This window comes from Parasteatoda tepidariorum, chromosome 2 (genome assembly GCF_982258835.1).
Source record: "Parasteatoda tepidariorum strain Cologne lab strain chromosome 2, Ptep-v5.0, whole genome shotgun sequence".
NCBI lineage: Eukaryota > Metazoa > Arthropoda > Arachnida > Araneae > Theridiidae > Parasteatoda > Parasteatoda tepidariorum.
In genome coordinates this window covers 46,912,462-47,182,461 of record NC_141756.1, presented here as the reverse complement: position 1 = coordinate 47,182,461, position 270,000 = coordinate 46,912,462, and the positions used below count along the sequence as shown (strand labels likewise).

At 29.8% G+C, this 270,000-nt stretch overlaps 7 protein-coding genes and 1 long non-coding RNA gene across 14 annotated transcripts in view; 6 read left to right on the top strand and 2 right to left on the bottom strand.

Annotated features, from left to right (window-relative positions):
• The window catches only part of LOC122273172 (uncharacterized), a 5,169-nt gene extending 855 nt beyond the window's left edge, over nucleotides 1-4,314 (bottom strand). Inside the window, exon 1 of the mRNA XM_043057237.3 lies at nucleotides 1-4,314. This exon is cut by the window's left edge and continues 855 nt beyond it. Coding sequence (XP_042913171.3) covers nucleotides 1-4,314 — 4,314 coding nt within the window.
• LOC107449843 (NAD(+) hydrolase sarm1) overlaps nucleotides 1-4,787 on the top strand; it is a 70,988-nt gene extending 66,201 nt beyond the window's left edge. The window contains exon 15 of the mRNA XM_087157276.1: nucleotides 4,661-4,787. The gene's annotated coding sequence lies outside the window, so the exon portion shown is untranslated. The remainder of the gene's footprint in view (nucleotides 1-4,660) is intronic.
• An 11,558-nt stretch (nucleotides 4,788-16,345) lies between these two features.
• On the top strand, nucleotides 16,346-24,670 carry LOC139424987 (uncharacterized). The gene is made up of 2 exons (XR_011636137.2): nucleotides 16,346-16,648; nucleotides 24,335-24,670. It is a non-coding gene; the product is annotated as an uncharacterized LOC139424987 (long non-coding RNA).
• A 6,502-nt stretch (nucleotides 24,671-31,172) lies between these two features.
• Nucleotides 31,173-38,110, top strand: mRpL54 (mitochondrial ribosomal protein L54). The gene is made up of 2 exons (XM_043042331.3): nucleotides 31,173-31,423; nucleotides 37,596-38,110. Exons 1-2 carry the CDS (start codon nucleotides 31,324-31,326, stop codon nucleotides 38,036-38,038), a joined length of 543 nt encoding a protein of 180 aa, XP_042898265.1. The 5' UTR covers nucleotides 31,173-31,323; the 3' UTR covers nucleotides 38,039-38,110.
• A 35,314-nt stretch (nucleotides 38,111-73,424) lies between these two features.
• Nucleotides 73,425-233,083, top strand: LOC107449842 (insulin-like peptide receptor). 5 transcript variants are annotated; one of them, XM_043042330.3, is made up of 25 exons: nucleotides 73,425-73,976; nucleotides 147,524-147,635; nucleotides 194,513-195,049; nucleotides 197,947-198,128; nucleotides 200,515-200,722; nucleotides 201,236-201,334; nucleotides 203,711-203,858; nucleotides 204,929-205,143; nucleotides 206,619-206,751; nucleotides 208,476-208,529; nucleotides 208,632-208,804; nucleotides 209,956-210,129; nucleotides 210,990-211,200; nucleotides 212,638-212,848; nucleotides 213,814-213,898; nucleotides 214,563-214,714; nucleotides 215,826-215,994; nucleotides 222,971-223,061; nucleotides 224,378-224,448; nucleotides 224,791-224,930; nucleotides 226,391-226,455; nucleotides 227,065-227,191; nucleotides 227,265-227,554; nucleotides 229,301-229,435; nucleotides 230,975-233,083. In XM_043042330.3, exons 2-25 carry the CDS (start codon nucleotides 147,536-147,538, stop codon nucleotides 231,435-231,437), a joined length of 4,233 nt encoding a protein of 1,410 aa, XP_042898264.2. In that variant the 5' UTR covers nucleotides 73,425-73,976; nucleotides 147,524-147,535; the 3' UTR covers nucleotides 231,438-233,083. The 5 variants fall into 5 exon arrangements, with proteins under 5 accessions (XP_042898264.2, XP_087013401.1, XP_071033589.2 ...); XM_087157275.1 differs by lacking the exon at nucleotides 73,425-73,976 and adding an exon at nucleotides 111,663-111,791; XM_071177488.2 differs by lacking the exons at nucleotides 73,425-73,976; nucleotides 147,524-147,635; nucleotides 194,513-195,049; nucleotides 197,947-198,128 and adding an exon at nucleotides 199,031-199,049.
• A 7,925-nt stretch (nucleotides 233,084-241,008) lies between these two features.
• Hsc20 (iron-sulfur cluster co-chaperone protein HscB-like protein, mitochondrial) lies at nucleotides 241,009-246,692 on the bottom strand. Of its 2 annotated transcripts, none has more exons than XM_016065499.5 (2): nucleotides 246,026-246,692; nucleotides 241,009-241,624 (listed from the first exon to the last, which is right to left on the bottom strand). In XM_016065499.5, exons 1-2 carry the CDS (start codon nucleotides 246,458-246,460, stop codon nucleotides 241,235-241,237), a joined length of 825 nt encoding a protein of 274 aa, XP_015920985.3. In that variant the 5' UTR covers nucleotides 246,461-246,692; the 3' UTR covers nucleotides 241,009-241,234. The 2 variants fall into 2 exon arrangements, with proteins under 2 accessions (XP_015920985.3, XP_087013398.1); XM_087157272.1 differs by lacking the exon at nucleotides 246,026-246,692 and adding an exon at nucleotides 244,083-244,240.
• A 182-nt stretch (nucleotides 246,693-246,874) lies between these two features.
• ksh (transmembrane protein 167A-like protein ksh) lies at nucleotides 246,875-254,216 on the top strand. Of its 2 annotated transcripts, none has more exons than XM_087157273.1 (4): nucleotides 246,875-247,097; nucleotides 247,297-247,406; nucleotides 250,960-250,994; nucleotides 254,010-254,216. In XM_087157273.1, the coding sequence occupies exons 1-4, from the start codon at nucleotides 247,095-247,097 to the stop codon at nucleotides 254,078-254,080; spliced, it is 219 nt and encodes a 72-aa protein (XP_087013399.1). In that variant the 5' UTR covers nucleotides 246,875-247,094; the 3' UTR covers nucleotides 254,081-254,216. The 2 variants fall into 2 exon arrangements, with proteins under 2 accessions (XP_087013399.1, XP_015920988.4); XM_016065502.4 differs by lacking the exon at nucleotides 246,875-247,097 and adding an exon at nucleotides 247,163-247,187.
• An 11,590-nt stretch (nucleotides 254,217-265,806) lies between these two features.
• LOC147815257 (uncharacterized) overlaps nucleotides 265,807-270,000 on the top strand; it is a 5,094-nt gene continuing 900 nt past the window's right edge. Inside the window, exons 1-2 of the mRNA XM_087156559.1 lie at nucleotides 265,807-266,272; nucleotides 267,407-270,000. The exon at nucleotides 267,407-270,000 is cut by the window's right edge and continues 900 nt beyond it. Coding sequence (XP_087012685.1) covers nucleotides 265,807-266,272; nucleotides 267,407-270,000 — 3,060 coding nt within the window. The remainder of the gene's footprint in view (nucleotides 266,273-267,406) is intronic.

The following is a 270,000-nucleotide window of genomic DNA, read 5'->3' as shown; positions in this document are numbered from 1 at the left end:
CTGGTTTTTGAACTTGATAGAAAATGGGCCACAAAAATCAATTCCCGTGATGTTAAATGGATAATTAGGTCTTGTACGCTCTTTTGGTAGATCAGCCATTATTTGATTACTCATAACAGGTTTGTTTTTAAAACATGTGATACAACTATGTACAATTTTCCTACAATTATTTCTACCGTTAAGAGGCCAGAACTTTTGTCGAACTTGATATAATAATGCTTGTGGTCCCAAGTGCAAATATTTTAAATGACAATATCTCAAAATTATGGTGGTTAAAGAATTCTTACCCGGTAAAATGATGGGGAACTTAGAATTAACAGGCAAGTCAGACAAAGATAATCTACCACCAACTCTCATCAGCTTATTTTCATCTAGAAAAACACACAATGAAGACAACTTACTGTTCCTCGGAACAGGCTTACCTTTTTCCAAGCTTTTGATTTCCTCTGGGAACTCACTTCGTTGTAAACATTTTAACAACCAAATTTCAGCTGCATTTAATTCACTTACTAACAAGGGACCAATTTTTCTTGCATCTGGATTTTTACAATTGTAAATGAATCTGAAAAGAAAACTCAATACATGAATAATTTTAGTACAATTGTTAGATAAGGTAAGAATTTTCTCAAAAAGGGAAGCATTATCTATAGAAATTAATGTCACTAAATGGGAATCACAGTTCTTTTTAAGTTCAACTTGGTACTCTTCATCATGAACAGTTTGCTCCTCATAAGCGTCAGGAATGTTCTCTTTAAGGAAGTCAGGACCAGACCACCATTTCGCACTGCCAAGAAGAACGTCAACAGTCACACCTCTGCTTAACATGTCAGCGGGATTGTCTCTACTAGCACAGTGGTGCCATGATGTCTGGGCTGTCAATGCTTGAATCTCTTTTACACGGTTCGCCACAAAAGGTTTCCATCGTTTGGTTGAACTCTGAATCCAGTAGAGTACGATTTTAGCATCAGTCCAGAAAAAGCTTGTTGATTGATGTTTTTGGTCGATTACTTTCTTCACCTCTTTAGCTAATCTTGCTGCTAGCACAGCACCCATGAGTTCCATCCTCGGTAGTGTAATCTTCTTCAAAGGTGCAACTCTGGTTTTAGAAGACACAAGATTGGTAATGATTTGATCTTTGACTCGTATTTTTATGTACACGGCGGCTCCATAGGCCTTGATACTAGCGTCTGAAAATGTGTGGATTTCGACACATAAATTCTCATCACCTGTAGGACTCATCACATGTCTAGGAATTTTAAGATCTTTTAGTTGAGAAACTTCTGTACACCACTTCTTCCACGTTTTTGCAATGTCGGGTGGCAACTCTTCATCCCAGGTGATTTTCCTCTGCCAGATCTCTTGAAATAAACATTTAAATCTGATGGTGAAGGAAGTGAGAAGACCTAAAGGGTCAAATATTCTTCCTGCAGCCATTAGCAAAAATCGTTTGGTATTTTTATCCTGTTGAAGAAATTCAAGCAAGCTATCTATCTCCACGGTGATAAAGTCACTAAGTGGATTCCAAGAAAGGCCTAGGACTCGATGCAGATTTCCTTCGAGGTCCTCTGGGTGTAGTAGATCAAATCCTTCTTCATTCAATTTTTTCATAAGATTTTCATCATTCGAAATCCACTTTCTTAGGTTCATTCCAGCATCTCCCATGATTTGTTTCGCTCTTTTAGAAATTTCAAAGGCTGCTTCTTCACTGTCCTCTCCAGCTATCAAATCGTCAACGTATAAACAGTCATCAAGTACTTGCACTGTGGATGGAAACTCTTCACGATATTTTTCTATATGCTTTTTAATGGTAGCTGCCAACAAAAATGGACTAGAATTCACTCCAAATATTACTCGCTTGAATCTGTAGATCTCTATATGTTTTAGATCCTTCCCAAAAAGAAATCTCACAGCGTCTCTGTCTCTATCACTCAAGGATATCTGGAGGAATGCTTTCTCGATATCAGCCAGAAATGCAATTCTATTTAAACGAAAATGGATCAGAAGATAAAAGATATTTGGATTCAGATTAACCCCTTGAAACAAACAATCATTCAGAGATAATTGTCCGATTCCATGTGCACTAGCATCGAACACTATTCTCATTTTGGTGGTTAACCTCTCCTTTTTATTGACAATCAAATGGGGCAGGTAAAACACAGGCTTATCATTTGGTTTTGAATGATCCAATACTCTCTCAATTATTCCTTCTCTCAAATAAATTTTTAAAGTTTCACAATATTCTAAGTATAGTGAATTATCACGATTCATTCTTTTAATCAGGGAGTCAAGTCTCTTCTTTGCAATGTTGAAATTATCATCTAACTCCTGCCAGTTCCTCTTCCAAGGTAAGGTTACCTCGTACCGCTTGTTTTTAAAACTCACTGTGTCATTAAAGTTCTTTAGGGCTTCGTTTTCGTCAATGTTTTCATTCTCGTCATTAATGCCAATGGACTCTAGCTCCCAAAATCTACTAATGGACTTTTCTAATTCCGTATTATCTTTAATTAATCCGCAGTGAACCCTATCATAATTTTTTGTTGGTATGCTCCCACTTACAACGTAACCGAATACCGTATTTTGTAAAATTAACTTTGTATTAGGGGGTTGTATTTGCCCTATCCTCATAATTTCATAAAAATGTTCCGCGCCTATAAGTATATCAATAGGACCTGGCATGTTAAAACTTAAATCCGCCAATTTCACATCTCTCAATTCTGGGAAACTGCATTGAATTGGTTTGGATGGGGTAAAATCCATTATTTTTGGAACAACTAAAAAGTTTAAATCTAAATTAAAATTTCCCTCCTCATTTGTAATGGTAGTACTCACTCGTGATTTTATTTCTAATGACAATTCATTTAATCCTGACACTGAGGCATTTATTTTTTCTTTCCTTAAATTAAGTCTATCAGATAATCTTTTGCTGATAAAATTCGAATTCGCACCCACATCAAGCAAACCCCGGCAAGGAATTAAATTGTTTACATTATCTTTTATGTAACAAATAATCGTACTAAGCAAAACACATTTTGATTGTATTGAATTCGAATCGAAACTCGCAGCCGCAAAATATTCTTCGTTTTTGTTTTGATTAACTTCCGCACTTCTAGAAGGATTGGTAATAAATTCAGCTGCGGTGGGGGAAAGCACGCTTCGACTAGCAGTCGCCGATGCCTCATACGGTTTTTTCTCAGGAGAGAAATGCAAAGTCACGTGATGACGCCTTTTACAATTCTGGCAAGAATACTTAGATTTGCAATTTGATACTCTGTGGTTATTTCCTAAGCAATTAAAGCATAATTTATTAGTTTTAACAACTTCTACTCGATCATTTATGGATAAGTTTTTATAAGCAGGGCAGTTATATAATGGATGATTTTCACTACACGATAAAACACATTTAGAAATTTTAGCATCTGACAAGAATACTCGCGAAGCATTTTTTGAGTGGGGATTTTTTACGTTTTCTAAACTATTGACTAATTTTTTCCCACGCGATGTGTAGTATAGATCGATCTCTTTCGATAATTGAGAGGGTTTGAACCAATCGTCTCCCTGTTTCATACTTATATGGTATGCGGTATCTTTGTCAAGTGTTTGATAGATTTTGTCGGATACGATTAACTCTTTTAATGTTTCGAAATCCGACACCTTCCTTAATTTCAAATAATAATCATAATTTGTTATCAATAGAGACGCGTATTGTACGTGTGTTTCGTTTGGTTGTCGGAATGTATTTTTGAAATGTTCTAAACACGATTGAGGGGTGGGCTCAAACTCTCTTATTACGATTGATTTTACTTTAGAATAATCATTTAACTCGTTATCTTTTATATAAGTAATCACGTTTGTGGCCTTTTCTCCTAGTAAATTTAAAAGAATTTCTGCCTTGTATTTCTCAGGTACACTTTTAGAGTTAAATGCTCTTTCTAAGGATGAGAAAAAATAACTCCAACCTTCAGGTCTACTAGGAACTTTAACTGTTAGAGTCCGGACACTTTTGACGAGTGAATCCAGCGATTCAGTACTTTCGGAGTTCTCAAATTTGTTTTCGTTTCGCAGTTTAGCTAGTTCTAATTCTGCTTTTGTTCTCTCAAACTTAAATTTTTCTAACTGTAACAACGATTCCTTTTCTGCTTTTCTATCATTAATTATAGTATTTGCTATGTCAGTAACAAGTTCTGGCTCTTTAACAAATGTTTCGTTGTTTTTTATTAAGTTCGTTAGCTCAATAATAGTCATAGTCTCAGTAACATTTTCACCTAACTCAATGGCAATTTGCCTTAAATCCTCTTTTTTCGCTCCTTTAAACATAGTTTATATTTATATAAAGTCAATGCACAATTTATCTCAATCAAATTTCAAAACTGGTACATACCTTTTAAGTGATGAAATTCGTATTTTAATCCATAGGTTTTAACTCACCTCCGTTCTCGGAGGACCACTTGACCAGTTTGGTCAGATCAATAGCTCACACACAATAATTGGACTGTATTTATTTTATACTCATTTATTTTGTACCAGCATTACGGACTCGCTCGTGAGCCCGTTACTCATACACATTACACATACACTGCTGCTTCCAGCACTCAGTTCTACAATTAAATTCAATTTACGCTTACAGCGCCATCTATATGTTTAATGGGAATTAACACGCTCTATTTATGGTTCTGATTGAATAGTTATGTGTCATCTGACTTAGTTGATTCAGTTTCCACCCCACAAATGGGTCCAAAAATGATGTGCACATCATGTATTATATTTTTTGAATAAGTTTTAAAACAAAAAGATACATAAATAGCCATAAGTCACCAAACACTTTAAAATTTAGTTTTTCTTTCATTTTTAATCTTATGTTTTTATAAATACTTGTATTTTTTTTTCTTTCTTTTCCGATGTTACAAATTTTTGCATATTTTCTAAAGTTTATAAGTTAATACATTGAATGAGATATGGATATTTAAATGACCTTTAACTGTTATAGCGTTACCTTTAACTGTTATAACGAGATATGGATATTTAAATGACCTTTAACTGTTATAACGAGATATAGATATTTAAATGACCTTTAACTGGCATATTTGTTTTCATACATTGAAATCAAACTTTATTGAAAAACGTATACAGAAATAAAGGGCGCTTCAAAAGTTTAGAACCATCATTTAAATTTTCGATTTATGTGTAAAAAAGTGGTGTTTAGGTACAGTAAACTATCCATGTGCTACTTGAATAGAACTCCCGCTTGGGGGATAACTATAGAGATGGTATTCCTTTCTCAAAAAGGGTGCTAGATAGGAATCAAAATAGATTATAAAGTTATAATGCCTCATCGATAAGGTACAAATAACCACCTAATAGACGTAAATGCTAAGAAAAAAAATACTTAAAACGATCAATTGTTTGTTTACGATTTCCTACAATGTAACAGGGCAAAATCTTCTTATAACAAAAGCCTACCTCTTACATTTTCGACCTAGTTCATGCTGTACAGTGTCTTTCAAGTACAAAAAAGAGAAGGAAAAAAAAAAAGCCACTTTACTATATCTAGACACCACTTTTAGAGCAATAGCTGCTACCATTCGAAATTAAGTTGATGCTTCCAGACTTTATTTTGGTAGCCTATATAATATGCAAGTAACATATTATATTCTTATATATAAAATAATAAACTGTATTTTTTATGTATTTATTTATTTATTTTTACAATTCGGACTTAGAAAGTATAAAATCCTATGTACTCGGTGACTTTTAGCCATTTTTTGCATTGCTGTGAAGGTCTTCTAACTGTTGATCGGTTATGATCATTTATTTATAATCAGCCATGATTCGCCATTTGTTATGTGTTTTTGTGGAATAAAAGTTCCAGTGAGAATTTTGATAGGTGCATATATGTAAATACATTTCTAATTTCAAAGCATTGCATTGGGCTGTCTTTAAAGTAAGGAAAAACTTTTAAAAAATGAAGACAGTGGAATTTTCTAGTCATACAATAGAACAGTACAACATGAACTTAACTGCAGACATAGCTTCATTTTGCGAGATTCTTCATGAGTTAGGTGCCTGTATATGTATCCGCCCATACTGTGTGATATCATTTATATTTAAAAATGCATGTGTTTATTTTTCATACTTCATCTTGTATAAAGTTGTTTTCTGAAATCAAATTGTATTATATACTTGTGAATAAAATTGTTTTCTTTTCCAAGTGATATTTTACTCAGTAGTGACAAATCATCTTTTTTATATTTAAAAAAAAATACGAGTTGAAGTTTTATTTTAAAAGTATGATTTTTATTTTTTTTAAATTTAAGATAGTGATGCATATTTGGCTGAATCACATTTATAATAGTGAAGTATTTCCATTAAGGGAGAAGAAAACAAAAGAAGCCAACAAAAAGAGAGATTTTTAATGAATTTTGCAACGATTAATGATAAACTTAACTTAAAACAATTTTTTATCTTGTTGCACATATTTTAATATTCTTTTATCGGGTTACAAATACTAAAATTATAGAAAAAAAATAGTGCTTATAAGTTACAATGTTTATAATTTATTTATACATTGTTGTACTTTCAAGTTGGAAAAAAGTTCATTCATTTTGATTCCGTTTTAATTTTTTTTAACTGCATAAATATAATTTTCATTGAACGCAGGATTTTTAAAAAATAATTTTTTTTTCTACAAAATGGCTCTGTTTCAATTGTTTTTTCAATTACATAAGTTACATTTTCGTAGATTACACAAAACCAGTCAACCGATACAAAAAATTCCTACGTGCAACTAAAACTATATTTATTGTGTCAAAATTTGAAATAAATTGGTTGAAAATGATACCAGTTAAAGATACAGCAAGTAAGAGAAACTTAGTTCCGAGTAAATTGCGTTTAAAGCTTTGCAATTAATAATCCATATAAATAATATATGAAATTCTACAACTAATTGTTATGCATCAATACTATGTTTCTTCTCCATAATTTTCAGCAGTCTAGTTCCTTTTCTTATCAATCTACCATCATGTGACGTGTTTTTAGAGCCGAAATTTTGCAATCATCTTCATTTTGAGCATAATCTTTGACTGCTGGGCCTAAATTTATTTCTAATTGCAATCTTCATTTAAAATTATTACAACCAAAGTGAATTAATTAAAATGAATTAATTAAGTGAATTAGTTAAAATTATTACAATTAACTATGAGTCAAAATATAGTAACTGAATACTGTGGCAGAGCCTCAAGGACGTCATTTTCACGATTGGGACACACAAAGAGTCATTCGTTCTTAGAGGGCAGAATGATCTTGAGGGCAGAATGTCAAGCACAGCAGGCCTCTGCAGAACACAACATGCTGCTAGGGGTCTTTCTTGGAGGACTTCTCCCCTTCTGGTTCTGGTTCTCTATTTTCTGAGGGTTAACTGTCTAATGGATCTTGTCTGACGTTGAAAGATAAGCCCCAACAACAGCTAAATAAGTTGCAATTTCAACTATTTATATTGAATGTACCGATAGTTCTTCTCTTACATAATTTAAAAATATTGTTTCAATAAAATAGTTGAAATGATAAAATTTTAGCAAAATGTTTTGATAGGGATGAGCAAATAAATTTATCAACTTAGCGCACACGCTCACTTGTTCATACATGTCACAGAGCATTGTACACCGTTCTCTACACATTATGCTTTACAAAAGTCATTTCATTATTTTGGTACAATAATTTTAAACGGATAAACTATCGAAAAAGGCAATAATTTTTTTAAAAAATTTTACCGTGTTGTTTCCTTTAAATTAATACTTGTATTACTTCACTATTATAAGTAAGATGACCAGTGCAATGGGTCACTATTTTCAAAGGACCATAAATCTCATAAGTGCTATAAATATTTTAAAAAAATGTCTAAAAATTATTTTAAATGAGATTCGATTAATAATGTTACAAATTTATTTTAAGGGAAGTTCCAAATAGGTTAGCTAATAAAAATGTTATTAAGGTATGCTGATTAAAATGATAATTGTGATAAAATTAAATCCGAAAGTTCTTTAACATTTCATTTTGTAAGTTTGATATTAAATAAAATTAATAATTAAATTAATAATTCCTTTCGCTTTAATTATTACTTGTCCTTGATGATATTTTCATACAAAAGATACCCATTCATACAAAAGATACTTCAGGTAATAAATGCACAAAGTTTATGCTTTTACATTTCAGGAATGTCGATTGCTTTTCAAGGGTATTAATTTAAAATTTCTCTTCACATTTACGCAACTGAAAGTTTAAAATTAAGTAGATTAAAATTTACTTTTAGCATTATATTTTAAAAACTAAATGCCTGAAGAATATGAAATGGATAACTTTAAACAGGAGATTAGCGATAAAATTTGAAAATATGTAGTTTTTTGCTTTAAAGTTTGAAACTTGTTTTATGAGTTTTCATTAAGTGTATTAAATATTTATTAGTTATTAAAGATATTGACAAAAGACGCTCCATTGTGACGTCACTAGAATGCGTTTTATAAAGTTTCTATGGGCCACAGTCATGGATGCCTCGTCAAAAGAGTTGCAGTTGCACCTCCAGAAAATCCAATAAATACGAAATTATAATTAGCTGCAAATGCTACTTTTTATTTTCAATAATTGTAAATAATGCTTGTCACACGTCAAATTGAATAAACTCGGATTCATAAAGTTGCATATCTCATTTTTCTGCTATAATTCACTATTTTGTTTTGTTGATTAAAAGCTGTAGCAAAATGCTTAATACTTAAACTAAAAACACGTGGAATATTAACCCCTTCCTTCTCGCTCCCGTGAAAATGACGGGGTGAGATTTCGCCCGCTATTTCTCGCTCCCGTGATATTGACGGGCTGGAGTGTTCAGTAGTAACGCGCCAATAAGAATAAAACTAATTCATTTCTTTTGCCCGGAAAACATTTTATTTCTCATTTTACACACCTGATGACAGTACCAGGATATTTTTAAGGTAATTGTAGATAGTTAGTTTATTTTAAACTAGTTGCAGCACTAATCAAATACGAAATAGAAATACAAAATCCAAAAAAATAGGCACTTTTATGACCATTTTCTTGAAAATTAACCGATCGTTAAAGGGTTAATACTAATCTTTTATTCGCTCATGACATGTTTAGAGTATGACCGTTTCTTAAAAATTTAAATGTTGCTAAAAATAAAAAAATAAAAAATTATTATTTTTTTTTAGTAGGCTTTATTTAAACTAATAAAATTGCATGTGAAAATTTCAGATGCCTGCATGCAAAATTATCTTTAAAAAAATATATATATATTCGACTTTTGGAAATATTTTCATGAATATTGTTTCACCCTTTGAGAAAATTTCTACAGGTATACGTAGTTACAGCCCACTATTTGTATTAATATGATGTTTATTTGATGATGTAGAGTTGAAGAATTAAAATTACAAGAAAATAAAAAGGCTAACATTAGTGCTCATTTTAAATAGAAATAAATTTTATTTTTCAATTAAATTTTCAGTTTCATAAAGCGAAACGAAAAAGAATGCGAAGCAATCATGTGATTGGGCAGTGAAACAATTAGGGGTTCAGCTCCCTAGTTCTTCAAATTTTACGTTTAAGCATAAAATTATCATAAATAATAAATAAACACTGAATTATAAGCAATTGTGTTAAGCTTGTATAAAGTTATATTAAGCTTGATACATTTTACTCGTATAAAATAATTTTTTTAAACTATTATGCAATAATCAATTTATTTGCAGATGAAAGTGTATAGTTGCAAATGAAATGAAAATCGTAGTTTCAAAATAAATCAACCATTTAAAAGCACAATAAAAGAAAAACTGAAGGAGACATACATATGCGATTAACTGCGTTCTGGTTAGGAAACTATCAATTTATTCTCATTGAAATTCAAAGTTAATTGTGAAGTTTATCAGCGTATGTGGCTAAGAATCAAAAACACAACGAAACAGTTATTCTTTACTACATTACAAATCATCGGTATAGAAATATTTTCACGAGTGTGTGTCAAATTAGTCCTCAGAATGCAGAAAATTGGGGCTAAAGTGGTTATTTTGAAAAGATTGTTTTTATAGCGTTTTATCGCTTTTTTAAGATATAAACGTCCTCCCGTGACAATTTTTAAGTAGTTACGAAGCCTGATTAAAAAAATAGTTCCCAAAGCAGAACGCAGCAAACCATGCTTTTCTACATCTTTCTGTTTAATGAACATTGTTGAAAAGAGGATGCCATACCATGGGAGAAACTTCTTGTCGCGAATTCTCTTTAATTCCATCACTAATTTAAAATTAAAGAGAAAGAAAAAGTGATTTCAGGCTAACCTAGAATAATCCATTTCCGAAGAAAAAAAAACTTCAAAATACCAAAATGTAAACAAATTTTTGAAAGAGAACTTCTCCATTGCGTAATTCTAAGTTATCTTCTCATAATCAATTTTTATTTTGAGATTTTAAAATATTTTTTAACTGAACTTTCGTGACTTGCTTTCGGTCTGTTTGAACTCACTTTTTCTATACTTTAAATTTCGCATGCACGTGAGTCACCGAAGGAGAATTTGCCACGAAAAAATTCTTTCTCATGGTATGGCGTCCTCTTATTAAATCCAATGAAAGCTGTAAAGTAATGTTTACCAAAAATTATTAATACAAACTTCTACTTTATTGTACTAGCCTAGTACTAGTACTTATTGTACTAGTCTTGTACAGTAAGCGCTTAATGATCTTTTAACTTTTCTGAATTCCCTTTAGTTAAGAAGAAAATACTTTTCTTTTTTTAATTCATTTCCTGATTATCTCTTTTTTTCATAATGAAAAGTTTCATTATCTCATTAACTCTAATTACATTATTCGCTGTCTTGGAAGCATCTGGAATATTTCAGAGTTAAGAGTAAATTACGTATTTTGTGCCTGAAACCCACAATTACTCTGGACCAGAAAAATTAATCTTACTTTACTCAAACAAGGTTGGGAACTAAGGACTATTAATCGTTGCTAGATTTTTCTAGAAACGACTAAAAACTTACAATTCAAGTATTAATCTCAACGCTTAATTTTTTAATGGACAGAATTTCATTTGAATTCAAAGTTCTCAAAAAATCACCTACTTGCAGTTAATGTTATTTTATTTCAATCGCTTATAAAGTCCTTAATTTTGGGTGAGGATGCTTTAGTTTATTTTTGCAAACGAGTATTTTTGATTTTATAAAATCACCCCTGTTTAAAAAAACAAATGAATAAAAAACTAAATCAAACTCAATTGTTAAAAAAAAACAGACATTACACGTATATTAAAAAATAACTTTAAAAACTTCAAAGTAAATATGAAATGATATCAAGGTTTGATTTAAAGGTACACTTTTCCAGTTTCCACTTTTTAATTTGAAAGCATTTGAAACATTATTCTTCAAAATGATAGTAATATACTGTTTAATTTCTTCATAATAACTTTTACCATTTCTCAATGCAATGTATTAAAAGGAAACCAGAAACAAATTTTGATAATTTTAGTTCGAAAAAAAAAAAAAAACTTTCAGCGTAATTGGGTAAATTTTTATTATATTATAAAATTTTATTCGTATTTCAAAAAGCAAATTAATGTACCTAATAAACCAGATGTTGATATTAGCATATTTTCTATTAACTGATTACGTTTATGAAAACGCATAGAACAAATAGAAAAACATTTAGAAGTACTTAGAATAAATAATAAAAATAATTTTAAAAAACTTTAGGAGAGAAGGTCCTTAGGTTTTCAAAACATCAATACTTCCTAGTAAATTACAAAAAGAGCCATCATAAACTAATTATAAATATATTTAAATAAAACTGCAAGCATTGAAACTTGCAGGTAGTCTTCATCTAAATACTAACATAATACCCGCGTATTCACAAAAAAAATTAAATACTTTTATTAGTTAACACTACGTAACCATGCACAATACTAATGGACTATGAATTTTAAAGTAATTTTTTAGTGACTTTAACCACTATCAGATAGGAAAAAAAAACATTTTTAGAAGTTAATTTATCAATAGAAAAATTAACTATACTCTGTATCGCACCAAAAATGATGCTATTGATAGCTGCCAACACGTGATCACTTCACCTTTAAAAACGTATATAAAATTTAAAACGATCTCGCCTTCTTTTAATGATGCTGCTATCTAGTGACATTAAAAAAATAATAGTTTTTTATATTCCTTTCAAGAATGAAATGAACTCGCTTTTAATGTTATTCACAAGACATTAAAATAGTTCTTACCTTTCTTCATGGAAGAAGGGAGGAAAGGAAGTCAACTTCATTAAAAATAAAATTTTATGGTATAGTTAATTGATATCTTTCATCTCAATGAGTTAAAAACTTTACGGAACTATTAACTATAGTAACTGGTGCCGCCATCTAGTGATGCTTATAAAAAATAAATTATCATCATTTACTCTCATTAGAAAAAATGGAACTTATATTTGGTATTTTTTGAACATGCGCACTTTTGAAAATATACATCTAAGAATATTCAGCTCAAATATTATTTACGTATATTCCGAATAAAGAAATTATGTAGTACGATTATTTAATTGCGATCATAAGAATGGAGAAATGTCGCAAAAACTGTCGTGGCATTAGTGGGAGGAGAAGGAGAAAAGGCCCAGATAAGTAACAATGGTGCATCGTTTTTTTTTTTTTTCTTCTTTTTTTAAACTATTAGCTGGAATGGTGTATCTATACTTTAATATGTCTCTGTTTAGCACAGTCAAGCAATAGTTTTGATAAATCCGCACTTACGATACGATTGCGCTTACAGTTGACTTGCCAGTTTCGTTGCCGATAATTTTTATCGTGTGATTTACTCATTAGATAGTTTTGAAAATACTAATTCGGTTGCGTCTTCTTCACATTACATTTATATCGATTTTATTTGTGCTTACTTGGCGCATTGAATCGAAGATAAGTAATTATTAAGGAATGCGCAATAAACAAACAGTGAAAATCAATTTTGATGAAAGAGCTACTAGGTAGAAAGCATTGATGTTATCTTTTAATAAATAAAGAAATAAAACATCAACAGTTTAAATTCTAACAATGCCTGTGGCTAAACCAGATTTTTTTTCTTTGCAAGTTTCTCCAATAAGTTGCTGCTTTTCCTTTGCAAGTTGCTAAAATTTTTTTAACGATTTTTAGTAACTGTTCGTAAGCGAAAATGCACTAAACCTTAATGGTAAAACTAAACCTATTTTAAAATCTTAAGTCAACCAAAATACAAACTATCGACATACTTATTAGAACATTTAATACTGAGATTTATACTGAAAGGTACGCGCTGGAGGTCCCGTTCGAGCCATGAAAATCTAAAAAGCAAATTTAGAAGGTAATTATAAGAGTAAGTTCTGCATTACGAATCTAAAAACCAACTTACTAACCATATTAATTCAACAAATACAGCACTAGTCGAATAGCCTCAATGCTGAAGCTCAGACATTATACTTAAAATTAACGCAGACGAAGAACAAAACAAATTATTTTATCATTAAAAATAATATTTTATTTTTTAAATTGTAACTTCGATTTGCTGCCGAACAGTATTGCAGTCTTAATGCTAGCACAAATGATTCTTCTTTTTAAAAAGACTTACACAAGCGTTTCATTTCATTTCTATTGTTTGATACCTTACATTATTTTACTTCGGTTCTTTATTTTATCGTCATATCTGAGCTCTAATTCATCTTCATACATTCTTCTGTCATAAACTTGAAAAACATTTAGAGAAAATAATTTAATTTAAAATAAACACCGAAACACAACTATATACAGGGTTATTCATAATTTCCTCCGGGCTTTCGAAGCGCTATAGTAAAAAAACGAAGACGAATATGGCATCAAAGCACATATGAAATTATTCCGAAAGTATTCAAGTTTTAATTTAAGCAGTTGCCGGTAGATGGCAGCAACATGAACCAATGAAGCCAGTTGTAGTAAAGAAAAATGGCGTTTACAGGCGGAGGGAATTATGAATAACCCTGTATATACCTCAAAACAATATTTTGGATCTAGACATATATAGATGCCATGATGACAACAGATAGGCATGACATGATAATAGCAGGTATCTTTGCACGATATCTTGATATAGCTGTTTCTTTATATAGCTGTTTCTTTATGTAGCTGTTATCTTAATATATCTTTTTTCGATATCGATATTATCTCGATATACATATTTCTTGATATGTCACTTTATGCCAGTAGGGGAGAAGGGGGTACAGTGGGTCAGGAGGTACAGTGGGTCAGTGAAGATATTTTTGTTTCAGTAAATTGTTTTCAGATGAAAAAATTTTGTAAAGTAGGCACGAAGCAACTCTACTCTGTGGAAAAAGGTAAACAGCTCAATTTGATTGTGGTGGGAAGAAAGAGTCATTTTATTTTCTGATCCTCTGTAGGAAATTTGAAGTAAGTAAGACTTTTTGTTATTACACTTTAAATTTGTCAATGAAATATGAGTTATGTGGTATGTTTATATAGTCTAACTGATCTCATTTCGTATGTTATTTTATTTAAATGAATATTTTGAAGAGCAAGAGTTTGAGGTGAAATATACTAAAATGGTACATGTGGGGCACACTGGGTCACTTGAAATGGGGTACAGTGGGTCGATGACCCACTGTACCCCCATTTATATATTCATTGTCCTTCTGTTAATCTTTTACACTTTAATGTTTAAATGACCTTAATTTAATTTGTATACTAGTTTATTAAATAAAAGAGTTTATACATATTGTTCGCAATGGGGCATTTGGTATTCCATGTGAAACAAGTAAATAAGTGATACATTTATTAAAATAAACTATTGAAATTCATTTTGTTGACCCCAGTCTGTGGAAATGCAAAAACCCATTAGCTATCTTAAGTATAGTCCACTAAATTAGTATAAATATTAACACTTAAGTAAGAAATAAAGGGAAAAAGACTTAATGATAAGAAGCGAGGGAGAAATAAACAAACAAAAATTTACAAGCAATTACAATACAGCTCAACTGAAGAGGAGGAAGAATGGAAAGAATCTTCAAACGAATCTGACTTTGAGGATTTGTAACTTGAAGAAGTAGAAGATTTTAATATTGACATTGGAGATTTCGTATTAGTAACAGTTCATGGCAAAAAAATACAGTTTTAAACACTATCTTGCTGAAGTCGTAGGCAAGAAAGAAAATGAATTTGAAGTTCACTACATGAAAAGATTTCAGCCAGGTTATGCCTTTATCTTTGATGAGGCAGACATTTATACAGCAGACAGTAAAGATATAGTGAGAAAGTTGCCTAAACCAAATGTATTTCAAGGAACTAAGAGAACAATGACAAAACAGACTTTTGCTGTAGATTTCCTGTCATATAATGTTCATTAGTTATTGTAAATTAAGTTTTTGATTTAATGTCTTAAAAATAACAATGCAACCAAAAGTTTTGTAAACTAAATAGCATTTAAAATAAAGTAATGTCTAATTACAACCTTTCTCTTTAATTTTCTTATGCAATGTAGTGTATGTGTATTTTAGAGCAAGAAAATATACTTTTCATTTATAAACTTTGAGCTATTTTACTGTCTAACTTAATACTAAATATTGTCAGGCAATAAAATAAATTTAAAAACTCAATATTGAATGAAATAAAATTTTTTACTGTATTTTTCGTTAGTTGACCCAGTGTACCCCATTTGTTGACCCACTGTACCCCTTTATGGGGCACAGTGGGTCAACAAGTAGTACTTTAGAAAAATGTCTTTTTATTGTAAAAAAACATTTTGCTAAATTGTAATAAATTTAATTAGGATAGCTAATGGATTAGAAAACAAAATGCATAAGTTTGATATTCTTTTCTAAGAATATTTTTTGAATTATATTTAAATATCTCAAAATTGACCCACTGTACCCCCTTCTCCCCTACTATCTGAAATCATTGGCGTATTATCATGACATATACCTCGAAAATCTTCTATAACTTAAAAAGATGCTAGTATTTAAATTTTAAAAATTGGCAAACTATTGCGAAAAAGTTAAAGTCATCAAAACAATTAAACGCAATATTATTTACATTTTGTTTCTGTTTGGCCGACGCATCATCCGAAAAAGTACCAAAATCTATTCTCATCTAAAAAGACACTCAGATATGAAATTCAGTTGATGACTAATATTTCCTTCTTCATTTTTTGCAGCATTACTCTGTGTTATTTTTCTAAACTCAACATGACCTTAGATTTCAAATCGAGACCATATGTTCGCACTATGAAATTTAGAATGATAAAAAGAAAGGATTAAATGGAAGATAAGATCAACCAACTTGCCATACATGATTTGTTTATGTTCGCATCACTCAACGTCAGAAACTTGGCCTCTTTTTTTTCAAGCAAGGCAGACGGACGATATTCCTGGAGTCAAGGCTTAGAATCATTTAAAAAATATATAAAAACGAGAAAAACTATCCAGTATTAAGTTAGAGCACAGCTGCAATTATCCTATTATTCTCAACAAAAGAGGATTATTTCTTTTGAAATCGTCTGGCATCAACGTCTTCATTTGAAATCGTCTGCAAAATGGCAATGATCAAAGGAGTTTTGTGTTTAGTTGTTCTCTATTATTCCGTATTGTTAGTAAGTATAAAGAAATATTTCCAGATTTCATACATTTTTAGAAATTAAATTGCTTAAGGTTATTTAATTAAATAAATTTATTTCGAAAAATTAAATAAGCTTACTATCTTACTCGAATACATTGAACTGCTTATTGAAGTTTATAAGTATGTCTTTATTAATTTCATTTAATAAACAATTACTACTGGGTGCAAAAATTACATTATTCGAACAAAGAAGATGAAAAATTTACTGCACTTTAAGTTTTTATTTATTTAATCTGTATACAATTTAGATTTTTCATTTCTGCATACCAGTAATCAGATTTTCTTGCGCTAATTAAAATTTTTGCAATCAAAGAATAATTTTATTAGAAGGTGATATGCATCAAAGAAATTATACGATGTAATATGAATTTAAATAATGTATAGAATATAAGGAATATTGCTTTAACTATTTTTTCTAACGCTGAAAATTTTTTGTTTTGTTATTTTTAAACTTTAGAAATGTAATAAATTTGTTTTAAATTGAATATTATTTTGAATTTGAATAGAAAAAAAATTTTATAGCGAAAGAACGTATGCCATAGTTGATGTGATACTATATATTTGATTTATTAAATGATACTTATTATCTCCCCAGTTGTATAAGACACTATTTGATCTATGCGATTTTAAGAAAAAATTAACAATATTTCCGTAACTTAAGAAATAAACAAGCACTTTTATAATATATGATGCAGTTATTTTGTACCTACGGCAGCTTTTATAAAACAATTCTAAAAACACATTATTAGCTCATATTATTATTATTTTTTTGCACCCATTTATGTACCCTTTTTTTACAAAAGAAAAAAAAATTGTGACTGAAAACACTTTTTAAGCATTTCATTAATAATGAAAACTTTTTAGATTTTCAAGACTGACTAGGAAACATTTTTTCGTCATGTCTAGAAGGAAAATGCTAATTGTGCTTAATTACTTTTTAATTAATTAGAACTCAGTTACTATTATATTAAAATGTAATTGTAGGAATAAGTTTTCCCTCTAAACCTTAACACATTTTTTTTAAAATTTATTTGAATATTTATTATTTTTAAATTTATTATAATTTATTTTTTTAAAAATTTACTTAAATTTTTCTTTGTGGAAAAGTTTTTATAATTTTTTCAACTTCAACAAAAATAACATAAAGAATTTAAGTTGGAACTTTTGTTTCATTCTTCCACAAAGAAATATATAAAGAGTTTCCACTCTAATGCTAAAGAATATAAAAAGCCGACGCGTTTTTTTATTTTTTATTTTTTTTTTTTTTATTATTAATATGCGAAAAAAAAGGCCATACACATTGGCCATAACGTTTTTAGCTTCACCTTTAGGCAAAAAGCTTAAATAATATTTAGATTGATGAGTTTATCGTCTTCTTTCATTATTTTTAATTGAATTTATGAAGTTCTTTGTAATCGTTTGGCTATTTGCTTTATTTTAATTTCATGGAATGCTCAGATGTTAATGTAATGTTACTCGATTTAAGGATGTCGTATGTTAATGGAGATAAAAGTTCATTTTGCAAAGTAAATTACGATTTATCTTGAATATTTTAATTTCTAACCATTTTTCTGGTCCTTAAATTTATTTCCAAGTCTAATCTAATACATATTTATCTTTATCTGAACGACTTTTTACTAATCACTCCTTTTAAACTGAAGAATAATTTCCAGAAAACTTAATTATGCAGATTTTTTTTTGTTCTCTGTTTTTTGAAGAATTAATTATATGACAGAATTAAATAAACAAGAGTAAATAAAAATATGAGAAACGCATTTTACATATTATCGAACTAAAATCTAAAAGATTTAAAATGATTAAAAAATTTTGTACATAAATTTTTGCCTGATAACTGTTTGCCAAATGCACAATATGAGTAATTTCGAAACACTAAGATAAATCCGAGCAATTATATCAATATTTTACATTCAATTTTTGTTATTCAATAATTTTTATTGGAATTAAGCAAAAAAACTAAACTTTAGAACTAATCACAATAGGGAAGTACATATTATTCTGTCGTGCAGCAAATATAATCAACGTTCTTCATAAAAACCTTTTTAAAAAAACTATAACCGTAGAATCTTAACTGTATAAATCTATCATACCAATAACCGTTTCTTTAAAGTGTTATTAGAGGGTGCAGGGGCCCCCGTATGTCCACAAGAAACTTTTAGAAAAGCGTCGTGATGACGTCAGAGCGGACAGTCCTTAAGTTTTATAGTTCGTGATTCGAAATAAATTACCCTTTTAGTAATCTTTTCTTTCAAATTTTATCAATGGCAACACGTATCAATTTTATCAACGGCAACATGTATGTATGCTGAAAATACAACAACGTTTCTACATTACTCAAAACACGAATATAATATCTTGAAATTACATTTTATGTTTCTAGATCCAATTTAATATTTCACTACTATTTTATAGCATATATATATTTACTTGCACATTACTTGAAATAGAAATGCAATGGATATGAGATGATGGATGTACGATACTATTCCAATGTTAAATAAAACGCGAATATAATATCTTTATACCTGATCTTATCTTACAAGATTTAAACACTATTCAATTTAATATTTTATAGCATATCCGAACTTAATTAAATTTTCTGCTGTAATTTTTGAAATAGAAATACTAATGATAAAAGAAGCTGGAAATATAAAACACTGGTTCAATGTTAAACAAAACGCGAAGATCCTATCTTAAAACCACATCTTAATTTACAACGATATTTGATTTAGTATTTCAGAATTATTTCAGATGATAAAAATTACCAATGTAAAATTTATGTTAGTAATGTTTGTATACGTTATAGAAAACTAAACAATCATTTGTCAAGAAAAAAATTTTAAAGTACAAAAATCGTACTAAAATGTTATAAAAAAAAATCAAAACCTTAAAGTTGAATTCCAAACTATTGAGAAAATTCTGAATTTGATAATAAATTAGTAAATGAAATTAATACCGTTTCACATGATGAATTTTTTTAATTATATAATATTCTTATTGAAAACAGAATGACAGCTTCTTATACTCTGCTTTAAATATTTTATCATAATTTACATCCTCATTATTGGTTTTCAGAATTTTTATAATAATATTCAGTCTACTTTGCTCCAAATATTTAAAATTTTTAACTGTCACTTTTTACACAACAATAAGATTTAAAAAATCATTCGCAAAGTGAAGATTTTAAATTCCTAACAAAATCCATAACACTTTTTTAATTAAGAAAAGTTTTCCATAATAACCGGATTTAATATATATTTTCAGAATTCTTGTCAAAAATGAATTCAAGAAAGCACGCAGATTAGACTTAATGAATTATTATTTTAACAAGCAAAGACATCATTCAACTCCTACGAATCGCTAAATCAAACCAGTTTGATTGCGTGATGAAACTTGAAGGTGCTCCTAATTTTCGTCTTTCAACCCCTTTCTTTCCACTCGGCAATCATACAGGTATTAGTGTTTTGAGTCCCGCCGTCCACGGTAGTGATTTTCTAACATTCAGTAGGGTTCTTGATATTTCTCGCTTGAGAATATATTTGAGTCCTCCTATGTGTACTTTTTGACTTGATTTTTGCCATGAATTCTATTAAAAATGATCATTTGGGATTAAAGATGATTATCTGGGATCTATTAAAGATGATCATTCGGGAACACCCTATGCATTTCTCAACGTCATGAGGTTCTCTTAACTTTAAACAAATAAAAATGTTCAAATTTAATAAATTACTATGTACCTTTAGTAAAAAAAATTGTAAACGCTTACTAACTGTGCAATTTGGTGGGCATAGGGCCTATGTTTGAGTTTATCTATCCCTGTGGCTTTGTAATTTCTTAACTTAGTATTTAAGCCAAAAATAAAATTTGTAACAATAGTTTATCAATATAAATAAATTATTCTTATTATATTTAATAACAGAAATTTACTATAAAACTAATAAAAACTATGATATAATAACATATACTATTACCATATAACTTTTTATTGCATATATTATATTAATAAACTTTTTTGCATTAGTTAGTACATTTTAAGTAATAAACATTATAAAAACTATGATAAAATATTTAACTCTAATATAAAACTTTATAAAAACTATGAAATGTGATTGCATTTTTTAAAAAGTAGTTATGTACAATATATTGTGCAGCCCACAACATATTTTTATTATATAAAACATTAAAAGCACATTGCTTAATTCGATTTATAATTACTTTAACAACCAATTCCTTTTAAATGCACTTTTTATAATCACTACAAAGAAAAACAACTTAATTTAACTTCCATTATTTCAGAAAGTTTTATTTTTTATCCTTTATATAATAGGATTTTTCTCCGGGATTTATCGATCAATAGAAACTCCATTAAATCTAGGAGTACCAAACATTTTCCGAGAGACTATAATTAATCATTTCCTGACACAATATCCAGAAATAAGATAAAAAATAATTTAAATACCTCCTACAACTTCCCTCAGAGAAATGAGAGCTGTTTACTGTTTACTAGCAGCCACAACAATCTTATTAAGAGCTTAATTTCGAAAGAAGAAATCTCTTTTGCCTCGGCATTTCTTTCTAATTAGAAAATGTTTTCCAACAATTCAAATTAATAAATGCGCAATTTAACTTTACTGAAACAAATATACGATTAATTACTTTGGTTGAAAATATTTTGTGGTTTTCTATAACAAAGACCTGTAAACAGGTATAATAAATAATAAACTATTCAGTTCTATGAATTGGAGATAGTTGTTATTAAGAATTATTTGTTTATCAATTTGTTTTTGAGATGAATGGTTAGTCTTTTAGGAAATGTTGTTGCCGTCAGTTCTGCAGCTTTGTGCTTTAAATTTCCGTAATTGATTTCTATTTTAATAGTTACAAAACTTAAACTACTGAAGACGAACTACCTTAATATGCTTCATACGCTTTCAGCCTTAATATGCTTCAGCAAACAGCTTAATAACGAAAATTCCTACTTTATTGATGTAAATTATTATTATTTTATTTATTTATTTAAAAAAGAATTATTTCATATAAAGGGGACTTTGTTTCTTTTTCCCAGAAATACAATGGTTTCTCTCTTACTTTGGAATAAAATACCATCCTTTGAGACACGTTGATATCTTTTTATTAGGTTATTTATTAAATTTCTTGATATTAAGTAAATATCAATATACTTACTTTCGATAAATGCATGCATGTGCTTAATTGTTTAATTTGTGTTCAGAAGTTTTTGAGGTATATTAAGTTTTAAATTTCTTGAAAAACTACTCATACATACAGAAGAAAAAAAAACGTGCATATCTACAATCGCTTCCTACTTTCTGCCTAGATCACAAATTACTTCTTTTAGAATAAGTTGCTGTTTTTCTTTAATTTGACATATTTTCAAAGAAAAAATGTGTAACTACCATTTAAAAAAATTGAAGATGCAGCTAATGTAAAATAAAATGCATTCGTCATCATCTAAAAAGCAATGAATTGCATAATGTTACTTAGTTTTGGTTGATTAATAAAAATTTATTATTTTTTAGCAGCATGAATTTATAACATTTATTGGCGTAAAATATTCCTGTCGGTATTTCGTTGCCTTTCTATTTACTGAGCTGTTTAACCTTAAAAGGTGAACATTTTCTAACTTAATGTAACAAAAATTTTATATCTTTACTTTCATCGAAATCTACTACAACTTCCTACAACAATGGTAACAATTGTGAATAAAATATCTCGCAATCATACAGTCTATAAGAATAGAATAAACTTAAGAGATTTGGAAATTGCGAACTTTTTTTTTTTTTTTTTTTTTGAACATTGGTAAACTAAATTAGCTAAAATGTTTACAAAATTTCATTTAAAATAATTACATAATCGGTACCTTGCTTCCAGTTTTTTTTTCTTCCAATTTTTACGTCAGGCTAACGATTTTCTTTCAGTTGAAGTCTCCTCATCCAATTAAATAGGAAAATGATAGATAGTGGAAAATACACCCAACCTCTTTTTTTCGGTATCGAGAAGGCCATTTACTAAAAAGAATATACATTGATTGAAAACATTGGACAAATTTAAAACACTTTTTAAGCAATTAAATAAAACTAAAGAGTATTCCCTTTCTACTGCCCTTTAATGCTGCTACATTAGGGAGTTGCCAATTAGTGTACAAGCAAGAGAAAAAATTCTATCAAAATATGACGAATCATTAAAGAGAGAGACCAAATTGAAAATAACAAAACCTGTTTGATGTTCGAAGGAAGTGAAGTGCGACTAGTTAAAACAATTTAAAGTTTCAAGTGGTGATCTAATTAGTTTTTGTGTTCTTAATCCCACCTTCCTCGACAGAAATTTCATAAATTTTGATAATTTTTGTTGTTTTTTCCTCACTTGAATATTAGTTTACGACCCATATTGCTCTTTTTACTTTATTTTAACTTCTTGTATTATGAAATCGAATTAATATAAGCAAATGATTATACACCGGCTGTACAAAATAATAGCTGAAGACTTGAAAAATGGGGTCAGATTAAAGTAAACAATTTAATAAATAAACTGGGTAATTCATTCTCATTAAGTTTCGAATTGGAAGTTTAGATGTTGCTGTTAACTGGAAGAACAGTAAAACAATATTTTGGCTATGAATCAAGCAATTGTAATTAAAATATTTTTATGGATGTCTGTTAGTTTTATGCTCTAACTGTCCGGATCAAATTACGGTATAAAGTACCGGTACTTTAGGCGCATTATCCGTAAAATATTATACCGTAAATTTTGCAAAAATATTTATTTAATATTTACAAAAATTTAATATCTTTGCGGTAGTTATTACTGCAAAAATTATGGTTTATCAGATTTTTAATTCCGTAACAATGGATTCCGTAAATTGGTTCCGTAAAAAATGGATTTTACGATGTAAAGAACTGGCACTCAACGGTGCCGATACTGCCGTTATTTAGATCTGATATTTCTTACAGCGTATGATATTATATTCGAAAGTGGTATTTTTTAGAGAAAAATTGTTTTATAGCTTTTCTTAGTTAGTAGCATCATCTGATAACTAGCTTCTTAATTAATTTTAAAGATAAATAAGAAAAAAAGTCACTCTGCAAGTAAAAATAATTACAATATAACATACAAGAGAAAAATCCCTTCTGGTACCAATTGTCATTTTGATGACGAAAATCAGATCACCAAATTTGAAATTTTTAAATTAATTTAAAATGTATTGAATGACAACTCAATTGATACCAGAAACTGTCAAAAGCACGTTTGGAAATATATTGCTACTTTTGTAAGGTGAAGCAAAAATTAAAGTCACCTCCTGGAAGCTGATCATATTTTTTTTTTAATCCACATTCATATTTAGATATTATTGGTTTCCCCTCATACTCTGATTCATTTTTCTGCTATGATAGCTTTTCAAAAAAAAAAAAATCTATTATGGCAGTGTTTGAAAAATGATTATTTGTTACGGCTCTTCAAATTACGCTTATACATAATTTTACATAACCTTCCTGCACTACTTCTACCAGACGCATTTCAGGCTTTCTTCTTGTTAATTTATTATTATTATTATTATCATCACATCATCATTATTATCCTTATCATCATCATCATTATTATTATTACAATAATTATTAATTTTCAGGTATGCAGTGATCAAGAGGACCAGCAACCAGCTCCCCCATCCACTTTTTTTTCATCTCTAGTATCGAGAGTAAGAGAGGCAGAACCTAGAGAAATTAGAGAGTATCGAACCAGTTGCATTCGAGAGCCTGGCTGCCGATGGAAATGTACAGACGATGGCAGCTCACACTGCCGCTGCGTGTGTGGATCTCAGAAGAAAAACAAATCCAACACCAGAAATTAAATAAATGAAATGAGATAGATCTTCGGGTTTTCAGAAAGGCCTTTTATCAGTATTGTTGCCATTTGTATATACCATTTTTTATTATGGAAATCAATAAAACAATTGTAAGCGAAATCTGAGTCTTTGAATTGTCATTAAGCATGTTCAAAATAGGAATGAATTTCATATAACAAAAATAAGATTTAGGAGACAAGTATGACTTAAAGAAGACAAGAACAGGCCGGATCAAATAGTGCGGATGCCTTGATCTGATTGATATAAGTAACCTGGGAATTTAGCCAAAAGTAATCGTTTATTAAGTCATAATGGAAATTATTCAAAGTATTCCCTTTAAGTTAAACGTGATTTAAAGCGATGTTAAAAATAATTATAAATAAATTGCTGCACAGTAAATTTTTGAACTTCTCAAGAATTATAATTTTTGTTTCTTTATGAAATTTGATTAGCTAAGCAAAATTGTGCTAACTTCTTCGTCCATTAAAAAAAAAATTTGTAAGAAACTGTAGTATACTTCTGTATACTTATATACTCTTCTGTAGTTCTAATGTTTTACACTCATTACCGATATCTAAAACATTCACATAAGCACAGTTTTTTTAACTATTAACATATAGAAGAAAAAAATGAAGAAAAGAAAAAATCTGGAATTAGCTTTAAAAAAATATAAACAAAAGAATCTAAAATTAAACAAATTTATGAAACATCAGACATTGAATACAATATTTATTGAAGTTAAATAATATTTATAAGGTACTACCCAAAAATTTTTCTCGAAAGGAAGGGAGAATAAGTAACTTCAACGAAACTTGTCATATTGTTGCAATCCCCCATCGTTTCGTTGTTACAGATAGCGAGAGGATAATAGATAACATTGTGGGAGAACAGCAGTAAAATTGACCTCGTACATCAGTGTTTCCCAAGGTGTGGCACGCGTACTCCCAGGGGTACGGGAATAGTTTAGAGGGGGTAGCGTTCTTATGCGAAATATCTTGCAACAAAAGAAAATTTCAAAAAATTTTATTTAAAAATAAAGCTAGCTATGAAAATTTACGAATACGTATTTTTCTATTGGCTATTCTTTGCAGAGTTAACAGTTAATAAATAGTTAACAATAACTGCCAGTTGCGATTTTCAATTTTTGTGCAGCATTTTTATTGCAAAAAATACATTCATTTTTTCTTAGTGGTAAACAGCGTTACGAAAAATTTAGAAAGGGTACACAAAAGTCATAAGTTTGGGAAACGCTGTCGGGCATGATCGTAGAGATGTGCATTAAAGTAACTTAAGTTAATTTTTCGTTCCTATTTTGAGAAGTTTACGCTCAAAATATAGAACACAATTTTACAAATTGGAAAAAAAAAATAACAAGAATTACCCAGATAGCAGGGAACCATCAATTTCAAGTTTCACCTTTAAATTTTGCTAAGAATTCGCAAAGTTTCCGAACAACAGAAACGTCGAATTATAGCAACAAAAAAAAGTCATTCAAAATAAGTAAAATTTACGTAAATAAAGGAGAACCTAAATTTAAATGGTAAATTTGCTTCATACGTAAAATATACAGAATCATTTTTACAAAATCAACTTTTTTGATCATCGACCCCTACATAATTTTTCGAAATCTCCATCGACCCCCATAAAAGTAATTTTCTGCTAATTAAAATAAAACTCTATTAGATACTGTGTTTGTACATTTATTTTATGATTTTGAACATTTATTAAAGTAATAGTACATAGTGTAACAATAATTTTATGAAAAATATATTAATGTTGAAATATAAATACCTTAATATTTATGAAATAATAAGTAATTATAAGTAAGTAGAAATAATAAGTAAAGTAACTACGGATTTATTGCTTCTTAATCAATGCCTGGTGTCTTTTTTTTTTTTTTTTTTTTTTTTTTTTTTTTTTTTTGCAAGGTTCGTTATATTGGGTTCAAAATTGGTCAATTTTAATCTTAAATCCCCTCTAAACTCCACATTTAATTTATTTCTGTTCTTAGTTAAGATTGAATTTACGTGACTGAAACCGGCTTCAACCATATAGGAACTTGGAAATGCTATCATAAATGGCTGAGCTATTTCGTAAAGTTTTACATATTTTTGCATTATATTTATATTTGTCCAAAATTTGCTTATTGTTAAATTTTTAAAAAGCGTCTTTGCTTCAAATCCCCATAATAATTCAGCAAGCTCATCTTGCAGGTTGATGTCCACGTTTTCAATTTGAACAGAAAATGGCACAATAATCCAATCAGGGATGTCAATGTTTTCCAAATCAACAAAACGCAGTTTAAAATCGTCGCTCAATTTTTGAAGATTACCTGTATATATTTCCAAGTTTTCTTCTTTTATTTCTAATTGTCACATATCTGAAAAATACTGATAATCCATCGACCAATTGACCCTTCCGGTTCGGATCGACCCCCATTCGACCCCCTAGCTCAGATCGACCCCCGCTTATGTTAAATAGACCCCTGGCGGTCTATGTAGACCACTTCAGAAATTAATTAATTTTTTTATAATGACTGATTATGGGGGGAAAAATTAAGGCAAATAATTTCTAAAGGCGAAAGTATTGCTTTTCATTAAGTTTTAACCAGTAATAACTTTAAAACTACAAAAGGCGAATATTAATTAGAATTTAAGTTAATATTAAAATTGATAACCAGGGCCATTCAAGTATGACGTAAGTATGCTTTTGGTTATTGTCGACCACCTCCCCCCTCCCCAGTCAACCAAACTAAACAAATTTCAAAACCGTCTTGTATGCTTACACGAGAAAGTTGCAGCAGTTCCCTTGTTTTTTTTCTTTCTTCTTTTTTTACTATTATTAACTTTGTCAATTTTCGGAAGAAATTCATACAAAAGATATAATTTTTCATAAAACAAAATTTACGTTTTACCTCGTTTTATAAATTTTGAGTCGAACACTCCTTCGCAATCTTTAGCGTTTTCTTTTCAGTAATCAAAACCCTTAACCTCTGTAAGTTCTTGAATAAAAAAGTTTTACTTTTATCTATATTTTATCAAGTTTTATTTTTATCCATATTTTTCGTACTTTTCTTAATTTAAAAAAAATTTAGGAAAAAAAAATAATTTTATAAGAAAGCGCCCTTAGCGGCGGCACACGATAACATTTCCGGTCATGGTTTCCTTGGTAATAAGGTAATTCTTACTCCTTATGATGTGCCCTTCTTCCCCTAGAAGTTTGTCGCAACATTTACGGGACACCCTGTGTACTTAATAACACTTTTCATATAAACACCCTTCTAAATTTGAGTATGAGTTGATTTTCATATTATTAAACTAGACGTTTTTGCCCACGTTTATTTAAGGCATTTTACTACGAGATTCTTTAAATTTTGACACACACAAGCATAAAAACTTGCTCATCCAGAATATTTCCAGGCAATTAACGAATGACTAAAATTATTTTCAATTAGTTAATTCTTCACTGAAATTTTTTTAAATATAACACATATAAAACTTTTTTTTGGTTATTTTATTCCGCATAATTATTTTTGACCTTTACATAAATGTTAGTGCAATTTAAAGATATAAATAATTTAAACTGATATTTAAATTTATGATGCATAAGCCTTGTTGACGTGAGACAATCACTCTGGTTTTAGAGCAAATCTTTTGCTTTCCCCATGTTTATAAGACTTGTTATGAATATTCAGTCGATCTTGACAAAATTCAAGCACGTTGCTTATAGTATAACCCTCTTATGCATTATACTTTGCATTTACAGAATTTGTCTGAAAAGCAATGTCACTGATTTTACTGCCAAGCGAATGCACGTCACAGCGTGTTCGAACCGGTTGGAATGTGGCAGGGCAGTCAGCTTGTATGCGTGGTCACTGAGGAAATTTTCCAACCATTCTGTGAGTTCTGCGACAGTCAGACGAAGACGAAGACAGGAGACGAAACTAATTTTCGTCTCCTCTCAAGTCACTGTGCAACGCTTGCCCTCAAATTTTTGCTCTGAACTTAGCTGAAGTCTGCAGCAGAAATTTTACCAATGGTAAAGACGATTTTTAATGTTACTTGTTTAACGGAATGCAAAATTTACCCGTTGACAAAGCATGCTTTGAAGACTACGAAGAAATAGGTAAATAAGCCTGCAGAGGAAAGTCGTCAAAGATAGGTGGGACTAAATTCTTGAAATCAGACCTTTATTAGAGTGCTTGTTTAAGGGCGCAAGCATTAAACAAAAACATTTTATTAGACTAATTCAAAAAGAAAATTTTTTTCTTTTTTTAAAAATAGTCAAACGTTTCTATATCTTTCAGTTTTAAAAGAACTCGACTGCAAAATATTATACTTTTACTGTGATTAGTTTTTCCACTGCATATAAACACCCGAAAAACCGTTAGCATTTTAGTTAGTTTAGTAACCGCTAGTAAACCATTTAAATATTTTAAAACTAATTCAAAATTTAAACAAAATGAGACGCGCTGCGCAATTTAAAACATATCTTATGTAGCTGTGAAAAACACACACACTATTACCTTGCTAATTTGCCATCGCAACGTTCGAATACGCAATCTGGGAAGAAGACAGTTCCATCTCTTGGTGCCTTGGTCCCCAACCCTCTCTTCCTTTTCTGAGTTGTACAGGAATGAACAGTGCGCAAAATAAAAAAGATATCCCCCTGAATAACTTTCGTTCTAATGATTGGATTTTTGCGTACTAAGTGTCAATCTTTATGGTCCCTGGAGGTGAATTCAAATACGCTAATTAGTTAGTACTACTAGCTATTAATTAAATTACAAAATCAGACACAAAAATGTACTTTCTCTGATTAAACATATATTTTTTATGTACATTTGTATTCCTGACCCTCAAATTAGAGGGGTAGACAAAATTTCGGAGAGATTGGATCATAAATTTGTGTGTGTGGGAGGGGGGCAGAAGCCAAAAAAAAAAAATAGCCAAGCTATGTCATCGCTGCAAAGTGTAATTTAAGATTGCCATCGAGACAATTCAAGAGAGCGGTACCTAATTTTACACCGTTGCTATAAAAAGGAATGAAATAAAGTAGTGTGATTGCCCATTGAGGTTTGTGTTTTAATAGTTAATAGAAAAATATCTCAAATTTTGTAGGCAACAGGCATTTTTTGAGCTGATTTCTGACCAAAAAGCAATGATTGTTTCCTTTTTAATCTCCTTTGAAGAGAAAATTTGAATAGATTTAAAGGAAGCTTTTAGAATTTGAACACATGAACTTTTTTATGTAAATTTATTTGTGTTTTTAACGTTGTTTTTACATCATTAATATGATGATTGAGGATTTCACACTAAAATCAAATTTGCCCAACTTATTATAAATATAATAAAATTTTTAGGCTTTGATTTTACAGCTTCGATCAAGTCTTTTATAACTGTTTACAAAATTTTTTCAATTCGCTTAAAAAGTTCTCCAAATATAGCTAAATATGCAAAAATTAAAATTAATAATAAAGGGTTCAAATTTTGGATAGCTCTCCTGACCAAAGTATGGTAACCATATTTCCAAGTTTGGCTACCCTATATTTTAAGGGTCAGAAATCCACATTCGGGGAGAAAATGTATGTTTATTCAGAGAAAGTACGTTTTTGTGTCTGACATCGTAACTTAAAATATCGTCTGCACTAACTAATTAGCATATTTGAGGTCATCCTTTTGAACCATCAAGATAGAAACCTACAACGTGAAGATCTGATCATGAAAATTCAAAGCTATTCAGGATGCCCGAATTTTTTTTTTCTTTCTCCCACATTGTAGATACTACTATTTTTTTCCCCTTATTTAATATTTTTCGTATTTAATCGTCAAAAATATTTTTTTCTAGCCTTCAAATCTTTCTTTCGTTTTCTTTTAGAACTATGTTCAATGTAGTTCTCAGTTCCATGCAGTTTCCCGAATCAAAAGTTTTTAATCTGCTTGAATATCAAGGCAAAAACTAACGTACTTCCTTCTTTTATGACTCTCCACACGCTAGTGTTGAAAACATAGTTGTGCTGCCATACGCAGAGAGTTCTTCTCCCCGCCTTCTGTAGACCGTTTCCATTGCCAATAGTTTCACCAAACTGAATTAAGTGGGGCAAGGAAAATAAAAACTTTATAAAATAATTCAAAAACTAATGAACGTTTAACGATAACATTTAAGGTTCAGACCCTTTGAAGCTTAAAACTACACATATATAGTTTTTTGATTTTCACTAGTTTTACATGCTCTATTTAACTAATTTTTCTTAACACCCCATTGTACCCCATACCTGAGACAGGACAAGTTACTTCATATAGATTTATTTATTTTCTGAACAAAAAATATAAATCTTATTTTCTCAAAATACCATTATATATACAAATTTTTTTAAGAATAGGAAAGTGAAGCGTTCAAATAAATATTTACTATTTTAATTTACTATATTAGTATTTTTAAAACATAATTTTTAACTAAGCAGCACATTCTCCGAAATATATTCTGAAAGTTTAACCTAGTATACTTTTCTCTGCTAAATATTGTTAACGTAACATACCACTTTCAAAGTCAGCTCACTGTGCAAAATCAATCCATTCTTCCTTCCTCTCAGAAACAAAACAACTAAACTCGTGGTAAAATTGTTATTTATTTATTTTTCGCAAAATCTCTGTGATTTAAAAATTTGTGCAAGTGAATATTGAAATTAAATTTAAATGAGCAATATATAAGCTATTAAAAATATCTGTAAGGTTTTGAAAAGACGTAAAAAATGCTTTTGTAAGAATTGAATAATGGCGATGTTCTCCAATTTATTGACAACTAATTTCTTAGTTCCGTCTTTGATTCAATGTGTAAAGAATAGCAATAGATTCTTTGCAAAAACAATCTTAGGTGGGTTATAAAATTTATTGTATAATTAATTCCAATTGTGCATGTTATAACTATTTTTTTCTCAGTGTGTTAAATAAGAAATATTCCAAACTGAAGTCTTGTAAAATTGCGGTAGCTTTACAATTTCGATTTACAGGACAAAAATTTGCAATGAGCTACGTTTTCAAGTATATATATGTTGTGATTTGTTAGTACTATTTCTCAAAAGTTAGTTATTGAACTGACATAAAATTTATTTGTTAATTTTATTGGCTCAGTCCGCTTGACACAACGTAGACATAATAGATTTGCTGGCTAGATTAGACAAAATCATTTTTCGAACAGCTCAAATTTTTTGTTGTTAAGTATAGAAATTGGATCGTAAATTTCATTTATTTTTCATTTAAGTTTGATAATTTTATGTGCAGTTATGAAAGGTAACAAAACATATAATTTTATACCTTTATTCACAGTAGCGAAATTCTGTTGATCAACCTGCAGAACCCTCATTATAAACTCAACTCATAATTTTTCGTATACTAAAGAAGTGCAAATAATTCTAAATCCAAGTTGATGTGGGCTTGCTAGCAGTCAACAATACAGTTCCTTACAGACTACCTAAACCTAACATTTAATCTCATAGACTACCACCTAATAAATATTATTTTAACCGTCGTTGAACAACCGACCCAATTTAGGGTTTACGGCTACCAACTAATGATCAACTCCATAACCTTGTAATTTTGAACCCAATCCAAAACACAAGGGAACTCCTGGATCAAGTATGGGGAGAAATTTACCTTCATGGAGGACTTTTTGAAGCAATGAACCCACATTTGAGTTACATAGAGAGGAAAACCTGACCTAAGCCTGACGACTCTAACCTATGATTCCGTCTACCACTGAGGATATTTTATGTCAGCACTGTGATCGGTGCGAGCCGCGTGCGGAATTATCACTGGGATCTAACCCGGATCACCTCATTGAGATGCGAGCGCTCTATCTCCCGAGGCACCACGGCGCAATTATTACTTTTTTGGGAGGGCAAAAATTTCCCAACGAGTTAGATAGGATTTTTAATTCCCTCGCACCATCTACAATCGCCAAGGTGCCAAATAGATTTTAAACTTGCAAATTAAAAAAGAAAAAACTTTTAAATATTTGCCCAGGGGTGGCTGCAAGTTATACCTTTTGGATTAGTCTCTTTCTGTGATGTTTTTTTTTTTAAGTTTCTCGCTGACTGCTACCAGGAAGTTGCCAAGTATTCTGCCACAGATCAGGATACAGAAATCTCCCCTTTTAAATGTCTTCCTCCATAGTAAAATAATGTTTTTCTGCAATTTTTAAAAAATACATTCAAGAAGGCTAGTGTTAAATGAATAACCTATATATATTCAATTAAATTTTTATTTAAGATAAGAAAAAGTCAAAATATGATAGTTATTAATTATTATTAATAATTACAATAAATGTAATAATATTCAAATGGTGTGACATTACATCGAACAGTAGGAAATTTGTCTAACTATACCAAAGCAAAAGATTCTTTTGTAGACATATTCAATTTAAGTGTTCTTAAATTATAACACTTAGTTCAAAACAATATTTCTTGGATTAATTAAAAAAATAACTTTTTTATAATATCTTTTTCACAAACGAAACTAAAATCCTGCTATAATTTAATTTATGAAGGTTATATGATATGATTTCATTATTATTATATTAGAAAAATGTTTTACAGTGAAACCTCGGCCGCAACTACTCTCTGTCAGAGTTGGGTTTTTGCCGTCAAAAACTGGTTTTTGACATGACAGTGGTAAAAACCGTGTTTTTACCGGTAAAAACTGTCAAAAACCTACTGTTTTCTTTCATTTATGGCATATAGCGGACAATATATTATTTTCACTTAATTGCCTTTATAAATGAATGTTGCAAACAATTGCTATTGATTTTGCAGCTATATACATGTATTCTTATAGAAGTATATACATTCATACAGAAATATTATAATATACTTATTGAAAATAGTGATACTTAACTTTTATCATTAAAGCTTGATTTGCAAAGGATTCAAAATTTTGCACTTTTTAATTGTTAGAAACAAACAAACAAACAAAAAAGCTTAGAACTATTAATAAATTCAAGAACTAAAAAGAAGAATTTAAAATTTGGCATTTCTTAAATATTAGAAATAAGCTAAACAAAACTTTCAAAACTTGTAACTACTAACAAACTCTAAGTCAGGAATGACTTGACATTCTTCAGTAATGTATAATGCCAAACAAAATGATGCTTGGAAATGCTGAAAATTTTGTTTAGTATCCTAATATTTTACGTCAAATAGTATGATTTGATATAATCATGTTGGGAAAATGCAAAAATCTGTTCTTAAATATCTTTTAACCACTTTTTTTCTAATTTTATTGCCCAAAAATGAATTAATCTTAAATCATACGCAATTAAACTCAAATTAAAATACAATTTTTTCAAAACTATAGGTTTTTGACAGTTTTTGACATGACGGTAAAAACCATGGTATAAACCGGTAAAAACCGCCATGTGTCAAAAACTTGCCAACCCTGCTTTCTGTACTACAGTATAATGGAGGTTGGTCATTCCTAGGAATTACTTCCATTGACTTTAAACGATTTTAATTTTTGTAAGTGTAATTTTTTTTAGTTCAGATGTGTTGGCATCAGGAAAACAGGTAAGATGGAAAAAATTTAGCGTCAGTAAAAATTATCCCTACCGTTATAATAATGCTTAAAAACAAATTTACCACTTGCAAATTATAGAACTATTTTAATTAAATACACAATTATGTTTTTTGTTTGAGTTTTTTCATAGAAATTTGTTAGCTTTAAGAGATGAGAAGAGGTTTGTTTGAGATGCTTCGTTTTTTCTAATTTAACTTTTAACTTTAAAAATAAATCATTAATAGAATCTTCTTTAGTGCACTCTGACAACAATATGAGGTTGTCATCATCGATCTTTTTCAACGACCATCGAAAACTCTCTAAATAAGAGCCTTGCACAAATATTTTGAATAAATTTTAATTTACTTATTTGTTTTGATATTTTTTTCGTGTTTCCGTATTTGATCTTTTCCTCATTTGGTTCAGAGGTTCGCCGGTCGCTTCGAGAGGTTTTGACAGTTTCACCTAAAGATTTTCTTAAAGACAAAGTCTATTTAAGAAAATTCCATGCCCATAGTTAGATAATATAGACTAACGCCGTGCACTGATGGTGATTTTCCAATTTTGCAGATACATTGTGTTTTGTTTTTTTTTCCAGATTTGTGTTTTCTGATTAAATCTTTTGTAATCACTACTATTGTTATCATTGTAGAAGTTTGTTGCTTTTTTTTATAAGATTTTTAACTGTGTTACTGCGAATTATTTATTGTATTGGAACATCATATAAGTATAATTTTCTTTTTATCGACAGAGAATTTTTGCCGCCCAAATGGCCTGTTTACAAAATTACCTTGTCAATGAAATGATATATCGACGAAGGGGTTTCAATATTCACTGATTCATTATATACTGTCTAATAAAATAATTATTTGCTATTTTCTCCCTTCATTCACTACATTTATCAAAAATCATTCACACTAGTTAATGCAATTGCTTTTGCAACTCTAATTTACAATATAGCACATTAAAATTTAGTCTTAAAATAAATGTGCAAAATACTACTTAAAGTGTGTAAAATACAACTAGAACACCAAATGTGAAAAAGGTTTCATTTTTGAAAACCAAAAAAATAGTCAATTTTCAAAAAAAAAAAAAAATTTATAGTAATGGCAATTATTACATACTATAAAAATTTTGATTCAGGGTAGGTTTAAAAAATTTCTACACAAATATACTAATTTACGATGAAGTACATATGACATAACATAAAACAAGTCATAAAAATAGTTTCAAAGTTATGTGAGACTTTGATTATGAAATTACCTTGTCTACAAAAGGACCCTGTCACTGAAATGACCTGTTGATAAAATGACCCTGTCGATTAAATGACCTAGTCGATGAAACGGCCTAAAGTGTTACCCGTATATACATATATATATTTTAAAGTTATTGCAAGTACAACACCTAGGCAGTGTCACTTGGTGCAGCTTGGAGATGGTACAAATACTAAACAAATATCGTTAGGAAATATCAAAAATGATCTTAAAACTAACTAAACAAGTTTTAAAATCATGAGCTAAAAATTTTTAAAAACAATTGGTTGTGAAAACTTGGTCTAAAATTACAACAAAAAATTAACATTGTTGAAAACTTCCTTTTTTTATCTTTTATAATGTTGCTATAGTTTAATAATACAGTCGAACCCCGCTATAGTGAACCGTCTGCGGACTCAGTAATGTGTCCACTATAACCGATGGTTCACTATATCCAAATTTTTTGAAGAATATTTTTTGCATAAGACAGTTGAATGATTGAAAATTGGCTTTGCAATTTTGCATAAGTTATTTAAAAAATTATTAACTAATTAACAGATAATAAAGCAAAAATTGATGGAAAAAGTAATTACGTCGCTAAATATTAGTTTTATTTTCACTTTTTATGAAAAAAATTTGTGATTTTTGATTGAACACAATTTGATTATAAATTGAGTTCATCAATTTTCTTATCTACAATGTGCAAAGAATGCAAGATTTTTACATTTTGAACAAGATTTCGAACCATCTTAACAAAGCATCTTCTACGTTTTCTCTTTCAGCTCCACGCAGTTTTTTCGATGAAACCATGTTTTTGTCGTATGCCGCAAGAATTGCACTTCGATTTTTCTAAATGTTTGAAACTGTAGATTTTGACAAGGAAAATTCATTACACAGTATTGCAAACCTGGCTCACTACGTGGCTCACATGGCCTGGCTCACATGTCGATTGATTGGTTCCATCATCAATACTCTTTACAATTTTAACTTTGTCGTCTATCGAAAGCGCTTTTCTCTTTAGAGAATTTGCCATTTTTACTGCTTTTGAAATAAAAATCTTGTCTCAAATAGATAATGTAAGAATATGAAGAGAGCAGCTGTAGAATGAGTTAAATTGTTCCCCTTTTTGATTGTCAAGGGGTGATTTGTAAAGAATATGGTTTGAACAGATAAGAAAATTCCAAAAATTCAGCAGGTGTCCAAGTTAACTAGTTGTAGAGCAAGCTTGGGGAAAAGAGATAAAGCAAGGCTTGTCAGGGAGGGGGGAGTATAAGATAAATGATCTGTTTGACATTTATTACAGTATAGTTAAAAGTGATAAGCATAAAGGAAAATAATATGACACATTTTATGGGAATGCATTCATTTTCAGTCCCAACACCTACAAGTTTAAAGATGGAGGACTGAAAAAGATATTTAAAGAAATGAAATTTGAGTCCACTATAACCGAGTTTCCAAGTTCTAAGCTGTTCACTATAAGCGTTAAAAATAACATTATTTAAATAGGAATACGGACGGGACCGCTAAAAAAGTTCACTACATCCGAGTGTTCACTATATCCCAGGTTCACTATAGCGGGGTTCGACTGTATTTATGTTATTTTACTTATTATAATAGTTTAAAAGGAGTTTATTATTAGAATTTTTTGCTGAACTATATACAATATGTTTATAAATAATAGTATTTAATTGTTTATTTTGAATTGTCTGGTGAGATATAGAAGTTTTGTATGTTAACGCTTTTTAAGTATTACTTTTATGGAAATTGCGAAAATTTGGATTGCTTAAGAATATTTAATAAATTATCCACATGATTGTAAGTGTATATTTGATGAAAAAATTTTTAAAAATAGAAAAAAGATTTTTTTTTAAAAAAAAAAGAAAAGGAAAGAAGGAAAAAAAAAAGTTTTTTTTCTCCCAGAATGTTGAAAATATTTTGTCTTGTAAAGAAAATGGTGAATTAAAAAGTTAGAAAATTATGATTTACCCATACTTATTTGGTATTACTTAATAAGAATGTTTAATAAATTATCCACATGATTGTAAGTGTATGCTTCAAAAATAGAAAAACGAAAATTTAAAAAAGAAAACAAAACATTTTTCTCCCAGAGTGTTGAAAATATTTTGTCTCGTAAAGGAAATGAATTATAAATTTGGGAAACTATGATTTAACCATACTTATTTGGTGGTTGAAATATCTTATCTACTTGTGAAATAATTTTAATAGTGTACATTTCTTTTTTAGGTTCACTGACTGGTAAAAGTGGTAAAGTATTAGGTGGCGCATTTGACAAGAAGAAACCTCTTCCAGTTGAAACAGATCCTCAAAAGCTAGTTAACTATTGCTGTGGATGCAATATTAACAAGGAAGGGGAAGATCCCAAGTTATTAGAAGATTCCGAATACCCAGAATGGTTGTGGACTTTAAGGCCTGGCCCACCTCCTCCGCTTGAAGAAATGGATCCAAACACCAAAGAGTATTGGGAACGTCTCTTCTTCCTACAACGTATACGAGGTCTGCGCCTCAAGCGTGCAAAGATAAAGAAAAAACTTTTTGTTAATGAAGAGGACAAAATATATAAATTAAGAAAACTGCGATTCAGAGCACTCGCTCATAAATATTCTGCTGGTTATGATAAACCTCCTAAATGGGACAAGGATGGCTGGAGAATTATCAAAATGGAATAGAATGTTTATTTAATTTGTTTACTTAAGATTTTGTACTAGTTAGTTACGAATAAAAATTGTTGATTAAACTTTTGTTATTATCACAATTCACTCAAAGTTATTTTTTATTAGCTGTAAGTCAAAAATTAGAGAGAAATTTGCATTCATACAGATTATTTGTGTCTAGATTCTGTTAAATAGACAAAGCATGCTCTTTTTATTTTGTGACTTAGCAGAGATAATTTATAGTCTAACTGTAACTATCCGCCATAACATCAAAAAGAACAGCTTTCCAACGGGTCAGGGAAAACCTGGAATTGCCAGGGAATTTTATTTCTAAAATGCAGTGAAAATTGCAATTTTTTACAAAAAATCTGGACAATTCCCTATATTCTGAAGAATAACCAGTCTTAAAATTGTCAGCAACAGTAATTAGTTCTTGAGATAAAGTTAAATAATTGTAACATTTGTTACAATTACTTTATAAAATTCCACTTTTTATTGAAACTTTTCCATGTTTCCATTCTCATTCTATTATATGTTTTTCCTCACAAAATCTAATATTAGACATTACAGATAGAAAAAAAATCAAAGTTTTTTGATGAAATATTGCATTGTATGGATAAAATATGGTATGGATTTTCATTGAAATTTACCTAATATACCTGGAAAAGTCAGGGAATGTTTTTTCTGAAATTGCATGGGGTAACATTCATAAACCATAGTAGAACTGAAATTTTCTTTCTCACATAGGAACATTTTCTAATTGTACCTGTTGAATTTCTTTCTTGGCTAAAATATAAACAAAATAGCTTAAGGATCCACCCGTCGCCAAAAGTTGTGCTCAAAGCCTTTTAACTTTGCCATTGAATTGTCTAAAATATTAATAAATATGTAAAAGAAAGCGAGTGACGGATAGTTACTGATCTAGTTTACAGTTTTTCTCAAAGTAAAAGAATGTGACAATTTATGCAAAGGGTTTAGAGTTTGCAGTAACATGTAATTACTTGTAAATTTGTTAATAAATTAAAAGAGAAGAAAAAGAAAATTACTCTAGTAGATAAAATGAATAAAAAATAATTTCAAAATTCTAGCAACAGTTATCATATTAATCTGATACAAATGTAAACTTAAGTATCTTTTTTGTTGTGTGCCAATGCCTATATAAATGCACCGTAATTTGCTTTTTATAATCTAATGTAATAGCTTAAATTTATTCACATTAATTTTTTTAATTATCTGCACAGAAGCAATCTAAGTATTCCTCGCATATTTATAATTACAGTATTGTGTTAATATTGGCTTATGACTTTGTATTTTGTAGTTTTTGTGGCCCACAAAACCAAAAATGGTCATGCTTTTCTGAGTCTGAGTATAATTTGTCTTGGTTATACTTTATAAAACATAAAGAATTGCTTTAACTTTCGAATTTATCCTGGTATATTATAATTTTGCCTTTTTACAATCGTATTTTTAAAAAAGTGTTTCATTGTGCGATGAATTAAGTATAACTTCTATGTCCTAGAATAAAATGTAACTATATTTCTAGAAATGTCAAACATATAGCTCACCCCAGAAATGGACATCATTACATAAATAATGTTGTTGAAAAATATAACTGTAATAAATCTCTCAAAACATTTACTTTTTTTAATAATTATGGTTTATTATAATTATGCAAATATAATTTTTTTGCATTTTTTTCTTGAAATAAAAGAAAAAAGATATAAAAAATTTACGTCTGAACTTTGTGAACATAGATCAGAACATTCAAGAATGTTATGACCTGTCTAACTCTTAGGTCACATATAACCCACCCACACTTTGTTATTTATTAGTATCTATACCATCCACAATTGTTAGCTATTATTATAATTTTATGGTTAGTATTTATTTTATTTATAAAAGAATTTAAAGAGGGTAGAGCAAGCAAAAGAACAATCGCCGAGTGACTTGAAATCAAAGAAGCACAGCTGTAGAATTAGTGATTTTAAAATGTTGTAAAACTTTGTTTTTTCACAGTAAATTTAAAATATGCTCCTAATAATATGCAAAAGAAATGAATTAAAATCTAATACAATTCTAACCAGTGTTAAATGGCATTTTAATGTGGTTTAGTGGTATTGACACCTATTCTAAAATTGATTAGCAGTAAATTACAAAATAACAGTTCGTCACGTTTAATTAAAGTATTTACGACACTGTGCTGTAATATACACAGTCCAGTCACATTAATGTGACCACCTGTCAAAAGCCAGAATAACCACCTTTGGCAGAGCGGACCGCTACGAGACGTGCAGGAAGAAAGTCAATCAGGTTTCTGAAAGTGTTCACTGGGATGTTGAGCCATGCCGACTCCAGTGCCGTGGCCAGCTGCGCTAGATTACGCTGTTGAGGATCCATGGCACGAACAACCCGATCGAGGTGGTCCCACAGATTCTCGATTGGGTTTAAATCCGGTGAGTTTGCCGGCCAGGGGAGTACGGTAAATTCATCCTGGTGGTCTTCGAACCACGCGCATGCACTGCGAGCTGTATGACACCTCGCATTGTCCTGGTGGTAGATGCCATCATTCTGAGGAAAGATCCTCTGCATGTAGGGGTGGACATGGTCCGCATGGACAGATACGTACTTGTACTGATCCATCGTGCCTTCCACAATGATGAGTGCACCCCGTGAATGCCAGAAAAACATTCCCCAAACCATAACGCCCCCTCTTCCAGCCTGCAGCTTTCCGGCAATTGTTGCAGGGTGTTGCTTTCAGAAGTTTCACGCCGTATACGCCAACGTCCATCTGTCCCATGGAGCATAAAATGTGATTCATCGGAAAATCCACCTGTTGCCACTCTGTGGACGTCCAGTTGCAGTACTGGCGTGCAAATTCCAGCCTTCGTCACCAATGAACAGCAGTCAGCAGGGGTGCATTAACCAGGCGCCTGCTGCGGAGGCCCACGCGCAGCAACGTTCGCTGAACAGTTGTTGAGGATACACTCTTGGTAGCCCCTTGGTTCATATGGACGGTCAGTTGCTCAACAGTTGCACGTTTATTCGTCTGAACGCATCACCGTAGCCTTCATTCGCCTCTGCCATCTTTGGCCCGTGGTACACCACATGTGCCACGCCGCTTGTTTTGCATAGTGCCATTTTGCCATGCACGGTATACTTTTACCACGGCGGTAAGCGAACAGTTCACAAAATCAGTCGTTTCCGAAATGCTTCCACCCTTGGCCCGAAGGCCAATAATCATGCCCTTTTGTACGTCGGATATATCGCTACATTTCTGCATTGCGCCACCGACGGAAATGCTTTTCGATGCCCTAGGATATCCAATATATACACTACACTGTAATGTGCTGCCACCTACACTCTGCGATTGGTTATTTCACTTTGACGTCGAAAGTAGGTGGTGGTCACATTAATGTGACTGGACTGTGTATATATAATACTTTTCAAGAGACATCATTAATGATATTTCTTAGAATCTTTAAATTTATGCTTAAAAAATTACTCATTTTTACAGTTTGAAAGTTTTGAAGCTTACCATTGAAAGTTTTTATTTGCAACTAATGTTTTTTTTAAATCGGTGATATTTAAACTGATCAACTTAAACCTTAAGGATTGCTATCTATTATTACATGAAAATCCGACTATTAAATCTAATCTAGTCAGAGGTAATATCAACAAAAGCAAAAGGCTCCAGTTGATATCGTAAATTGGCAGCCTAATGAATGATTAGTAGTTAATAAAATTTATAACCTGTGGACGAAGTTAATTTACCTGCTAAATTTGAAAATTTGCATGCGAAATTATTTCACCGTTTGGAAATAGAGTAAAAGAGAAAATTTTGAAGTAACTTAATTTGCACAAATGTACTCATGTAAAAATATTGTTGCTGAAAAAATAATGCACCTAAACTGTATACTATGAATGTTTTCATCATAAAATAATGTCACAAACTATCTTCCTTATTGTTATTTTTTCCGTTATTACTTTGGAAATATGCGAGTATAGTTTTACCTATCTTGTGCCGCAACGCTCTTTGTGATGCGAATACAGCAAAATTTTAGTATGAAGAAAAGTCACAGTTCTGATTACAGAAGAGCAAATATTTTAAAAAAATTACTCCACTGCATTGTCTGGGCGCGAAAAAAAAAATTACAAAAATTGAGTATTTAGTGATTTTAAGATTGGGAAAGCTGTGCAAATTGCACCAAAACAAAAAACCTGCTTTTTCTTTCTTTCTAAAATTGCGCCTAACTGATACAAAACTCTAATAAGAGCGAAAAGTGCGACTTTGGCCCAATATGCTGGCGTCTAATTTGTGCCCAATAATCAGCTATCACCAGTGCTGGATTATCCATTAGGCCATGGCCTGGGGCCCCTTAAAATGGATTTTTTGAAAATAAATTTAAAAAAATTAAGAAAAACAATGATTTTTTTAAAAAAAAATCCATTTCAAATATATATTATTAAAATACAATAATTTTTTTACATAATGGTAATCATATTTATTTATCACTTATTTTAGTTATTATTTAAAAGTATTATATAAATAAAAAATATACGAGAAAAAAAAATTAATCTAAGGGCCCCAAAAATTTGAATAGCCTAGGCCCCCGCATACGCTTAATCCGACCCTGGCTATCACAACAGCAAATTAAAATTATCAGGACTGGAAAAACTGTCATTTAACAACGTGAATTTACGATGGAATCGTGTCAAAAAGACCTAAAATTCCAATTACGCTTCTCGTATTAAAATTGTGTTTAAAATATCAAAATTTAGAAGGAAAAAAAAAAGTGTTTGAAAAAACGATCATCAAACAACGTGAAATTATAATAGAAATAAGCGCGTCAAAAGTGGTTTTTGAATAAATTGTTTAAAAATTGTCAAAACTTAAATTCGAGTGTCGTTATAACATAGTAATAATTGAAAATATCGGAATTTGAAAACCTTCATGGAAATGGCCTTAGAAAACGACATCGATAAACAATGAATCATCACGAATTGAGTATGTCAAAAAGTTATTTCTCAAATTCAAATACAAAATTCGCATGCGTTATTAACAGCGTATTGAAAATAGCGAAACTTATTGAAATTGCCGAGAAAACGATCATCCAACGACGTGGTTTTGAGATAAAATTGCCGCAAATCAAATACGATAAAAAATTAAAAAAAATTTAAAAATTACATTTATTCCTGTAAGATATATATTGAGTTAGTTTTCATATATTTATTTACATGATCCTTCCTTGGATTTTTGTTATACATCTTTTACATTTAATAATACATTTGTTTTCCGAACACTTTTGAATGTAAATACACAAATGGGCGACCTTTGTGCTAAAATACAAACTAAGGTAAACAACGTTTAGGAGCACAAAAATAGTTATAAATATTTTTGTGCTCCTAAACGTTGTTTACCTTAGTTTGTACTTTTGAATGTGATATAAAATGTAAATTTATATGCACAAATCTGGTTAAAAATGTAATTTTGTAAGCATTATGCTGTTCCGAATATAAAAATTATTGGTTCCAAAAATCTAATATACTTGGTCTAAAACACATGTTTTCTGCTCTAAAATGGTTAAAAGCTGCTGTTCTATTCCAGTGATACTAATCAAGACCAAAAAATTTCGCCAAACCAACAATTTTTTTATTTATTTATTATTTTTTTTAAAAGTAAAATAGGTTTATGATTTATTTTAACGTTTCAAGCTATATTTAAAACGTCCGCTAGATATATATATATTTTATTTATTTATTTTTTCCCAGTCCGAAGAATTAGATTTTTTGAGTCCGACTCGAAACGAGTTTTTCTCAATGCAAAAAAAAGGTGTCTATTTTTACTTTTTAATAGATATAAATTTGAATTCTAAAGCTATTTTGGTGAATACAATTATAAGAATTTTTTATCTCTTTGAATCTCGCATAATTAAAATCTAAACATAAACGTAATCACAAAACTGTCAAGATCACGTAGATATGATAATTTGCAACATTTTACATTACATCTCAAAATGTAACAAATGAAAAGTTTTTAAATTGGATATTTTTTTTAATTTTAAATTTCCATTTCATTCCCCAATATATAAAATAATATTAATTAATTTCGATTTCGGTATTAATGTTTGGATTTATGACTATGATACGTAGATGTAGTATTAATATTCAAATAAATGAGTACTATATAAAATTTATCTTACTAACCTGAATCTTCAATAAGACACTAAAATGGACCATTTTCGCATATTGTGCAGTATATAGCATGTTTTTTTTTTGCAGTAGAAAATCATACACGAAAAGACTTTTGCTTTGTTTATTTACTTGCTTCGTTTTTGATTGAATATTTTTCTGACAGCATTATAGGCTTATTTAACATCACTATCAATAGTTTGATCAATGACTATTTTTTCCCTGCCCACTCCGCATGATCGATGCCGGTGATCTTAATCATTCCATCTTTATCCATTACATTTAAAAAGTAATTTTTGGGCTCAATAGCAAGAATGACTTTCCGATTAATGCTGCGTAAAGGTTAATCCTGAAAACTTGCAGCTCAAAACGGCTTTAATGAGCACTAGATAAATTAGAAGATAGATGGTGCATTTTATAAAAAAGAAAAAAAAATACGCCTCGATAGCTTGGCTGTTAGTGCGTTGGACCCATGTCCGAGAGGTCATGAGTTCCTGTGTGTAAAATGGTGAGTGATTCCGGCCAAATCTGTCGGGGTCACAAAAATCTCAAATTCCCATATCAAATCAATACCTTTGGGGGTACTGGATCGGAGATTGATCGTGTTCTGGTTCAGGTGATGGATCAATCAATGGCATGTGATTCTTCCGAATCATCCTCAGGGACATATCCCAGACCATCGCCAATAGCCCATTGCGTAGCTCTAGTGCGACGTAAAAAGTACATAATAAAAAAAGCTGCTGCGACTTTCAGAAGGGGACTCGAACCCACCATCTTTACACTTTGGAGCTCGTTTGGTGTTATTTAGACGACCACTACATTGGGTCCCCAAAACTTATGGGCTCCCAATATGATAAACCTTTTTTATAATGTAGCCAAACAATCTCTCTCTTAGTATTTAAAATAAAATTTTAGAATAAAATATACATTTTATTCCATCCAAAACATTAAAGAACATAAAAAAACGATAAAATTTGACGAAAAAAATAATAAAGTGTTGAAATTTTAATATTTGTTCAGAAATGCAATTTTTCATAAAAGATTTTTTTTTCTTTTAGGATTAGTTGTAATTACTGTTGTAGTTCATTTACGTCGCACTAGAGCTGTGAAATAGTCTATTGGCGACGGTCTGGGAAACATCCCTGAGGATGATCCGAAGACATGCCATCACAAATTTGATCCTCTGCAGAGAGGATATGACACCCCCTCTTCGGTAGCCCGACGACCTGCATGCGAAGTCGAGCACTTTAGAACAGTTTAACGAGGACCGATACCGCACTCCTTCGGTCCCTACGCAGACTGATCCAAGTGATCACCCACCCGCTTATTTTAGCATTAGATTCTTATATTGCTCAGGGCCTCAAATGAATAGCTATTGACAGTGTGTTGGTGTACTGTGTGGTACGATTTTATACGAGAAAAATTCTCTCGATTCGTAATGTTATAAATTTTACTAATTTAAGAAGTTTGAAGTTTGTGAAAGTTTGGCTGAAGAATATTTAAACATATTTATTTTATTTATTGGTACAACATACATTGGCAGTCTTGTGTACTCTATTAAGGCTTATAAACCTTTGTCAAATGGAAGGACAGATAGTACAATACAGAGAATGATATCACAAAGAATACATATAGAGCAACAGCGAGATCTGAACCCGTCATCTCCACGCTTAACAGATCGTTTGGCGTACGATACTGCTATGCCAAGCAGTCCCCCCCCCAAAAAAAAAAATTATAACATTTAAAAGTGTACGAAGTGGCTATTTGGGAACATGGATCCCGAAATACTTTGAAGAAGTAATCTTATACTCTAAATAGGAGTTATGCAAAATGCTAGATCTAATAAAATAAAAAAAAATTTGTTTCTATAAATAAATAAGCCTTTTGATTTCTTAATATTTTGGGCGATGCTTGAAAACATCGAAGTTTCTTCCTTCCCCCAACGATTAACCATATCAGTGATATTCTCCTGAGTTTACGATGATCAATGCTCAACTCCATAGCCTTGTATTTTTTATTCCAACCTGGAAAAAAAGAGGACTCTTGGATCAAGCAATGGGAAAAACTAGCTTTCGAGGAGGACTTTTTAATGGAACTAACCTGTATTTGCATTACATGGAGTGGAAAACCTCTCAAGGTTAGCAAGACATGAAGAGGATTCTAACCCATAATCCGCCAATCACTCAGGATATTTTATGTCAGCACTGTGGTCTGTACGAGCCAAGAGCACAATTCGTATTCGAATCTGGATCACCTAGTTGGGAGGTGAGTGGTCTATCTCCCGAGCCACCCAGGCTCCTTCAGAATCATTATATAACATTTTTTTTCTTTCATCGTAAACAATGGCGCTTCTAATTTCTAGTTCTATTTAACTTAAGGAAACAAAAACTTCAGACAACCGCCAAACAACTCCAGCCCAAAGGATTTGAAGTGTTCCTGCAAAAAGTATAAAATTTCAATATAATGGTTTGCTGCTAGTGCACTGCTCACACCCCACCGCAGCAAAATCTGTCTCAGACATTAAAAAAAATCATTGAAACTTCTGTACTAGTTAAATGACTATTCATAACTTTTTTTTGTCGTATGCCTGTTTAGGCAGTGGGGGTGCGATTGTTCCTGTTTTTCAGTGGCGCCATCTATGGTCAGAAATTCGACTTCTGCCACGCTATTCACACAACCACAACCCGCTTATAGGGCTGGTCACATTCACACACAAAGGAGAAAGGACATAGAACACACAGAGAGAGAAAGAAACATCCATGCCTTGCCCGGGATTCGAACCCAGGACCCTTCTGATGCAAGGACAGTTCCCTGCCCCCTACACAGGCCGGTCGGCATTCATCACTTTAAAATTCACCATTAGAAATTTCCTCGCCGAAGCTCTGGTCATAAACATAAAAGTGGTAAACTGACAAAATCAATTTTGTTTACTACTTTAGGTACATGCACATACACCTCATGGAAATTTACACTATCAATATTATGACACCAGAATCTATCGTGACAGTGCCATTCTGTGTAAGAGCTGTTTTGGAACCCCGCCAAATACTACAAACAATCACACAGGAGCAATAACTGTGGATTTCTTTTTCCCGAACACCAAGGACCTTGCTCCCACGAACCTTGTATCCGGAACAGTGTAAACCACTCCCCTAACCAGCGGTATTGTCCTTCTTTTCTAAATTTTGTCAAGATAACTCAAATATTAAGTCCACTCACCATGTGCCGATGTGTAAAGCCGGAAGGATAACTTTTTCAAAAGAAAAAAAAATTACACGACCATAATTGAATCCGAAACCGGAGAATATGTCACTAGTGATGAGTTACAATCCGAAATTTAAAAAAAAATTTCTCGGGGTGTAATCACCAGTTAATTGAAAGTACCTGCTCAAAACAGGTAAACGCATTGGCAGCTCAAATTTAGAATTTGACGGTACAATAAACGGCCACAATAAACCAACTTCTCATCCCTGCTATAGTGGACATGCTACGTAGCAATCTCTCTCTAGACCACTCTGAAGAATCTAATCTCATCTGCCAGTATTCTCTTCAGAATGGGAACTAAAAAAAACTAATAACAAGTCTTACCGTGTTGAATTGAACTCAAAACCTCTCCCACTCGCTTATGTCGATAAGTCTCATTATATCAAGAACTGTTACCGTTTCTTGAATATAGCCTTTCAATGCCCATCATCCTATTTAGCAATACGCCTGAGCAAATGACTGTTAAGTCAGTGGAGAAGGAAAATTAAAAATAGAAAAACGATTCCTTTTGTGAGGCTAGTCGCCCCAGGCGTTTGTGGAGGCACTAAGTATTTGAGTTAGTAAATTTTTTACAAACCTTTTAGTCTTTAGTCATGTCAATTCCTACTTTAAATGTCCTCTAATGAAATGCAAACTCTTCAGAATAAATGTTAATAGCTGAATAAAAAAATTTTTTTTTTTCAAATGTTAAAAATCTTAGTTGCTATTGCTGTCCACATCCCTTTTTAAAAACTTGATTTCCAAAACCTCTCTTCTTTTCAAATAAAAATCTTGGTGTCAAAGTTCAAACTAACAAGACTCAAATTAACCATCATAAATATCTACTCGCCAGATGGAATTTTTCATATACAGTGGTTGGACATTTTTTTCTGCTGTCCAAGGACCATTCATTATTGACGATTATTTCAATGTGCATCACCGTGTCTTAAGCTTGTCTTCTTCTTCCCCAACAGCTAATATTTCTGCTTACTGGATTCTTTCAAATAAGGTAACTACCTTAAATGCAAATAAATCCACCCATTATATCCAACTTCCTCACTTTTTTAGTTCACTATATCCACAAAAAATAACATTATACGTGTATAGCAAGGCACGGGACCGAACATTTCGTTCACTATATCCGGGAGTTCACTATAAACCGTGTTCACTATAGCGGGGTTTGACTGTATTTCAAACTGACATTTTTAATGGGTACGATGAAGTTTGGGACAGTGCCAATTTATAAATTTTCGCGAAGTTGGCCATTTAAGGTTTTTAAAATTTTCTTTAAAACCAGGCATCACCTGAGCACATCTTGAACTGTTTAGGGCTGGACTGGAACGACATTCATTCCTCTCCCCTTTTAGTTTCGGACTTCCTGAATGTCAACGGATTTATTGATCTGGAAATATTGTTCGAACTCACGATGAAAAAACGAATTTTTATTTGACACTTTATAAATTTTGGGACTTAGACTATCAATTAATTTCTTATCAATTAGTCAGAGAATTTCATTAGTTGTTGTGTCTGGTTTTGAATATTTCAATTTCCTCTATCTTCAGTACATCATCAGATTACAATAATATTTTTTCTCTACTCATTTAAGAAAACATTTAATCTCTATTCGCTGTATAGGTAATTATATCTGACAGAAACTAAAGCATCGTAAGAGATTTAAAATCTATAGGATTCATAATATTTAATATACAACTGACTTTTAATATACAAATTTTTAGAGCCTTTGTAAAAAAATTAAATATAAAAATTAGTGATCGCTAAATAAGATTGCAGTTAGAAGAAAAAAAGTTATCGAAATCTAACAAACAATTAATGAAGAAAAAGAATTTATATACAGTTAAATTTTTTTTACATAACAGTCGTTAAACAACCGGCCCAATTTTGAGTTTACGGCTATTAATGTTCAACTCCGTAGCCTTGTAATTTTAAACTTAATCCATAAGTGAAGGAAGCTCCTAGATTAAGTATTGGAAGACATTTGCCTTTGTGGAGGACTTGATATTGGAACTAACCTGCATTTGCGCTACAAGGAGAGGAAAACCACGAAAACCTGCCACGGTTAGCCTGACCGCCAGGAGACTCCAGCCCACGATCTATCTACCCTTGACGATATTTTACGTCAGCATTGTGGTCGGTGCAAACCGGGTCCGGAGTTCGCATCGACCAGTATGGCTGGGATTCGAACCCGGTTCACCTGTTTGGGAGGCGAATGCTTTATCACCTAAGCCTTCATGACTCTAGCTTGATTTCTTGCTGAAACTCGGAGATGTTACCTAAATAATTTCCTTTCAACTTATTTTCCTCGATTTGTTAGGTTTGCAGTCCCGCCTTCCTTAGTAGTGATTCTATATAATTCGTAAGTTTTTCCACACAGAAATAATAATTTGCGATCCCTAATGTGTTGTCCTTTTTACTTCATCTCAGACAATTATCCCAATTACAAATATTCGAGTCTTTCTCAGTTTTACTTATTTTAATATTTGTTGCTGATATACTTTTCCCTTTTTATTGGCATTTTAATATAATATTCAATTCGGGTATAATTTTCATCTGTATTTCCGAAACCTTAATATGTAATACTTAATCGATAAATTCTATGCGTAAATAGAATGATTACATAATTTTGAAATATTACTTAACTATAAGCGTCACACACTTCTTTCAAATATCGAACTAGTACTTGAAATAGAACTTGATATAGTAGAAGAGCTTTTCATTTCTTTGACAAATAGAAGTACCGTCATACTTTGAAAGAAGGAAGATAAAAAAATTTGAAATCCTTTTAAATTTTATTCTTCAGGTTTCATTTTGGTGACATTTATTAGATTTCGTCTTTCATTATTTATTACATCAAATTTTATATTTGAATTAATTTGAAATATATAAAATGACATCCTTATATTTATATATTTCCTCATTGCTAAAAGGACTTTATATGTATATTTGAAAATTAAGCTTTATATACTCATAAAACGTTTTAAAACGAATGCTATTTTTATATATAAGTGTGATTTTTCTTATAAATTTGTACGCTAATTTTTTTTAACCGTCATTGAACAGCTGGCAAGATTACGACTTATAATGTTCAACTCCGCAGCCTTGTAATTTTGAACCCAATCCAGAAGACAAGGGAAGTCCTGGATCAAGTATTGGGAGAAATTTGCCATCTTGGACGACTTTTTTGATGGAATTAACCTGCATTTGCGTTACATAGCTGAGAAAACCTCCCACGGTTATCCCGACGGCAAGGGAACTCTAACTCATGTCAGTCTACCACTCAGGATATTTATACGCCAATACTGAGGTCGGTGAGAGCCAGGTGCGGAGTTCGTATCGACCAGCCGTTGCTGGGATTCGAACCCGGTTCACCTCATTGGAAAGTGAGTGCTTTATCCTTTGAGCCATCGCAGTTCTATCGTACGCTTATTGAATAATTCGGTTCTCTGAAAATAACAGAAATCATTTCTCAATATGTAAGGCTAATAGAAAAACTCTGCAGCATTTTTTCTCATCAGCTGGCACTTTTTAAGCTTATCGCAGTAAACTCACATACGTAAAGCTGTATGGAAAATGTATCAATCATTGCTCAATTAACCTGATTTATTTTAGGCAGATTGCAATAAGCCCCGGAGTAGGAAATACTTACTGTAAAACTTTAAACAGTCTTAGCATAGATTTTATTAGAATAAAAGCTAATTCAGTCCAGTCTGAGAAATTTTTATCCCGTTTCCTAATAAACCTAAAAACATATCGGCTGATTGTAATAAGTCCAAGAAATATCAGGAAGATAAACGAAAACTGAAAACCATTTCAATTGCCTCGTGAATTTCTATTCAGAATTTTTCAATTAGCTTACTGCTAATTGTTGTCGCGTATTATGGCAGCATCTATAGATGAACAATATGTCTAATTTTGATTATCAATAAAAATTTCAGCTATTTTTTTTTCTTTGTAAAATAAAACTATTCGCAGTTAGAATTATGATATTTTGTTGATTCGTATTATGTCTACAGATGAACAATATATCTAATTTTGTTAGTCGATAAAAATTTTAGCCAAATTTTTTTAGTTATTGTCAAATAAAACTATTTGCAGTAGAATTATGATATTTTGCTGTTGTGTATTATGTCTATAGATAAACGATATGTCCATTTTTGTTAGTCAATGAAAATTTTAACCTAAAAAAAACTTTTTTGTCAAATTAACTATTCGTAGTAGAGTAATGATACTTTGTTGTCGCGTATTATGTCTATAAAGGTACAATATGTCTAATTTTTTTAAAATGTCCAATTTGTTTTGGAGTAATAATATTTTTAAGTTGCCCTTTTTTAAGAACGAATTCCAATGAACTCCTATATCTTGATTTGTTTGCCGCTTTATCGGTAATTTGATTGTAGATTTAACTAGTGAAGTGATCGAGTGAGCGAAGCGATCTGAAAAGAACTTCACCAGGTATTACTTGATTAAAAGCTTCATTCGCTTCAAAAATATACAAATTAGAAATAACAGTTGACATATTTCAAGCTCTCAAAAAATAAACACCCAATTTCAAAACTTGCCAGACCCGAATGCTTATTGTTTATTTACTGTTTATTGGAATTACATACATTTGCAGGCTTGTGTGCTCAATTTAGGCTTATAAACCTTTGTCAAATAGAAGTACAGATAGCACAATACAGAGAAGGGCAGCACGAAGATACATCCAGGGTAACAGCGGGATTCAAACCCGCTACCTCCACGCTTTGCACAGCGTCCCCAACCTGATTGAGATGAAGCAAAAGTTATGCGAAATATAAAAAGTAAAGTTACCAACGAAAAATGGAAAAACATAAGTGAGAAGCAAAACTGAAAAAACCACAATAGCTGAAAAAGTAAAAATAATTTTTAAAAAAAATAAATAAATAAATAAAAAAAAAGCAGTGGCCGAGAGGGGCAAATCAAGGTAAAATGTATATCCGGCATTTTACCCTGACGTTTTAAATTGGGCAGTTTCATTATGTGCTCAGCTGATTTTTTTTGTAGTTAAATAAATTACAATTAGAAAAGTACTAAAATTCTTTTTCTTGAATTGTTTTGAGTTGGAAATTTAAAAACATTTATGCTTTTGCTTTCCGAAGAGTTACTTTTTATTAACAATAAAAAAAAATACTTACAAAGCTTTTGATGGATGCGTATCATTGTTGTCTCATGAAAAAGTTGAATTCTTCAATTTATTTTACTGTTGTGTCTAATGCCACTTGCAAATCCAGCAAGTCTGCTTGTCGAAACCAAGCGTATTTAAGATAGAGGGAGCGTTTCTTGTTTTTTAGTGGCGCCTTCTATGGCCATGAATAGGACGTCATCTCCAGACACGTCACAGCCCGTTTATAGGGCGGACCCATGCATACATCCACAGATCGCAGTTTTCACCTGAACCAGAGAACAACAAACTCCAATTCAGTACTCTCAGAGGTTTGATTTACTATGGGAACATGGAGGACTTAGCGATCTGCCAAATTTAATGTTAATCAGTCATTATTTACAACACTGGGAGTCCTCGGCTTTCGGGGATCGAACTCACGACCTTTTAGACATGGGCCCAACGTCCTGCCAACCAAACAATCCCGGCCTCTCAATTTATTTTTCATATCATAAAGAAAACTTACTTGGTTTACATCAAATATTAAAAAGACGTAAAAAAGCGATTTATAAGATTATATTTTGCTTCCTCATATACCATACATAATGGAAGAGGTAGACCAAACACAGCATCCTATTTGTTTGGCTTGAAAGCCCTATATGCATGAGTGCTCATATGATTTATGTAATGCATGACAGGTTTATCGCAACAACAGCGGTTATAATATTAAGTAGTAAAAATTTTAACCGAAGAGGAAAAGTTGGCGACAATTTAATAAAACCACGGTGATGATTCCGGGGATTGATGGTTGAAGATAAGATTTACTTGCAGTCCTGAATTTATAGTTTCGAAGTATCAAGTTGCTTTGATTATAATCTTCATATACGTTTGATAAAAGTTATACAAAATGAAACCCAGATCAAATACGTGATAGTATTATAAATTTTTAAAAAAATGATTAAATTTTTTTTTTACTAAACTATCTGAAACAATGAGCGATGAAGTAATAAATGTAGCTCGCGAAAAATTCTAAGCTGTTTGATTGTTTTGAAAAGAAAAATAACAGTTATTAGGAAATAATCTCTTGCATTTCACTATCTCATTTTTAAAACGATTAAAATCCTATTTATGTTAATTATTAACACATTAAATCTTAGATTTCTTAGTTTGATAGGGTTTCATCATTCAGTATAATTAAAGTATAAATAACCATTATCTTAAGAAATCAAGAAATAATAACAATTATCTTAAATTAATAAAAAGATTATTTTGTCGAGATTCATAATAGCAGCTGAAGGTCAGGGTCGAATGAAACAATAGTATTACTGCAATTCACTATTTACTGACATATGCTCAATTAACTCATTGTTTGTACGCATCATGTGATACTATTTTCTTGTATAAATTTTTTTCTTAAGAATAAAATTTTAAATCTGTAATTTAGTTTGATTATGAAAGCGTATGAAACTTAATGTGTGATGGAAGTAAAAGTGTTCAGATGTTAATTTTGAAAATGAATCCCGATGTGTACTGATTTGAAAAAGAATCCTATCTTCAAAGTTAAATTTTATAAGTCTATAGCAAGCTATCTTTAGCGTTTTTCACTTAGCTGAAATTAAATCGATGATGATTCGAAAATCTTAATATATTTTTTTGAAAAATTAGGGGGGACTTTTTGAGATTCTGATTACTGAAGAAAATATATACACAGCATCCCTACAGCAGAGTTGGGCAAAAATGTATTCGATTACACTTTTCGATTACAGTAATCAATTACTTGTAATCATGATTACAAGATAACAGCTTTTGATTACAACTGTAATCGTGAATACAACGAGCAATTACAGTAATCAATTACTTGTAATCGTGATTACAACTTTGATTGCAGCTGTAATCGTGATTAGAATAGTCGATTACAGTAATCAATTACTTGTAACCTTGATTACATTTTTTTTATAATTTTGAAAACGGCTGTAATCATGATTACAATTTGAAGTAATCTTGATTACAATTCAAAAAAATTTCGATTACAACTGTAATCATGATTACAATTTGAAGTAATCCTGATAACAATTCAAAAGAAATTCGATTACAACTGTAATCGTGATTCCACGTAATTGCGATTCCACGTAATCACAACAAAAACGATTACGGGTAATTATGATTACAAGTAATCATTGCATTACTTTTAATCACGATTACAAGTAATTGGTAACAGTAATTGGTTATGTAATCGTGGTTACAGTTGTAATCAAAATTATAGATGTTTGTTATCATAATTACAAGCAATTGATTAGCGCAATTGAGTATTGTAATCACGATTACAAATGTAATCAAAATTTGTAATCATGATTACAAGTAATTGATTGCTGTAATTAAAAATTTAATCGATTACAATTTTGCCTTACTCTGATCAAAAGTTATGATTACTTTTAATCGCAATTACCTGTAATAGTGATTACAAGTAATTGATTACATATCAGTAATGATCTGTAATCAATTACAGTTGTAATCGATTACTGTTATCGACGTCCAAATCTGCCCTACAGTCAATGACGCTTGGATAGCCAGCACAACCCTAACACCGAACAGTTAATTAAATTTACAAAGCCTGATTTTTTTTCGTAGGTAGTTAATCATTCATTGTAGTACTGAGTTATTACTTGAAGAAAGTGTCTCGCTAAAAATATGGACCTCTATTTGTCATCTTAAGGAAAAGCGTATTAATTCGAATTCGAATGAAAGGTCTTAGTTTTGATAGAAAACGCAGAAATGGCGATATCATACAAGACAGTTCTTTGACCAGGCAATGAGAGTTTTCATTGAGATAGTTGCTGTAAGGGTAACGTCACAAATCGTACTCGTTCGTGTACGTCATTCTGGGTCTATCTTTCAATTAAATTTTTAATCGCCAAGTCAATGTATTGGCCTGATAACTCCTTTTAGTGGCCTGCAGGGAACCAATTGCACATTAAACTTTTATGCATTGAATTATGTATATTTTATTCTGATAAACGTTTTCATTTTTTTCCCTCTAAACTGACATTCTGTCGAAGAACTGGTTTTGAAGTAATAATGTTCTCATCCATATCCTTGTAGTTTTGAACCCTACTTAGAACGGAGGGGTACTTATGTGAGATGTATCGAAGTAAACGTGCATTTTCGGACAATTTTTTTTCTTAGTTAAACTAACTTACAATTACGAACTGTGACGATGGAAGCCTCGAAAACTTCCCACGGATGACTTTATAGCAATGAGTGATTCTTGTCTTTCTCTTTGCTCTGCTTACAACGGAGGATAACTAGTACAGAATGTTATATATTGAACACAATTAATATGTATTTTATGAACTATCGTAAGAAAATATCATTAAGTGTCTGAAATTAATATTTAAACAAGATAAAAGGAAGGGGAAAAAAACGCTATCAAAACCTATTGAACCACTAATTAGGTTGGCGGGGCAGAAAACATTCAAACCTGTTGGTCAGTCAGAGGAAACAAAAAAAGAAATTGAAAGGAGATTATTAAAAACACTAAATTTCAATCCAACAGTGCTTAATGTTCTGTATAACCGCCTTCTAAAAGAGTTGTTATTTTTTTGCGTCTTTTGTTTTAAATCCTAATTCTAATGTGCATACCTTTTTGTTTTTCGTTTATTTCAAGGATTCTAAAAGTACACATTAAGGCAGGCAGAAATGGAACATCATGCATAATCTGTGCATGCAGCGTAACATATAGCCGTCGCATTAATTCAAATCTAGCATCAGAAGCGAGTAGCCAATTTATTAGAATTCTGAAAACGGTAGGACTAAGATTTAAAAAGATCAACTGTCTGAAAGTTTTCAATTGGATTTGTTTTGAACTCACATTTATTTAATTGAGAGATTGAAGGACGATAAAATTACGTTCGATGAAAATTGAAGGAATAAAAGAAAGCACTATTGAATAAATGAAAATAAAGTGCGTAGTGTTAGTTGTGAAATTTTTAGTTGAATATGAGCCAACATCTTCAACGCAACTAATTCGAAATTCTTTCAAGGATAAAACTTTTGAACACTTCCTACAACTCTCAATTCCTTATATTTAGTCTCAATGGACCCAAGTTTAAAAAAAGATATTGAGTCTATAAAGAATATTATCATTGAGTTGGGATATAAAAAAAACCAATTCAATTACACTTTGCAAAAGTATAATTTTATCGAAGTAAACTAACGGAGAGTGTTTCAGTTGCAATTTAAGTCATTAAAAAAATTTGTAGGATTTCATCTCTAAAAATAAATCTTCCACATAAGTTCAGTAATTCCTGAACCCCGCATTTGTCATATATATATGAACAAGAAGGATAAAATAAAAAAAGAGATTAACAAAGAAAATTAAGAAGAAAAAAAAGCTTTATTTGCTGCGCATAAACAGCAAGTACATAAACTCATAAAATAAGTTAAAAATATACAAGGAAACAAGGAAAAAAATATATAATTTTTAGCGGAGAAGATTGAAAAATTATTAAAAAAATTTTTCTAAATATTCACGAATTTAAAATGTTTTTGCATTTTTTTAAAAAAATATTGGAAAAAAATAAAATAAGGAAAAGATATAATCTCGTCATCAGCTAACACGATTATATCCGAAAAAAATAGTGCTTTCTAATATTGTATTAATACAGCCAAAGCAAAACATATTAATACAATAGTGTGAAGAGCACCAAAAAATTGAAATGAACATAGAACTTAATAAGCAAAAAATGTAAAATTAAAAAAAAAAAAACACAAAATAAAACAATCAAGGGAAAATACAAAATAAAACAATCAAGTGAAAATAACAAATAAAAATTCAATCTTAAAATTTTGACCCTTACTTCGGACAGCTCTCCTGACTAAAATATTGGGACCATATATTCCAAATTGTGGCTATCCTGGTATTTTGTAGCTTTGCTGATTCTGCAGCTGTATTAATAATTAGAGCTAAATTATTTAAGTATTTGAGGGCACCCCTTTGAATCATTGCGATCACGGCATCTTTCCTAAAAGTCTTATCATTATAGAAGAGAAGTTTGATAACTCATTTTTATTTTGCGCACTGTACAATCAAGTAATTTTGCGCACTGTAAAAAATAAATGTCACGGTGATGTAGTTAGTTTTGGCGCTTACTTTAGATTGCGGCAAATTTTCTCGCATGCTCAAAGCATTGAAATACCAAATAATAATAATATATATCATCAAATAGGGCCGGATAGCCTGGTGGGTAAGGCGTTTGACTCTTGTTCGGGCGAACGGGAGTTCGAATCCACCCGACTGAAGAATCCGCGTGTGCGTTAAATCTGTCGGGGGCACAAAGTTCTCCAAATTCCCATAACAAATCAATACCTCTGGGAAAGCAGTGATGGCTCAGGGGATAGAGCGTTCGCCTTCCAATCAGGTGAACCGGTTTCGAATCCTCGCGATGGCTGGTCAATACGAATTCCGCATCCGGCTTGTACCGGCCACAGTGCTGACGTAAAATATCCTCAGTGGTATCATGAGTCAGAGTCCCCTTGCCGTCAAGCGAACCGTGGGAGGTTTTCGTGATTTTCCTTTCCATGTAACGCAAATGCGGGTTAGTTCCATCAAAAAGTCCACCTCTCCTAGGACTTAATCCAGGAGTTCTTCTTAGAGTTGTCTTCTGGATTGGGTTTAAAATTACAAGGCTATGCAATTGAACATTAGTAGTCGTAAACCCAAAAATTGGGTCGGTTGTTCAACGACGGTTATAAAACACTTCTGGGGTTACTGATTCCAGGAGTTCCCTTGTCTTCCGGATTGGGTTCAAAATCACAAGGCTACGGTGTTAAAATGGTAGAGGAGTGACTTTTCAACGACATTTATAAAGCAAAATAAAATATTTCAAATAAATAAATGCTCTTCGATATGAATCAGAGATTTTAGAATGACCACTCTCAATGTATGCATATCATTATTGTCAAAAATGAAACAAGCAAAATATGCTGCAAATTAATATTTAAGGGCAAAGACATAATCAAGATCAGTCACATCACTAGTGAAGAAAGCGTGACGAAAAGCATCAAAACTTTCTTTAGAGACTAATTTCTTTAGAGAACAGAGAGAAGTTACAAGGCGGCTATAAGAAGCACCTCCAAGTTTCATCCAGCAATCAAACTGATTTGGATGCTTCTTATCCTGCCTTTCTCTTTGGGGATGTGACATGTAGGATTTTGTTTCTTCCTCGCTTACATATTAAATTCTGATTACCTTATATACAACATTTTTCACTTCTTTTTCACAATGATTCTAAAAATATATATTAAGAGCGGCGATTAAGGAACATTCTGCATATCGAAATTAGTGCAAAAAGTTATAATTTGATCTAATGTTTACCTTGTATTTCGGATCTTTCTCCTAAATAAAATTACCTGAATTAACTGTATCTATTTATAACTCCTAAATAAACAGCTGTACATTTAATTTAAGGTATACGTTAATTAAATAAAAGATAGTTTTTTCAAAAGAAAATTCTTCTTATTATTATTATTTGCAAACTTTTTGTTAATCAGTATACATATATTCTAAAGGGATCTTAAACAATAATCAAAAACCATAAACATAAAATTACACAACGTAAAAACTATTGTATTAAAAATATTATTTTATTAAGCGTTAAAACTACCCAAAGTACTCAAAAGTGTAATTTATTTTATCAAGATTTGTTCAACCATTTTAGAAAATTTCCTTTCCAAATACTCTTTTAAGTAAAGTGCCTTTTTAATTACATACATTGTTGGCTTACAGACGACATCATTTCAGAATTCACTTACTTATACCAGTACAAATGTTAGAATCTTTTGATGAATAAAAGTTAAAGAGTAAAAAATAACTGTCGCCAAAATAAAATTGTTTTGAAATTCCTTCGGGGTACATTTCTTTTGTGTATATCTTTTTTTTAATAGTCGTCGTAATCTTTTTAGTTGGGAAATTCCTTTCTGTTTATCTACTATATTTACTGAAACCGGTCGAAGTATTGCGGAAAATTGAAAACAAACAGAATTGGACTGGAGTTCGTTTGCTTGCAAGACTTCAGGCAGAAAAAAAAGTTTTGAAATCGTTTTTTGGTATCCATACAAAACTTTCAAAACTCATATGGTAGTCAATACTTGTAAAGATAAATTTGAAACGGAGAGTCTCATTTTTTGAATAGTATGAGATTAATAGATATTTCCAAAGAAAAAATTTCTTGCATTTCAATATAGAATTTATTCAAGAAACAGAATTTATAGTCATCTTTTGGAATGTTGTAATTTCAACTGAGTGACATCTATTTGAACTGAAACTTCACAAGTAAAAACAAATTTAACAACTTACTTTCTTATTATTGGAGTTGAAATAGCTTTTTAAAAATATTTCTATGTTAAAAGATCCTAAGCGCCGTCGCCTCGGGTTTTTGGAAGAAGTAAAAAAAAAATGATTTTAAAATTCGTTTCAAATTAGCTGATATGTGTTCACATTAGAAAGCAATGTTAAATTATTTAGTCTTTTGAAAACTAATAAAATGCGTTAATAGTATTGCATTCTGTTTTTTTATTTTTTGCATTGCATTGTTACAAAGTCAATATTATTTAAGACTTTAATTGATTTCACATTTACTGAAAATCGTTGATAAATGAGGCGAAGTATACTAATAAACTTATAGATTTGTGAAATTACTTCTGACACATGGTTCTCCAATTTTACAATCAATATTAATAATGTCCTCAGGTTCTTGGGCGGACACTTGACAGTTGATTTATGAGAAAGCTGGGGGCTTCCAATTCCATATGCCTCTCCGTTTACATATTATAAATTGCCTTCCTAATATGTCAATATAAAGGGTGCCTGTTTTATTACATGTATTTGTTACTCTTTTCAATATTTAAGAAAAGCTGTTGATATATAATCAGTTATGGTTTTAAATGGCATGGTTAATTATTAAAGCACGATAAAAAAGATATATAAAATTATATGGGACAAATCTGCTAAGTTTATTTGAATTTTGAATTTTTCTTACGGAATGATGGTCCTAATGGATCTTAGGATTAAAATTGTACAAATAAGAGCATATAAAAAATTCCTTTTTGAAAAACATATTTGACAATCAAACAAATATGTTCGATAATTATATTTCTGTCCATATATTTCATCTTTTGCAGCACTGTATTATAGAGTAATATTTTAACACCCCATGAAAACATTCCTCCGTATCATCCCCTCCACTTATCACATCCAAGAGCCTTAAAGCGTCCTCCTGCATATTTTTTATTGCGTGCAGATAATTCTTTTTAGGTATTTCTTTTTTTTTAATTCTTAATGACGTCTTTGTTTTTTACATTACCCCCGCCATGAGAGTTAAAAGCTCTCATCATTTTAAATTGATAGTTCCGAAATCGCCAATCTGTGACCTTCAAGTTAAGTAATCAAAGGACCAAGTTTAACAATGGGTGACTGAGAAGGTCCCCGGTTCGAGTCCGAGATCAGCGAAATACCCGGTGCTTACAGCTCTACTATGAAGCATCAAAGCTTAGTCAGATTAAAGATGCATATCTAATATGTCTAGTGAGCAGAAACAAGCAAAAATAATAATAATTTTTTTTCAAGCAAAAATAATAAGAATTGCAAAAACTATTAAATTTATTTTTAATTTTGGGAGATTTTACTTTTGTGGAGTCTCAATTAGATTTCCGTTTTAACGTTTGGCAGATTCCAACTTAATTCATGCTTTTATTAGTTTCACGTTTTAACAAAATTGCTCAAATTTTCAGCATTCAGTTTCTTGAATAACTTTGATTTCACCTATTTGGTTTTTAATTTCACCTCAAAATCACGTAATTAGCTTATACTCAGTGGAGTAAACAACACCCACGCAATCCCGCACAGCGGGGGTTGCGTGGGAGTCGGGAGAGCGCACGATCCGGAAATAATATACAATTTGATATGTTTTTTTTTTTTAAATTGAAAAAGAAATCGGAAATTTTCAAAGACTCATTTCATTTTTTGACGCCCCAAAGCTAAATCAATGTAGTTTTTCGAATTCTTTTTTCGGTGGTAATCATTATCACTACATATTTCCTAAGTTTTAAAAATCTCGATGTTTTCAGTACGACAAAATCATGATGAGCAAATTTCGAATTTTAGTGAATCTAAGTGACTTTTCGATTGTGTTTTCAGAGGTTATTGTCGGATCTCCACGCGTTTTTTAAAAATCCAAATCTTTTTAAGACGATATCATAAGACTCTCGACTTACGTATCGTGCAAATAGTATTAACTTATGACGTGCATAACAAAATCTGATGAATGTGAAAGTGGCCCTCAAAGTGTATCTCCACCCATATGATATTGGACTTTTTTCAGAAGATTTTACATTATGCTCTTAAACTTAAAAAATCAAATTAAAATTTAACTAAACAATGTTGCATAAATAAAAAGTCAAAATTGTCTTGCTGTCTAAATTAGGGAAATGATAGTGCTTTATTACAGACAGGAATTTCTTTTAGTAGTTACAGAAAATTATGAACACCCCCCCCCCCCTTGAAAAAATTCTGCGTACGCCAGCCACTGACGTGCTTTATTTGCGCCGTTTGCACCAGAAACCTAAGATTTTTTTTATCTCTTTTTCAACAGTTGTTGCTAGGTTTTTCATAAAGTTTCGATTTTTTTACCCAGTATTCTAACGGCTTGCGATTTTCAAATTAGGCATTTTAGTCATTACTTACGACGTGCTTAATTTGTGCTGATTTCAACATCAATTTATGTTTTTTTTTTTCAGTAGTTACTATTAATTTCCATTTTTTTTCTCAAATGTCACGATTTTTATGCCATATATTCGTACAAAATGCTTAATTCGAAAGTCAGTTTTAAACTGTTTAATGTTTTCAAGCTTTATTCCGAATTGTTGGTAGTTAAAAAGGAACATAAAAAAACTGTTTAAAAATTTAACATTTATAAAATCTCTTATAATTCTCTAAATATAAATGTCCTAATGTTAAAAATATACTAAAAAATAATTCCAACTGAAAATTGAAGTTAATTTTGAGCTATAATGCGTTCGTTTCATTTTAAATCATTTTAGACGTCTTACAGTTTTCTTAATTAAAATATTTAATTTGTATTTATGTTGCTTGATAAAATATTTATCTTTTATTTTCATTTAGGAGCATTACAGTTAATTTATTTTAAAATATACTTTTTGTATTACGTAATGTGATTAAAAAACATCACTTTTTCTCCACGTTTATATTTTTTTGATAAATTTATTTATTATTTATTTATTTATTTGATAAAAAGGAAATTTTAATTTTTAAAAAGTATCAGTTTGGTCTCCTTCAGTTTTGAATGAATTTAATAATGAAAATAATCTAATTTTATCCTCAAATATTAGTAAGCTGACTGATAAAAAGGAAGAAAAAAACAGAATTTATTAAAAGATTTAAAGTAATATAAAAAGAATTATAATTATTTAAAGAAATTTAATTTCATGCATACATAAATTGACTGATAAAAAGAACTGTGTCTAAAACACTGACGTTTGCGTTAGTGTTTTAGGCACATTGCTTAGCTGCATTAAAATATATAAATTAATATAAATTAAAATAAAATGAATAATTAAAAATTTCTAAAAAAAATGCTGTCAACATATGTAGTTATTTTGGCACATAGCCCTTCATTCCAAAAGATTGTGAACCCCATTACATGAATTTCAATAAAAAGATTTTTATATTTTTTACGATATTTCTTTAATTTACTTTAGAAATAAAATTAACCCTTAACTAAACTTTGAATATAATTATTGTAAGATAATGAGTTATTTCCTAGTATTCTTAAGATAAATTTCATTTTAATGCCGTTAGTAAATAAGAGTATACAATGTTCCAATTTATTTTATTCCCATAATTCACCCTCTTCATCACAATTTAATTCCTTAATAATTAATATTAAAATGCAAAAATTATATTAAATTGCATAAATTAATATATTAATAAATTAATTCTTGCAGGGGGTACGCACCTAAGTCTACGTACGTCGCTGCTTAGTCTAACAAGACTAATACACAGCAATAGTAAGAGAAATCGATTTCTTTTTAATGGCGGGCACTTGTGACGTAGACCCATTGACCACAGGAATGCCAGAACTGCTACTCTCTTCTTTTTACCCAGTGGGTGGAGCAGCGTCGCCCACGTCACACAACCACAAACCCATTTATAGGGCGGGTCACATTCACACACTCACACACAAAGGAGAAAGGACATAGAACACAGAGAGAAAGAAACATCCATGCCCTGAGCAGGATTCGAACCCGTGACCGTCGGCTCCGCAGTCAAGCACGCTAACCACTCGGCCACCTGGTCGGCGAAATCGAATTTAATAATACAGATCGTACTTACGTCATGCTCTCTGGAAAGTCCCATTGACATAATAGATCAGAGATCACATGCGCAAGGTGACTAAGTGACAAGCGGCGACTTATTGTAAAATTAAAGTTTTTGAACTAATTTAAATTTAAAAAAAAATTAAAACTTGGTCAAAATCCAGAAAACCCTATCATACGCTACTAAAAACAAAAAAGGATGATAAGGACTTTGCCTTTAACATTTCAAGCTTTTCCTTTTTTTTAAAAAAAAATTTCTATTATTTTATACCTCGTCTAATTCACCATACCTTAAAAAATGCTTTTTTACCCTAAGTATATACTTTTTATTTATTTTATTGTTTTTATTGTTTCCTACCCTGAAAGAGGCATTTCGTGCCCTTGAGGTGGCTGCGAGGCAAATGGGCTTAGTCATAAATGTAGAGAAAACAAAATATATGTTATTCTCAAGAAACAGAGTCCCAGACCCCTATCTTGAAATAAATTCTTATAGATTTGAAACAGCGAGAAGTTTAACTTACTTAGGATCAATTATTACCATTGACAACAGAACTACTCCTGAAATAAAAACCGACTCTATCTGGTGAATAGGGCTGTTTATGGGCTGAGAAGATTTATTAAATCTAGGTTTCTTTCTAGAAAAACAAAGTTCTTAATCTACAAAACTCTTGTCCGGCCAGTCTTGCCATACGCTTCTGAAGCTTGGACAATGACAAAACTGGAGGAAAATTACATCGCAATATTTGAGAGAAAGATTTTGCTGAGTATACTTGGTGGTGTAAATGAAAACAATAACTGGAGAAGGAGATTTAACTTTGAACTGTACAAGATTTATAAACAACCTGATATTATTAAATACATAAGAATAAATAGAATGAATTGGATCGCCCACGTGATTCGAATGAATGATGACAACACAATAACAAAGATACTGCTTTTTAGACCCACTGGAAAAAGAAAGCGGAGAAGGCCGCGGTTGAGATGGGCTGACTCAGTGGAGTCTGATTTTCTCGCAATTAATGAAAAGAATTGGAGATGAAAGATAAATCGGAAGTCGTCATGGAGAAATCTTCAGAGGAAGGCATTGACTCACATTGGGCTGTCTGCCCAACTATGATGATGATGATGATGATGATGTTTTTATTGTTGTTATTATTATACTATTTTACAATCATTTTTGGCGAGTAAACCAATATTGTACTACAGATATTTCCTTTTTAGAAAAGTTATAAATTTTCCCGTTGAATTGGCACTCTACTTACAGCTTTAGTTCTTTTGCTTTCACAATATTAGCTTGTGAGTGTCAAGATTTAGTACATTCATAATTATGGTATTCGCAAATAATTAATGATGCGGTGAATAAATTTTTAAGGTTAATGATTTTTACGATAATTTCTGACTGAAAATATCACAGTTCTGCAATTCGTTTTTCTTTTTTCGTCCGGCGCTACAAATAAATTCTTTCGCAGAAATGGCGCAAAGTATAAACCTTAACTTTTTTTGTTATTTATTGCCCTTTCTGGTGGTTTTACAATACAAGATATATATTTAAAAAAAGCTATTTAAGAAGTTCTTCTCTCTAAAAGAAGGGTCAACAGCGGTGTTAGATTACCAACAATATTAACTGTTATTTACCAAAATGTTCTACCTGTAGATAGAATCGAGTTAACATGTTTTAACTAGTCCATTGGACTTGAATAATTGTAGTGATAGATACGCTATATCAACTGGGTTCCTGCTGTCCTTGAAAATTTTTTAGCTGTGGTAGTAAATTTAGGTTAACGCTAGGATATATTCTTATTTTAATATACCACTTTATCGTTAAGTGGTTCATCAAGCTAGAATTGTCATACATATATACTTTCTTTGAAAAACAACTTTTAGTGGTGGTTACTCAGAGATTAAAATATCGACGTATGGTTTTATTTTCGTTATCACTTTTTAAAATTTTCAAGATCCCCACGGTCCCCTATAGTAATCTTCAACCAGTGTTAGCATTTATCACAACCGCAATTTTTCCCGGTGAATAAATACATAGCTTCAATTTTTTTAAGTTCTATAGAATAACGATATAAAAGCGAAGGTATCAACAAAATAAATCCATAGTTTCATTTCTTTTTCAAAATAATAATTTTCTGACGTCACTCTACATTCGTCAAGAAATTAACCATGTCGATTTTACTTGTGCTAGCCTGTCCGAGTCTTGTACTATGTCTAACATGTCCGAGAATTCGTGGGTTCGAACCCCGCCGGCCGAAGACTCCCCGTGATGTAAATGGTGACTGGTGCACGTCAAATCTGTTGAGTCGCAAAGTCCTCCATGTTCCCATAACAAATCAATACCTCTGGGGTGACTAAATTGGAGATTGATCGTTCTCTGGTTCAGGTCAAGATTGCGATCTGTGGATGAATGAATGGATGTATGAATGGGTTCGCCTTATAAACATGTGTGACGTATGGGTGTGGTAGAAGTCGAATTCTTGACCCTAGATGGCGCCACTTGAAAACAAGAGCAATCGCTCCCCTCTGCCTAAATGGCTGACGAGTACAACAACTACTACTACTACTTATGCTTATAACTCAATAATATTGCTGTATTGCTCTAATAAGCCTATTTTTCCTTATAAAGATTAAATATTTTAATTTCCATGTAGAAAAATATTGGGAAATACTTATATATCAGTTTAAATAATAACGTTGCACCTAGAAATATATTTACAACTTTTCGAGGAAACAAAGTGAAGTTGTTTTTCCCTGAAGCCAAACTCAATATATCTATTTTTCAAAATTGAGTTCAGTTGGCAGTTACCGAATAGTATGTAAATATTTACATCTAACGATCACTTCAAAATGTTTTCTCAAGAAACGAGAAAAAAAGGGATTATCTTGCGAAACGGAATGATATTTCAATTCTTTAAATGTGTATCATTATATTATCATAGTAGGGGGATTCTCACCTCAGTTCGCTTTAATTATATCTGGACGAAAAACAGTTCCTTATTTTTACATCAAAATGCATTAATTTGAAATATCTCAAAATGTTTTATTGTAGATTTGTGGCTATTCAGATTTAGTTGAGGATTCTATTAGAATAAAGTATAAACATACGTATTCAGTTTGCTCGGTTACCAGATAAAGTTCAACGGCAATTTCTTAAATTCCTATTTAATTTTCGGTAAATTTCTCAAATTTTTCCCCAAAAATATCAATTAACAATAAGTTAATTAATAATAATCCTTCACTATTTTACATTTATTTTTTGAATTGCATATGTTGCACATTTTTGTAGTATATCTACCAAGGTCAAAAATACAATTCCAATTCCCTAGTATGTAAGACATGTTAACTCAATTCTATGTAGGGGTACCTTTTCATAGATGAAGGCTGACATTGTCCTATATACTAGAGAATTGGAATTGTCTTTTTGTAGTGGAAGATATACTACAGTACTCACCCACCAGAATTATATCTATGATAGAATTCGATGAACGAAAACCACTAGTTGATTCATTGCAGTTTTGGGAGAAGCCGGGAGAGCTGTATTAATATCACCCTGCTTTTGCTGATCGTGAGAGCTGTATTAAGTTCACGGTCGGGTTGCTCCTGTGTTGCCATTAGCAGTCGAGTGTATGCAGGCTGACGTTGTGTGTGATCGAGACGAGACTGAGTAGCAACAGTGTGAGGAGGTGGATAATGTCGCAGTCACAAGTAGCAAGTCAACTGTTCAATGTGGACTATCCATCGAAGTGGGCGAGTTCAAATCGAAGTGGGCGTTACTGCCAAGATAGGCGCGTTCACATCACGCCCGGAGGTCACCAATGATAAATAGGCTCACAATAATAGGGACTATAGCCTATTTAATGTTTAATCATTATGAAATGATCATTGATTAATCATTGTGAATGTTTATCATGAAATGTTGCGAAATGATGTGAAATGATTAATCATTGTGCATTGTGAATGTTTATCATAAAATGTTGCGTAGCAAAATAATATCAAAAGAATACTTTGTGACAAAGAAACACCGTTTTCAATTTTAAAAGTTCAATTTGAAATAATAATCAAAATCATAAAAAAACGTAATAATAGTAGGGAATGCTAAACATGATAAATAAATATCTATAGAAATAAATAACATAAAAGCCTACCTTTAAAGTCAAAGAAATATTTTACCAGTAGGCAATGAATTTATAAAGTTTAATAATTTTATGAGGAAGGAAAAAAAATCAAAACTTAATCTTGAAATGTTTTTACAAGTCAACAATACCTTTATGAGTTTTATTAATTTTGTGCTGACGTCAACCAATAACAAAATTAAAAATTAATAAATAAAAAAGAATCAGAATTTATTCTTGAAATATTTTACAAGTCAACAATATCAACAAGTCAACAACCGACAATACCAACAAGTTTACAAATGAACAATACCAACAATACTTCTCTGTTTTATGTATGAGGAAAATAAAATAGTTTTCACCTTTTCAATTTACTCAAAAAAAACGTAGTTTTTAAAAATTTTGATTTTATTTTATTATATACTAGTAGGAAATAAAAAATATGCGAAAATATTTCACTGTTAGAGAATAAAAATAACCTTCAATTTTTGTGCAACTTAAAGCATATTCTCATGCCTGAATTATTTTATTTTGACTTTAATATTTTTCCGGCATTTAAATTTTAATTTTAATCTTAAAAGCGCGTATTTTTTTTAAAAGTAATTTATTCAGACACAGTAGCTTAAAATTAATTTTACTTCTTTCTTTATACTTTTATGAAAACTGGTTTGATTCTCATGTAGTTAGAATGTTTAGTGTAATACTAATGCCATGGTTATTAAAATAAACCTTGATTTTTCAAAAGCTTAATTACAATGCAGATTCTACTTTTAGCTTAACTGCTCTTTGAAAACAATCATCATTTTTGTAAGATTCCATTAGAGTTAAGTTGACTAACATTATTTCGCTGTCGTAAATCTTTTGCATGTCTATTGAGGAAAAATATTTCGCCATCAATTTGTTTGAACTAAGTGCTGCGGGAAATATGTTACTTATCTGACAATTAAGCCATTTTCAAAAGAAATGAGAAACTGATTTTTTTTCCCTTTAATTTCTAGTAAGCACTTTTGCTGTTGAAGTAAAACTAATTCATTTAACATGTTTGCTTTGATAGGATATTTTAATGATTTTTCAGAATTCCAGATTTTGTTTTATTTTATATTATATAATTACCGTCGTTGAACAGCCGACTCAATCTTATGGGTCTATGATTACTGATGTTCGACTCCGTAGCCTTGCAATTTTGAACCCAATCTAGAAGACAAGGGAACTCCTGGATCGAGTATTGGGAGAAATTTGTCTTTTTGGAGACCTTTTTGATGGAACTAACCCGCATTTTCGTTACATGGAGAGGAGTACCACGATAACCTCCCACGGTTAGCCTGATGGCAAGGGGATTCTAACCCATGATCCGTCTACCACTGAGGATATTTCACGTCAGCACTGTGGTCGTTGCAAGCCGGATGCGGAATTCGTATCGACTGGGGTTCGAACCGGTTCGCCTCATTGGAAGGCGAGCGCTCTATCCCCTGAGCCATCGTGGCACAGAATTCCAGATTACGGAAATTCATAACATAGCTAAATCTGTCAAAATTTTAAAAACAATAATAATAATAAGTAAACAAAAAATAACAGTAGGAGCTTAGAGCCAAACTTCATAATTAATCACTTGCATTAATTAATTAGCGTATTAATTAATAAACTTGAGCTCATTAATTAATGAATGCATTAATTATAGAGCGCATGACTAATGAACTTTAAAAGCATGATGACTGGTTTAGTGTAATCTCTCTCTCTCCTTCTCTCTCTCTCTCTGTCTCATATTATAATAACAATAAAAAATATGATTCAATGTTGTATCGACCACAATGTTGATACCGTGAACCATAATAACCAGTGTGAAAATTCGTATGTTAACACGAAATGTTACTATTCGTAAGCGTTAAATTAAACTATTCTTCAGTTCGAGTTCAACTATAGTATTGTGTTGTCAAGCGTAAGCAGTTTTTTGCCTTCTTTTTTCTATGTGGCAATGCGGCAAGAGTACGTAGCAATGCAGTGACTAGGTAAAAAAATTATTCAATGTGAAAAGTTTTTTTTTTGTTTTTGTTTTGTTTTGTTTTGTTTTACATGTCAGGAAAAAAAAAATTCTCCGAACCGAAACTTTTGCGACTATTTCAGCTGAATCAATTTTCACACTTGAGAGAAATATAAGTTCTGTATCTTCATTTCTGCATACAGCTCAAAATCTGGTGCGTCCTATTTTGAACGAAAGATTTTGAGAGTTATTCTTGGAAGAGTCAATGAAAGAACATGATTACTGGTAAAGACGACGCAAAATATAAATTTTTAAATGTTTTAAGGAAACGACATCATGAAATGTATCAAGATCAATAGACTGAACTGGGCTGCTTGTTTTGGTAAAGAGGAGGAGAACGACCAAAGTTGCGATGAATAGACTCAATTGAGAGAGAGATTATGGAATCCTAAGGGTGAGGGTCTCAACAAGTCTAGATCTCTGAACTACAGAATTATTGCCACTCAGAGAGATGCTGGGAAATCTCTGTAAAGGAAAGCTTCTAAGGCTATCATACTTCTGATGATGATGGTGACTATGCCGTAAAGAATGAATACTCGATTATCATGAAACTTTCTTCGTTTTTGACGAGACCGTTCCCAGGTATATGATCCGGGCAAAACTTTAATCAAAGGAACGAAATAACTATCACCAATTCTTCGAGGTAATGAATTATGTCAAAATTAAAGAAATATTTCGTCATAAGAAAGTAAGTAAAGAGTAAAGAAATTCTTATTCGCAAAGAAATATTTTCTTTTCAAAAAAAAAAAAAAAAAAAAAAAAAAAAATTGTAGTACCTACTGTATCTAACTTGTAAAATAATCATTTTAACTTGGCACCATATACACGCCACGACACAACAAGGACAGATAGATAAATTACACCCATGCCCGAAGAGGGATTTGAACTCCGGATCTTCCTGGTACAAGGATAACATTTTGGACCACCACACAAACCGGTCAGCGTATTTCGACAGCTTATTTTCGATTGTCTAGCCTTCTTGTTTCGTCATTCTAGTTAACAATCTCCCACTATGCCCTACGAAGAGGATTCGAATTGAGGAAACATTTTCGTCATACACCTGAAAGTTCGCGTTTCGTTACAAATCACATGATTTCGTTACGAAATGATTCTCAAAATTAACGAAATAATACTCAAGGATTGTTAAATCGCCAAAAATGAGAATTTGATTTCTGAGAGTGTATACCCAAAACACACGACAACGGAAACCAATTCCGAAATTTATATTGGCTAGAATTTGCGTTTTAAAAAAAATTCAAATAGGCAATTTTAATTTGACATAAATTAGGAAAAAAATTAAAATTTTTGATACCATTAAAAGTGAAAAGATATTTTTTTGTAAGGGTAAAAATAATCATAATTTTCCCCAATATACTTACTACGTTAGTGGAAGATTAGTGTCAATTAAGACATCGAATAAATTAATTGAAATTTAATAGAAATGTCTTATTAATTGCCTATTTATTTATTAATTATTATAAGTTGTTAGCTAAGCTGTTAAGAGATAGTTTCGAGCAGAACAGGATCTCGTCTTCCGTATAATATAGAAATTCCTATTTTGATTATTATTTCAGCATTATCATTTATTGCTGTATTTTTTTAATATTTGAAACGTCAAAATATAATTTTTATGTGTGCTTAAGTAAATAATAAAAAAAAAATAATCACTGATCAGATTTGTACTACTAACTATCCTATGTTGACTACTAGAGATGAGTTAGGACTTACTTTCTAAAGGTCCGAATCCGAGACTGAGATTAAAAAGATATACATCTATGCCCGAATCCAATACTCAATACGACAGTTAAAGGGGAAAAGTCTCAAAAATAATTAAGCCAAAAATTATAGAAAGAAATACAAAATAAAACATATTATTAAGATTAATTATTTCCTTACATGATACTTATAAATTTTTGACGCTTCTAAATTTGTACATATTTTTATTCTCTTTAACCCCTTTGGAACGAGCGATTCATAAAATCATTCGTACAAAATCAGAATCAAGATTGAAAAATAATAAAAAGCGGAAGCTTAAATGTGGTCATTGAGAATTTGGCAGACTTATTTATTTTTGTTTTTTTTTAACTTTAATCAGTGTTAGTGTAAACATGCATCTAATCAATGAACTGAACTGAACTGTATAAAACATCTGTCCACCTGAGCCGCTTGCGGCCCTTTTCTTACTCATCTTTAGCTTGGTTTTCTCTAATCAGATATTACAAATAACAACTAAATAAGCTGGTTGAAGTGAATTGTGTTCTTAAAAAATTGATTTATTGAATGAAGAAAATGTTTTTTTTTTTTTCTTTTTTTGGTTGTCATATCGCTTTAATTTTTTTTAAGCAAGGAAAAAAAGAAGAAGAAAAAAGCAAACTAGCGCGTGATTTCTTTCTCCGTAATTCTTATATTTCCTTTTTGCATAATGAGCACTTGCAATTTTATACAGTGTCAATAACACAATGTTTATAACTTGATTCAAATCATTGATTATAGTTCCCAGACGAAATATGCGATTTTTAGATCAAAGAAAAATTTAAAGTTCTTTTTTTTCCTAATAAAAAATTATTTTTGTCGAGATGTTTTTCAAAAACTGTCAATTAAATTAAACACAAACTATACACAAAATTAAAAGTTACATAAAACAATAAATTTCGGGTTTTATTCTTTTATATTAGGTTTAGAAATATAAATAAGTCATTTTATAAATAAAGGATTTCTTTAATAATCAAAAGAAATCATGTGCATTATTAACACAGTAAAAAAAAAAAAGATAGAGAAATCTTTTTATTTTCCCTAAAGTGTGTAAATGCTTTCAAAATACTTTTTTGTTTATAAATTTTAAATTGCTAATTTATCCTTAAAAGAGAGTTATTATAGATTATATAATATTCAAAATAAAAGTATAGGACTGATATTATATGAGAAAGAATTATTTCAAAAATGCTTTGCTTTAAAAATAAATTTTTCTAAAACATTTGCTTATTTTCTCATTTTTTAATAGAAAATATATATTTTTTTTTCATTGTCAATATTTATGTAACATTCTAAGTTTTGAAAAGAATTGAAAACTAATTTTATCATAATCCTCGATAAAATAAATTCTTTTTAAAAAAAAAATCCTTATACTTCATTACAGGAAGGATGATAAGGATGAATAACAAATTTGCAACAATTACTACAATTGTAAATATTACGAAAGAATTACGGCGAACGGAAGCGATTTTTACCTGAAGTAACCTAGTTCTCTGTTTCTGCAATAGATGGCGATACCGTAGCATATAACCTAATGTACAATGAAAAATTTCCTCAGAAGGGATTTTGCCGCCTTTGTGGTACTTTTGATGATTTTTCTATCAGTACGTCGCGCCAATTTGTAATAACAAAACTGGTTTGTGATTGTGTGCGTTGGGCAGTGACCTGCTTTCAGATCATCACGGAATCGATAAAAGTGGCTCTCGTATAATTCATTAAAATATTTTGTTCGTGTGCATATCATTTTTACGACGTAGATCTCGATCTTGAAAACGACTTAAATGTTTTTCCTTCCATTCCTAATATTCATCACGCGCGGTCACCAGTAAAAATTCTACGGCAGTGATCGTCTGGTGTTTGTTTTTCGTTCGATCTAAGGATGAGCCTGGAGGAAGTGCGAAGTTGAAAAAGATCTGTCAATTCAGATTGTTGTGACTTCTTGATTCTGTGTGTGTGTATTTACGTCAAGGCAAGTGTTGATATGGATAAATTGAAAACTGCGTATATTGTTGTGTACTACTGTTTTTTGTTTTTGTGAGTGCAATCATTCCACTGATCATTTCGTTTTTATTTACTCCTCTTTATAAGGTGAGTAGTAGTTAGATTATTCTATATTTAGTTTTAAATTATCATTTATTTATTTTTTTTATCGAAATATTTATATACATCTGATTCATATCTTTATTCATGTCTGGGATTTATTGATTCTTATAGTCAAGTCTAAAAATTTTATTTTCATGCAAGTTTAATTTTTTTAGAAGTGTAACATTTATAGATTTTTCTAACCACGCGTTTTTTTAAATTTTATTACAGTATTTTAAATATACATGTGATTCATTGCTTTATAACATATTCTCTTAGTCGAAAAGTTTATATCTTGAAAGTAAATTTTTTAAATAAATTTTTATAGTTTTTTTACCAAACGTGTTTCTTAGACGTTTTTTGTGTTCCATTATGTTACTTTATTTTAATTTATTTCTAACTTATACTCTTTTATATCTCTCTTTCTATTTTTTCTCTTTAACTTTCCAATTTTGTTTATTTTAGGTAATGTGCTATACAATTTGCTATTATGTTAATCGAGAGTAAACGGTTCAATTTCTTCCAAAAATTTTTTTTTAAATAAATTAGAAATTGACAAAATAGTTTTTGGCTGTAATACGCTACGTATGGCTTCAAAACCGGCTTGATTCATTTGAAATAATCTGTATTTTCGAGAATCATTGCCACTCAGCCTTTACATCGATTTCAGTTTGGCATGTAAAAACGATCTAGGTTTGTTTATTCCTTATTTTCATCCACAGTTTCTCTTCTTTTTATATGTAAACTGGAACAATTATTTGAATTGAAGTTATACTAATGTAATTAAATTTATTTTGATCCCTATTTTTTTAAAAATCAATTTTTCGAGTTTTTTTTTCTTCCTTTTAATATGTTTGTTTTCTTTAACTTTCCGTCTTTGTTTATTTTATTGTTGATCAAATGCCCTATTGTGTTAACATTGAATAAACAATTAAACTTTTTTTAAAAATAAAATTTTAGAGAATATTTTTTAGTTTTTGGCAAATACTATACGTATGTTTTCAAAACTGGCGTGATTAATTTTTATTCATTTGAAGTAATCGTTGAATGTAGAATTATAGTCACACATCCTTCTAATCAGCTGATTTTGGTTTGGTTTAAGAAAAAGATCTAGGTCTGTTAATTCTTTTAAGTTGTTTTCATCGCCCTTTTTTCTTTTTTTTATGTAAACAATTATTTGAATCAAAGTTATACTGAATTAATTCTATTTTGATCCGTTAATTTTATTTTAAAACTAGCTTCCATTTATACAATTATAATACTTAATTTTCCTAGTTATTTTTTAATTTTTTTTCCCTATGTTTTTGTCCTTTTTTTTTTATGAAAGTACCGAAGTTTCGTTAGGTAAGATATTTTTTTCATAATAATTAGTATAATCAAAAACTTTAAAATTTTGTTCGTTCTTTTCTTTTTTTAAATATTGTCAAAAAAAAGTAACTATAGTCATAAGTAAAATTAAAATCGAGTAATAGAGCTTTTTTTTAATGAATAAACAAGCTGAAAAACTTATACAGCATTATAAAGAGCTCATACTAATTAATAATCTTAATCTTAAGAAAAGATACCTGATTCATCATAATTCTATAAATTAGATAAGATTTACAAAGGAAATAAAATTGAAATTGGCACAGTATTAGATTTAGAGAAAAATCTTAAAGAGCTTGATAATAATAGTTTATTAAAATGAAATTGTAATTAAATTTTGTTGTATCTCAAAATTAACATGTCACAACAATTTTTTAATTTATTTCTTTTTAAAAGAAACACACCTTGATTTAATGTCTACCTAATTTTACCTTCCCTAAGAGAATTAAACATTGCCCTTTTTTTTCTTGAATAGCCTGAATATTTTCGAAATAATGGTACTTATTAATCCAACAACGCACGAACTTATTATCATTAAACTTGTCACAGAATAAATATATATATATATATTTTATGGGATTATTTGTTCAACTTTGCGCCTTTATTCTTCAATCTCTTATTTTCTTCAAATGGGTATTTTCATTGGTTTCATTTAAGAATGAAAATAAAGAGATGGTTAAGAGATCTCTTTTTTTCTTCAAATGTGTATTTTCATTGGTTTCATTTAAATAAAGAGATGGTTAAGAGATCTATTTTCTTCAAATGGGTATTTTCATTGCTTTCAGTTAAGAATGAAAATAAAGAGATGGTTAAGAAATCTCTTATTTTCTTCAAATGGGTATTTTCATTGGTTTCAGTTAAGAATGAAAATAAAGAGGTGGTTAAGAAATCTCTTATTTTCTTCGTATTTTCATTGGTTTCAGTTAAGAATGAAAATAAAGGGATGGTTTTATAAAAGTGCATAACTTCTTGATATTCTTTTAGGAACATTATTATTACCTCTCCAACCCGTTTCAGTTTACTCCACCGGTTTAAAGTGGCTAAACTAACAGATGGGCTTACCTAAAAATTTCCCCCGCATTCTTCTAGAAAGAATCCGGATTTGGGCGTTGGATTTGTTCCTTGTTATAACTACTACATATTTACTGTTAGAATACTCTTCCTAGAATCGAAGCTGCATATATAAGAATGTTGAATTTATTAAATAGTAGAGCTAAAGTAAATAATTATACTTTTTTTCTTCGTGTATATAATTGGATACCTGCCTCTTTTGAACAAGTATTATAAAATATTTAATCTGTTCACACTCAGGGGCCGATCAAGACAAATTCAGGCCTAAGGCCCTTAACAAAATATTTTGAAATTACATTTCTGAAGAGTAGTCCTAACAATAAAAAGAATCTATTGAACTGCATGATTCAAGAGAAACATTCTAAAAAGTTTTGAAAGCAGACAATTGAAGATTATTTTTCTAAGATAAAGTTTACGCATCTAAATATTAAAGCAGGGGTCTGTTTAAAAGAAATTTGGGTCCGTTAACGGACCCTTCACAAAATATCTTTTCATAAAAACGGATCCTTCACAAACTATTTTAACTTAAAAACGGACCCTTCACAAAATGATTTTTCTTTTAATCGGACCCTTCACAAATTGATTTTTCTTTTAATTTGTTTATCTTCATTATTATTTTGTTAATCGAATAAACGCTTTCCAGGGCAGAAAACAAGAAAGATGGATGTAAACGAATTAAGTTTTGTCTTCGGCAGACGATTCTTCCATTATTCGTACGAAATGAATATTCTGCGTTCAGCAATATAGGCTAAATACCAAATATTTGTATGTTGCATCTCTAATTTAAAAGCAGCAATTGTTGTTTATTTTTTAAATTTAAATTTTTTAATTATAATTTTACAGTGTTGAGCATAATCTTGTATGTCTTTACAATTTAAAAACTCCTTGAAAAATTTATTTTTTGCAATAACGGACCCTATTTGCACAAATTCATAAAAGCGGATCCTGGTTGAAAGAATGTGAGTAATTTTTTCACAATTTCACGAAAAACGGACCTTTCACAAAATGTCTGGACAGACCCCTGATTAAAGCGAAGTATAAAACAATGTTGTGTGAAAATAAAAATAGTTTGTTGACCACAAACAATTGAAATGAGTGATTTTTGCTAAAAGTCACTGATTAGCTTAATTATTTTAAATATTGAAGCCTTCCATATACAGCTTTGCATATTTATTAAGAATAAGCTTTTAGTTCTTGTTGACACTGATCATTTATAAGAGACTGTGCGAATATACATTCTCGTTGCATTTGCATTGCAAGCCGTTGGGGTAAAAATTGCACCAATTACCAATTAAAATTCAGCTGCACTTTCGAATTTGATTAGTGCAATGTTTACACGAGTTTGGTTTATCACAATATAAAGAAAATTTGAAATAAGAATTGCCTTTTTTGAGATAAACTGTTTCTTTCAGTATTTTTTTTTTTCAAGTAATATTGTGGGCTTTTTACGAATTTTTGAGGTCCCCCCAGAAAGTGTGGGCCCTAGACCTGTGCCTATTGGGCCTAGGCGATAATCAGGCCCTGTTCACACTTTTCCTTCTCATTTTTTTAAAATTAGGGTTTATTCCAGACTTATAGTAAAAAGTCTCTTTTGTGATATTGTGAAAAATTTATTCTCATAATTCTGTGAATTAGTGAAAATACGGTCACAAACATAAAGTTTGTTCACGTTCAGACTTTTTGTGAAAAATCTTAAAATTTACTGAATTTAAAGTTGATGTAGGAGCGTTTTTTTTTCTTTTTTGCGAGGGGAGAGAGAGAGGGTTTAAGAAAAGAGCGATAAAGAAATTTTAGAAGTTAATTTTCGTAAAATAAGTTTGGCAACCGAGCTACCAGGGTCGTACCGCATTTCTGCATGAAAATTCACTGGAATCTATTTTAAACAGAAACTCTCTATTTGTGACTAAAACTTTAAGGATAAATCTTGTAATGTTTTAGTAGCTGAACTATTGAAATTTTCCTCTTTAGTTGCGGATTTAGTTTGTTAGTTTTTTTTTCACCTTTAAAAAAGTATTACCCATTACAACATATTGAAATGTTACTTACTCGTTACTAGGATATCGTTAATTGAATTGTCACTTAATTGCAATTTAGTGGCTTCGTGTCATGAAAAAAAAAAAACAACGTTCAAAAGTAAATTATGAGCTGGAGTTTAACAGCACGATGTTATCCATAGTTTAATCGCTATTTTTATATTGTTTGATTAACTTTTTATTAGCTAATATGATTCCTCAACTCTTCTTCATGCATTAAAAAAAATTCGCAATGTTTTTGTGACTTTTCTGAAACGTGAATGAAATGTTTTAATCGCGGTTTCAGTTAAGCAGACAATTCAACAAAATAAGCTAACATGAATTTAAAACTTCTTGAAGCATTCTCTTCAAATGTAATGCATTAATTACATTTCTGAAATCATTTGCCATGCTAAATGAATTTTTTAAAAGCGATGTACGGAAAATAAACGGGTCTCTCTGAATGACTTATGATCTAATGATCGGATCTTCACGTTCTAGGACCCAATCTAAAATGGTTCAACTAAATGATCTAAAATATGCTAATTAATTCGTGCAGACGATATTTTTAGTCTGAAAATCTGTCACAAAAACTAACCTTATTAATAAACATACCTTTTTTACGATTTTTGATCCCCAAAACATTGAGGGCAGCCTGGAGATATTTTCCTAATAGTAGTTAAAATAGAAAGTAGTTAAGTTAGAAACCCAATAATATAATTTTATATTTTGCATATTTCGCCATATCTCGGGAACTTTTTAATTTGAAAAATTTTTGCACACAATTATGAAATTTGTTTCACCAAAGATAATCTCGCCTAAAAAATAACTTCTGGTCAATATTTATTATCTTCTATTATTTTATTTAATAATCGGAAGGAAAATTATGAATTGTATGGTGAATAATTTTTTGCAATGTACACTAAATTTAGAAATATTTTTAAGAACGTATGGAGATGAAACTTTTTTTAGTGTGTATTGATTTCTACAACTACTTGGTAATCTTACGAAGAAAAAGTGTTAAGCGGAAGCTAGATTTTATGCAATGTAAACAGTCGTAAATCATCCCTCGGAAACAATCGGCTTAATTTACGATCGGTTATTCATATAATGTCAGATCGTTCTTTGAAGAAACTGGGTTCAACAATTTAAGTCTGTGCGTCTTTATTGCAAATGTTTACCATCGCTATTTTATCTCGAGAAGTGTAACTAAAGTATTTGTAATTGCATTCCTTTCTTTTTATTTCTTTTCCCTTATTAGAATTAAACGAAAAGAGCATTGTTTATTCACCACGATGTTCCCCCAAGTCTGTTTTTCCTTCTGTTGTTATAGAATTTTTTTAAATTTTCAATCGTTAATAAAATACATTTTATTCATCCACTCAAGTTCAAATACAATTTTTTAAATTCTTATTTGGATCCGTTAACGGACCCTTCACAAAATATCTTTTCATAAAAACGGACCCTTCACAAAATGATTTTTCTTTTAATCGGACCCTTCACAAATTTGTTTATCTTCATTATTGTTTTGTTAATTGAATAAACCCTTCCCAGGGCAGAAAACATGAACGATGGATGTAAACGAATTAAGTTTTGTCTTCGGCAGACGATTCTTCCTTTATTCGTCCGAAATGAATATTCTGCGCTCAGCAGTATAGGCTAAATACCAAATACTTGTATGTTGCATCTCTAATTTAGTAGCAGCAATTACTGTTTATTTTTAAAATTTAATTTTTTTAATTTTAATTTTACAGTGTTGAGAATAATCTTGTATGTCTTTATAATTTACAAACTCCTTGAAAAAGTCTTTTTGCAATAACGGACCCTATTTGCACAAATTCACAAAAGCGGACCCTGGTTGAAAGAATGTGACTTAACGTTTATTTTATATTCACAAATTACGAGTCATTTTTTCACAACTTTACAAAACGGACCTTTCAGGGGTCTGTCCAGACAAAAATGTCTGGACAGACCCCTGATTAAATTTAATTAATTAATTATTATTGTGATTCTGTCATATGCATTTACTTATTTATATTAATTGTAATTATTTAATAAAAAGTAACTAAATTAAAATTTCTAAGTAGGAATTGACTTAAATTTTTTATTTAGGTATATATGTATTACTTGTTTTTTATATGTATGTATATATATGTAAATGTATATACTATATATACTTGTTAGAAATCTTGTCGAAAATGAAATTTAAAAAAAAAACTCATTGGGGTCAAAAATTAATAATTAAGTGAAGAAAAAAATGCTGTCAAGATCTGTTCGAACCACGTGGACACTTGTGAGGAAGGTGAAATAAAATGAAAAACATCATGATGGGTATGATTACCTGATGAAACTTGGATGTATTTCTAATAAGTACCTAGTTTCAAGCTTTCTCTGCTTTTTCCTGCTGCCAAACTGGTTTTATGCTGGTTTCATTTTTCTCAGCAATGATTCGTTGGATTTCGATAGCTTTTTCGTTTTTATCCTTATTTAAACATTAATTTTAGACTCCTGATGTTCTTCGTTTCTGGTTTTATTCTTGAAAAAGGATTTTAAAATTTACGTATATATTGAGCATGGTATTTAGGGTACATTCTCTACTAATAACAAAGAGTTTAAAAGAGTATTGCGATTAAAATAGTAGTTAAAAAAAAGCATTTTTCAATTTTAACAAATCAAAATCTTTCAAGTAAACTATTTTTATTCTACAAATTATGAATTTTTTATATTTCTTATGAAATAAAATCCTTAATTAAGTTTTCATATTTGGGTAGCAAAATACTGTTACTGTTTGTTGTCAGTGAGCAAATTTTTATTTTTCTCGTATTCAAAAATTAATTTAATTCTTCCGTTCTTAATTGTGAAAATTGTATTCATAAGACAATATTTAACTTTCCTAATTTTCTTAACTGAAACGATTCCTAAGAGTTCATGTCTAGTTTAGCAGTAAATAGTTTATGCGGTTAATTGTACACATTTGAAAATTGTGTAAGTATTTGTGGGATAACTTCATGTTTAGTTTCTCTCCAAAAAATATTTAATTTTACCCGTTAAACATAGATCTTAAATATTTTAATGCCTATCTGTATATGTCGTTGGCTAGTTGTTACGACTATTTGCAATCCGCCGAGTTCTATTTAATGAGTCAGAAAGCTTATAAACTTATAACAATTAGCCCATTTACCTTTAGGTTAATTAGGGGTTATCTGTCAATTGTTGAATTAACCTGATTTAACACCCTTTATAAGTCTACTAGACTCATTTCAAGAAACCTATGGCAAAGCGCCAGGATATTGCAAGGATTGACGGAGGAAGTTAGAAAGATTCAGATTTTCCAATTAGCCTACGACCTATATCCGCAAAATCCTTTAAGTTTAAATTTTTTTTTTTTCAATTTTATATTTTTCAAGTTTTGAACTTCTATGTTTTTCAGTGTCGATTTAATTGCATTTCGTCATCAGGGGTCTGTCCAGACATTTTGTGAAAGGTCCGTTTTTCGTGAAATTGTGAAAAAATTACTCACATTCTTTCAAACAGGGTCCGCTTTTATGAATTTGTGCAAATAGGGTCCGTTATTGCAAAAAAAAAAAAAAAAAAAAAAAAAAAACTTTTTCAAGGAGTTTTTAAATTGTAAAGATTATATACAAGATTATGCTCAACACTGTAAAATTATAATTAAAAAAATTAAATTTTAAAAAATAAACAACAATTGCTGCTTCTAAATTAGAGATGCAACATACAAATATTTGGTATTTAGCCTATACTGCTGAACGCAGAATATTAATTTCGGACGAATAATGGAAGAATCGTCTGCCGTAGACAAAACTTAATTCGTCTACATCAGTGGTTTTACTGATCAAGGTGATCAGTAAAAATTAAGATTTTATTTTCGAGAATCTCGATATATGCCATTGAACACTTTCTAAGAGTTGGAAATTGCATTAGCTCTTTGCGACCAATGTTTGACTTCTAGATATCAAACTTGGCGATGAATGAAGATATGATTCCCTTAGCCTGGATAATGTTCACTTTATTTCCTTGAAGTTTTACGTTGATTTTGTACATTTTTTTCAAAACTATCAGTGAGGTACGCAGTTTCCAACTTGCGTTGCTTCAAACTCTGACTTAAAACAGGTTCAGTGGTGTCGAGAAACTCAGTAACCGAGTCAAAAAATTCGAAAAAACGACGTAAACAGTTTCCTTTTAAAAGCCATCTCACATCTGTATGTAGGAGCAAGCGTTCGAAATCTTCATCATTGTTTTCAATTTCGATCTCAAATAGCTTTTGTCATTATTGTTAGCAATTTTTATCTTTTGAATACTCGTCGCCCCCGATCTCCCCCCCTAAGGATTATCGCCCCCATGACGAGCTCTATCGCCCCCTGGTTGGGAACCACTGGTCTACATCCATCTTTCTTGTTTTCTGCCCTGGAAAGGGTTTATTCGATTAACAAAATAATAATGAAGATAAACAAATTTGTGAAGGGTCCGATTAAAAGAAAAATCATTTTTTGAAGGGTCGGTTTTTAAGTTAAAATATTTTTTGAAGGGTCGGTTTTTAAGTTAAAATATTTTGTGAAGGGTCCGTTTTTAAGTTAAAATATTTTGTGAAGGGTCCGTTTTTATGAAAAGATATTTTGTGAAGGGTCCGTTAACCGACCCAAATTTCTTCTAAACAGACCCCTGGTCATAAAGGACGCATTCAATAATTTTCGCCATTTGAATTTTTATTTTATTTTTAGTAAAGGTAGTAGTGTGTGTTTTGTCTCTAAAAGTAGGTCCTTCTCACACAGACATCAGACATAATTATTTAAAAAACGTTTTACAAATCGTTTTCCAATGATTAAAACACTGAAACGGTCTTTTTCTTTAACCTTCGTAGCATTAAAACTGTATTCTAAATTATATTGTTTCGAATGAAAAGTCCATTTTTCTTTTAAAATTTTGTGAGGTTTTTGTCATTTTTGTTTTAAGCATTCTATCCTTCAAAAAATTTCAACATTGCTGACATATGTTGTTTTTTAGTAAAAACGAACATACAAAGAATGGGAAGAAAGTAGATAAAATTTGAAAAAAATATGGCTTGTTTATCATTGTTTGACGTCACACGCAGCTAAACAAGTAGATATTTCAAAAAGCATGAAAAGTTCATTTTAAACTTAAAAATAAATTCTTGGTAACATGAATCTTTTTGTGCATTTCCCCCCCCCCTTAAAATATTTAATTATATCGTCTTGAAAGACAAAACAACTTGGATACAAAATCTTTTATTTAAATTTGAATAAAACTGGGACTGGGAAGATTAACTGGGAATTAACTAGTAGGAAATATTAACGAGCAAAATATTAACTTATTATTTTACTTTAACTTGGTTTTGTTGGTCTTAATATAAGGAACGAGAATTTATGTTATTTTTAATATAATTATAATAATCCATGTTTAAAGAATAACAAAATATTTTTAGCGCAGAATGATCTTTTCTTTTATTAGCGCTATTTTTATTGAAAAATTAAACTGCTGTTTACTTGTGAGAAGTTTTGGCTGAAAAATTTCCTCTTCTTTATTTCCTCTTTTTTTTTGCATTATTACCATTAAAGCTTTTTTGAATATAAATGAAAACGATTTATTAAATAAATAAATTATTTTTAGAACTAACAAAAATAATTTTTTTCTTCGTGCGGGATATTTTAATTTTAGTACGAGTGTTTACTTAATATTATAATTATTAATTATTTCATCACAATCTTAATTGCAAGGGGAAAAAAAACTCCTAGTAAGCAGTTTGCAAAATTGGAAAAAAATTCCTTTTTCTTCTACCCCCCCCCTGAACGTTTGCGTAAATAATTGTTGAAAAAATGTCACTACGCATATATTCTGCAATAATTTGCTTGATAAGCATCCAAATAAAGTATTTGTTTTTCTTTTAAGTAATGTTTTTAATCTGATTGTTAATGCTATTTAATTATTAACAAAAAAATTTTTTTCATTTTCTTCTAAAACAAAACTGTTTTTATATCTTATTCCTTTTTATTAATCTAATAAATCAAAATTTTCTTATTTCTACTAATTAGCACTCTTTAAGAAATTAGTCTGTGAACTTAAACATTTTTCTCTATAATTTCTTTGGTTGTAATCTTAATTATTGGAAATATATGATTTCATAATATTTAATTCTTTAATATATTAAATTTTGTTTTCTTTAATAGATTCTACTCAACATCTGTAAATATTGAGCAATTTTCGTTTTTTTTATAAATAAATTAGCCATTTTCTTTTTTATTTTATAATTGATTTAACAAGCTAAATTAAAAAATATTTTATTTCTGTCCCTATTGTTTTAATAATGGATAACATATTTAGTTTTTCCCAAAGGAGTAGGATATATAACTCATGCGTAAATTTTGTATATGAATGTAACCAGCTGAAATTCAATTTTTTAATTATTATGTTTATAAAGTTGAAACAATATACTTTATAAACAAGTTAAACTAACGCATTTGATTTTCAACACTAAATAAAAATTTTAATAAATGTGTAACACTGTATTTATTTTTTCTCAAAAGAGTTAGATGAATTATTATGTTATTTTTTATCAAAAGAGTTAGACTTCACTGCCGTAGTATAAATTTATATACACATCTTATTTGTTATAAACTAGGCTCCCTGCTCGCTGCCGCCCACCAACCTCAATCATTGCTTCGCAATAATTGGCTTTTTTTTAGCATTAAACAGTATTTTCTACGAACATATAAATTGATCTTTTAAAATGTATGTACTATGACAAATTTTGTTTACTTACGCTTGCGTTCCCCCCTCCCCCAATTCTCCCATCCAATTTTGATTTTTTTTTAAAATTAACTGTTGATTGAGTCAAATTTAGTAATTAGTATGTAAGATCTCATATGATTCTATTTCACTTATTATTCTACTAGCTCTGTTACTGAACATAAATAATTTTGTTTAGTAATCATTTTTTTTCAATTGCATTTAAAATTAAAGATATATTGTAATAAAAAATTTTTTGAGTTCACTACTATACAGGCTGATATATTAATTGCAATTTGTGCACGAAGCTGATCGTAAAATTCAAAGTCATTCAACAGATATCTTTAACGATTATAATAATAACAATAATAAAGTATAATAATGATAATAAGGTAGTATAATGATAATTAGGTACTATAGAATTCCGTTATAATAAAGAAACAACTCTGTTAGTTTTGAATTCTTAATTTAGAAAACAATCAAAAGCAAAAATTTAATGTTAGTGGAGTAAAATAAGAAAAATATCACAGATAAATACCTTTAATTTGGGATACATGGCTATTTCACAGGAAAATAATACCTTTACGATTTTAATAATTTTATACTGATAACTACCAAAAAAATATGGAAATTAATGAGGGAAAACTGTATTTTACCTTGTGATTTTTTGGCCAGTATAAATGTACCGAAACCATTGGAAAATTGCGTCACCTCTTTTATATGAAATATATATTTATAGTTAGAATGAAATATATATATATATATAGTTAGATATGTTTTTAAATCATAAAAATGAAAAATATTTGGTAGATCGGTATTTTTAATGAAAATCGGTTTTGTTATATATATTTTATTTTATAGTTTAGTTATTGTAATCCATAAACTCTCTTTTCCAATTTTTCATTCCAGAAAACTAATTTAACGCTGTTTTTCGAAGCTATCAGTCGGCAAGAAAAATAAAAAAGCCATAGTTTAAGTGCCTTACACTTGAAGCCATGCGGATGATTTTAAACTATATATGTATCTAATCTTGCCTTGAAGAATTAACTGGGCTTTAGAACAAACAAATAACTTTAATATTTTAAAAGTTATTATACTTTTTTAAAAATCGCCAATTTGGCAACATTTTCCCCACCTAGATAAAGGTTATTAAAATTACTGCTGTTTTCTCAGTTATTGCAAAGTTCAGGTAATGCAGGATTGGAGTAAGTTTTTAAATATTTAAAAGCTAGACCACAAACGCTTTTCATTTTCACAAAACTGTGCCTTTCCTCCATATTGATGTTTTGCGCCATTTTCTAAATAACATTTTCTAAATCACAGCGCTGGCTTTAGATAGGCTGAACTTGACCCAACAGTTATGAGTAACAGTTGCGGACTTACAGCAGTTATAAAAATAGCACATTATTCGCAAAAAAGCATCATTTCATTATTACGACGGAGCCTTCGAAAAACTTTTTTTTTAACTGCAAAATCCACGGTAAAAATCTTCACGTAAATACCATGCAATTTCAAACTGGAAAAAATACGTATCTGTGCGTGTTTGGATGATTATGCTATTAAAAATTGCAGTTTCATTCAAATAATAGCCAAGTCATGTATTTTGTATTATTTTACATTTAGTCCATTAATAAAACGAGAAAAAAAAAGTTGATTAGCCGTAATAATAAATTGGGCTGTTAAAGTGACAAAAAGCTGAAGAGATCAGTTGAGTTTTTTTTTTTTTTTTTTTTTTCAATATGATGAACTAATTGTTAAGTGTTATAGAATCACTTAAGTTTTTTGTTTCTTCTGTTATGTAAATGTTATGAAATACTTTTGAAGATTAATTATAAGAAGAATTACTTATCTGTCCTAGACTAGTGATTTAACATCTTTTATTCTGAATTTTTATTTTGCGTTAATTGTTATAAATAACTTAAACTAACGTTATATAAAAATGTTATTTGAATATCACAAATTTATAACTGAAGTTAAATAAAAAATATTGTTTCAATGCTGATGTTAGCACATTTCACCTCTATTATTTTTTCAAGATAGAAAAATGTCCCATAGTCTCATAAACGTTTTAATAAATAAGAAGAAAAAAAAACTTTTTTTTCCTTTAAATTAAATTAATTAATGTTTAACATCTATCAGTATTTTTTTGTATTAAGACTAATAATAATGCTATTATTCAGTCTTTGAAATAACGAAATGACATAACATTTTGGTCATAATCAGCGCTATTGAAAAGAATTCTTTTTTTTTAAAAAAAAATAATTACCGAATTCTCGCCAGTTTCCGATAATACTTCTACTCTGCGTACGTTGAGCTAACCCTGAATCGTTTTTGACCATTTTCAGACAAGACTAGATAAAAGTTGATGCCCTTTTCCAAATTAGGATAGCTAAAAAGGTTTTTTCGCGAATATAAACCTAAATAATGTATATATATTTTAGCTTTCCAAACAAAATTATATGGGTTGAAAAATGTTAAAAATCCTCCATGAAAACAGGCATATGATACGCAAAAAATCATTACAAATACTCTTTTATAAAAGATTTAGTGTTAAATAAATCGACCCAAAATATTTTATGAGTTATATCTCCACAATTGTTCTAAAAACATGAAGATTGAGCAAAGTAACAAAAGCGGGGAACGTATAAACTTTAAACCTTATTTACTGAAATTCACTAGTCACTTACCTGGTTTTTCCATCCAAGCTCTTCAATTTTAAAGCTAAAATTTCTGGGAAAAATTGATTTTTTTGTTGTTGTTATTTTTTACTAAAAAACCACATTTTTATAAATTTACAAAAACAGAGCCCTGACGAAAATAATCTCATTCTGTCTTAAATTTAGATTAAGGAACATGGTTATACAGTAGTTATGAATTGTTCATAAAATTTTCACAAAATCTTATAAACAAGATCATATTTTCCCAAAAACAAAATAATTTTTAAATTTTTCAGTTTCACAAAAAGCCTGGAATAAGGCCCTGGTTATGTTTTATATATTTTTTAATTGCTTCAAACTTTGTTTTTTAAACAGCTGTTGTATTTTATCCGATCCATTTTTATTTGAAGTGAACATTTATAAATTTTGTGCATAAAAATAAATTATTGGTTACATTACTTATGTAATTAAATATACATATTAAGAAGTTATTTAAGATCGTTTGTTCATTAATTATTTTATAACAATAAAAAACGAAAAGTATTAATTTTTACTTCAATTGAAGCTGAAAATAAAAATATCATAAAACGTTTTATGGACATTGTGTATCTAATTACCTTATATAGCTCGTTTACACATCTCTTTGTAAATTTTGATGTTTTGCTATTTCTGCCGAAGATTACTTGCCTCTGGGATATTTACACAGCTTATGCTCTGTTTGACTTAGCTCTTACTAGAGCCAACGAAAACAAGATCCAAAATAAAAGTCGAGGTTTTATCGTTTGCCTAGATATTTAATTTGGAAAGAATCTATTAGAGTATCGTTTGGTTAAAAGTTAAGGAAATCGATTTTAAAGGAATAATATTTTAAAGATCTTTTTCCTTTCTTTAAAAAATACTTTACTTGATATTTATAGATCAATATTCCGGAGATTTTAATTCCAAAAATTGAAAAGAATTAAGATTGAAAAGCTCAAATAATTTAAGTCATTATATGGTATTTATAAACACGTAATTTTAAAATTCTTTGCTTGTAGAGTGTATTGGAATCGGATTTAACATCAACTGGTTAATATGAATTGGTAATCTATTAAATAATTAAACATTTATAAATATTTTTAATTTTTTATGATCTATATTTAATCCATATCTTATAACTAGGATAGCTGCATCTTACAGTAAGAGATTTTTTTTTCAATCCTAAAATATAGATCTACGGTCAAATTGGGAGTAATTTAGGTCATTTGAGTGTAACGAGTAACGAACATTTCAAAATTTAGAACGAAACATTCACAGAACATTCATTTTACTGCAAAAATTGACCCCCTCACTATATTTTTCTTTTTAAAGAGGGATCATTAATAACATTGTTTATTTTTGTATTGCAAAAGCGGAACTTTGGCAAAAAGAACCAGATTCTGCGGGCAAAACTGAAGCAATCACACGAAATGTCTGAACAGGCCAATGGTTTTTAAGATTTTTCACTTAATGAAAATCCCATTTTAACAAATTCACAAAACTAAGAGCAGATTTTTCAAATTGGTAAATAAAGAGCGTTAAAGTTTTCTATACAGTAGTCGGTAGTTACTTAAAGAAGAAAATATTATATTCTGTGTAAAAATTGGATACTTACATGTAACGTCATCGTAGATCAGTGTTTCCCAAAGTGTGGTACGCGTACCCCCATGAGTTTGGGAACAGTTAAGCGGGGGTACCCTGTTCTTATGCGAAGTATCTTGCAACAAACGAAAATTTAAATTTTTTTTTATATAAATACTAAGCTAGCCATGAAAATTTACGATTACGTATTTTTCTATTGGCTATTCTTTGCAGATTTAACAGTTAATAATTAGTGGTGTCAAGAGCCAGTTGTGATTTGTAACTCTTGTGCAATTTTTTATCACAGCAAAAACAATATCATCCTTCTCACTGATGCAAATAAACTTATTAACAAAACTTCTTATTTATTAACAAAACTTGTACCAAAAAGAAAAAAAAAAACATTCATATTCGTTTTAAAAAAAAGACATTTTTTTTTTTTTATTAGTGGTACACAGCGTTACGAAAAATTTAGAAAGGGTACACAAAAGTCATAAGTTTGGGAAACGCTGTCGTCGTTTCGTGGCAAATCTTGACATTTGTCGATTCAGAAAGAAACCAATCCGGTTCGACGCACACGCGTGACGTTGACTGCGGGTATCCAATTAAATCTGATTTAAATCACATGATATCAACATTTGAAGATGGTAGTTGTGCTATACAGAAATTTGACAATATTACGGCGAAATTTCTCGTAATTTAAAAAATCAAACTATTTTCTTTGAATTTTTAACTAATTAGTCTGTAATGTTTTTATAAATTGTCTTTTATTCACAGTAAATGTGTTGTAATGTTTCAAATATTGTTAAATTTTTTTTAAAAAAATAATTTTTTTAAGCTTAATCAAACGTTTAATCTGAGGAGTTAGAAATGTAGTCTTTGCATAGTGAAAGCAAAGTTTTTTTTACGTCGACTCTTTACTCTTTAAGACTAGTCTTGTTTTACATCGTTTCTAAGCTTTCCAGACAAACAATTTAAAAACGATTTTTTTTTTTTTGGTGGGGTTAGGTTTAAGAAAATTTTTTGTCTTGTAAATTTTGAGTAATTCGGAAAAGTTTTTTGGAAACTAGTCTGGAAATAGCAAAAAATCTAAAGAACTAATAAAATTTTTATTGGTATAAAAATGTCTATTCATATTAATCGAAAAATCTATGCTTTTCCAAAAGAAAAATAAATAGTAATAATTGTTTTTAAAACCTCTTTATGAAGACAACATTCAATTAATTGGATTTTGCAATTTCACATCTCCTTCTTTAAACAGAGCTGCCATTGTATTTTTTCTCTCGTTTAATTGCAATAGAGATTGAAACAGGAAGGAAAAGAAAAAGTAAGAAAATTAATAAGTAAAATACAGGAAATTTTATATTTTTCGTGAAAGTTGAGAAATCTTGTAAACAAAATCTAATGACTTGTTACCGGATCCTTCATTGCAAAACCTTGCTGAAGAATGACATTCGAAATAGAATTGAGGAACGAAGCTGATATGTACTTATTTTCTTTCTTCCTTTGCTAGAATATGAAATATATTACCATGGTTACGTTTTAGCAGGGATCTATAGAGAAGATAAATATTTATTGGGAATGGAAATAATTGGTCAGAGAAATGACGTCATTGGACAACACTTTATTACTATAGAAACCATCCGGAATGATTGGGTCTAATGTCCCTATTAAACCAGTATTTCAATTTACCAACGTCTCTGTTGTGTTATTTATTTCTCTGGAGAATCGACGGTAAACTGTTATAGCTGTCGAACACGAGATGGATGCTTAATATTGCTAGACACATCACATTCGCTACAAAGCTTTCATTTTTATAATAAATCTAATTTGTTTTATATATTTTTAATTGCGGTTAATAAGAATAAGAGTAGGAAATTAAATGATAAAAGAATATAAATTTTTGTAATTGAAATTATAATATTAAAATTTTAAAAATTAAACATTTTTAGGGATGGTTAAAATAAAATACTTGTCATAAATGTATCTAGTAGTATTCGCATTATTAAAATTTATTAGAATTTTTTTTCTGTATTTTTAGTTTTACTACGTAGAGATAAAAACATTTTTTATCAATTACTTATAATGCTTGACATATATGAAAATAATAACATTCTAACATTCAGAATTGGGGGGGGGTGATAAATGAACATTATAGTCCCAAATGTCGCTTTAAATGTTGAAAGAAGCCAAAAGACCTATTCATTCTCGTAGAGTAATTGTAAAGAGTGGTTAGGGGGTGATGGTCATTAAAAATGAATTTCATTGGTTGGTATATTATTCTAGAACAGAATTTACCAAATGGTGTTGTTCCGCGGTGCTCCCAGATTTCGTTTGAAAGGTAAAAAGGGTTTTAAGAGTTAGGATTATTTTTTCTAATTTTTTTTTTTTTTTTTTTACCTCACAGTAATGATTTTTGAAACCTTATTTAGATTAAAATATAATTAAGAACCTATAATTTATTTGAAATTTCGTTTTTATTTATGAAATTATTTTAAGTAAAATGCCAATAAAAAAGAAATACCAAACTTTTTTGTTAAAATTTTTTTTATCTTTCTTAAGAACAATTTCTAGAATATATTACAAAAGGAACTTACATTTATGAGAAATTCTATTAATATTTCTCATCGCGCTTTTCAAATCAAAATAAAATACGTTAATAATAAAATGTAGGTATTTCCCAGGTAGCCATATTCAACATTTATAACAGTTCTTTTAGAATGCAGGCTCATTTCAACAAAAACCATAATGTGACTTGTTTCTTTTTCACTTACGTATGTACCCCAAAAATGAATTAAAAATTAAAATCAATACAGCTTAGTAGTATTAATTCAGTTAAGCTTAATTAAGGATTTAGAAAAAAAACAATAAAAAATTTCATTCCCCTTTTTAAAGTTTTTCAAATAAAGTAGCATTTTATTGTTTAATGCATTCGGAATTATTTTTCTATTAAAAATTTTATTTTCTGTTAAAAAGTTTTTCCGCCGAAAAAAGCTCTATCATTCAGGGTTCCATAGCTGAAAAAAATTAGGAACCATTGTTTTAGAAAATCTACCAATTCGTTATAATTATTTATTTTATTTTCGTTTGTTTAATTTTGGCTTAGTTAAATTTTTATTTGATTCCCTTATTTATATAGGTCTTATATAGTATTTATGACTATATAGTATTATGTTCATCGATCACAATTTAAGACTTTAAGTTTCTTTTATTTATTTATTTATTCAATTTAAATTTTTTTATTAATTTAAATTTATTTTGTTTATCGTAACTAGTACTGAGCAGTAAGGGAACCTTAATATCATGTCATATCGTCAATAAAAATTAATATTTTTCAAATCAAAATAATGCAAAATAGTATTATATGATGAGTTCTTAAATTATCGTTATTCTAAAAATCGGAATTCCATCTTTGTGTTAATAATTGATATCGACAATAAGCTAGATGCTATTATTCTCGATGTCAAAAAAGAATATTTTTATTTAAGGAATATTTTTAAAACACTGTTATCGCTATATTTTACAATTAGCCCAGCTTTAATCGAAATTCAAAATGATTGCCGAAGACAGTGTCAGAATTATAGGTATGCTGTGATTGTATTGATTCATTGCAAGAACAATATTATAAGAGTTGTTATATTACAGGAATAGTATTATAATAATTGTTACCTTGCAAGAACAGTATTATAAGCCTTATTACATTGCAAGAACAATATTAAAAGCATTGTAACATTACAAGAACAGATAAATAAGCATTGTTATATAGAGAACAAAAATTAAAGTATGCCCTAGAATAATATCATAGTAACCAGGGGTCTGTTTAGAAGAAATTTGGGTCCGTTAACGGACCCTTCACAAAATATCTTTTCATAAAAACGGACCCTTCACAAAATATTTTAACTTAAAAACGGACCCTTCACAAAATGATTTTTCTTTTAATCGTACCCTTCACAAATTTGTTTATCTTCATTATTGTTTTGTTAATCGAATAAACCCTTCCCAGGACAGAAAACAAGAAAGATGGATGTAAACGAATTAAGTTTTGTCTTCGGCAGACGATTCTTCCATTATTCGTCCGAAATGAATATTCTACGTTCAGCAGTATAGGCTAAACAGCAAATATTTGCATGTTACATCGCTAATTTAGTAGCAGCAATTGCTGTTTATTTTTGAAAATTTAATTTTTTATTATAATTTAACAGTGCCGAGCATAATCTTGTATGTCTTTACTATTTAAAAACTCCTTGAAAATGTTTTTTTTTTTTTGCAATAACGGACCCTATTTGCACAAATTCATAAAAGCGGACCCTGGTTGAAAGAATGTGAGTAATTTTTTCACAATTTCACGAAAAACGGACCTTTCACAAAATGTCTGGACAGACCCCTGGTAACATTATTTTATTAAGAAGAGAGCAAAGAAATTACATACACATTTATTCATTAAGAATCCAGATATAACAATGCAATAAATATGTAAAACCGTGTTTGTTTGTTTTTATGTTAATGCAACTTTTCTTTAGTTCCCATTCATAATTATTTACATCTGTTACTGTATTATATTTCAAGTACAACTCGTTATCTTTATTTGAAAAATATTATTATTATTATTATTATTTTTTTTCAAAATTAAACGAACATAAGATGTATAAATTTTTATTTCTTAAAGATTCTCAATTACTATGGTTACTGTAAATAAAAAGAAATAAAAGAAAAAAAAACGAAAACAGAGCAACTAAATTCGAGTTCACGACAATAAAATGTCTGAATTTTTCTCTCCTGTAAAGAATTCTTTAAGAGTAGAATGTTGTTATTGGATATTTTTCTCATTTTAATGGCAAGTGATTTCATTTTATGGCTGTGGAAAAATAAAATTTTCTAGTTCTTCAAATATAGCTTAAAGCGAGGAACATTTTCGCTCTTAATCTAACCGATTCAGAATTAAATAGAAATAAAATAGAAAAAATTGCTTTAGATTTGTGTTATTTTTTATTTTTTTATTAATATTTGGTTGTTTGGAAAGTAACTTTTTTTTTTAACATAGCACTTAATTATATATTTTTCCAGCCAACATCACATTTAATCATAATCATTGTATATTTTGACAGCTGACATAGAAAAAGTTCGATTGATTCTACGCTGTACTTTTTTTTCGTGTCTTAAATATGGAAAATGAAATGCAAAATTTTCGGCATGTTCTTCTTTTTACTGTTAAAAAGGTTAAAATATTATTCAAGCAAGAAAAGAATTATCCGATGTATATGAAGAAGATGTATCCGGCAAAATTTTGATTAAGATGCGCAAAGATGCACCATTCCAATTCAAGCTGGTAAAGACACGATCAATGCATTAATTGATGAGAACTGGCGAATAACTCGCGGGATCACTGAAACATTAAATTTATCAAATTCGACCTTTCATGATCATTTTAATAAACTGGCAAATAACAACTCGTGAGATCCCTGAAACATTAAATGTATTAAATTCGACCTTTTATGATCATATTAATAAACTGGCGAAAACAACTCGTGAGATCCCTGAAACATTAAATGTATTAAATTCGACCTTTCATGATCATATTAATAAACTGGCGAATAACAACTTGTGAGATCCCTGAAACATTAAATGTATTAAATTCGACCTTTCATGATCATATTAATAAACTGGCGAATAACAACTTGTGAGATCCCTGAAACATTAAATGTATTAAATTCGACCTTTTATGATCATATTAATAAACTGGCGAAAACAACTCGTGAGATCCCTGAAACATTAAATGTATTAAATTCGACCTTTCATGATCATATTAATAAACTGGTGAATAACAACTTGTGAGATCCCTGAAACATTAAATGTATTAAATTCGACCTTTCATGATCATTTTAAAAGCATAAGGTTTATCCTCAAAGTTCGAGATATGGGTTCTTGACGGAGAAAAGCATGAAAAAACTGAAGTGTTACAGAAATCTAATAAATCACAACTGAGGAAGGCGGGACTGTAAATATAATACCTGTTTGATTGAAAAGACGGGAAGGGAATTAAAGGGCAACCTCCATGTGTAATCAAATAATGACACTGGTTTGAATATTTTTTTCATACCGCCTTCCTCAAAAGTGATTTGTCAGATCGCGTTTTTTTTCCTGCATAAAATAAATTTTCTGCTTATGTGAATTTTCTTTTTACTTTCTTTCCGTCAGGGATTTTAAAAAATAGATTTTAAGGGTGGCTACAACGGAACACCAGCATTTATTTCTAATTTAAAAATATTTACAGTTTCAAATTAATTTTGAGCTTAAGATCATTTTTCAAATTTTCATCTTAGAGAGAGAGCTTTAATTTTTTTTATTAAGGTTATAATATTTTTTTTGTTAATAACATGATGATGAATTTTCAAGTAAAAAGTATCCATTATAATCTTAAATTTATTCTTCTGAATCTTACTGATGTTAAACGATTCTTTATAGCACTGAATAACTCTCTACGGATATTTATACCTTATTTGTTTACATTTATTGATTGTGGTTCATCCACTTTATTTTTCTCAGAATCATTTATTTATCTTACAAACGCATCTGATCAAAGTTGATCCGATACGTTGACTTTCAATTGCCTCTGCAGCACGCTTGAGTCAGTCACCTTGGAACTAATTTGATCAAGCACATATGCTCAAATAAACTCGAGTATTAGAATCGATCACTTTAATTGTTTTAGTTCTGTCGGAATTAATACGGTCACACACACACTCTTTTATATAAATTATTGTACTGAAAAATTGCAATTAACTAATATGTGTTTCCCTTTTTCAGATACGTTTAATTTTCCCTTTACATTTCTTTCAATGTAGGAAAAGGATTTTAACAATTTTTAATGTGTTAAAAATCTGTGGAAAGAAAAATCGATTACTGGGATAGTTTTTTAAAATTTTGCTCTTATTGTTCGTTGTTTAATTTGTTCATTTTTAGATTGTTCGTTTGATTGATGGAATAAATTAAATCTTGTTTAATGTAGTTGTCTTTATTTTTTTTGTTTAATGTTGTAACCGTCGTTGAACAGCCAACCGAATTTCATGAGTTTACGACTACTAATGTTCAACTCCGTAGCCTTGTAATTTTGAACCAAATCCAGAAGACAAGGAAACTGCTTGTTCAAGTATTGGGTGAATTCGCATTCGTGGAGAACTTTTTGATGGAACTAACTAGCATTTGCCTTACATAGAGAGGAAAACCTCCCATGGTTAGCCTGACGGCAAAGGGACTTTAACCCATGATCTGTCTTTCACTGAGGATGTTTTATGTCAGCACTGAGCCGGGTGCGAATTCATATCGACTAGCCAGCGCTGGAATTCGGAATTCCTCTCATTGGAAGGCGAACGCCTCTGATATGTTATTTGAACGATTTCATTATTTTATAATTGAATAATATTCAATAATACTTATAGGTGCAATGCGAATTAAAGTAATGCTTACCATGTGTGGCAACAAAAAAATTATTCATTGATTTTAAAAATAAAATGGATGAAAAATGAAGAAGAAAGAAAAGAAATGTATGCTTTATTCTTATCAAGTATGCAATACATTGTTCTGTTAATTAAGAACTAAAAAAATGAACGATGGTTTCAAAATAATATAAATGTGGCAATGACGTGAATCTAAGAACAAAATAAATACGAATTCCGCCAAAAAATATTGAATTCGTAATGTTCTGAAGTAAAAAATTATTATTTTATAGTTTTTCAAGTTAGTAGCACCATATGTTGATGGACATTGTAACTTGAAAAGAATAAATAATCTAGTTGCTTAAGCAGAACGCAAAAATCCGATCATTTCTTACTTTTTACTCCATTTTTGTTTTTAAAATAATTGAATACAATGAAAGAAGGTGCCATTCCTTTTGCTGGCACGGAATTTTGTAGTTGAAGAAGATGCTATGTGTGTAAGGAGCTTAATTTTTATCGAAAAGGCAACAAATAATACTGTTAATGAGAAAATGCGTATCGTAAATAACTTTCTTTCGTTAATCCATTTTCTAAAGTTCTTGTTCATTCATTCTCTCAAAATGTCACACTAAGCTCTTCATTTACGACCACGAGTGGCAAATTAAAATATGGCAGAAATAGTTGCTCAGTTAATTTGACTTTGTCAAACTTGTATCTGAATTTATTTTGTTTTAATGGTTTAAAATATGTTTATTATTACCAAGAAATTATTATAGTTCAGAGATAGTTTTGAAAAATTGAAATTCTATTTAAATAAGTCTACATTTAATTGATAGCTGATTGTTTGGATTTTCTTTTTATATCTTGAAATCGTCATTGTTTTACATAGGTAAATAATTTTCATATAAAAATTTTTTTTGTCACATTTACAACGTATATCCGACAAATAAACATTGTTTGCGCGGGCTGCATATTTCGTCAATTAAAAATAAATATAATGTTTAAAAATGTTATCTCTATAGTTTCTAACATAATCCGTTATACAGATATTTTCATTTTTTTTTTTTTTTTAATTTACATGTGTAGACAAAAATATAGAATCTGTCTATAGGTTGAAAATACTCCATGTAAGCCGTTTTAATTTTAAAATAATAAATAACAGAAGCATATTTTTCAATGTTAATGGAATTATAATATTTAACGTCACAATTTTTATGACATCTTCATTTAAAATTTGTTAATCCTCAAGGTTTCTGGAAGTTTAATTTTAAATTTATACTGGAAAATCTAATTAATATATACTATGAATTGTGAATAAATGTAGACCTTGAAATATAGTTTTCAGAAGTAAGAATCTCAGAAAAGAAAACTGATAAATTTCTTCAAAATTAATTAAATGTGCATGCTAATTACGTGTGTTTAAAATATAGATTTGTTTCTTGAATCCTGGAATGCATTAGGTTCGGAATCTTACCTTTTATAAATATTGTATTGTTGACAAAATGAGTCTAATTCCATGATACGAAGAAATATGTATCGCTGATAGGCAAAGGTTTATTTTCGGCATCAAGTAATTCTAATCCATATATTTTCCTGGAACTTGTTAGCTAAATCATTTGTATGTTCTATCCTTTAGAATAGAATTGTTATTTAGTGACGGAAATTTGATAAATGAAGCAATTATAAATTAGTCTGTTGTTTGTCTTCTTAGTCGGATTCATCACTTCTTGGTGGTTAATTTTTCTCCTAAATCATACTTACAAAATCAAAGTAAAAATATATAAGGTTTGAAACACTTGATGGGAGAATATGTTCTCATTGCTAATACGTCTTTTCTTATCAATTTCTTTTTTCCCAGACAAATAATACAATGATACAAGTCTGAAAATAGTACTTTTGCAATAGTTCTTCATGGGAAGAGCGTCGTTAACTAGTTGTAATGTCTTGCATTCGAGTTTATTGTTCCATTGTTTTGTTTACTGATTTGATGCGTTATTTATTATACTCTAAAGCTGCCGTTCCTAAATGGTGCTCTGTGGAACCCTATGCAATTGCCCCAGGGTTCCGTGAAAGGATTATAGATGTTCCGAGAGATAGAATTTTTTTAAAGTAGTAGTTGTTTAGAAATGTACAGTAAAAAGTAGCTTCCTTAGCAATAATTTTACCTTGTCTCCAGTTGTGTTCAAACTTGGCTTAATATAGGTCCTATTAGAACATGCACCGAGGGACCAATATTGGGATGTCTAGATTTTTTAATATAGATCCTAGAATGGCCTGTATGGGGCCTACATTGACCAATATGGAACCTACATTGACTAAATAATGGATATAAAATATCGGGTGAATCTGACATTTCTGTATAGGTCCTATATTGGTTCTAAAATATCGGGTGAATCGGAAAATTCTATATAGGACCTATATTGGTTCTAAAATATCGGGAGAATCGGAATGTTCTATATAGGGCCAATATCGGAAAAATAAAGGCTCTTTGAACCTTTACTGGGCCAAGATTCTTTATAATTGGCCCGATGAAGATCCAAGTTATTTTGCTGCTAGGGGGAAATTTTCCTCTAGTGGGGAGATTTTTAAATTAAAAATCTGACCACTAGAGGGCTAATACCCTATATTGCAATATGAACAAGTCAGTCTGCCATTGAACTGCCGGATGTGAAGCAACGGTTTGAATTTAAATGTCTGAAAGGTTCCACCCTTATAATATAGAACTTGTAAATAAAGTACAGTTAAATTTTGTTTTGTTCATGATACCCTTCATTTTTGTTTAGTAATAATTATATTTTAACTCCAATCTATAATTTATTTAATTTCTCGGTTGCATATATTACATTTTTTATATAATACCAAGTAACAAAATTTAAAAAATGAATTCCTTGAATTTCCAATGATTTTTTTTCCCAATGATGCATTGAACAAATTATGAAAAGAATATGCATTTATAAAAATCCCAGAAGTATTTCTCATCAAGCTTTTCAAGGCAAAATAAAATAATAAAAAAAATAAAGAATGAAGAATTACATTTCTCTGATTACTGTTATCAACGTTTGTAAGGATTCTTATTTTGAAAATCATAATTCAGATTATTTGATGCATTTTTGAGATTCGCTACTCTAAAGGTTAAATTAATTGCATTTAACGAAGAATAAACTAGGAATTGATATAAGAATTCTTTAAAATATTCATATGTCCGTAATTAATCATATTTTATTATTTTATACACTTGTTTGGGCAATTTATATAAGTTAATTAACGCGGCTTCTTCCTTACTTTTCAGATATACTGATCTTACGAAGTTTTATTTAAAAAGAGGCTACAAATTTTGCGCTTTTTGTTTTATTTTTGTTTCATTTTTTTTAGGTAGTCATTAATTTTGATGGCCAAATTTTGAGCCAGGCTTCCAGATTATAGAAATTTTAAACTATTAATCTTCCAATTTTAATGTGAGATAATTATTCTTAACATTTCAATTAAGATTTGTTGGATAAAATAATTACTCAATTCTTGTAAAAAAAAATAATAATTCAGAGAGGATACATATAGGTTGTATTTGCTTAAAAAAATACTTTTGAACTCAGGTTTAGGCGTTACATTTTCGCATCTTTACTCCATTTTAAAATATGATCGAATTAAATAATAATTTTTTTAAAACATTTCATCCAATTTGCAGAATATATTGGACCTTAATATATATTTGTACAATATTAAAAATAATAAATTTATTTCAACATGAATGATGATATTATATTTTAAAGAATTTATATATTTTTTTTAATTAGAACATTCTCAATTATTGAATGTTATCGTTCCTAACTTTATTTCAAAATGATGTCCTTCATCAATTTATCGCAGCATTGTTTTTTGATTTATCGAACTTTTAGTTCAGTGATTCAAAATAATAACTTCCTCTTACGTGTCTGTTATAGGGATATATATATATATTTTTAATAAAGTATGATGAGTGGATATTCAAGTATCATTACGAAAATGATATCTACGACAGGAAGATTTCTATATCCTATTAGATTTCCCCCATTCTCTACGATAAAATGTAGGTCAAATGTTCCCTTTTTTGGGCCTCATATGTATTTCCCCCGTATTTTGCCCTCATTTATACCCAGAGGAAAGTAGTGTGTATCAAGGTGTATGCCGTACTAGTCAACTTTCGAAACCAAACTTTTCTTTATTCTCTTTGTTATTCCAGAATACGTAGTAGTTATTGTTTATGCATTCTGTTTTTATCAGTACGTCTTGCTTTTGTGCCTGTACTATTGTGCAGAGTATTTTATTAACGTATACTTATTAAGCCAGAGCTATTAAACTATTGAATTGTTCGGAAAGTAATTTCGTCCCCCCCCCTTATATTTTTCGCAGCCAATCCCGCACTTAACACTAGAAAGATTGAAACTTAGTATATACCTATATTGCCCAAAAGCAGTTAAAATGACTGGATTGTAAAAGAATAAATAATGTGTAAAGAAATTTTTTTTTAAATTAATTTTTAATATTTTTTACATTATTTACAGTTATATAACAAGTTATTAGTAAATGTTAACAATAAAAAAATTATATGTTGCGCAAAATTCTAAGAAATTGTGTCATTATATACATCATTGTTTTTCTAATTGAAATTAAAAGCAATCAAAATGACTTCCTTAGGCAATCTAGTTAGCAAGGCTTGCTTGTAAAAAAGTTTGCTTGATTCTACTCAGTAGTTTTTGATTGGCGCCCTTCCAAATATGGAAAGTGAAAAACAGAAATTTCGGCATAATTTACTTTTTTTTACCATCGAAAAGATAAAAGATCTGTTCAAGTGAGAATAAAACTATCCCATGTGTATGGGGAAAATGCATGGGTAGTACGCCAATGCCGATTCGAAATTTTCGATCCAGAAAACTTTCGATTAAGATGTACGTAGATGCAGGGCTAAAGAGAATAGAAGGGCTAGTTCACTCCGCTCTTAGAGCTGAAGCTACGATTTCCCTCCTCATGACGTCACTGTGTCCACAGATCTCGGAGATCGCAAGCAAAGATATGATAACTTTGCATCTTTCTCTTTGTAAAAATAAGTTAGACTTTTTCTGGTTATTAGCCTTCAAACTTTACGTAATTAACACATTATTTCCGTTCATAAACATAGTTTAAAAAAAACTTTCTTGGTTATTATATTAAAAAAAATATCATTTTAAACTTATAAAAATGTTTTGCTAGTTGGTGAAAATGACACGATAAATACTTTATTTTAAAAAGTTCAGTTTTAACTTTAACTATTAAGAAAAATGAAGGCATATATCGACATTTTTTTTTATCTACTAGGGGGCTCCGCCCCCTGCTCGCTACCGCTCGCCAACCCCCGAGAATTGCTACGCAATTCTTTTTTGTTTGCTTCGCAAACAAATTTTAATACATTTATATAAGGATATAAATGCGCGGCAGAGCATAAGGGATTTTATTTAACAATGTACTAATCAACTTAATAATCAGTAAAATACAAAATTTTTAGTAAATTAGATCCAATCAAAAGAGGTGGACAGTCATCACTGTACGATTCTGCCAAATACTGATTTTCATCTATTTCTCGAAGACGATTAACTGCCCTACTTCGATTTTCTCTTTGGCGGGCATTAGTAAGCTCTCGATTATTTTGTCAATTTATTCTTCGACGCTCTTGTTCATTTTGACGAAACGTGGGATCCAATCTCCGCTGTCTGCGATGTTCTCGATCGCGATCTGTCCTGTCAGACATTATACTGAAATTCCAAATGATTGAAATGAGTTGAATAAATAAATGTGATTTAAAATTTAACCATTTTAAGGTAAGCAAGCCTCAGTAAGCTTTATTATAGCAAACAACAAAAATGTAAACATTAAAAGATATCAATCACTGGATAGGCATAAGAATGATAAGAGAAGATGAGATGTAATCAGCAAAAACCCACTCAAAGTAAATCAACAAAAAGCTTTGACGCGAATGCGTTCTCTTTTCTGATTGGCTTAAAACTGCATCCTCGCTTGGATTGGCTACTTCTTTCATACTGTCACGTGATACCTTAGATTTCATTGGCTGGTGCGACACCATCATTGGATTTTTATATATAGTTAGACATATTCTTTTATAACGATAAGTTAAGTCAAATTTAGAATCCCTGATTTTAAAACATGTCGTTAATAGCAATTTGTTCATACTTAATCATTAGGAAACATCAACCTTAAACGCTAATTACTGAAACAAAATAATAATTTAGGTTCATAATGACATTAAAAATTTTACAATTGTTTATAGACATTTAAATTTACGATGATATAATTTATATATATTCAAATTGAAGAGAATATAATTTTAAAAAAAAATCATAAATATTTAGAATAACTACATTAAAAAATATGTTATGAAATTAGGAGAATTTCAACTATATACTATATATTTTATTTATACTTTTTATGTACATTTTAATTTTCTTTGACTTTATCCATTTTTTAATTCTTTTCACCTGCCTTTCTTTATGAAGTAACGAGGCGGTTTCTATTTAGATAATGAATTTTTATAAAAGTTCTTTACGACAGAATAAACGTATTGCTGTTTTATATTAACTGTGTCATTTCGGAATCCATTCTTTGCATAGTTGTTCATTTACTTTAGGGAACACGCGAAAAATTATACTTTTTCTTTTGTTTTTGTATCAGAATTTTTGCAAGTTGCAATCGCGCAAACTGGCATTTCGATAATAGTTTAAAATTCTTGTAAATTCACTGCAAAAACTGAGGAAAGTCATTATAGAAAATAACAAATGTTATAGAATATCTCGCAAAAAGAAATGATCCAATATTAGTTAGAGCTAGTAAGGCCAAACGCTCCGTTCTTGAAGTAAAAGTGCGAGCTTTGCGCCAAAGTGACGTCACTAGAGTGACGTCGGAGGATCGGTGCGGCGAGAGATACTTCAAAGGAGTGAACCAGCCCTTCTATTCTCTTTAGCCCTGCGTAGATGCGAGTACGAATCGAGTATCGAAAAATCGAGTATATGAATGAAATTGCAAATAGTCTAATCTGGTCAGCAGTGTAATATTGAGAAGAATGAGAACAGTGATGGTGATTATAAAAGGAAAAAAAGAAAGCCAATTTTTTTTAAAACTCAATATTAAATTAAAATAGTTTTATGTAGCATGTTTTTTTTAAAAAACTATCAGATTTTTTTTGAAAACTATCAGATTTTTTTAAAAAACTATTTTTATGTATAATGTTTTTGAGTTTCTGTTATAGCTTTTATTAGTGTGACTATCTAGTTGGGAGGACTACAATATGCATGAGGGCAAAAAAGTTTCAAGCATGAACCATATCTTTTTACCCCTAGACACATTATAGATTTTATATTTTATAACTTCATTGAACAGTTGATCCCAATTACATAGATCCCAATTTTTGGATTTACGACTACTAATATTCAACTTCGTAGCCTTGTAATTCTGAACCCAATCCTGACAAGGGAACTCGAGAATCAAGTATTGGGAGAAATTTACCTTCGTGGAGGACATTTTTTGATGGAACTAACCCGCATTTGCGTTACGCGGAGATGAAGAATACGAGAACCTCCCACGATTAGCCTGTCGGCAAGGGGACTCTAACCCATGATCCGTCTACCACTCAGGATATTTCACGTCAGCACTGTGGTCGGTGCAAGCCGGATGCGGATTCGTATCGACCAGCCATTGGTGGGATTCGAACCCGGCCACATTGGAAGGCGCCATCACGGCTCTTACATGTATAGATTTATTTTATAACCGTCTTTGAACAGACGACCCAATCTTATGGGTTTACGACTACTAATGTTCAACTCTGTAGCCTTGTAATTTTGAACCCAATCCAGAAGACAAGGGAACTCCTGGATCGAGTATTGGGAGAAATATATAGATTGCCAGGTGTCTGTTAAGAAGAAATTCGGGTCCGTTAACGGCCCCTTCACAAAATATCTTTTAGAAACGGACCTTTTACAAAATAATTTATCTTTTAATCGGATCCATCACGAATTTGTTTATCTTCATTGTTTTGTTAATCGAATAAACCCTTCCCAGGTGGGGGGGGGGGAGAAAGACAGATGTAAACGAACTAAATTTTGTCTTCGGCAGACGCTTCTTCCTTTATTCGTCCGAAATGAATATTCTGCGTTCAGTAGTATAGGCTAAATACCAAATATTTATATGTTCCATCGCTAATTTAGTAGCTGCAATTGCTGCTTATTTTTTAAAATTTAATTTTTTTTAATTATATTTTACAGTGTTGATTATAATCTTGTATGTCTTTACAATTTAAAACCCCTTGAAAAAGTTTTTTTTGCAATAACGGACCCTATTTGCACAAATTCACAAAAGCGGACAATGGTTGAGAGAATGTGACTTTTTATATTCACAAATTACGAGTAATTTTTTCACAATTTTACAAAAACGAACCTTTCGCAAAATGTCTGGACAGACACCTGATTGCAATATAAACTATATATAGATTGTATTAAAATAAATATCAGTCTTTAAAATAAATAAAGGAGTATAAAGTCACTTTACTTAAACTACTTTTTTTGTCTGTTTAACAGCGCGGTGCGTGCCAAGAATAGATAATAAATTTTTGCAATATAAACATATTTCAAAAGGAAGGGAAATGTGTACAGTTTATGGTTATTATGCTGAGATCGGGAGCGAGTAAAAAAATGTAACAAACTTTCTTATATTAAGTTGTATTTAACGGGGGGGGGGAATTAAGAAATGCAATGCATCCTCGATGCGCGTTACGCTATATGAGAATCATTTTAAGAAAGAACTCCGTCATTACTTAAGCTTGAAAAAAAAGAAAAGATTTTAATCCATGTCTCATACGTCATCTCCAGTCATTGACAGCCAAAGCGACGCGGAAATGCGCACTATCCTCTCTTGATATTGTGTTGCACTATATTAAATATAGATCCTAAATTCAGCTGTTTCGCGCTTCTTCTTTTTTCTCCTTCTTATCATCGTCAGTAAATGGCGGGAATCTCTCACTGACATTTCTTGCTGACACGATGTCTTTGTTGTACCCTCTTTTCTTGTGTCGCAATAGGATGGGTGACGCAACTGCGGTGAGATTATCACATGTGCGGTCTGGCGGGTTTAAATTAGATGTGATTTATGGATTTCTGCTTTTAAATCCTTTCACTCTTTCTAATTCTCTGTGAGGTAGCGGCTTTTAAGGTAAGATTATCAGCTATCATCACACCACCATCCATTTGTTTCTCGATTGAAATTGCGAAATTGTAATTTATCACAAATGCAAACTAAGCTTAAACTGCAATATTTTTTTTTTATTAAAGAATATATTTACTAGCAGTTCTATCTGCTGTGGCAGCTTGAAGCCTGCGTAGCTTATCTGAGAAGAAAAAAATAATGCTGCCCACAATGCCACCATTATACAATTAGTCACGAAATCGTCATGCCTTAACCTACATCAGGTCCTCAACGGGTTAATGAAAGTAGCTTTATTATATTTTTTTACCGTACCAGGGGTCTGTTTAGAAGAAATTTGAGTCCGCTAACGAACCCTTCAGAAAATAATTTTTCATAAGAACGGACCCTTCACAAAATATTTTAACTTAAAAACGGACCCTTCACAAAATAATTTATCTTTTAATCGGACCCTTCACAAATTTGTTTATCTTCATTATTGTTTTGTTAATCGAATAAACCCTTCCCAGGAGGGGGGGGGGGGAGAGATAGACAGATATAAACGAACTAAATTTTGTCTTCGGCAGACGCTTCTTCCTTTATTCGTCCGAAATATTTATATGTTCCATCGCTAATTGTGTAGCTGCAATTGCTGTTTATTTTTTAAAACAACAGGTTAATGAAAGTAGTTTTATTATATTTTTTTACCGTACATCGATTGAGGTAAGAAAATGGGTAGGAATATTTTTGTTATAAGGCTATTCTATGAATAACATGCTGTTCGAATATTTTATAAACGTGATTTTAGATGCCGCCTGCCAGAACAAAATACATCACAAACCTTCCTAGTGGATTTTATAACTCTACATTTCCTTACCGCTAAGCATTTTGCCTCTTGTCAACAAAAATGAATTGTAACCCTTTCCCTTTAAGTTCTTACGTAATATTTGTACGGCTTTAACAATCTTAGAACATTCAAAAATATAATTCTCCATGCTAGAATTGTTTACTTCAATCTATATTCATATTTGATGAAATAGTGTTTTCTGGTATTCGGAATTTGAGTAACGTTGAGTTGTCTCATCAAAAAAAATCATGTTTTAAATTTTTATTCTATGAATTTGAATTTGCTTTCCTTTGGATCTGCAAGAACGGAACAATTTTCTTGTACTTAGCTTTTTCGTTTTTTGAGTTATTTTAGTGACGGGATTTTCTAGCAGTAAATTCCTATCGTCTCCGTTATGAATAATTGATATGTTCAGTTTGTAAATATTGAAATCAATGTTTACGTTTAACTTTCACATATTAAAAAAAAAAAGATAAATAACTTGAAAGTCTGCACATTCTGCGCTTCGGAATTTACTTGTACTTGCGATGCAGTTTTACATTTGCAAACGATTCGCTTTCTCCGTTCTCTGAATACTCAAAAACAAACAGTCATTGAATTTTGACTCATAGTCCAGTTTTACATTTTCCGTGAAATTCAACGGCAATGCAGTTTATGTTTACATAGTTTACATTAAAACACCTATTACCGTTTATTATTTGTATTCATATCCACATTTGTATTATGATTATTGGATTGGCCTAGTCATGGGGTTGGCATTTTAAAAATATTTTTAGTTTTAAAGATCGAAATTTTTAGCACTTATTTATTTCTTAATATAAAAAGGAAAATGAAACACTAACGCTTACTTATTTAAGATTAATCCTTATTAACTTTAATTATGTTTGAAGACTTTGAATAACATCTTTATTATTATTTGGAATTTGAGATTTCTTTATACTTTGCTACTTTAACCTTTCTTCCTCTTAAACGAATTAAATTTTCCAGTGGAATGTTTTTAAAAGTTCTTTTAAAGCGAATAATAAATTTCCCGTACGTATACCAGTTAAAAATAATTTGATGATGCTAAATCAAAGATATAAACTGTAAATCGAATATTTAATTTACTTTAAAGTTTTATTTTAAATGTGAAATAAAAGTAAATAATTTTTCTTCTGATATAATTATTGAAAAATAATAATTTGTAGCATTGTTTCGAATATGCTTCGAAACCCAAGCTCGAAAAATAAGCTTCTTGTGTTTATATAACAGATTTTTAAAAAAATTAGGTCGATGATTTTTGTTCCAGTTTCTACCTTTTAGAACAAAGAAAAGTAGTATGACGCATCCCTTTTTTCGTTTTGACTTGCCCATTTTAATTACTGTGTTTTTATTTTATTTGTTTGTTTCCTTTATTTTTTTCTTCTTGTTGTGCCAGCAGGTGTTAAGCTAACATCTTTTTCTTTATTGTTTCTTTGTAAAAGCATCTGTCTTCTTTGACGTAGCTGTAATTTATCTTAAATGCGTACTACTTCGCTCATTCATGTGAATTAATGTTGCAGTTACGATTTGAAAACAACCATGAATCTTTTTTTTTCTCTTCAGATTTAATCGATTACATAGTGTATGATGATAAAATTCAGTAGGTGATAAAATTCTATAAATTACCACTATCAAGATGTTCTAAGTTAGTTTCACAAAATGTTTCCTCGAAGAATTGACAAATTTCAAAAGAGAATTTAAGAATGAAAAATGATAATCATCTTTATAAAATTTAAAACAATAGAAATGATTCTTTACTTAAAATGAAACAAATTTGCATTGGTGTTGCCGTAGCAACGTTTTCAAAACTATTATCGATAATAATTCGATTACAAATTTATCAAGAGACTTATTTGTTTATCTTTTCTATAGACTTGAAGCCAATAACTTTTCAGTCCTCATCATATGCTTTTTAAATTAAAAAAAAGATATTATTATTATTATTATCATCATTGTTTGTATTTATTTTACGCTATATATTTATTTTTTTACTTTATTTTTTGAAAAAAGAAAATTCCGAGCTTATATTCATATAGGGTACTTGTTTGCTGGAAAATCAGCTGGAATATTAAACGCTCATTGATTTTGATAATGGCCAAATTTTTTCATGCAAAAACTCATGATTTTTATTCAAAACTACTCAAAAATCATAAAATTTAACTGTTTTTTTTTATAAATTTCAAGTATTTCTGGAGTACTGCTATGAAATTATACTTGCTTTCATTCTTTCTATGTCTATTAAACTAAACTCAGTGGCGCGACAGCCCATAGAGGACCAAGCCCTACTGTGCCCGTCTCAGTTTTCTTGACCTTGGGCTCTGGGGTGCAGGAGCAGATGTTCCAGTCAGGTGGTCAGCCGAACGCGGAACAGTGTTTAGTTCCCAAGCATGCTTGGTACTCATTTATCGACCCACTGAAGGGATGAAAGGCTGAGTCAACCTTTCCCGGTCCGAGGATCGAACCCAGGACCTGTGAAGTGAAAACGCGAAGCGCTACCACTCAGCCACCGGGAGTCTTTTTCTAAGTCTACTCTTTTGTAATGTTAACTTAAAAAGGGTGAGATGAGCGAATTTCTGTCAATCCTATTTATTTCTAATAGTATTAATAGTCAATCCTATTAATACTATTTGTTTCTAATACTATTATGTGTTACATGAAGCTGTTAAATTCTTTTAATGTAAATGTGTCAAAAAGAAAATTTTTCTAAAATCTAAATACAGACTAATTTATTATAGTTAACTACTCATCTTAGAATGCTGATTGCAGAATTTTATTCTTAGCATAATTTTGCTGGAAAAATAGAAATGCATTGAAATTTTGAAATGCTAGGAGCAATGTTTGTTTCATCAATTCTGATGGAGCCATTGCAAGGAAAGTTTGCAATGGATTCATCTTTCGCAATGGATTCATGTTTTGTATTTTTCAAATTTCAAAGTATACTTCCAAGTAGAACACAAAATAATTATCAATTTATTTGTGAGAATTAATTATCATTAATTAAAAGCATATTTAATCAATGATAATTTATTCTTTGCCTATATGATGGTTGAGTTCGGTTGTTATAAAATATTAAAAAAAAAATGATTATTAAGTGGGTCATGAAAATTAAGACTCTACAAATGCCTGACAAATGCCATGATGTTTTTAATGTGATTATCATTGCGCACTGACCACCTTTACTTCGCAGACAAATGGTTTCGCATTGGTCTGAAGCGAAGCAAGCTTCTAGGTACCTCAAGGTTCTTAACCAGAATTTTCATGAAACATATTTTTCATACTTTTTTCATTATTTTGTATTAATTTAGTTAAAAATTAGTGAAATATTAAGTATTATGTTAAGCATTTTAATAATTTTTGGCAATTCAAGACAGCATCGGACACCAGTTTTTTTTTTCTTTTTTGCGTTAAAGTTAAAATTTCCCAAGCATAGCTCAGTTTCAAACTATAATTTTTCAAATATGCACTAATTTGTAGTTATTTAGATCTACGAGAAGCAGTAATTCATAGTTGAAATTTCTTTAATTTACATACAAAATCATAGGAGTGTTTTTTTTTTCAAACTACTTTGTTTGCATTTTATATCTTAGAACAAATGTAATTCTGCAAATCATAACAGATTCTTTTTAGTAACTAATAGACCGTTTTTTATAATTAAAAAATACCAATATATATTTTACTTGTAATTCGAGAGAGAATCTATTTAAAAGGAACACTGGTTGTAAATCTTCACCAAAAGGTCAACTTATGACCCATTGCCATTTAGAGAAATCTTTAAAAAAGCATAGAAAAACTATGAACAGTACAAAAATTGAATTTTTTAGAATTTCTCTTTTATGTATTTGATCTCGCTGCTATAATACTCGTTTTCCATGAATGACGTGACATTACGTCAATCCACACGTTGATTCTTCATGTGAGTTCGCAATTCCTACAAGTAATTCACGTTAAAATTTATTTTTGATATAATTCTTTATCTTTGTTCATTTTTATTCAAAATAATTAGAAGAGCAGAGAGTTGAGTATAGTTGTAAGTTAAGTTGTTAAGAGTTAAGTATAAGTTGACTTCTGTCGCAAAATTTCTGAAATGTTAGTTTTAATTTATGTTGAATTCTATCAAAATGATAAATGAACAGGTGCAGTGAAAATTCCTTAAAGACAAATACACTTAATTTTGAAATTTATTTTTACAAAGTTTTGTTTTATAGAAGGGGGGGGGGACATCGGCTTCTTCTAAAAATACTTCTTGTTTCGCCATCTTATTATTTTTTTAAAAAAAAATGCCCTTTCTACATCGTTATAACTGTTTGATTACTAAAATGCCATGATTCTCGTTTTCGTAATGAATGACGTAACGTTACGTCAACCCACACGTTAAATCTTTATGTGAGTTGGTAATTCATTTGCGTAATTCACGTAAAATTTATTTTTGAAATGATTCTCTTTATGCTTGTTCATTTTTGTTCAAAAACTTTAGAAGGGCAATGTCCGTAAGAGTAGGTATAAGTTGCGTTACAAAATATCTGAAATGATTATTTATATTTATATTTAGTTCTTTCAAATGATAACTTTATTTTAAAATCATTTTTACAAGGTGGTATGTCATAGGGGGGGGGAGAAAACGGCGGTATCTTTGAGAAGTACTTCTTGTTTTGCCATCTTATTATTTTTTTTAATACCCTTACCAAGATCTTTCTTAGAAGTAATTTCCCCTCTTTAATATCCTTATATAGATTAGAAGCGAGTAATGCCGCACAGTCATCATTCATGGTTTAACCATATCATCTGAATATTTTTTAAGTGATCAATCTCCCAGTGGCGGAGGGGCTGGGCACCTAGTATCGCTGTTAACCTCTTTACAGGTGACTGAATTTTTTTCCTTCTTTTTTTTTTTTTTTTTTTTTTTTTGATTTCTCGGAACTTAAGCTACCTCATTGGAATGCCGAGAGACTTGCCAACTAACTTGATGAATTACCGTGTGGGTTGACGTAACGTTGAGATGGAAAATTATATATGAGGGTACAATGAGTGTTTGCTACTTTTTTATTATTGTTCGATTGTTATTTAATGTTAGTTTTCAGGTATTCAAAATTAATATTTAAATTTGCGCAGCGTTTTGCAAAGAAAATCACGGAAAATAAATTTTTGCCTTTGGAGAATGCAGTTAGTTTGATTATTACGATCAAAAGCTGAAAAAAAATTATGATAATTTAACCATTCTTCAGTGTTAATAAAGAACGATATCAGTTGGTTTTCAAAACTAAAGGGCTAAGTGTAGCTGTAAGATTTTGGAGTTTCGAACACTTGGTCTTAAATAAAATTAAACTAAAGCAGGTTTTCATTTTTCTAAAACGAAAAATTATTTATATTTATTATTTTTTTAAATTATTTTATTTTATAACCGTCGTTGAACAGCCGACCCAATTTTTGGTGTACAGCTAACTAATGTTCCAACTCCGTAGCCTTCTAAATTTTGCACTCAATCCAGAAGACAAGGGAACTCCTGAATCAAGTAGTGGGATAATTTTTCCTTCGTTGATGGTTTTTTGATCGAACTTACCCACATTTGAGATAAATGAAGAGGAAAACCGATCCGTCTATCACTAAGGATATTTTACGTCTGCACTGTGGTCGGATGCGGAATTTGTATCGACCTGCCATCGCTGGGTTGCGAACCCGGTTCACTTCAATGGAAGGCGAACGCTCTATTCCCTGAGCCACCACGACTCATTTTTAATTGTTGCACTTTATTTGTTTTAAGTATGTGTTTTGGTGGAAAAAAGAACACTTTATATTTATTCCAATTAATTTCTGGTTGGAAAGCAAAAGGCAAAACGATAAGAACCAGGGTTTCCGCTACGGTAACTTTTTTCGCAAAATGCGAAAAGACCCCTCAAAAATGCTAAAATTCAACAAAGCATTTTCGCATTTTTGCTAAAGGATTTTACTAAATTTCATTAAAAAAAAAAGCTTCCGCGAAAAACCATGACGCTAACATCCATGAAGAAAACTTGAATGCTCCCCTGCAAATACCAGGCGATTGAAGAATGTTCAAGATATCCTTGAACAAAAATCAAGGAAATTCATAAAGTTATTAACAACTCGGTGGTTGTCTTTGGGGAATTCAGTTACAGCTCTGGATTGCAACTGGCAAGCTCTTGTTAGTGTTTTAATGGAAGACAAACGTCCTGTTGCTCAAGGGTTGTTAAAAAATATAACTACTTTTTTTGTTTTTAGCAACCACTGCCATCATGAATGATATCATGTTCAACATTAATAAATTAAGCCTCATATTTCAAAAATCTAATTTAAATTTTGAATATGTTCAATCAAGTGTGAAGGCTTGTATTTCAAGTTTAGAAGAAATAAAAAATGGCACCGGCACTCATTATATGAGTTTTTTAGATGAAGGAAAGTGAAAAATTTGAGTTTCAGGGCCATATAATTTTAGATGGACTGAAACAGGGGGAAAGATCCCGTAATTTGATGCACAATTTTTTAAAATGTATCATTGAAAATATTACTGATAGATTGGGAGATTTGGATAAAATCGAAATGTTCAATATATTTATACCTAGCAGGATGCCCCATAGTTCGGAAGAATTACAGCATTATGGTGTTAAAGAAATCCGTTGCATTTTCAATTTGTTTTCGGAATCTCCCAGAAAAGATTTTCAGTTTACAGAAACTGAATTGCTTTGTGAATGGGGATTATTTAAACACATCCTAATGCAACGATGTAAAAACATGTCATTTAATGAATTACTTTTATTTTTATATACCAATGATGTGTCCGAACTGTACCCATTAATAACTTCTGTTATAGAGTATTGTGCAACAATACCAATGCACACTGTTGACTGTGAAAGGGGCTTTAGCTGCCTTAATTTGATTAAAACTAATATTCGAAACAGGTTGTTAATCAACCATGTAAACAATTTGTTAATGATTAATATTGAGGGCCCTGAAAGCGCATTTAACTTTCAAGAAGCATTTGTAAAATGGGCAAACATGAAAGAAAGGAAGATTGCTAATTATAAACCAAAATATTTTGATAAATAATAAATGTGTTTTTTTTTTGTTATAGGTATTCTTTTTGATATTCTTGTACATTAAGCTATTCTTTGTCAGATAACTTACAGTACTTGTTTGATATAAAGTAATTTTATGAGCCTAATGGCATTTTAGCATTTTGCTAAAACTTTTTTTCAGATTTTAGCTTTTTTGCTAATGAATTTTTAGACTCAGCTTAAACCCTGATAAGAACTCAAGGATAGCAGGTTAAGCACACATATATTGTAGACTTACTCTCCACCTCCAAATTGAGCGAACATTTCACGATTTGAGAATCATACTTTGCCAATTTAGTCGCCAAGTTCATGAAATCAATAGAAAGGCATTGAGAAATTAATAAAATGATGTTTACAATCCATTAATAAAATTTTTATGTATATTATTATGTATTTTATTATAAATCATAATAATTTAAATTAAGTTAATTATTTATTATGTTTAATAATTATATATGCTTATAAATATAGTCGCAAATATATTTCATATGTATAATCATAAATGTTCGCTCAATTTGGAGTGCTCTCCACCTCCAAATTGAGCGAACATTTCAAGATTTAAGAATCACGCTTTGCCAATTTAGTCGCCAAGTTCAAGAAATCAATAGAAAGGCATTGATAAATTAATAAAATGATGTTTACAATCCATTAATTAAAGTTTTTTATCTTATAAATCATAATTATGTCAATTAAGTTAATTATTTATTATGTTTAATAAATATTTATATTCATGTATATAATCGTAAATTTTAAAAATAATATGATTGTTAATGAACTGCAATAAATATGTGGTTATTATTTACTAGAAACATATAACATAGAAGCTCTATGATGTAGTTCAAAACATGGGCGTCGCAAGAGCCCAATTTTTAAGAAGACAAAATTAAATTACACAGACAGGATAGTTTTCTAAATTTCATGCGTATGAATCACCTGCAGAAAGATTAATTTATTTTCACCCCTTTCTTGTTTTTAACTTTAAGGAATTTAAAATGATTATATTTCGTGAAATTTTTTTTGATTTTTATGAAATATGTAGTGGACTATTAAAGATTTCTAATTATTGAGGTAGACCTCACTAACGGTTCAAATTAATAATAAAAAATAATTGTTCTCTTATAATTGGTTTAGTTGTGTTTTTAATTTTTAAGAACTTTAATAAAATTCCAATAACTGTTATTTAACTCACAACATTTTATTTTAACTAAAAAGCACTATCTTATCTGTTCTTATAATTGAAAAATTTAAAAATAAAATGCTTGTCTGAATGTCATGACTAGCGAAATTACGCTTTTATGTTTACGCGTTCTCTTTCTGTCTGTCAGTTGGAGCAAAGAGTATTTTATTCTATTTTCATTCTACCATTATTCACACATAAATATCAGCACAGCTGTAAGCATGTTGTAGATTACGTTTCTACCGGTAAACAAGTCAAAGGCTCTGACCTTCATCTTTTCTATTATTTGGATGTTTGTAAAATCGGAGAGAGAAAAATGAACTTCTCTAATGTTCGTTTTATAAAAAGAAAAATGGACTCTCTTGCTTTCTTTTTTCTTCTTTTTTCTCTTGCTTTCTTTTTTCTTCTTTTTTTCTCTTGCTTTCCATTTTCTTATTTAAAGAAAACCTAGGGAGAGGCTTGAAAAATTTATTGAAGTAAATCATACCTGTGTTATTTTTTGAGATTTTTTTAAAAAATCTGTTTCATGGTTTCGCCACGAGTTAGTTTTTTAACTAGTGGAATAAAAATATTTTCGACTTTTTAATGCTTTAGGCCAGTGTTTCCCAAAGTGTGGTACGCGTACCCCCAGGGGTACGGGAACAGTTTAACAGTGGTACGCGTTCTAATGCAAAATATCTTTCAACAAACAAAAATTTCGAGAAAATTTATTTAAAAACAAAGCTAGCCATGAAAATTTACCATTACGTGTTTTTCTATTCCCTATTTTGTGCAGAGTTAACAGTTAATAATGAGTAGTGTCAACACAGCCAATTGTGATTTTTAACTTTTGTGCATTTTTTTATAGTAAAAATACATTCATTTTTTTATTTTATTATTGGTACACAGCTTTACGAAAAATTTAGAAAGGGTACACAAAAGTCATAAGTTTGGGAAACACCGCTTTAGGCTCTTCTTTAGGCTGTTTTTTTGAAGACTCCGTCTTACTATGAAGTGATGTTTTTTTGTGTGCCAATAATATGCTATTTTTATAACTGCTGTGAGTTTGCAACTGCTAATCATTACTGTTAGGTCAAGTTTAGCCTATCTAAAGCCAGCGTGGTCTAAGCTTATTTTGAAAATGGCGCAAAACGTCAATATGGAGGAAAGGCTTTGTGAAAATAAAAAGCGTTTGTGGTCAAATTTTTTAATATTTAAAAACTTACTCCAAAGCTGCATTACTTGGGCTCATAAAAATTTTCGAAAACTGAGAATAAGGCAGTGATTTTGATAATTTTCTAATTATTCTGATAATTCTGAAATTTCTGATAATTCTGTTCTAATGCCCAGGTAATTCTTCACTACAAGATTATTTATTTAGTTTAAATTCATCGCATTTCAAGTGTAATTTACTAAAACTATGGATTTTGTATTTTTTATTTTCCTTCCGGCACCAACTTTCATTACATATATTTACTCGTTTAAATTGTTATAAATTATAACTGATAATGGTGATTTTATTAATACAAGTAGCGATTATTATTATTTGCGATTTCAAATACAGTTGAAAAGTCTTCTGGTAAAAAAAATAATTCTGAAGAAATATAACGTGTTATGACTATTTTAATCGATAAGTGCCGATTATTATTTCTATTTCAAATATAATTGATTAGTCTTGTGGTAAAAAAAAAATTAATTCTGAAGAAATGTAATTTGTTTAATCGATAAGTGCCGATTATTATTTCTATTTCAAATATATTTGAATAGACTTTTGGTAAATAAATTATTCTGAAGAAATCTGACCTTTAAAATATAGAAGTAGGAGAACGGTTTGATCGAATTTGGTATAAAACCTGCCGACTGGAATCAATTCGCCGCGACAAGTGTGACAGATTTAAATCTTATTAACTATTTGCATTAACTAAAACAAGACTTCTAGAATAAAGACTATCAGCATGTAGCTGTGTTGCAGTTATTTATAATATAGTAAGCTTTTTATAGCTATTATTATGTATCTGTTTATAGTCTATTTGTAGCTTTTTATAACTTTAATTATGTAGCTATTTGCAGTATAGTGCTTTTTATAGCTATTATTATGTATCTGTTTATAGTTTCGTAGCTTTTTATGGCTCTTATTATGTATTTTTTTATTGTATCGCAGCTTTTTATAGCTATTATTATGTAGCTATTTATAGTATAGTAACTTTTTTATGATTATCATTATGTAGCTTTTTATAGCTATTATGTAGCTATTTATCGTATGTTTTAAATTCATTATGTTCTAAATATCTGATAAACATCAATATTATTAAATCTGCAAAACATACTTCAAAATGTGCATGACTGCTATATAAATTAGTTTTGTTAATTCTCCCCTTTAATAAGAAAAAAAAACACAAATGATTAATATTGTTGTTAAAAATTAAAATATGGTCAAAAGAAACTAATTAGTGATGCTAAAATAATAGACAATATTGCTTATAATAAAGCAAAAACAATGGAAGTTTTGATATTAAAGTTCAAACCATGATTGAAACCATCAAAGTCAATAAAGTGAGAAAAACTTAACAACTTTAACATTTACTCCAGAAGAAATTAACGAAGAACATGTATAGAAAGAAGGAAGGAAGGAAAAGAATAATTTTTTTTTCAAATTTAAAATTGATTATAAACTTGTTATTGCAGAACTAATTAAAATTTTGAATTGTGTTTTATTGCGATATGTAATTCTTTTATTTCCATCTTGTTATTGATCTTTTCATTTCCTTTTTTAATTAATTCCTAATCTCTAATTATGCATACTCTAATTATCATTTCCTTTTTTCTGTCATTTTTTTTTCTTTCATTTTTTATCTTTCCTTTTTTTTCCTGTTGAAACTAGTCAAACGAAACTGTCTACATACTTAAAAAGTTTTCTGAATATCGTAGGATATTTGATTTGGGAGAAGGAATTTTTAAAAAAATTCGTTGATTTTTAATCTTTCCCTTCAGATTATTTTTCATGCAACGTAATTTACTTTTCATGTTTTTATAGAATTTTTTTTTTTAGTTCTCTTTTAAGGAAAAAAAAGGAAGCAAATAAAATCGTCTGCCACTCTAACTTGATACATAATATATTAAAATGCGAAGGAAAAAAGAATATTGATATTAAAAATTTGATTGTTTGTTTTTACATAGCATCGAGTTATAAAACTTGCTTTTTTACTACCTTTAGATAAACTTACAAAATTTTCGTGATAAATTTCAATTATGTTTCAGGTTCTAAAAAACGTGTTTATTTTCTATATGGAGTGTTAATTATCTTTTTTATGTTATGAAACATACGGCTCTGCTTTGCGCTCGCACTGATTCTCTGTATTTCTTTCCGCGTCGTAACATTTTTCTAGTTAAACGCTTCTAAGCCAAAGACGAAAACAATTTTTATTCCGATCGAGGTAATGGATTTTTCAAAGTAATTTAAGGAAAAAGAGCATTTTTGAGTATTTAAAGATGATTTATTCGTCACAAACAAATAGATTCTTTTTCTTTTTTTAAGATTTCATGATATTCAAGTTTTTTGCGAAGACTCCCAGAAAGTAGACATTTTTTTAGATATATTATTAGTGATTCCGCTAGACTTCTGAGAAAGCATGGATCCTTGAGGCCCAGGGACTGAAAATTACGGGAACCAGTTGACCCCAATTTCAGGAAAAATTCAAAGTGCTCATCCTTTTTTAAATAAAGCTGATCCCAATTTAAAATAATACAAATCCTCTTTTTTTTCTAGCTTTACACTAATCATCCCCCTTTTTTTTTTTTAAATTTACCTTTTTTTCAGAGTGAATCAAAACAACCGTTTTTTTTAGATTGATGATAAGTAATAATTTTTTTTTTTTTGCTGTGAATAAGTTCGCTAAGGAATTACTAATATTTTTTTAATAAATAGTTATGGTTTAGACACTGATTAAGTACAAGTGGGTTTTTTTTTCAAAGTGAATCAAGCTAAATAATTTTTAAAGTAAATTAAGGAAACTGTTTGGTGATACTAGTTTTAGGCACTGTAATCCTGTGTAAATATATATTATCAGTATACATTAATTAATTTTTACTAGAATTAAAGGAAATTGTTAAATTTTAAATACATTGTTTACTAGTTAAAGACACTATATAGCTAAGCACTAATATCGTACTGAGGGAATTAAGGTAATCAAATTTTTTCGATTGTAAATTCGAAAAAATGATTTTTTAATGCATTATAATTAAATTTCAATACTATTTTAAATGTGAGTCAAGATAAATAACTTTTTCTGGTGAATTAAGGAGTTAAATTTCAAACATAATTTATTATCTTTTCAATTTTAAAAAAAATTTCTTTTTTACGTTACTGCTTCATAGCATTGAAAATTTGATTATTTCATATGATTGCTTTTTATTACTCTATAACAGGGTTTCTTAAACTTTTTGGTGTTTCGACCCCATAATATTTGCGAAAATTTTGTTTGACTCCAATTAACATAGATTCTCATTCGCATGTGGAAAAAAATCGCAGACAGAGAGAATAGTCCATAAATCAATGTGTCTGTTAGTTTTTAACAAAATTATCGAATTTTGACAAAATTGTCCACACATCAAGACGAATTATAAAACTATTATAATAAGTTAAAGAAATATAAAATATACTAAGATTTTGGCATCCTCCTACTGTGGGTGCCTCGACCACATTTGGGGTGTCGACTCACGGTTTAAGAAACTCTGCTCTAAAATATCCATTTTTGTTTGTTTAGTGCAGTGTTTCGCTTATGACTTTTGTGTACCCTTTCTAAATTTTTCGTAACCCTGTCTACCACTAATAAATAAATGAATGTATTTTTTTAAAAATATGTTTATTTAGAATGGAGAATGAAGTTAATAATCACAACTGGCTTTTGACGCCACTAAGTATTAGCTGTTAACTCTGCAAAAAGTAGCCAATAGAAAAATACGTAATCGTAAATTTTCTCGACTAGCTTTGTTTTCAAATAAAATTTTTTGAAATTTTCGTTTGTTGTAAGATATTTCGCATAAGAGCGCGTACCCCAGCTAAACAGTTCCCGTACCCCTGGGGATACGCGTACCACACTTTGGGAAACACTGGTTTACTGTATATAACAGGGGTGGCCAACCTGCCGCTCTTTGACGGATTATTTGTGGCTCTCGATAAATGCACCCAAATTCCCTTTTAATTTTGCGCTATTATATTTTAAAAAATTAAATTATTATCGTTCCGTATGTGTTTCAAAATGTTTTTTAATTTACTGACAACAAATATTACTGGCAAACACTGAATTTACTTACAATTGCAGGGAAAAGATAAAATAATCTCTCACTTCTCAGTGTATATTTAGTTTTCAAACTAAATTACAATTTTTTCAAAAGGTCATTAAAAATAAAACATTTTGTCATCTTCCTCGAATTAAAAAAAAAATTGCTCCAATATTAAACAAGAAAAACTCAACGAGTATATAAAAAAGCTAGAAGGAATATTGCCGGAATTCCAAAATAGATTTCAAGACTTGAAATATTTTAAATCGTCTCTTGATTTTTTTCTGAATCCATTTGAAATTATCGTGATTCAAGGTGAGTTTTCCATTTCCAATATAATTATGACCCAAAAAGCATCTGGAGAATTAGAACTAATAGAGATGCAAGAAGATCAAGCTCTACAATTAAAATATAAGTCGACGTCGATTACTGAATTTTAGAAATTTGTACCAGAATCGAAATATCCTGAATTAAAAAAGGCTGCTTGTCGAATTTTAAAGGATTATCATCAGGAGAAGTAAAAAAAATGTGTTTAATTTTTAATATTTAAATTCAATACACATATTTTGTACTTTTAATAATGTTTTCAATAAATATAATTTCTGTAAAAAAATGTTAACACTTTTTTTGTGTACCTTTTAATTGCGGCTCGTGAAAATTTTGAAAAATGGCTCGACTATTAAGGAGCTTGGCCAACCCCTTGTATATAAAATAGTTATTTTGGCGAGAATTAACTCATTATTATTTTTTTCCCCTATGATAAAAGTCCAAACCGTCAAAAAATTATTTTGAAGTTAGATGATTAAATCGGTGAGAAGATTGATGAATTAGATTTCTTAATTTTCTTAACAAACTGGTGTTAGAAAACTTGGGGTCATTCACTGGAAAAGTGGCAACATGTTGAAGAGTTTCAAGTTTGCTGACAGAAACACTGATAAAGGGAATAAATAGTTCTAAAAAACATGAAAATTCCCAAGGCACGTAATTCCAAAAGGAGTGACTTGATGAAATAATAACAATATTAAAGGTTAAATGGGTGTTAAAAGTATATCTACTCCTTTCATCGTCTTTGTTTTCTTCGTGAGTTTAAGTTGTTACTATCAAGTTACCCCGAGTAATTTAAAGCTGACCTTTGGGGAATTGTGTAACCAAATACGCTCTCTATATCGATTAAAATTAATCGATGAACAATTATCGTTAATTTGTCTCAGAGGATCTCTTACTGTTTCTTTGAACATAGTTGTTTCTATCTTTTGCATTGCAGTCTTGCTTTAACTGTTTTAGTGGTCCCCGTTTATTGTTTTGGATTTAATGGGATATTTTCTGTCTGTGCTATTATGGTGGTTATTGTAATTTTTAAAGTAAGTTTTTTCCTATCTTTAATTAAATTTTAGTATGTTAAAAATTTGGATATTTATTTGAGATTGGTTTAAGTTCTCATTCAGTTTCAATTAAAAATAATAAACATGTGATTTAGTACTTTTTTAAAAAAAGTAAAGCTAATTCTTTATAAAATAGTGTTTTTGTCTTTTCTTTTTTAAAAAAAATATTTGATATTTTTAATAACAGTATCGCATAAAAAATTTAGTTTAAAGAATAGTTCCTTTTTGGATACAATTATGAAATGCATGGAATTGAGATACATGGAAATATTGTTATGTCTTCAAATGTTATTCAAATTTTCATGTATAAAAAGCCTTGTAAACTAATTTATTATACCTTAATTTTAAATTATCTTTATGAAAGCTGTTTTTTGAAAGCGCTCTTAATTAAAACATTTTCATAAATATGTGTACTTAATTTTTACTTTTTTGAGGAAAAAAATACATGTATTAAAAGCAAGTAAAAGTTTTCTTTTCTTTCTTTTTTGAAAGGCAAAAACAGTTTTACCTATGTTTTACTCGATTTCATAAAGAAATCCAATCATTTATCCAAAGATAATTCTATGCAATAAATAACTTTTGGTAATTATTTATAACTGTATTATTTTATTTAATATTGGTCGAAAAAATTTTTGAATTGTAAAGTATACAATTTATTAAAGAGTATAATTTAAAGAATATAATTTTACTGGGCAAAATACAAAATTTTGAATTTTGATTTATCAGGAACTATTTGAACGATTTTACTCAAATTTTGTATTTTGCCATGTAAAAATATATTCCTAAAAATGATGTAAAAAATTAATATATCCGATTATGAATGTCACTGTTAAGTAGAAAAATATTTTCAATTTGTTGATAAATGTCAGTAACATATTATTTCTGGTAATTTAAATATTATAGTAAACTTAGAACTAAGACATAATGTTAAAAGGCACAAAATTCAGAGTCATTTATCATGTATCAATTAATAAAATTCTAAAATGCAAAAAAGAAATCTTTCTTAATGATCTCAATAATTTTTGTTTAAAGATATCCAATAGATTATCTTTAGATATCTTAACAGAATGAAAATGGGCGGTTTATTATTACTTTTAAAAACATTATTTTTAATAATAAGGAAAACTTAAATAAGAGAATTAATTCAAAAATGTTTTCCAAAATTGATTTAGCAATTAAGTAACTACAAAAGAATTTTATTACATCCCATAGAAAAAAGCTGACAATAATTATGCATTCTTCTGTAAAAAATTCTATGTTGAACTTTTAAATGAGGAATTTAAAAATAGTAAAAATTTTAAGCTTAGTGATTTCAATAATAATAATATCATTAAAAATACTTTAGCTATCTACTAGAGGTTAAAAATTAAGATTAATAATATACATTTTCCCTACTTAATTATCAGTCCAAAAGTTCATAAAATTCCTTTTAAACTTAGAACAATCACTTGTGGGTCTAATACTTACCTAACTAAACCTGGCGCCATTTTCTCTAACTACTTAAATAAAATTATTCATAATATTATTTGGAAGTTTTTTTGGGATTATCCCTAATAATCAACCAATTTTAGAATTTATCAAACAAAATAAAATTCTATTTCGACGTTTAATTTCCAAGATCTCTTCAATAGCATTCTTTTAACTAAAAAAATGTTCTTTTGAGTTATTATTATAATTATAAAAATATCCTTAATTGCGGTTATGGTTTTGGGGAAATTTTAATTAATATTTGTCTTTTTAATAACTATCTTTACAAAAGAAAACATATTTTTATTCAAATTGATGGAATACCACAAGGATCTAATTTTTCATCTCTTATAGCTAATTTATTTTTACACTATTGTGAAAAAGAATTATGCTCTTAATATTAAATTTGTTTTTAGATTTATTGATGATTTAATTGTCTTTAATTTTCAAGATTATACAATTTTAATAAATAATATTTACCCCGAGGAATTAATCTTACTTCGTAATCATGACAATAATATTAATTTTAATTTTTTGAATTTAGGTATTATAAAAGAAGAGAATAATCTGCTTTGTTGATTTATGCGATAAGAGAAATTATTTTAATATAAATAAACTAATTACTTGGAATTCTAACGTTTCTGAAAAAATTGATTTAAATACCATTTTTAATCAAATGAATAGTATTAAAAGAAATTTTAGTAATGTTTATTTATCAAAAAAAAAAAAAAAGAAAAGAAAAATCGACGAACTCTTCCAAAATTTGATTTAAACAATGGATACCCGTAATTAAATTCTATATAAAATCATTTGTATGTTACAGTTATTAATAAATTTATTAAAAATTTCTTTGTTAAATAAATTTTTATTCAATTCGGGCAAATTCGTGGGTAAAAATCTTCTAATATTAAATTTAAAAAATTTTTTCAATAAATATTGATAATTTTTCTAAAATTATCTATATTAAAGAAATGATAATTAAAATTCAGCATTATTAATTAAAAAATTTGAATTATCCACTATAATATTACCTTGCGCACACTCATTTTCGGGCCAATCCACAGTTACTAACAAATCGAACGCCTCTCTGTACTTCAGTAAGAACGCACCATAAAATGATCTCACTTTCCACTATTTACGCTTCTATTTTCCTGTTTAGTAATCTGGCAAACTTGTAACGAAAATATTTTTTAAAATCATATTTGTAAGATATCGGTAAAGGTATGTACATTTGAATTAGCTACTCGCTTTACATTTTGTGTTTTTTTCTGTGTTTTCGTGAATTCCTATTTTTTCTTGATATGTTTTATTTTGATTTTTTTTTTTTGGTGCTCCTCACACACTATTGCATTGATATATTTTGCTTTGGCTATATTGATACAATGTTTGAAAGCACTCTTTTTGGCGGATATAATCGTTTGAGCTGATGACGAGATTGTATATCTTTTTCTGATTTAGTATCCCGACTTTTTAATTTTTTAAATAAATTTTAAATATTTTAAAAATATTTTATTTATTAATAATTGTTCTTCTCTCTAAAAAATTTATTAATTTTTTTCATCTTTTCTTTGTATTTTTAACTATATATATTTATATATATATTTGATGAAAAATATTTTAAGATCAAATAAAATAAGTTATTGCATCATAAGAGAACTAGAAAGATCAACACAGCTGGACAAAACCTAAAACCATTAACACGAAATAACATACTAAATATCACCTTGTGAAAAGCATTTCAGAAAAAGCAACCAAACTATCTAAAAGAAAAGAATATTAAAGGAAATTAAAGTGGTTGTATTGACATTCATGGTAGCTTCGTTAGGGGGGCCGGGGGCATTACCATGCAGCCAGTGCAGGAGCAGTTTCAGCGGTTGGCGGTAAATTACCGCTAACAACCAACAGCGAGTCAGACAAAGACTATGTACCGTAATCTTTAAAATCAAAGTGGAAGTGCATTAAATCACCAGATGGGAAGCATAATTTTTCGGCTGAATTTAGAATGCTGTAGATTCGAGTACCAAACAAGTATGTGGGTTCGAATGTGTGTAAAAAGATAAGGAAAAAAACAAAAACAAAAAAACTCTATAAACATTAAATTTATAAAATTAACCTTAATAATTCGATTGGAAATATAGACAGGCACCTGATTATGTTTTCAAAGTAATCCAACCGAACCTTCAATGCTTGGTGATAAAGTGTTTCCTAAAGAATATTAAATCATTGATAAGAATTTTAAGCTTAAATTTGTGGAATTTAATAAGAGGAGAATTATCTAGAACAGGGGTTTCCAACTTACATGAGGCCGGGGGCCACAATTAAAAACACAAATCAAATGGCGGGCCGCAACTTAATCAAAATTTTATGTAGGACTCTTTTATGTTTGAAGGAACATTAAATATTACTTTCAGATTTTTACCAAGTTGTACAAAACAAAAGTATTGAATTACAAATAAAAATTAGTACAGAAGTAGTAGTTAGTAGAAGTAGATTTTTAAAAGTACTTAATTGTTACTAATAATATTTAAAAAAATATTAAATAAATAAAAAAAATTCGGGCTACAATAACTTTAATGTGTACCTATGTATTAAACAATTAATGTGCAGCAGATATCTAATTGTTATGATATAAAACTTTGAAAAGGTTAGTATTAAAGCTTGCATAGTACCACATAAAATGTTCAATGAGAAAATTGAGGTTTGTCCTGCTACAACTACCAGAAATTATATAGTATTTACATTTAAATTTCACAAATGTGTGTGTAAGTATTTTCGTCCAAAATGAGTGGTTTCAAAAAGTTAAATTGGAGAATTTCTTCGAGAAAATTTCTGATACACACACGCTGAATTAAATTCACTAAATACAAAAAAAAAAAAAAGTACACGATTATTTTTGTATTTGAATATATATTTTCTTGGATGCAAAACCTGAGAAATAAATTTTTTTGCACCTTTGGTATGTTAAATTTCACCGAAACAAAGAAATTAGGTTTCTATTAACGAGAAAAGTATTTTAAACCCATATAGATTTTTTACGAAAATTGTCCCCAAAAAAATAACAACTAATATAGTTTAGTTCGCGGGCCACAAAAAAAGTCTTCCCTGGCCGGATGCGGCCCCCGGGTCGCCAGTTGGAAACCTCTGATCTAGAAGTAATCGTTTGTATTTGAAACATGGGGTCCATTTCCTATCAATAATTTTTTTTACAGGTGCAGAGTGAATTCGAGATGTTTTAAAGATGAAAGAGTTAATTATTACTTTCAATCTTCTAAAATTTTTTTTAAGTAATTGATTTGATGCTTATCTTAAAGAATAGGCCTAAATTTAATATCCTTAGAAAGTATATACTGAGCATCCTTATTATTAACAGTATTATACCACCGGTGACAATATTTTTAAAATTATTGTCAATAAAATCTGAATAAAAAATCAGAGTTACAAATACATTCAATATTGTTGAGTCATTTATTTAAATTTGCACAAAATTCGTTATAATTGAAGATTTTGCGACTGAAAATGGTATATCTAAAAGCCTTTTTTATATTAAAATTCTTAATAGGAAATAAATTACTTACTGTATCAAGTGTATCTGAAAAATTAAATTTATCTAAAATTGAATTCCAAAATATAATTGGAAACTAAATTGTGAGCTAGATTTGTTACGTAGTCTTTAATTAAATTTAGATAATCTAAGTTTAAAAAGGTCATTAACTAGGATAGCAAAGTGTATATTACTAAAATTGAAATTCTGTAAGAATGTATTAAATTTCATACAATATTTATCATTTAATGAAAAAATTCATTGTTTGCACGGTGAGACTTCGTAGGTGGAATTTAAATAATTCTGAAGTTTATTGATGTCTAAATCAAAGTTGAAAGTATTGTTATTTAAAGTATTATTAAAATAACTGTGTTCATTATTAACCTTCTTACCACCACGACATTTGCGAGTAGTTGTCAACTTCTTTGAATAGAAAAGTTTAAATGATTCTGTGTTCTTTTGGTTTACTTGAGACTTATTAAAGAGATCACATTCAGACCAAAACGTATTTAAGTTTTAAATCTTAGGATATAGTGATTTTCTTTAATCTTTCTTCGACGTTAGGTATGATATTCAAAATTGAAATCGGGATAAAAGATAAATAAAATAAAAAAAGGTGATAGTGTTTAATTTTTCTAGTTCTTATATTTTAACACCCATATTTGGTATATATTTAAGTAACAATTTTTACTGATAATATATAATTAAAATAATAATAAACATAATTTATGTTAATATTAATTAAAATAATAATAAACATTAATTATATCATTAAAATATAATTAAGCATTAATTATGTAATTAAAATAGTTATAAACATTAATTTATATAAATTTTCATTGTGTGAAAATTTTATTTCACTACAATTTCAATATGAAATATCACTGAATTTTAGAGTAGTTTTATTTATTTCGTACTAATTTTATAACTTTTTACTTCAAAATATTATAATTTGAAGCATTTTGCTGCTAGTTTTGTAGCTCTGATCAAAGTGAGAAGAAGTTTTTTGATTCTTGTAAATCGAATCTCTAGTTAAGTTTCCTTTTAACCTAAAAACAAAACAAAAATAACTTTTTTTCTTCTTGTTTTAAATGAAAGATCATTTTTTTAATTCACTGCAGGAAAACAAAAAAAATTACTACGATTGCATTTCATGTCATAGATTTAATAACTTCAATTACGATTTATCAAGTGAATCACATCAGATCGATTGTATCAGCAAATCAGGCAAGCGTAAAAATGTAGTAAAATACATGTTCGTTTAATTTTCTTTCTCAGTTTTGCATTTTGTAAGAAATTTTATGTTTAGAAAACCTCTCTGAACCTCTTGCTTATGTTTTCAGAACACCCCGTTGCTGGGAAATTTTCCTTCGGACAAATAAGGCTATTACAGATGCTGTAACCTAACAGAAACATCTGTGACTTTCGGACACAAACTTGTTTAAAAAGTTAATTTCAGATTTTTTTAAATTCTACTTTATTTTTGCTGAGTCTGTTTGAAGATCGTAGAAAATTTCTCACAAAATTAGTAAGAAACTAATTAATATTAAAGCTAATTTTCTTAAAGCCAAACTAATGAGGGATACAATTACAATTACTAATTTGGGAATGTACTTCAAAATCAAAAGAAAGTGTCCATACTGGGTGGCCAAAAATGCACCAACAATTAAAAAAAACGATTAGACAGATTGTACTGATTTCTGCAAGAAAACGCGATTTAATTATCATAAGGATTTAATATTAGTTTAAAAACTCGTCAACAGATGGCGATGCTATCTCGGGTGACACAGCATAAAACAATGTTTTTAGCTGCTTGTTTAGATTATAATTTGTGTACGGGTGTCGATTTTGTCCTCAGACAGCGACTCGTCCTTGCTGCAAATGATATTTTAAAAACGTTGTTATGTAATCTTTCTAGTCAACAGCCCCTATTGACTAGAAAGAGGAATTTCACTTGATGATATTGACTTGAGATGATGAATTTCATCTCCGAAGTATTTCATTACAACCTATTTTTTGTCTCACCTATTACAACAACTTGACCCATAAATGTTCACCATGCACATATTTTTACCAAAACCGTGCACTCTACAAATAAATGGATCCTTTACAGGGGTCTGTTTAGAAGAAATTTGGGTCCGTTAACGGACCCTTCACAAAATATCTTTCCATAAAAACGGACCCTTCACAAAATATTTTAACTTAAAAACGGACCCTTCACAAAATGATTTTTCTTTTAATCGGACCCTTCACAAATTTGTTTATCTTCATTATTATTTTGTCAATCGAATAAACCCTTTCCAGGGCAGAAAACAAGAAAGATGGATGTAAACGAATTAAGTTTTGTCTTCGGCAGACGATTCTTCCATTATTCGTCCGAAATTAATATTCTGCGTTCAGCAGTATAGGCTAAATACCAAATATTTCTATGTTGCATCTCTAATTTAGAAGCAGCAATTGTTGTTTATTTTTTAAAATTTAATTTTTTAATTATAATTTTACAGTGTTGAGCATTATCATGTATGTCTTTACAATTTAAAAACTCCTTGAAAAAGTTTTTTTTTGCAATAACGGACCCTATTTGCACAAATTCATAAAAGCGGACCCTGATTGAAAAATATGTGAGTAATTTTTTCACAATTTCACGAAAAACGGACCTTTCACAAAATGTCTGGACAGACCCCTGCTTTATTAAATTATTTAATTATTAAAAAAAATTATTTTCATTCATAAGTAGCATAAATTAAGGATACCGAATCAATGATTGAAATTTTTAATTTCTTAAATCAACAAATAATTCGATTTCAGTATTGCTCTGCATACGTGATTGAATACTAAATCATTTTAAAAGATAAACCTAAGCTGTCAAGAAAAAAAAAGAAGAAAAAACCCCTGTTAAATCAAAGCAAGAAAAGAACATAAGTCGTTTTCTTGTTTTTCTCTTACAATCCCTTATCTTTTATCACATAAATGTAATAGCACCAACATCTTCCAGATTTGATAAGTAACCGCTAAAAATCTGACCTTGCTTACTCTTCCATGGAAATTTATTCATTCTATCTCTTTCCTAAAAGCTTTTTTTCTTGTCTAGTTTTCTACCATCTTCTATTAATATTTTATTTATCATTCTGTTCACGGAAAACTTGTCTGCCAGTCATTACCTGAATATTTGCGGCCGGAACAGAGTCAAGGTCTTGAAGAGAGGCAGGTGTGTAGAGTTCGATGTGTTTTGCTCTTTTATAATCTCCCTTTGACTGAATTCGATTTTGGAATCACCTGGATACTCGATGTTAGCTAAGCATATGTGAACTTCCTCTATTATGTGAAAATATCAAAAAAACAATGACATTCTGGGCACGCGCCTCAAGCTCCTCTTTAACCTGTTAAGCCCCCCCCCCCCAATTGCAGTTCAGTGTTTAATTATTTTATTTCAATGCTAATACTTTTTTTTATACCCCTACCGTCGAAGTTCCAAAGAACCGTTGTAATTTGCTGGTCGAGATGTGACAGCAAACATCTGCCATCGATTGTTAATAACTTAACAATTGTGTAAATATAAATTTTTATTGGTCACTGCAAAATTTTCGCTCGAAGGACGTCGGTCGAATAGTTCTTGAGAAATAAAAATTTAAATATACGATTTCTTTGAACTGGCGAAATACGACGCAAAAAGTGAAATTGACACTAAATTTAAACTTTGGATCTCTCTCCTGCCTAAATTATTTGAACCCTGTGTTTTACAAATTGCGGCTAAGGAACCGTGGTGGCTCAGGGATTAGAGCGCCCACCTCATAATGAGGTTACCCGGTTTCGAATCCCAGCTATAACTGGCACCCGCCTCACACTGACCAAAGTGTTGACGTAAAATATCTTCAGTGCTAGACGACGGATCATGGGTAAGAGTTCCCTTGCCGCCAGGCTAAGCATGGGTGGTTTTCGTGGTTTTACACTCCATGTAACGCAAACACTGGTTAGTTCCATCAAAATGTCCTCCACGAATGCTACATTTCTCCCAATACCTGATCTAAAAGTTCCTTTGCCCCAAGGCCGTAGCCAGAATATTTTTTCGGGGGGGGGGGATATGGTAAGAAGCAAGGGCAGTTTCAGACATGCAAAATAGGGGAAAAACAGTGTAACAAATATTGTTTATTCTGTTGTTTGCAAAAGTTAAACTAGTAATTAAAAAATATTACATAACACTTATTTTTCAATTAATATTACATAATAATTATAATCAATTTGCAAATAAAGTTTACAAAGACATGCGACGGGGATTTGAAGAAAATTTTTAGATTACTTTTTTAGGACAAACCAGAATATCCCGAAATATGTTTAATAAAGTTAGTTAATAAAAGGTTTGATTCGACAGTTTTTGTTTTTCTTTTTACTGAGAGGCTCAAAGAAAGACTAAAAAGTTTGAATCCCAGAATTTCGGGGTGGGGGATTTGTCCCGACGCCCCCCCCCTGGCTACGGGCCAGCATTGGGTTCAAAATTACAAGACTACGGAATTGAAATTGGTTGTCGTTAACTCAAAATTGGGTCAGCTGTTCAACGATGGTTATAGAATATGAAAAATATGTATATAAAATTGCGGCTTCATCCCCACCCCCATATATTATGAGGGTTAAAAATACAAATCTGTCGAAAAAAGTCATGTTCATTCAGAGATATATGTATTTGTGTCTACTTTGAAAACTTAATGTAATAATTAGTACTAAATAATTCGCATATTTGAAGTCAATCCTGTTGAACATTAAGAATCCGAACTTAGGAAAAACAGTTATTCTGGGTGATGTATATTTTTTCCTCTTTTTTTTTTTTTTGACCCTTTGTCTCCACTGAAACCGTGAAGAAATTAAAATTTTTCGAGTTTTCGGAGCTATCATGTTTAAAACGTTTAAGAATTTAGATTTTTTCTTTTATTGCTCTTTTTTTTCTGGTTTTGTTTCTTTCTGAAGACATCTATCTTTTTTATTTCAAATATCAATGCTAAATATTAATTAGTTTTAATTATTAAACTATCTGACTGATTAATATGCTAGTCTTAATTCGTATTCTGATTTAGAATCGTTGTTTTTATAAAACTTGGTCATATTTAGTGAAAGTAGATTCGAGAATTTTGCCGCAAACCTAAAAATTATTCAAGTTAAAAATATTTGTAAATACTTCAAAGTCTTTTGCAAATTAGTTTAATATTGTTGTTGTTTCTAATCCCCAAGAGGTCCATCCCAATTAGACCAATTCCATAAGTCCAAAAATGTCCAGGAAGTCTAAAAACAGATTAGGTTTTGAAAAAACCTCGTCGATCTTAAAATCGATACAGTTTAGAATATGCTCGGGCGAAGCCGGAGCAGTCCTACATTTAGTGCTAAGTCCAAAAGTCTTTTGCCCCTGAACATACGAGAGACACCTCAAGTGACCACTTGCAAAGCGAGATAAACAAGTCTGCTGGCTTCTAGGTCCCTCAAAAAGCAAGGCACTTCCAGGTCGTTTTCTGAAATACCAACTATGCGGAGGAGGAACCCTCCAGAGGTCCATAAACATTTTTTTGCACTCTGAAAAGACCTCGTTGAAAGTGGAAGGTAGATCTGGCTGTAGAGGTTCCAAAGAAGCATCTTTAGCCAGTGAGTCCGCCATCTCGTTACCTTTGATTCCAACGTGTGATGGAATCCATTGGAAGTGTACTCCAAAGTCCGCAGAGAGCCTGAAGAGCATCCCCAAAATTGAAGCCGCAGCCCTGTCTCCAACATTCCTCCAGTTGCTAAGGTGTTGGATTGAAGATTTGCTATCCGTCAGTATCCATATATGCTTAAAGTCAGGCTCAGCAATATTCTCAACATGTCTTAGGCCATTTTCAATCGCAATAAGCTCAGATCTGAAAACTGAGCAAAATTCAGAATTTCTAATTTTGAGACTCAGATTAGTTTAATTGAATAAGTTAATGAAATTCTGATTTTTTTCCTGTATGCATTAATTAATTTATGCGTTAATTAGTTCTTTCCTTAATTAATCTTTATTTCCGTAAGCGTCGTTGGTGGATAAGTGTTCCCCTCTATAATTTGAAATCTCTAAAAATTCCCCTCTCTATTTCAGACGAAAGAAGAAAATTTTTATGAAGCATCATCGATTTAAATTTATCAAAGTTAAAATCGAGTAAGAGATAAAAGTTATAATCTATCTTTTTGCAAATATTTAGCTGATATATGAATTTTCTACCTTTTGCAAAATTTAAAGAGCTATTGTGACTTTATTTTAATTTCGCCCCCCTCAAAAATTGGACTCTTACCACACCCATGTTTATTTCAATTCACTCTCTTTAATAAATATTTAAAGATAGTTGTAAAAATGAGGACATTAGTTCAATGTAGAAAGTTGCAAATATATATTTGATTGAAAAGGAAAAGCCCTGTCAAAATAGGAGAAATCAATATCAAGGTCACCTAAAATAGAGGTCGAATTAAAACTATTTACGCTACATTATTTGCTGGATGAAATTGTTGGACAATTTCATTGATTTTTATTCGTTAGAATTAGAATAATTACGAAGGGTGGTTCTACAGTTTTCCTTGAAATGTTTACAGGCCTCACGGTTGTTAATCTACAATTTGATCTAAATCTAACTTCAACTTGAGGTTTTCTTTGGAATATTTTAATGTACATTTATTTAAAAAATGTTTAGATATTGCCTATTTTTTCAGTCTATTATTCAGTCTTTGTCAAACGCATGTTACATTTTAATATTTGAAAAATCCACACTGAATTTTTAATGTCTGTAAAAATTATAATTTTTATGAATTTATTTAGTACTTCGAATTTGCTTATTTTTGTGCTAAACTGTATCGTCGTAAAGTCAATTTTTCTTTACTTTTTTTATTTAGTTTAATGTCTTTAAAAACGATAATTTTTATGAACTTATTTATTTATTACTTCAAATTTGCTTTTTTTTTCTGAACTTCTTAAAATCAATTTTTCTTTATTTATTTAGTTTAATATCTTTAAAAACGATAATTTTGATGAACTTATGTATTACTTCGAATTTGTTTATTTTTGTGCTAAACTGTATCTTCGTAAAATTAATTTTTCTTTATTTTATTTATTTAGTTTATCTAGATAGGACAAGGAAGTATATGCATTTCAACCGAATATTATTTTGCTTGTAATAATTTCCCTATTTTCGTTTTCCTTTGTCTTGAGTTACTTAGTTTAAGGATGTTTTTGATTTTACAGCAAGATTTGTTTTCTTCAATACGTTGTCTTTTAAATTGTCATGAAATCTTCATTATCTAGTTTTAACTGAATGTGTCAGTCTGTGCTACGATGGACTATTAATTAAATATGAGCTAGAAACAAGACATTAATTCTTAATAATTAAAAATAAAATATAATAAATAAATGTGTGTTTGCAGAACAGTACTTGATCAGGGGACACACTGCCTGCAAACACACTGGAAACACACTGCAAACACTCAGGGGTCTGTTTAGAAGAAATTTGGGTCCGTTAACGGACCCTTCACAAAATATCTTTTCTTAAAAACGGACCCTTCACAAAATGATTTTCTTATAATCCGACCCTTCACAAATTTGTTTATCTTCATTATTGTTTTGTTAATCGAATAAACCCTTCTCAGGAAAAAAAAAAGAAAAAAGAAAGATGGATGTAAACGATTTAAGTTTTGTTTTCGGCAGATGCTTCTTCCTTTATTCGTACGAAATGAATATTCTGCGTTCAGCAGTATAGGCTAAATACCAAATATTTGTATGTTGCATCTCTAATTTAGAATCAGCAATTGCTGTTTATTTTTGAAAATTTAATTTTTTTATTATAATTTTACAGTATTGAGCATAATCTTGTATCTATCTACAATTTAAGAACTCCTTGAAAAAGTTTCTTGAAATAACAGGACCCTATATGCACAAATTCATAAAAGCAGGACCCTGGCTGAAAGAATGTGACTTAATGTTAAAATTTTATATTCACAAATTACGAGTAATTTTTTCACAATTTTACGAAGACAGGACTTTTCACAAAATGTCTGGACAGACCCCTGCTACTGCTATTTCATGTTGAGTAAAATCATTTCTTCAAATACCCCCCACCCCACCCCGAAGAAAAGTGTATCCCCTAACGGCTCCCAAAGTGCAAAACTACAAAAAATTTTTACTGCAAAAATTGCTTTTTAACACCTAAATATATCGAGGGAAATATAATCCTTATAGAAAGGTGTTATAATTTATTCACGAAAAAGGAAAGCGTTGTTTACATTTGATCTGTCAAAATATCCCTAAACGAATTATTGCAATACTTCTAGTGAAATATCCACATCGTTGTCATGGTAACGATCTATTCTTTTGTGACTTTATTGGGTTGTTTACGAAGAAGATGCGCTAATTATGTATTTATTGTGAAAACAATTACCGTTTCTTTTTTAGCGACACGAGTGCATTAAATGTTGATTGCAAATTCTAAGCACTGATGGTTACTTGTTTTTCAATGATGAATGACTATGAGGCATTTCTTTTATGATCCGTAAACAAGTACCGAGAATAATTTGTAAAAAATAAGGTTTGGGCAATAGTACTATTAATCGTTGTTAAATTTTTTTTCTTCCTTTATATACCGCTCCAAGGTTTTAAATTATGCGCCTGTAAATGACTGAGTTTAGTTAATTTTGTAAATTATCTATGCTGCATTAAAAAAAATTAGTTAAAATATTACAAATTAAAAGTACACATCTGTTAAGGGAGGTCGTATAACCTGGTTGTTTGCACTGGTGATGCCGTATTAAAGGGATAATTATGGAACTTTGTTCCAAAGGTATTGTGGTAATAGGTACTGACGTAATCTTAGTATACATAATATAAATATCAGTTGTTTCTAATGACACTTGAACAAACTGAGATCATCAGCCAGTGGCATTTTGCTAATGAAGTCTGGAAGGTGCGCCTTTCGTTTGACAAGAGAGTACCTCAAGGGTGAAAGTGTGTCGTAGCTAAGATCCCCACGGATAGATGGCAGCACCACTCATTCGGGAGGCCATTTCCTCAATTTAGACCTAGAGTTAGACATAAGTCTGATTGGGCTTCCACTGGGCTACCACGGCCCTATAAGTATCTTTTATAGATATTTAAAATGCCCCCCCCCCTCTCTTAAAAGATGCGTATCGAAATTAAATATAATAATAATAATCCGTTTACAGATTATAGTGCTAAATTTCTGCTTGAAACAGCTCCCAAAGTGTTAACGACCGATTAAAGTACAAAATTACTGAGTTTCGAAACTACGGTCGTTAGTTAATGTTGGGCGACTGCGACTTTTAATAGACATTTTATGTTATTCTTTGAGCTAGTGTCTCTTACTTTCTTAGAAAAATCAGTTCAACGTTGAACAGTAATATCGGTGCCTGTTCACGTAAATTGCAATCACCAAGGCGCCCAAGTGAATTGCCTGGTTTCTGTACTAGCAAAAAATTTTGCCCCTTCCTGTGATATTTTTTTTGTTTTCACCTTGATCTAGTTTTACTATTCTTCAATCAGCTTGGTCATAGAAAAAATTTGGCTGCCAAATCGGCGCATATACCAACAAAGTTTCAAAATATGCTGCAAATATAGTAAAGTATTAAATTGAACGATGTTTCTGTTGACTACAGTATTTCAAAATTGTTTTAATTTTTAATGTAATCAGTTTGAATGATGTCATATATTTATTTTCTATGGCTTTGGGTAATCGTCTAGTTTCCCAACTTCTCATTGGGCCCAGCCCTAGAAATCATAGCTAATTTGAGCAATAATCTCATTCAACACAATCCAAAAGTGACATAGTTAAACATGACATCGATATAACTTTTTGTTTTCATCATCATAGTTGGCCAGACAGCCCAATGTGAGCCAATGCCTTTCTCTGAAGATTTTTCCATGATGACTTCCGATTTATCTTTGATCTCCAATTCTTTTCATTAATTGCGAGAAAATCAGACTCCACTGAGGCAGCCCATCTCCACGGCGGCCTTCCCCGCTTTCTTTTTCCAGTGGGTCTAAAAAGCAGTATCTTCTTTATTGTGTTGTCGTCACTCATTCGAATCACGTGGGAGATCCAATTCATTCTATTTATTTTTATGTATTTAATAATATCAGGTTGTTTATAAATCTTGTACAGTTCAAAGTTAAATCTCATTCTCCAGTTATTGTTTTCATTTACACCGCCAAGTATACCCCGCAAAATCTTTCTCTCAAATAGTGCGATACAATTTTCCTCCAGTTTTGTCATTCTCCAAGCTTCAGAAGCGTATGTCAAGACTGGCCGGACAAGAGTTTTGTAGAACTTTTTGTGTTACCTAATATTTTTTTCAGATCTAGATGACGGAGACGACCTTGGCCGGTAACCGGCTATAGTCATAACCACCTAGTAGGTGTTGCTATTGTGCCTTAGAAGAAGAATATATTTTTTTAAAATTTACATAAATTTAAGATTTATATTAAGATAATTAGAAAAATATTACCTTTAAATTAAAATCAATTATAAGGTAATTTATTTCTTAATATCTTTTTAGACTGCTCAGCTGATAATGTAATAATAAATCATTAATTATTTTTGAAAGGGTCTTCTTGATGTTCTTATCTATTAAATTAAGTATCATTTCGATTCCAACGTCTCGATTACTTTTCCCTTCCCCTTTTTGATCTCCAAATTCCATTCCTTAAGATGGCACACAGTTATCCGCAATACTATTCTTTAATTGGAAAACAGCTTATCTCGTTTTTGCTTCTTATCTGAGGCGGTATTGAAAATCTCCAACAAAATTTTCTTCTTTTAACCGCGCGTGTGAAAGTTCTCATAAATAACATTAGATATCAGAACTTTTTATTATTTTTTTTTACAAACTTACAAAAGAATGAACGACAACAATTTTGCGTTTTCTTTATTTTTATTCTGGTTATTTTTTTCGTATTTTTCCTTTGATTTCATGCTTTGTGACGTGCTGTCTGGAGAGATATCGCTTTATTCTCGAGGTTTGAATTGTGTGTATTGTATTCCAGGAAATGATTTTTTTTTTTATTTTTTTTTAGAGGGAGGAGTATATTTATTTTAACCGAAACTTTAAAAAACGAATACTTGAATGTTTTGAAATCTAAATCTTTAATGCTGACACTAGAAAACATCTGCCTGTTATTCGATTGTATTTACAAAACGTGATCTATTCAAGTAAAAAGAGGATTTTTAGTTGTATTTTTTTTTTAAACTATAGTTTAGATTTTTATAATTTATTAGTTATCGAAACCAATTGTGCCAATATCCGGGAGCTGGTTTAAACCAGGCTTGTATTATAGCTTAAAATGCTGACGTTAGCATAAAAATTATATAGAATGCTTGTTCCCGGGAGCTAATTTACGATCCCTTAACGATCGGTTAATTTTCGAGAAAACGGTCATAAAAGTGCCTATTTTTTTATCCCTGAAAATTGATTAGTGCTGCCATCTAGTTTAAAATAAACTAACTATCGACAATTACCTTAAAAATATCCTGGTACTGCCATCTGGTGTGTAAAATAAAATGTGTTCCGAACAAAGGAAATGAATTAATTTTATTCTTATTGGTGCGTTACTACTGAACACTCCAGCCCGTCAATATCACGGGAGCGAGAAATAAGAGGGCGAAACCTCAGCCCGTCATTTTTATGGGAGCGAGAAGTACTTAAACGACTCGCTTTTTAGGAGATTTTTCTCTTGGTTGTATTTGATCGTAATAATATGTAAGTTATGATTTCTTTTAAAACTTATTACCTAAACTTCAAAAAAAAATATCAGTAAGATTTTTTTTTTTTTTTTTAACCGAAGAATGAGACATTAAACGCCATTGGATTGGAAAATCGCAGCCGTAGGATCTCTTAGCTCTGGACCGATACGAACTTAAGAATTTTATTTAATGTAATTTTCGAGCTATGGCAGTGCATATTGCTGCTTTTTTTCTTCTTTAATTTTTTTGTTTTAATTAGACCATGGGTATAAAATAATGGCGAGGTCGTTGGCTTAGCTTCTATCCTGTCATGCTTCAAATGAACTCGGACTTAATAGTCTACTGTGGTTTTCGGAACTGGTATTATGATGACACGATAAGGATACAATTAAAATAATAATAATAATTTGTTTCAATTTGTGTGCTACATTTTTTGTTATTTCGTACTTGTACTAAGATTAATCGATAACTGTAGCCAAAGTAAACTTATGTAATTTGAATCCCAATATACTTAGACCGAACTTTCGTAATAAATCATTTTAGGCCGTCTCAATCGCAAAGAAAAAAAATCGTGTAAACTCATGCATGCTCAATATAAATGATGTTGAGTTCAAGTCTTGACATGAATTTTAGGCTAAGGCGTGTTAGGTTTTTCCTAAGTACAGGATGCTTAGCATTTTCAAAAAGTGCTTAAATGTGCTGATTTTTTGTTTTTTAATGGTTCTTAAAGGTGCTTTTTTGATTGGGCGTTTTTTAAAAATGCTTAATTTTCCTGATGCCAAAATAAGATATTTTTTTACCTTGTCCATTTTCGCCACGAATTAGGCAAAAGGCATGATTTTCACATTGTTCTATTAAGCGTTTTTGCAATTCATTCGATCACAATCCTTTTCAGCGTAACATCGGTCAATAGCGTATGAAAGCGCCAATCATTTTACCTGTTTGACGAACTACATGCGGGTCCACATGTGTGTATATTCAGCGTGTTTCGGTGCTAAAGATTCTTGCACTCTCATGTGCAACTCTCCTTCATTTTGCAAGAGATTCTTAATATCACAAAGAATCTTCAAGAGATTCTTAATAACATAGAGAATCATAATAACATTTTCCGCCCTCTGAAATCGAACCGAAAAATCTCTCGAATTTTTGTTTATCATGGGGACCAACTAAATACTGCCAATTTTTTTTTCCCTAATGAAATTTTTTTTTAAATTTCTCTTGTTATTTTCAGTGTTGGTGAAGCGCCATCGTTTTCATCACTGACTTTCTTGCGCTTTTCTATTTATAGATCAGAACCATAATCCTGAATACTTAATTTGGGGATCATTCACTAAGTACATATTTTCATGTGGGGTCCACAGAACAGTTAAGAATCGCAAAGCTTCATCTCCCTAAAATTTCCATCTCCCTTGTTATTCATTTAATTTAATAAATTTAAGATGTAACTGAAATCTTAAAACATAATATTTTTATTTAAGGGACCGTGCACTAATTGCTTGAATTTTTTTTAAACTTTTATTGTGCTAAAATGCTTTTTTTTGCTTATTACTTTTCATTATTGTGTTATTAAATTTAAATTTTATAGTACTGTTTAGTTGTTTTATGAAAAGACTCAATAATATTTAGTGGCAAGATAAAGTTAAGTATGAAGTTAAAAGCTTTTACTATTTAAAATGCAGCAAAAAAATCTTGTGTTGTTTAGATATGTCATTCCAGTGAACTTTAATTCATCTTTTAATGATTTGATTTAAAAAGAAAGTAAATAAAAAAAATAGAATGAGCCACTAAATATTAAACTCAGCGGCGCGACAGCCCATAGAGGGCCAAGGCCTACTGCGCCCATCTCAGTTTTCTTGACCTTTGGGCTCTGGGGTGCAGGAGCAGATGTTCCGGTTAGGTGGTCAGCTGAACGCGAAACCCCCAGTGTTTAGTTCCCAAGCATGCTTGGTACTCATTTATCGACCCACTGAAGGGGTGAAAGGCTGAGTCAACCTTGCCCGGCCCGAGGGTCGAACCAGGGACCTGTGGCACGATAGCGCGAAGCGCTACCGCTCAGCCCCCGGGCGTCGCCACAAAATATTGAATACTACATTTAAAATTGTATATGTATTGTTTTTATTGTGGCTAATATAATCAAGAAAAAAGTTCTTTGTCAGAACTATTTTTTATGATCATATAGTCTAGAAATTATTTTGCATTTTGTAAATATATAAATTTGAAGAACTTCCAACAATAGGAAGAGAAAATTTTTTATCAGTGTGCATATTCTAATTATGAAATCTTTTTAAAGTGCTTAAAATTTTTTTTGAGTGCTTAAAAGGTGCTTATTTTTATTTTTAAAATTTGGTTACGATCCCTGAAGTGATGTACCATCGAAACCCAAATGAAGCAATTTACGCGCCTCTATCCATAGCCATCTCGCTTTATGCAAGTTTTTTGCAATTTCGAATAATTTAATTCCCTTGCTTACAAATACGTCCAAAAATAGATATCTTTTGTTTTGTTAATAAATATTCAAATATGGCTTATATTCTTGAGTAATTTATGTTTTTATTCCGAGCCCTGTTTTTCTTTTTTTTACATTTTAACTTAACAATCATCCGATGATAATAAGCTGATAATATTTATACTATGGTAATATTTACAGTCCTTCTTATAACGGAATAATTATCAACCTCATGTGGATTTTTACGCACCTCGAATTAAATTACTCTTGAAACTACTAAAGGGCGGTTTTCGATATTGCGGTAAAGGTTATTGACCAATCATTAATTTTCTTCCCTTTAGTATAATTTGTTTTAATTACGAGCGGCTTTTACATTTGTCAAAGAATGCGATGACCTCGTCAACATGGAATCCGTAGAGAATTAGGTTAATTAATTTTAATTGGACTGTTTAACATTAATTAGTTAATTTTATAATAAGTTAGTAATTATGTGAAACTGCTTTAATTTGCATTTTAATTTAATTTTATCAATAATTTTTCTATCGTATTTTTGAAATTAATTAATGAATTTATTGAAATTTTTAATTAATGCATTTCTCTGTAAGTTGTTTGCAATTTTTGTGATATAAAAGGAATAAATTTTTTTAATTATTTTCATACAAATTAAATTGATACAATTCATAACCGACTTTGATTTATATATATTAACTGTGATGTCCATTGATCTTACAACTTGCTGGGATAATTAAGTTCATATTTTAAAAGTATATTCTTAATTTGGAATATAAAAATATATTATTAATTAGGGTTGATTCTTATAAATTCCGATAGATGGCAATACGAGCGTATGAAACCGAGGTGTCTCTGGGAATGGAACCATAGGTTCGAACACGAGCGATCGCTGGTTGATACGAATTCTGCTCTCAGCTTACACTGTCCACAGTACTGACTTAAAATATCCTCTATGGTAGACGGATAATGAGTTCTTGCCGTCGGGCTAACTCTTCGAAGTTTCCGTGGTTTTCCTGCCCGTGTAACAGAAATGTGAGTTCTGGAGTTCTCTTATCTTCGACTTTGGGTTCAAAATTAAAAGGCTACGGAATTAAACATTGATAGTTGGCACAGGAATTTAAAAAGAGCAACATAATTTTATTTAATCATTATGTGATGACGGACGAGAGAGAGTGACACTATATTCGTCGTGCTGCTCCATGAAAGTTAGAGAAAATCTCGCAAAGAAAATCCGTAAAATGTCTCGTTTTAGGGAATAAGGGAAATCTTAGTCATTGTAATTGGTTTATTAAATAGGTCGCGCGATTCCCAGAAAGAGCAAAGGGGAAAATGTCTTGCTTTAAATTAATGCATACTTGAACCAAAAATAGATTAAAGGACAGGATGAGAATTTAAAAATGTGAGAAAGCGTTTCGTTTTGAATAATAAATTAAGAAAAGGATTTACAGAAAAGGAATAATAGAAGCTTTTATGTTATATATATATATCGTCGCTCGACAGCTTGTCAAAATTTAAGCATTATTTCGTTTTCAATCCTGTGGTTCTTTTGGAAGAGCAGTAAAAAAACACCTCATATACACAGCTGCTCTTATTGTTCAAGAATATTTGATAACAGCGAGTGTATATAAAAAAAAGAGGTTAAATAGACAATCATTAAGTATATATAACTGTTTCTCCAATGCATCCACTGTTATGTCATCTACAGGAAGGAACAATAACAAACAGCTGCGTTTTTCTTTATATTGACAGAGGACTATCAAAACTGCATTGTGATGTAATTTAACGCTAATTGTTTTAGTTTTTCCATCGATATGCTGTAAAATTATTTTTGTAGTTAATTTCAGAAATAGAAGCTTTACATATTACGATTGCAAACTGCTGTTTTCGAAGAGCCATTTAAATACTACTTTAAACACCTAAATGTTTTGTTATTTACTGAAACGAAGGATGAAGAGAATAAACAATACTTAAATTTAAAAAAAAAAAAAATCAAAAGAAACTTAAGTTTAGCGGTTCCTTAACTGTTTTCCACGTGACATGGGGTTCCGAGATTTACAGACCCTAGCCAAATTATTCGACGTACTATAAGATTCTATGTAAAATCTTAATTATCAGGTGGGTACTATACAGCTTTATTGTTTTCATGCGGCTGAAATTGGTTTACACGTGTTTATGTTCGAGTATCAATTGTTTAACATTGCAATGCGGTACGTTAAAAATAAATGCAAATAGGAAGTAAATAACAAAATCTTCCTAATAAAAACCCATTACATGTATGTTTAAATCTAAAAGTATTGCATATAAACTCGTGCAAAACGTGCAATTATTAAAACAAAACAGTTCGTCTAATAATTTGGTCTAATAATTATAATATACTAATATAATACCTGATATAATAATCTAATATAGATAATTCTCTTACGTGGCTCCCAAATTTTGGCTGTATTTCTTTTCCGCCGGTGGCAACGTTTGCTTTGTTTTATTTACGTTACTATTTCTCTTACACGGCGACAAAAAAAAGCCTCATTATAACTCCCCGAATGGCAACGTTAGAAAATCGACCAATGATTGCCGCTAAAAATGTCACATGCCAAATCTAGTTGCGGTGGCTCAACATATAGCGCTTTCTAAAAACGGAAACTGAAATAACCAGAGAGCATCAGCTGCGGCAATCTCATACTATTAAGCTAGGCAGAAGTGAGTAGTCTTTGTCGATAGATCTCTATTTTAGTATTTTGTCGAAAGCGCTTTTTTTCACGAATTTATTTGACGATTTTTGATTTATATCACGAATTATACTATAGCACATTTCTAATAGGTTTAACGAATTACATGTCATTTATTTGAATTCAAATTTATTTTAATGACTTAGTATTTACTAAAAAGATGTAATTTTTTTTTAAAAAAAAGTTTTTATATGGATTTGAATGATTGTTTTGAATTCTTAGAATTTTGTGCATTTGCAATGTACCTAAGTTAGTAGCGAGCCATATAAGATTGCGTAGCAATTTTCGGGGGTTGGCGAGCGTTAGCGATCAGGGGGCGCTGCCCACTAGTATTCTATATTTGTATAATATATGGTCTAATTTATCCAACAGTCGAATTTTTATTATCTATCGACTAATTTAACAAATTGATACACGAAAGTAAATAAGTGCAAACCGATTTCAGTTGCTTAAAAACAATAAAGCTGTATAGTATCACTTGATAATTAAATTATACATAGAATCTTATAGTGCGTCTAATAATTTGACCAGAGACTGTAGAACATATGTATTAACCACTAACTTGTAACTATTGGTAGGTCCAATCAATAATTCATTATCTATTTCACATTTTGGTTGCCTTTATGAAATTATTTAAAGTATTGTAAGAAATGCCATTGAAAAAGAAATGGATAATTTTTTTTTAAATAAACATTTTTCTAACGACAATATATTGTATAAACTATGAAAATATCATGCATTTACAAAACTTACTTCATTATTTCCCATCTCACTTTTCGAATGAAAATATAAATTGATGAAGAAATATGTTTCCCCGATTACGATCTTCAATGTTTACCACAGTTCGTTTTAATTTTTATTTCAAAGAAAACCATATTTTTGCTTATTTTATTCATTTTCAGCTACACGCATGCATTACACTTAAAAAAAAATTAATAACTAAACTAGATACAGCTCCGTAACTTCGAATTGAACTGTCGGACATAAAAATAGGTTTAAGATTATTAATGATAATAAGAGGATAAATAAGTTCATCCTTCTTATTAAGTGTTTTTAAAATAGTCATTTATTGGTAAATATGTTCGCAATTGTCTTTTTACTTTATGAAGTTGGAAGGAGGGTTAAAAAATTAGGGTTTCATTGCAAATAAAATAAATAATAGTAAGAATAATTGGGAACCGCTGCTCTAATTGATAATTAAATTTGTGTAAATAATAAAGTTTTGACAAAGAAAATAATCTTGTTTAAATGGAAGGTTACGAATCGCGAACAATGCCTAGTTTGAACCAAAGCTTCCTTGTCTTCTGCTTTGGGTTCAAAACTACAAGGCTACGAAATTGAACAGTGATAGCCGTAAACCCAAAACTGAGTAGACTGTTCAACGCTGGTTTTAAAACAGAATAAAATGCCTCGCTTAGAACTTTCTTCCATTTACCCTTTAACGCAGAATTTTTATTAAACATATCTTTATACTTTTTTCATTATTTTGTATTAAATTAGGTCAAAACAAATGAGAAATATTATATTTATCATTTTAATAGTTTATCGTTATGAAAAATACTGCATGAAACACAATGTCTTTTTCAGCGTTGAAGGTGAAATCTTCCTAACACGGTTCAATTCCAAAAATTTTTGAAATTAGTTCTAATTTTCAGTTCTTTAGATCTGAGCGAAAAATATGCATCATTGAAATTTATTTCATTTACAAAACCAATTATTCACAAATTTATGAGTATGAATGGATAAATAAATTTAACTACTTTTTTCCGAATTTTATATTTTAGAACAAATATAATTCTTATAATCTGATATATTTTTGTTAGTAACTATCAAACTATTTTTATAATTTAAAAATACCAAAATATATTTTTGTTCTTAATTAGAACTTTGGAAAATATATATAAATGGGACACCGGTCAACGTCAAAAGTTAGCTTTTAAATTATTTCGTGCCCTTATTCACTTTAATTTGCAATTTTTCTTAAAACTATCATTAAATTAAGATTTTTGCATTGATAAACTAATACTAAAGGAAACGTAGCAACGACAAACGATACTTTAAACGTGTGCAAACAATACTTTTTTCTCTTTCTCGTTCGAAATGCTTAAATTAGTGTATTTCGTTTGCTAGTCTTTCCGTAAACAAGTCGATAAAGTTTTACGACTTTAATATGTTTTCGTTATAAAAGAAAATTTTTCTTAGTCAGCTTTTTAATACCCTATCTTTGATTGTTTCGTTTACTGTCAGAGTAGATTAGTTACGCTTTGGTAGTTTTTGCTTGATGTAAAACGTCTAATCAGTCAGTCTGTTACAAGCCATGGTTCTTCCTTCTTTCATGCAGCATTGTGTCGCGTAGAAATGTTTATTTTTTAATTTTTTTTTTCCATAACTGTGCCACGGTGTCTTTTCATGATGTTTTTATGCAACATAAACATTTTATGGTGTCAAGTCATTAAAAATACTTTTTTTTTCAAGGTTATTCACGGTTAGCAAACGTCATGAGAATTAAGTAATTTTGAATTCATCATTGTGTGTCTGTTTCTACTTCTTTCCCCTTCCTTTTTTTGAGGCTTAGTGGACTTAAACAGACACGATATTTTGTCAGTCATTAGTGTATGTTCATTTCCTTTCGATTATTACTTTTTTTTCTTTTCTGTCTGTGTGTATAGTAAAAATGGATTCAGCTTATTCCTGTAATTATTGTCTCATTGTGTATTAACGTTTCCTGAAATCATTAATCAACTAAAAGATACTTGTATGACAGAAAATGACGAACAAAAGTAGTTAAAACGGACACTAAGTGACGTTTTGAGATTCAGAACGTTCAATGCGAATAACATATGCATAGAGTACAAAATAAAAAACGGACCATCCTAAATAACTTTTGATCTAATGATCGGACCTTCACATTCTATTAGGACTCAGTCATAATGTTTCGAGGGGGTGACCTTATTTATTCAAATTAATTATTGTAGGCGATATTTTAAGTTAATCAGACCCAAAAACGTACTTTATCTGAATAAACATAACTTTTTTTCGACCGATCCGGATTTCTGACCTCCAAAATATAGGAGGTAGCTGCAACCTGAGAAATTGAAGTTTGAAAAAGTCGTATTTTTAACATTCGATTTCTCAGGAACTATTCGACCGATTTCGCTCAAATTTTGTATTTTTGAATTTAAAATTGCATTCCTTAAAATGATGTAAAAGCGTACATCATTTGTAGACCATAAAATTGAAAGATTTTTCGACTATTGTTAAATAAAATAACAAAAAATAATAAATATTTACTGAAAGTTATATTTTGCATGGAATTAATTATCTTTGTATAAACGAATTTTTATGCGCAGTGTACATATTTCTTATTGAAAATGCTACACAATCCTACCCTGGAAATGACAACAATATTGTTACTTGTAAAATCCTTCTCGCAGGGGGAGATTTGTCATTCCCAGGGAAGGATTAATACGAAGTCTTTTTCTTTTTATACCGCCAGATGGCGTTCTTTTTAAATTTGTATGTGTTTGTTTACTTTTTATTAATAAACTTTTACTTTCTGTCTGAATCTCGATCCACACTACACTTAGAAATATATAAATGTCTACATGTCCTATTATTTGTCACATGTGAAGTTTAATTTATGTGTAACTGTAACAACTAAATACTGTTTAAAGAAATCAGCTTTTGTGTTTTTCAATTATGTATTTTTTAGTAATCGTCGATTTTGCAATGACGATATATTTATCAATAGAGACTAATCAAATTGTTTATTTGTTTTGCAGGGAGAGGCGGCGATGGGGCGTCGCTCCATGCCGCCTCTCTTGCATCTGGTACTTCTGTTAGTGTTCTTGCTGTCCACGGGGGAAGCGCAGAGACCAGATCGTTATGAAAAAGGTTAGTTTTTATATATTTGCATATTTCAGATGAAAAAAAAAGTTTTTGTTTTTAATGTCACTTGCCAATACCAACGACCCTGCTTGGTGAAACCTAGCGAATTTAATGGAGAGGGTTGACCTTTCCTGTTTTTCAGTGGCGCCATCTGTGCTCAAAATACGTCTGTAGTAACACACATCATCACAGCCCGTTATAGGGTGGGCCCATTCATACATCTATTCATTCATCTACAGATCGTAATTTTGACCTGAAACAGAGACCTCAAACTCATTAACCTCTATAGATCTAATTTTTCATTGGAACATGGAGGACTTTGCTACCCAACCATTTACTACGTGCTCCAGTCCCCATTTACTACATTTACCTCTTCGGCCGGCGGGGATTGAACTCACTCTCTCTTGGACATGGGCCAACCGCCCTACTTACCCGGCTATCTCGCCCTTTTGAAAAATTAAAAAATTTAATTGAGAGTGTTATTTGCAGCAACGTAAAGCTCCGAAAACAGTACTACAAATACTGTTTTTAGTGCTGCACTCGTCTTTATTAAAATGTGCCTTGTTGTTATCGTATCCTAATAGATCAGTGTTACTTAACCTTTTTGGTATAATGGACCCCTTTTAAAATTTTTTAAGAAGTCACGGACCATCCCCTGTGAAAAAAATAATTGCAAAAACCATCCATTATTAGAAAACATTTAATTTTATTATTTTAATGTTGTTGTAGTTAATTTACGTCGCACTAGAACTGCACAATGGGCTATTGGCGACGGTCTGGGAAACATCCATGAGGATGATCTGAAAACATGCCATCGCAATTTTGATCCTCTGCAGAGGGGATGGCACCCCTGCTTAGGTAGCCCAACGACCTGCCTTATTATTTTAATAGTATACAAAATTTTTGTAATTAAAATTTTTAATGTGAAGGTTGCTGCTGCTTTTCCCTAATTAACTAATTGAATTGGGGGATAGTTTTCGACAAAGCAACGCGTATTTCATGTTCAACATTCAATCGATTTCGATGTTTTGTTTTTATTGCCACGAGTGTGGAAAATCCCGCTTCTCAAAGAAACACAGTAGCAAACGGAATTATAGCTGCCATAGATCGCTTTGCAAGCAATGGGTAGGCTTCCAAACGTTTTAAAAATTAGGAATAGTTAGCGGACCCCGAAAATGTGACTCATGGACCCCTTAGGGGTTCATGAACCACAGGTTAAGAAACCCTGTAATAGATATTTGGCAAGTTTTCTGAAATTACAGGACAATACATAAAAACATCTTATTGTCTAGATCAGTGGTTACCATCTGGCGACCCCCGGGACGCATCCGGCCCACGAACTAAAATATATTAGTTGTCATTTTTTGCGGACAATTTTCGTAAAAAATCTATATGGGTTTAAAATACTTTTCTTTCGTTAAAAAACCCCTAATTTCTTCGTTACTGTGAAATTTAACATACCAACGGTGCAAAAAAATTTATATCTCAGGTTTTGCATCCAAAAAAAATATTTATTATTATTTATAATTCAATACTTTTGTTTCGTACAACTTGATAAAAATCAGACAGTAATATTTAATGTTCCTTCAAACATTAAAAAGTCCTATACAAAATTTTGGTAAAGTTGCGGCCCGCCATTTGACTGGTGTTTTTAATTGCGGCCCCCGGCCTTATGTAAGTTGGAAACCCCTGGTCTAGATCTTAGATACTTCTGTATGTCTGATTTGAAATCTGCAATCTATAGTAATCTATGTTATATTCTCTCTTCGATCTATAGTTTACATTTTAATTATTTTTTGAATGACATTTTTTGTCAAAATGTTTTTAGTTTAAAAACGTTATATATAACAGCAGGTCTAAGAGATTTGAGGCACATCATACGTCAGGACTAAAATTACATAACGTATGTCTGAAAATGTCGTACGCCGCTAGGGACGCTCCCGTAATATGAACTCTTTCTTTGTTTGCTTCTGAACAGGTCATATAATAGGGAGGGGGGAAAGCTCTAACCACATACAACGATATCATCGAAAATTGGTTTCTAAACAATTTTAATCCTGATGATTTGCCTAAACTCTCATAGAAGTTTGTCTCAACATTTACGCTGCTCCTGTTATATATAACGGTTTTAAAGAAAATAAAAAAAAAATTTAAAAAAAGAATAATAAAATAAAATAAAAACATCATTTAAAAAATTTTTAGCTTTAGGAGCAAAGCTGATTTGAAATCCTCACAACCGAATTAAGCAAGATCAAGTATTTGCATAAATGTAACAAAAACTTTCTTCTTCGATATAAACGAAGGTTAGAATCCTTTTTTTCACTCTTCAGTTAATGTGAAATGGAAAGTTATAACCGATGGAGCGTTAAAGTGTGCCTGTTATCACTCTTGTGATAAAACTGCTGATAATCTGTTGAAACCTTATCTTTTTTTGAGAAAATTTTAAATTGCATTCGTTTTAAGATGTCAAGAAAAACAGAAGAAACCTAAAGTGAAATTTAAAAGAAAAAAGTTTGTGGTTTTCAGCGAATTATCCGAGTCTAGTAGTCGTAGAGTTTACATGGTATTCATTAAGTTGGAGGAGTACTGATTTTCATATTTCAGTTTAGCAACTGTTTTAATAATCACACTGTGATCTTAACATTCATAAAAAAAACTTGAAGGATCCCGAACTATAGAAAAACCAACTAGATGTTAAAAGATAACGAAAAAGACTTGAAAATCAAAAATTGAACAGATTTTGTATGTTAACAAGGAATAAAGAGAGATGTTATCAATATTCCGCAGAATTTCAAAGCATTAAAACCAATTTGATTGTCCAATGAAAATTTAAAGGTGTTCCTAATTGTCGAATTTCCACTTCCCATCAGTTTTTTTTTCTCCGAAATTAAAAAAAAAAAAAAAAAATTATTAATCACACCTACCATAAAAGTTATTTGTCGAAAGTTTTTATTTTTTTCTTGCTTAATTAATAATATGCGATCTTTATTGCGCACGGTGTTTACTTCATTTCTCGCAAAGATTCTAAAATATGTATTAAGGGCAGTGATTAAAGAGCGCCTTGTATGCTTATTTCTGTTGTCTTAATTGTTTATTATTTATTATATTTATTTATTTATTTGCTTTTTAATATATTGTCTATTTTAATGTTAGCGGCATATATGAGCTCATGAAATTATAATTATAAAATCATTGTACATAAGCCTTCATTAAACATTTAAGTTAATTTTGTCTTCATTAAGCCTTCATTAAAAATCAATATAGATAGTTTATTAAAAAAAGAATAAGAAATAGGTAGTGTAGCTATTATAGGAACTAAGGAAAATAATTATTCAATCAGTTTAAACGTGTAAAGCTTTCAAATATGTGTATTCAACATAAGTTTAAGAACAAGATAAATAGAGAAGAATAAAATTATTTAAATCAAGTCGTTATTTACTTAAGAATATGTTTTTTCTTTCTGTTAACACTCGACATCCTTTAAAAAAAATCAAAGTTCTTAAAAAAAATGAAAAAGCATTTGCTGGAAAATTAATATATTCAATTGGATACCTGCAAGTGACGTCATCGTAGTTTTTTTTTTATCCAATGCCCTCCTGAAGAATGACCTTTCTTCATACAGGCATTTGAAGAGCAGATTTATTGGCCTCTCTCTCAGGGGCATCCTATTAAGTAGGCTAACGTTGTCTAACTGTAAGGACGGATAGTACAGAGTATGAAAGAACATCCATGCCTTTCCCGGGATTCGAACCCAGAACCTTACTAATGCAAAACCAGTTCCATGACCCCATCACAGGTCGGTCAGCACGGCATCGTAGGTAAATCATGGCCTCTGTTGATTCAGAAGTTCATCAGGTTAGACACACTCGCGTAACGTCGCATATCCAATGAAATCTAATTTAAAGACGTAATCACTTCACGTGTTGCAAGTTGGAATCATTAAAAAGAAAACGATAAACTAATCTTCCCACAGATTAAATGTACTACTCCCGATGGACGCTGTACGTTAAGCGTTTATTTTCAAGCGCTTTGGAAAAAAAATAACGCTTTGCTTTTTTATATGCTCTAGCATTAGAATGGAAACCTTTTAGTACTTCGTTGTGGTATTGACTTTTTTTTCTTCTTTCCTCTAATCAATACAGCTTTGAAGATAATCCACACATTTCAGAAAGCTTTTTTTATTTTATCTTTAAATATCAGCTTCAAGAAATAGTTTTTTTTTAAATAAAATTAAAAGTGGTATTAATACTCAAGAAAAATTTTATTCTTGATTTTTTTTTTTTTTAAATGAGTCTTGAGGGAAAATTACTTATTTTAATTATGAGGAAAAAAGATTTTCGCTTCATTGTACAACTGTCTCTAAAGAACTTTAAGAACTTTTTTTTTTCATTTTAAAAAAGTTACTTTTTTTTAAAAAAATTTTCACTGTTCAGTTATCAAATTATTTAAAACGATTTCATGACGTTCTTGTGCTTTTAGTAGTAACCAAAACAACTGACTATTACTGATTAAAATAATCAGAAAAGAAATATGACACTACAGATTCCTTTCGAAACAGGGTAATATTAATTATAAAATGATGGATCGTTTTACTGCTGTTATATTTAGTGTAAAGCCATGCAAAGAATGAAAAATAATCAGCATTTTTAATCGTAGTGGCTGATTATACATTCTAATTAAAATTTTCATTATGACCTATTTATAGCTTATTACTGAGCTAATCTGTAAATGTATGTAACAATAAAAATCCTCCCATTAGCAAGTTCTTGTTTTTATTTATTTTAATTTTTATGCAACTGAAAGTATAAACATGTCATAGATCTTTTGCATAATGTTTATAATAAGATTTTTAAAAACACATTCATGTTCGTAAACATAAGAAAACAATCCATCATTTTATAATGGATATGAACTTGCTTCTTAAAAATCTTATCTTAAGTGTAATTTATCTTTTTTTCCGATTACTTAATCATTAATGATCAGTTGTTTTGTTTACTTATATGTATTGATAACAGCTTTTAATAATTAACTAAAAGTAATTATTTGATACTGCATAAATAGTTTCATAAATCATTTCCAGTTATTTAAGAAAAATTTTGATTTATGAGGAATATTTTGCATATAAATCATGCCGTACAGCCCACAGTTCGCCATCCGATCAGTTAACTGTTGCTCTAGTTGTCTTCTATATTATATACCCTAGTATCAATTTTACCTTGGCCTTAGTACCCATATGGAGCTAAGGCCAATTTTACCTTGGCCTTAGCTCCATATGGATCCTATACGAACATGCATTCAATTCAATTTTCATATGTTATCTATGGAAAATTCCGAAACTTTTAAAGCACGACCTAATTAAAAACAATATTAAGAAACACTTAGGTGCTGAAATACAACATTTCAAAATAGTGTGACTTGCCACTATATAAGTCCTGTATTTATAATTATAAAAAAATTTAAACTGGAGTTAATAGTCAGGCTCAGAGGTGAAATCTTTTAATCAGTTCAACTGCGGTTGAACTGATAAAAAGAACTGAACTGATCAAAAGGGGAAGAAAAAAAAAACGTCATGACGTTTTTTTCTTTCTTTTTTGGATTGATTGTTGTTGCATTTGATACTCTATGTTTTATTGCAATAAAAATGTGTCCTATTTTATAATTGTGCTTGTATAAAACGTGTTGCTCTGTGCGATTTTTTTATGCTGAAACAGATACTTTAAAGTATATCGGTTTTATAGTTTATGTCCTATTAACCTTTTAAGTTAGTAAAACTTATATTCATGAGACTAAACTATGATATTTTGCATGCGCTACCGATGCCAATAATTATATAAGTATCTTAACAGATTGTAAACAAAACACAAGTTTCAAACGTCTTTAAAAAAAAGTACATATTATGTTACGAAAATGCGTATTATAAAAGTTTGTCATCTCATTTTGTGAAAGTTTGTTTATCTACTTGATTTCAATTACCGCTTTGCAGTCTTTCGTAGCAGTTTTGTTTTTGTAAGATTTATTTCAAAAAGTAAAGATGTCGGAATGAAAGCGTGGGAAATGAGTTTCATTACCTTGAAAAGGACAGTTATCGTTGAATCATATAATTGTGTGGGCATGTGTAGACGGAATGTAACATTCCATCCAGTCTATCTGATTTTTATTTACTACTAACTGAATATCCGTTCTTCCTCCTGGGGGATTGAATAAGAAAAAATAATCAATACTTTGTACTTTTCTCCTAAACAAATAAGTAACATTTCTCCATTAATTTGGTTTTCAGTACAATAGCTTATTTTTTATAATTCTCGTGCATGATGCTTTACATGAATGAATTAGTATCATTTCTCAATTAATTTGGTTTTTAGTTGTATTGTTTTTTTTGTTTTTTTTATTTTTGCACCGACCACAGTGCTGGTTGAAATTTCTTCAGTGGTAGATGGATCATGGGTTAGAGTCCCCTTCTCATCAGGTTAAACGTGGAAAGTTTTCGTGGTTTTCCTCTCTATGTAACGCAAATGCGAGTTAATTCCATCTGAAAAGTCCTCCACAAAGGCAAATTTCTCCCAATACCTACTCCAGGAGTTCCCTTGTCTTCTAGTTTGGGTTCGAAATTACAAGGTTTCGTAGTTGAACATTGGTAGACTCAAACTGAAAATTAAGTTGGCTGATCAACAACGGTTATAAAATTAAAAAAATTACTCCCTATTAACAAAACTAATTAAGCATCTTCGGCATCCGAACTGGTCTGGCATTTTTTTTAAAAACTTTTTTTCTAAACTAATTAGCACCATATCTCCATTAATTGTGCCACTAAGAACGTAACTTACTTATTTATTTATTTTTTTCAAGTATTTTCTATTTCAAAATTAATCAAGAATCATTGGCACCAATAATTATAGAGCGATTTTTTTTCTTCTTTTTAACGATAGAATGTTAAATCCGTTTTATTGATTAAACTATTTTGTGAAAGGACCGTGTTAATAATTTCACCGGTAAAAAAAATTTGTGAAAGATCCGTTAATAAACCCAACTTTTTCCTAAAAAGACTCCTGCTTAACTGTTAAAAATATTTCCTTGTTAAAATTTACTACCAAAAATTTACTAAAAGTTGGAATTAATTAAATCTATGAAATATTGATTTCACTTTTAGATGGTTCCATCATTTTGTCTCGCACGTGACGTTTAAAATTAATTAATATGTTTGTCACGAAAAAAAGAAAAAAATGTTTATACGCCTGAAATATCTTAATACCTGAAAAGTGAATTCTTCATTTTATTCATATTTATAAAAAAGACCCGTAAAAAATTATATCTGGTTATCACTCCATTGTGAAAATTTCCATATATATCGTATAGTTTTTTAAAAAAATGCTTTAAAGCGATAAATATTATTTAAAAGTATGACTATAACGTTATTAGTTTAAATTTTACGTTAAAAAGTTTAATAAAGAACTTGGTGATTAATTCAGGAAATTATAATGGGTTCAACTTTACGCTATTAAATTAGCAATTTTAAGAACTAAAGCATAGGACTTTTAGTAATACTTTAAAAGAAACATTCTCTCATAGATACATAGGTTTTTTTTTTTTGTTCTGTTGTGGACGAGATCGTTTTTTCAAAAAGGATGAACTCTGCTTTTATACTTATTTCACTATTTTCATTATGCTAGAGATTTGCGTCCCCCTTAATGTGTTAATAACTCAATCCATTAATAATAATTATATGTGACTTAAAAAATTTCATGCATTTCGATCAAGTAACAACTGCATTTAAAAAAAAGCATTGGAAGCTTGTTCAAAAATTTTCGAACTTTCAAAAGTTTTCCTAAATTAAGTTGTGATTTGCGTTTAACCAAAACGTTCAAAACATTCAAATACAAAGCTATAAGCCTAAAATTCCAAAATGTTAAAGTTAGTCAAAAACTTTTTAAAACATATTTTCCCTGGTAGGAATAGTATTATGCAACTATTTCAAGCTATAACTGCAGAAAATAATTTTATTTTAACAGTTGAAAGAAAATAATAGTATTACTAGTTAAAAATTTGATATTGAGCCTATTCCTATTTGCAGGGACGTAACCAGAACAATAACTATAAACATTTGATTTGTAGCTAAAAGATTTTACATAAGTCATTAGGTGACTTACCGGGTTTGGCGAGCAGTAGCGATCAAGGGACGGAGTTAATTACGCTGGGAAACAAATTTCCTTCTGGAAATTGCTTAAATGTTGCGACAAACTTCTAGGGTAATTAGGGACATTATCAGGATTAAAATTCCATAGGAACCCATGCCCGGAAATGTCCTCATACGCTACCAGCGCCTACCCATTATGAATTGCTTCTGAGCAGGTCACAATCGGGAAGTGCCCCTAGCCGTTTACGACAATCCCGGGCATGATTTTCTAATGATGCGCCTTAAATCTCCTAGAAGTCCGTTGCATTATTTACGCGACCCTCTGTTATATATAGAGTTTTTAAACTTATACTTTTCTTCAAAAAATAGACAAAAAACGTATTTTTAAAAACATCTGTTGCTTTAGGAGAAAAATTAATTACAGATTTAAAATCCCCACACCCGAATTAGGCAATTTGTATAAATGCAACAAAAAATTTGTTCCCCAGTGTGAGTTAATAATTAAACGTGCGTTGAATAATAAAGCGCGAAAACTTATCTTAAAGTCAAAATAAAAATTCTCAACTTGCATCGCTTAGGTCGTACTTCCATATATGATGCATAAAATGCAACAAAAATTTGTTCCCCTGGTGTGAGTTAATAATTAACCGTAAGTTGAATAATTAAGCTTGAAAACTTACCTTAAAGTCAAAATAAAAATTCTCAACTTGCATCGCTTAGGTCGTACTTCCATATATGATGCACAAAATGCATCAAAATTTGTTCCCCTTGTGTGAGTTAATAATTAAACGTACGTTGAATAACAAAGCGCGAAAACTTACCTTAAAGTAAGTCGTACTTCCATATATGATGCGCAAAATCAATTTCAACAATGTATCAAATTTGAAAATAAATCAGTTACTTTATGAGAGACTAAATATCCATGCTTTGCAAAGATAAAAAGCCTTTGAAAATATAAATAAATTGATACTAATAACTACTACACATTTTTCTTTTACAAGTTATTAATTTTTTGCTCATTTGTATTCAGGACATACCTTTGATAAAACATCCGATCTATCTTTTTTTAAAAGCTCATTACAGATTGTTCTAGACTTTCCTTCCTTCCGACTAAAGATGTCACTGTTACATTTTGTCACTTTTTCATTTAATTGTCACTCTAGAGAAAATTAAAGTTACAGGGATTATGTTTTATTAAGTCCTAGAATATAATAATATAATAATTTCACAATATGAGTATGAAGGCCGGACATTTTTTTTCCCTAATAATTTCTTAGTGGAACTTCATGGTTGGATTAATATAAATATGAACTTTCTCTGCATATTTAATTTTTCTTTCTATTCAATCAATGGGCTAAAATTATTTAGGAAATCACAACTACAATTTTAATGGAAAAATTGTCGTTGAAATATAATTTAATTTTTTAACAAATTGGAAACTTTGGAATCTAGTTATTAGAATTAGAATAGAATTATAATGTTGATATCAAAACATTATTTTTGTCTGTTATTACAGGAAAGCTGATTTCAGCATACAAAGCTAAAACGAAGTAAAGTAATTTGATTTTCTATGATTTAATAGTAAATGCATTCAAAGAAAGATATGGCAACTTTTTTAGTTGACAAAAGAACTTTAATGTGCTACATAAAAAATAAAATCAATATCAGACTTTATATTCTCTTAGTTATTCTGATGAAAATGGCAAAAGGTTTTTTAAAGGTCACAGTTTTATTATGTTTTATAAAAATGTATTTATAAATACATAATTTAACATATAAAACTGAACAAAAGTAAAGTAACTTGATTTACTAAAATTTAATAGTAAATGTATTCAAAAAAATATACTTTTTTAAATTAAAAAAAGAATTTTAATACACACAAAAAAAAAACGAGACTTCGTGTTGTGTTATTCAGATGAAGATGACAAAAGTTTTTTAAGGGTCACAGTTTTGTAAAGTTTTAAAATACGTATTCATAAATACATATTTCAACATGTAAAACTAAACAATAGTACTTTCTTTTACTGTAATTTAATAGTAAATATATTGAAAAAAGATATTGCAACTTTCTTAATTCAAAAAAGAACTTTAATGTATACAAAAAATAAAATCAGTATTGACTTAATGTTCTGTTAGTTATTCAGATGAAAATGGCAAAAGTTTTTCCAGTGTCACAGTTTTATTATTTTTGATAAGAGAAAAATGAAATGGTAAAACAATCAAGAAAACGATTATTGTTTATTTATGATAATGTCTTTCACTATAAATCATCGAAGATAACTCTTTGAAACAAAACTACAAAGAACACTTTTTAAAAAAAGAATTCTAACTATCATTAGAAAGAATGTTCATCTGTTTGATAAGGGCAGAATATTCTCTGTAAATACGTTTAGAAAAAAAAAAAAAAAAAAAAAAACATAGGCGTTTCAGGGGAGTGTTGACCTCAGTTTATATTTAATATTATTTTATCAATATTTTTAAATAGTTAATTCTCTTTCAGTCCATTTTTATCTTTTTACAATTCATTCAATAAAAAATCGGGTATAACCGGGTTTATATTAATATAACCGTTCCGTTAATTAATCTATAACCGGGGTTTTAATTGAAGAAATTTGACTCATAAACATCAATGTCTTTAAAAGCTATTCAGAAAATGCCTTCCGATCATTTCAAATAATCATGTTTGTCGACTAATATATTCCATTAAATTAATTGTTATATGTCAACTAACATATTCCATTTATGTTTATATAAAGTTCATTTGAAAAAAAAAAATTATAATATAGTTTTTACCTTCACATTCTTACACATTGTTTCATTTGCAATTCTTTTATTTATTTCATTTTTTGTTGGTTGTTTTTCATTATTTATTATAATAATAACAGAAATAAAAATAATGAAGAATTAGAAAATGTTGTTGGAAGCTATGGAATTTACGACTGCTGATTTTTAAAATAAATTTCTCGTTTTTTTTAAATAATTTTATTACATTTTCAATGTTAATCTAAAATATACCCCCATATATATATATATATATATATATATATATATATATATATATATATATATATATATATATATATATATATATATATATATATATATCAGAGTTGGCCAAAAATGTAATCGATTACATTTTTTGATTACAGTAATCAATTACTTGTAATCATGATTACAATTTTCAAAAATTTTGATTACAGCTGTAATCATGATTACAATATTGATTACAGTAATCAATTACTTGTAATCGTGATTACAAAGTTTGATTACAGCTGTAATCATGATTACATAGTCGATTACAGTAATCAATTACTTGTAATCATGATTACAATTTTCAAAAATTTTTGATTACAGCTGTAATCATGATTACAATTTTGATTACAGTAATCAATTACTTGTAATCATGATTCCAAGTAATTGTGATTACAAGTAATCACAACAAAAACGATTACAAGTAATTATGATTACCAGTAATCAAAATATATGATTACATGTAATTTGATTACATGTAATTATGATTACATGTAATCTAATTACACGATTACAAGACTATTGTATTCTTATAAATGATTATATTTTACAGTAGATAGTAGAATGTATTTTATAATGATACATTTTGCACGTATTAACATGTACTGCATTTTGTACGTATTTGTATACGTACAAATGAATGTAACTGAAATGTATGTATATATGTTTTTATCTAGTGCATATGTTCAGACATTTTAGTATCACACACATGTACATACACTTATATTGTAGGTATAAAATATATGTACGTATGTATATAGATAATAATTACGTATGTATGTGCAAACAATGTAGGCATGTACATTTATACACAATGAATATATGCATTTTATGCAAATATTTGTGTATGTAAAATGTATATCTATGTTCATGTACGCATGTATATACAAGTACTTGTGTTTGTACGAACATACATACATTGTCTGTACAATGTATGTCCCATGCATGTATGTGCAATTTATTTATGAACAGTACAATATATGTATGCATGTACAATATAGGTATATCTGTAGGATGTACAATATATGTATGTATACATGTACATGACATGCATGTCCAGTGTATTTATGTACATGTACATAATATGTTCATGCTCAATGTAAGTATCCAAATATGCATAATACATTTGTGAATTATTGTACGTACATTGGGCGTATTTATATTTCACAAATATCCATACATGCATTCGACATGCATAACGTACGTACATACACACATTTGAGATGCATATATTGTACAGATGTATATAAATATAGCGTACAGATGTATATACATATAGCGTACAGATGTATATTCATATAATGTACATATGATGAAATGAACATATAATGTTCATACAATGTACATATGTGTGTACATATACAGTACGTATGTGCATAAATATATTGGGCATAATTCTTTCGTACAAATTTTACATGTGTACATGCATGCTATCCCTATCTATGCATATGGTGCAATGTATATATGTACAATGAATGTATCCACACATGTACAATACACGTATGTTCCATGTATGCATATCCATATGTACTATATATGCACGTACAATACATGAATGTATGTATATACATTGTACATGCGTACATACATTACACGTATACATATGTACATTACATTTATGTCTAAATATGTGTACAATGCAATAAATAAAATGCATGTAAGTTAACTTTTAATGACTCAAGCAAGTTAAATGACAAAATCAAACGATATTTAAATTTAGTTTTCAGCTTTAATTGTTCTATATCATTTTGAAATTCTCTGAATAAAAAATTATTTTCAGGTATTTTCATGAAATGTTTGACAATACAGATTTATTTTTTTTATAACGTAATGCATGATTCATAGAAATTTTTTAAATGGTAAGAAAAACGGTAAATTTTATGTGTGGAATTAATATTTAGAAATTCCAAATAAAACTATCGTTTGCTTTCTAAAAAATATGAGGTCGAGTTTCATATACCTTAGAATAATTTTAAAACAAATTTTAATAACTTTACTCATATAAATTTCTTTAATGTATGCACAATGTATGTGTATATTGTAATTACATATATTTAAATGTACGCACGTATTTGTACATTACTTGTAATTATGTACATGTATACGTTGTATGCACATGCATACATTGTGCATATAACTATTTTTTTGTACATCCATGCATTACATGCGCATAAGTATTAACAAAGTATGTAGTTATACAAGTACATACGTAATTTGTACATAAGTACATACTTTGCGTGCACATATATCGATGTACATATAAATATGCATGTACACATGTACGCATTTTATTTACGCAACCATGTGCATATATTGTACCTTTAAATAACATTTTTACATATTGTACGCAAATACGTACAATTTTATATACAAACGTACATTGTATATACGTGCTATTATCGTAAATTTATACAATATATGCACTTAAGTACATAAAAGCATGCAAACACATAAACATTATTTTCATATACGTTCATACATACATTGCCTATGTATACAAAGATACAAAACATTGCCTTTTTGTACAAACTAACATACATGCGTACATGTATCATAAATGCATAATTATATGTACTAAGCATATGCGCATTGCATTATATTACAATATAATTATGAATATTGTACGTACAAACAACGTTTGTGCATACATTGTATGTATAGGAATCGCTAATTGTACGTTCATGCGTGCGTACATTCTATGTACATAAAAATATGTAAACACATGAATGCTTACATAAAAAATTTGACTATAGTATACAATCGTAATAACTTGTAATCGTATAGTTTGATTACAAGTAATCACAATTACATGTAATCAAATTACATGTAATCATGATTACATGTAATCATATATTTTGATTACTTGTAATCATAATTACTTGTAATCGTTTTTGTTGTGATTACTTGTAATCGCAATTACTTGTAATCATGATTACAAGTAATTGATTACTGTAATCAAAATTGTAATCATGATTACAGCGGTAATCAAAATTTTTTGAAAGTTGTAATCACGATTACAAGTAATTGATTACTTGTAATCGTGATTACAAGTAATTGATTACTGTAATCGAAATTGTAATCATGATTACAGCTGTAATCAAAATTTTTTGAAAGTTGTAATCACGATTACAAGTAATTGATTACATAGCTGTAATTATCTGTTATCAATTACAGTTGTAATCGATTACTGTAATCAACGGCCAACTCTGATATATATATATATATATATATATATATATATATATATATATATAAGTTCAAAATGAAGATAAAACAAAGGAAAATTACAGACATATGAAAAAAAGGGGGGGGAAGAAAAATAATAATAAAAAAATAACAAGCAACTGGGGGAAGAAAAAAAAGGATAAAATGTTTTAAAAAATCTGGAAAATAAAAGATATTATCTTTTCATCAGCTAACACGATTATATCCGCAAAAGAGAGTGCTTTCTGATATTGTATCAATATAGCCGAAGCAAAATATATTAATACAATAGTGTGAGGAGCACTAAATTTTTTTTTTTACAAATATGTATATATATGTATATATGTGTGGTTAATTTACGAGTTGGAAAATATTTTTCTTCAACCTGAATCGTATTTTCCTTTATATTATTAAAAAACCTCGATTCAGGTATAAAATTTCGTTGTTTAATTTTCTTTTAGGGTAGGAATTAGTTATACTGACCGATACCTCACTAAAGTAAAATAGATTTTTTGTCTTACGCAAGATCGCCAAAATAGCATCTTTTCCCCGTCGTTTTATTATTTTGTTGACTCCATCCCTCTAGGAACAATGTGCGTGATAATAAGACATTCTTCTATATTTTCCCCACTAAAAAGAACGAGACCTAGCTTGTTTTTGTGAAGAAAATTAGATAATGAAGTTGTTTTGTTAAACTGAACTGAATCGACTGTTGGCTGAACTAAAAACGTAAAATGCGCAAAGAAAGAAAAAAAAAACTTCGTTTCTATGTTGGTGATCAGATTTCCACGTACTAATAGTTAATTTTAATGATTCCAGGGGGTGAACCCTAATATGCTAATAAGCAAATGCTAACTATTATTGAAGTTAAGAAATCAGACACAGAAACAAACTTTCTCTCTCATTTTATATATATATATATATATATATTATTTATATATATATTACATTAACATATATTAAAAATATAAAGAAAACATTGAAAATAATAAAGATTAATGAAATGAGAAGAAGAAAAAGTATTAAAATAAAATATAATTATATATTTTTTTTAATATTGTTATAAAAAGCCAGAAAAAAAATGAAAAGATATGCAATTCAACAATCGGACATAAAACATAATTTACGATTGCTTATGATTAAGGCCCGGATTTTGATGACATATGCATTTTTTTGCATTTTTTGTTTTTTTGAACATTTTTTGTCCTTAAGAGCATTTTTTGAGATTTATAGGGCATTTTCTTTAAAATTTTGGAGCGTATTTTGCATTTTAAAGCATTTTTTAAATTTTTTGTTAAATTTTTCTAATTTTTATTATTTTTTATAATTTTTTATTATTACACTGGCTTTCTAACAATGAAGAAAATTTCTAGGATATTAACAGGTGAAGCAACATCTTTTCAAATTGAAGAAGAATTGTCAGTAAGTGTGACCGTCCTTTTCAAGTACGCACCAATAACATCAGTAGACGTTAAAAGAAGCTTCTCTTGGTATAAAAATTTGCTTTCAGACAAGAGACGCTCGTTTACATTTCAAAATATTAAAAAAAAATTTAATAATCCACTGTAATTCTGATATTTAGTAATATTATAAGAGATGGTAGTTGTTATATTCATTTAAGTTTCTATACAAAATGAAAATATTTTGGAGTCAATATATTTTCCTTTTTTTTGTTGTTGTTATTTTTGGATATAAAACATATTTGTCAAACTTTAATGAACGTAGAACAAGTATTGCATTGCTTTATATTTTTTGAAACGACTCATAATAATTTTAAAGAATAAAACATTGTTTTAGTTCAATATTTTTACTTCTATTTAAGTCATGTCATAAGGCATTTTTAGCGCAATTTTCGCATTTTAAGGACATTTTTTGCACTTTTAAGGGCATTTTTTGCACTTTTTAAGGGCATTAATTGAGATTTTTTAGGTCATCAAAATCCGGGCTCTACTTATGATTAAACAATTAAAAATCTTCATACATCTAATTAAATAATAAAAAATAGTCTGCTATAGGTTATTATGTTTACAATTACCTTAATAAACTTCATGCATGAAGTGTGGATTCAGCCGGCAGAAGATTGATTGATTATTTTGGATTCCGTAGCCGAAAAAAAATTAGGAACCGCTGCCCTAGATCACAAGTTATTAAGGTATTTCGTTTCCCTCCCACCCCCCTGCTTCTTGTAACTTAAAACTTGTAAAATGCTTTAATGCAACATACTTTAATTTTGTATATACTTTTTAGAAAATGTAAATTTTTTAACATACTTTTGTACATGTACTTGTTTTTTTTGTACTGTACACTTTTGTACATGTACTTTTGGAATATGTACATTCTGTACATACTTTATGATTACAAATTTAGAAGTTCCGATTATATCCTCTGATTGTGTATTCATTTTAACGAACTTAAACATTGCTTCCTCTCAGAACGAAGCAACCTTTTTATTTATTACTTGTTTTATTTATTACGTCAGTAGGGCAAAGAACCGATGAAATTAAAGTCCAGGACATCCTTTTTGAAGTTGAGAAAATGCCTTTAACGTAATTGCTCTTTGACTGATCAACAAATAATCTAATCAATGAACACGAAAGTGACTCTTGAAAACGGCATTGGAGGTAAACAAATACAAATTTGCCTTCTGATATTATTACATAAGTCGAAAACAACTTCTTTTTTTTATCAGCTGTATTTTTTTCGTTTTGCCATTGAACGATTAATTTCAAAATAGTCATTTTCCGTGCCTGCTATTACAAGGAAGAGGCTGTCTTCGTGTCTCAAAAACAAACCAGGTGTTCTAGCATATTTTTCTGTTGCAAACAAGTCGATGTCAGAAAGATTTAAATAGAATAAACGCAGATCAGAAAAATAAACTATTATTTTCCTTTGATTTTTCAAGAGGGGAAAAAAATCAGTAAACAACTATTCATTCATCCATCTTTTTTTTTTTTTCTATGCATTTTATTTTTAACTATAAACGTAGCCACGCCCCCCTATACATGTATCGCTAGCTCTCAAAATGTTAGATTTCTATTTGAAATAAAATAAATTTATTTAATATTTTCAAAATGAAATTTGCTCCATTTTGGGTTCGTTAACGAAAATAATTTTTGCCTCGATGCCGGAGTGGTTAAGGCCCCGGGCGGTCCTAGAATCTAACTTGAAAACCACCCAGCTTCAGATAAATGGGCTGCGACTTATCTTGGAAAATAAAAGCTATCTGTGCGCAATGATGACCACATTGCCACCATCATGCCATTAGTTTTGAAATTGAGGAACAGTTACCTCTTTGACCCCTTGGCCCACAGAGGGATGATATAGGACCTTATTTCAAATAAATTTTATTCTGTTTTTATAACCTTTTTCCCTGCTGTATTATTGATCAAATTGAGAGCACAATTCCCATTTTATTTCAATCGAATAGTTTCGTGTTTCAATGTTTTAATTTAGTTTATAAACGGGCGTTGAACAGGTGACCCAATTCTGAGTTTACAACTATTAGTGTTCTCCCTAAGTGTTTTTAGAAGGGCGGTCCGTTCTGCCTGCCCTTTGATCCCTTTAAACGCTCCCTTATTGTAAAAATAAGCTGCCATCCCTTACAAACACAGCCTTTTTATTCATATTCAATTTAAAAAAGAAACTAATTCACTGTTTAAATAATAATTACTTAGTGGTAAAACTATCTGTGTTTATAGGTTTAATTCTGATTACTATTGCAAATATTTGCTTTGTTAAGATTATTCTGATCTCTTAAAATTTCAATGAGTATCTCTTAATTCAGGGGGTGGGGATATTTATACATTTCTTATGATTATAAATTTTAAAATCTTTTTTCAAATACCTCTTTTTTTAAAAAATAAAATTACACCTTTAAATGTTTATTTCCTGAAAATTCTCAATTTTAATCATAGAAAAAAGTCATTCTGTTTTTAGAGGTTTAATTCTGATTACTATTACAAATATTTGCTTTTTTAGGATTATTCTGATCTCTTAAAATTTTTATGAGTATCTCTTAATTCAGGGAGAGGGGATATTTATACATTTTTAATGATTTTAAATTTTAAAATCTTTTTTCAAATACCTCTTTTTTTTATAAAAAAAATGACACCTTTAAATGTTTATTTTCTAATAATTCTCAATTTTAATTATAGAAAAGGTCACATTGTTTTTCAATTTATCATTTTTTAGAAGCAAATTAATGCACATTATCTTAAAGCATGCCTTTAATTATTTTTATAAACTACAATTTTTTAAAATTTTGATAATGAGAAATAACTATTTTTTGAAATATACACATAAAATAGTATAAGAGGGTAATTTAAAGAGTGCTGAGATTAAATTCAGTTATTGCTAATATTACACATTTTCATATATTTTTTTACGGTGTTAAGTGAGTGCCTTTTTCTGAGAGAGAATTTTCTCTCAGAAAATTTTTCTTTTTCTGAGAGAACACCCTTGTTTTTTTTTTTGTTTTTTTTTCATTTCTAGGGAGAACTCTGCAATTATCAATGTTCAGCTCCGTAGCTTTGAACCCAACTCAAAAGACAGATCAAGCATTGGGACAAACTGGCCTTCGTGGAAGATTTTTGATGAAACTAACCCGCATTTACGTTACTTGAATAGAAAAAAATTTCCAAACCCTCCTACGTTTACCACGACTGTAACGAGATTCTAACATATGGTCCGTCTGCCTCTGAGGATAATTTCCGTCAGCACTGTGGTCTGTCGAACCGGGAGGAGAATTTGTATCAACCAGCAACCGCGACTCGTATTTCAATCTCTAGTGCCAATGTTTCAATGCGTCACTAAGCTTAATGAATGTTTTTCTCTTCTGACCTTTACCTAGATTAACTGTTCCGTTATCATACTCGCCCTCAATATGTGTTTCTTTCTTTCTAATTTTATCAAAATTGAAGTCGCAAAAGTATACTCCGTACGGGTCGGAACAAAACGTAATCGATATTTAGCGAATCACCCTTGTAAATCTAACTAAACCTGACTACAAGGATTCTTGAAATGTATACATTTAAGGCGGAGATTACCGAACTTCCTATATAATAGTTTCTTTCCAATTAAATTCTAAAATATTAAACATGGTGCCACTAATTCTTAAATACACTCTCAGAAATAAAACGCTCACATTTGACGATTCTGCAATCTTTGAGCTGTATTTCGTTAATTTTGATAATCATTTCGTCACCTTGATTTGTGACGAAACGCGAGCTTTCAAATATTTGAAGAAAATTTTTCCTGGAACTCAGAATCTCATCGTCTTACATTGTGGGTAATTGTTAACTAGAATGACGAAACAAGAATGAAGACTAGACGATTGGAGCTAGAATGACAAAATGTTCCTTTTCTTTTGACGAAATTCGTTTCCTCGAAAAAGTGACGATTGTTATTTCGTCACTTTGATGAAATGTTCGCTCGAAGCATTTACCAAGTAGCGGTTTCGCCAAAAGCGAAAAAAAGTTACGTGAAAATTGAGTCTCCAATTTTTACAGTGTAATACTCAAAGCCTTGTACTATATTGCCACTTCGCTTTTATTTAAATTTAACTGTGTTTTTTTTATTAATTTTTTAAAATTCAAATGGCAGATTGCTTATTCATTTATAAATGTTATAATGGAATCAATGATTAAAAAACTAACGATTTTACAACTTTTTTACTTAAAAGTAATCAGGAAAATGAATTACTTCAGTTGTGTTTATGCTGAAAGAATAGTTTTTCTTATCAAATCTTATCAGTTTAAAAGGCAGACGAGACTATCTCTTGATTGAAATTTATGTGTTTCGAAACGTATTATTAAAGTTTCGTGATCAAAACATTAAACGAAAACAAAGCAACGAAAACAGCATTTGACATACATTTTTTCAGGTATTTTTTTTTTTAAACATACATTTCGACATGTTAAATTTGGCTACTTATTGTTTCTTTAACTATTTAAGATACATTTTTATCTATAGAATTTAACTCGTGGTAGACAAAACGTAAATTTCAAAGTCATTACAAAGATAAATTTTTTATTATAGGTAGTTTTGTTAGCATGGAATTTATTGTATTTAATATTTATTTATTAATGTATGTTCACTTACTTATGCGTACAGAACCGTTTTGGAAATATTCCACGTCTGTTATCTACTCAATCCGTACTACGTATTTTTTTATTTATCTATTTATGTGGTTAAAATGAATGGGGGTTGGGACAATTGTCTTTGTGCCAGGGCTCTCTATAAGAGGACACGGCTGGGTAAGCATTTTAAAAATAAACTTTTTTTGTATAAAAGTAAAGGGAACCTGGTTTATTTGTGACATTGTGAAAAAAACTCAGAAATTATTATTATTATTTTTTTTTTGAATGTTTGATTGTTTTCACCAGAAATTACCTGTAGAAATTACCTATTTTATTTTACAACCGTCGTTGAACAGCCAACCCAATTTTTGGGTTTACGACCACTAATATTCAACTCCGTAGCCTTGTAATTTTGAACCCAATCCAGAAGACAAGAGAATTCCTGGATCAAGTAGTGGGAGAAATTTGCCTTCGTAGAGGACTTTTTGATGGAACTAACCCGCATTTGTGTTACATGGAGAGGAAAACCACGAGAACCTTCCACTGTTAGCCTGACGGCAAAGGGACTCTAACCCATGATCCGTCTACCACTGAGGATATTTCAAATCAGCACTGTGGTCGGTGCAAGCCGGGTGCGGATTCGTATCGACCAACCATCGTGGGATTCGAACCCGGCTCACCTCTTTGGAAGTCGAATGCTCTATCCCGGCTTGGAATTACCTAATGGGAAATTACCTGTACTGGATATTGGAAATTGCCTATTGGAAAAAAAAAGATTTTTACTTTTTTATATTACCAAAAGAAGTTGGGCACTACATTAAAATCTAACATCTTACTTTAAAATGTTTGCCGGCCAGGTGGCCGAGCGGTTAGCGCGCCTGACTGCGAAGCCAATGGTTGCGGGTTCGAATCCCGCTCTGGGCATGGATGTTTCTCTATCTGTGTGTTGCCCTTTGTTGTGTGTGATGTGTGAATGTGGCCCACCCTATAAACGGGTTTGTGGCAGTGTGGCATGGGTAATGTTGCTCGCCTCCGTGACTTTGGTTCACAGGTGCCCACTGGGTAACGTGAAATGAGTAACAATTCCGGCATCTTCCAAGGCAAAAAATAATGCTCAGTACCTGCCATTTGAAAAAAAAAAACTTTAAAATGTTCAAGTAGTTCCGAACTGTAATTTGTAATATCGAAAATGTTATCATTCAAATATGAGATTCATAATTCATTTGTATACTAATCGCGATAATGAATCTTAATAACTATGACTTTCACGTGGGTTTGTAGTTTGTTTATCTTTGATTAAGAGTGGCGATGCTAATCATTAAGTAATAAACTAGCAACACGATTTTCTTTCATCGTTAAAACGAAAACTTTCAAATGCAAATATTTTTCTGCTGCATAAAATAAATAACAATAATCAACGAAACCCCGATGCTTCGCGATGTAATTGGAAAATGCAGATTTTTCTCTGATTATGTAAACAATTAAGGGAGACATCAATATTTTTCTGCTGCATAGAATAAATGAATAAATAAATTAACAATAATCACCGAAATCGCGATGTAATTGGAAAATACAGCTTATTCTCTGATTATGTAAACAATTACGGGAGGCGTCAATATTTTTCTGCTGCATAGAATAAATGAATAAATAAATTAACAATAATCACCGAAATCGCGATGTAATTGGAAAATACAGCTTATTCTCTGATTATGTAAACAATTACGGGATACATCAATATTTTTCTGCTGCATAGAATAAATGAATAAATAAATTAACAATAATCACCGAAATCGCGATGTAATTGGAAAATACAGCTTATTCTCTGATTATGTAAACAATTACGGGAGACGTCAATATTTTTCTGCTGCATAGAATAAATGAATAAATAAATTAACAATAATCACCGAAATCGCGACGTAATTGGAAAATACAGCTTATTCTCTGATTATGTAAACAATTACGGGAGACGTCAATATTTTTCTGCTGCATAGAATAAATGAATAAATAAATTAACAATAATCACCGAAATCGCGATGTAATTGGAAAATACAGCTTATTCTCTGATTATGTAAACAATTACGGGATACATCAATATTTTTCTGCTGCATAGAATAAATGAATAAATAAATTAACAATAATCACCGAAATCGCGATGTAATTGGAAAATACAGCTTATTCTCTGATTATGTAAACAATTACGGGAGACGTAAATATTTTTCTGCTGCATAGAATAAATGAATAAATAAATTAACAATAATCACCGAAATCGCGATGTAATTGGAAAATACAGCTTATTCTCTGATTATGTAAACAATTACGGGATACATCAATATTTTTCTGCTGCATAGAATAAATGAATAAATAAATTAACAATATTCACCAAAATCGCGATGTAATTGGAAAATACAGCTTATTCTCTGATTATGTAAACAATTACGGGAGACGTCAATATTTTTCTGCTGCATAGAATAAATGAATAAATAAATTAACAATAATCACCGAAATCGCGATGTAATTGGAAAATACAGCTTATTCTCTGATTATGTAAACAATTACGGGAGACGTCAATATTTTTCTGCTGCATAGAATAAATGAATAAATAAATTAACAATAATCACCGAAATCGCGATGTAATTGGAAAATGCAGCTTATTCTCTGATTATGTAAACAATTACGGGATACATCAATATTTTTCTGCTGCATAGAATAAATGAATAAATAAATTAACAATAATCACCGAAATCGCGATGTAATTGGAAAATACAGCTTATTCTCTGATTATGTAAACAATTACGGGAGACGTCAATATTTTTCTGCTGCATAGAATAAATGAATAAATAAATTAACAATAATCACCGAAATCGCGATGTAATTGGAAAATACAGCTTATTCTCTGATTATGTAAACAATTACGGGAGACGTCAATATTTTTCTGCTGCATAGAATAAATGAATAAATAAATTAACAATAATCACCGAAATCGCGATGTAATTGGAAAATACAGCTTATTCTCTGATTATGTAAACAATTACGGGAGACGTCAATATTTTTCTGCTGCATAGAATAAATGAATAAATAAATTAACAATAATCACCGAAATCGCGATGTAATTGGAAAATACAGCTTATTCTCTGATTATGTAAACAATTACGGGATACATCAATATTTTTCTGCTGCATAGAATAAATGAATAAATAAATTAACAATAATCACCGAAATCGCGATGTAATTGGAAAATACAGCTTATTCTCTGATTATGTAAACAATTACGGGAGACGTCAATATTTTTCTGCTGCATAGAATAAATGAATAAATAAATTAACAATAATCACCGAAATCGCGATGTAATTGGAAAATACAGCTTATTCTCTGATTATGTAAACAATTACGGGATACATCAATATTTTTCTGCTGCATAGAATAAATGAATAAATAAATTAACAATAATCACCGAAATCGCGATGTAATTGGAAAATACAGCTTATTCTCTGATTATGTAAACAATTACGGGAGACGTCAATATTTTTCTGCTGCATAGAATAAATGAATAAATAAATTAACAATAATCACCGAAATCGCGATGTAATTGGAAAATACAGCTTATTCTCTGATTATGTAAACAATTACGGGAGACGTCAATATTTTTCTGCTGCATAGAATAAATGAATAAATAAATTAACAATAATCACCGAAATCGCGGTGTAATTGGAAAATACAGCTTATTCTCTGATTATGTAAACAATTACGGGAGACGTCAATATTTTTCTGCTGCATAGAATAAATGAATAAATAAATTAACAATAATCACCGAAATCGCGATGTAATTGGAAAATGCAGCTTATTATCTGATTATGTAAACAATTACGGGAGACGTCAATATTTTTCTGCTGCATAGAATAAATGAATAAATAAATTAACAATAATCACCGAAATCGCGATGTAATTGGAAAATACAGCTTATTCTCTGATTATGTAAACAATTACGGGATACATCAATATTTTTCTGCTGCATAGAATAAATGAATAAATAAATTAACAATAATCACCGAAATCGCGATGTAATTGGAAAATACAGCTTATTCTCTGATTATGTAAACAATTACGGGAGACGTCAATATTTTTCTGCTGCATAGAATAAATGAATAAATAAATTAACAATAATCACCGAAATCGCGATGTAATTGGAAAATACAGCTTATTCTCTGATTATGTAAACAATTACGGGATACATCAATATTTTTCTGCTGCATAGAATAAATGAATAAATAAATTAACAATAATCACCGAAATCGCGATGTAATTGGAAAATACAGCTTATTCTCTGATTATGTAAACAATTACGGGAGACGTCAATATTTTTCTGCTGCATAGAATAAATGAATAAATAAATTAACAATAATCACCGAAATCGCGATGTAATTGGAAAATACAGCTTATTCTCTGATTATGTAAACAATTACGGGAGACGTCAATATTTTTCTGCTGCATAGAATAAATGAATAAATAAATTAACAATAATCACCGAAATCGCGATGTAATTGGAAAATACAAGTTATTCTCTGATTATGTAAACAATTACGGGAGACGTCAATATTTTTCTGCTGCATAGAATAAATGAATAAATAAATTAACAATAATCACCGAAATCGCGGTGTAATTGGAAAATACAGCTTATTCTCTGATTATGTAAACAATTACGGGAGACGTCAATATTTTTCTGCTGCATAGAATAAATGAATAAATAAATTAACAATAATCACCGAAATCGCGATGTAATTGGAAAATGCAGCTTATTATCTGATTATGTAAACAATTACGGGATACATCAATATTTTTCTGCTGCATAAAATAAATGAATAAATAAATTAACAATAATCACCGAAATCCGATGCATCGCGATGTAATTGGAAAATTCAGTTTATTCTCTGATTATGTAAACAATTACGGGAGACATCAACCGTAATTGGAATCGAGGATAATCCGGATTTTCGATAATCGGAACATGCAAGGTCGAAATTAGCTAAAAGCTTTTTTTTTCTTCTTTTTTTTTTCTTTCCTTTTTTACACTAAGAATTTCTAGCTGGGGAAGAAGGACTCTTCCGGGCTATTTATGATAGTATTTTGATTATGGAGAGAAACATCAAAATGCTTGCCTTCAAAAATGTGTCATCCGCCTGGAAAGACGTGTTATATATTTTGTTAAGAGTTAGTTTTCACTACGAGAGACGAGTGTAAATTATGTGAAAGAAATTACGCTGTTACTTCAACTTGACAAAAAAATTATTTCAGCCATTTTTCACGAAAAGTTTACTTAGTCTCCTGCTTCTGAAGTAACATTTGTTATTTTAGTATTTATACGTCCATAAATATTATATAAATAGGGAATTGCTTCTGTTGTAACAAACATTGCACATTGACTGAAAATAATAATTAAGTGATCATAATTGACTTTAAATGCAATTACTGGTTTTTTTCACAGAAAGCTGTCTTTGGAAAAGCTGGTTCTTAAAAAATGAGCACTAGGCTTAATCTTAATCATCAAAAACTTAAACAAGACGCAGATAAGTTTTTTTTTCTTTTGAGTCCAAGCCCGCCTGAATCGAGATTCGATATATTAAATAAAGGGCTTAAATTCGTGTAGATAGATATAAGATACCTTTTTTTTCGGATCATGACATTTTATACTCTTAAGTTGTTCATACTTAAATCGAACTTAAAACTGTTCAGTTTGAAGGTAGCAAGAAAGCATATGGAAACTTTATCATAAGACCAATCAGTTAACTTCTTTCCACTAAAGAGTTCGTGTTGTCTAGCTCAAACTTAGTCCGTCTTAATTTATTTTTATTTATTGATTTTTGGCCAGTCCATGCATCTGTTATTTTCAACTTTCATAATAACGTTACAATGTTCACAGTTTATTTACAATAATTGGTGAACCATCATCCATTAAGAATCGTTGAAAATAGATTCCATTCTGAGTTGTGCAACATTCACTAGCGTCCTTAATAGTATCTTAGCCATGTCCTTTAGTTCATACATGTATGTTGACCTAACAGGTAATCCAAAGTAGTCCTAGGTAGTCCAAAATATCTGACGAAATAAAATTAAAAGTAACATTAAAATTCCAAAACTGCATGGCTAAAATACTGTTTGAAAGTTATCAAGCAAAATGGAGTCACCACAGTCGGTTAAAATAACCCTCTGTGACTGTTCCCCCTTCCCTCCCTTTTTACTATGCTTTGAAATTGTCGGAAACCTAACTTTTGCTTTTTCTATATTTACTCTTAGAATAAAAGTTATTTTTCTCTCTCTCTCTCTTTTTTTAACTTGTTTTTAATTCTCAGAATTGATAAAAGAAAGAAGACAAGATTTTTTTGACATATTAACTACTAATGATCTCATTAAATGATAAGAAATAACGACAATAAATAAATGATAAGAAATAAAGCCTTAAGATTATCTTATTGTGATGTTCTCTAATGGATTGTAATGGATGTTAAAATATCTTGATTTATTACATAAAAGACAACTTAACTCCAGATTAAAACATAACACCGTCGGTATACCTTTTCTGAAAACGTGTTCTAGATGTGCACGTGTTGAAAATTAAAAGTTTAATTGATCATTCTCTGAAATGGAAATTCTGCTGAAATACCAAATTAGAGTTCTTTATCAGCTGTTTTCGAGACATTCAATTAAAAATCCTGAAGCAAAAAAATTCAATTAAGAAGTTAATGGTTTTGCTGTCTGCAGTCAAACTCTGAATACCGATAAACTGGAAGCAGACACGAATAATAAAAAAAGGAATAACGATGAGAAAATCAGGGATCCTTTTTAACGAATTATAAAATTTAAATCATTACTTATTGTGAAGGATTTTTCTTCTACGATGGTTAAGTTTCAAACCTTGAATAGCTTTTAATCACTATTTACTTAGCATAAAAATGTTTAACCAGACTTGAATGTAACGTACGTATATTACAGAAAAACTAAAATAATATTTTTTTTTCAATAAAAGTGTAAATGGAGTGAATTATAAATGGTTATTTTAGAGTATACTTGAAACCTTTTTATTTGTGTCGCATTGTTGAAATTAATGATATCTTAATATAATTTCTCAATTCTCTTAATTTACTTCAATAAATAAAATACTTATGCTTTTAACTTGTTATTTTTTTTTATTTAATACCTCATTAATATGCATGTGATGTGTTTATGTCATGACGGATATGACTCACGAACAAAATTGAGAATTAAGTTGATGTAAAATTTTGATGGAATACTTAATTACAGGAAATGGAAGGTCGACTATTTTCTAAACGTATGCTAGAATCTTAGGTGTTCTGAAAAGTACTGCTACACTTTAATATTAAAATATAACATAGTTTTCATAGATACTTTCTCTGTATGTCATAAAACTTTATCTAAGAATGAAGGAGAATGTTTTAATTTAATCATAAACAAAAAATTCAAATTGAAAATTTGAAAACGATTCTGAAAATCCGCTATCTTTAAAATCGTTTGTTTTGTCGAAAATGCTGCTGCGGTGTTTAAACGCATTTGGAGAATAATTTTTCAATACAAGGAAGGACACAAAAACAATTTCCGAAAACAGAAAGAAATTATTTTGGAACAATAATTTTTAAGTTACACAATATTTGAACTGTAATTTATCACAAAAAAAAACTAAATAAATAGATAAATAAAAAGGCTTAGTTTTCTCACATTTTAAAATTTAAGCCTATATTTTTACTCGTAAAAGAACAGTAATATTGACCGATCTGCCATAGCCTTTTCATAGAATTAAGTTAATCAATTCGCTACAAATAGTAATTTGCTTGTAAAAATGGATTTGAGTCAATATTTTAGATGAAGAATAAATTTTGTATTCAGAAACAAAAATTTTTTTAAAAATTGTAAGTACGACAAAATTGTTTTTCAATTTAAATTACCCATAACATGCTTACAAAGTTTCCTTAATTCTGTATAAGGCTTTGGGAAGTACCTTTAAACTTCCCTGTACTGTACTGTAAAACCCCTGCAACTTTATTAATTTTTAACTGTCAGTGGAATGTTATTTTCCTACCTATGACATGTGCTGCCATCTGCTAATAACTTCAAAGCATGTAAAATAAAAAAAAATAAAAAATGGCTTAGTTTACATAAATGTTGGTTACAGTAAAAGTTTGCGTGTGGTCAAGAAAAGAAGCCAACACTGAAGAGATATTTTCTTTTGTGCGCTACGCGTTCCGGTATTTGATCATCTCTCGTCGAGTTATTTATGGACACAGAATATTACTGACACAAAATTTTTAAATTCTTTTTATAAGCTAAAGAGATCAAGTTTATTCCTAATTCGTTACAGTAAGTAAAATGCTAAAAATGTCACCCTCCTTCCTACCAAAACAAATATTCGTAGAAGTCAAATTAACTTTAGGCGATAAACTTAATGAATTTCTTTTTAAAAATCAAACTCAATTTCAATTATGATTGGGCGCTCGCCTCCATTAGGTAACCCTTGTTAAAATCCAAGCTATCAATACGAATTCCGCACCCGGCACTTACCCTCCACAGTGCTGACATAAAATATCCCCAGTAGTAGACGGATCATGGGTTAAAGTCAGGCTTACCGTTGAAGGTTTTCGTTTGGTTTTCCTCTCCATTAAACGCAAATGCGGGTTAGTTCCATCAAAATCTTCTTCACGAAGGCAAAGTTTCTCCTAGTACTTGATCCAAGAGTTCCCTTGTCTTTGGATTGGATTGCTTGCTTTCGTATGCCTATCAAGACAGAGGGGTGCGATTGTTCTAGTTTTCCAGTGGCGCCATCTATGGCCAAGAATTTGACTTCAGCCACACTCATTACGTCACTTCCGTTTATAGGGCGGACCCATTCATAAGTCTATTCATTCATCCACAGATCATAATTTTGACCTAAATCGGAGAACGATCAATCTCCAATTTAGTACCCCCAGAGGAATTGATTTGTTATGGGAACATGGAGGACTTTACAACTCGACAGATTTAACGTGCATCAGTTGGATTGGATTCAAAGCTATGGAGTTGAACATTGGTAGTCGTAAACTTAAAATTGTGTCGGCTGTTCAACGAAGGTTGTAAAGTGAAATATAAAATGTTAAAGGATTAATGTTCAATTAGTATTTATTTTGTTTCATTCGTTTTTTTTTTTATTTAAGTTGTTTCTATTTGGATTTCTAAAGCATTTATTTGCCTGCTTTTTAAATTTTTTTATTCACTAATCACTAGATGAAATTGTGATTTCTTCAATACGAGCACGAGTCTTTCAACACGATAATTTATAATGTTTTAACGTTGCCAACTACTGGTATTTTTTTTTCTCTCTCTCTCTCTCTCTCTTTCTTTTCTATTTTTTTTTCCCTTTTCTTTTTGGCATTTTAATACAGATGTCTTAACTTTATAAAAAGGAAGAAGAAGAAAAAAAAGATACGATTTTTTTCTCTTTTAAATTTTTAGGAAGTTATTTTTTCCTAGAACTCATTACTGAAATGTCTTATGTTTTTTTTTTACCCTCTATCTCTACCCTCCCAGCCTAAGAAAGAAGAAAATATGAAATCGCCTTTAACGTTTAAGAATAAAGAAAACTAAAAATGATGAAAATAAATTATCTTTATCATCTGCAATTTTTTTTTTATCAGCACATGGTATTCAATATGTTTCTTTTCTTTTTTATTCTTATCATTTTAACCTATTACACTGTAATACAAATTTGCATTTCAAATAAGCAGAAAGTAAAATGAACTTAGTCTGGGATTTTTCAGTTTGACAGCCATTCATACATAATTTTTTAATGTCTTTGTTTCCTCTCTTTTTTTTTCCCTTCTCTTTTATGTGTCGACAACAAAATGTTTTTATATGTGTTTTTTTAATCAGTGTTTGTTTACGCTTTGCCTATGATATTATTAATGAAATATTTTTGTAAACTAATTTTTTGCTGAAAAATAATTTATTTTCATTTTTTAACCTTATGATGAAATTGAACAAAAAGCAAAGAGCCTCTAAAAACAACGCTTTTACGAGTAGAACAACGCTTACCGAAGAGACACTCAATAAAGTTAAAATAATTATTAAAATAATTTATTATAATTGTAAAAAAAACAATGAAGGTTAAAATTAAAACGTTAAAATAATCAGGAATTTATGTGAAGTTAAAAATACGTACAGTTAAAATTAGTTGAAACTTAGGTAAAATTTAAATGCAAAGTTAATTCATTAAAATTTGATAGATAAAAGTGCATGAAAATAAAAGAGACAAATAACCGATACAAAAAGTCAATTAAAACTGAAAAGTCAAGTTTGTGTATTTTAATGAGTGGCTTTAATGATATTGTTCCACGTGGCAGAACAACGGCGACATAGTCGCAGAACGTTACTGAGGTTTTGCAGAAAGATTTTTCATTTGGGTTTTTTGGTTTTCATTTCTGCATAATTTCTCGAGAAAAAAAATTTTTTTTTCCTACAGAATTTTTTTTCAAAGATGTCTTTCTTGCACATCAGAGAGGAAAGAAATAATCATGATTTTTTTATTCTCAATTGAGATTTAGAAAAAAAAATTCTGTAATGACTGGCTTCAACTAGAATTTCTAAATTATAATCTAAAATAAAAAAATTCAGATAACGCTAAAGTTTAAAAGACAGTTCGCTTTAGAAATGATGTTTTTTCTTTCTTAAAAGAATTGCATATTTTACATTCACTCATTTGAGTGTATCTCTTTGTTTAAGAGTCCTATTCGTGATCTTTATTTTGGAAGTCATTGCTCGGATTTTACGATTTTAAATTTATGCACGATTTTTAATTTACTATCGTTTGATTTATTTACGAATTTTAATTTGTGTAATGATTTACAAAGTTCGAAAGAGGAAGGATTCTTGCTAAATAGTTTATTTTGATTTCGTTAAATAGTTTGACATTTATAGACGTGGATTAAGATAAAAGTTTCCATAAATTCTATGTGTATTCATTCACCTTTGGGAACAAGCTGAAAGTAGTAAGGCCTTTGTCTTTCCTCCATCTTGTTTGCCAGATTTTTTTCAATAGTTTTAATTCTGGGTTTTGTGTAGCATGATGCAATGTCTATCTCCGGGAGTGTCGTTCCATGTTTTGCTAATAACGTGCCCCCCATTTTGATATGGATCTTGATTCATCTTAGATTTGTATCCTTTTGCCACAATTCCTTGAATTCTTGAGCGGTTGTATTTGGATTATTCAATAAGAGCATTGAGGAGCGAGTGTCTGTGTAGATTGTTGCACTCATAATGTTGTTTTGAGTGTTATGCATAATGCTTAGTGTTATGCATATGTCTCGAATTGTGTACTTTTATGAGGTTTTTTATTCACCTCTGTACTATAACATTACTAATAACATGTTTGGGCGATTTTCAAATTAGAGACACTTTTTAAAATTAAATCGTTTTAAAAATGAAAGTTAGTCATTGTGGTTAATTAACATCGATTCTTGTTTTGGTCAAATACATATTTTGACCTTCAGAATCAAGATTCAATTATAATTTAGACCTGCGGTGATCATATAAGTCATTATTAAACTGAAAAATACATTTATAGGTAAAACACCTGACAGTTTTATATGATTAATGTGTTTTTTTCTTCTTTTTTTTTTCACTACAACCTTTTAGGTTAAAAGTCAGCATGGCTCAAGTAAGGTTCACAGACTTACATTGTATATGGCAAGTACTTAAGCTACACTAATTAACTTTAAAAAAAAGTTAGCAACAGACCGTACAACATTTTTAAAAAAATACTCACCTTTTGAAAATTTGAAAATCTTAATCTTTCATCTAAATATTGTTTTTTAAAATGTTTATTCTTATATCGAACTGAATAATACTAAATCATGAAAGCAATAATATTACAAATTGATAGTATCATCTACTGTGCAATTTTAAAAATGATTATCTTTGTTAACAGATCTAACAGTAATCGCAGGACAAATTCAGAGATCATCTAGATTTATTGTGAAATGATTATTTTTAAATTACTATTTTTTAAAGTTAATTTACGTGATTGGAAACTGCTAAATAACAAAAAAGAACTATGACTTAGTCATTTTGGACAGCATGTTTTCTACGATTTTTCTTTGTTAAAAATAGAGCATTCAAGAAATAAAGCGTTCAAAAAGTTTTTATAATATTATGCATAACTTTTAATGGTATATATTTTTGCAAATCACAAATATCAAAAGCCAACAGGCTATTAAATGGCATAATAAAATTTTTTCTTTTTTCGGACATCAAAAATGACGCAAATTTGAAATCCCTCCTTTTCTACTTTAGTAAAAAACAATCGTTACTTCATGTATTTAATTAAATATCTTTCTAAGATTGATATTAGCATGAAATATAATGATTATTTTACTGACATTATAATAATGATATACGATTCGTCAGTTTTTTGTTGTTGTTGTTGTTGCTTTTTCTATTTAATAAAGAATTATAACTTCCTATTTGTTATAGAATAAAGTTACTTATAATGTCAGTTTTAAATCTATATACTTTTAAAGCAAAGTAAAAATCAATGGATCAAGGAAAAAAATTCTGAGTGTCTGAACTTTTTGCTACTGCAAATAGTTACCTTTGTACCGTCTAGTATTTGCATTAAAAAATGTGGTTGAAAGCGTTTTTTGTGCTTACACTTAACTATATTGACATTGTACTGAAAGTCAAGAACCGATCTATTGAAATACGAATAGTATAAATAGCTTCTTTCTCTTTCAATACAATTGCTTTAGAGGAAGCAATATTAATTACCACGCTCGAAATGTTTAAACCAATCATTAATTCACTTTAAATGTTTAAAATGTAAGCTTAAATATAATAGTTTTGATTTTAAAGAAAAGTTAAAGAATCTGACTTTTTTTCTTATTAAATGTATTTGAGTTAACCGTTCATTTGTAATGCCTTACGTTTGCTGTAAGAATTGCGGTGGGAAGTTATATTTGTATTTCTGTATTCAATTTAATAAATTCTTAACATTCATGAACCAATCAATAATATCAATAGGGAGTTATCTCTCTCAATAAACACAAATGCTAAGCAAACAATTACGAATGCAGCAAACGAAAGAATGAAGTTGCACAGCACACTATACTTAATCAAATTAGTGGTGTTTCCATTTCAAGCGTAAATTGGCGTTCGTTTTTATTCAATTATAAGTTACTGCTCATTCAAAGCTGTTGTATTTAAATTTTACAATAGAATAAGAACGAGCTATTATCATTTACTATTCAAACAGAGCGCTTTTATAAAATATTATATATATATATATATATATATATATATATATATATATATATATATATATATATATATATATATATATATGTGTGTGTGTGTGTGTGCGTGTGTGTGTGATATAGAATTTCTCATGCAAGTCTTTCTATATTAACTGGTAAGCTTAAAACATATGTTTCTTATCAAGTTTAAGATGTACCAGATAAGGCCAGATAAAAGATTATTTTCTGAAGTTAATGGGCAATAATTCGTCGATGAAGATAGTCCCAAAAACTTCTCAAAACCAGAATGGCGCTATCCTTTTAGCGAATCAAAATCTTTAAATTTTATAAATTGAACGACGTTTCATTGAGATAAGAAGATCCTTGCAACCATGCCCTCTCAGAATCTCACTTTAAAAACTCAGGACAGGCAAAATTTCGTGTATTTTTCATATTTTCAATGGCTAGATAAAGCTGGACCAAATCCAAACAATACCTGCAAAGGGGGAAACCTGGTGTAAATATCACACGCATAATGTTTGAAATACTCCATCTAACGGAATAAAATGCCTTTTTAACAGATGCCGCCTAAGTCTCTTCAATTATCTAGAGTTTAAAGGCATAACATTGCATATATATAACATAAAAAGCTTCAATTAATCTTTTTATGTTAGATCTTTTCTGAATATCCTTTTATTTTATTTTATTAATCTAATCGAAATACTTTCTCACACTTTTAAATTCACATCCTGTCCTTAAATCTATTTTTGGCTCAACTATGCATTAATTAAAAGCAGGACATTTTTCCCTTCAATATTCGTGGGAATCACTCGACCTATTTCATAAACCAATAGTAATTTCTAAGATTTCCCTCTTTTCCCTAAATAGAGACATTTACGGATTTTACTTTGCAAGATTTTCTCTAACATATAACCGAAGAGCGCAACTTTTCCTGTACACTTTCATGACTGCTCTGTCTAATAATTAATAAATAAATTTTGTACCCTCCTTCCCTGCCTAAAACCTGTTTTAATCCTTCCACTATAGTGTTTGTGTGTGTTTTAAAGGTTACACTTAAATGCGTTTTATCTACTATTGTTCATTTAAAATCTGTAAATACATCACATCTAGTGCTAAAAATGGTCCATTTCTAATTAACGTGCACAAAAATTGAATTTTTAAAAAAAATATCTCCTCTTACTACAATATTGTTAAATGGTAGTAATTTCCAGCTCAAATTACGGTAAAAAGTACCGGTACTCAGAGTGCCGGTATGTCGAAAAGTTGCTCAAATCGTTTAAATATCATTGGACTTCATTTAACTCCAATGGTCTTATTGTTCACTACTTTTATTACCTAGAAAACAAAATCATCTTCCCAAACTAGCTTAACAATGGTCCAATGCTAGAAAAACAAAATGATTCATGCATTCTTTTTCAACTATTCTCATCTGAATAAAAAAAGGTATATTCAAATGTTTCCTGGAACATCAATCTTAAATTTGAAAACATATTGTTGAATTTGAAATTCTCAGTGCATTTTGAAAATATATAGACTCGAAATATTTACTTTCTCATCATAAGTTCCACTTTTACGTTTGAAAAATGTCAACTTCTATTTTTTTCCTTAACTTTTTATACTCGATTTGTCATACTTCAAAATAAACTTTTTAGTCATTCCATTTCTTTTGCGTTCTTCCATCATTTTTACTGGCACGTTAAAGCTTTAAAAACTATTTTTTGGTTCTGGGCCAAGAAATGATGTAAAACAATCAACGTAAAAACTCTTTTGTGTGTGTCATAGAACTTTTTGATACGTTTCTCTCAGACGAATCAATGCTTTGTCTGCGTAGTTTAGTTACCTTACTACTGTTAGTGATCGATATGGCTATTAACCAGGCTCTGTATTATCTTGTTACTAATTTTGAAATTCAGATTACCAATGAAGAAAAATTAATATTAAATTCTGTTCAATGTAAGATTTTAATAATGTTAATAATTTCTTTTCAAAAAATGATTAAGTCTTTTTTTAGTTAGAGGTATAAGTAATAGTATGCATAGTAAAAATCATCACGTTTTTAGGAGAAATGTGACAATATTGTTAATAAAAGTTATCATAATCATGTGAAATTTGAAGTCTGTGAAATAAAGTTTGAGAGGAATAAAAGCTTTCTTCTATTTTCTCTAATCTTTAATCACTGAATTAAATATTATTTTGATTAAAAATTATAAACATGTTATTTTTAGAATTTGCTATTAAAAAAAGAGGTCATCTTTTCACCCTTTTCGTTCTCTCAGTTCGTATTTAGATTTGATCGTAAATCAACTTGTGAAATTTATCGCAATTTCTAATTAGGTGCGTAAAAATCATGCTTCTGTTGTAAAGATAATTTCGGTTCGTAGGAACCAAACAATTATTGATATCAAATCCAAACATTAGTTATCCTTTGATCGAGTAAATCGAAACGTCAATTAGGTTTATAATGTTAATTTTTTTTTTTTTTTTCAATAACGGCAGGCACTGAACTTTCGTTCTTCGCCTTAGAAGATGCCGGAAGTGTTGCTCATTTATCATTACCCACGCCACACTGCCACAAATACCCGTTCATAGGGTGGGCCACATTCACACATATCACACTACACAGGACAGCAGATAGAGAAACATCAATGCCCTGAGCGGTATTCGAACCCGAAACCATCGGCTCCGCAGTCAGTCAGGCACGCTAAACACTCGGCCACCTGGTCAGCATAATGTTAATTATGTAGAAACAAAAATTTATAAACATATAGCAGTTTGTTGGATTAACTATAAGAAATAACTATTTTTTTTATCTTGAATGGATACAACAACAATTGTTTGGTTACCACGAATATGAAATAACTTAAACATAAATTTAAATTTATTATTGTAATATTATGATTAAGAATATACTATTTTTCGATTAAAATAACTTCATTTTAAACTCTCCCAATAGCGTTGAGCGTGATTTAAGATCATTCATATTCTTAGGCCTCATAAATTAAAACTTTTCCTTGCATGTACATATATATATATATATATATATATATATATATATATATATATATATATATATATATATATATATATATATATATATATATATATATATATATATATATATATATATATATATATATATATGTTAAAATTTTTGTTCCCGAAATCCTTTAAATTTGCCACATTTGCTGACTCATTTAATTCAGAAAGGAAACATTAAAATGTATTAGTTTTCATTTTTGTTTTCCTTTCATTTCCATTTTACTTTCATTAGCTTTTATTTTGCATATAGAAAGGCAAATCCAAGTTTTTAGCATATTACATATTTTACAAAGTAACGTTGTGAGTTCATTCTTTCTGACTTAGCATTTATTTTCCTCTCATTTATGAATACCTTATTTCCACTGCAATGCTACAATTATCGCACATATTAAATTAAACAGCAATAGTGATCGAGCGTAGCCATGACATGAGTCCTCTCATCTTCAACGAGATTCCATATGCATTTACAATCCAATCCCTTATTTGGACATCTATTAAATAACCCCACATTCGAATCAATCCCATATTTAATCTCAGTTAATATTCTTGAAGATGCTAGTAGCGTTACGAAGCAAAAGATCGATTAGAATTAGATAGATGTCTAATTTAAATGCCGATGATGCGGCTCTTGGAATGCTCTTCCGACAACCTCACGTCATTTGAATGAATTGCTAACGTTCTTAAATAAATAATTGGATAGTTGCGGGTTGTCCTTTGTAAAACAACAAGATCTACCGTGCAGATAAGCAGCTGCATTTTAAAAACCCATCCACGCAGCTTTCAAAGATTCTGAGGAAGTGCCAAAGTAGCTGTGCACCGTGGTGACATTTGTGGTTTTGCAGATGCGGTTCGGTGATCGATTTGAAAGTCATATTCATAGTTCTTTTTTTCTCTCTCCCCCCCTCTACGACTCGGATCACCCGAAAGAAGATTTTTACTCCCTTCTCACGAATGTCGCAATAGTATATATATATATATATATATATATATATATATATATATAATTTTCACAAACATTAACCTTTGCCTTTTTAGCTACTGAAACATGCTATAAGAAAATTTATAATTTTATCTTCACTGAAACATTTGTGGATAATTTAAGCTGTCTGTGGATTGCGCAATAGATGCAGAACATGTAAATTATTTTGTCAGAAATTCACATAAATGGAAGTGATTTTCGAAAAATGGCCCTAAGTCCACTTGCTCGAAAATGTAACTAGTTTTAAATATTACATAATTTAGTTCTTTTGAAAATATTTTTTTTCCCTTTCGTCTTAGTTTTGTGATCTGTTTGTAGCTTTTAAATTTGTATTTGCTTAATATTTAAAACAGTCAAGAATATGCAGGTCAACGTATGTGTACCTTGGTACGCATGGCCAAATTTATGACAAACATAGAAATCAAGTGAAATCTCATAGTACTAAAAGTATTCAATTTTATATGTAATTAGTAATGTTTTTAAGTGTATTTTAATTCATTGTTTTATATTAAGGTACATACTTACATTTAATAACTTTAAACTTTTCGTGTTTTTTTCTCTCCACATTTTTGAAATTTGAACCCCAAGAATAGCTAGTTAATATTAGTATAGTTAATATTAAATTATTTTCAATCATTATTTTTTTTTGCGTCGTTGCATAATTAAAATAGTTTTGAAACTGAGATTTTGTGCAGTAATGCATCGATCAGCATTAGTATAATATTTAGTATTGCATCCCATTGTAAAAAAACTTCGTATTTTTAAAATTTATTTTTTTCTCTAAATAATTATTAAATCTTTTCATCATTGTATTTAAATAGGCCATAATCTAACATTATGCATGTCTGTTTCTACTTTAGGTGCAATTTAATATTTGAAACATTTATATTATTTTACTTAATTAAAACCTGAGTTCTGGAATTATCAGTATAATTCGTATTTTGTTTATCTTATTATGACTTATGGCAGTAAAATAGAAATTCGGAACTGTAAAATATTTTTTGCTTTATTCCCTTATACTTCAGTGGTGAAGAGGTTATATTCTCGGTATCAGTTACTTTGACATTTTAAATTGATTTTCTGGAAAAGGAAAGAAATGCTATTTCCAAAAGATCAAATAAATTGTATGATTTTTCTATTTTTTTGATAGAAACACTATTTGCATTTTCCAGATCATTTTTTTTAAAACTGATTTTACGATTTAAGCTATTTATATTCTCTCTCTTTATCTTTCTTTAAGTAATCACATTTTGCTTCGTATTTTGTTTTTACCTTTAAATTGTTTTGCTTTTAATATCAAACTATAAAAATTTATTTTAGGGGCCGTTCAAAAAATATAGCACGCTTTTTTTTCCTAATATTTTTGACCCCCTTTCTCCCCATTGTTTTAAAGCATCACTTCACCGTACCCGCTATTACCTTGTCACAAGTCTCACTCAACATATAGTTTGTCTATGTAAAGAACTCCCCTTATCATTCATCTGAAGCGGTAGCGGTTACTGTGGTTACGAGGTTCAACTATTTCAAGTATCAAGTAAGTTAGATCATTATTTAAGACCGGTTTTGACTCGGATCGAACTCAGCGAGAGAAAGGGAATCAGGGGAAAAAGAAGCCCCCCTGTTTGAAATGAGCTATTTTTTGTTTCCATCGCAGCATACGGCCTTAGACTTCGTGGCGAGGGGGATTCTTTCTATAGACAAACTATACATACTATACATTTGGATAAACTAGACTTTGGATAAACTAGGTTCAAAATTGCAGGGATACGGTGTTGAACATTGACAGCAGTCAATTCAGTATTAGGTCAGGTGTTCACAGCTCCGATTATGAAATAAAATAAAAATAACCAAAAATTTCCTCGTAAACTTAAAAGGCTGTTTTTCTAAGGCTCCGTTGTCATCTGAAATTATGCTCTTTCGCGAATTATATGCTATTTTTTTAATTTCTGTGAGTATGCAACAATTGACTCATAACAATTATGAAATATAATTAACTGAACTGTAATTTACTATTTAATTACATAATTACTAATGACTTTTAGTTCAAGTTAAGCGCCTATCTAACTTAGCCTATCACTCTCTTTGCACTTATTCGGAAAATGGCGTAAACGAATGAAATGAATGGCGTAAACGAATGAAATGAATGACTTAAACGAATGAAATGAATGGCGTAAACGAATGAAATGAATGGCGTAAACGAATGAAATGAATGGCTTAAACGAATGAAATGGAGTAATGGAGCCACAGTTATGTAAAAATTAAAAGCGATTGCGGTCTAATTTTTTAATTTTTAAAAACTTACTCAAATATGGCATTGTCTGGGTTCATAAAAAATTTGCAAAAACTAAGAATAAGGCAGTAATTATGATAATTTTCAGCCAAGTGGAAAAACAAAACACATGTTTTCAAACTATGACTATTCATTGTAAAGGAGTATAAGAACAAATAAGGGACAAAAACGATCGAAAAATAATATTTTATTTATATTTATTATTTATAAATATTCCATTTAATTTTTAAAAAAAAACTTCTTAAATGCACAATCACTTCATGTTCCCCATAACGCATTTGTAAAAGTTTCTTTTTAATCTATCTTTTTAAGGTTCATAAGTGCAAATAAAAATTTGGAGTGCATTTCTTTTTCATTTCTCTCTTTTTCCTTAATTGCTTTCGAATTTGGGAGAAATATTTACTCTAGAATACCCAAAAAGAATACATAATAATAACTAAAATACTTCATTTTAGAAATAAAATAATATGCAAGAATTATCTTTAGAAAAATATAGCTACTCTCTTAACATAAATATTTACTTAGTTAATGAGAATTTTTTCTTTGAAAATTTTTCGTATTTTCGAAATATGTATTAGAAAATTTTTATGTTTACATATGTTGTATATTTTAATAAGCAAAAGCAATTTTATTTTATAGCATCAAATTTTAATAAAACAAAATCTCTGGCTGTCTCTTCAAATTTAATTTGCTTTTGTATTTACAGTCTTAACAGATAAATAAATATGTTTTTCTTATAAATTTAATTTAGGTATTTTATTTAATTTACTTCGATTTATTCTAAATCCGCTTGTAGTTTACTTTTTTTTGCGGGTCATTACTCTTTAGATTAAAATATCCTTTCTTTTGCTAATTTTAATTAAATCCGGGTCCGGGTTATTGTGATGTATTTTCCTAAATATTTTGAAAGGAGTCCAGAAAAATAAAACTGTCTAATGGCTGTCTGTACGTTGTAAACAAACTTTTTTTTTTATTTATTTATTAAATCTTGGAACACCTCCCAGTTTATTTTATTTTTCTACTCATTTTAAATTGCTAACTAACGAATCATATCGTGCCAAGTAAAAAAATACTCCTGTAAATTTTGTAAAGGTTAAAAACTGAACTGCGTTTTCAATATTTATCGGCTAAATTATACTCTTATTAATTTAAAATTTTTTAAAATTATATTAATTTTAAAAGTTAATTTCTGAACGAATCCTTCTAGTTATATTTTCTGAAATGATTTTTTTTTAAGTTAACCATTATTATTATTTTAAAAGTTGCTTGTTTTTGTTAAACGAAAAAGACTAAATTAGTAAATGAAAACCAATTCATATCAAATCCTTTGTGATTCTGTCTGTACTTTTTTTTTACTATTTACATTTGAAATAAATTGCTTTTAAAAATGAAATCATTTTAAATAAAAAATGGATGTCTGTACTTTTCAAAAGCACCAAAAATGATAATATATATTCAAATGCCGAAGAAAGAGGTATTTTTAACCTATTGTTATACTATTTTTAAAAAACAGTTGAATCTGTGGTTTTATAATCAACCACTTTACTTTGCTCGCAATTGAGTACAGCCTATTTCTGAAACACCTGACAGAATTTTAAAAAAATTATGCTTTATTTTTTGTTTATAAAAAATTAAGCTTTTCTAAAATTGATAAGTTTGGGGCAATATAGTCCCTTTTTTGCATCAAACTGTTCATTGGTACAGTTTCCAGGCAAGGGCGCCGGCAGCGGGGTGCAAGGGGGTGCACTTGCTCCCCCCTGGCTTTTTTTTAAAAACAATTAAAGCGATACAGAAAAATAATTTTGTTATAAAAAAAATTTTTTAATTTTTTTTATTCAAAAACAAATAATTAAATAATTGATACATAACAATTAAAAAATTGTTTAATCGAACAAGAATTGTAATCGTCTTGTTTGCTGTCCAAATCTGTTTATAACTTTTTCAATGAATTCTGAGTGCTGTCCAAATCTGTTTATAACTTTTTCAATGAATTCTGAGTCATCTTTGATTCTTTTCTTATGCACACTGAGCATGCACTAACTTAGCAGATATCTAAGCTATATTTCTAAATTTCATTTAATAAAATATAAATTCTCATCTCAGACTCAGTGGCACGACAGCCCAAAGAGAGCCAAGGCCTACTGTGCCCATCTCAGTTTTCTAGACCTTGGGTTCCAGGGTGCAGGAGCAGATGTTCCGATTAGGTGGTCAGCCGAACGCGAAATTCCCAGTGTTTAGTTCCCAAGCATGCTTGGTACTCATTTATCGACCCACTGAGGGGATGAAAGGCTGAGTTAACCTTGCCCGGTCCGAGGATCGAACCCAGGACCTGTGGCACGGGAGTGCGAAGCGCTTCAACTCAGCCACCGGGCGTCTAAAATATTAATAATATTATGTTTTCTATTTGTTATATAGTTTAACAAAGGTGTATAACACAAACTGATTTCTCACAACTGTAAAACTTCATCAACACAATAAATACCAATCTTAAGCGTGCACAAACACGTTAGTATGCGAAACCACTGTTTGTAGTTATTTGTGTTTCAAAGTCAGTAGCTATGCCAGCGCCATCAGTACAGTTTCTCGTGGCAAAATTTGAAAGTACAAGAAATTCGTACTTTTTTTTAAATATCTTGTTAACGATGAAGAAATATATCTTGAAAAAAATTAACAGATGAAAGTATATGTAATAACAAACCAAAATGCAATAACAGAAAATTGTAAATTTTTTTTTGGTGGGGGGGGGGGTGTAGTTTGTTAGAGGGTTGCACCTCCTTTTATATTATTCTGCGCCGGCGCCTTGTTTCCAGGTATGTTAATATCGTATTTTTCTCTACAAACATTCTTAAAAAGCATTTAACTAAATAATTTGGAAATTCGACTTTAGTGGGTTAAAATAGAAGTTGAAAAAATACCCAATGCATTCAAAGATTACTCTGATATCTAGATTTATAATTTTTATTTTATGTTATAATGGGTTATTAAAAAATAAGTTTTAAATATCTTACAAAAGTTCTCATAGTCAATAAACTTTGCGTGAGGGTCAGTTAAGTAAATGATATATAGTGTGCTCCTCACACTATTGTATTAACATGTTTGGCTTTATTTATATTAATACAATATTAGAAAGCACTGTAATTTGCGATATAATCGTGTGAGCTGACGACGAAATACATTTTTCTTATTTGTTTTTCTCCCTTTTTTAATTATTTTTTTTAAATTAATTTTTATTTTTGGTACCTTTTCTTTAAAAAAATTTTTCCTCTTCATTTATGTCCTTATATATACTTGTATATATATCGGGCTGGGGGAAATTAACTTATCAACACAAATCTTAGATGGATCTAAATATATACTCTAAGTTTGGCGCAACGACTCTAAGACCGTAAATCTGTTGCCAACCGTCGTAAAGGAATAATAAAGTTTATCTAACTTGTAAACAGATCAATAAGTTTCTAAAAATAAGTTAAATATACGAAGTCGCTCCTTAATTGAGAAATTTTAATTGCATATCGCAATCACTCAATGTGTATGTTTTAAACTTGCACTCAGAACTCTAGTTATCTGAAAAACTCGTATATCCGATATCCCTCTCTTGAACTGCATCTAAACATCCGTTCAAGACTTTATTCATACTTTATATTTACCTGTAAATCACGAAACCGTATATCTGTTTCTTGATTTCCAACATGAGCGAATCATAAATTTATATTTACGATCGTAATAATTTATTTAAAGCTAATAAATCAACTATTTTTTTATTAAAAAAATACATTTTAACTGAATTTATTATCGAAATTTTAAAACATATCTTTTAAAATCATAATTTTTTTTTCAAATTATAGTATAAGTAAAAAATAGAAACAATGAGCTAATTTTTTTTTTTTTTTGGCTCTAGTACATAAGGGTTTTATTAAATATTAGGTAATCATTGTGGGTGGCATTGGGATATGTGTATTTTTGATGACAAGGGGGGAAGAGGAGTTGGTTACGTAAGACATTAAAATCTCATATTTTTAAATAAATAATGTTATAAAAAATTTCCCTTAGGAAATTTTCAATTTTTTAATGAAAACCAGGTTTGGGAAAAGAAAAAGTTTGAAAAAAAATTTCTTCTAGATGTTTTGGAGATCAAAAATTTTAACGAGAAAGGGAAAACACAAAATATTCCTAGAGATTAACCCATTCAAAATTTTATGAAACAAATTGAAACATAAATTTTGTTTTATACAAGTTGCTTCGTTTTTTTTTGTTTTTTAAATTATTTAATTCTAAAATTAGATTGCTGCAGTAATATTGAAAGTAAAATATGAAAAACTAGGGGGGGGGGGGAGGTGCAACTTTCTTACGTAAAAGCCTAAGAGGGACTTAGTGATTTGTATATTTTTGCTGGTAAGGGTGAAATCAAGCTATACGCTCGTTTAGTTAGGCATATTACCGAATCTGTAAAATACTCTATTAATTTATTTTGGATAGTTCTATCTTTTATTGGTAATCTATCTATCTTTTACTGGTAATCTTTTATCATTTATTTTATCTCGCTGCTATTTTCACTTCAGAAAAAAATAAAAAAAAGAGAATAAAATCTTTTTTTCTTTATTCAGCGTGGGATTTACGAATATACGTGGATATGTAGGGGTAATTAAGTTGTTTTTATTCCAAAGTCTGCACTAAAATAACCTATCCATTTTCCATGAGAATATGTTTTTTTTTTACTTATCGACATTTTGCTCCTCGCTGGTATTGAGAAAGCTACCTTCCTTTCAAAACTAGTAAACAACATCTCATTTATTTTTTACGTGAAGCAGAAAGTTGAAAAAAGGAATTCCCCTTATGTCAACTAAAGGAAGTCTTAATAACTTTTGAATGACGTTATTTTTTGCTTGTAAAGTTCTAAAATGGTGTTTACTCAGCTCTTATAACGTAAGAAATTTTTTAATCAAAAAGGATGAACATGTTAGTTGAAATTATTAAAATCTCCACTCTCTTTACAAAAATTACGTGGAATGCTTGAGAAATTTCGAATTATTTTTGCTTATTTATTTCAAAGAGAGAATTGTTTAAACCGGCTAGTGCTCAAAATTAAGAAAATTTTCAGATTTGATCAAATATCTTCAGAAGTACTGGGCAGAATTTGATGAAACTCGGTAGGTACATGGATAATTCTATTACACAGCTTCAGATCGATGGGTACCATCTTGTCTGGAAAGTAAAGGTAGCCTGTGCGCAGCGCTGAACACATTGGCGCAATTTTGTCGTTGGTCACGAAATTGTGTAGCCCTTAACCTCCATGACCTCCTGGCGCACAATGGGAGGTTGCAGGAATGCTTTACTTCCTTTTATAATACGTACGCTCGATCGTGTGTTATATTTACCGTAGTTGTACGGTATGAAACAGTAGTTATCAAATCGAACAACAACAACAACAAAATATGTGTAATCCCTTTTTATCGAAATACAGGTTCACTCTGAAAATAAGGCAGTTATTGGAAAATTAGCTCCACTCGTTCAGCAACATTGATTTCAGCCTTGGATGGTTATCGGAAGGTAGGTTATCGGAAGGTAAATGCTAGTTGCACTTCACCTCCCTAATTGGTCTCCGAAATTGGGGAAGTGAAACAAATTGATCACAATTAGAGACCATTACAAATTGGTCCTAATTGGTTAGATTAGTTTTGTGTGGTCATTCATTGTCTCAAGGCCAACTGTACCCTTGATAAAGGCAGAAATAGCTCCAAAACCGTATCTAATAACAATGCTTCTTTCAAAGACATGGACAAGTGTACTTCCATCCAACATGTTGCCTGTCCATACCATCAACTTTTCGTTGCTATAATGGTCACGCCAATTTCTTAGGCAGGTATTTATTGCACAACCAGTCTTGGTTCCCACTTTCGAGAACCATGCAGAGGATCGCTATCTGCCTTCTATTACTTAAGGAATCGACCATCATCGTTGCAGAGGTTTGATGGCATAGGTCCTCATGTTGAATGGTCGCTCACCCCTTCATTTCTTTAAAAAGGGCTCTGTAATAAATGAAAGGTATTACAGCTGAATTCTTGCAGTCACATATTTGTGCTCTCAAGAGTTAAGTTGATCCTGGTTTCATTTTCATGGGCAACTATGCGCGTCTATATATAACTTACATGGGCGACGGTTTTCTACTAAATTAAGATTATCTCCAGATGGATTAACCATGCAGATCACCAGACATCCCTGAAATCCTTTGAGGGTGATCGCTTCTTGTAAAGCCGCTCCGACAACCATCCGGGTCCTTAAAACAGCGTTACTGAACAAATAGAACCAATGCGTTGAAGTTTGGGAAAAATGATACTATATAAATGTCTTTTAAATTAGGATTACATATTTTAGTACTTATGAAAATGAAAGAATAGTTGTCGTTATCGGCATCTGAATGTAAACAATCCATCTAAAATCAATGACTTAATGTTGTTACAAACGAGAATAGCGGATGTAAAGTTGTTGTTGTCATTACGAATAAAAATATGTCTCTACAAAAAAAATAATAACATTGTGAAAGGCATATTCTAACATAATTTGTTTCGTATAAAGTGTGAATGGCCCGTAAGAACTATAACAACTCTATCTGATTACTCTACTACTCTACGTTTTGGTTATGCCTCAGACACTATTAAGGTTGGTTTTTCTTTTGTTGTTCGTTTCTGTAACCACTTTTTCACACCTTCCGACTCTGATGACAAAATAATAGAAACATTCTGATATGTTAAAAATTTTAATAATTTGGGCTAAGCGAATACTTATAATATAGTATACGAAACTGAATAATTATTATTTTTCTCACAGAAAATATTTTTGTGTTTTTCAGTATGCAGAAGTATCGATATCCGGAACAAAGTTGAGAACTTCAAGAAGCTTGAGAACTGCACTGTCATCGAGGGATCTCTACAGATTCTACTCATCGACCACGGAAAAGCACAGGACTATGATTATCTTTCTTTTCCGAACTTGGTGGAGATAACCGACTATCTGCTTGTCTACAGAGCTTTTGGTCTGAACTCTCTCGGTAAACTCTTCCCGAATTTAGCTGTGATAAGAGGCAACGAGCTCTTCCATAACTACGCGCTGGTCGTGTTCGAGCTGTATCAGCTCCAGGAAATTGGGCTCAGTAATCTCACAGACATTCTAAGAGGTTCTGTGAGAATCGAGAAGAATCCAGGACTTTGTTATGTGGAAACAATTGAGTGGGATCTGATTGCCAAGGAGGGTAAAGGTGGTCATTTCATCAAGGGAAATAAAAAGTCTGCAGATTGTCCCAATACTTGTCCTGGACCACCCACTGTTTGTCCAAAATCAACCGAGAAACCTACTTACTTGTGCTGGAATTCTCAAAAGTGCCAGAAAAGTAAGTGTAACCATGTAGTTGTTAAAGAATTAGATGTATTTAAAGAGATTTTCTGGGGTCAATCTAGACACATTTTGATTACTTCTTTTCCTTCAATGTCCAGCATCTGGTCGATACAGCTATGATAAATATTCCTACCGTACCCGTATTTTTAACTTTGATGATATGGTGCCAAACCACAATTTTGAGTGAAATCCAAAAACGGCGTCGTTTTATTTTGTCTCAATAATCATCAATGTTATGCGTGATTCAAATATGTCCAAACTCGTGTGAAGTTTTGTGTTTGTTTTAGATCGTCTAAATATGCTCTAAATTGCATGAAACCATACGCCTCTTCATTATTGACAAAGTTGCAGCGTGTAATCTTTAAAAACAAAGCGATTTAAAAAAACTAATCAAAGTATTTTAATTTATAATTTGTTTTGCAATATAGCATCGAAAAGAAATGATTTCTCGGCGAAAGGATTCGTTGAAGTAGATCGAATCTTCATGGTTTGAGGGGGTGACCTTAAATATTCTAATCAATGATATATTTTAAGTTACGAAATCGCACAAAAATGTTCTTTCTCTGAATAAACGTACCTTTTTCCGACGGATTCGAATTTCTGACCCCCAAATTATGGGGGTCAGAATATATATATATATATATATATATATATATATATATATATATATATATATATATATATATATATATATATATATATATATATATATATATATATATATATATCAATTACGAGGGTTGCTATTTATATTTCTGGCCTTGGCAACAGTAAGTGTTGCTAGGCGACTACAGACGATTTTAATCGAAAGTTTGATATTTTTAAACATAAATTCAGCAGACGATTTACCATTATAGCTTCATTTGTGTTGTTGACAGTAAATTGAAAAGTTCTTCTCTTTCAAAAAATGGAATTGAATTGCGAACATTTTCGTGCCATTATTTTTCATAACTTTCGACGTGGATTGTCAAGACAAGAGTGCTTCGATGAACTTAATTCTTTATTCAGCGATAAAGCGCCATCCTACAGCACTGTAAAAAATTGGTATAACCAATTTAATCGTGGTCGATGTTCGATCCAGGACGAATCCCGTGCAGGTCGTCCAAAATCCGTTGTTGTGCCAGAAAAGATCGATGCTGTGCGTGAACTGATAAAGCAAGATCGTTATGTGACATACCGTAAGATAGAGGCGTCTTTGGACATTAGTATGACTAGCATCAATAAAATATTGCATGAACATTTGAGCGTAAAAAAAAATTCTTTGCGTTGGATCCCGCATAATCTGACAAACGCTCAAAAAAAGGCTAGTGTCGATTGGTGCAAGGAAATGTTGGAAAAATACGTTCAAGGTACATCAAAGGCTGTGTATAACATCTACACAGGTGACGAATCGTGGATCTATGCATATGAGCCGGAAACAAAACAGCAATCAACTGTATGGGTCTTCCAAGACGAGGCAAAACCAACAAAAGTTGTTCGAGGAAGAAGCACATCGAAACAAATGATTACCTGTTTCTTCGGCATTAACGGTCATGTGGCAACAGTGGTGTTAGAGCAACGCAGGACGGTCAATTCTGAATGGTACACGACCATTTGTTTGCCAGAAGTCATCGGAGAAATTCGAAAAAAGCAGAAGAACAGGCGAATCATTCTTCATCATGACAATGCGAGCTCTCACACATCGACTCAAACAAAGGCATTTCTGACGGAGCGAAAGATCGAACTGATGGGTCATCCGCCGTACAGCCCTGATTTGGCACCCAATGACTTCTTCTTATTCCCACACATCAAAAATAAATTACGTGGACAACGATTTTCGACCCCCGAAGAAGCGGTTCATGCATTCAAAACGCATGTTTTGGAGTTACCTCAATCGGACTTGAAAAAGTGCTTTGAAAATTGGTTCAAAGGCATGCAAAAGTGTATTGATCATCATGGAGAATATTTTGAAAAACAATAAAACCAATTTCGATCCTACATGTTTGTTTTTTCATTATTAGGCCAGAAATATAAATAGCAACCCTCGTATTCAAATTTAATGAACTCTAAAATATCCTTAATTTAATTTACATGTTTGAAATTATGTCAGTATTTTTATTTTTAAAGAAATGTTAATGAGCAATAGAAAAACGAAAACTGTTTTAAATAACTCTAAATCTAATGCCAATAATAAAAGTTATCATGAAGTACAATGAATAAATTACACTATAATTGTATCATTAGTTTTTATTTATTTTGAAAATGTAATGATTATTATAAGTAAAAATGCTATTTTATTCTAATTTGAAAGATCTTTTTATTCTTTTTACAATTTTTTAGACACATAAGTTCAGTTATTTAATTCAAATTATGTAAAAATAATAAATTTATTTCGCTTAAAAGATGCTTAATATGTTATGACGAATAATTATATGCAAATTATTTTTCTTTATGGAGGCGACTACTTAAATGAGAAGAGTTTTTAAATGGAGAAGGGAAAATATCACAAAATGGAAAAAGGGATATTTTTTTTTTCTTTCCAGGCTAATGCTTTTTATTCATTTTTGGCTACCTCCAGCCATTAAATTTTATGTTATTTTCAACAGTTTCAGTAATTTATTTTTTATTCTTGTGTTTACTGTTTTACTAACCAATAAAAACATTTAAAGTTGTTTTTTTTAGCAAGATAGCAGCTGTGTTTTGCAAAAAATAAATTGCATTTTTTGTTGATTTATCTTTTCTTAAATAAGTATGATGCAGATTAATAATTTTACAAATAACTTATGTGTTTATTTCACTTTTTTATTAACATTAATAAATATATATTAGGAGGCAAATATAGCTTGGAAATCATAAAAATCAGTGGTAAAAAAAAAGAAGAAAATTAAAGTCTCTAATTTTTTTTCCCCTTAGTCTCACCCTGCATCAAAAAAGAATGTGATCTGCAAAATTCATCCTGTTACAATTCAACTCATTGCTGTCATCCTGAATGTCTTGGCGGTTGCACAGGCCCTCTATCATCTGACTGCACTGTTTGCAGGCATGTTGTATGGGAAGGAAAATGTATGAAAAAATGTCCACCAAACACTTATGAGGTATACATTTTGATCTTTTACTATTTCTAACCAATAGGTATTTTAATGAGTAGTTATATATCCCTTTGCATACTAGGGATGGACTGTAAAAAAAAGAAGAGAAGAAATTATTACCGAAATTTATGTACAATTGATGTTACTTTTTTGATATGATTGCCATGACTAAATTAAGATTTTGGAACTTTGGTTAAATAGCTTTGAAATGCTCTCATTGTTGAACTAGTAACAGGGTGCGTAACGTTTTTAAAAAGTGCTTAAAGGTGCTTTTTTCATAGGGTGTTTTTAGAAAGTGCTTAATTTTCCCTTTTTCAATATGTGATTTTCCCTTAACCATGTTGATTTTCACTTCGAATTATGCAAAAAGACACAGTTCACATTGTTCTATTCAACGTTTTCATAATTAATTCAACCCGTCCGTAGCGTATAAAAACGTCATTCGTTTTACATGAATCAAAATTTCAAAACAATATCAAAAGTTTTTTTTTTTTTTTTTTTTTTTTGACATGATGGTTAAAACAAGATAAAACAGTCAATTGTCAAAAACTTTCCGACCCTTCCTAATTATGATACTCTTTTTAAAAATGCTTGAAAATTTTTTTTGAGTGCTTGAAAAGTGCTTATTTTGTGTTGAATAATTTTGCTACGCACCCTGAGTAACCACCAAAGGTGTGAGACAAGTGTGATAAGCATTGAAGCTTTTTCAGATTAATTTTCCAGGTTGCCAAACTAAGCGAGGAGTAATCTGAACATTGTTTGGACTGTTAGTCATTTGCAAGAAGTTGTCAGTTACAAAAATTGTTGTCAGTTATTTGCGAGTAGTTGTTTTAAGCTCCTCTTTGGTCTAAGAACTTAGGCCTAGGAGAACATTTACGCAACACGATCTGTCTGATCTTACTAGCAGACTGATATTTACAATGAAAGGTGATGGGTTTTCGTTAACCTTGTCTACTTTCCAATATATCCAGTTCATTAAAGAACTTCAAGTTCAATCAAGTTTAGGACTGGGCAATAAATCGATGCATCGGGAAATATCGATTCTAAGAAATCATCGCCGATCCGATGTTTGGATTGGTAATTTTTCGAAGCATTGGAAATTGTGATTTACTTAGATGTGTACGATATTTCCCGATGTATCGCTGACATCGATGTCTACACGCGAGATGGTGAGCATTGTCCCCAATGGTACGCCGATGTCTACACGCTCGCGCGAAGAGCATTTTCCTCTCTAAGTGTGCAGTGATACCTGTGGCGATGATCGTTATCTTTCTCCGTCTGTTTTACATCGTGACTCATTGTTCTGCTGACATGATGAATCCGAATGTGATTGAGAATCGAATCGTTGTTGAATCTCTTAGTTATGGAATGCTTTCCTTTTAATTATGTATGTGCAAATCCTGTTGATTTTTTAACAATTAATCCAGCCGTTTAATGTTTTTAACAGATATTTTGCAAACATCCACGTCTTTAACTATTGAGAAATAATTATAAAAAAAGGCAACATATATTTTTAAAATGAAATGCAACTTACTAATTACGAATTTACGCAGTACTAAATATAAAACATTAATGTACCGAAACATCGCGATGCATCAAAATATCGCGATGTTAGCGTGACGATACATCGCAATGCCAACATCTCCCAGTCCTAATCAAGACCATCCCACTGCATTGGTGGCAGCAATATTTTTGAAGACAAAGTTTCATAGCTCATTTAATGATATGCTAAATGCCTGGTGTCCTTTAGGCAATTATGCTGAAAAGTTAAGGGCCTTTCAAATAAATTCATTTTGTCCGTGAAACTTTTTTATATGTCTGTAAAAGATTGGAGAAAAAATAATCCTCATTTTAGCATGTGAGAAAGTGACAAAAATCACATAATCACATCGAAAACACTATTATCCTTTTAATTGTGTTACAATCAGATGAATTCGTTTTTTTCCCCCTTCAAATTTAAAATTTTTTTTCTTCCAATGCCCACCTGAATAATGACCTAGATCATACAGGCACCTGAAGGGCAGATTTGTTGGCCACTCTTTCTGGGGCACCATATTAGGTGGGCCAACGATGCTCCCACAGTAAGGACATATAGTACAGTACAGAGAAGGAAAGAACATCCATGCCTTGCCCGGGATTCGAACCCAGAACCTTTCTGATGCAAGGGCAGTTCCCTAACCCCTACACAGGCTGGTCAGCAATTTTCAAGTTATTAAAAGTAACATTCTGAATCTAAAGAAAGCTTAATGTCGATTTAATGTAAAAAAAAATTTTAATAGAAAATTACTTTTTTACATATTATTCTTTCTTTTGCAGTTTATGAATCTTTCTTTTGCAGTTATGAATTTTTAATAGAAAATTAATTTTATGCATATTATTCTTTCTTTTGCAGTTTATGAATCGAAGGTGTGTTAGAGAAGATGAGTGTCGAAATTTTTCAATATCTCACAAGCATTCTTCTGGGGGAGAATATCCTAAAGTTCCTGATGTATATTATAAACCATTTCAATCACAATGCACAACAGAATGTCCTTCTGGCTACATAGTCGACGATAACAATCCTCACGTTTGCAAAAAATGTAGAGCCAAATGTCCCAAGGGTAAATGTATTTTCGAATGTTTTTTTTTCATTAGTTGATACATAAATTTTCTATTTTTAAATCAAAATTTAGTTTTTTCTTGTTTCTTTCTGAAATCCCAATAGTAATTTTGAAAAACTGTTATAGGTCCAACTGTTTTAAGTTCTAATACATTTGTATAATTCCTGAAATATTAGTATAATATTCCCTAATAGAAGCTAAAACTCAGATTTGGAGGTGATATATATTCAAGTTCTGTGGATAATGATTGTGATTTAACAGTTGAAAATCTTAAAAATAAACTACTTACTTCCTACATAATTTCATTGAATAAACATTTTATCATCTTGTTAAAAAATTTCACAGTTTTATTTACTGCTGTGTCAAAGGGAAAAGTTTAAAATTTGAATTTTTTTTTTTAAACCTATTTTCTTTTTAGCAAAAATTTAGTCATAAGTAATCTAGTATTCATTCTTTATGTATAATTTTCATTAAAGAAGTGCAGATGTTGATTTTAATTATTTGTCTTCACAGTATGTGCTCCAATGACTGTGGATCATGTTGGAGCAGCGCAAAATTACAAAGGATGTACTCGGATAAATGGTTCTCTAGAGATTCACATTCAGGGCGGATGTAAGTTCAGTTTATTAAAAATATTTATTGTACTATTTATCATTTGCAATATTTTTTTTTTAACTTCCATGTTTTAATTTTGCCTGAGTTCATGTACTTGATAGAGATGTGACAAGCTCCTCCCAGGACCGACAGGTTTACTGAAAAAAGCTTCCAGTTTGGCTTGTACTCACAATAAAATTTTCATAATCTGTTCTACCACTTTTACACAAACATCTGGTTCAGTTATTAAGTATAAAAAAATTTAAAATTTGTGGGGTATGAAAAAGAAATAGTGATCTGCTTTTTTTTTAACTTCCATGTTTTAATTTTGCCTGAGTTCATGTACTTGATAGAGATGTGACAAGCTCCTCCCAGGACCAACAGGTTTACTGAAAAAAGCTTCCAGTTTGGCTTGTACTCACAATAAAATTTTCATAATCTGTTCTACCACTTTTACACAAACATCTGGTTCAGTTATTAAGTATAAAAAAATTTAAAATTTGTGGGGTATGAAAAAGAAATAGTGATCTGCTCCCGCTGTTTGGTGTTTTTGCTTTGTGAGGCTCACACTAATTTCCAAATGACATAAGTCTCAAATCTAACTGATTCATGTATCTCAAGCTCTGATTAAAAATCTTTGGGCTCCAAGTGAGCCTGAACTATCTCTAGTACTTGTTATAAATGTGAGTCATTGCTTTTAAACTAGTAAAATATTAATTATAATAAAACTACTTCTAAACTGGTAAATCTAAACAATAATAATAATCAATTACTGAAAAGCTCATATTTGTAAAGTGTTCTATAATGACTGCCTATTATATTATAATTCTTGTATAAATTAAATTTTTAAAAAAAATCTATCCTCATTAGGAGTTATTACTTAACATTTGTACGATATTTACTGTAGATGACACTGTTAAAGCTGTATGCCAACACTGTTGAACGTTATATCGGAATAAGTTCGATTATTCCATTTATTCGTCTTATTCAGTTATGCCTTGTAGATGTGTCTAATAAATCATGTGTGTTATTTAATCTAAGTCTCCTTTTTTGTTGTTACGTATGCCACTTGCCAATATCAGTAAGCCTGCTTGAAATCAAGCGAATTTTTAAAGCAGAGGGTGCGTTTCTTGTTTTTCAGTTTTGCCATCTATGGCCAAGAATATGAGGTTTGCCACACACATACGTCACAACCCGTTTAACAGAGAGGATTCATTCACGCACCTTTCATCCATCCGCAGATCGTAATTTTGACCTGAACCAGAGCACAATCAATCTGCGATTCAGACCCGTAGACCTATTGATTTGTTATGGAGAACTTGGAGGAATTTGTGACCCCGACAGATTTATTGTGCACCAGTCTCCATTTTGTATACATATTTGCCAGCAGGAATTAAACTTACAACCTCTCAGACATGGGCTCAACGCCCTACCAACCAAGCTATCTCGGCCCTTAAAGTCTCCTTTAATCGCCACAATTGAAGGACGTAATTTGTCATAATATTAAGCATATTATTATTTAAGTAATTATTTCCACATTATTAATTAATTATTAATTATGTTAGTGAAAGAATATGCAGAATTAGAATATCAAAACTATTCTATTAGTGCGGTGAGACTGCATTTGATTTTTGTGAGATACTTCTTGTCTCTTTTTTTTTCTCAATAAAAGTGGTTGGTCAGAATTTATCGAAGTTTGTTGTTTGTGGTCGTTCAAATATTAAATAAATATGTTTTAGGCAATTCTAGACTCCCCCTCCCTTTTATAAGCAAATCACAAACCTCCGGTCATGCTTACTCAGGAACGTTGCAATACCCTCCCTACTACCTTTTTTTTTGTTTGATTTTTATTGTTGTAATCTAATTTTAAGATTACATTTAAGTAAAAGATGTAATTTTTCACGAAACAAGATGAGCATTTTCATTAATTCTATAAAACTTTAGTTTGAATATTCTTTAGGAATAGTTTTGTTATTCTTCTGTGATCAAAACTCTTGACCGCTGAAAGAATTTTTTCCTGCTTAGTTTCCAAATTTGAAATTTTTCTACATCAATTTTTTTTGTATATTTGGAAAATTTCAAAAGTAAGAGAAATTTAATATCTTATAAAAGCCTTGCTTGTACCCCTTCTTCCCTTCTTGTCAATAAAAATAAGCAAATCAGTGAAATCTCTTCCCCTGTTTGGTGCTTATGTAATATTTGAAGGGCCCGTTTCTCACTTAAATATTAATTTTTGACCCATTATGTGCATTTTTTATTACAATAAAAAAAATACTCTAAAGGGGGTAATTACAGTTCACTCTGTAAAAAATTAATGATTGAAGCTTAATGACACTGGTTGGTGAAAGAAAAAAGTTGAATATGTATTCATATATATGTTGTTTTCATTTATAGCCAATGTCATCAAAGAGCTAGAAGAAAATTTGAATATGGTTGAGCAGATTGACGGATATTTAAAAATAGCACGTTCATTTCCTTTGGTCTCATTGAATTTTTTGAAGTCTCTTACTGTTATTAAAGGTGACACATTAGATAAAAAAGAGTAAGTTTATGAATTTTATTGTTAAACATCTAGATAAAAAAAATATCTTGTGTAGTATTTTATATCTTTTAATATATAAGTACTAATTTATAGAAATGTTAACACTTGTGTAGCGTTGCATTTTCTTTATATCTAACTCTAATATCATCGCAATTATATCCTTGAAAAGTAATTATTAAATATATTGTAAAAATATAAGCATGTCTTAGTTTTCATTTCATTTTTGTTTCTCATTTAAACATAATTTTTGTTTTAATCTTTGTTCTTCAAATTTATTTAATGAAATCTATTTCTTTATTTGGGGGTGCTCAAAATTTAAGTGCGCAAGGTCCTATTTAAAGATGTTTTTAATGTAAAATAATTTTATTTTATCCCTATACATATAAAATATAAGTGTCTTAAATATCAGTATCATAGATCTCGGTATACCAAAAATATTATCAATATAATTTTTCATCTTGTCAAAAATTTCATTGCTGAAATTTTTCTTTAAAAAATTTTTTTTTTTAAAAATACGACTTTATTTTGTTTGAAATTTGTAATTATTATATTTTGGTTGAAAATCACGACAAATAAAACTTATGTAAAACCTTTTTGTAAAAACTTATGAAAAAATTTCTTGTATATATGCTAAAATGACAGATCAATGAAATGCATAATTATTTATTTATTTTTTTTTGGAAAATTAGTTGAAACAATTTTAAGTAGTTCTAATAATTTTTATTAAGTATTTATTAAGAGTAAAGTAATTTTAAAGTTAACAGTAGTGCAATAGCGCTTTGCCGCACTGAAATGAATGTATGTGTGGGGTGGTACGAGGAAAATATTAACGAGTAATTTAAATAACTGACAATCAAAGAGTTAACAGAGATTAGGATGATTGCTAGTAAGGCGAAAATAATTATACCATCTACTAAGTTCTCCTAGAAAGATTTTTGAATAATGCTTATATGGGAAATTGTTGGACTCTCTGATGCTTCCCCATACATATATTTATTTATATATAAATGTATCTTTGTATGTATATAGTTGTATATTATTTACATTATTTATTTACATTTATGTTGCAGCTACTCTCTGTTAGTATTGGACAATCAAAATTTGCAAGAGCTCTGGGATTGGAAATTACGCACCAATAAACTGAAAATTTTAAATGGCAAAATATTTTTCCACTTCAATTCTAAACTGTGTCCAAGTAAAATCCAAGAATTAAAAACCTATGCTGAAGTAGCTGATTGGGATGAAAGAGATGTATCACCAAGCTCCAATGGGGACAGGGTTGCATGTATGTTTTGTTTACATTTCCTTATATAAATTTGAATGCAATTTCCCTCACAAAGTACTTTATTGTGTCGCTGTAAGTAATTTTGTAATGAAATTATTTTTGTACTCAAATGGTGCCAGAAAATAGAGTTATCTAAAAAACTCTAGTAGTAAATGTCCAGCAGTGTGCTGATTGTTAAGACACGGTTCCCTTTGAGATCACCGAAGTCGAGCATCACTGACTGCGGTCAGTGTGCGGGTGGGTGACCACTCGGATCAGTCTGCTTTGGGATCGAGGGTGCATAGTATCGATCCTTGTTAAACTGTTGTACCGTAAAGTACTCGATTTCGCGTGCAGGTCGTCAGACTGCCGAAGCAGGGGTGCCATCTTCTCTGCAGAGGATCAAAATTGCGATGGCATGTCTTCAGATCACCCTCGGGGATGTTTCCCAGACCGTCGCCAATACCCCATTGTGCAGCTCTAGTGCGACATAAATGAACTACAACAACAACTCTAGTAGTAAATGTAATTGAAGTTAGTGTTATGAAATATAACTATTGAGCTTTGTGAATAGACTCAGGGTGCATAGCAGTTTTAAAAAGTGCGTAAAGGTACTTATTTTCGATTTTTAAAAGCCCTTAAAGGTGTTTTTTTCATTGAATGTTTTTGAAAAGTGCTTAATTTTCCCTTTTTCAAAATGAGATTCTTCCTTTACGATGTTGATTTTCACTACAAATTATTTAAAACGACACAGTTCACATTGTTCTATTCAACGTTTTCACAATTAATTCAACCCCAATCTATTTCAGCGGATTGTCAGCCGGTAGCGTATGAAAACGCCATTCGTTTTTGAAAACTTCATGATTTTTGACACAATTGTCAAAAACAATGCCAAAAGTTTTCTTTTCTTTTCGCATGGCGGTTAAAACAAGATAAAACCGCCAATTGTCAAAAACTTTCCGACCCTGCCTTGTTATGATATTTTTTTAAAGTACTTAAATATATTTTTTGGTGCTTGAAAAGTGCTTAAAAGGTGCTTATTTTTTGTTGAATAATTTGGCTATGCACCCTGATACTAGGTAGAAATATTTTGAAACTTAATTTTTCCAAAAAAGACACATTATGATTATAGGCTGCATTTATTGAAAAAAAAATTTATAAAATTTTTTGAGTTATACCCTCTAGTTAATTACAGGATAACATAATTTGGCTATCCTGAACTGATTCAATTGGGTATCTGCAACTTGGGAAGAAGACTGTTAAAATCAGCTGGTTATGCATAAATAAGATAGCGTGTTAATATTACAGCTGTAATCGTGATATAAACAAATGCCACGATTCAGCAGCGAATCAGGTTTAACGCTACTCTTGCAGGTACTCAATTGATGAAAAATTGTAATGTAACTTTCCTTACCAAATTATTTTATTTTTTATTTATTTTAAACTTTTTTGGTGCAAAAATAATACATTAATTTATTATCTCTTTTTCTTACTAGGCGATGTAACTAATATGAATGTAACAGTAAGAAATGCTTCACCTTCTATTGTAACTGTAAAATGGGATAGTTTCGGAAAGAATCTTATTGATGATCGGTCACTTTTAGGATATGTGATATATTACCGAGAAACGTAAGATATTGTTATTTTTTTCTTATATTCATCATTAAGATGTGAAAATCTCTTCTATAATTTACTTTCATTTTTATTTAAATATAGCTTCTGCGTGTAATTTTTTAAAATATAATTTTGTTACAAATTTAATAGTTTGGTGAATACAGTAAACTGTCTAAACAGTAAACTTTCTAAATTTGCTAAATTATTTTTTTGTGATATAATTATTTTTATACATTATATTGCTTGTATTTTTGTTTGGTAACTCCTTTAATAACATTGAGTTTTAAATATTTATTTTGTAAAATCGTACTTGTCTGTCACCAATTGTAGACAAGATAAATGGACATTATCAGTGTGGTTTCTGAAAAGGAAATCTGCAATGGATTAAATCTGCACAATTTGACAAACTTTGAAGAAATATGGAGAGTTTTGAATTGAGTTGGCATTATCTTTTTGTAGATTTCAAAGTGGTTTATGACAGTTTTAGATAGAAATGAATTATTGAAAACCTTGTTTAAGCTTAATGTACTCTCAAAATTGGTGAACCGTGTTGGTCTCACTATTACTGGCACTGTCTTTGAGGTTTAAATTCAAGGTGAACTACAAAAATCCTTTAAAATAGTAAATGATGTGAGACTTGAAGACTCTCTTTCTTGCCTCTTATTAAATGTAGCTTTGAAAAAGTAACTAGAGATACCATTATTAATACAAGAAGTACAATTTTTAGGAGAACCATACAGATTTAAGCATATGCAGATGATATAGATTAAATAATAAAATCTGTAATAGTACTACAGGAATCTTTTTTTGCACTTGAATCTGTTGCTAAGAAAATGAATTTTTTAGATAAAATAAAGAAGATAAAATAAAAATACATTTGTTGCAGTAAAGCAGTAACTCAAATGTTCCTTTGAAATTAGAAATCATACATATAGAACATTTCACTTATTTGAAATCTGATGTTAATTGTCAAATTGAAGATAATGTGGAAGTAAGAGAAATAATTTGTCGGCAGCTAATTGATCCTTTTATGAACTTAGAAGCCTCTTCAAGTCCCACTTAATCAAAAGAAAAACTAAGTATTATTTTACACTAATGATTTTATGAGTGTTACCACTAATGATTTTATGAGTGTCATAAAATCATTTTCACATATACTTCGAAAACATGGAACCTTGCAAGAAAAAAGGTAAATTCTTTCTCTCAATATTTGTAGGAAGAATCTTAAGAACTATCTTTGTTAGAATTTTTGACAATGTATGGAGGAAAAGATACAACTTTGAATTATGCAAGCTATATGAAATTAATGACATCATAAAATCAATCCGACAAAACAATGAGATTGACAGGCTATCTGCTAAAAATAAAGTCTTCAATGTCACTCCCTATAATAAAAGGCCAAGAGGGGGGGAAATGATGGATAGACTGTTTGAAATAAGATTTTTTTCTATAATTAAAGTAAAGAACTGTTGTACAGTTTCATGCAAAAAAGTGGACTGGAAAAATCTTAAGGCCCTTCTATTTTGCCACTAATGATGATGGAAATCATACTTGTGATGTGTGTAAATTTTTTTTGTTACAAAAATAAAAAAGTATATAATTTTTTTTAATTATCTTTGCATTCAGAGTTTTTATTTTAATTATTTTCTCAGACACTTATTCAATATTAATGTTTATGTTTTTGAATTCATTTTTCAGCAAGAAGCATTAAAAAATTCTTTAAAATTTATTTATTTTAGACTGTTCCGGAATATTTCAATATTTGAAGGGCGAGATGCATGCGGAACTGATGCGTAAGGATTTATACATTTGATTAATCTTTTCGTTTAGTAATTATTACATAACAACCAATCTGTTGTTAATTTTCTATTTTAAAATGCATTTATTTTTCCCAGGTGGACTGTCAGAGATGTAGAATATGTAGAAAATACGAACAATTTCATAATTCATAACATTACCGGTCTTAAACCTTTCACCCAATATGCACTTTATATTCGCACTTACACCACTGCATCTGGAAGACAAGGTGCCCAAAGCTCCATCGTGTATTTCAAAACTTTATCTAACAGTAAGTTAATAGAATTTTATATATATTAAATAATAAGCTAAATAAATAAACATTTGCTTCATTTTAAATTTCAATTAAATTAAATATTTTGTTTAAAAATTAACTTTCTAAGCTTTTTTTTTCTATTGAATAAAATACTGAGCGACTCTTTTTAAAATCAACTAGATCTCACCAAAGCATACATTTCAGAATAGCAATAAAATGATTAAAACAGTTTTTAATTTCTAAATATTTTTAAATGTTTATAATTGAATTTATGAGCACAATAGTTTTCCATACTTATTAATTTCTATAAAATTAATTTTGTTTGTAAAATTACATTTTTTTATGTGTTAGGGAATTTAATATATTTGATTTGCTGCCTAGGAAAAATTGTGATAACAAATTGATGTTAATTTAGATTAGTTTTTCATGAAAGTAACATCAAATAAACAATTATTTTTTATCTTGTTTTTCTTCAAGACAGTAAAAAAAACATTTTGTTTTCTGATTCTGTTATATCTAATGACTCAAGACTTTTCTTTCACCAGACATAACATGACATGTCTTTATAAAAACTGGGATACTTGAGAATTATTCAGTGTTTTAGAAGAATATTTAATACTGATATTGTATTAAATAATATAATTCAGTGAAATCATAAGAATTTGCCCAGGCTTTTAAAAATATTTTTATAAAAATACAAATGTTATCAAAGTCTGGGCATTACGCAATATAATGCAACACAAATGATAGTGTACAAGTACATTGTAACATTTTTGTTAGTAAAAATATGCAATTGTAAATTGTTACACTTATTTTTTGTTTTTGATTTCTTCATTTTCAGTCTTTAGAAAACAATAAATATTAGCAATTCTCCAAAATGACAATCAAATTGTTCTCAGTTCCTATTGCTACCTACCCCTAAGGAAGAGCTTGCCATTGTTCATACGTTAAGCTGTAAGCAGAATTCTTGCACCTTAATTTGCAACTAACTTTTAAGCGTCACTTTCTTCCAAAAAAATAAATAAATAATAAATTATGTTTTACAAAATCTTTGAAAGGAAAAAGTTATCAGGCAGTAGTAAACAAAAGAAGAGATTGATGTATATTAAATATATGAATTGAGGTTGTGTTTTTTATGCACATTTAACCATTTTGTATTCCTCTAGCTCCTTCACCTCCAGTTAATATTAAAGCTAGATCCACAGTACATAATGAAATAGTGGTATCTTGGAAGCCCCCCAAGAATCCAAATGGAAATGTTACTTATTACATTGTTGAAGGGTTGTATGAAGAAGATACCTCCTATTTTATGTATCAAAGAAGAAACTATTGTTTAGAGCGTGAGTTACCTTTTTTATTACTAAAGCTTATTTCAAGTAGAATTAATTTTCTATGATTTGAGTAGCAGAAAATAATAATTTAATTTTATGCTATTATGAATTCAGTTTCATATAAATTATGCGAGTTTATGATTTAATTTAATTTATTTTATTGTAATCAATTTTGATTACTTAACAATTTTTAAAAACTTTTTAAGTTCACAGATATTTTATTGTTATTTTTTCAACTTTTTTCATTTAAAGAGATCAGGTAATCTTTGAATCAGTTTTCTGTAGCTCACCTGATATCTAAAGGAATAAATATAGGAAAGAATATGTCTTGAAAATTTTTGTGTTAAAGCATATATTTAACCTTCGTAATGCATTCAAGAACTTTTTTTTTAATCAAATAACATAGAAAATTCTATAATCGTGTAAAAGTAAGATTGTAGAAGAATATTATTAAAACAGTGCTTATATGTTGCTTAACTAATATGTAAAATATGAAACCTAGCCAATTCAATAGCATAGTTTAAAAGTTTTTTTTTATTTTATGTTTAAATTTTGCATTTTAACAGATGTTGCCAAAAAATGAAATGACTTCATTCTGTGTTAAGTATTTTCTGTGGTATTTATTAACTAAACATATTTATAACAAAATACATGGATGCATTATTTGCATTTTATAAATTTATCACTGCATTAAAAAAATATCTTTGAATTGATAATACCTGCAAGGTGAAATATTGTATACAAACTATAGATGAAACAATTATTTTATTACAATTATATTTATCTTCTTGATGTTCTACACAATAACTTATTCTTATTTTGTGTTCATTTTTAATATTTATTTACTTATTCTATTATTTTGATTTTAGCTATAGCCTACCCAGATTACAGAAAAAGTATTTATGATGATGAATCAACGCAAATAGGTTATTTTGAAAATGTAACATCATCTTCTGAGTCCACAGAAAACGAATGCTGTTCTTGTTCAAAGGATCAACATAGATTAGGAGATGATGACGAAGAAGCAGAATCGCAAATTCATTTTGAAGACTTTCTACAAAATAAAGTATACATAAGAAAGTGAGTTTATTAATTGAAAGTGTTTTGCAAGATTCATACTCCGTTTTTTTTTTTTTTTTTTTTTTTTTTTTTTTTGCCATGGCCAATTTAGTAGCAGATTGAATTTTCTTTTATATTTTTATTTGTGTTATTCTGATTTCTACTAGGAAGGTGCTTATTCTAATCACTTTTGTTTCTTCTCATTTGTCTGGCAAGTCTTGAGAATGGGCGCCTATTTTTGAGTGCTTAAAACATGTTGACTGTTTTTTTTTTCCAATCTGTATATTTTGAAGAGAATAAAAATTTATCTAATAAGGTTTCAATTTGGTTTGAATGAAAATCTTATTTTTTTCTTCCTAAGAAGTAATTTTTTTTTTATGTGTCAATACTAATTCATTATGAATTTAACAACTATATTCTGTAAATATTCTTTCATTTACTTTTATTATATTTTATATGATTTATTTTGCCTCTTTTTTAAAAAAAAATACTGTTGCATTAATATATATATAAAAATATTTAAGGCATTGTTTTTGATAATTGACAGTATGTGATGCCCATAAACCACTGAATCCTCTAAACCTGCAGAAAAAAAATATATAGAGTGTTAATAAATCTGGGATTTTAATTTTTGTCAACGTTCTGTTGTTCCTTTCATTCGTGTTTTAAAGAAAATTTTGCAAAAGGCAGTTGTCAGTTTGCTAAAGAAATAACAATCCTATGTTTCTCACATTGCTACGCAATCTCTTTCAAATGTATTACAAACTGCTACAGAGTTGCTTCATTATAAACTGCTACAAAAAGCATGGAAAGGAAAGTTTTTTTTTAAATTTTATAAATGTCTTCAAAACAATTTTTAAAATTTTTCTTTTCCTAATGATAAAAAAAAATAATGTTGCTAGTTTTTTTCCATTTGAATAAAAAGTAATTGTGTTCGAAGTAATTATATTCATTTACTTTGAAAAAAAATTTTCTTTCATTTAATTTTGAAAAAGAATTAGTTTTTATAAAACATTCTTGAGCATTAAATGTTTTTTTTAAGTAAAATATATGTGAACCATGGTATACAAATTAAATGCATTATTTTATTCTTTTTTTCACTTATTTTTCTTCATACATTATAGTTTGCACCAATAACTTCTTTTTTTTCTGTCAAAATGTAAGCTATGCTTTATTATCAATTAAAAAATATTCTCTTATAAAAGCTTGAATGCAATAGCTTACTTCTTTTAATTTTAGGAAATTTAATATTTTGTCCCTTAAAATCTATAATTATGTTAGTTTTTTTTTTTAATCTTTCAAAATATAGAGTAAAAATTTTAAAACGTTTCATTGTTTCACTTTTAATCAGTTTATCTATCTATACTCTAAAGAGTTTTGGTATTGACCAAACTGCTTTTATTCTGCATAATAAATATTTTACACTTATAACAAAGTTTTGTTTTCCTTTTTCTACAGTCCTAATAGTTATAAAGTCAAAAGACATATAATGGAATTTTTAAGCGATGGTCCTGAATCAAGTTTTAGCAGCACTTCTCCTGCCTCACAATCTGGAGATGAGGTGACTCAGTATAAAAATGGAAATCTTCTGCACTTCAAAGAAGTAGTGCGCCATAATCCCTTCTTGGTTGTTACCAACTTGAAACATTTCACTGAATACACTATTGAGGTAATAAATGTGAAGTATTATAACTGTTTAACTCACAAAGATATTATTTGTGTTCAATGTATAAGCATATTAGGTTGAAGTTTACTTTTCTCTAACAATTGAAAACTGCCCACTTAATTATAGCATAGAAATTAGTAACAAAACTTTTGACAGTGTGGTTGTGTCTATATTTGACATGCTAAACGAACCGTTAAATTGGACTTCGACTTTTTTGTAATTTTGATTTTAAAAAAAAACTAAAATACTAAGCATTATTTTTAATTATGCCCCAAGTAGCGCAGGAATATTGTAACAGCTTTAGTCTACATCGACCGACATTGTCAATATTGGCAAAAATCGACATTGAGTGTACTATATTGTACGATTCCCTTCGATTTCACATTAAAAGTCTGTTTGTAAAACTTTTCATTTTAAACTTTATTGTGTTCTTAAATCAAAATTAATCATTTAAAAGACAAAAAATGACGTCAAATTGTTATAATTTCCAAAAAATAAATTTAAAATATAAATTTAGAGATATCCGAAATGCTGAGAGATATCGACGTTCCCCAACGTTTTTACAATATTGAACAATAATGTTTCGCGATATTGAATGTACATTATAAAAGGGGTCCATTTTTATATAGTACAATGTTCAAAGCTAAGTTTTTACGATATCGTTTTTGTGAATTGTGCTACTTTGGGCACCTGTGATCACAGTATGTTTGTGGCTTATTCGATTTTAAAAGAAAAGAGGGTCTAGTATTTGAAAATTTTTATTTTAATAATTTTTATAATCTTGTCATTTATTTTTTATTATTATATTTACTCTTTATTTAAAACTTTGATAAATAAACTATTTGAATACATTTAAAATTGAAATATCTTTTTACTATAAAAATACCAATGGTATGTGAAGAATGTTTTTGTGTCTCTTCGTATAATTTATTCTTTACCAAACTTAGATCATATATTTTTTTTATTAGATTCGTGCCTGTCAGGATAAATCTGAAAAAAATATTGAACCATGCAGTATCAAAGCAATTACAAGTGTAAGAACTTTGCATTTAGGTAAAACATATTTCAACCTTAACTAGATTTGAGTATATATGTATTTTTGGTTATATTGGAGTTGCAAATGGTGCTATATTTTGTATAACTTCAGTATATATTTCTCTTATGTGCACAATAAACTCTAGTATTTTTCTATCTATTGGCAACACTATAGTTATTATTCATTTTGTTAGGTTGTCTTGGGTAATAATTTAAGTGGTAGTGAATAGTTTGTCAAACTTTTTACTTAGAATAATTTTGTATTTTTATAAAAATAAAAACTTACTTACAAAGTAACTATTTAGATTTGTTTTTTAGCCTTTCTAAAATGGCTTTAAAAATTTTAAACATAAATGGTGCCATAATGCTGCATACTGTCATACCAATTATTGGTGAAGCAACTTGCCTTTCTTGACCAATAGCATATATTTACCTGCTAGTTTAAGTTTCATCCAATTTTTCTTTCATTATTTTTCTATGCATTAATAAGACTAGGCATTTATAGCAGTCATGAAATCTTTACCTTACTTCTGTTTTCATGGCTTAACATGCTAGTTTGAGTTATACAATATAAATGCTTTGAAGTTTTACAATATCAATGCTTTTGCATCAAAAGGTTTTGCCTTTTTACTTTAAATGTTTGTTTGAATTTATTTAAGTATATTCTTCTGATTATTTATAGCTGGTGCTGATGATATTAGAAGTAGCAGTGTGCACATCCTTACAGAAAATGTAACAGCCTACTCTTCTTTTATTCGCTGGGAAGATCCTAAAGATTCCAATGGTGTTATAGTAGCTTTTACAATAGAGTACAAAAAAGTTAACGGGGAAAATGTAAGCCATCTGTTTATATTAATTAGCTTACAACATATATTTTTACCAGTCATGTTTTGTAATGTAATTTATAATCCAAACGTAAAATTGTTTATTTTAAGAAAATTATAGCTTTAATTATTTGCTATTTTTAAACAGTCTATGTAAAAAATATTTCCAGCATCATATAATGTTGTAGAATAAAATTTTAGAAAAAGGTTTTTCTGTTTTCCATTACTAATGTTTTTTTATGTCATATTTTTTGTTATTTACAGTATAAGCTCTTAGCTGAAATATTTTTTTTTGTTGATAACTGTAGAGATCTCCTTTTTTTCCCCTTTAAGTCGTATTATGTTTTTGGATTACTTTTTTTTTTTTTTAAAGAAATTACTACAACCCGCTATGTTTAAGTATAACTGTTTAATGCATCACTTTTACTCAAACCAATGTTTTCAAATTTTTGTCATAATTAAAGAGTTGATATTGTACAAAGTTAATGTTTGGAAGGGGAGACAGGGAAATAATTTCAGAAGCCAGTAAAAATTTCTTTCAAAAAGAGAAGTGTTTTTTTTTTTCATTAATTTTTTAAAACCAATAGCAGAATATTCCTTTATATATTGAATAAATAATAATATAAACCATTATAATACATTTAGTTTACAACTAAAGCAAGTTATAAATTGAATAAATTTATAAAAATAGGTATTCCAAAATCTCAGTGTAAACGACTAGAATTTTTAAAAAGCTCTGTTATAACAAAATATTAAAATTTTTTCATGTTTGAAAAGAGAGGAGCCTGCAGTGAATTTTGTCACAGAGTCCATAAAACATGTGCTTTGAACTTGATAATGTTAATTGTGTTACCATTTTTAAAACTTTTGTCACAGTTAAAAGGCCACCCTAGGATTAAAAAATTTGTTATATAAAAGTTACTGAATTTTTTACGCATTAACATAACGAATGTTATTACTGATATTTTTAGGTGAAATATACTGAATTATGTTACATTTCTGTATCATCTTTTGTAATTTATAGTGCTGTAATATAATCCTATATAGCGTTTGTTTAAATTGTTTATATTCAAATATAAATATCTATTATTTTTATTTTAAATAAATGTAAATTTTTACAGCACAAAGCTAAAAGAATTTGTGTGACAAAAGATCAATTTCATCAACATGGAGGCTATTTTCTTTCTGAACTACCCCCTGGTAATTATTCTCTTCGAATTAGAGCAACATCTATGGCAGGCCATGGAAATTGGACAAGTCTTGTTTACTTTCATATAGTTGCTGCTTCTGGTAAGAGTAATTTAAACATGTGTGCTAATAGTAAACTGTATGACCATTTCATTTCAGCTGTTCTATGCTTTATATTTCGGAAAATGTGTGACAGAACTTGCAAGCTAAATGTCTCATAAAAGATTATAAAACTTAAATTGCAATCACAGATAAATATATATAAAGAGTTTCTGCTCGAATGCTAGAACGTATAAAAAGCTTTTTTTATCAATGCATGCCTAAAAGGCAGCACTCTGGCGATAATGATTTCAGTGCCAGGCTATAGAAAAAGCTTGATTACTAATTAGATAGATTAGTTTATATTTTACGCATAGATGGCGCCCTACTCATAGTTTATGCTACCAAAATTGTTCTGTTGTAAAAAAAAAACTTGTCGCAAAAGGGTTAAATGTTGCTAGAGAGCACAGGGCCCATGTAGTCAGAAACTTTCAGAAAAGTGTCAGATTTAATTGGTTTTAAATATGTATTTTTAACGCTTACCATTTAAATCATATTGAATGCAAATTTAAACAAATTAAATAAAATAAAAGATTTTAATACAAAACATATTATATTTTAATTTCTTTTATCTCTAAATCTGACTCACCAATACAGTAGTCTCGAAAATCCGAGGTAATTGGGGCTGACACTACCTCAGATTACTGAAAACTCGGATTTTCCGAAAAAGTAGAAATTTTTTAACAATTACAAATGAAATTAAATAAAATGAACATATTACCTTAAAATCCTTTATTCTTTAGTATAATGACGTAAAAGATTCTTTACAATTTAAAAAAATTGTCCATTTTTTGTTGCTTCAGTGTATTACTTCTCTTTGTTGATGCGATAGTCAGCCAACGCTTCAAAAGCAAAACATCTGCAGGGGTGGCTTCAGTTTGCTGTTCTACATATTTTAAGGCTAGTTCTAAGGCTGCAGAACCTTCACTATGAGATATTTTTTTCTTCTAATAACGGAGAGTCGTTTTCTTTTGTTTCATATTCTTCCTCATCTTCCATCATTTCTATAATACTTGAGTCTGTTATTTCCAGCTTGTCGTCACTATTTAGCTATTCATTTAGATCAACTGCATTAGAGTTTTCGCAGCCTGGTAATTCCTTCACCAAATCTTTCAAAACAATTGTTTCACTATCATCATCATTAATTTTCTCACTAGGCGTAACCAATTCAGGTAGAAACTTAGTCCACGATTTAATTACTGTCGTAGGTTGAACTTCTTCCCAAGAATCTGCTATCCAGTAGACAACATCTCTCAGACTTACATTCCTCAAAACATCTGCAACACTTTCATCATCAGACTGAACTAAATGTTGTAACAAACGGTGTCGATATTTTTTCTTTAAATTTTCCAATACGCCCTGATCCATTGACTGAATCAAACTTGTAACATTGGCAGGAAAAAATATGGCACGGATTTCACCACAACGTAGCTCATCATCGTCCGGATGAGATGGAGCGTTATCTAAAAACAAAATTGCTTTGCAAGGCAAATTTTTTTTTCTCAATGCCTTCCGTATTTCTGGAACAAAATGTTCTAGAAACCATTGTTTGAAAATTTCTCGATTCATCCATGCACTTTTCTAATTTGTGTAATGTACTGGTAAGGCTTCTTTAGTGCAGTGGCGTAGCGAGCTTAACTCGCGCCCGGGGCACAATACCTTTTCAGCGCCCCCCCCCCATTCGAAAACCATATATTATTATATGTAAAATATACTCCCAAATTAATAAATAAGTAAAGTAAAATAAATAAAGTCATAGGCTCTTAATTTGAGACAAAAAATGCAGTTGAGAAAACAAGACTAGATTCTGAATTGTATATGATCATCTAGAACTAGTTCAAAAGATACCTATTATTTATTTTACATATTTATAAAGAAATATTTTAAAAACACTCAGTTTTAAAACAATAAAAAAGTAAATATTTATTATCTCTAAGGGGATACATATATTTGTTAATAATATGATTATAATACATTAATAAGACTAATTACTATGTCTAAATTTTCCTTTGCTTTTCACAGTGTTTTCACTACAGCGCGAGAACGCGAGTATCTCGCATATTTTTTTATATTCTCGCATTAAAAAATGATAACCGCGAGAAATTCGCGCATTCTATAAACCAATTTCAAAATTCGCGAATTTCTCGCATTTTGAAAAAAATTTCTCATTTGCGCCATTTAGAATAAAATCCGTTTCACTTTTCTTCCTGGATCTTTTATTATTTTCAACATCTGCCCCATTATCTAGCTTCCCTATTTACCAGTATTGTTCAGAACCCTTAAGAACAACAGAACACCATCCCTCGGAACCTCTTTCAGAACGCATTTCTCTGCAACCACGTGTTTACCGTAGGTAAGGTTTCTTCATGTAAGATGTTCAAATTTTTTGCTCGTTAATGTAAGATGGACAAATACCTTGTAAAACCAATATCTTCTACTCCGAAACGGACAAATGAAAATGAAACAAATGTGGGTAGAAACGATCGAAACGAAACAAATACGCATTTGAGCACCTAATGAGAATAGCTGATGAAAAAGTAGATGTAGAACATTTTCTATATGATGATGCTGCAAAAATATATTTAATGCTTTAAAAATTAGAATATATTAAAAATGCATTGTGATTAAAGAAATGATTTTTTTTCCAAGTCTCTTGGTGTTTTTCTTTTTTTAATTTTTGAAGTCTCACTTAACTTTTTGAAATCTCACTCTGTTTTTAAGAAAGGGTGAGAAATTCTCTCCCATTTTTTTTCTGAGATGAAAACACTGTTTTCATGAAGAAACTTTATCAATAATATCATCAAAGTTGATTATTTCAAATTTTTCTCTTTCTACACTTAATGCTAGGTCACTTACGCGATCTTGACCCATCATTTATCGTAGATATGTTAAAATTAATTTTAATTTGCTGAATGAACGTTCGCAGCTAGCAGTTGATACTGAGATAGTCAGGAGTATTTGAAGTGTCACTCTCAGGTTTGGAAAAACATCTTCTCCATAGGAAATTATAAAAGTACGAAATTCTAATGGAGTTTTAGGTTCAATTTCTTATCTACTGCGGAGTAACATTTTGCAGTCACATATTTCGATAAAGAGTTCTAATCCATTGAAATCTGTATAATAAAATTCACCCAAATTTGTAAAAAAAATTTCAAGGTCATTATCAACATTATCCTTATTTAATAATTTTTCAATGTCTAGTAGAATTCCAAATTTGAATTTAAGGTCACTTAATCGTATACATATTTCTTGTTGTAGGCGATCAAGAACGCTTTTCATGACGCGAGAAATTTCATTTTCTGTGTAAAGACCAACATATCTAGCCAATTCTCCGAGCATTTTGCGGCATCTTCTTACACATATTCTTGTATCAATATCCCATTTTTCACAAAGAGACTTCGCCTTTTCTATTGCCTCTTCACGGAGCTTATCTCAAATTTCGGGTAGTTCAGTTGCTAATGATTCAAGATTATTGAAAACTTCTCTAAAATTCATTCTAGGATCTTGTAATCTGAGCTGTACACGATAAATCCTCCTTAGGATTTCATACCAGAAATGAACTAAAGTTATAAAACTAAAAGTTAGTATATTTGGCAACAGAATTGTAGCTTCACTTCTGGTGTCACTTGTAGTGGTAATGGCCTCTGCCAATTTTTCTAATTGTTCTACTCTATTCTCTAGCCCATCAGCGCTAACGCTAACAGCTTGTATTCCGCCAATCCATCGTGTTTCAGATTCACGTTTGACACTTTTTGTTTAAGCACTTTTTAATAATTCCCATTGTAATGTTGAACGTGAGAAAAACAGATATATGTTTTCAATTATTCCAAAACATGTCAAAACGATTTGATCTTATTTAGCTGCAGTAACTCCTACTAAATTCAATGAATGGTTATCACAATTTACAGATAATGCTTTATGATTTTTTTCCACTATTCTTTGTTGAAAACCAGATGTGTGACCCGCCATCACGGCAGTATTATCGTAACATTGTGGTCTGCAGTTTGTTAATGAAATTTCATCAGAATTTAATTTCTCTAAAATTGTATTTTCGATCGAGACTGCATCTTTAGCATGTATTTCAATAAAACCCAAAAAAGATTCTTTGATGGAAACTTTTTTATTCATAAAATCAACATCTACAAACGACTTGGGACATTTGTTCTCAGTGAGAGATATCAGGAGTTGAATCAAACAAAAGTCCATAATATTTATTTCTTTTGATATCGTTTATTAGTTGATTTCGAACTGTAGATGCCAGAAGATGAATGAATTCATTTTGGATCTGTGTTGACAAATATGAGACAGTTTTTAGAGTTTTTATGGCATGTTTAAGATGATTTGCTAGTAGCGGATCAAACTGAGCTACAAGTCTAAGTAAAGATAATAGGTTTCCTACTTTTGTACCAACTTGAAGTGCTAGTTTTTAAACATGGCTTCATTATTTGTTTTATTACTTACCAAGAATGCCTTGAACTTGAAAGGTAGTAACACAGGGAAATATACATTAGAATTTATGCTAACATTAAACTTATAATATATAATACTTAATAACATTTCATTTTTATTCCAAGCAGAGCGTGATGACAAGGACGCAAAACTGAAAAATACACACACAAAATAACTTAAACATTAATATTTCGGGTATTTCCCTAATTTGTTGCCGACTTCCACAACCTGTCGTAAGTGTCTAAGATACGTACAGTCACGGGAAAAAGTATCCGGAAGGTAACAAAGAAGGAATCGTTTATTTTTTAATACTGATATTTCTCAGGCACACAACAAATACGGCGTTTGTGTCCTTTCCTAGAAACGGCAAAACGATGTATTTGTTGTGTGTCTCTTTTCGATCTTTTTGTTGTTATTTTTCAGCTACTTTTTTCCGTGTACATATAAGTACATTAGACTGTACATATAAGTACATTAGAGTGTTATTGTTATCGTTTTAACAAGTGTAAGCTACATTGCGTTTATGGAAATAAAAATATATATTGTCCTGAAAGAAAGAATGTTTGTACTTTGTACACTTCAAATATTTATTATTACATATTATTTTATCAGACAAATCAAGAAAGGAGATAATTTATGTTACTACACAGCGTAGATGCCATAAGAAAGTGCTGACAGACACAGGTTGAGTCAGCCCTGCCAGTAGGAAAGACGTGCCATTTCTATTATGAATATATTATTACAGTTTGATTTAGACTATTAATATTCCTTTTTATTTACAAATTAACATTTATTATATTACACTGGCACTAAAATTAAAATATGTTTTCCAGAAATCAGTTATAATAAAAATAAAAATTATACAGCAATTTTTGCTTTTCGGACCATTTGGCGCCCCTTTGTGAGTAGCTCCCGGGGCATGATGCCCTCCCTTCACTACGCCACTGCTTTAGTGATGTTTTTTAAGGCTCTAGGTTTGGCAGATTTCCCAATCACAGTCAGTTTCATTTTATGATTTCCAGATGCATTGGCGCATGCTAAAATGGTTAATCGTTCCTTCCGTTTTTTGAGACCTGAAGCTGAATTTTCCTCTTTTGAAGCAAGGGATTTTGAGGGCAACAACTTAAAGTTCAAACCTTTTTCGTCACAGTTATATAACTGGCCAGGTGTGAGCTTTTCCGTCAATATAATGTCTTCAATCTGTTTTTGAAATGCCTGCACAGCTGACGTATCTACCGAGAGGATTTCACCGCAAATATTTAGTTGACGTACACCATATCGTTTTTTCCAACGGTCTAACCAACCAACCCTTGCTGCGAAATCTTCTTCTCCTTCTTTGAACTGATTTCTGAAAAACACAGCTTTTTCCTGAAGAATAGGGCCACTTATAGGAGTAGTTTTGCTACGATTGTTGAGTAAACCAAAGAAATAAAGCCTTGCTAGTTTTTTCATAGTCTGATGTTCTCATAGATTTTCTTTTTTCTCCTGGAGTCTTATTGCACTTCTGTGAACAAAACTGCTCAATTTTTATTCGATTGCGGCGCCAGTCACCAACTGCTACCTCTCCAACACCCAAATCGGTAGCAACACTTTTTATTGTTTCACCTGCATCTAATCTTTTTATAGCGTTCAATTTAGTTACCATAGATACAAATTTTCTCTTATTTTTCCCACTCATTTTCGCAGCAGGCACCTTAACGCAACACTTTCAACAGCAATAAGTTTCCAAAATGATAAGGATCAAGCATGTGTATTGAGTCCCTAACTAGAATCTAAGCTACTAGTACAATTGAGCTTGGAAGAATAAAATTCTTGTAGATCTGGTTTGAAAATTCCTTTCAAACCAACACCTACCTAGCCACCTTCCAACACAAAGGGAACAAAAGGTGGTGGGTTACTGAAATTCTTTCCAGGGAGAAACGAAAAATAACACCTGCATTCTTTCGGTTGCGAGAGGAAATGGGAAGAGCGCTTTTGGTTGCTAGGGGGAAAATTTGGCACCTCGAATTAAGCGGAACCTTGGACTTCTGAGACTTGAACTTTCGAGACTCTACTGTAATTAAAATAGTTATCTGACATTTTCTGAAAAGAATGCTCATTTAAATTTTGAAGGTGGTAGTGTATTACTCGATAGTAATGTTGTAAGCAAAAACTTAAATCTTGCACTAATTATTACTTTCAAATTTATATTGAAAACCACAAATTATGTTAAAGATTTTAATGAAGAAAATAAAGTCTGGAATCAAATGTTTCTTAAAACAATTTTTATTTTCTTAAACTACTAATTAAGATTTTGTTTTCAATATTTTTTATTATTACTCATAGAATTACCTATTATCCCTAAATAAATTACCTATATTATGCAGGAATTAAATGTTTTAAAAGTTTATATTTATTACCTTTAAATACTTATGGATTAAACTTTTAAAATAATATCTGCATAAATTAGCTCTATCTTTATTAAGCTTGTTATTATAACATTAGATATTTGAAATAATTGTATATTAATTATATCACTTTACAATTTCAGAAAGCTCAGCTACTGAAACCATTCTTGTTGTGGGCATAATATTGTTTCTTTGTATTGCGATTGGAACTATTTATGGTGTTTACAGATTCAAGTAAGTACTAGCTTCTTTTTATTGGATATTAAGTCGATCAAAACACAAGTTATAGGATTAAGGTTTTTTTTTTTTTATGTTACGAATGCTATTTAACAACAAAAAAAAATTAAACTTTAATTGTATATGACTCTCTTTGTTAATTCCTGAACATTTGTTAGACATTTTAAATATGTATTTTTAATGTATAAAATATTTTCAATTAGGAGTACTTTAATATAGTTAATTTGAATGCATAAGTAGGAAAAGAGTATGGCAACCAATTTTTGTGATTTCTTCAATCTTCCTTTTCTATACAGCTTTTCTTTTTATCATTGTTTCAGTTAAAGTAACACAGTCCTGTTTATATATTTCTTATATAATCCAGTTTATATATCCTTTTTATTTATTTACTTATTTTTTTATCTTTATCTTGCATCCTTCGCAAATACTGTATTTGTGTTCTTTAGAAATGATTTTCGATTAATTTATTGTTCAAAATTTTGTCAAATTTTCTAACTATTCATGTTTTGAGTTTCCTCTTGTTTGTGGATTTTTCTTTACGGCTGCCATAATACTGTATTCGCTGTAACTCTTCTTTTTTAAATTGTATCTGTTTTCATGGGCTTTGGACAAATTCTAGTACTTTTCATCATCACAATATGTTCGTTACCTTTTTTCAATGTTTTTTTTTTAAATTGATGCCTCGCTTATTATATGTGAACACTCAACCTCTTAAATTCTATTTTCTGAGTAACTACTATTGTTAATTTTAAGATTTCACTAAATTCTTTGAGGCCTTTTGGTGTTGCCATGGATCGCCACCAAGCCTACCTTTTTGAATCCTCTTTTACTGAGAGGTCACGTGCGCACACTTAGAGTCTACAGTATTCTCCGGATGCATCCTGACGGGGGCGGGGTTAAGCTTTGATAAATATTTCTAGGGCTGTCTTTAGAAGCGAAGCATGAGCAACATTTGTGTAAAACATTAAATTCCCTTTATTGTTGAAACGTTAAAGTTTAAATAAAAATGACATTTCGACAGAAAAAGTCAACATCTTAAGTTATACAGACTTTAATTAACCACTTTCAGTTTTAGAAAAGATTGTTTTATATAAGGACATACTAACAATAACCAAAATTCTTATGGTTCTACTTTAGAAAAATTTAGGTTCAAATTTTTCTGTCCAGCTAAGACTTGTCGCATTGTAAACGCCCTTACTTTTCACTGTATGATTATGGCTAATTAAATTATGCTCTTATTTGTAAAATGTTATTTAAAAAATTTATAGTTTTGAATTTGTTTATGTGTACTGATAAAAGTTGAATTCTTACAGAGTGAAGCAAAGAATTCCGGATTATGTTGATTATGCATCAGTTAATCCAGAATATATGAGTTCTAATTTAGGTCAGTATCAAAAATCATTTCTCATATCCTAACGTATATATAGTTTATGATAGGTACTTGAATTTTTTTCCTAAGTACTATTTTAAAACAATGCTCAACTTCTTAAATGTGTAGATTAAACCTCTAATTGAGGAAACTATTTATTCCCTAGAAAAATTAAATCAGAGCTTACTGCTTTTTAAAATAATTATTAAAATAAGTTAGCTATTTAATTTAGGTCTAAAAGATGAGTTCAAGCCTTTAAATATTTTTTTTTACTTAGTTTTGTTATACATTAATTTTGTTATACATTTATGCCACTGCCAAATACGTAATGGTATTAACAATTTTGTTCATTTTTAGTGTATGTTGCGGATGAATGGGAAATAGCTAGAGACAAAGTCAAACTTTTGGATGAACTTGGCCAAGGATCATTTGGAATGGTATACAAAGGAGAAGTCCGTGATATGGGAGGAAAAGCTTTCCAACCTTGTGCTGCAAAGGTTGCAATATTTGTTTTTCATTTTTTTAAAATAAATGTTTCTTATTGTATATTATAACTTCAAAAACCCAGAAATCTTCAAAAGATTTTTCAACCGGTGCTTAAAAAAATGAGCTAAATTAATTTTAAAGTAGAGGCAAGATGCATAAATCTCTGCAATCTTAATATCATATTTAAAAAATCTAGAGGCAATCTATAGCAATAACTGCTGGAGAGGTGATTGACAAAACTATGTAAATTTAAAAGAATATTGCCATGAATCGAATGCCATTTTTAAAAATGATTACTCAAATGCGCTATTTAAAATGCATATGTCATAATAATGTGGTATTAAAATATTGAGATTTTTAAAACCATGTGAAAGTTCGTTAAATTACTTCCAAAAAAAAAGAAAGAACTAAAAACTAATTGGGTTTATGATAAATTCAAATTATTTTTTATTATAATTTTGGACTTGCAGCTTGGACATTGCAATTGGCTTAAGTAACTTTTATAACCCAGAATTTTGTGCAATCCAGCTCTTCCAAACAACCATATAAACATAGTTTTAAGGTTATACTGTACCACAAAACGAGGACGTGAAATATTGACTCATCAGCTTGTCATTGGTGACTAAATATTTGGAACTGAATTATAGGTTTAGTCTCTTAAAATATTGTACTTTAAACTACTATCCCTTCTCAGAGTTTGCTGTAAACAAATATTAAAAATGGTGACCATGAGTTTTAGACTTTAAGAGGGATATATTAATAAAACATGTGCAAAGATGTACATCATAAAAAAACTAAAATCTATGTCCTCAGATGTGTTAACACCTAGGCATGTTTTTTACACCTAAATTTGCTCATAATTCTAAAATTTCATGCTATTTTATTGTCTTCAGTTTCTACATTCTTTTATGGTTTTGTTCACCAAAAAAGTTCTTTAAACTTCATCTGTTAAAATTTTAAAAATCCGTTCTTCACATTTTTCATGAAAATAAATGCAAACAAAAGTTAAGTGTTTAACTTAAGAACTGAAATTTCATGCCCTGCTGTATCAAATAATTTTATAGTTTTAAATAACATTTCACTTTAAACTAATTCTTCTTGTTAATGTTTTTTTCATTTTAAACTAAATGAGTTAAGAAATATAGAGCAAAGATATTTTCAATCTCAGCTAATAATAAATGACTCATAAAATTGAAAACTAATCATATCCTTTAAATGTGGAAAAATATAATGTAAATTTAATCCAAGATTAAAAATATTAGTGGAACATGAAACATATTTATCAAAAAACAATCTAGTCCAATTATAATTTAACTATATTTTACTTTGATGTAGCATAATGAAATATTAGTTTTGCCATTATGTACTTAAATAACGTTATATTAATATATGTTTATTTAAAATTGTTACATGATCATTTTGTCTAACTATTGTGTATATTTTTATTAAAAAATGCATTTGTAACTTGCAGACAGTGAATGAATCTGCATCTTTGCGAGAAAGAATAGAATTTTTGCAAGAAGCTTCTGTTATGAAGTAAGTTTATTTTCCCTAGCAAAATTTAAAAATATAAATCTAGACAAATTTTATTTCTTATATCTTTTCGAAGAAAAAAACTTAATTATGCCTTCATGCTTATAAATTTTATTGAAATGTTTAATGCATTCTATATTAATTCTAACTAAAATTTATTAGACATTTAGTCAATTTCGTTACTTCTGATTTTGCAATGAAAAAGGTGTTATTAAATTATAAAATAAAATATTTTATTACAGAATTATTTTCAAACAAATCAGTCTGTTTTAAAATGTTTCTGTCTGTAACAGTTCTGTAATTTATTTAGCTTCATAATTTGATCCGGATTTCAGTTCTTCCAAATTTTGATGTTCTGTATTGTTCTGTACCATATTTTCTAAAAGCTTGACTTCTAAAAACTTTAGCTTAATTTTTACTAAGTGAAAAAATCAACTTAAATTGGAAAAAGTATCATTCAAATAAAAAATTTTTTAATTTTTATGTTGCATATCGTTTCTTATAAATAAATAGAAAGAAAGATAAATTTAACTTTTTAATGATTTATAAAGTAAATCTTAAAATAAGATTTATGAAAAATATTTATTAAATGTTTTGATATTCATTTTACAGAGCATTTAACTGTCATCACGTCATTAAACTGATGGGTGTTGTATCCAAAGGACAACCAACATTGGTAATCATGGAGCTCATGACTAATGGAGATTTGAAAACGTTTTTACGTTCTCGACGCCCAGATGTAAGAAAGCACACTTCTTTGTTAATTAATTTTTTGCTGAACAAAAAAATTATGCTTGAATTAACATTTTCAGGAGAACCCTGGACAAGTTGCACCTGCCATGCCAGAAATTTGCAAAATGGCTGCTGAAATAGCTGATGGCATGGCATATTTAGCTGCCAAGAAATTCGTTCACAGAGATCTTGCAGCTCGTAATTGTATGGTGTCTACGGACTTGACTGTGAAAATAGGAGATTTCGGAATGACCCGAGATGTTTACGAAACTGATTATTATCGTAAAGGAGGAAAGGGTCTTTTACCTGTTCGTTGGATGTCGCCAGAATCCCTGAAAGATGGTATTTTCGACAGTCAAACAGATGTCTGGTATGTTTAATGATGAATCCCTTTTATTAAATAATCCCTTTTAATTAAAATTGTCTAATATTGTATATGTTTTGCTGATGATTTAGATATTATCGCTAGAACGCAGACAGCACTAACACAATCCTTTTTATGACTGGAGAAGGAAGCCATTAAGATGGGATTAAGAATCAATGAAAATAAAACTAAGTATATGCCCTGCACAAAAGCTGGCTATGAAGAAACACAGTTTGAAATTGGAGCATACAAATTCGAAGCCGTTGATAGCTTCACCTATTTGGGGTCTAAGATTAACAACAAAAACGACAATACACAAGAAATACACACGAAAATCACGATGGCCAATAAGTGCTTTTATGGTCTAAGAAAATATCTTAAGTCAAGCCAAATTAAAAGAAAAACAAAAGTGTTACTCTATAAATGTCTTATTCGATCAGTGCTTACATACGCATGTGAGACCTGGACAATAAAATATGATATATGATAGCTAGATTTGAGAGTAAAATACTGCGAAGCATTTTTGGTGGAATAAGTAAAAGCGGTACCTGCTTTAGAAGATCAGACACGGAACTTTACCAAGCATATAAAGAACCTGATGTCATTAAATTTATCAAAATTCAAAGGATTAAATGAGCAGGTAAACCAAAAAAGGTTTCAGTGCCAGGCCAGCTGGTAAAAGAAAAAGAGGACGGCCAAACCTAAGATTTTTAGACTGCCTTGAAAAGGACTTACAAGTTTTAAGGATTATAAACTGGAGAACCTTGGCTAAGGGAAGAATGTCTTGGCATAGGCTTGTTGAGAAGGCCCATCCTGGGCTGTTGTGCCAATGAGGAGGAGGAGAAATATTGTAAATGGAATTTCAATAAATTCGTTTTCAATATGGATTTAAATAATACAATACATTGTCATTAAAAAGCATGAGATTTCTTTGCCAACAGCACTGAATTAAAAAGCCTCTCTCATATGAATCGCTACAGCATTTCTTGATGTTAAAATAGAATTAAACATAATTGTGGATGTCTTGAGCTACATAGATAGTTTGCTGAAGGCCGAATAGAAAAATATGCTTTTAACTGACACTAATAGAAATTCATAATTTTACACGTTTTAGCCGCGACTGCAAAATCTTAGAAAGTTTTTCTGAAAAGTATAGAAAATTTCAATTTTTCAATGTTTTTTCCAGTCTCTCCTTTTATTAAATGGGAGGGACACTAGAAAAAATTAACAAATAAACTAAAAAATTTTTTTGCTCACAAATTGATTTGCATTTTGGAATTAAATTCTTATTTTAAGATTCTTCTAAGACAAAATTTTTTAGAAATTAAATTTTAAGCAATCTTTCCAAAGTTTATCTGCAAATAGGTTTTTAATCTAATATTCTCCCTGTTAATTATTGCTTTGGTTTTATTAATGTTTTTTTTCCTTTTCCTAAGCTTAAGGATTATTTTGAAACTCTTGATTATGGACTATGTTTTCTACAAGAATTCTAAATAATATTTAAGCCAGTTAATTTCATTTGAATTATAAATATTTAAGCCATTTAATTTCATTTGAATTATAAATATTTAAGCCAGTGGTTACAAATCAACATGTATAGATGAATGACAGTATTTAAGAAAGTGTATAATCTAATACAATGTACAATATGCATGCATTTTTTTTTAAATATTTATAATTTGATTTATAAATATTTATAATCTTCGGGTTCTTTTGAAAAATTTTGACTCTGAGGAATGTTTTAATTTTTAGGTCATATGGAGTTGTTCTTTGGGAAATGGCAACTTTAGCCTCTCAACCATATCAAGGTTTATCAAATGAAGACGTTTTGAAGTTTGTTATTGCAGGAAATACTATGGATAGACCAGAAGATTGTCCTGATTTATTGTAAGATTTTAATTTACGTTAAACTTTATTTATATTGGTTGGGGATGGGGTAATATGTAATCCTCAATTATAAAATCTGTATAAATTGCTAAACATTTTTCTCAATATTTCAGAAAAATAAATAAAATTTCATGATTCATAAAATCAATTAAAATTTATTCAAGTTTAGAAGAATTTTTTTGTGATATTAAGAGAACTATTACAGCTATATTTTCATTTCATCCTCACCCATACCTCCTCCCCAAAAAAATAGATGCCTATTACCCCCATGATTATTTAAAAATTTATTTAATTGATTATGAGTCTTGAATAGGTATACAGTGACTCTGTTTAAGTTGATCACTCACAGTACTTGATTTCAATGTTCAACTTAGACTTTATAGAGGAAGAAGAGTCATTTTATTTTCTATCATTTCTTATTTTATTATTATGGCTATCATGTTGTTTATGCGATTCACATATTTCTTATATGTTACACAAATTTTATATTAAACTGAACTGATTAGCTAAAATATATATATACATATTTTGTATGTGATGCATGTCGGATATTTATTACAAATTATTACTTTAAATATCAGTGCACAGGAATATATATATATAAATGCAACTAAAAAACTTGACATTATTTTCATTTCTCCATTTTAAAGTTTATTTTGTTGTAACAAATCTATATGTTACAAAAGCCCTTAATAGTTTTTTCAAGTGGTCAACTCACAAAAACGTTTAAATTGTTTTTAATGCTATTTACATAGAAAATTTCCTATGTGAATTGCTTCTAGAAAGTTTTTTTTTTTATTCATTTATGAAGGGTTAGAATATCATTCAATAACATTGTTGGAAATATTACATATTTTAGCTGTCAACATGTAAAGTAAACAGGTGGTCAACTTAAGTCAATTGACAATCAAGGTTAACTTAATAAATTTTACTCATTATGAATACTGCACATCTGCTAATCCATGCTGCCATAGCAACCTGTTGTAAGCTAATGAAAAAATTCATTCCTCTGTTCTTCCTTCTTTTTAACAAACCTTATTTCTTAAATAGAGCAATGAATAAACACTGATTTTTTGTTCCTGTGAGAGCATTGAACCCTGAATTCGTTCACAAGTTGATTTATTTATATGTTTTACAATTTAGTTCTTGAATAACTTTCTATGTACAAATATTCCTTCTGTGAAATCCAGTCATTTAGGTTGAGGAAAACTAGACCCAATTAAGATAATTCGATTATCCAAATAATTGATTCAAAATGGATTACTAGTATGTTTTTTTAATATTGTATTTTAATAACTAAATCTTAAAGGTGCAAGTGTTTTGTTCTATATTTTATAGCTACCCACTGATTCTTTTTCCCCCCAAGATGAACTTTTATTATTTATAATTATTGATATTGTTATAAACTTTTAAATCTTGCAGAATAGTCTTTTAAATTAATTTTAACCGTGATCATAGAGCCTATTAAATATAATTTTTCTTTAAACAAAAATTCATTTGAAATTTGCTTTTAATAAATAATTTATCTATTTTATACAGATTCGAAGTGATGACAATGTGTTGGAATAAAAACCCTAAAGCCAGACCAACATTTTTGGAACTAGTCGAAATGTTTTTACCTCACGTGGAAAACATAGTGCAAGATGTTTTTCATTACTTTATGTACAAAGCTAAAACTGAAAATGATGATTCAGTGACTCCAAATACTCCTCTACGCTCATCAATGCGTGAAGAGGAGTCAAATGACCACGATTATAGATATTTTCCAAGTGCAACAATGCTTCCAGAAGAAGATGAGGCAGAAGAAATCGTAAACGGGGGTGAGCTTGTCGAAGCTACTATTTCTTCTGTCGACGAACTTCGGACAGTTCACGTCAATTCTAATGATGGAAGCAAAGGAGTTTCTGTCAATTATTCAGATGGAAGCAAAGGAAGTAAAATTAGTACTCTATCAAATGGTAGTATAGCAAATGGACACGCTTACTGTGCCAAAAGTAACTGATAGTACGGACATTTTGGTGTTTCTTTTCCTCTTGTTTTGAACTTCCGCAATAATTTATTTATCAACATGGCATTTTTCTCCACGGACTTTCTCATTGAAGGATGTTACCATATTGTAATATAAATTCATGCGTCTGCTACGTTTCCAGGGGTTCTTCTTCTTTTAAGGTTGTGAATGTTGAAGCACCGAAGATCAGAAATTTTTTAAGTAATAATATTTCTTGCTTGTAATGTTTTAAGTATTGTTTAAATTTTAAAAATGTATGTTTGTTAGTGTTATCTTGATGGCTTTAAAGAAAATTAAGATGTAATATTAAAAAAAAAAAGGCTACAGTAATGATGATTATTAAAATTTCTTAATTTTTTGTCTTTTAAATTCTAATTAAAGAATTATAGTAATCAACTATTTCACAGATTTTTCTTTACAATAGTCTGAAATTAAAAAAGAAACTGTTCTAAATGCCAATTACTCTCTCAGATTTATTTTAAATGACTGAATGGGATATCAAAAAAGAAAATTGTTTTGTTCATTTTGTTGAATTATAATTGGTATGAAACATCTGAATATTTATCAAAACTTCGTAAAGCACCATACAAAGAAAACTAAAAGCTATGTACTTCAAGAAGAACGAATCATCCCTCATCAGGTAGTTATCAGTTTTAAATTTTTCGTGTATGGTGTTTTATTAAAGTTTTAAAAAATGCTCATTGTAGTTCAAAATAATTCTTTTTCAACCTAATCAAATTTCACATTTAAAATTAATAAAATGCTACACTGAGAAATTTTCTAATTAATTGCTGTTAATGCTTCTGTTTACTTTTGTTTGTTAGACAAGTGAGTTAATATAAAAACTGCTTTTATTTTCCTTCTGATGAAACAGCCTATCATATATATAGCCATCTTTTCTCTGACCTCAATTATATATTTGAACAAATCTCAGTGCACCTTCTTCCAAAGCAACTGCAGTGATATTTTTATAACTGTTTGCTTTTTATTTGCTACAATGTAGTTGATCATTAATCTCATGCAATTTAAACATTTCATAATAAGTGTTCTTGTCGTATTCATTTTTTTTTTTTTAATATTGTTGGTTTATTGTAAAATTGTATGTCCCAAATGTAACCTGTAAAGCATGTTTTCATAGAGTAATTTATTGTTCATGATTTATTATATTTTTTTTAATAAAAATGTTACATTGTTTTATACTGGTGAATTTTTTAATTTATGCTTAAAAATTGTATTAAATCTGAGCAAATTGAGCATCATTTTATGTCTACATTTTTACAGAAACCGAAAAACAAATTCTTTTTCAATTTCATTATATTTTTGAAACCAGTAAACATGATATTTTATATTATTATAAGAAAAAGGATATAACAATTATGCTAAAACAGTAATTTAAGAGTTTGACTGTTAGAAAATCAAGATTAAAAGCAGCTAAACTGATAACATGAATAAAAATGTAATATATATTTTTTTTATTTGTTTATTGTATACAATGTTTTGATATATATATTTAATGTATGAAGCCTTACATTCTTCTTTGATTATTTCCAAGGGCTTACTAATTGAAGAGGTTTGTAATTTAAAAAATAATTTCATAAAATAAAATAATAAAAAAAAATGCATATGAAGAAGTTTTGAAATTAAAAGGAAAAGAGATGATAAAATTTAAATCAAACCAAATACTGAATCAATTTAAATCAATTTTTTTTTTATGCTGACTGTTGATGTGAAGTGTTATCTTGTATTAATTACTAACTTAGTATGGTGAATTTTAATGATTAATTTAACACTGAAATAAATTAAAACTTACGCTGTATTATAATTTGAATTATTTTGCTAATTATTTTATTTACAAGATGATGGTCAACTGTAAAACTGATCTGATATTTAAAAAAAATGAAAACAAAAATTATTTTCAAAAACCAATTAAAATGTAATAAAAGAAAATAAGAAATTTACAAAAATAACACATAAAGAGTGAAATGTTTTTATAATTTATCATTTTAAAAAATTAAGAATATTGGGTATACTTGTTAAAAAGTTGCTTTGTTATATACAAAAATATTTTTTTAATGTTTTTTAATTAACATTTTTCTGGTTTTCTAAATTGTTGGAAATAAACAAAGCTGAAAAGTTGTACAATGGAACTTACTGATAGGATTCACGTGTAAATATTCTTTTTCAAAGAAGAAATTTTTTTGTTGTTGTTGCACTTGAAGACTTAATTTTATCTGTGATTTTTTGCTCTAGAATTCCTATTCAGTATATGTTAAAACATTATATGTGTTTCATAAACATATCTGCACTTATAAACAATACAATTTTCATTGTAAATGCCTATGAGTTATAACATATCTGTATTCTATTTTATGCTTTTGCTTCTTTTTTATTTCAAATTCAAAATTGAATGCTACTTGTGATGATACTATGAAACAAAAAAATTTGGCTCTGCAAAAAGGGTTAAAAGATTCTATGTGTTATAAATAATTATGTAAATTCATTGATAAAATGAAAATGGTATGAAAGCATTTTAAATTTTTAAAACAAATCAACTTAATTATTGAAATTGCTCTTAAGACTTTACAAGACATCATTAATCATGTAAGACATAATTGTAAAAAATTTACATTTTCACAATAACTAATTGTAAAAAAATTGCCGAAATTTTTTGGATCTTAGAAATTTCACAGTGCAGTTGAATTATTTATAAATATAATATCATTTAATTTTTTCTTCCTTTTTAGTTTATACTGGAAGAATTTTCTAATTTCTTAATTCTGCACTGAAATTGATTTATCTTTTATATAACAAACAATTATTACAAAACTTTAATCAAGCTACAGGCATGATTACTTGACAAATTTTGAACATCTATTTAAAAAGATTTCTTTTTATTTTGTTGCCATCAAACGATCCAAGATGGCTTAAATGTTTTGACAAATAGTAATGCATAAAAAAAATAAATGACTTAACATTGATTTATAACTGCTTTAGTTACACTGCTATTAATAAATTAATGTTGCCTAATATGATTTTAACTTCAATAGCATGTTAAAATGTATTCTATAAAGCCTTTGAAGGCAATACATTCTTGAAAGTTAATGATTTAACTGTTAAAACAGTTAAAAACGAATTCAATCTTAATTGTCTAGCGGCTCATCTTTTTCGATAATCAATAACAGTTCCCGTATATTCTGGTGTATAAGTCAACCCTCTATTTTTCATAACAAATTTCTAGTATGTCGTGTGTATAAGTAGAGTGCTGAAAAAACGAAATATTAAAATTAATTAAGTCTACTAAATTTTCTCAAGTTAAAATAATGATAAGCTTTTGAATAAATTATCTTCACTTTTTTTATTCTTATTTTTTTATCATAACCTAATTTAAAGTATTGCACATTAAAAAAAGTTATTGAAAAGGCTAAATTGATACAGAATTATTCATATCTATATCATTGTTTATAATGCACCGATATTCCACTATCAACGAATGTACAGCTTTATTACTAGTGTATAAATCAAGCCCCAGCTTTTAGTAAAACTTTAGAGGTTTGAAAAGAATACTTAAACACCGGGGTATACGGTATTTGTATTTTCAATTAAACATAGGCCTTCATGTACATGCTCAATATATACAACTACCAATCATTGATTTAAAGTGAGTAGCAACTTTTAATATGAATCACATTTACAGTTTATACGCAACATTTAATTTGTAAATATTACTTTGAAAAAATATTACATTGTAGTAGAAAATAGAATTTTCCAATGAAACTATTTTTCACAAGCATCATTTTATAAATATAAAGCTGAAAATTGTTAACTTTCATATCTTGTTATTTTGCGGTATAATTTGAATATAAAATTCAATTTTTTTCGGTAATATTTGTCAATGTGTGTAATTTGAAAAAGGAATCAATTTTATAAAGATGACTTTTTTTGTACAATATAAAATCATAAAAATCGGATTTAATTATTAAATCCCATTTTATATATGTATAATAAATTCAGTTTTTATTATTCATACATAAAATTGAATTTAATGATTATAAATATACTTAAAATACATTTATGAAAATGAAACTAGGGGCCATATAAACCACACTTTCACCAAAAGAGACATTTTTAAATCAAATCATTCTTTAGCATTTTTTCTAGATAGGTACTGTATAAGTATTTGGAATATCTAATGCATAACAGCACAGAAACATCATATTGCCTACAGAAAAGTCAGTGTTTTTAACTAAAAATGCTCTCTCGAACAATTTGAAAATGTGGCTTATTATTTCTTCTTTGGTATTCAAATAAATATGCTTTATTTATTTATTTTTAAAATAAAACATTTTTATTTCATATTCTATTCTTCAAAATGTACTAATTGTTTTTGTGGACATTTTTTAAAAAAAATTTAGTTTTATAGCTGCAGATTATTCTAATCTTTTTATGATTTCTTACATTGCTTACATAATTGTATAAAAATCATTCTTGTATTGAAATTTGCTAGCGGGTCTGGTGTTCATTTGTTATTTTAATTTATTTAATATTTCTCTCAAAAAGTATTCTTTACCTTAAAAAAAAATGTTGCTAATTCATTGTTGCTGTAAAGTGCCAATTTCTGTATACTGTCATTGTATTCATTATCATTTTTTGTTTACATAAAGTTTAAATGCACTATTTGTATTTCCATGAGTCATTATTCAAAAAAATACACATTAAAAATACTTATTTAATGTTCTTAAATAAGAAGCTTCCTTAAAAAGCTCAAAATTATCTCTAAAAATTTTAATTTCTTGAGGGTGAGAATTTTATTTTACCACATTTAATTACTCCTTAAAAGAACCTCATTGCCCAGTTGATCTTTATTATATTGAATTCAAACTGCATCTAGTGATGCTGGGATATAAAAATCATAGATCTAGGACAATACCTCCTTAAAAAAAAAAGGCCTCAGCTCGGGTTACCATAAACAATAAATTTGTTTCTTTAGTAGTTCAAACTTGATGACATCATTTTTCCCCATGTAGCTTAATAGCCTGAACATAATCACATCTTTCTTATTCACCTCCACTGTGCAGTTTATGTTTGTTACGTTGAACTACTTAATCGATTTGTGCTGAGGCCTTCTCTCTTCTAGGAGGTGTTGGCTAAGCACCTTTTCCTCATTGTAAATGGAAAGAAGTTTAACAACTTTACATGTAGTGTTTTGGTAGGAATGGGTAAATAAAGGTAAAACTTGCATTTAGATATAATAGGTATTGATTTTTAACCAGATTTGCATGAAACCAATCCCGTGACAAGATGATAGGAATAAAAGAATTTTACAAATAAAAAATACAATTTAATGCTTGTACGTATTTATGCGTTAGCTGTCCTACTAAACAAATGCAGTAGTGTTTCCAATGTTTTTTTTTTAAACGCTTAATTGAATGAGATTAAATACGATTAAATGGGGCTATTATTTCAGAAATCACAATGGTTATAATTTCTAAATTATTAATTTGATCGACTCAGTATTTATCTCATTCAATTTAACAACAAAAAAAAACATACTGTAAATAGCTATGGGACGGGACAGCAAAGCTAAATGGGCAAACAAGTAAAAATGTGGTGGAAATTTAAATTTTTGATTCAGATTTTTTTTCTACTTCACTCCAATGGGTAATAGTTCTAAAGCGGGTAGAGTGGAGGTATTGGTAGAGTAGACTATATAAGTTATTTTTACTCCCTGAAAGGAAATTTTATAGTGTAGAAGGTTCTTTTAATTTATTTCCAAACAGGGAACACTTTAGAAAAAGTATGTAGTTCTAGAACGTTTTACCAACATCCTGAAAAAATTTAAAAATAAGAAAAAAATCATAGTAAAATTTTTAAAAAGATACTCGAAAACTCACTGCTTTACCTTTTCAATCTTAGTAATGAATTCCATTTTTTAAACTGTAAAGGAATAAGTTTTTGAAGAATCTATTTACAACCAGATTTTTTACGTAAGCCTACAATTACGATAACGTAAAAAATAGGTAAAATAAATTAGATTAAAAAATTTTATACAATAAATCTTAGTAAATCGAATAATTTTGAAGGTCTGAGAATTAACTTTTAATTATTTTTCTTGGTTCACTATACTTGAATAATATTTTATAATCTATCTTTATTTAGTATTACTTTAAAACAGTGACAAACCGAATAATTTAATTGAAATGCAATGAATAAGGTAAACAATGTCATTAAATACAGGAAAAATTTCATTTTGTTAAATATTTTGAGACACTAAAATGATTAAACCATATAATAAATAAAGTTATAATCCAAGTACGAATTTGGGTGACAATAAAATAATAAGTGAGATTTGAATTCCACAAAAAAAAAAAACTTTCAGAAAATAGAGAATAAAAATTTAATGGTTTTTGCAATCGTTATTCTTAATACTTAAAAGATAGACATGAATCTCGAAAAGAAAAATATTAATTGCTATGTTAAATATAATATTAAATTTGCGTTTATGTATTGACAATCAGGGGGGGGAGGAAATAGGTGATTTGATTAATCGCTTCTGATTCACACTTGGTGACCATGTCATCAAATTAAATAAGGCAACCCTACAGGCACTTATAATAGATTTTATTTTTTCAAAACACTTATAAAGAATCAAATCTTCCATTTGAGTAATATTTTTGCGCTTATTAGATGTACTTAAAATCATGTCAAAATTAGATGTACTTAATCCAATGTAAATTACATGCACAAAGCTGATCAAAAAGTAGTTTAGATTCAAAAAAAGGAAAGACAACTAAGTCTTATTTTGGTACTCCAGGTTCATGGGACCCTTATTGTATTAACCTACATAAAATGTGAAATGATTTTAAAGACTCAAATTGAGAAAAAAAAAAATTTCCCTTCCTCAAAGAAGAGCTTTCAAGTCCACATGTTTGATGGTCACAATTGACGTTGATTTAAGTAAGAGAAAATTATTTCTGAAATACTAACCTCAGATTTCTTAACACAGAAAAAAAAACTACAATTAATTTTAAAGCTTGAATTTGTAATATATGACATTTTGATTTTTCAAAAAACTTTATATGCTAAGTACTAGTATGTTAAAAACTGGTATGAATTTTTCAGCTGAATCATAACACTACTACTTATTCTTTAAGTTAAGGTTGGCTAATAAAAGGTCGAGAAAACAATGAGACTCAATTTAAACTTTCATCAGATCAAATATTTTCTTCAGTTTCACCAGATTTAAAATACTCATTAACCGTAAATGCTAACAAGATAAGATTTGTATTACTTTTTATAATAAGAAACTAACATTGAAAAGAACTACTCTTTTAAAATTTCACTGGAAACTATACTCGGTGAAGAGAACTTATCAAGAATAAATAAAAGGATATCAGCTTTGTGCCTGAATCATTCTTTATTGGATAATCTAAGAGCCTCTTTTGCTAACTTGGTTGGTTGGTGTCGTATCCTCTATTGAATCATATTTCATGGTGTGCTTGAATAGTTTTTGTTATTTCTATAAAACATCATAAGGGGGGGGGGGTTGCCAGAGCCTACGAAGAGGTTGGACTTCTGCCTGTTGGACCGCAGGAGGTATTTTATTTCCCTCCTACCACCCAAAGGTATTAGCTGATGGAGGCATTCCCAGATCCGCCACCTGGGGACGCGCTCTCTAGGGGTTACAGGCTCTCCCGAGAGGCTAACTTAGTTTAAAATATAATAAATAAAATCCCATAAAATTTATTTTATTAAATTTAATAACTTAAACTTAATATAGTAAAACCTTCTTTAACACCCATCTCTAAACTACGGCAACCTCTGAAGAACAGTAATATGGTAGTACAGTACAGAACCCGTTATCCAGAAAACCAAAAAACCGGAACGAAATTCGGTAAATTTTCCCGTCATTTAAAAAAAAAAAAATTTTTTTCCTCATAGGATTTTTTGTTCTTTTTTTAAAGATGTTTATCATACCATAACTTTGGAAATAATAATTAGTGTATTACTTCATCGTTTTTTCTTCTTTTTAAGATTATTTCCAAATATTTTTCTTTTCAGTTGGGTTTAATAATAAAAAAAACGGCTTTTTGCAGCGATTCAGAAAACCGCAAAAATCAGTTATCCGGAATAGCGATGGTCCCGATCGTTCCGGATAATCGGTTCTCTTCTGTATATGTTTTTTATATTAGCGAAAAACCTATAAACAGCTATTTCCGTACAATGGCCACCAGTTGCATGCTTGACTTTAGCTTCAAGGTCTATTTTAGTCAACTTTTTTCATTCATTCATCTCTGGCTTGCAATAATTTTATTTGATCGTTACTAAATGTATTATCCCTTGATGATTATTACATTTCAATTATTGTAAAAGAAATTTTCACAGCTTTCTCACAGAAGTCGATAAGAGGCACAATTCGACAGCTTTATTTACAGATAACCTGTTTTTATTTATTTATTTATTTTATGGGTGTCTGCAAGAATTAAATTAATCTTGTACCAGCATTCACAATGGATTGAAATTCCTGGAGCTTCATCGGTAAACTTTAGTTTTAAACGATTCAGTGAAATTATTTACACATGCACCTAAACAATATTTGTTCACAGGTTCCTTTTTTTTTTTTCTTTAAAATTTGGAAACTGGTAATTATGTTTGAAGAAGAATTTTTTTGTGTGTTTGAAACAAGTGTTTGAAATACAGGTGCGAATTGAAAGCAAAAATTCCTGACATAAACATATAAAACCAAAGATATTAAGGATAGTAAAAAAGAAATAAGCTACACCAAATGACTGAGGAAACATGCAAATATAAAATAAAAAGTAATAATTATTCGATCAATATTTAAGTGGATCAAATCTACAGTTTGAGATTTCTATATTGGATCATTATTTAAGTGAATTAAATCTGTTTTTATTTGCTTTTGTTTTTCATCTTTTAAACAATCAATTAATTTCTAACTCCAAATAGTGACTACCTCTTGATGTCGGTCACATCACAGTCCATCAAGGGACCGTTATTCAAACAGTTTTACTTTATATAACAGTTCAATTATTACTGATAAGGAAATAATAATCAATATTTAAAGGTATTAAATATTCAATTTTACTATATGAATTGAAATTTTAAATGTACATCCTTGTAAGGACTTATATGGTCGACTTCATTAATTTTTAGCATATGCTGTATGACCTGCTCTTTAAAAATAGCGATATAAATTTTTTGAAGCTTGCAACAACAAACATAACAAAGAATAATTTTCTTTAACCTCAAGAAAAAAAGCAACAATTTAGTTTAAGTTTTTTTAATTCTTTAAAGTCATAACAAGAATTAAAGAGAAAATTCTAAGTACAAAATATAAATTTTCTTAAAATTTTAGGAATACAAGTAAAAACAAAATTTCTTAACATTTATACTTTTCACTTGTATTCCTAACATTTTCTCTGTTTATGAATTCTGATAGCACGTTTTTTTTCCACTAAAAGTCTTTATACAAATTAAATTTAATACTTTATCTTCAATGGCTGAACTCAAAAACCTAGACTTATAAAGACTCAGTCTGAAACAACTGGTAGAGATTTTAAATTTATTACAGACTTACAATATAAGCACATTTGCAGAAAGATTTAATATAATGAATGAATTACATTATATCATTCTACATTAACCTTTGAAAGTCATTAATATATAATCTTAGCATGCCATTTTCAAAGAACTTGTTTGGAAAGCATTAATTTTATTTTCCAATTTAAGTAGTTGTATATATTTCTAACATTAAATGATAAGTCTAGGAAGAATTAATCATCTCTACTCACTCCAAGTTCGTCTTCCTTTTTTCTTATTTTATCATCTATATTTATAAAATACTTCAATTTGCATAAAGATTCCCTAGCTTTGTCAATATTTTTCTCTTTAAATGCTAAAGAAACATCAGAAAAAAGCAATTGTAACTTAGCATCATTTACATGACGTATAGATTCTAAAGTGTTAGCTGCTTTACAGTCCTCAATGTCTTCATTAACTTCCATAACATTGGCTAGAAATTCGGAAGGCAATTGAATTTCATCTTCAACTAAAGGCTTACGATGCAGTTCAAGCAAATAGAGGCCTCTATCGATTGGACGGAGCAATGTTTGGTATGCCTTGTTGACTAGAGCTGACTGTTCTGCAGAATACTTCTTTTCTTTCTGAAAAACACAAAGAATGTAAAGTTAATTAACAAAAACTGTTAAAAATATTACTTTATGTTCTTGAGAAAAAAAAAATACAAGAAGAGACTTTGGTTGTTCAAGGGGATCTTGGATCAATTTTTAGAATAACAACATATGGTAGTTTGCATCCAAAACCTAATAAATTGCATCACAATGTTTATTCAGAATTTAAAATCTAACTATATATTCCATTATCTAAAAATTGGTTTGTTTATTCATATTTAAGAGAGGTAGAAAGTAATAAAATTTAGTCACCTAAGGATCAGCAACTAAAACATTGCTCTAAACTAGGGTTGGATTTTTGCCGTCAAAAACTGCTTTTTGACATGACAGTGGTAAAAACCGTGTCTTTACCGATAAAAACTGTCAAAAACCTACTGTTTTCTTTAATTTATGGCATATAGCGGACAATATATTATTTTCACTTAATTGCCTTTATAAATTAATGTTGTAAACAATTGCTATTGACTTTGCAACTATATACATGTATTCTTATAGAAGGATATACATTCATACAGAAATATTGTAATATACTTATTGAAAATAGTGATACTTAACTTTTATCATTATAGCTTGATTTGCAAAGGATTAAAAATTTTGCACTTCTCAATTGTTAGAAATAAACACAAACAAAAAAAAAAACTTGGAACTATTAATAAATTCAAGAACTAAAGAGAAGAATTTAAAATTTGGCATTTCTTAAATATTAGAAATAAGCTAAACAAAACTTTCAAAACTTGTAACTACTAACAAACTCTAAGTCAGGAATGACTTGACATTCTTCAGTAATGTAATATGCCAAACAAAATGATGCTTGGAAATGTTGAAAATTTTGTTTAGTCTCCTAATATTTTACTTCAAATAGTATGATTTGATATAATCATGTTGGGAAAATGCAAAAATCTGTTCTTAAATATCTTTTAGCAACTTTTTTTCTAATTTAATTGCCCAAAAATGAATTAATTTTAAATCATAAGCAGTTAAACTCAAATTAAAATACAGTTTTCTCAAAACTATGGGTTTTTGACATGACGGTAAAAACCATGGTATAAACCGGTAAAAACCGTCATGTGTCAAAAACTTGCCAACCCTGCTCTAAAAAGTCATAGTTTCTTTGGTTTGTCTGCATGCAGCTCTTAAATTTTTTAAAAAAAATTTCTACAAATTTTCAAATCAAAATAAGAATTTTTTTTTGGGGGGGGGGGAAGAAATTAAAAAATGTAATAAGACTTTATATAAATTAAAATCTTATCATTATATTTTACTAAACAGATTTAACGACTGCATATTTATCATAAGTAAAACATTATACCAAATATTAAAAGTAAAAAAAAAAAAAAAAGTCATTAAAGCAAAATTAAATGACAATGGGTAGTATTCAAAATTACAATAAAAATATACAAATTAACACAGATTAAAACAGCGAATCAAAAAAATTAAATCATCACCATTCCTTTGTACTGGATTGATGGCTACTGGCTAGTGGGACCACTGATAATTATTTTACAGTTCTCGAAGACACATTTCGGTGATGTCTCTTTAGTTCTTAACTAAGAAAAAAAATTTTAACTGAGCAATCGCGTCTTTTTTTAATGCCATGTTTAGAGACTTTAAATGCATGTAACTGAGTTTGAAAAAAATAAAACAGTTCTATTAATTTTTGTTAAACTAGCTCTCAATGTCATTTTACAGTTATTCCAATTTTCATAAACTTTCATTAATTAAAAAAATTAAGAATCAAAACACTAGGTGTACAGGCATAACCATAACACAATATAAGAGTCACCTTAGAATTGCAAAATTTCTAAAAGTTAATAAAAATTGGAGTAGGTGTAAATGGATGATGTTTTCAATATAAATGCAAACAACATTAATCTCGAGCTCTTGACTTGCTCTACTTTCGGTTTCAAAGCATACAGCTGTTTATTCTGCGAGCCGATATATTCACACAGATAATTTTGTTTTTAATAAAAGAAATAAATTATATTCTTTCTGTACTCAAATTTACTTTATTTCATAAGGTATTAAGTAATTCTGGTGAGTTTGAAGTGAAAATTTGTTTTTGTTACTTATAGATGTATTGTTAAAATAGATGGCTGTTAGATTTAGAAAGAACTTGCCTTTTAGGCAGTTCCGATTTGGTATCTTTATATATTTGATTATTACTGTTTGTTCATGTTGCAAGCCGTGCACCACCATACGTTAGTGTTAGCATATTGTTCGATCAACGAGATTAAGTTCCTTTTACAAATTATCATTTAATTAAATTTCGATGTTGGTATATGGTTGACAAGGTGAGAAGTGTTTCATAAGGATTCCTTTTTTCAAATGACGATTCTGATAATGATTTTTATTAAACGCAAATAATAATTCAGGTAAAAAATATGTGTATACAAGAAATATTACTTAAAAAAGTCTAAAAACACAATGATACCTTGTGAGCCAAAGGCTTCAAAAAAGTAACCCGGAAGTATAGGCAGTAGAGAGCTTGCAGTGCACCTAAGTGTAGAAAACACCACATCCATAGCAGAAACAATTATTTTAACAAAAATTTATAAACCGGCCTAATTTTTTCATGGGTTGAATTCAGGGTTGGCAAGATTTTGCCGCAGGTGGAAAAAACCATGGTAAATACCGGTAAAAACCGTCCTGGCAAAAACAGGTTTTTGCCAAGCAAATTGACAAAAACCTATATTTTCCAAGATGAGAGGACAAAAACACATTTTTGATAAAAAATTATTCCTAAAATTGAAATATATACTATAAATATAAATAATTACAAAAAAATTACCAAAACTATTATTCCATAATTAAATCATAATGTAATAATATATCACTTTAGTAGTTTAAAGCATTATTGATTGGAAAATTTGCGATTATTCTCTTTTTTCCAGTGAAATGAACTTATTTTAAATTAATATAACTATAATTTAAAGCATAAAATATCTATCAAGATGTGTAGTTAATTATTGTACAAATAATAATTTTTTATAATAAATAATAATATTATACAAATAATAATATTTATTTATTTGTAAAAAAACATTTATTTAAGGATTCTAAAATGAAAAGAGGTCAAAAACTTTCAATCTTTTAAAAATTATTGCCTTTTTATATTAATTATTAATATGTTAAAAATAATTTTTTCATGTAATGTATCAAAATTATTATTCCTTATGATTAATTTAAATTTGTTTCAAGTATTTTGTAATAATATTTAATCAGCAATTTAGATAATTTGGTTTTTGCCGGTTTTTACCAGGTTTTTGCCACTGTCCTGGCAAAAACCCCTTTTTGCCGACAAAAACTCCAATCCTGGTTGAATTACATGAGTGGTGATGACTCAGTGGATAGAGGGTTTGCCTACTAATGAGGTGAACCGGGTTTGAATCCCAGAGATGACTGGTCAATATGAATTCCATATACCCGGCTTGCACCGACCACAGTGCTGAGGTAAAATATACTCATTGGTAGACGAATTACGGCTTAGAGCCCACTTGCCGTTAGGCTATTCGTAGGGTTTTCGTGGTTACATCAAAAAGTCCACCACAAAGGCAAAATTTCTCCCAATACTTGATCCAAAAGTTCCCTTATCTTCTAATGGGTTCAAAATTACAAGCCTGTTGATTGTGTTCAAAATTACGAGGCTACAGGGTTAAACATTAGTAGTTGTAAACACTAAAAATTGGGTTGGCTGTTCAACAACGGTTATGAAATAAAAATATAAAAAAACTAAATTGCATGCATTTGAAATCTACAACTAAGAGATTTATTAATGATGAAATTACTATAAGTTTGCAAATTTACTTCTTCATAAGTTGATAAACACTGATCAAAATAAAGGATAAATATAGATTCATTGCACCTACTTCCTTTGCCAGGACTTTTTTTTAACTAATAAAAATTTTTAAAAAATGTGTCTTGGCTTGCCCAGTAGTTCAGCTACGAGGGGGGAGATTTCATATCCTGATCTGTGGCAGAATAATCGCCAAATCTTGGAAACTTCCGGGCAGTGGCCTGCGAGAAACTAAACAAAACATCACAGTGAGGGACCAACTCGAAAGGTATAACTCGTAGCCACCCCCAGGCAAACATCTACATGTTTTGTTTTTTTTTAAATTTGCAAGTTTAAAATATATTTGGCACCTTGGCGATTGTAGTATGCGCGACAGATCACGACACAGAAATATCCTCGAAGACACTTATTATTATGACGACACTGTTTAATGTATTAGGTTAAAATATATAGTGAGTGAATTTGAGAAAAACATAGTTATAGATGCTATGTCTGGCAGGAGAGACATAGTAAATAACAGATTTGGGGTTTTGTGAATGCATTCTTAAAATTCCATTATTAAAAAATAAATCAGAACTTACATCTGATCTAGTAGCAAACTTATCGGGATGAAGAAGCGTTTGCAATCTTCGAAATTTAATACTCAGATTTCTAACATCTACATCAAATTGAGGAATTTCTTTAAATATTTCGAAATGGTTCAGCTGTTTGGGTTCTTGAACAGTTTCACACGCCATACATACTAAGTCACGCTCAGCAACAACTGCATTACATTGCCAGCACCTATTTGTCGATAGGCTAAATAAACGGATAATCTGTACATCGCGCTGATGCAAACATAGAGGAGAAAATTTAAAAATTCTTGGATTGAAAATCAACTTCTTACAATCATTAGAATCATAAGCGATTCGGCGTTTTGAGGATCTATAGAGTTTAAAATCAACTGATCGTCTTAACAAATGCTGTACTTTCGTTACTAAAAACTTATTTCCCCATTTTTGAAAAACAGTATTCATTTCAATAACTCACACAATTCAATATATATATTTTTGCGATAAAAACCTTTCAATAATATATAAGAGTATTGATTGAAAAATAATAAACGTGCTCGTATTTCAATAATATATAACGATATTGATCAAATTTACATAATTTAAAATAAGTTTCGATATCGGTCTGGTCAATAATAAATAAATATAAACAGTCGCAATACCACGCCTCTTTCCATAATGCCGCAAGAGTGGTCACAGTTTAAAGTTATTGAAAATATTTATTTTAAAAATTTACTTTACAAAACCTCAATACTTCATCATAATCTCAAATAATGCTCTAAAGTTTTTTAAATGCAAATTTAGTCTTTGAATAAATTATAAAAATTAATATATAAGAACAAGTTTCATTTTTATAAAGATCACTGTATCCGCATTTATTGCCAAATCCTCCTAGACGATTTTTCATAAAAAATGATAAAAATATTGCACTAAAACTTTTGAACAAGTTGTGATTCGTAAAATATTAAATCAGTGTCGGTAATCACTTAATAGAGAACAGATGAGATAAACTCTAAAAGTGTAAAAATTTTGTGCAATTGACTTCATTGATTGCTTAAAAACACCCAATTTTTGTTTACTGTCAATTGATGGGTCGAGAATGGTATTTAAAATATTTGATTTTCTCTTATTAATTATGGCTGTTTTAATTTTTTCTCGTATTTTAATAATGTATGTTTTTTTTCATATGCAGGTTATAATTCAATTAATGCTCTGCTCTTCTTTTATAAATAAAAGTCATAGTCACATTACTATAAAATGCATATCATTATTGTTTTATAATTTTTATTATACTTTTTCAGTCAGCACTCTTTAACTTCCAAAGCTTATTGACTGTTGTCTTATTGCTCATTTGCACCTGTGCATATGTTAGGTCCCTTGCTCCTAGTCTCCTCGATCGAAATAAAGAAGGGTCAGTAGTTTGTTTACAACCAATTTCATGTTTCACTTGTGATTTACACTGTTTTTTTTTTTATTATTATTATTGGTGTTGAAATTATACAAAAATTGAAATTTATTATGACAATTTATATGAATATATACCTTTATATAACAAAAATTTAAATTGGATTTACAAATTTATATGAATATATACCTTTCTATATATTATGACAATTCCATGGTTACTCTTTTTACATACAGTCGGACCTCTATTTAACGAATTCGCTATATCCCGATAATAAGTTCGTTATTAGGAAAATTCGTTAAATAGAGAATCACCTTTTAAAATATTTAAACAACACAAACCAGGTTTTAAATTCATAAACACTAGGTATAATTAAAATAGCAATTGATGCACCTTTATCTTGCAGACTAGTACCTACTATTTATTTAATAAATCATAACCATAATAGAAATTTGCGTGGAAAGCAAGAATAGAGCAAAACATTATCCAGTGTTACACTATTATGCTACATACATTTTCAATTTGAAAAAAAGCTAAATTTATGCATAAAATTATAGCTGCATTTATTACAAAATTAATTTTAAACATACATTACCAATGTGTTCTTAAGTTTAATTACTACTGATAAAATACATGAATTTGGACAGAGTTTTTTGTTTGAAATGCAAACAGAAAAGGAAAGGGATTTTACTACTTTTTGTAAAATAACTTTCAGAGAAAGCAGTAAAACTTTACATAAATCAGTGACTTAGAAAATTAATTAAAGGTAATTTCCCCCATAAAATGCATTAATAAGTGTGAAATGTTCTGAAATATATTGGAAAATGGGGAAAGTGGATCTGAATGAAAAGTTCGTTAAGTAGAAAATTCAGTTCGCTATTTGGAAGCTATTTTACAAAGAAATTTCCAAAATGTTCTTGGTTCCTCAAAAAAATTCGCGAAATGGAAATTCGTTAAATAGAAGTCCGACTGTATATTGTAGTGTTGCACATTGATTAGCTATTACTTATGAGCTTTTTATTTTAAATTGAATAATTTGTATGCAGAATAATAAGGAAGAATGTCTACTTTTTACATTTCTACAAGAAAAACTTTATAAATTTTAATCGTTTTATAGAATGGTGAATTTAAAATATGGTTACTCTTTTTACCTGAATAGGACATGAAACATTTACAAATTCGCATTAATGGTTATATTATCTAAATTATGTAATAAGATATTCTTTTCTTAAATAATTTCAAGAAAAGAGGGTCAACTTATTGAATGAAAGCCATAAAGGGCTTTAAAAACAAGCATCTTATTCATTATGAGGAAATGTTTTGGTTATTCTTGTTACAAAAAACTGATTACTTATGTTACATTTCATTTCAAAGATTTATTAAAGAAAAAATTTACAATACACATTATGAATTTAATAAAGTCAATATTTTGTATTTATTTAATTTCTTTAGAGCAAATATGATTTTTAGAAATAATAACATTGATTCTTTTAAAAAAAAAAAATTTTAACTCATTTTTTTAGGTTATTTTTAGTTTTTGCTTGCAGGAATCATTACATTTATGCAGTTATAAAATTTTAAAAAAGCTATGTGTTTAAAATTTAATGTTGAATATTAACCCTTTGATGGTTCTGAATGGGTTCAGCTTGCAATCGAATCGTGCTTCGTAATGCGCATAAAGGAGTTCTGCTCGGGAGCAAGATTCTGACCGAAATGGTTACATTTTTTCCCCATACGCGCTGACGATCTGAGCTCGTTCGCCATTATTATTCTGCATTGATTATGTTACAAGCGATTCCTACCCGCGAAATTTAGTTAGTTTTACTGTCTACAGATGGCCGTACATGTTCCATGAGTTTCTTTTCATAATGAAGGGGGGATTTTTATTTTACCTTGTTCTTTTTATGCGTATTTTGGCGCGTTTTTAGGGTGTTTGTAAAATAAAATGACTCAAAAGCGAAAGTTAGATAATTATGATGATGGTTATGATTGTAATACAGAAAGCTTATCAAGCTTTGAGCCTGGTGGAGACTTTGTTCACAGTATTTAGGTAATTACTGTATTTAAATGCTTCATAAAGTTTTACATTAGTTGTTTTTTATTTAGTCCTTTCAATTTAATATTTGTCTTATATTTATAATTATTATTTTATTATTTATATAATTGATTATAATCATTTATAATTTACTATTTAATTCTTATCATTTATTAATTGTTTTAAAATGTGTAAAAACTGTTATTTATGTACTACAAATACTTTAAGAAATTTTTAAAGCGTGTGAGGCGAGCTATCTACGGCATCGCCAGAGAAGGGGGACATTTTCGGAAGAACGACGGAGGGAAACAACTGCCACTTTTGACTACTGTTTACTCGTAATACTATGCTAATTAAGTAAGCGAAAACTGCTCATTTCCCTGGCCGTTAAAGGGTTAATGTAGATTTTGTTTAAATTTTGTATTTTGCCATGCAAAATTACATTTTTTTAAAATGGAGTGAAACTTTTTATACTTGGCAATTAAAAAAAGTTTCCGACCATTATTAAATTAAATAGTAAATAATTGCTAGATATGCATCTTAGAATTAAATTATCGTTAGATAAGTGAATATCATAATTGTATTATTATTTTCCATAAGAAAATAAGATCAGAAGCAAAAATATAAACATTAATTCTGAAGAAACTGTCTTCCTACTTATAAAAGCTATTAAGATACTTGTTTACAAATTTTTCTAAAAATATAATCAGAAAGATAAAGAAAAGAAGATCAGAAGCAAAAATATAAACATTAATTCTGAAGAAACTGTTTTCCTACAAACTGTTCCTACAAACTGAAGAAACTGTTTTTCCTAAAAGCTATTAAGATACTAGTTTACTAATTTTTCTAAAAATACTTTATTTAGCTTGAGACTTTTTATAAAAAAAATTTTGCACTTTTGTTAAAAATTTACTGATTGTGATTTTTGATTTTTTCTGGGATGGAGACAATTTTACTGCGGTGATTATGACTTTCGTGAAATTACTGATTTTACTGCAACCATTTTTGTGAAGGTACCATTTTTCCTGGTCAATTTTTGAGAAAGTAACCAATAAATGATAGTAAAACCCACCAGTATTAGATCTTGATATCTAATTCAAAATGTGATAAAAATATTAACTTTGTAAAAATACTTGGGTTTAAAGTGATGTTTAGTAAATAAACTTTTTTGTCAAATTCGTTAAGCTTGTTCGAACTACTATCTCCTTCACTTGTTGATTTATATATGTTATTCCGTAATTGTATTAAAATGTAGTTTAGTGTTTGAAAGTTTTCCTATTTAAATTGTTATGCATTGAAAGCAAAAGCAACTCCCCGATGTTTATAGTTGAATAAATTGCATTTACAAAATTGTATGAAACTCTTAATGCCAAATTAATTTAGTGTCACTTGTATTTTTTCTTAATAAATAAAAAATCTTAAAACTTAAATTTTGTTGAATGCTTGGTTTGCTGTTTGCTTGGATTTAATTATGTGTTTATAATTAAAAGTTTTTTTTATATTAACTTGAATTTTTGTTTTTAGATTTCTTGGAATATTTTGGAAATGTGCAAGGATAGGTATGCTTTTAGCCTAATATCTTAATTTCATTGTTAATATATTTTGTAAATATGCTAATTAAATACCTACTCATATGAAACTGATTTTTTATCAGCCTTCACCTGATGGTTGTCGATTTTTCTCTTGCCGACCACTTTTTTTATTGACACTGCTTTCATTACATGCCGAAAATAGAATGAAATATTACAACCCTATTATATTCAAAGTTCACTTGTTTTGCAGTCATTTTTTTTTCAGCGCAAAATATGCATGTCACAAGTAAAAAAAATTACTCACCTATATATCAAGTTTTACCAGTCAGCTGCAAATGTTACCAGCCTACCAAATTTCATAAAAATATAACAATATACCCACACAAAACTTTTCTTTTACAATACATTGCATATTTTGTTATCATTCTGCTGCATGTTTTATAAATACTAAAAAAATACAAAAAATTTAAATCTAAATTGACAAAACTTTTTTGAAAAAAAAACGTGCTTAAACGCAGCAGAAATTTTAAAAAAATAAAGAATAACTGTAGGAAGAAAGGAAACGATGGAAATAAAAATATGACCACCGAAGCCAATGTCTTCAGGGGGTACCGGCCCCGGTAGCCATAAAACAAAACCTTTTCTGTTGAGAGAGGTACTGAGGGAGTTAATTTAGGCATTTGCCATCTCTCTCAATAGAAAAGATTTTATTTTATGGCTACGACGTCGGTTTCGGTGGTCATATTTTTATTTCCTTTGTTTCCTTTTTTGCATGTTTTATATAAACATAGCAATATATATATACAAAACTATTATTTTTACAACATTAAATTTAGAGAGTCAGAAATATGCATATTATAAAAGAAGATGGAATAATAAATGTATTGAAGTTACTCACTTATGAGACGTGTATCCTATTTCTTACCTTCAAAATACCTTAAAATTATACCTCATTATTTTAGCAGATCCACAGCAAATAAGTGGAGACTCGCAACAAATCAGTTCTATATATATATTTTAATGCAATGAAGTATTGTATGCAGCTAGTGATTCACTTTTTGAGTATTTTGGTTTCTTAAAATGCAATTTTTTTTAAAAAAAAATTTTAAAATATTTAATGGTTTTCTTTTAATGAAAGTATGTGTCTATTTAAATTCAATATAATAAAAGTCTTGAAATAAATTTTCATTTGCACTATTAAGAGGCAAAAAGAGTTAATATTTATGCATGGTTTAAGCAGTTAAGTTATGTCAAAATTGTTGTTTTAAACAATTTTTCGTAAAAATAAAAATTTGTTACATATTTGTGTTTTACTTAGCACAGCATAATTATGGTTGAAAAAATTACATAATATTGACATACCCTCCAACTGCTACGGAATTTCCGTAGTTTCAGAAATCTTCTTTTCAGACGGTAGCAAAATTAATGTCTTAATATTTAAAAAAAATTAATTTTAGCGTAACTTGTCCACTATTACTAATAAAAGTGCATGCCATATGGCTAGATTCTTAAGTTCTGATAAAAGTTTTGTGAGAGATCCATTTGCTTTAAAAATTTCTACTTTGGTTCGCTACCACTAGAAAGAATTATTTTCAAAATCCTCATAAGTTGGAGGGTATGTATTGATTTAAAATTCCGGCAAGACTTTATAAAATTATTGTAGTCATTTAGAATTTAATATTAAGTATTGTTAACACATGTGGTACCCATTTTGAATGCAATTTGCGTATGCTTAAATTTTTATGTAAAATTGCAAATGCATTTCTTTGTGATGTCTTCAAGGTGCCAGATATCTCACACAATTTCACTTTATGGTCTATAAAATAATTTTATGTTTTCTTAAAATACTGCTAATTTTGGACGACCAGAGCACTTCATTGAGGATTTTATGATCATGTTTAAATTCAGCATACCAGTCAATAATAGTTGATTTCAATGGTGGTGAGTCTTCATAAGGCTTATAAAGCCAGTGTTTAGCCACAACAGCACTTCTCCCTAAAGAAAAAAAATCAACACACAATTACTTTTTTTTTATCCATTGTTTTAAAAATTACAAAACTAGGGTCACTTAAACCCTATAAATTAATTATCAGAATGTCGTGAAATTTTGATACGTACTGTTTGAAAGTTGTTAGTATCCTGAAATCATACGATTCTGGCAATGGTGTGCCATCTGTGTCTATGACTTATTGAGTGATGTTTTGTAATCAAAATGAGATGTGAGCATAATTTTATCATAACATTTTAAAGAATAAATAGCATTTTTTATTCGAAAAATAAAATCTCAAATAATATTATTTCAAATGTATGTGTGTCAAGATTTCTTTGTATATTTTGTTCCACGGTGGATTCATCGTTAAGACACTGTTCCCATTACTTCATTTGCAGTGAGTGCGTACTATTTTGGAAGTTGGTGAATACTTTTATAAGCCTGCAATGAGATAGAGGGTGTGTGGTGGTATTCCTTGTTAAATGGTAATTGGTCCTGCTCTACTTGGCATGCAGGTTTTGGGGGCTACATAAGCGGAAAAGCCAGCCCTTCTCCAGAGGATCAAAACTGTGATGGCATATCTTAAGATCATTTTCATTTACCAAATCGTCATCAATAGCCCATTGTGCAGCTCTGGTGGAACGTAAATAAAGTACTATTATTACTACTACTCTGTGCATATTTCAAATTTAGTGGACTGATTTAAATGAAATTTGCTATGAATATAAATTTCATATTTATAAAAATGAGATGCATAAATATGAAGATAAATTTTATATGGATCCATGTTTTAAGGATATTGCTATGCAAAAAAATATTCACTTCTTCACCTTTAGCTTTTTATAAAATGCTAAGATGAACAAAGATCTTAACTATTGTTTATTGTGGGTGTTATTGTATATTAATTATTGTGTTAGTGTATTAAATATAATGTCAGTGTTGTTGTTTTTTTGAAAAAATATTTTTGTTCGTATAGGCAAATTACAATGTTGGAATCAAAAATCATTTAACTGCTCACATTTTATATATATAAATATATATTTAATTTACAGGTGAAAGAAAAAGCCCATATGTCAGTGTATGCTGCATAGCAATGGCCTTGACAATTTTATTTTGGTCCTGAAACTTTGTGAAAAGAAATCTCACCATTGCTGCTTATGACAGATTCCCCTTTCTACCCACTGTGTTTTATAGAATATTATTTTTATACTAATGTGCCTGTATAAAATTATATGTAAATAATATATACACACCGACTACATTGTTTTTTTTTTCTTTGTGTTTAATACCTGTGAGTATGAAATCACTCAATGGGACAAAAAACTTCATTGTAATCAAGTACTTAGTATTACAGCATTGTGAGCAAAATAACATTACTTATTAATAAACTACATATGTTCATGATAAGAACCGTTAAAATTTAATCATGATTATTGCTTATCTATTTTATGAAAATATCAATTTTAAATTCTTGTAAAGCAGACTACTATTTTGCATGCAAAGCTGTTTTTTTTTTTTCTTCTATGGAACAAAAAATCTGTCTTGCAATTAAATAATACTAAATGTAGCGCAGAATATTTAAAGTTACATTTAATGGAGTATATGTATAAGTGTACTCTTCAACATTCTGTTTATATTACATTATAGAACAGGAATTAAAAATATTAATAAAGTATACACCTATTTACTATCTTCTAATTCTCTATACTTGTTCAAGATTGTATACTCTATCTCTTATGTGCCACGTTATAAGAGACTCAATAAGAATTTACATTGCTTTGTAAATTGGAACAGTTTAGTTTCTTTATAGTTTTAATTAAATTCATCATTATTTGGTATCAAGATAGCAAACTAGATTATATATATATATTTAGGATTATTTCTAGTACAAGGATATTAGTTGTCCTGATAGTCTTGATAAAAAAATATTTTTCCCATATTTTTTCTGATTTTTAACCTTTTGTTCTAATATTCCTTTTTTTTTTCTCTCAGAGCATTCCATTTTCTACAAATACAGGTTCTAAAATAATCAATTTGAAAATTTAAAATTCGTATTTTTGATACATCTTTTTATATTAAATAATAATAGTAGTAAAAATCACAAAATTTGATCATTCAAATTCTGTTCACTAAGCATATACACTCTTCAGTCCTGAGGATTGAAATCAATCTTGAGAGACGATCCATTGAATTGAATTCCTCCCTCTAATTATTATATATTTCTGAATAATTAATTATTATTTAAATTAAATTTTCAAAAAAAAATTAAGTTTTTTTATTACATATGAATGTTTAACAATTTTTTCTGTTAAAATAAATTTTAAAAAAATATTACTTTTATTAAAAAAACATTGCTATTTTTCATAATTAATGCAAATTGATGTCAGACCACAATGAAAGAGTAAGATTGACTAAACTTCTACTTTTGAAAACAAAATCTGTATTGTTAAATTGAGTTTGCATTTTTTCTCTATATTTTTAGGCTATGCATGGCTCCAAGAATAATCAGAATTCAGCAATTAGTGTAACAAGGTCAGCTGTTATTTTTGATTTATTTGCTGTACAAAATAAGTTAATTAGATAACGAAATTTTTTTTAGAACAAATAATTAAGTCATTGAAATAATGTATAGATCATTCTCATGAAAAGTGGGCTTTAATTTTCTGAGAAAATCTGTTGAATAACATTTGACCTTGTTAACTTGTATACATGATTCAGGCATACAACCTCACTTTCAGGCTTGTAATTTCACAATTATTGATTCATATACTTCCTTTGATTTTAAAATGATCGATATTTATTAATTATAAATTCAGTGTTCAATAATAAATTCTGATTAAATAATGTTATAAATGTTTTTACTGATCAATAGAATAATACACCCAACTTATTTAAATTATTTATAAATACTCATTACTCATAAAAAATTATCATGCTGTATTAGGATAATATTCAATAGCGTAATGCTAAACCATGTATGTAGTTCAAAAAATTCTTGCAATTTAAAAAAAATAGCACCCATGTTCTTGAAGCAGTGAGGACGAATTTCCTCCCTTAAATTCTAAAAAAATTACTGAAAATCACTATTTTTGGGAGGAGGGTTGCATTTTTTAAACTTATTTTGATCTAGCATGATCTAGATTCTATTGCCCCCAAACACCATCTAATTAAAAAGTAATTTTCTACAATCTAAGGAGGAGGGGTCAGGAAGCCCTGGTTCAGTGGTTAGAAGTTGTGAAATGACTGTAGTTGCTATTTTTTTCCGTAGGTTGTTGTTTAGTGTGCTACTTTTTAAAAGAAGTAGTGCGATACAGAAAAAACAGTTTGTAGCTATTACTGGCAACTACTCTAAATGTTAGTTTAAAAAAGAAATGCAGTTCTAGCGGATTTAATTTTTCGAATTTGATGGGTACAAGTTTTCGCAGATGCGTCAATGTATGCATTGAAAATGACCCCTGGCTGCAGCTGAGTTTTAACATGTTGAATGCCACGCTGATTTACATGGCTTGCCCGTCTTGCCAAAATGATTTTCTCAGTATGCGTTGCATATTTTTATGAAATATTTTTTACAACAAAACAGTTAATTTTTGTAATCAAAATTTACTCGAATAATGTGTGTATGATAATCTTGGTTTCGCTGGTCACCGGTGACCCCCATGGAGCTACGAACAAACTCAGTGCCGTTCACCGGGTGACTCCCTTGGCATTCAACGTTTTAACAGAGATTGCGTATTCAAAACCACGTATAACTAGCCATTACAAAAAATAGATAATCACTTCGGTCACACTTTCGCTTGCGAATGCACACTCGTGAGACATTGATGCTATTTCAAGTAAACAGAACATATTTTCGATGTACGTACTTAATTTCTTAGAGAAAATAAGAGAGCATTGAACAATTAAAAAGTTGCAATTATTTGATAATTTCGCATTTCTCAAATTAAATATTCTCATATTAAATATCGGCAAAAAAATTTGACGGTTAAATGAACGAATTCGAAAAAAATGTTCTATATTTTTGATGTATTAGATTTTCTTTTTCACCTCTCTAGCTTTTCAATATAAATTCGACAGTTAAAATAATCATTCTGCCTATGGGGAGATCCTCCCAAAGCTCTCTCGAAAAAGTTTGAATGGTTCACTACATAAGGGGCTCCACGACCTTTACCTCTTACCAGTTTTTAGCCAAAATTTCGTTTAAATACTTTTGTTATCAGAGGATGCTTAGAGGACAGGGAGGGCTTAAACTGGTATGTAGAGGAAATAAGCTACAAAAGAGGCGAGAAACGATCATATTTAATGACATTTTTTTACAATTTAAAGGGGAAAATCTATTTTGGTTTCAATCTATTCACGTTTTATAATTTTTCACCTCCAACTACTATAAGAAGAAACAATCCTTCGTGGATATCATATTTAATATAAAATTAGCGGGTAGCAATTTTACGTAAGAATCAGAAGAAAAGGTGTTGGGCGGCTCCATTTTTTTTTCTGTGCTGTACAAGAAAAAAACTTGTTTGTTTAAACATTAATTACTAATTGGATCTGAAGGATACTTTAGTAAGTACTGTTATAAGAATACATATTGGAATCATAATCTATCTCATTCGCTTTGACAATACAACTATAGTTTGCGATTGGTTTTCAACTATTGCATTTTTTAAGTGATCAAATAAAACAAATCTTAAGAGGGTTTTTGCTTCAAAACCATATTGGAAATGTCTCAGTTGGGTTTTAATGGATTGAACATTTATATTTTTGACGATCTTTACACAGTATCTTCAAAATAAATAAATCCATCCATATTAGGAGTTGGTGGAATTTAGAAGTTCTTGAATTTTAACTTCGTGCTATCTATTATAAGAACAGTGCATCAAATACCATGCTAACTATTTTCTAGTTATATTTCCTCGAAATGTAAAGGCAAGCTCGTTAAAAGGAGTATTGTGGCGTATGCATGGTTGACTGTTTAAAATCAGTATTTCGATTTTCTTTTTACGTAATTATTCTCTGAAAAAATGTATTAATCAATTTTCATTAAAATTGAGAAAGGACTTCAGTCTTTAAAAGTCACTGTCATATATATATGTATTATAAATAGACGACGATAATGATTAAGGATCTTTTGTTTCAAAAGTTGAAAGAAACATGACGTATTTTTTTTTCTCTGAGATTTCTGCTGAATCATTTACTTCTGATTTAAGATAACATTTTCTGACACAGTTAGTAATCTAACTTAGTTTCGCTGTATCACTTATCGTAAATGCAAGATAGCTATTTATAAATTTTTTTTTTCATCATTTTAGTAAGACAATAGTAAAGTTGCTGATTTTTTAAATTTGGTTTTATTTGATAGCTCGCTTATTGAAAGAAAAAAGTTTTTAAATCCGATCTTTATTTAATTTTTAAAAAAATTAAAATCCACTATAGGAAGAAAATAACTTGATAAACGGGCATTGACTTCATATCTTTGTACGCGAGTTTTGCGAGAAAACAGACAGAGAGCGTAGCTTCTTCGTTTCTGTTTGAAAAATTTAGTATTTCGAATAGTAAATGGAATAATTGTTTTTGTTTCTCGTTGTTACTTATTAACAGTATGCATTCTAGAAAAACGTTTAATTACTGCGCCTAAATACGATGATATAAGGTGAAACTGGTCTAGAACTTGTAGATAAAAAAAAAGGGGGAAATTGTCTCTGTAAAGCTGTGCATTTCTTACAACTAAACAGTCACCCTTGATGCTTAATTGTAAGAATCTTTTTATTATTTAAAATGTCGGCTTTCAAGTTTTCATTAATCAACTTAAACGTACTTGAAAATGTATAGTTAAAACAATTTATATCAGAGAGTAGACTCATAGTTTTGCTTATCTAATCTCAAGAACTAGCCCATAAAAAATATTAATTGTAACAATCATTCATTAACAAATCTAAAATATTAGAGTAGAATAATTAAATATATTTTTTAAGAAAAGAATTAAGGATCTTATTATAATAACAAAGTAAAGAGGGTGATAGACATCAGCTTTTTATAGAAAATGCTTATTAATATATTTAATTGTAAAACGATATTAAAATAAGTTTTTCATCACTCCAAGAGAAAACTGTATAAAATTAAAATTTTAAATCTACCTGCTACGTGCCTTAATGTAATTCACTAACTACCGGGTAGAACAAATGGAGATTTTTTTTAAGCAATCAGGGCTTAAAAATATTGAAATTTTATCCTGTCATTTATGGCATGATGAGAAAAAATATTTTTAGTGTTGTAGAATTATGTATATTGTTGAATAACTGTGGGATTATTCAAAATAAGAATTTTTTCGTCAAATTAAAATTCAAGTACAAAATGCCTGAATTGTAAAATGAAACCTGCATTTTTAAACCTACGATTCATAAAATAATAATCTTTATATATTGTCTAATAAAACAGCTGTATTTCAGCTGAAAAGAAATATTTTAAGCAAAGTATATTCTAAAAACAGCTCATGCAAAACTTGGTTAGCAGGACAAGAAAAAGCTAATCTGCGGATCGAACATAGTTTTCACTCGGTTTACCACATTGCAATAATTATAACAGGAAAAAATATTTTCGTAAGAAGCAATTATGCATTTAAAGTCTTAACTGTTTAAACTTTCTGGACAAACAATTGATAAAAAAATAATAAACTTTAAAGAAAAGAGAAATCACTGTAAACGTTTAAGCGATTAGTGGTCAATGATTTCCATCAATTCCTATTTAGAAATGTAAAGTGACTTTGATTTACCTCATTTTTATTTAATGTAAATATTTTAGATTCACGATTCAAACTTAGTGGTGTGAATTTTACTTCTAAATCAATTTGAATGCAACACTTTCAAAAGTACATAAACCTTATGAAAGATAAAAGTCAAATCACATTAAAATAATAACATATTTTAGTACGACCAAATAGTTCAGGTAACGATGGTGAAAAAAGTAGCAAGCTAATATCATTTGCTTTATTTCTCTGCTTTCAGGAATTGTGTAATTCTGTTGTTGTTGTTTCTAATGGCACTTGCCAATACCAGCAAGCCCGTTTGGTGGAATTAAGCAAATTTAAGGTGGCCCCATCTATGGCCTAGAATAAGACTTTAGCGACATACACACACGTCATAGCCCGTTTTTAAAGGGCGGATCCATTTATACATCCACGGATCGAAATTTTGACCTGAACCACAGACTTATTAATCTCGAATTCAGTACCCCCGGAAGTATTGATTTGTTATGGGAACTTGAAAGAATTTGTGACTTGACAGATTTAACGTGAACCACTCATCATTTACTACACGGCTGGCGGGGATCGAACTCACAGCCTCTTGGACATGGGCCCAACGCCCTACCAAACAGGGTATCGTTTCTTATTCTTCTTAATAAAATTCGACATCATAACAGAGACAAATGGAAAAGTGTCCGATTGTCCTTTGACAAATACGTCATTTAATTTAAAAAGGCTTTAAAAAAATCAGAAAAGCTATAAAAAAATTTCTTGCATTACCAAAAACTCTTAGATGCTTGAACAGAATTTACGACCTTCGCAGTCTTGCCCCGTTTTAGGCGAAAGCAATTTTCGAACGTTTACTTAAAAAAATACTAGCCATCAAATTAGCATGATATTATAGAAATATCCTTTTGAGTACTTTCTTAATGATTTTCAATTGTCAAAGGATCGATTTCTAGAATTCCTTATTATAATAAAGAAAGTTTTTCCATCGTTTAGTGGTGTCACGCCATTTAAATCTTAAAAGTTTAAATCGATTTAAAAACTGAACTACTAAGAGAAGAAATTTGCGGCAGCATGAGTAAGGATAAGAAAAGGAGCAATTTGATTAAAACGTTGCGAAAAATACTGCTTACTTGATCAGATTACTTTTATCTAACGACAATGACATAGAACTAAGCAAAACAATTGATCTGTATCTTTTATGCCGCAAAAAGATGATTCGTAATTATTCCTTTTCCGCTGGGAGATCAGATTTAGAAATTCGAAGAAATTAAATTACTTCGTCACTGAACATGGATTTTAATTTGGAACTATTTGGTCTGTCGGTGAAACAAAGAATATTATCATATATATTAAGTGTTAAAACAAAATTATTACATATTAAGTGTATTAAAAAGCTATGAAATTTTTTTAACAGCTTTTCTTTCAAGATTTTTATGCTTGAAACAAAAGTTTTGTGTTAATTGGTTTAGTTACTGGGATAGATTAATTTTAAAAAAAATTGTTTTCTTATAAAAAAAATGCATTGTTATTCATTTATTTTTACTTTAGAAACACCGGTTACCCCTAAAGCACGGGTTCCAAAACTTTTCCAATTTGCGACACCCTTACAAGATATAAAATTGTCGCCACAGGCACTCCGGTCGTGTAATATTTGTAGGTGGTGTAATATTTCTTACGTATAACAATCAAAAACTGGATTTTGATGAAATTTGCATGTTAATTTAGGGCACTTTTTTCAAAGTTTTTAGGACATCTTGTTTCATTTTAGAGCATATTTTTATTTTAATTTCAGGACACTTTTTGAAGTTTTCAAAAGTATCAGCTTATTCTTACAACTTTCGCACATTTTAACTTCTGTAGACCATTCTAGTCGCACATCAGTTGAAAAACTTAAGTAGATTGAAAGCTGGTGCACTGCTAGAAATTTTTCGGAAAAAATGGTAAAATAACAATTTATTTTATTGTTATTTTACCAGTGTTATTTACAAATTGAAGGTAAAAATTATTTCTCTCGTTAAGTGAAAAAAAATTTTTTTTTCTTACTTACTCTGTAAACAAGTTTTGTTTCACAACTCTGATTAAATACCCAATAAAGATCTCTTAAATTGAACTAATGTAGAATGCATAGCAAGAAAGAGACATATTTCTTTCCCTTTTAACAAGAATTCCATCAAAATCTCCATCATTATAGCTTGTTGAACTTAGTTTATTCTGTACGCGTCAGACTGAACAAAAGATGCTATCAAGAAAAATATACACAAAAACGTTTGTACTCAGTCACGGTTAAAAATTCAGAGAATTCTAAATTCGTTTTCAAACAGAAATACTATAAAGTTTAAGATGGATATTTTTTGTCTATGCCATTAGGTGCTCACGAATAAGGCGGGAAGCTATAAAACCGTCTTGTTGAAATGCACGTAATAGACTTAACTCTGAGTAATGAGGTTAAGCTTGGTTTTGAAACGAGGATTAATCACCATTGATTTACTTAATACTTACACCGTATATAAATACAGCGGAAAGTAATGAGAGTTACGGTAGTACACGTGAAGATCTCAAACGCTTTTGTTTGTTATGCCTACCACATTTTAAACGCACAATTAACGATCGGATTTTGAACATTTATATTTCCGTAAGTATTGCACATGTTACAGTTCAAACAATTGCTGTGAAACATCCCATCCCAACCATAAACATTCCATAACTGCCTCTTCTACGACGTGATAAAGATTTTATCTATCATTATAAAAGGGTGAGTTCTATCTTGTTATTCCAGAACCGTTTGTAGTTAGATCCTGAAATTTTGGTCCCTCAGTGGACTGGTCGTATGCTATAGAACACCGAAAGGAAACATTACTGGCTACTGTCAGTAAACCCATAGGGGACCACTTTGATTAATCTGCGAAGAGACAGAGGGAGACGGCATCTGTCTTCGTTAACTGTTTCTCCATAAAGTGATCAATCTTAGACCAGATCGTCGAACTATCGAAGCGGGGAGCCATCCCCCTCTGCAGAGGATCAAAATTGCGATGGCATGTTTTTGGATCATCCTCAGGGATGTTTCCCAGACCGTAGCCTAGAGCCCATCGTGAGCCGTGGCTGGGTTAGGGGATAGGGCGCTCACCTTCCAATGAGGTGACCCGGGTTCGAATCTCAGCGATGTCTGGTCGATCCGAATTCCGCACCCGGTGCGGAACAACCACAGTGCAGACATAAAATTTCCTCAGTGGTAGACGGATCATGGATTAGAGCCTCCTTGCCGTCAGGCTAAGCATGTGAGGTTTTCGTGGTTTTCCTCGCCATGTTATGCAAATGCGGTTCAGTTCAATCGAAAAGTCCTCCACTGAAGGCGAATTTCTCCCAATACTTGATCCAAAAGTTTCCTTGTCTTCTGAATTTGGTTTAAAGTTACAAAGCTACGGAGTTGAACATTGGTTGTTTCAAACTCAGAAATGGGTCGGCTGTCCAACGCCGGTTATAAAAATAAAATAAAATAAAATAGCCCATTGTGCAGCTCTAGTGTGAGGTAAATAAAGTACCTACCTAACTGAAATTCAAACAGTGGATGCGCGAGGAGCAATTTTTGCCAGCGAACATTAAATTCGTAATAGAATTGAAGTATAACTTAAAATTATAAATTTGTAAGAAAAAAATTTACCAAATTTTGCGATATTTCTGTGCACCGAAACCCATCGCATTCATTCAAATGAAGCGTCTTACTTTTTTCGTAGTAAATTTCACACATTTTTCTACGGAACTATTTTTTTCAGGATGATTTTTGCTGAACAATTAGCTCATCTCGCTTTTTCACGTCTTGCTCCTTCCCCTCCTATGATTAAAAATTGCTCATCCCAAGAATGTATTTTAAACTTGAAATTTCGATAAAGAAAAAAAATATCGAGAGAAAGATACTTGCTTACGGTAAAAAACTATTAAATAAACGCAATATCATGATTCTTTTTTTATTTATTTCTTTTTTTTTAAATATAAGCTCTGAGCAAAGTGATAAAAAAAATGATTTTCCCACCATTCTTACCTCCATTCTCTTTCATGACGCCATTGAAACGGTATCTGAGAGAAAATAAAAAGTCAAAATAATATTTACGATTCCTTTTTTACCAAGAACGAAAGTTGGGTATTAGCTAGTACTATTTAAGTTCTTTTCACATTTTACAGTTTTATGAAATAAATTATTCTGTGTACAGTACTTACGACTTTTAATATTCCAATGCAAAAGTTATTTCTAGAAATATGTGATATTTTAAAATTTTGAATCAACACTGCACCATAATCAGTAACACACTACAAGTATTACCGATCATATTAAGTGAAATAGTTCTGAAAATGTACATTGTTAATAGTTGTCTATGTCAATTTTGCTTTTGAAAAATAATTGCTATTAAGGTAACATTAAATTATAGATATCAAATTACAGAAATTTTAAAACCAATGCTATTTGTTAGCAAGAAACGAACAAGCTTTACTTTTGACAGATGCCACTATCTATACAAACTAAGCTGTACGACAGTTACGTATAAGAAATTATTGTAATTAATTGATACACCTATGCATTTTTAATTTAGATTTATTACTTTAACAGTGCCGATTTTTTTAAAAATCCTACCAAAAAGTCTTGAGAGTTTAATACTAATTTAGTTTTTCAGATTGCTTTAAACAAAAATTTCTATAATTTGAAAATCTGATACATTAAAATTAAAGACTTGATGCTTAAAAATTAAAGACATGTAATATAAATTGTTTAACTTCTTTTTAATTATATATAATTGAGATCAATCAACGAAATTAACAATAAAGGGAATAACATAAAAATATTAATTTAACTACAAAGTAATAATAACGTAACGCAAGTTAACGAAATAAATCTAAGCGAAAAAAACGTAAAAAAAGACTAATCGAATTCAAAATGACGCGAAAAATTGACTTAAATTCATCAACATTAAAACACAGTTTGCGTTTGAAATATAATTATTTTTCTTTGCAAATAAATAAAAATCAGAACGAAAATTGATTAAAAAAAATAATATTAATAACAATAGATCTTTCAACACAAAGATTTTGACTGGTGACGAAAAAGATGATCGAAAAAGATTTCTATATTCTTTCAAAAAAAAAGTCTCTAAGAAGAGTGATAAATATTTCTATTGTTTCGATTGATTGAATTTTCCAGTTTTTTTTCTTGCATTAAGCAAAAATATAAGTTATTCCAGCTGCCTAGTAATGATTATCTTTTTAGAATCCTTGTAAAAGGAAAAAAAAAAAACAAGGCACATTAAGGGTAGGAAATTAATATTTTTAAGATAAAAAAAATTTCAAAATTTATAACCAATATTTATAAGAGCAAAGCTGGGATTAAAATCATCAAAAACTAATTTATTTGTCTAAGTGTATACATTCACGTTTAGATTCATTTCAAATAAATTGATGTCAGATTATTAAAATTTAGCCGTTGCTTTCAACAGTGATTGGTCAGAGTTAAGTCATATTTGATTCCTAATAGACATAGTTCTTGTTCTAACTTCTTAAAAAAATATTCTAAACATAATATGTACTACAGCCAGTCATTATGAAACATTCTATGTAGATAAAAATTTTGCTAGCCGCTTTTGGCAACTATCTGCACGTCATCTCTATCAATGTAACGAGCCCTCATCCCCAGATGTCATCCCAGAAAACTACCCCCAGATGGCGCCACTGGCGCAACAGAAATAATAACTTTCATTTTTCAGAAACTTAAAAACAGTAGAAGTAGATGTAATGTAACTAGAGACGCGCCATGCAGCGCTAATACCTAACTCAATATTTTCATCACTTTATAATCATCATTTACCATTTCATGTAAATTCATCTTCATCTATTTGTAATTAAAACCAATAAAGGTTTATCAATCATCAAATTGGCGGTCTAAAGGTAAGTGGAACATTTTCCACAATTCATATTGAAAACAGGAATTCATTTTAGATTGAACATTTTCTGGCGCCCGAACAGGGACCGCCATTAAGAGATTTCTTGTTTATTTTCGATTAGAAATTTAGTTTCATAGAATAGTGACTTTAAGTGTATAAATAGTTCGCTTATAAATTAAGATGGAGAAATCCAAACAAAAGCGTACTACGATAAGGTCATTAACAACTAAGTTATTAACCAAAATCGAAAACATTTATCAAGACGATAAGGTTACAATAGATGAATTGGATGAGTTAATGTCTGAATTAATATTAAAACAAGAACAATTGAAAGAAATTGATCTCGAAATTCAGCAGGGTATTACGGATGTAAATGAAATCGATACAGAAATTATAAAGTGTGATGAATATTTGACAAATATTGTACGAAGTAAAAGCAGATTAAACAGAAAAATAGAAAAACTGTCGGTAGTGTCTCCTGAGTTAAATTCGAACATTTCTGAACCGAAGATAAACACTAATATAAGAATAAATGAAACTTCTTCTGTGAAACTGCCTCTTTTAACTATAGAGAAATTTTCTGGCGATCCTGCAGACTGGCAAAGATTTTACGATCAGTTCGAATCTGCCATAGATAAAAACACTGGTTTGTCGAATGTTGAAAAGTTTAATTACTTGAAAACATATTTAGTGGGATCGGCTTCAGATGCGATTAAAGGATTCAGTTTAACAAATAATAATTATGTATCAGCAATTGAAACATTAAAAGAACGCTTTGGCAAGAAAACGTTGATAATTAACTCTCATTTGAATAAATTGTTGAGTTTAACCCCAGTAGAAAAATCAACAGATATTTTTTCATTAAGAAAACTTTTTGATTCTTGTCAAACTGAAATAAGAAATTTAGATTCTTTGGGAATTAATCAGGAAAATTACGGGGCTTTACTCTGTCCTATACTTATTAAATTACTTCCCTCAGATATAGTGTTAGAAATAACCAAAAAATATAGCAATGATGATGAGTGGAAAGTATCAGAGATCCTCGATATTTTAAAAACAGAAGTAATTAGCCGAGAAAAAGCCACGGCCTTGAGTTCGTCTATAACACGAGTTTCAGAATGTTCCCCCTTTCCCTCCTCAAAGCGTAGCAGTGGAGGCGAGAATTCGAATAAACAAAATAAGATTCGCATATCAACGGCGTCAGGTTTATTGAATGAATCGTGTAATAAGAAAAATAAATGTATTTCTTGCGGTAACGATAGACATAATTTATGGGATTGTAATGAATTTAAAATGAAAGAAATGAATGAGAAAAGGGATATTTTAAAGAGAAGCGGTTGTTGCTTTATTTGTTTTCGCTTTGGCCATACAGCTAAAAAATGCAGGAGTTTTGTAAAATGCGATATTTGTTTTAGACGTCATTATACATTTATGTGTCCGGAAAAGAAAACAGATAGTAAAGTGGAAAGTACGGTTTTATCGAATGAAACTTGTAATCCGGAAGTATTAATGCAAACGTTAACAATTCGCTTAATAAACGGACAAAAAGAAATAGTTATACGCGGATTGATAGACACGGGGTCCCAAAAGTCGTATCTTTTAAAAGAAACTATAAATAAAATAGGTTACAAACCAATAGGGCAAGAAAACTTAAATCATAGTCTTTTCGGTGGATTACAAAGAACTAATCAGCATAATAAATACAGAATTTTTTTGAGCGATTTAAATCGGGATTATTTTTGTAACTTTGAAGTTTATGATCAGGAAAAAATTTGTACAGAAATTCCTAAAATAAGAGACGGCTCGTGGATAAAAGAAGCGAATAAGTTAGGAATTAAATTTTGCGATTATAAAAACATGGAAGGGTCGAATTCAGAAACTAAAGAAATTGATTTACTTATCGGAGCCGACGTTTGCGGTAAACTTTTCACAGGTATTATTAAATCGGTTTCAGAAAATTTAATTGCATTCGAAACGCGATTAGGTTGGACACTTATGGGAAAAACTCGTGATCCTGAAAACAGTAATAGTACCAACACAGTTTTGTCCCTTCATGTGGCTCAGGCTAAAATTTCGGATCTCTGGAAACTAGATACGTTAGGGATATTAGACCCAGGTGAAAAAGAATCAAGAGAAGAAATTGCAAAAGCTACCGAAGACCATTTTAATCGCAACATTAAGGTACTTGAAGATGGGAGATATGAAGTGAGCCTCCCATGGATCTTAAATCACCCTACTTTGCCTAATTATAGAAGTGTTGCTGAAAGAAGATTGAAGAACTGCTTTGAGTCCCTAAAGAAATCAGAAATATTAGAAGATTATGAAGCGGTGTTTAAAGAGTGGCTACGAGAGGGAATTATCGAAGAGGTTGACCCAGACGATACAGCCACCAATGAACATTTTTTGCCCCACCGAGCAGTGATAAAAGAAAATTCTACTACCAAGATCAGACCTGTTTTTGATGGTTCGACAAAAATAAAAAATTTCCCATCTATCAATAATTGTCTTGAAAAAGGACCTAATCTTGTGGAGCTCATTCCGTCAATGATCAACAGATTTAGATTAAATAAGATTGGAGTCATTGCAGATATTCGAAAAGCTTTCTTGCAGATTCAACTGAGTGAAGCTGATAGACCTTTCTTAAGATTTCTATGGTGTGAAAATGGAGACCTTTCGAAGATCAAAATTTACCAACATAGAAGAGTGGTGTTTGGCTTGACTTGCAGTCCATATTTATTAGGAGCCACTCTACGGTACCATTTGAAAAAAGCGCCAGAATCAATGCTGGATACTGCAGTTAAATTAGAAGAATCATTTTATGTAGATAATTGCTTAACCAGTGTTGAAGATAGAGAACATTTGCACAAATTTATGACTGAATCGCAGTATATATTGAAGAGAGCTCAATTCGATCTAAGAGGGTGGGAGCATAGCATCCTAAATTCACAAGAAGTAGCCATCCCTAAAGCAGAAAGAAAAGTACCAGTTTTGGGACTGATTTGGAAGTTAAGTACTGATTCATTGACTTTGGACTTAAAGGAAACATCGCAGGCCTCTGAGACTTTAACCAAAAGAAAAATTCTGTCTGAAGTTCACAAAGTATTCGACCCCATTGGTTACACGTGTCCAGTAACATTAAGACCGAAGATCATGCTTCAGGAGTGCTGGAAGCTAAAATGCACTTGGGATGCAGAATTACCATCTTCTATTAGAAAAACGTTTGAAAAATGGCAAAAACAACTAAGTCAATTGAAAGATATAACGATTCCGAGATGTCTCTTGGACAATCCTGAAGGTTCGAGAAAATTAAGTTTACATATTTTTTGTGATGCGAGCAAGGTAGCTTATGCTACATGCATATTCCTGAGAAGCCAAAACGAAGACTCGACATCATGTCAGCTCATTCAAGCTCGATCTCGAGTAGCTCCTCTAAAACCCGTCACAATACCCAGACTTGAACTTTTATCCTGTACAATTGGAGCTAGACTGGCACATGGAGTTAAGTCAGACTTAAGACTTGAAAATATTCCAACATTTTTCTGGTCAGATTCAGTAAATGCCCTCTTTTGGATAAAAAGGAATGAAAATTGGGCCCCTTTTGTTTACAACAGAGTCCAAGAAATCAGATCTCTCAGTTTGCCAGAAGAATGGAATTATGTTCCCGGATCTCTTAATCCAGCTGATCTTCCCTCACGAGGATGTTCTGCAGAGCATCTTAAGCAATCTAAATGGTGGGAGGGCCCTATGTGGCTGAAAGATCCACCACAGCTCTGGCCAAAAGATATTATCGATCCAGATTTGGACATTATCAACGCTGAAAGAAGAAAAACGGTAGTGACTTCAACAAATTTATTCAAAGGACAAATTCCGTTATATGATACTTTAACATCATATCGAAAAATGATAAGAGTAACTGCTTGGATTTACAGATTTTATCGAAACATCAAGAGTGCTGCGGATGAACGAAACCTCGAAAAACAGCTAACTATTGAAGAAATGAAAGACGCTGAAATGGTCATTTTAAAGTACGTGCAGAACAGATGCCTAGCAGAAGAAACCAAGCCTTGCTATACTTCATTACAAACTATAACGGATGATGAAGGCCTTATACGAGTTAGAACAAGAATAGCCATGAGGAAGGATTTGAGAACATTTAAGTATCCTATTGTTCTGCCATCTGACCATAATGTCACTCACTGCCTTATACGTGATAAACACAAAGAACTAAAACATGCCGGAACTCAAATTGTAATGTCAGTTCTAAGAGAACAGTATTGGATCCTCAGATGCAGAAAAACTGTTCAACGAGTGATTAAAAAATGTGTCACTTGCAAAAGATTCAGCGCTCGTCCTACAGAAGTGCTAAGTGGTCCT

Coding starts and splice junctions, on each gene's coding strand:
- mRpL54 (XM_043042331.3), top strand. CDS start 31,324: ATGGCGATGTTCTCCAATTTATTGACAACTAATTTCTTAGTTCCGTCT. Junction 31,424..37,595: donor CTTTGCAAAAACAATCTTAG/GTGGGTTATAAA, acceptor TTTCTTTTTTAG/GTTCACTGACTGGTAAAAGT.
- LOC107449842 (XM_043042330.3), top strand. CDS start 147,536: ATGGGGCGTCGCTCCATGCCGCCTCTCTTGCATCTGGTACTTCTGTTA. Junction 212,849..213,813: donor TCACTGAATACACTATTGAG/GTAATAAATGTG, acceptor TTTTTTTATTAG/ATTCGTGCCTGTCAGGATAA. Junction 224,449..224,790: donor ATATATGAGTTCTAATTTAG/GTCAGTATCAAA, acceptor GTTCATTTTTAG/TGTATGTTGCGGATGAATGG.
- Hsc20 (XM_016065499.5), bottom strand. CDS start 246,460: ATGAATACTGTTTTTCAAAAATGGGGAAATAAGTTTTTAGTAACGAAA. Junction 241,625..246,025: donor AGTTTGCTACTAGATCAGAT/GTAAGTTCTGAT, acceptor TGTGTTTTTCAG/AAAGAAAAGAAGTATTCTGC.
- ksh (XM_016065502.4), top strand. CDS start 247,164: ATGTATGTTTTTTTTCATATGCAG. Junction 247,407..250,959: donor CTCGATCGAAATAAAGAAGG/GTCAGTAGTTTG, acceptor TTTTGTTTTTAG/ATTTCTTGGAATATTTTGGA. Junction 250,995..254,009: donor TTGGAAATGTGCAAGGATAG/GTATGCTTTTAG, acceptor TTTAATTTACAG/GTGAAAGAAAAAGCCCATAT.